At 38.1% G+C, this 227,783-nt stretch overlaps 3 protein-coding genes across 6 annotated transcripts; 2 read left to right on the top strand and 1 right to left on the bottom strand.

The window, feature by feature from the left end:
- The first annotated feature begins 19,092 nt into the window (after positions 1–19,092).
- On the top strand, positions 19,093–35,471 carry ZNF518A (zinc finger protein 518A). 3 transcript variants are annotated; one of them, XM_064716904.1, is made up of 4 exons: positions 19,093–19,712; positions 25,212–25,642; positions 27,370–27,488; positions 29,846–35,471. In XM_064716904.1, the coding sequence occupies exon 4, from the start codon at positions 29,965–29,967 to the stop codon at positions 34,591–34,593; it is 4,629 nt and encodes a 1,542-aa protein (XP_064572974.1). In that variant the 5' UTR covers positions 19,093–19,712; positions 25,212–25,642; positions 27,370–27,488; positions 29,846–29,964; the 3' UTR covers positions 34,594–35,471. The 3 variants fall into 3 exon arrangements, with proteins under 3 accessions (XP_064572974.1, XP_064572976.1, XP_064572975.1); XM_064716906.1 differs by lacking the exons at positions 19,093–19,712; positions 25,212–25,642 and adding an exon at positions 26,122–26,258; XM_064716905.1 differs by lacking the exons at positions 19,093–19,712; positions 25,212–25,642 and adding an exon at positions 26,220–26,310.
- Positions 35,472–40,541: 5,070 nt separating this feature from the next.
- Positions 40,542–130,345, bottom strand: BLNK (B cell linker). Of its 2 annotated transcripts, XM_064716513.1 has the most exons (25): positions 130,076–130,345; positions 123,716–123,778; positions 100,256–100,302; positions 70,291–70,356; positions 65,133–65,189; positions 63,070–63,119; positions 62,082–62,122; positions 61,105–61,261; positions 59,807–59,976; positions 59,258–59,339; positions 58,422–58,502; positions 56,963–56,988; positions 56,409–56,437; positions 55,973–56,068; positions 55,161–55,203; positions 52,295–52,322; positions 51,937–52,009; positions 51,336–51,366; positions 50,324–50,366; positions 49,469–49,547; positions 49,025–49,056; positions 45,988–46,064; positions 43,681–43,764; positions 42,512–42,667; positions 40,542–41,270 (listed from the first exon to the last, which is right to left on the bottom strand). In XM_064716513.1, the coding sequence occupies exons 2-25, from the start codon at positions 123,770–123,772 to the stop codon at positions 41,151–41,153; spliced, it is 1,725 nt and encodes a 574-aa protein (XP_064572583.1). In that variant the 5' UTR covers positions 123,773–123,778; positions 130,076–130,345; the 3' UTR covers positions 40,542–41,150. The 2 variants fall into 2 exon arrangements, with proteins under 2 accessions (XP_064572583.1, XP_064572584.1); XM_064716514.1 differs by lacking the exons at positions 65,133–65,189; positions 100,256–100,302; positions 123,716–123,778; positions 130,076–130,345 and adding exons at positions 47,653–47,718; positions 83,403–83,823 and having other exon boundaries at positions 40,559–41,270.
- DNTT (DNA nucleotidylexotransferase) lies at positions 101,831–213,722 on the top strand. Its single transcript, XM_064716984.1, has 17 exons — positions 101,831–101,962; positions 102,942–103,028; positions 130,102–130,126; positions 130,396–130,509; positions 138,224–138,332; positions 140,302–140,395; positions 152,923–153,002; positions 156,250–156,424; positions 162,954–163,079; positions 170,796–170,966; positions 172,248–172,319; positions 174,989–175,112; positions 176,226–176,358; positions 203,784–203,886; positions 209,026–209,289; positions 210,736–210,819; positions 213,711–213,722. The coding sequence occupies exons 6-17, from the start codon at positions 140,324–140,326 to the stop codon at positions 213,720–213,722; spliced, it is 1,416 nt and encodes a 471-aa protein (XP_064573054.1). The 5' UTR covers positions 101,831–101,962; positions 102,942–103,028; positions 130,102–130,126; positions 130,396–130,509; positions 138,224–138,332; positions 140,302–140,323.
- Positions 213,723–227,783: the final 14,061 nt, after the last annotated feature.

Here is a 227,783-nt window from a genome sequence, read left to right as displayed (position 1 = left end):
TTTATATTTGCAGATATATTGTTTTTAAATTGTTCATTTTTGAAGAAAGGTAATACCAAAGTGTGTGTTTCAAGGATAAGTCTCAAAAACAGATTCCGAATGGGGACACTGTCTTTTATAACATCTTTATTGCCTTCAAAAATGTGTTGTCTGCATGAAGAGAAGGCTAATAAACACCAACATGCTAAAACCTGTTACAATGGGCCCAAAGAGGGAAGTGATGGTCCTTTTCTTACTGCTATTAGCAGTGCTGCCTCCCCCTAGAGCTTTTAAGCACTCTGTGGATTAGTCTGGTGCTGAACTGTTAAGCATGGAAAAAATACTGATGCTTGCTGGCTTATTTCTAAGATGCTTGATTGGCTTGGCTAGGAAACAGCATCCTCATAAGGCTATGTACTCTGAGAACTATTCCATTTATATATAATCAAGAAAAACAATGATGTCATTGTTAAGTGCCACTGCAAGGTGGAGTGAGCTGTGGAACTCTCCATTTCAGATACTTTTTCCCATTACAATCTATGTTAATTGTTGGTTTTGTGAACAGTTACATCTGTCTGCTTTTCACGCAATGAAAACATAGGTTTGGAAAGAGCTTCATCATCCTGCCCAAGGCCAGGATTGCTTCTGGCCTGCATTTTTCTAATCTTGGAGACATTCAGAAAACCATCCTATTGAAAAAGCCAGAGCACTTAAGTACAGCCTGGTTATCTGCAGGAAGCTTACATCCTATCAGCTGTTAACAATCAGCCATTGGAATAATCTCCTCAGGGAAGTGCAGGATTCCCCAGCGTTGGACACTTTAAAGATTCGGTGGAGTAGGGTGTTGGGACATCTTGCTTTTGCCAAGAAGGTTTGGACAAGATGATGCTGGAGCTCCCCTTCCAACTTGGTATTCTATGACCTCAGTTTATGCCTTAGCCCCAGCTGGAAGATTTGAGAATAATCTTGGAGTGCTGAGCTGAGGCTGGTTGTTTTCAGAGTTTGCAAGATCACACTTTTGAGGTTTGAATGGGAATGGGAGTAGCACAACTGTAGTGAGAATAGGTTAATACAGCTTCTCTACATGCCTTACAATCAATCCCAAGTGTACTAACCAGTGGAGTTTTTTTAGCCAGTCCAGATTTCATCTACTTGCAGTTGTCAAGGCTGTGTACAGTTTTTAAAGTATTCCTACCTTAGTCCCCTCTATGTAAGTCAGGATAGAACAAAAACCAGCTCAGCAAGTCCTTAGAATAAACAGAGGATATTAAAACGTGACTTTCAGTGGCAGAGTTACATTTTCTTAGCAAGAAACTGAAAGCATGAAGTATGTGTAGTATATAGAACCTGAGAAAACAGCAGAATTAAATGTTATGGAACCATTTTGAAATTGGTATCCTCTTTCTGTAAATGACTCTGGATCACCTAAGCAAATATGTGTGTCTCAGGGGGGGAATGAAATTGGCTGTGAGAGCTGCTGTCTGTGCTTTGAAAAGGTGCCAAGTAGCAGGAAATACCGTTATTCTTGGAACTCACCAAGAAAAATTATTACCCCGAGGTACATCCAAAATAGGCTAGAATGTAACCTGTGAAATCTGGGCTAAAATCCCTGTAACATTTTTGTGGAATCTTCTGAAGAGGATGCTGCAGAAGTCTTACAATTTATGGACCTGTAATTCACAGGTTATAGTCCTAACACGGTTTCAGACATGGTGGGTGAGCTGGCTTCTCTTTGTAGTTACCGGGAGGTTAGATCTGTATCTCAGGAGTTAATGCATGTATTTATGTGTTTAAGCTGCTTTTTCCTCCCCTGGTTTTCTTCTGATGGTTCTTGGCCTATGAAAAAAGAAATTTGACTTTTAAAATACAAATTAAGAACTTGAAAGTAATTGCCAAGTACAGCAAAAGCTCTGATCCTGCAAACCACATTAGAACCCATTTACCCCTCCCAGTATAAAAGGATCTGTTTCTGGTATACTGTTCTTCGTTTTAATGGTACATCAGCCACAGAGAACAAGTTTCTAAAGACTGACACTTCTGTGCCCCTTGCCATAAGATATATCTCTGAAGTTTGGATTTATCTTGACTGGCAGAATGAGATGAATCAACAGACAATCAGCACCCAGGATGGAAGCTGAATTCTGGGGTGACATAGCACTGAAGGAAACAAATAATGGCTCAATTGCTGTGTTAATTGCGGGCTTTGTTTATTGGTTCTTGCTTTTGTTTTGTTGCTCCTTGGTCATTCTCATCTGAATAAAGACATGATAATTCCTTAAAAGGCATTTCTGAAGTATTTAGTTTTTGGAATTAAAATGTAAGGGAATCTCAGTTTTGTAGAACTGAGAATAGTTTAACAAAAAAAAAAAAGTGCAGACTTAGTTCCTGAGTTTCTTGGGGCTGAGAAAGTTCTGCTTTTGTTCTGTCCTTGGTCTTATTTTCAAGCAAAGGCTGCATCTGATGACATTCATAGCAGTACTATTTCAAGGGCATTTAATTAAAGGGAATGAATCACCCTGAAGACAGGACTGTAATTGCTCACAAAGCTCTTTTACAGCATGGTGGTAGATGAAATGTGCCATGTTGGTAGAAAGTCTTAACACTTCAGAAGGATTAATGAAGGAAGTCTCGTACAGAAAATACTCTGGGGTTGTATCTGTAAATCCTGTGTTGAATGCTAAAGGTACTCTGTGGTTAGGATTTTCAAAGTTGTCTGGGGATTTGAATTCCCAGAATAGCTACTGAAATGTGATTAATAGATTTGATCTGAGCTGGTAAATATCCTTTGGAACTGTTGACTTTAGTTGTTAATATGGCTATTAATACAGAAAACATCTGAGAATGCTCAGGCCTCAGTAATACATGCTTTTTATGAAGCATTTTAATGAACAATTTAGCTTTAAATATTTTCCCATCTTCTGAAAAGCTATTATAAAAATGTGCACCCATGACTGTTTTATTTGGCATTAGGATGAATGTATATGTTTTTGATAATGTGTTGGATGAAGGAAACATTCATGTAAGTGGAAGGGTGTTGGTGGATATAAGTTGTACTGGGGGGGTTGTTCTTTTCTGTAAGTTGCACTCCTGGTTGTCAGTAACTAAAAAGATGGAGGAATTTTGCATCTAAAGCAAATGTACTTCCTGCTTGGAGGGCTGCAGCTCATTTGACTGGAATTTAATAAAGGTTATTTGTCGTGCAGTTGGCTTAGGGATGGGGGAGAGCAGTTAGGAATCCTCAGTTGTTCCTGTCAAATGTATTGATTTACTTATATCCACAGAATTTAAGTAGGGCAAACTCGCCTATTCCTTTTCATTTCAAACTTGAGGTTCATCACAGATTTTTTTTTTTTTAATATAATATCTGGAGCCAGCCCAGGCAGAGCATCACAAAGTTAATGCTTTTGTCTGCTGGAGGTCCCCAGGAGGAGAACTGCCTGCAGATGTGGGACAGGGGCACTTAACTTTGTGGTGCTTCTTGTTCAAGTACTTACCTAGTCGAAAACTTCACACTTCCAGTTTGTTCCTAATGAACAACCAATTGCTGCTAGTGAAAGTAACAAAAATTATTGTCTGTTCAGGGGGCTTGGTAAGCTAGTTTCATCTGTTGGGATTTACATGCACAGAGGTAGGGCAGAGATGTGAAGAGTGCAGCACTGATTTTTAGGTTAGGGAAGGCTACTCCAAAGTCGTTTTGGGGCTGTCTCTTCTCTGGGCTGAACAAGCCCAGATCACTGAGCTTCTGTTCAAAGGGCAAGTGCTCTAGTCTCTCCCCATCTTGGTGGCTCACTGATGGATTTGCTCCAGTTAGTCAGTGTCCAGTGTCGTCGTTGTACTGGGAGGAGGAAGGTGGCCCAAAACTGGATGCACTATTCTAGATATGGTTCAGCGAATGATAAGAAAATGGTAAAAATTTTTTTTTTTGCTTTTTAGCTATGGCTCAGTTAACACAGGCCAAATGCTGTCAGCCTTTTTCAGTGCCAGAGCATATTGTTGACTCTTGTTCATCTTGCCGCTGTAGGAGCCTTCAGCTTCCCTGCAGTGCTGGCTGGTCTGTGTTGTGCTCCCTCCAGGATGTTTGCCAGGGTCACAGCATGGTTTACTCTGTGTCCACAAAGCAAACAAACAGGTTTTTTTAAACCTGGCCAAATATGAAGAATGATAAATTTCAGCAGATTTGGGACTGGGGTAAATCCTGCCAAATCCCACAGGGATAATGTATATTCAAAGTGTTGTACTCCTTGATCCATTATTCAGAAGTGTTGTACCTTAATCAGTTGTGTTGTTAGGGACGAGCCTGTGGTTTGGGGCTGCAGTAAATAGGAATAGTGATTCCCAACATGATCATAGATGACAATGAGATTTGGGATCTTGTTCTGCCTCAGTGTCCAATGCATGTGGCCAATTCTGCTTCTGACAGCCAGAGCCTAAGGGCTCCTAATGTAATCTTAGCTCTCACTATGCTGAAAGAATTTGAGAGTTTTATATGTTTGGGACACATTTTACTGTCAGGCACATGGTCCCATGTTGAAGGAGCTGATTAACAATATATCTAGATAGTGTGGATGTACCTTTCTTGAGGTTTATGGACAAGCAGACCTTCACCTCAGCTTCCAAATATCCTCATGTTATTTATTGTGTAATCACCTACTCACCACACATCTAGTCAAGACATGTTTTAATAGACATGAGTCAGTACTCCTTATTTTCACTCATTGCATTGTGACTCATGACACCCACTGCATTATTAAAAAGACAGAAACATACTTCCATTTGGATACTGCTGAAAGCACTGTGATCACTGGTTTGACCAGTATGTTAAATGATCAATACATTTGAAAAGATCTCTGGATCTTTTACTGGAAGGGTAAAATGAACCTAAATGTTTGGTTTCACAGCTTGTTGCCAAGTGCTGCTCCCCTCTGAAATTGTGACCCCCATTTTGAGTTAGACTGGGACATGTGTTTGATGAACACATGCAGAAAAGCAATGCCTTTAACGAGTAGTTAGCAACCCGTGGGTGGAAGGGTTCAGTCGAAAGTGTTTTTCTGTTGAAATTAGTCAGCACTGACTGGTTCTCTGACAATAACAGACAGTATTAAGGTTGTCCTTCTCTTAGAGCAGAACCTACCTCACAACTGCTGTGTAAGAGATGGGAGGAACTGGTGAGGCAAAGCTCATTTTGAGCTTTAATCAACCTCACAGTTGGGGGACAAGTGCTGTAAAGAGTCAGTGTGCATCTCTGGGCTCTACTTAGTTGCTTTGCACATTGCCATGATCGTGAGCACATTTTCAGAGGAACTCATCTATTCATTTTCTTGTCCCATTCAGAAGTACTTTAAAGGACAATGTTTAAGAACCATGTGTTTTGTACTGCTTGCAAAATGGAGTCATGTTTGCTTAGCATTTTGAATGCAAAACACTGCATATGAAAAAATGATATAAATCTCAGGCTGAAATTAGAGCTAACCATATGGTAAATAAACAATATCTGTGAAACACTCACACACTACCATATCTTAAATTTGTACAAGATTCTCTTTGGCAAGAAAATAAACTAGCACTTCATGTTTCTCTTCTCACTAATGGCCTCAGTCTTATGAAATGCCAGCATGTGTTTTTTCTTTAAGTGGTGGTCCAACAATTTCAAAACAGATGGTAAAAGTCAATCTTTGTGTTTGAATCATTACTTTGCCTAGTATGTGACTGTGATGAGAGTAGGTATTGCTTGTAAGAAATAAGCTGATTGATACTGCTGTGTGTTTGTTTTGTGGATGTTTGCTTTTGAGAGTAGTTTGTAAATTACTCTTTGCTTGAAATTGTCTGTAGAATTCTTTGGAATTTACCATTTGAAACTACATCTGCAGTTGGTCATTTACCATGTTACTTAACTGTAAAAGCCAAGTGTTATTATTGTTGGTTCACTGTTGCTTTTTGTAAATAATCATCAGAATTGAATTGAACTGAGTTCTGATCTTCCATTAAAGGTTTCATAAATGTAAACAGTGCCTTTTAAAGTTCTCCTGAGCATGTGTTAGTGTGTTTACTGCTCAAAACTGGCTTTTTGTATCTCCATGATGTTGTAGGGGAGCAAGAGCTCTGGACTGCAGAAGGTGAAGGGAAATGCACCTCAGTGATGTTGGTGTGAATATGTGGCTGCAGGTGATTGGGATGGGAGCATATGGTGGGATGGAGTTGGAGAGGAGCAGAAACAGATGATTAATAGGATTGATCATGAGCTGGTAAATTTTTAGAGATTGATATTCGAAGCAATGCTCAGACACTGATATTGTGCTTGGTTGGGGTCACCATGGAAAAGTTGGTGGTTCAAACAGCTTCAGGTATTCATTGTTGGGCCAACATGTCTGTTAGATCACAGGGGCTAAATGTGGAGGGAAAAAAGCATGTCAGATTAGACTGCCTTTTCCAATCTTTACTGCCTAATGATGTTTATTTAAGGTTTCAGATAAACAATTCCATGGTTATAAACTAGAAGTGAAATTAAAAAATTCACCCACATTACTTATGAAAACCAGAGGTATAATGCTGCAGGCGTGGAGTCACAGATGCTAGAACCAATTTGGGTAAGGGTTTAACAAAATGTTAAATTCAACTTTTGGATTAGTGTAAGTAGTTTAAAAATGTGCTGCTGCAGAAACTCAAAACTTTGATCTTTGGCATTAAGTTTCTCTGACAGTTCAGCTTTGTTTAAAATACTTATTGGGTTACTCTTGTGCTGTTTATATCAATGGTTGTCTCTTACTGTAACACTTACATTATACAAGAACAGGAATCACCTGTCCTCTGACAGACCCTGAAAACTCATGTAAAAATATAAAGCTGATATTATAAAGCTCTAAAGCTCTGTAATTTATATTCTTACTATTTCTATCACATCTCAATGTGATCTGTGTAGATCCTTCTATTGTTCAAATTTCTGCTGCTGACTGATCCGACAGCCATAGATCTGTGGTAGTGCCTGTGGAAGCCTGGTCTTAGCTATGGATGAGAACATTTGTATCCTTGCTATTTGAGTTTCACCTCCTTGTTCTGTGAAAACTGTTAGTTAGCTGTGGCCCAAGTAACTTGTGACACTTGTGCCATACAATCACTGGATGCAAATAATCCCTCAAATCATGCTCACCTAAATACTAAATTGAAATCAAATTAATAATATGAGGTGGCAGAGTGCATGCGAACTCTTAATGTAGTTCCTGGAAGCAAAAAGATAATGAAGGCTTAGATTTATTTTTTTTTTTACTATCAGTGGAGGAGGTTGAAAACTGAAATTATTTTTAAAAGATAAGATTGCATCCTTATTGATCAGTTTTGTGGATCTTTTATACAGATTAACTGAATTCAAAGAAAAAACACAGGAGAAGTAATAAAAGAATCTACTGGGTTTGCTTCTGAGTTCAGATTAGGTCATACTGAATATTATTTCATGGCCTTTCTCTAGTGGTTTGTGAATATCTTCCAAAGCCAAAATATACATTTTTGACTGATTAATGATCTGCAGTTAAATGAGGGCGAGCAGTGAAATACTCTTGAGGTTACAGAACACAAAGTGAATTGACAGAGCTCTTCAGCATAGCTACAACATCCCCCTCCCAACAGAAGAAACATTATTTCACTCTCCTCATTCCCTTTGACTGGGATTTTGTGTTTGTCATGAAACTACTGAGGTCATGATGTAAAATTTAATAATGGTAATGTACATTTCACTTCTTAAGACAATTTAGGCAGAGAAAATGAGGGAGGCAAGCCAGCAATATGATCAGAAAAATCTCTACAAAGTAGGAAAAGTAGATATATAGATGTAGGAGAAGTTGAAACAGGTGCAGTGCACGCATCTTCTTTTCAGCCATTTTCAAATTTGGATTATTTGCAACACAAATCTGTATAAATGTATCAAGATTAATTTTATAATTTCATGGAATCATCACTTTTATCTAGCTGTATCAGGAGGAGCAGGTAAATGAGCTGAGCAGCACTGTAGAAGAACACAGCATTTGTCTTGCCTTTGTGTTCTTAGCTACTCTCTAAAACAGAGGAATAAATGGTACAATTACAGCCAGGATTTTCTTATGGACACCTGAACTACTTAACTAAGAGCCTGGTATGGAGAGAAAATGTCCATTTGGAAAATGCAGTTTAACATGGGCTATTTTTCACATCATTTAGAAAGAGTTCTCAGGAGTAAGATTCCAGGGTAATTATTCATGTGTGGCAGGAGCCTGCCCTGGAAGCATTGCCTAACTTTGACCTGCTTTCAACCAGCTGGGAAACAGCCAGGTTGCTCAGTGGAATTGATAAAACATTCAAAGGCTGTATTAGCATAATTTAAACATGTCATAAGCATATACTCACCAAGGTTTAATTGAGGGCTACCCATAATACAGATTTTTAAAACCGATTCTAGTTACTGCAACAGTTTGGTTCTGTTCCCACTGAAGTCAGTTGAAGTTTTGATATTGAGAATTTTTTTTTCTTAAGTTGTCAGACCTGTACAGTCTTTACTAAATAATTTATTACTCTCAGTGCCACATGCAGCAGAAGCAGTTCTGGTACCATTCCTATTCCCAGTTGTAGGAATAGCTGTAATCTGAGTGTAGCTCTCTCTCTCACAGAGTCTACTTACCTGGGATATTAATAATATAAATTGAAAATAAATCTTTTAGAAACAGAAGATTGAATAATTTTGTATGCATGCCATTTTTTAAAAGGTTCAGAGACTGCATCAATTGCCAGATCACTGAGGGTGTCCCACCTGACAGAAGGAGCAGTTACTTAGAAACCCTAAGGTTTTGTGTTAGTGTGGCTTGTGGCTTTAGTGCATCTTCCTTCCATCCTCCATCCTCAGTATGTTCCCAGACACTGTCACAGTAACTGCCTGCAGGCTTTTGCAATATGAATCAAATGGATTTCAGAGAATATTCGGGCCACTTTGAGGATCAGTATTTAGGAAGAGCATAGACATGGACATCTGTGAGAACTGTTGTGACCTCTACTTGTGAAACCCTGGCTGAGAATGATGAAGGCTCTGGGCTGAAATTTGCTGAACTTGCCATGGCCCTTTTCCTGATAATGTAATGTTTCTGTTTATGGAGCTGTCAAATCTAGCACTGCCACTTGCTGTCTAATTCTCCAATAGTATCTAATGATGCTGTCCTTTCAGTGGTAGTCACACAATGTCCTGATTTAAACAGGAGTAGGAAACAATTTATTAAAAGCAACAAACAAAACTTAAGCCCTCTTCCTAACTCTATTCATTGCTGCAGGTTTGTTCCTATTAGCAGAGCCTTTTGAGGTGTATATCTAGAATTAGCCCCATTCACATATTTTAAAAGAAGGCATTGAATGTTGTTAGCAAAAGTAGCTGGGTAAATTAATATATCAATATTATTTATTCCAGTAAATGAAGGAGCTGCATGCAGAAACTAAAGTCACTCAGTAATGAATGGCTTTTGCAATGAGCATAAGGAGAGAGCAGCAGACAGCTTTTCCTTTGCAGTAATTTGATGTAGACCCACAATTTTTTGTATGCTTCTTAGGGATTTAAATTCCAAGACTCAGCTTAGAGTTACTGAATAGGAAGCTATGACAGATTACAGACCATTTGCAGGCTCTTGATAGTGCAGTGTTATTTAAAACTGCTTGCCCCGGTGTAAAGAAAAGCCAGGTGGCATCTGTGTGCTGTGAACAAAGACTTAGCCAGGTGGATGCTGCAAGGAGGCCTGTCAGGTTTGTTTGTGTGCAAAGAATTTTGAAGTACCTCACTTGAAACAGGGTTACAATATACAGTGCTATTGTAAAAGAAACAGAAATGATTAAGTGTTCACATGTTGAAAGTAATTTCAACTCTGAGAATGCACGGGAGTGTCTTAGTTTCAGGATCATCTTCAGACATAAGTGAACTAGTAGCTTATTGAATTTTCTGTCATTCTATGTACAGAACTTTCCTTACATTTGTGGGTATCTTGTGTATGCCATTGGGATTAGTCACTTCAGCTAAAGGACACTGGAGGATTTTCTGGCTTTTTATGGATTTGTCTAGTAGGTGCCTGTGCACAAATGTTTGATTTTGCTAGATAATGAATCACATATTGGTTTGAAAAAGGCTGGTGTGGATGTCTGGCTCTGGAAAGTCTCCCACAATGCTTGGATTGGTTTGGATCTAGTGAAGGGCTGTGGTGAGAAGCTGGTGCTGATAGCAAAGACTCATGTTGGGAGCAGTGCAGCCTGGGACTGAGTGGCTGCATTCCCAGACAGATTGCCACAGCCTAGGCAGGCACAGTGCAAGGCACTGGTCTTGGGCTTGTGTCAGCTGTGGCTTCCAGGTTTGTAGGTGTACATTTTTTTCCGTACTCTTCACCACAGATCCAGCTCAGTTCCCCTGAAATGCAATGGAAGAATCCTTTGCAACTCCCTTGGGTGCCTTGCTGATTTGAACTGCACAGTTCATTGGGAACAGTAAGAGACAAGCTGGTGGCTTTGAGCTCCACTGACTGCGTGCAACTACAGAGCAGAGGCAAACGTATTCGTGTGTGTGTGAAATTGAGCATCCAGACTGTGAACTGCTGTCAATTGGCAGCAGAACAACCAAAGAGCTTTCATTGCTATCTCTTCTCTTGAGGAGTTTGTTGTGATCAATATGTAATCACTGTGAGAAAGAAGCAAAAGATCTACTATTCTTTATCTATCTTATCTATCTATCTATCTATCTATCTATCTATCTATCTATATGTGCACATATGTGTATGTATTTTTTTGATTAGAAATACTTGGATATTTTTCCTGACCATAATTAAACAGGTTAGATGTTATAAAAAAGTCAATAAACACTGTTTATGCAAATATTTTTATTTACATAACAGTGCTCCTTTAAGTGATTTTATTTTCCCTTTATTCAGACATGAATGCTGTGAGGGATGAAGGTACAGAAATAGCCCACCAAGCATAATCATTCTTAGTGTGTTGGAATCATCAGCCTCGGGGTTTCAGGGGCTGGGGCGCGCAGGGCCGGGCGCTGCAGCAGAGCCCGCGCTCAGCTCCTGGGTGGGGTCATGGCGCTGCCACTCGGTGCCTCCCGAAACCTGGTGGTTTGTACAGCTCAGTGAGACCTGCTCGGATACGTGCCGGCTTCTCAGAGCTCACACTCCTATCCCCGTTTGCCGGCCCGGCAGGGGTGTGTGCGGAAAGCAGCTTTGGGGACAAGGCTGCTGTTTCACCTCTAGAGGGACGCCCAGGACCGGAGATGAGGCTGCGCCACACGGGCGGCAGCGCGGCCGCTCCATTGCTCTGCTTCCCTCCCGAGCCCGCTCTGCCTCAGGACAGGGCGCCCCAGGCTGCTCAGGAACAGCAACAACGAAATCCTGAAAGGAGGGGAACGGCAGGAAGCAAAATGTTTACAGGAATGCACTGGCAACCTGTAGTGTTCAGGGCGGTGAGAAATCCCTCCTGACGGGGCTCGAATGTCTTCTGCTCCGTCCCCTTCCTCCCTGTGAGAGAGAGGCGATGATTGCACTCGTGCTTCATTGTGAACTGTAAATACAAGTGATAAAATTCAATAATAGGCAGTGTTATTGCTTTTTATCACTTGTATTTGCATTTCAAACAGCTTTAAAGCACTGTTCCTCTCCAGTCTGGCCCCTGCCACCACCGTCAGGGCAGGATGAGCCCTTGGAATATGGTGGCTTACGTGATGTCTGGATGTGCCTGTAGCATTTTTGTCTCTCCACCAAGCATTTACACTGTGATATTTCTGCTAGGATAAGTTAGGGTAGAAAACAGCACTTGGACAAAAGATGAGAAATCACTCATTGGCCTCTGATTCAGAATAGAACAAGGTGAATGTGATTTCCTTGTTACCGTCTCTCCAAACTAGTCTGAGCTTGCTCTTCAGCATGACTCTTTCACGCAAAATTCTGAACGGTTTCCTCATACTCTGCCAAATGTGTCTCCACGATCTTTGATTTACTTATTTTTCATAACTACTTACAGTGAAATGTTTTGAATACATTTTCAGCTTTTTGATCTTAAACCTCTATAAATGAGGAGCTTTAGGTATGCAATGCTGTTTACATAGGCAGCCTTTGAGAGTACCGATGTTCTAATGCTTTGTGGAGCTCTGAGCAGCACTGAACCTTGAGTTGGTGTGACATGCTGGGCATTGCTGCACTCACGGCTCAGCCCTGCTCTGCTGTGTATGCTTCTGCTCTGCTTCCAAAGGAGAATCGAAAGACTGCAGGGAAGGTGACTTTCCAGTGTGTTTTTATTCACACTTACCCATCACCATATATCTATGTTTTTGGAGCAACAGCCGAATGTAGCAAGTGAGCAGCTCACTGCAAGGACCAGGTTACCACTTGGTGGTTGCAAAATAAATGATCAGAAACAAACTAGCTGCAAAGTTCAGGAGACTTCCGAGCCATAGATTATTTTGTTGTGCGAGTAACCAAGTCCAACAGGTGCTCCAACATCTGTGGGTGTAGACAGTGAAGTTTATATGTTTTCACTGGTTGGGTCACATCCCTGGGAAAACCCTCTTTTGGGAGGTCTTTTAGGTGAATGAGCTGTGTCTGCCTGGGACTTGGTCAGACACTTCTCACCTCTTCTCCAGTGGAAAGAGGTAAAGAGGAAGAGAGGGGACCATTGCATGAAGAAAAGGGATGGCTGTAGTTGCTAGAGAGAGTTGGCTGACCAAAGTTTTTTTTTGACTTTCCTTTTTCTGGAGGAATTGTTCCACACAATATAGGCCACCCTCCTGGTCTGTCTTGTTGCTTCCAACAGTGGGTGATGCAACTTGTCTTTTCTGCATGGCTGGAGGGTTGCTGCTGCTTTCCAGCAATCAATGAGCTTTGTTTTCCATAGAAACTTGGAAATTGGTTAATTCCTTTCATTAAATAATCAACTCTTACTTTAATTTTTTCAGATCATAATGCTCAAGGGACTTCTTTTTGCAAGCATCTACAGTTTTCCCCCTGCTAAATTGTAAGAACAGCTCAAAGTTTTCTTTCTTGGAAACAGCCCTTTCCCCATGCTACCTTTTCATCTTCCTACAGCTACCCTTATAGTCAGGCTGTTGCAGGTAGTCACTCTCAGGAGAAGACAGTGATGATGGAGGTGACTGGGTTGGGCTTTTTTTTTTTTTTCCTGCCATCCTGTTCTTGCATCCTGTAGATAGAGAGTAACCAAACAGCAGGAAGCAGTTTCATAGCAACCATGCTATTTTGCTGTCACTTTTCTGAAGGTTATGCAAAAAGAAAGTAGCAGGAAAATTCCAGGGACACCCCTGTGTAATGGCTCTCTTGGAGTGTTCCTTGGGCATTTCTCTGCTTTTACTCTCTTATCCATCCTGCCATATAAACCAGTCTTTCACCTCTCCCACCTTTATCAGACCCTTGGAGAACCCCAGACAGCATTACTGTCCATTTTCTCTGAATCTCTTTGGGGGGCTGCTGCTTTTCAATTGTTTCAACTATTTTTAAACAAAGGGACGTTACCCTCATTTAGGTGGCAGCAATGTGGGTATCACAACCAGCAGTTTCAGAGAGCTGTTTTAAATCCATTCTTGGCAGCATAGCAAAATGAAATGGGTGTTAGGGATGCCAAAATAACCTGTTCTACTGCCCAACAGGTTTGAAGTCTTCATTATCATGCACTGAATTTGTTACCTGCATTGCTGAACACACAACTCATGCAAGCTTTTACTTGCATGAGTCAGCTTCTCCACTCTTGGAAGCATCTGCAGAATTATGTTCTGTATCAGTTACATGCTCACAAGATGTGATTTCTCATTGCTGCTGTGAAGGAAAAATATGTAGGCATTTCTTATTGCTTTGAATTTTATTTGCTTTCATATTTAATGTTATAGTCTGGTAATTTTTCAGGCAGTGTGTCCAGATTATTATTTTTTATTTCCTTGTTACAGAATGCTGCATAGAGGTTAATTTCCCCCCAGTGATCTCTGAACTTTTAAATGCTGAAGTCACTGCTCACAAGAACTGATTATTTTATATTGATCTTCCAGCTTTAATGCTTCTGCTGCTCTCCTCTGGATACACAGACCTCATAGAGGGATTAGGGAATCCTTACTGAATGTAGGTTTTTGCCTTATTGCTCTTTCTTATTTTTTTCTTTTCCAAATTTTTTTTACTGATTTACTTCTTTTTCCTGTACATTCAAGTGCTCCTGGTGACTTTTTTTTGTCTGCTTATATGTCTAATAGACTGTAAAGCAAATGTCTTTCCAATATTAAATTACATTATGATTTGCTGATTTTCCTTTTCACAAAACCCAGAGAACTTAGAGGAGGTTACCATAACTTCATGTTCATTTTTGTCCAGTATACAAAAGTCGACTTGGAGTTAAAACTAGACCCAGTGACCATGGTGCTAAATCTGTATGTAAATGCTTTATTTCCAGTAAAATAAATGGGTCACAGTCTAAAACAGTCTGGAAAGAATTAATATTCGGGCTTCATGCATACACTTACCTTCTTTCACTGCTCTTAATCCATGGTTAATACTTCTTGCCTGGGGGGCTTCACCCCCAGAACTGAAGTGTCAAATTGCATTGACACCAATGGTTGCCAGTGGACAGGTCATGGTGCAGGCACGTGGCCAGTAACCCCAGAGGGGGCAGGGGATGGATCAAACTCTTCAAATCAGCTTTTGCAAGAGGAGATCTAACTACATTCCTGAGACACTTCTTTGCATTGTAAAATCTCACCCTACTTTTTAAATTTATGTTCTTGACATATTCTCAAGTCACTTTTCTATTTTGTTATTTGCTGTTTGTAACAGACAGATGCCACGGGAAGCTATGCCCAGTCACAGACAAGGATGTCATTATGCTGGATACTGTATAGATACAAGCTTGAGAAGGGGCTTTGAAGAGTTATAATACATTTAATTTTCCATTTGTTTGTTATTTATTTAAATTATCTAGTTATGAAATGCCTTAAATCTGTGTTAGCAAACTTTCAAGGGAAATGAAAAAGAACTCTGCAGCCTAAAGTTTGCCTTTTCTCTTAAACAAAGCTAATGAAGTCAATGCAAATGTATTTTCCATAGAGGAAGCTAAATTCACTTTCCTGCTGACCCTGTTTTCACATTTTTTCTAGTGATCTGTACTTGTTTTCCATCTGCTGCCTGCAGACCCCCAACTTTACTGTGCTTCCTGGATCAGCTTTTTTTCTTCTCTCTTTTTTTTTTTTTTTTTTTTTAAACTTTAAAGTGAAATCATGATGTTGGGGGTAAAAATGGAAGAAGTAAACTATAGTCTGGTTGAGAAACTTTAGAGGCTTGGGTATCTGGATGACAAAGTAACCAGAATAAGAAGATGATGTTCGTTGTTATTTAAAAGGTTCTTTTCCAGGTTTGAGGGTCGATTTAATAACATCTAATTTCTATAATAAGTCCTAAAAGCAGCTGTGAACACTTCCCCAAGGAGTAACACATGCACTCCTTTACCCCAAATATGACACAGTAAGTGGGTGCTAGGTGGGAATGACATCAAGCTGGCTTTGATCTGTGCAAGTGACACTTCTGAAGCAGAAATTCCCATTAAGTCAGTTTTATTGTTTTGTGAAACAGAGCATGGCCCCTGTGAAAATGGATGAGAATTTTTACTGTGGTTTGTATGGCATGATTGGGTGCTTTGGGAAGGTAGAGTGGGCCAAGAGCCCACAGCAGTGGCCCCAGGAGTGTGTCACCTGTCACCGGGAGGGACATCCCAGCTTCTACAGACCTGCCTGTACAACGAGCCACGCAAAGGGACCAGACCAAGCCACCCAAAGGGAGCAGTGTCACCAGCCAGGGAGAGGAGGAGTGTGTTCCACCTCACCTGGTGGCGAGGGACATCTGGTGTGTGCCACAAAGCCACAGGCTCCCCAGCACCACGGCAGGGCACTCTCTGTGCAGGCTGTCCTGCTGCTCAAGGGCTGCTCTGGGGCCGGACACGCAGGAGCTGCCCTCGCTCCTCACTGGCAGCACGGGCTGAGCGCTGAGAAACTGCTGGCCTTGGGGAAGGGGGAAAGGAGTGGGCCAAGCCAAGGCTAACAGAGCAACAGAGTAACGAGACAGAGTACAAGACAAAAGATGTGAAGGGGAGGGACTCCCTGTGGGTGTAAATTTTCAAGGACAGGGCAGGGATCTGAAGAATGAGGCTGAAACTCTCAAGTAAGGATGTAGTCAGCAAAATGGAAACCAGTGGGGAAGGAGTAATATTGGTTATTTAAGGTGTGTGTGTGGGGAAACGCTATAAAATCAAGCAGACAGGGCTGTGGTAGCGTCTCTGTGAGCAGCCCCATACCTGATCACTATGGCCTGGAGCAGGACAGACCACACATCTCAACAGACTTTCCCTGCAGGATTTCTGCCTCTGTTCACTGCAGTTTAGTTAGACTTTTGAAAAGATAAGTTTGAACTTTTTCATTGGTCTCTTCATTAATAATTATCTTCACAATATCTCTTTGAGATAAGTGTTGTCTTCCTTGTATAGAAGTGGATCTAGGTCATGAGGAGAGTCAAACTGAAATTCATGTTGGGTGCCTGATTCAAGAAAACTGGAAGGTGACCCTTCAGAGAATTCAGCATGATATTTCACTGTGCCTATTGACAGTGTTCTCCACTGGCGTGGGTGGCAGATTCAACTGCTGTGTACTTCTGCTCACTGGGATTGTAAATAGCTTTTATTCAGAAAATGAGACACTGAAATTCCAGAGGTAACATGATGCTTCAGTGGCCTAGTCAGCATGCTGGGGGACTTCCAGAAAAGGCAGACATAAAACTGTGTTTTCCAGCATTCCTTGCTGCTGCACCTACTGTGCAAAGCTGTTCTTACTATTGCAGAACCCTGTCCTGTCCCAGCGTCCCTCACTGCCCTATTCAATTCCATGGTGAGTGCTCTGAAACTCGAGCAAGAGCTGCATCTGCACAGTGAAGCTAAATTAAGGGGCTCAGTGGAAGCTTAGCTGCTGTTTTCAGTTCAAGGAATATAAATTAGCTGACAGCAGGACAAAATAACACATTAACCACCACAAGCATAAAATCCTGACCAAGCATTTCTGCCGTTCCATCCAAGGAGCTAATTTGATCATACCTATGTTAGCAATCCAGCATCCAATTAGCACTTAAAAGCAGAGTTGGTCCAAGTGTTGCTATTATCAACTACTGCTTAAACTCACACTTTTTAAAAATAAAAATATCTCTTATAATAAACAGATTTTCATTGAGATGGACGAAATAAAATGTTTTAATAAGTCTCAGTCCTGTTACTCTTCAAAGTTTTTACTTCGTTTTAATTTTAACTAAGTAACTTCTATAAATATAATTTCCCAGCTTTATTAATAGTTCCATAAGTAAATGAATCTATCGGATTGCAACATATTGACTCAGTTATGTCATCAGCTTGTAGTGTCAGTCTTACACACAAACTCCTCCTTGTGTCTCAGGCTTGCTCCTCAGTTTGTTCACAATACCCATTCCAGTTGTGTCTCCATCCTCAGGCTCCTAATCAGTGAGCTTACCTCCGTTTCACACATTTCTCAATGTAGATTTCTTGTCTAAGTGGCCACAATGCACCATCACACAAAGCTCTATTGTACCTGTGGGTTGTGGTTCCCCTCCTGCATTCCTCAACAATCACCAGTCTTAATTTGCCACAAGTAGCTCCTAACAAAATCCCAGGAGTTTTTGACAGTCTCTCATCTTCTTTTGCATCTTTCTCAACTCACCCTTGGTCCTGAACCTGCTTCTAGCTTGATACCTACTTCTCAAAAAAATTCACACATTCTTTGTTTTCATTTAACCTTCATTTTACAAAGTTAAACAAGATGTCAAATAGTAGTATCAGTGTAAGAGGGAAATGTTATAATACATCATGAAGAAAATTAAAGTGGGAATTAGAAGGCTTTTTGCTATCCATGGAGTGAAATTCTGCAAGATCCTTTGAGAAATAAGTGAAAAGAGGTATGCTCATCTGTATTTGCACGGAAGTTTAATTTTGCTCGGGAATAACTATCTTTGAAATTTCAGCTATTAATCTCTAATAAAATCCCATTGACCACGTGTAATAAAAGATATTGCATAAACTTATGGATTTTAAATTCTTGCAGGATTACTGATCAGGAAGGTAACAAGATTATCCATTAATTTTTAAATTTTTTTGCATAGAACTGATCTCATATTAAAGGACTGCACATAGTTCATCATGGATACAGCTAAGAGTCTGGGCCTATAAATCTAATCTTTCTAATCAGTTAATCTGATAAATGTCCTTTCTGAAAGTGCAGAAGAATGCTGGTTGGAAGGGAAGAATTGGAATTCTTTTAAAGCCTAATTGCCTCATGATCACTATTATTTTAATGTATGATACAGCCAGCAATTGGCCAGGATATGTAGTTCTTAGGCCACCTTTTAATATTAGTTTATCCCTGCCAAGAAAGGAAAAGAAGGTCCTTGGCTGTATTTATGTGCATACTACTCCACAATAATACTCTCACCATTATTCTAACAATGCTAATTGGGGGGAATTCAGCAGATGTGTCTGGTATTCTCTGAGGCCCAGCTGGTATCCAATTTCCAGCAGAGTTTGCTGGGAAACATGAAGGTCAAGTAACTTCCCCAAGGTTACACCATAAATGGCTCAGCTGGGATTAGGCCCCAGATTGGCCTTGCTCCTAATCTTTTGCCTAATTAATCACTGTAGTCTCTTTCTGCAAATACTGAACAGGTTTATCTTTGTAGTTTCACCAACAAAAAGTTGTGGGCAAACTCACTTAATTTGGGGGAATAGATTTCATGAGGAGGGAAATAATGAAATAGCATTAGCAAGCTAACTCATAACTGAAATGGAAAACAATTAGGACTGGATTTTGCTTCTGGGAGATATTATTGTAATGGCTGTGTTGTGCTTCCCTTCTTGATCTCTTATGTTTCAAAGCTGTGCACATCCGGCCACTCTCCTCTATCAATTGTTGAATGCTGTTGAGAGCACGATATTTGCTGAAATTTTTGGACTCTGCATTTATTTATCTTTACTGTAACTCAAGGAAATTGGCTGACTGGGAATGCAGAAGCAGTATTTGGTGGTTGTCACATGGTTTATTTATCCTTTTGTAAAACTCTCTGTGATGCAAAAACTGCAGCATTTTGGATACAAAACTGTTACAATGCACTTGTTTGACTCATCTCTTGTGTGGGATGGAATAGTCTAAGAGGAAAATCAGCAACCACAGTTTTTAGGTATTTTCTCTCATTTTCTCTATATCCAACTGAAACTCCGGTCAGTATTAAGGAGCACCAAACAGTTTATAAGTGCCAGCTGGTTTTAATTAAAGGCTTAGTTTCTCCGACACAAAGACACTTCATTACAAACCAATGAACATGTTCACACCAGCAGTCTGCCTGTTTCTGTAAACAGGAGTGGGTACAATGTACAAGTCTGGAGAACTGCTTGGAAAGCCTTGTGGGGCACAGAACTAAAATAATAGCCAACACATGGATTAAGGAGCTAGAAAAACAAAAATGGCTTTATTTAGCCTGTTGCTAAACTACATCACCACAGTGTAACTGATCTCCTGCCATTAGGCAGTGAAACCCGAAGCCACTGAGCACAATTAAAAGGCAACCTGACACCTGCAGTCTCCAATAAACCTTTTAAAATAGGAGAAAGAGAATATGCAGTTTATCAAGAGGCTGAGGATGGTATATGAAGGATTATCCATGGTAAGTTCCTACTTTAAATTAAGTCCAGTACTAAAAGCCTAGACTCTTACATAAAGGGAGTCCAATCTCTGTCTCCACTCTTCAAAAGTTACAACTTGATATTAGTAATCTCAGCAAAAGTGCATCAGATGAATGAATATGGGAGTGGGACTTACTTGCAGTGCAATTACAGATGATTAAATGCAATTACACAGTTGTGGGGCTATGCAGAGAAACTCTCTTGTGCTGCTGCCTTTGTCAGACCTGAAGTGCAGAGAGGATCTGCTAGCCTAAGATGCAAGATGACACAAAATTTAAGAATTGAAAACTATATTAAACCAAAAGATTGCTAGATTTTAGTTTAAAAATAATCATCTAAAATCAATTTGAAACCTTGTAGGGAGCCAATGAAACAGATCAAAATTGGATAAACTGGGAAAGATTTCTGCCAATATCTAACTTGAGACCATGATGAGACATTTTCAAACCAACTTCTGGAAGATCCAGATAAAATTCAACATGTGGTGATACAACAAAGGTACAAAAAAGCACAAAGTTATGTGAAGAAAAGAAAGGAATTTAGTTTCCCATTGTGTTTAAAGTTGGTATGTATTTTCTTAGGAAAAGTTTATCAGCAGTGACTGGAATGGAAGTTATTGTTCAAGCAGCAGAGGAAAAACAAGTCCTGTCTTATTATGCATAGAGATACTTCTGCAATTTCCACAGAATTCAACAGGAAAGAAACATTCATGCCTGAATGTGGTTTACTTCTCCAGTTTTAATTTGGTGTGGAGAGTATGTGTGTTATCTCCAGTTAAAATGCAGAAAGTCCTGTCAATACTCATGAGAAAAATAGGTTGTATGAGAAATGTCATCTAGTTCTTGAAAAAGAAACTCAAGAATTTCCTGACTGATATCAAAGAATGTACGAAGCTATTGGTCAGAAAAACAAATTAATCTTAAAATAACTAATTTTTTAGGAGTGCACACCTTTACTCCCACTGATGGATACACTGAAGCAGAGAGGGTAAACAGCCTGACCTGAAGTGTGCAGGTGTGGACATGTGCATCCAGATGGTAAAACCTCATGAGAGGGCTCTACTGACAGATACTCATAACTACTAGAAATGCAAAAATGGACAGAAGTTATAGTTTTAAGAAATATATAATGCCATGTCTTATGTTATGGCACAGAACAACTTGTTGGTTTAGATATTTCCGTTTATCTGCACCTTCCAAAAGGGAAATGAGTACCCGCCTTGCTAAAGAACACAGCCCAGTATCCAGGATGTATTTTGCAATGTTGCATCAGGACGGTATGTGCAATGGTGTGTGGTTTCTAGTTTGATTGCTACCAAGAGTAAAATCTTCCCCATTTTCAGAAAGGCAGGAGGTTAATTGCATTTATGAGCATGAACATTATTGCAGTTTGCCAGTCTCTCTTGTCTTACCTGGGCAATCATGATCCAGCTCACTGCTCACATGTCACTTGACTGCTGATGAAAAGTGTTGAGGTCATGACTATCTGCCTATGAGGAAGATGCTTGTGTCACTCAAGATATCCTGCTTGTTCAGCTGCCACTGAAAATTGTGAATCAAGGTATCTCCCACAGGCAACTCAAACACCTCTTTATTACTCATCTGGCCATCACTAGTTTTCCAAAGGATAATTCACCTCTGAGAGGCTGGTACAGCCTGTCTTGGTGCACATGAAATAGGACCAGGTACTTTGGAAAGCTTAATGCCTTTTACTTGTAATTGTGCTCTAGAATCTTAATCTTGAGCGTTACTTCCTGTCTAAAATCTTGATCCAATTTCCTGCTTTCTAGACCTAGATCTTGTCCTAGTTCCTCCTACTGAGTGCTAGATCCTAATCTGCCTTTCATGTGTTCAGCCCTGGTTCCTAGATCTTGCCTCTTTCTTTTCCAGCTCCAGTTTCTGCTTTAAATTAACTTGCCTGAACTTGCTGCAGTGTAGACTGCTCATGATGGTGAAGACACTTGCAAACATTGAGACTAAAACTATAATGAGCCAAATGGGATCTTCACTTAACCATGCAAGCCTCAGTTTTCATGAGATTAAAACATTTTCCAAGGACAATGACAGTGATTAGACAGTGATAGTCTAATCAAGATATAAGATCTGTAGAAATTCTAGTTCAAGCTACTCGTGAAGGTGTATCACATCTTTCAGCAGATTATCATTAATTGATTTACACGTGGTAGAACTATAAATAAAGTGATAAACTTAAAAAAAATTGTTTACACATTTCTAAGAGTGCTTCTTCCTTTTGCTGTTTGGCAACACTTCCCCATTCACAAATTATAACCATAAAAAGTCTCTTACCCATTTCACATATTGTGAAGGCAGAGAGATGCTTTTTCCACAAGTTTCCAAAGAAGATTCAATAAATTGCTAAGAATGTTTTCTCAGTTGTACAACAGACCCTTTGTATGCAAGTGATCAGATATTGTACTTGAAAAAGCTATGCTGAGAGTAAGAGTATGAATAAGGATATTCATTATAACAGGGCCTCTTAACTGGATGTGTCCATCTGGTGGCTGTATTAAAATAATTAACAGGGGCAACTGATGTACGGGGTCTATTTAGCAGAGCATCATTTGGCCAAAAGCAGATTCCAACAGAGCTCTAGATGATGGCAAAGGCTGCAATTTCCCAAGCTGGCTTAAGAAACTTACTGTCATCAAATTTTTGGCATGGTTCTATTTCACCCTTCTTCCTGCAGAAAGATAAATTAATTTAAATTCTTGTTAGATTGAATGCTGTCGTTATTGTTTGAACTTTTATTCCTAAAGTTTTAACAATTATGGCTCAGATAGCTCCAAGACTGATTTCTGCCATGAAATCCACAAAGAAAACTTAATTGTTGACTTCCTTCATTGTTGCATTATTGCTTTAGCTGTGCAGGTGGAGAAATGAAAAGAGTGCATAAATGTTCTGATATTAATAATGACACCTTTAGCTGTCATCATTAAGGCTGTTATGTTTATGAGATAATATATGTAGAAAAGGAAGGCTTAACATTATGTTTTCCTGCTGTTTTGCCCTAAACAAAAGTAGGCTATTTATCATAAGAAATACAGAGTCAAAAATTACAGTGACATTTGTCACTGACAGTGACATATAGGCAACCATCCATTGCTCAATACTTCATCATCAAAACCAATAATGTAGTGTATTAGGAACTGCTTAAAAAGGCAATTTTCTTATTTTCTCTGTGTACTGGTGTTTCATCTTAGAAATATGGAGCTTCTCTTACAGCCCTACAGCTTATTCAGATAAGCATTGTTTGAAGTACACTGTACTTTGTGAGCTCTGTCTAGCCAATGTATTATTTATTTAAGTGACAAGCACAGTTTGGAGATTTTTGTAAGCAGATCAGTATAAAATACTAGACTTGAAGAATGAACTCAAAGGCCCCACTGAAAGGCTTTTATGTAAGAATTCAGCAGTAAAATGTTTAATACAGAAAATCAAGTTAGCACCTTTCAAGAGTGAAGTGGCACAGAACAGAAAAGGATGGATGTATTTTCTTTGAACCCTCCATTTGTAGTGTGCTGTTTACCTGTAGGATTACACTTTCTATTTATAGTCATTACAAGAATTTGAAACAACCACCTAGCAGTAAGATTACTTGACTCAGACTTATTGTTACTATCACAACAGATATTTCTAACTCCTGTGAACCTGATATTCTTAAATAGAAATAGAATCTTAATTCTTTCTTGCTTATCACTCAAAGACTGTCCTGCTGGGTACTCTGCCTACAAGGCTAAGACCTGTCAATTCCTAAACATAATCTTCCTACATCTGAGTATGTTTAGTCCCAGGTTCCTTCCTCCATGAATTTCCAGCCTCTGCTACCTGTAATATTGCCCCCCAGTTGTACTATGAAGACAGGCATATTTTTAAAAATAATTTTTCATGGACATATTCAGAACTTGCTGTCTTCTGGAGAAACAGATAATCATTGCAGCTGTTCTGGTGACACTGAGGAGAAGCTCTAGCTGCCAAGCAGTACATAAGAATATGGTTTATAATCTCATTATATACAAAGCAAGAAAGAAATAGCAATTAATTATATTTTATAAAGTGTGTATTTAATATATTTAATAAATGCTGACATAGAAAAATGCATGAGATTGTTTTATTTACTGTCACTAAAAGCCACAAAGTGATTCAGAATTTTATCTGCTATAATTATGCAGTGTTTAGTCCACATCATAAGAAAACTATCAGAAACAGGAATTCTTCCAGAAGACCCATACAGCCAATAGATGAGCACTCAGAATTTCAACACTCATATGTGTTCTAAATTTGCATTACAAAGTAATAAATACAGATAAAATATTTGTTCCCATCTTACATGTAAATTCTTTGGGATTAATAATTGACAATATGATGTATATTTTAATTTAACATCTGGAATACACCAATTTATACAGTAGCTGCTTGTAAGACTAATGATTTTCATGGCTCATTCTTTTCTGTTATCTTTTCTGATTTTAGGGTTTTAGTCAGAACTATGCTGTTTTTCTTTCTTTTTCTTCAATTGTAGTTAAGTTTTCATACATGAAAGACACCATGGATGTGTACAATCCCCCCTTTTTACTCTGAAAAACTTAACGGACCAGAAAGCAGAAGAATACTTTTTTCTGCTTGCTTTTGGCACAGATTTATTCATTTGGGTGTAGTAGAACAATTATATAATTATTTCCTTGAAGATATTTTTTAGGGCCAAGGAACCCACCCCAAAATGGCTTCTATAAATTTTCTTTTACAGTCTAGGCCACAAGGGAATTAAGTGATGTCAGCTGGAACGAGAAATTAAAAATATGTTCATGTTCAATGTACCCTTAGCGTACGCACGCACACTCAAAGACATCAACAGTCCTCTTTGTTCTCATATTTAATCATGAGCAAATATTGCACTTATTAAAGTTTGTTATAACTAGTAAGATACCATAAGATTTGTGAAGAAATGTTTAGCTGAATTGCTAGGCTAAATTGTTCATTAGACAGGCTTCCCAAAGGAAAAAGCTCAAGCCTTCTCCTCTTTGCTTTCGAATTTTGATCACTGTTTCCCAAGTGGAGAATGGATTTCCTATGCAGTGACCTCTTCATTTAGAATTCATCTTTGCAGCCTATTTCTGTCAGGGGCATTCGCCCTTTTCTGGCCATGGTGCAGTTCCATGTCCCGCTTCTCCCGTGCCCTCGTTCCCTGCGGTGACCTCACTCCGGGCGGTCTCCGTGCGCCTCCAAACCTGCACAAACGTGAGGAGCAGCTCCCACCCACTGCTGCTGCCACTCCTCTGCAGAAATTATAAATTATACTGTCTAACACGACAAGCACTTTGTAGTAATTATCAGCTTTTTGTTATTTTCAGCATGTTAAAACAAATTAACCGCTCTAACGCACGTATATTTTCCTGAATGCTTCAACTGCTGACATCTACAGACAGCCCTTTATTTATTGTGCCTACTCTTGTGTCTGTGCAGCTCAGCGAACCCACGAGCGCGGCACGATCATCGCGGGCCAGGATTTTGCCTGGGAGCGTTTTGTGAGGGGCAGCGGCTCTCCCTGCCACTGCCATTGGCCGAAACACGCCCATGGGTGCACAGCCAATGAAGGTACCGACGGGCAGAGCGGGCGGGCCGTTCCCCGGCCGTGCCATGTGCCCAAGGCCCCCATCCCAGGAGGAGAAGGAGGACGGGAGCGGGACGAGCAGGCGGAACGCAGCCGGACCTGCCGGGACCGCCCCGCCCGCTTCCCCCCCTTGGGCCTCGTCGGCCGCCGTCCGCCCATCTCTCAGGTGAACGCGTATCCCTCCGCCGCGGCCGCCCCTCAGCCGGGCTCGCACCCGGCAGTCCCCGGATGGAAACTGTGATGGCGGCCGGCAGCGCCTCGCCGGACGGTGGCGGTACCCGAGGTAACTCCACGGGGGTTGTCGGGCGGGGAGCGAGGAGGCCCCGCGCGGGGCGAGAGGGACGGTCCGGAGCGGCTCGGAGCAGGCAGGGGGCGCGAGTGGCCGCGGCAGGACGGGACGGGACGGTGCCCCGTGTTGCGGATGAGACATTAAATAGTCCGCGCTCGCCGGCAGCGGGAGGCTCGCGGGGCAGCCGGGGCTGGGGGCGGGCGGGACCGCGGGGCGCGCCCGGGGCGGCGGGACTGGGCACAAATGGCCTCGTGTGCAGCCGCCGGGCGACCGTGGGACCGTATCCCTCCGCCGGGCTGCGCGCCGAGAGTTGCGGCCGCCCCGGGGCCGTGCGGGCGGGGGCGGCGCTGCCGCGGGGCTCCCGAGGAGGAGCCGGCCAGGGACGCCTCGCTCGTCGCTGCCCCAGCGCCCGCTGCCGTGCCCGCGGTCAGACGGAGCTCCCGAGCTGCCGCCGCCTCGTCGGTCGGCCCCGCGCTTTGTCCCGGCGCAGCCCCTGCCGGCTCCTGGGCACCGCTGCTGCCCCGGCGGGCGGGGGCAGTGTCAGCCCGCCCGGCGCCGGCGCTGGCCGTGTGTCGCCGCCGCGTTCGGCTGCTGTGTTTGTAAATGGCAGGTTCGCCCTGTGGCACGGGCAGTCTGTGTGTGTGAGCTCTGAGAGCGCTTCGGTGATTTTTTTTTCCTTCCTTTTCTTTTTTTTTTCTTTTTTTTTTTTTTCCTGAAACATTGCTGTTCAGGTTGTGTCTGACTGCTCCAGCTCTGTGCGTTTCATAAGATCCACTTTTGTGAGTTCTTGCATGTGTCCCGGTCCGGGGAGAGATTTAAAGCGCCGCTCTAAATTTGCAGGCACATAGAATGGAACTGGGCATGAGATATACTTCAGTATAATTTTATTTATTTATTTAATAAAATTTAAATAAGCCGAAAATTCTTCAGAAATCTTGAAGATCCTGCCTGCTGAGATACCTATTTTGAATGTAGTTTGAAATGGAAAAACTGTAAAAGTTACCTAATTTAGCAGTGTCCAACTGCTGTCTGCAATTTCTTTCTAGATCAAAATATATAGCTTAAACTTCTTATCTGTACTTTTTAAAACGAAATATGGACAAATTGCAGCATTTTTGAGGGAAGAAAATTGTGGCTGAGAGCCTCAAGTGGTTGCTTATCCTTGTTCTTAGTGGTTTGGGGATTTTTTTAGTGAGAGTTAGCTGTGGCACATGCTTATGTATTTTCAATGTTGGTACTCATTTTATCTGCATTTAAATCTACTTACTGGTTTTAGATACTGTGAATGTAATATTCTGCCTCTTTCCCAGGCTTTTGCACAACTTTGTAGAAATCTATGGTTAGGTCTTTGCCATTAAAATTTTTGCTTGAAAAAAGATCAGTGCCTTTTGAGTTCAAGTTAAAATTTGATGGACTGAGATACCAGTCACTTCTTTCTGTACTGTTTTTAAGTTATCATGTGCTTATGTTTCCCAGCTATGAATGCCTGAGTTGTAGTGGCAAATCTAAGGTAAAATAGGCATTGTTATATTGTGTATATATACAGTATTGGTATTGCATTTGATGGTGTTCTGTGAAAGAAAAGTTGGTATATATTATTGTCTTCAATGTGGTAAAAATCCACATAATGTAAATTTGTGAGGGATTTGGGCTTTTCAGCTTATTCTTTCAGTTATTGCTTGTATTTACACCATTTAAAATACCTTTTCTTTTGTTTCCAGAACTTTTTCTAGTATTTCTCCTGACTGTGGCCTTGTCTGAGTCTTGCAATCTTACCTCTTCTGTGTGTGTGGAAAATACCCAGCTGTTGGAGAATTGAAGTCAAGTATTTTCTTACCGCGTAAGTCAGACTGCTTTGAAAATGTGCCTTTAGAGATCCCTGGGATAAAAGAAAGCCCTTTTTTTTTAATGGCTGTTTCAAGTAAATATTTTTATTTGTCATGCTGCAGGAGCTTGTTGCATGCTACCCAAAAATAATAAAATTAAGTATAAGGTTAGTTAATTAAAGGGGATCTTTGATTGTGACTCTTCACCAAATGTGTTGTCCAGTTGAGGACCACATTGGCTTGGTATTGAAAGCCTGAGCCTTGTTCTCTGCAGCACTTTACCCACTTCTGATTTCTGTAGCTTTTATTGTAAACATACTCCGTGTTTCAGTGTCTGGCAGTGTAACCTTCTAACCTGAGGGATGGGCACTACCAGCAGGATGATGTATTGCATCATGCAAGCCGTAATCTTTGTGTTGCGCCCCTGTCTTAAAATGTTGTTCAAGCAAACAAATCCAAATAGTTTTTAGTTACTTATTCTTTATGAGGAAGTTCACCTCGCTTCTATTCAAATAAGAGATATACCATTGGCAAGAGAATGCATTTTAATGCAGTACTCTTTTGGTGAAAATGGAATATGCACATGAGTTGTTCTTTTCTCAGGGCTCAAAGCTGGGTAATATCCCACATATTAATCATCTGTGTGGAATATGGGGAGTGTGTCGTTGAGTTAAAAGAAAAATAAAAGTTCTGTACCCAAAGTGTTTCCATTTGGAGAGATTCTGAGGAGGGAGTGTATGTCTCTGTGGTTTGTTGTTTTGGGGTTGTTTTTTTTTTTTTTTTTGATGCCACATGTAATTGAAGTCTTGGTGGTCTCATAGCTGGAGAACACAGTTAAGTGAATTTACTTGATATTAGAGTATGTGTCTAGTGTCGAAGTCTGTTGTATTTATTATTTTCAAGAATTGTGCTGAAGTGCTAGTATCTTCTCTAAAGGAAGGCATTAAAGCATGTGCTTAAAAAAATAGTGTTGCTTTTCTTGCTACATGATCCAAGAACATGGACTTGAAAATTTTCAATCTCCATTTTCTTTGTCAGGTATTTGCATGTCTAATGCTAGATACTTCCTTCTCCCAGGACTGTGGGAAAATATTTGAAAGATCTTAGGGCCAGTGCTTATGATGGCTTGGAGATCTAGAAGCAGCCCTTGCACTTATTCACAGTGAGGGTGTGATCATTCTTTCAGTTTGAATGTGAATAGATCCGATGATCTAATGAGTTGCAAGTCTGTGTTGCTTCAGGGCGAGCCCCATAGTGGAGAGAAATTCACTAATCAGACTTCAGCTAACGATTTACTGACTTTTGTTAGGAAAGAATAAAGCGACTTTGTGACTTGTACTGCAAAAAAAGTTTTTTAGTAAAAAGTGTTATACTAGTAAAGAAACAGATCTTCCTTTCCAGTGTTGCTTTTCAGAATTTATGTTAATTTTGCTGCTGTTCCAATTCTGCTGATTCTGTGTCCACATTCTGTGCAGGAGTGTTGTTCAGACATAGACTTGAGCTGATATAAATTGTTATGGAAACACTGACATGAAATCTGTAGTGAGACAGTGATGCTGACCATAACTGTTTGAGCCTTTTAATCCATAGAGGGGTACTGTGGTCAGTCATGCACTGAAAATATTAACATGTACCCAGGAACATGCAATGAGAAACCTGAGAACTTGTATCTGTTGACTGATTCAGACTTGTGTGGTACTAAAGGTAGGCATGTGAAAAATTCATTGTAGGTCAGTGTGATTGGTTTTTGGTGTTGGTAAAGGTCATATCTCCATTGGTGAAGTGGATCTTTTGTCAGATTCTGATTTTACTTTCTTTCCTTTTTAAGCACAATAGTAAACTAATAGAGTAGCACACTTGCGTAATAAAAATGTAAAATTCTGTAGGTTTTGACTTCTTTTTAATACTTCAGTTAGTGGCATGTCACAAAGGAGTGGTTTTATTTGCATGAAATCCCAACTGATTTATTACTTATTTGATTTCATGCAAATAAATCAGATAAGTAATAAATACAGGCTTCATTTTAAAAAAGTAGGTCTTCGGACTTTTTTATGCCTACAGGTTGGGAGAAACCCAAAATTTGATGACATGTGTCTTTCAGTAGATGTTCTTTAAAACATATTTTTCAAGTTTTATTTATTTAAAAAAAAAAACCCACCAAGTAACAAACCAACAAACACCCCCAAAACAAACAAACAGAGGTTATACTGTAATAGGTTTTTTTGCCTCATCCTTTTTTTCACCCCTTGAGTAATATTATAAAAGTTAACAACTTCAGAGATTGGCATATATTTGTTAGTGAATTGCAATAGGTGTTCTAATTGCATTTGTTTTAAGAGTAATTATTTGCTTTGTTTGTTTTTAATTTCAGGAGAATGAAATGGGGAAGTTGTAGAGCTTTGAGAGTAACTTGGCTCAGTTGTCTCATTTGCTGCCGGAAGTAAGACTAAATCTCAAGAATTCATGTAAAGAAAAGTAGAACCTAAAATCATGTCATCTGAACAGGAACACTTTTTTTGTGACAGAAAGCAAATCAGTGTCTTGAAACACAATGCTATGAAGAATTTTTCTACAGACATTACTTTGAAGAAAGAACTGGTGAGTGATCCTTCAAGTATGACAATTCAACCAGCAATTTCAGATGTCAGTCTCACTTATGGACTAAAAAACGTGAAGATTGAATTGCCCAAGGTGAACATTCCAAATGAAGTATTAATGAAACATGAAGTTGATAGGTTTAGAAAACTCTTTCAGTGTAAGCAGCAAACTGCTAGGAAATCCTTAAGTCCAGAGAAAATTAGTGGAAGCAATCTCAGTTGTTCAGAAGGAAGCCACTTGCAAATTAAACCAGAAGTGCAATTTGAAGAAGGATTGAAAACTGCAGCAAAGATACTGAATTTCACGTGTACGAAGTGCAAGGATAACATTAGATACAGCCCAAATGACCTACAGAAACATTTTCAGCTGTTACACTATGGTGAGTTGCCTCTGTATCCTTGTGAGATGTGCAGCTTCTCAGCTAATGACTTCCAGGCGTTTAAACAGCACAGACGCATCCATCGTAGCACTTTAGTAAAATGTGAGCTCTGTAATGATGAGCAGATATACACTTTGTTGGCTTTGACAAAACACTTCATATCAAAGCATTGTGTAAATGGACACTTCCAGTGTGAAAAATGTGGGTTTTCTACCTATGATGTGGGTACGTTTGTTCAGCACATTCACAAACATAAGGAGATTCCCTATAAATGTGGAAAATGCCATCAAGAAAACTTTACAGAAGAGGAGCTCCAAAATCATCTGCTTGTTCATACCAGTATGTTTTCTTTTGGTTGTCCTTACTGCAGTTACAGCACATCACGGAAAGATTATCTTTTAAAACACATCATAGCTTTACACAGAGACCACTTAATTGCAAAAGAAAAACTGGAAAAGGATAAATATGAAAAAAGAATAGTAAAGACTCCAGCAGGACTGAAGCTTGTGTTAAGGAGGTATAAAATGGGAGCATCAAAAAAACCACTCTGGAGATGGAAGAAGATAAGCAGTGGAAGTGACAGTGCTGGAGAAGAAAATACACAAGTGCTAAGAAGTGTGAATAAAATTCAGCCAAATGCTGAGGAGCTGAATCAGTGTGTGAGAGACGTGGAAACAAGTGAAGAGAAACATCAAGGTAAATACACGGAGAAGCGTCATTTCATGGGTGGAATGCTCTCTGCTACTGCTGCACAATACAATAAGGCAGATGATGGCACAAGTTATGGCCTGGGATTATTGAAAAGTGCTGTTCATGGGCCAACAGTATTGATGTTTAAAAACAATAAAATATCTGTACCAGCAAATTACAGTGCGAAATTTATGGGCTTTAAAATGGTAGATGGAAAACAACATATTGTTATAAAATTACTACCTACAAGTAAGCAAAATGACTGTTTGTTGGGTCATAAAGTTGATCCTGTTAAAGATGGTTCTGCAACTCCTTTGCTACAGACTGCTGATCCCTGTGGCTTGTCTTCAGGTGCTATACCACATGTAAGTGATCAGTCGACTTTAAAGAACAATTGTGTTCATCCATTAACTTCCCCTCCGTTTTCCTGTCCTGCTCCTCATTCAGGAAAAACAAAAGTGGAAAAACAAAATAACTACTTATTGTATGGTAGGAGTATTTCTGAAACTGTAGCACCTTCTAATATAGCTGAAGGAAAAGGTCCAAATTGTTTGCCAATGAAGCTGGACTCAACTGTACCTCCACATGAAGCAGTAACAAAAGTTGGAGCTCAAACTGGTATCTCATGGGGAAGCTTTCGTCCTTCAAGTCATCCTCAGGTATTATCACCCGCTATTACAAATACCCTTCATTATGACCCTATGAAAATGCCCTACTTTCCTGAACTGAAAATGCAAAATGGTGGCCTGAATAATAGCCATGGAACTAATAATCTCTGTTATTCAACCTCAGTGGATTCATCTAATGAAGGGTTGTTGTCTTTTCACAACTATTCCAAAGTGGACTCTTTGGATAATCCATGTAGCATTTGGACGTCAACAGATGACAGGTACAGAGAATTTAGCAAAAGAGGTTCTTATCAAAACTCTGGAAATGAACTTCCATCTTCACATTCAGAGTCAATGAAAGGTTTGAAAGCAGAGAAAGTTGTGTCAGCCCAATCAAATATTAATAAAACTTACAAACACCTAAACACTAAGAATAACTCTGTGTCTTTTAAAAGCCAATCTCAATGTGGTGTTGACAGCGAGTGTTTTATAGAGGACAAGCATAATGGCCGACAGTGTTTGGACACTAACCTAGAGCAAGGCTTTCAGAACGTAGCTGAGAAATTCCAGGAAAATGCCTCTGATGGTGTTAACTCTTTCTTAATGCCTAAAATCACATCTGTTTTCTCATTGCAAAGTGAGCAGGCAGCTAATTATTTATCGCCTGAGATAAACCAATTACTGCAAGATGTGTTAAAAGTAAAAACAGCCTCTCAGCAGGAGTTCCACAGCAAGACTAACTGTGTCCAGCTTCGTTCTGATAAGCTGCTTTCTGGTCCTGAGACTGGGAGTGCAGCCTGCGTGTGTTTAAAAGGCTCTGCAACTGTGTGTGGTTTTCAGAGGCCTCCACCTAATGTACGCTTCCCTTTATGTAGGAGAGAGTTCAACACAAGATGTAGCACAAATGAAGGTACATGTTGTGGGAGAGAAAGACAGACACCCAAAACATCACTTGATTCACAGGATGTGGACAAATTATCCAGAACTCCAGGTGTTGGTGCATTGCTAAAAACTCCTACAGATGAGTTTACACAGCAGGTAGTAAAAGATAAAGTACTGTCTGCAACTCAAAATCCTAGCAGCTTTTCACCAGTTTTGCCTGTTCTTCAGGAACAAAAGAAAGCCCTTTTTGTTCAGTCCCTTCCGTCACGATTTTTCGTTCCTTTCCACCTTTCTAACCAATCTAGGCAGCAGATGGTGTCAGGAAAATCTCTTCCATCAACCAGTTCATCAGATGTTACTAAAGGTGTACCTGCATCTTGTGTTTCAAATAAAGGACCTGGAATGATTTTGACTTTTAGTGGGGCAGTTGGAACAGTTGCAAATGCCGCTAATGATAGTTCTCAGGTTTTAGGGGGAGTTGCATCCAGAGAATTTGGGAAAATACCAGCTTCAGAAGTGAAGGGGAAAAATGGCAATTTTAGAAATTTAAGAAGTTCCTGTAATGAGGAAGTATGTGGTACAGTAAATGACTGTATGCCATTCAAAGCACCTCTTGTAGTTCCAAACTCATCAGAGTCGTCTGTGAAGGCAACTTCTTCTGTGAAGGTGTTACCAGAGCACCAGGATGCTGCCTTTGGGTCTTTGGAGTCAGTAAAACAACAGGAAATTAAACAGGAACAACACGTTTATGCACTTTCGCCTGATGGACAGCAGGGAGTTTTTCTGAAATGTTTGACACCAAACAAGCCTGTAGTTCATAAACCAATTTTTTTTCAGGATAATGCTCATCAGAATTGTCAACCAAAGAAAACTGGAGCCATGCAACAACAGCCTTTGCTGAAAATAAGAACTCGTACTTCAGATACACTGTCTGATAACACTCAGTCAGTAAGGAACTCGGTGCCCTCACTACAGGTGGATAACTTGCAGTCCCTTACTCCTGCACTAGCACAGAAACCAACTAATCTTAGTTTTAATGATGCCTTAAACTTACCAGGTGGGTTAATGCCAGCAAATGCCTCTTTGGCAAGCTCTAATCCAGCATGTCGTGTTCCTCCTGTAGAACCTGTTTATTCTGCTAAATCTGCAGGGATGCGGTTGCAGAAATGTTCTGTCGAGAGTATGCAAGTAATAGCTGCTAACAAGAGGAATAACTCTGGTTGTCAAAAGTCCACATGGAGCACCCAAAACAGAACTGCAAAAATAAAACCTGGTTTAAAAGAAGCTGGATCTAAAAGTTCGGGAACTGTGGGTGGGCAAAGAAACAAGAATTTCAAACGTAAAAGGAAGGCTAGTTGCCCAGAACCTCCTAGAAAGAAAGCAATGTTGCACAGAAAGTGTAAAGAAAAGAATCAAAATGAAATTGTTAGTGAATCGGGTAGCCCTTACGAACCAGGGGCATCAAAAAAAACTGTAAGGACTTTGAAATTACTCCCTTTTAATTCTAACCAGCTTGTAAAATGCCCTCGGAGAAATCAACCAGTTGTTGTGCTAAACCATCCTGATGCAGATGTTCCAGAAGTTGTAAATGTAATGAAAACTATTGCTAAATTCAAGGGACATGTTCTTAAGGTTTTATTGTCAAAAAGAACCGTTGAAGCTCTTCTGCAACCAGACTTCCGCAATCCTTCGGATGTAACTACTGATAATTTTTCTCAGAAAAGATACAGGACAATAAAACCCCTTAACCCTGTAAAAGAAAGATTTGTCTTAAAATTGACACTGAAAAAGACTAGCAAAAACAATTACCAGATTGTGAAAACTACCTCCAATAATACCTTGAAAGCTAAGTTTAGCTGCTGGTTTTGTGGTAGAATATTTGACAATCAGGATAATTGGGTAGGACATGGACAGAGGCATCTGATGGAGGCTACTCGAGATTGGAATTCATTAATGAAATGATGACCAGTGAAGAAAATAGTCATTAAAGTTTAAAAAAGCAAAGTCATTCTGTTTTCTATGTCAGTATTGTAACTGAGGTTGAAAAAGTATGCAAAGTTCTTGTGTTATAAAAGAAAGAGTGTATTCCCTATTGCCATCAGATTGGAGAAAGATCAAAGAACGTTGTGGTTTAAATAACTTGTAACTAACTGCAAATACAATTCCATGAAAATATATATTATTTTTATTACTGCTATCATGTGCTATATTTTTATTCTATAGAATAAGTCTTCAGGGCCTTTGTTCTGTACATACTTAAAATCCCTAAACATGTAAATATTTTTATACTTTTCAAGTTACTTGGTATAATTCTTGCACAGAAATTACATCCTTCCCCCCAGTTTTTCAGTTCTGTGCATGCACTACTAAAACCAATTTTTAAAATATTTTCAAAAATACACAGCTGTTATCCTGGGAGTTTTGTTATTTTCACTTATTAGCTCTTGATTTTGTTTTTCAGGGATTGAACACTATTATTAGCAAGTGCCTCAAAGATGTGAAGCAGTTTACATTATGTTGACTGTGTAACTTTGGGTCTGTATAGGGCCATTCCCCCACAGTTTGATTTAAACAAAGCCATATGTGAATGCTTTAAGCTATATTGCTATGCACATGACACTTGTACTATTTCTGTGCAGTTTGTCTACTTTCTTAGTGAAGTATTTTTCATATAAATTAATAAAACATATGATTGTGTTAATACGGTGAGTCAGAATGAAATCGATTGAAAATATACAGTATATATATTCATAATGTATATGGTGTTTAAGAATGGTGAACATTCCTAATCTGTATTGATTTTGTCACTATTAAATTTGCTACAACTTGTGTTTACAGCATATGACTTTGAGCATTTATAGAAAATGTTCCTATCTTGTTATGTCTGCCACAAACCCTATAGGGATGGTCAGGACGTGGGGAGGTGCAGAGCGCCCTTTTAGGCTTGTAATTGCTTCCTAGCTTTATTTCAGGTGGATGTAATTTGTCCCCATAATGACTTAATGTTTTCTACTATTGCTTATTCAGATATACTGCCTTTTGGGGCACCAGGGATTTGGCTAAACCAAGGCTTGAGTTGTTATTCCCATATTTTATCAGCTGGAAGTGTAACGTTCTTAGCGGCCTGCTTGCCTGCTACTTTCAGTTTTAGAGATAATGAAGGGAGAGACTATGCATTACAGTTTTTAGTCTTTATACAAGGGCATGTCAGCAAAAGACCTCTTAACCCTAGTGACTGAGGGTATACAGATGAAGGTTGTTATTACTTGTTATCCACAGTAATATTATTACTTGTTATCCACAGTAATAATGTCACGAGGCTTTGTCCTGCAGGTTCTTCATGAACCTCTGTAGGCTCGAAGTTTCAGTCTAATGTGGGACTGCTCTTACCATATGGCTGGCACCTTTTGCCCAAGTATGAAGGTGTAAGCCAGCTTCATAAAGTATTGATGGAAAAGCTGTCAAAATGGAACAGTAGGCTTGGAGAGGACTGGGGCATTTAAATCCTGGGGTTTAGATTGTACGCAAGCCCAAGGAGTTTTCTGTTACTGGTGAAAATGAAGGTTGCTTGCTATCAGTGAAACAGTAAGAAGTCATGGATGTCACAGGCATGTCACCACTAACCTGAATTCAACTTATGTTTTAAAAAGTGTTCAAATTACTTAAAAACAATTGCTTCGGTGATTACATAAATTTTTCTTTCCTGATTTGTGTGTTGGCAGGAAGATGCACACTAGCCTTGCATCTGGTGAGTTATGTATGGAAGACAAGTGAAGCAGTCAAGGCAGCATCCTTTGGGTGAATTAATACACAGTTGGCATGTGTTGTGTATCTAAACTGAATCATTTTGCACTGCACAATGGACTTGAGCTCTGATGTTAATTTAGCTAGGAACTTTGAAGAAGAGCAGTGTAGTGGTGAGGAAGCAGGTTGGAAAGAAACAGTGTTAGGAAAGGACAAAAACATGTTAAGCTTTTTTGACTACAAGGATCTATTGTGGATCTATTGTCTGCCTCTGCTTGCTCTTCTGTAAACTCTGAAATTGAACTCACAAATTTTGGACATTGCCTTTGCCTTCTTTGGAAAAAATATATGTGAAGTTTGTTTCTAAACCTACTTGGTGCAATTTCAGTGAGGATGACCAGTCTTTATTAACAATTACTTAGCATTGAGGTGGAAGTTCTGCTGTAGCATTAGGGGGTTTTCTCTGTATTGATGAACCATGAGAGTGACAACTGTCATTGGAATTTTTTTCCTAACTTGTTTATTTTTGTATGAATTGACCATAAATGGTACTGTGAAAACATTGTAAAGCTGGGAAATGTTGAAATAAGGCTGCTTTATACAATCTTAATTAATTGTCATGTGTCACTTTTTCCATTAACATCCATCTCATTCAGTGCAGAGAATTTTTGCTTCCTCCTGGGTAGCAATTCAGTATTTTGTTTCCCCACCCTTAATTAGGTCCTCATATTATTTAGTGCAGGTTGCTCGAATACTGTTCCAAATATATGATTTTATTCTTACGACCTTTTTCATAGTGCATTGTTTGAGGTTCTTAGAGTTTGGCATTTCTGCAGATCAGGTTTCAGAAAAACTCAGGTGGGCCTTCACTGAAATTAAGATCACAATTAATTACCATCAGGAGAAAATTAGATTGAAGTGATCTGACCTGTGTTGCAGTATCTGGTGTGGTAGAAGATGCAGGGAAGATATGTTCACTTCTTCAGTTCAGCTACTTTAATTGTGTGAAGCCACCTTTTTACTGGCTGACTTCTGCAATGTTGGTGCATTTCTCAGCATTTTCAGTAAAGAGGGAAAGGTATGCTACAAATATCCTACAAACCACAGTTTTTCATTATACAGCTACGATTTATCCCTGAAGTATTGCATGAACCGAGTGAAACATAAGTCCATGTGGAAAAATATTCACTGATTGTATATCTAATGCTTGTATTGTAATGGATATAGCTGATGTGACAAGGTTGCACAGGTAACTTGAATTATCTTGATTTTGAGTGCTTTACTATGCCACCATAACATTTTAATAGTTTGTAACATTGCAAATAGCAAGATAAACCTTAAATTGATTTTATTGTTTTGGGACATAAAAAGAGAGGTGCAAGCACAAGGTTATCAACTATTTGTACAAACTTGAAGAGGCCTAAAATCGATCCCATTATGTGTTCTTGGCAAGATGTGCATTCATCAGTAAGTCATGGTGCCCTTCCTCAGTAATTCCAGTGTTTTAACAAAAATTTGTTACAGAGCTGTTATTACGTGACACACCTTTATGTTGTTATGTGACACGCTTTTTTTTTCCTAACAATGCTTCCTGATAATCTCTTTTTGCTGCTGCTGCTGCTGCTTTTGATTGAAGGAAGAATGGAGTTTTGTACCTTGTGTCTTTGAACACTTGGATTTTTGAGAATGCAGGTTCTTATTCCTTTCATGGAGCAACATTGTCAGGAATGATATGCAGTACTCATTGTACTCTCTGTATCAGGTAGGCAGACAATATTTCTCCTTTGTGTATTATTAAATATGACACTTGCCCCGAGTTCTCAGACAAAAGAATTCATTTTTAGTTCTTGGTTTACGGGTTGTTTGTGAGTGTGTGGTTTTTTGGTGTGAGGTTTTGGGGGTTTTTTGGTTTTTGTTTTGTTTTAACTATTCAGTGAATGATATATTATATGGAAGGGAAATTAGCAAACAGTATCACAATATCAAAGAAAGATGAGGGGAGGGGTGTGTTGCTGTGTCTCAGGTCAGACTTGATATACCTGTTAGCTGGAGATGACTGCTGGCACTGCAGCAGCCACACCAAGTCACCATTTCCTGCATTCTGTAAGGGCTTTGCAGCCCACAGCACTGGGATTTTGAACTCAGCAGGCTTCATCCTGAGTGCCAATTTATTCTGTGTCCAGAATGTAGGAGATGGTGGCTTGGTGCAATACCTGAAACTTGCTTAAATCTTCTCCAGATAAAACTTTGTTTCGTGGTATGTCTGCACCAAAGTCCTGCCAAACTAGAACAGATCTAGCTGGAGTATGGAAAACAGAGTAACCAGTCTGGTGCCTTTGTTCCTGTACAAAACACCAAGTGTAGTAAAGTAGGTGATAATGTGCTGGTGTGTTTTGTGTGTTTGTTGGGGGAGGCTCCCCCAAGGAGCCTTATTTTGCCTAAATAGTGCCTAAAAAGTTCTCATTTCAGGCTGATTGGATTATTTTGTGGAAGGTTGTGTTACCTATCAGCTCCCTGCCTTGTTTTGTTGTCCAAACTATAAGGTAGCCCTATAATCGTGTAGAACATGGATAAAAAGTAAATTAAGGTTTGAGGATGAAGGTAACTGGCCCCTTTATCTAGAGCAATTTGTTATTTGTAGGTCAACCACAATATTCTATGTAGTGCTGAGCACTTAGAGGTGAGGGGCAGGAACAGCGGTGTTTTAAAGTGCTCAGTGCTAATTACCTTTTAAAAAAGTGATATTTAGTCCCTGTTATGAAATATACACACTTGAACTTCCCTTGTTCATGCTATTTTTTCCCCCTCAGTCCTAGAATGATGGAGATACTGCACACTTAACTTGGAAAGAATGAAGAGTCTAGAGATTTTGAGGGGCAACACAGAAAGGTTGGCAGACAGACAGTACCAAGTTGAAATACTGTGCAGTACATGATTGAAAGGCAAGGACTGCATGAATGCAGAGGAAGTTAAATACTCAGTGGCTACTTTTTTCAGAGTACTTCCATTGGGAGTATTGCTTGAAATAGCTTCTAAAGTGATACTTAAAGTAGCTAAATAATATAATAGTACATATATAGAAAGAGTAAGTGAAGCTTGCAGACACTACTAACTTGAGTTTTACACCTTGACTTGGTAATCTTAACGTTCTAAACATTTCAGTAGTATTAGGCATAGTGTTAAATATAAAATACCAACTGAGCAATATACTGAGCATAGCCTTTAGGTAGTACTGTGGTGGTCTGTCGTAGGTAGGTGTGTGTAGTCTGTGTACGTTGTTTCTTATTTGCCAGTGTGTTATCCCATCACATTTGGGTAAGCACTGCCTGTGTTGCAGAGGGAAGAAGCTGACCTGCCTCAAGGCATGTAGGCAGCCATGTGCTGAGCACCCTGCTGGCATACAGTTCTTTCTAGGAGACAGCTGCATGACTTTTAGAAGTATCTGATCAAAAGCACAAGAAAGTATTTGCAGAATTCAGCCACCCTATGGCCCTAAGTGACTTGCTGAGACTTTGCAGGTCTTGACTCAGTCTCGCCTTTAATGCCTTGAATATAATCCTGGAGAACACTGCTTTATATGGAACAAAAAGAATGAACTGAGTGTGTATAATATGTCAGTTTTGGAAAATACCTTTAAGATGGATCAGTCTTCAGGTCCAGTGAAATCAAACACTGCTAGAACTAGTTAACAATTGCTCCTAAAAGTTTTTCATTGATGCAATTTCTACATTCATCAAATTAATTTTTTACCACTTGAATTATTTGTGGAAGTTTACTTTTTCCACAAAATTACAGTAATCACAGTATCCAGTAATCACAGTAACCACTGTGATAGAACAGGCTATCACATAAAAAAGTGGTTTTTTCCCTGTGTGTGTCTCCATGAACAGTAATTCAGCAAGAAGTGAGTAATTTAGCCATGATGCAGTGTGCCTGGGTCATCAGCAGTAGGCAATTTGAAGACAAAATATTTGAGAGTCATTAAGCCAAATTGTGTGTGTAATATATATATACACACACATGAGATGAAGTTGTAAAAAGTGATGCTTTTTCATAACATTGTGAAGGAGCACATACAAATATATACATTAAAACATCAACACTAGTGATGCTTTCTTGCTGGAAGGGTGTCAGAAATGCAGTCCAGCAAAGTCTCCATACACTACTGAGTTTACAGTATATTTAAATTTTATTTTTACATTTGAAAATACAAACAAAAATATCAGTGAAACAGGGTGAAGCTGACGGAAAGTACAACACATGTCCATAAATCTAAAACATTCAGGTGGATTTATTACCACTAATCAAAGTCCAGTCCTATTTTCAACTTGTGCACAGTGGTACATTAGGTCAAGTTGCTCTAATTTCTGGGGCTGTGCACTTTACAAAGAAATTGCTGAAAGCAGTGATATGTGGTAAATATAAATTGAAAGAATAGATCACTGTGGGTATTCTCATTTTTAAAATGAAAATGTCCTTCAAGAAATCTGTCCTCAAACAGCAGTCAGAGGCTGTGGTATGCAGCTGTTCTTCCCATGACTGGATACCCGTGTTGTCACAGATGACAGTGTGTCTGCTTTGGCTTCTTGTGTTAAACTTTCCTGATCAAAGTGATGTGGGGTTGAACTCTATGAAATGCATTTCTTACTACTCTGTAGGTGCTCTTGAAGAGTGTTTCCCATCATTTTGGATTTTCTTCTTTTAATACCTTGTCCATGTCTCAGTATGTAGAAAGAAATTATTAAAGAGGTCTTCATTTCAGCAGTTCAGTTTGATTAAGAAACTCTTACAATATATTTCAGTTTTGTTGAGTCTTTTGTGTTGTTTTGGCTGTCAATTAGAACCAGGGAGGTGCGCTGATGATTCTCTACTATTTCAGCAACACTGTCAAAGCGCTGGAAAAAGAAAACAAAAAATAATTAGTGCTGGCTTCCTTTATACTATAATATTGACAAGTAATCACTGCATCTTTTAGTCTTTGCTTCTCATCTAATTGAAGAGAGTTAAGCTACCTGTTACCAAGTTAGACACTTTGCCTTTTAGTGAGAGCACTGCTCCTTCTCTTAGTTCTGATTTTAGTCATAAACAGATTAGATTTAGACAACAGAAGATATTACAGGCACCAGCTGTCCCCTCCTCTCCATTTGTGATTGCCACTGAGTTTGCTGTGGGCCATAGTGAACTGACATTTCATTTTCCCTTAATGTACAGTAGGCTGCAGACTGGCTGCTCAGCAGCTGTGGCAGATGTGGTTCAGCCACCTCAGAGGGAAGGCTGTGTCCAGGAATAACAGGTACAGGCAACCATCTATGAGACCTGTTCTAGTTACACAGTTTTAATGTTTGTCACTGTAAATTAGTATCCAGAAACCGCTAGGGCTGTTGCTTTTCTTTTTGGACTTTGGTCAAATAAAGACTTTGGACTATCTTATTTATCCTGAGGTCATTTTTCACCCTTTGTTGAAGACCACGTGAGCTCCAGGCTATTATATTTCCTCTGATTTCAAAACTGGTGCCTGGGAGGCAGATAATTAGGCTATGTCAAGCCTACTTTCACACTGCTGAAAAGCCTACTCTATGCAGTGATGAACTGTTTTCATTGCTATTTGTGTTCCAAGTTTCTGTTTTGCTATCAGAGTAATTATCTCCGTGGCAGTGTAGATAACCAGTGATCTTTTCACTCCAGAGCTAAAGTTTAATATTTTCTTTATGTGAAAACAGAACTAACAGTAATGTCATTCTCATTTTTAGTAGTGTTGGAGGGTTTTGTTTCTTGAGCATGGCTGTTCTTCCTTTGCAATTTTCCAAGAAACATAACTACAGTTTTAGATAGAAAGTAAGTGGAGGACTGTAAACAGTCAGAAAATTTATCTAGTGGCTGCAGCTCTTATCCTTTTAACTTTATTTAAACAGCTCTATGAGTATGTTTCAAATTTGGTCTGTGGTTTTAGTTACAGTGTACAGGAGCTATTATAACACTGGTTTCTCTAGCTTGACAGATTGGTCATTATGAAGGGTATATTTTTATCTTCATACATGAGGAATCTTTGTGGTCACAGTGCAATATATCTTAGTCCTTGCTTATTAAAGGTATATAACTGAAAACTGTTAGGAAAAATACCCCCACATCATCTCACCTCTTCACCACTTTTTTCTCTGCCCAGTGCATATTGCCTTGTGGATTCAATGAATCGTATCGGGATGTTGTACACTCTTCTGTTGTAAAACACAACCAGTGTATATGGCTGCCGTGAGTCCTGCCCAGAACTCTTCCTTATTAGAAAAGATCCATCCTAAAGAGAGAAAAGCAGTCAGTGTATTTGGCTCATTTCTTTCCAACAACTTAGTCTTCTTTTGGCTTTTATTTTGATTCATATTCACATTGAACCCATTTTCCCATTAGAAAAATAATAGCAGCAGATGAGAAGTAGCATGTATTCCTGCTAACAGTAGCTTGCAAAGGTGGCATTTAGGAATCAGCTTTGTTGCTGCCTGTTCTCTCTCTCAACCAGAGAGAAAATGAAGAAATAAATACACAGTGGCAGCCATCTGTTGGGATCCACAGACTATTAGGGAATAGTTTCCATCAGTGGCAGTAGGTAGGGAAGGAAGCAGGGAGAGGTGGATACACCATTTCTCCAGAGCTGTAAAAAGGAGCTCACCACAGTCAAGCACCTGCACTCCTGACTATGTAGCCCTGTGCTCACTAACTCACAGTAGCCTTCACCTGGTGACTGCCCTGTTCTCTGCCCCTTTATCCTCTGTGGACTTAGGCAAGAGTGGAAATGTACTTGAGGCTGAGGATGCAACTCTACATGCTCCTCTTTCCTCCTGTGACACTGGATTTTGCACAAAGAACAGTTGAGAGAATTCCAATTCTCCAAACACCTAAATGCAAAGTGTTGCTATTTCAAAAGGCATAGCAACACCAGCCTTTCCAAATAGCTGTTTCCACATCAGCCACTGGACAGTGGTGGAGACCACTTAAAGGCCACTGGGCTTTGCATTTCTTTTAAGGGGGTGTGCATGAGCTGCAAGATCTTCCTCAGCTCTCTAGTAGCTTTCTCTGCAGTACTTTGGTCTTTGAGTTGCACTAATGCAACTTTGTGTTGCAATGAAAGCCAGCATTAATTAATGTCACCACAATAACTCCAGGTTTGACAGTACTTGCATGGCACAGCAGTTCTGACCTGTTCAGAAGGCAACTGATGCTCTTTGAATACTTCTGGTTGTCTTTTAAAAAATTTTTTATGTGAAGTTCTGGGGTTTTTCCCCTTAAAACAGATATTCTTTAAAAGTGACCTACCTTGTTTGATCGGTACAATGCATCTTCTGCCATTTTCCTATCACAGGTAGCAGCATACCATGCTTTGCTGTGAACACCAGCATCCTAAAAAGAGAGGAACAGTGTTTCACCTGTAAAATAATAATAACAATAAAGAATATGGCCTGTAGGGGAGTTATTGCTAAACAGTGACAGCTATGAAGAACTAAAATGCAGAAAACTCAAGAGTTTAAAAAAGTCTGCCAGGAGTTCACAGTTTTAGTTGAGTAGAGGAAGGGCAAAGAAAAACTGGGAGTGTCAAAACAGCGGTAACAGATTTGTGATAGAAGGCTGATAAATGACAAAAGAGAGACGCCCTGAGGAAAGCAGTCAGGTTCAACTGCAGGATCGTTCTAAAGACAAAAGCTATTCCAGTAGAATTTAAAGAGGAACAAATTGTCGAGGAATGTTGAGGAATAATGCTCTTTGTGAACACAATCATCCCTGTCTCCACATGGACAGCATGATGCCTGGGTAAGTTTTGCTCCAGCTTTACAGTAACAAGTTTAATGATAAAATTAATTTTCACACAAGCTTTGTCACCTCTGTACAAAACAGATGAAAGGTTGCACATTATAACTGAGCTGGTCTAGCTGACTTATGGCTGCCAGAAAGGGAATGTCTTGGCTTCTCCTTTGTGCTCATTTTGTTGCTCATCTGATCCCATGGTGAGATAATTCACTTTATTAAACTAGTAGAAAAAAACCCAAAAAACTTTCCTTTTTGTTTTGCCTTTTTTGTGTTTGACTGCCAAGCTGATTTTCTGTCGGTTTAATGACTTGGCTCAACCCACTGCAGGATCAGGAAGGAGCACCACAGAAGCTGGGAGGGGAGCTGACAGTGAGGAAAGAGCAGAGCCTCAATTTTGGGGGCATTGTACTAAATTCTTAGACTGGCTCAAGCCATAACATATAATTTTACCTTCAAAATTTTTCCATTTATTTCTCCTCTCACACTATTCATTGGAAAAGGAAATGCTGAGAGGAATTGCAAATATGAAAGGTACTTGCCCACATAGAAAATGAGTCCAGTGAACAAATCTTTGTTCAACAAAAGAAGGAATTAATGGCCTCCAGACTTTTCTTTTACCACTATCTGTGGCCTGTAGTGTAGAAGCAGAGAGAGCTGCTGCCAAAGTTTGGATGGGAACCAAGCAAACAGTGAATGTTGTGGGAATTAATGACATAATTAATTGTCATTAATCTGTGAGTTTCTGTATTGTGGAGGATGCTACAGCAAATGATACCACTGTATATAATTGCTGGGAAAATAACACTAACAGCTAATTTTTTTTAAACAAAATGGATCTTTTATTAAGTTCTGTTTCTGCCCATGGCTGTTACATAAAAATTGCAAATGTAACTGCTATAAGCTGTTTATGCAGAGTGTTCTGGATTGCTTATTTCAAAGTAATTTTTATAATAAATATCTAGTATTACATACAGTTAAAATTTTTCCAGAACTTCAAATCCTTTGTGTTCTTCACTGTTGTATTTTCTTTGTCATGTCAGAGTTTAGAACACTTACTGTTACTGGCCCTGCATGACAGAGCCTTTGGTTTACACTCAACAAAACTATTTTTACCTTGTTTGTGACTACTAGGTTTATAAGAATGGGTTTTTGCATTTTGTAGTCTCCCTTCATCCAAAATGAGAGTAAGGGGAATAGCAGTGAAATGAAAATAACCTTGCATTTTCTTAGATCATTCAAAGCTTAATGTTGCAACAAAACACATAAAAAAGAGAATTGGCCCTAAAACTGACAGCGTGAACTGTAATGAGAAGAGATCTGTTTAAAGGAACAGGAGCTGGACTTGGGAGAGACTAAAACACAGAGGGGAGGCATCACAGCATCATTGTATTTGCTTACTGCACCTTTTTTTCCCTGTACACAATTTGTACAGCTATAAGTTAGGAAAAAAAAGTACGTGATTAAAAACTCTTGATAGCAATCTGTATCAAAGACTAGACTTAAGTACATCACCACAGATTTCCTTGTTTCAGTGATGTTGAAAGTAGGAACTGGAGAGTCAGGAAGACATGAAACCAAAGCTTTTTGTGATTGGTAGGGTGCCAAGATTTAATATAATACTGTTTACATATTTTTCTACAGTTTGTTAAACCTCTCCTATGCTAAGCTAATATTCAGATTATTTGTACTACAGAAAAGCCTCATTGCAAAAGAGGGCATAGAAGCCCTCCAGGAATGTAATTTTCTACTGAAAGGAGGTGAAAATACTATTTTAAAATAAAGGATATTTCTGTAATATGAATTTAGCTAATACTATACCTGGTCTGCAGAACTTGAAACAGATGAAATGCTGCTGGGAGGGGAACCCAAAGAACGGTTTACAGCTTCTGGGACTTCTAGAAAAGAGAAAGAACAACACGTATAAGTTTTCAAAGTATGTTTGTTATGATGTAAGAAATTGAACTGTTACAACAATTGAGTTGTTTGGAAGATCTGGAAACATTTGACCTTTGACATCTGTCAGGAAAGCTTTCTACTGGAAATAGATGGGGCCTGTGTAAGTGCTGGGACACTTGCTTGCCCAAGGGGTAGCCTTGCTTGTGAAGGAAAAACCAGTCTGGATAACAATTTGGTTACTAGCAGAACTACACCCAGAGTACAGGAAAAAACCTCTTCCACCACCAAAGTGAATGACTGTAGCAGTAGATGAGAAAATGCAGGAACTCGATGCAAGTAATTTTCAGTCCTGTGAGAAGCAGTCTTACAGGTGAGCAAGTCAGGAAAATGAATTTATTTCAGAGATAATTTTTCACCAATTTAGACTGCCTGAATTGTTTGTATACATGTTCAAGAAGTCCAGGCAGCAAAATGGAGATGCAGAATTAATAGAAAACATTACGATGCTTAATTGGAATAACAAAGCATAGTTGAAAACAGTTACTAGGGCTGAAATACAGATGTAAGAGTTTAAGAAATCAGTAGTGAAATATTTGAGTAGTGTTGCATAGTAATGATATGAGGAAAGAAGTATGGATTATTGCTTTCTGGTAAAAACTAATTTAGCCCAACAGTGTAGGTGTCTGCTATGGGTACTTGTGAACACAGCTGGATGTAAATCAATATACTAAAGAAGATCATTGTAGAAACTTGAGTGATCCTTATTTTGTTATTATGGGAGGCTTTTTTTCCTGTGTGCTTTACTTATTAGGGAAAACAAATGCTTCCCTTTCTGGATAAGGTACTCTGCAGCCCGTAAATGTTAAATCTTCACTAATAAAATTCTGATTTAGATACTGGTTTAGAAAGCAATAGAATGTTATAGAGAAGACCATACAGTGACCAGAACTAAAAAAATGCAGTTGGACTGGGGACAAAGACAACTGTGTGAAGTACATTTAGAACTTCTTTGCAACTGTCTGGAAGCTGCATCCCAAGTGGAGGGGAGACATTATAGAGAGCAGTTCCAGCTCTCAATGAATTAGTAATCACCTGAAGAAGGCTGTTCAATATTATGGATTTTGGTTTTTCTGGCAAATTTTGACTGACTGGCTGTTAAAGCTACATCTGAAAATAGACTGTATTAATAAAGCAAGAACCGAGAGAAGTCAGATTAGTGAATTAGACTTGATAAAAGGATATTAAAATAAGTAATGAAAGATGCCTTGGCTGTGTGTAAAAAAGTAAAGAGAGATGGGGCTTTATGCAATAAGAATTGTATTGATTTTAAAGATAATCTAGGAACTAAACAAATAGTAGTTGTGGCACAGAAATAGAAATTTCCACAATCAAATTAGAAGCAGAGCTTAAATAACATTAGTACAATTAAACTGATGGGCCCAGATTATCTTTACCTATGAAATTTTAAAAACTGGCACATGAAATTCAAGGGTGGTAACAGTTATTTTACATAATTTTCAAGTCAGGATGGTACCAAATTACATAAAGAATTTTAAAGTTAAAGAATACCAAACATAATTGCTATACCTAAAGTGGAAAAAGTGACTTGAGCATCTACAGGGCTTTTTGCCTGATTCCACAGAACACAAGGCCCTAGGAGAGAATTCGAAGGAAATAACATCAAGATTTGGAAGTAAAGGTACAACTAGCAAGAGAAAATCTGAATTTTAGCCAAGTAGATAAAATGTTACAGCTCTTTCATAGAATAACAGAGTTCTCCAAAGAGGGGATGTGGCAGGGTACTTAATCTGGACTTCAGAAGAGCATTTGACACTGTGCCATATGGGAAAAAAGTACTTGTAATGATGAAGACAGAAGTTAGCTCTAGGCTTGTGTACAAAGAAGAGATGGCAGGTTATGCTCAAGGGACATCAGTGATTATGGGTGGTTTGTATTACAAAGTTGTTATTGGACCTGCCAATGAATAAGATTATGCTAAAGAAAGTTTACTAATCAGAGCATCATTTAGCACCAGATGGTCTTGAAGAACAGTTACAGTTCCAGGAGTAGTAAGAATTTATGCTTCCAGTTGAAGCACATCAGTTGTGTGATGGGAGCAGACAAACTTGAGTGCATCAGTCAAGAGCATTCATGTGAACCATGTATTAATGTGAACTTCCTCAGCACAGGAGATATAATTGCAACATGCATCAAGCAAATGTTTCCAGGAAAGAAATACACTAATAACAGCATGTCAGTTTAAGCTACACCAAATGTAGATTTATATGTGCCATTCTCACCATCTGTTTACAATATGAAAGATACGTTCAGACTGAATATGTACAGTAAAGGGCTTACAGGAAGGTCAGACAAGTGTCTGCTAACAAGCAACTAGAAAAATGTTAAATCTAATTTACACTTCTGTACAAAGTGGGTTTATATACACATTACCTAATTTGTTTTTAGCTGTGAACTGAAACAAAGTGCATCTTGGAAAGCACTACTTAGAAAAGAGCTTCAGCAATTGCTATTACAAAAGTACTTTCTTTTTTCCTTCTGTAGAAAAAGAATAAATTGAATGTAATAATAATGTCTGTCTTGTAGGCAACAGAAGTGTGGAACAGCCCAAAAATGTCATATTTAGGATTCTTCTGTGACAAGGAAGATTGATGGAATCTTTATTATGATGGGAAATGACCCAAATTGCCTTTGCTAGAGATTTCCAGTATTCATAAATATAAATGAAGCACTCATTTTCCATCAATAATCCTGAGATACTCCCTTAATTTTACTAGCTGAACTAAGGTCTTGGATACTTGACCTCCTCTTTGTATGCATTACAGATACATTAACTGCAAACTAATTAATATGCAAGGTACTTTGAAATAATTTTAGTTCAAAGATTAATTTGAAATAACAAGTTAAGCACATTTTAATTCAAAAACTGAATTATACTTACTTGGCAGAATTGAGGGCTTTTGGAGCAGAGGCCTGAAATAAATGTTGAGAGATTACAGAAAGGTCTGAGGGGATGTGCCCAGTCCTGATAATATGAAAACTGAAAATATGCAGTGGTAGAATGTGTTCTATCTCACCCATGTGTTCATTGAGAAACATGGGCCTGATACAGGTATTTAAAAAAAATGATATCCCACTAGGAGGAATTTAAACATATGTTTTAAATCTTGATTACTTTAGTACACGTTATATCTTCACATGCTTTTTGGTGATGGTTAAAGCATTTGTATGCATTCATTTGCCATGTTTTATTTTTTGCCACTGTGAGGCTTCAGGAATCTCAGCTCTGAGGAAGGAACAAGGAGGCTCCAGTGAAAAGAGTGCTCCCCTTTGAGCCTCTCACAGCTCACTGCAATATTCCCAAGAGGATGGAAAGGGACCTTACTTTTGGGCACCACTTGGAAGGGGGGGAAGTGGAAGTTCCTGGCTGGAATTGCGCCGTCGGTCTGGTACCGTAGGTTTTTCTGGAGTTTGGGAAAACAAACGGTAGAGTCAGAATTTCTTCAGAAGTATATTATCCCAGGTTAGGGAGTCCCAGTAGGTGAGGGAGGGTTTCTTTTACTATAAATTTGGCTTTTTTTCTGACACGGCAGCCTGACATTGCGCTGCTGTTAACTAACTCTAGGCAATACCTGTGCTGTGGATGCCTGCGGGGCTGGGTGGGACTCTGTGGCACGGGGAGGAGGGCAGCCAGCCCTGAGGAGGCAGCAGCTCCTGCTGGAGCCGCCTCGCCCAGACACAGACAGAGCCACAGACACAGCCAGGCCGGGATGGATTCCCTGCCCACACAGACACAGCCAGGATGGATTCCCTGCCCACACAGACACAGCCAGGACGGGATGGATTCCCTGCCCACACAGACACAGCCAGGATGGATTCCCTGCCCGTGCCAGGGACTGCCTCTTGCCAGGAGCTGGCTCTGTGAGGGATGCTTCTGGCTGAGTTCAGAGCCTGTCCCTCCCTTCCCCCTTCTCCACTTCCAGGGCTCCATGGGCACACTGCTGGTCCATCACTGTGCTACATGACCCTGCCAGGAACCTCAGCAGCTTTACTGGGACTGCTGTCAGAGAACAATGATACTCACTGCAACTGAGGCTGCCCAGATCCAGTCTGAAACTGCTAAAACCAAACACCCCTCAAAAACCTACAGTAACTTGAATGTGGTGCTGTTTGTTTCATGTTTTTAGTAAAAAAATAATCGGATAAATGTCAACTTTTCACATTAGTGGGTATAATTTACCTTCATTTGCAGTTAAGGTCTCTCTGGAAGGTAAACATGGTTTCTGCAGTAAAAGAGAAGGACAACCAAGTATTAACTGGCATTTGTGCAGCAAATGTTTATCATTTATACTTTTTGTGAAACAGTTTAGAATTGACAACATCCTGGAAGAATTAGGAGGCAGGGACATAGCCATTCTGTAAAGAGTCTCTAGCTGTATGACCTTGAAGTTTGCGATTTTGCAAAGGAAACTTGGAAAGAATCCCAGCTTGTGGGTATAAATAAATGGAGAAAAACTAAAATCTAGATGGTTCATTCTTATCTCAGGAGCTAAAATCATAAGTCTATCCCAAGTACCTGAAAATGAAAATTGGATTTTCATCCATTGAACTACGCACACAAATATCTGAACACATTTTCTTCTGTTTACTGGAAGTTAAACTGTTGGTTTAGCTCACAGTAAAACTGGAACTAATCTTCCACTTTTATTTTTTTTTTGCTTTCATTTTGAAACAATGATAATAAACTGCCAGTTTTGAAACATTTTTTGAATTAATTTCTTTGAAAATTTCAACCAGTCTTCTTACTTTCTGCCACAAGAAGTTTTTGGATATTTTTTGAATTACTGAAAAACCTCAGACAAATTCTGGAAAAATCCTGCATATTTCTTGAGCTATCACTTTCAATGAACTCATGTTCTCCATAGGCAGCCCTGTACATTCTGGGAATACTTCTGAATTGTCTGTGTTCCTATCTATTTCTCATTTATTCAGTTCATGCACTGTTTTTATTGTTACATCCCAGGGCATTGAATTGAAACGTTGCTTTGATCAAAATATTTTTCTGCTTGAGCAAAAAGATCACTGACTTTCACTTGTGTAATAGCACCCAAATATTTCCTGTCTTTGTAACTCTTTCCCCTAGCATTTTTTACATTTATCTTGTAACCAAACTCATGGTAAAACTAAGTTTTACAATAAATTAAAAATATAATAGAAGTTTTGGGTGATTATACAACTACAAGTCAACTTACTGGTGAAATTACTGCATTAGAAGTTTTCTTGCTGAAGTATGGAGGAAAAAGAAAAAGAATATGGTTACTTAGCAGATACATGGATTCATTAGCAACTAAACATCAGTTTCATTGGTTCTCAGGGTATTTCTGTCTAAGATGGGATTCACTGGATACTTGTACCAGTTAGAAACAAAGAAGAATAAAAAAGGAATAAGGGTATTATCAGTTGCAATGTGGGCACTCACTGAAGGTACTTAGACAAGGAAGCTACAGCTCTGTCCAATACTTAACATGAGTTAGGAGGGCAGGAGAACTTAGTGAAAGCTTTCTGCACCTCCAGGCTTGCATGTGCTGCAGTATGGGACTAAAGCAGCCAGGGCAGCCAGCATCTGCCATCAGTGGCAGGCAGTGAAGGGCAAGGCCACTTGGCATACAAAGAGTGTTCCTCCAGAAATAGCAAAATAACAGCCTGCCTTTAGCTAGTCAGGATATCTTTCACAAACAAGAATAAATATTATTCCTGAATTCTAATTGTTACAGGCAAGGACAGGAGTTAGCTCCTAATACACCTATTAAACCCATCCCCATCAAAGAAGTACTTTTATCATTTTTTACTCACAGGCCCCTTGGTAACGGAGATGGAGCTGCTCCAGTGGGAAATCTGGATTCCTGTGTGTTATTGAACCTCTGACCTAGAGATGCAAGCAATACATTTAGTATGCTACGTGAGCTGTATATGAACAGTGGATTTTCCTCATTGCCATTTTAGTAATAGAGGTAAAAAATATCCACTGCTTCAATTTTTTTCTCAATATTTTCAGTCTGATTATGCAAGTGAACAGTTCAGTAACACTTCTTACTTATTGCTGACCGTACAGATAAGATTTACACTGACACACTACATTGCACACTGTATTCTGCTAACTGGTGGCATATCAGTTCCTCTCATATTGCTGTATTTTCATCTGAATACTTACTTTCATCATTATTGTTTGCTTCATGGTCCTGCAATGGAAAAATAGGTTAGATTTGATATGAAGGAATTAAAAAAGGAATTACTGTGTTCAGTTTTAATTCCTTCACTACCAGAAGGACACAGAGGTAATGGAGCAGAGAAGGGGAACAAGGCTAGTGAAAGGACTGAAGCACAAGTCCTATGTGGAGTGGCTGAGGGAGCTGGGCATGTTTAGCCTGGAGAAAAGAAGGCTCAGGGGGGCCTTAATGCTCTCTACAAGTACCTGAAAGGAGGGTATCAGACTTTTCTCCCAGATAACAAGTGACAGGACAAGAGGAAATGGCCTAATGCTGCACCAGGAGAGGTTTAGATTAGATATTAGAAAAAATGTTTTCACTGAAAGGGTGGTCAGGCATGGAATGGGCTGCCAAGGGAAGTGGTGGAATCACCATCCTTGGAGGTGTTCAAGGCCATGTGGATGTGGCACTTATGGACATGGTTTACTGGTGAATATGGTGGTGTTGGATTAACAGCTGGAACTTGATCTTAGAGGTCTTTCTCAGCCTGAATGATTCTTTGACTATTAAATGAGAATTGCATGAATAATCAATATGGTTTTGCTATCTGTAGTAATTTTAAAAGAAATATTTGTACAGAAGGCATATAGTATCCAGAATACTTTCATAATGTTATTTGAAAAATTTTAAGCAACCATCAAATTTTGAACTTTCTAATAATCTTGAGATTGCTTGGAGTAAGTATTGAGAAAATCTAGCCTTAGTTTTGCAGTGATACCTTTTGGTTCACGTTTAATTTCTGACCTGGAAGACAGAAATTTTGCAGCAGATTTGAACATGCCAAAACCACATCTTCCACTGAATGGAGAAAACTGAGTAGACCCTCTTATCACCATGCTAGAATTGAAGCAATCCACCTAATTTCCTGGCTTCTTTGGGAGATGCTTAATTTTGGGTCCCATTTCTTGACTTTTAGGGAAGCAAGACTCCCATCTGATAAGTATCTTTCAAAGAAGTACCAGTTATTAATTTGTCTGTCTTCATCTACCCAGCTAATGGCTTTTCACTAATGTTAGTGACAAATGCCTCCATTCTCTTGCTGGAGAGGTGTAATCCATCACCCACCAGCTGGGGAAATGAGACATGGCAAATTTCTTCTCCCAGTCAGCTCAGGCCTTTGAGAGGAACAAGGGTTACAGTTCTGTGCACATGATCAGTGCTGGTCAGTGCTGACAGCAGACTGAATGGGAGCAGTTAACAGATGTTTTCGTTTTTGTTTGGGCTTTGTCAGTGTGCTGTAGCCAGGGATGGAAAGAAACAACAGAGCACTGGACAAACATCATGCTCATTACCATGTGTTTGTATAAAATTGTAAAGGCTGCCACTTACAAGACAAGCAAAGAGCCCAGAATTGGGATTGCACTGGATAACTCTTTCCTAAGCTGACTCTTGTGACAAACTGGTGAGCTGCAAGCACCCAGGAGCTGAATACACCCATGGTACCAATGAGTGTTTGTCTGGGAGCTTCATCTTGGAGCTGTAACTCACTCAGTGTGTGGCTCCAGCTAAAGGACAGTCTCTTTTTATTCTCTGAAAGCTAGGATGATATCCATCTCAAATGCAAGCTTTGAAAATGCATTAATGGAGAGGTTTCAACTGCAATGTGGCATTTGAGTCTGTTCTGAAGCAGGAGTATTCTTAGTGCTGATCAGATAGTGGAATTTCTGTCCAATATCCTCCCTTGAGATGTGAGATTGTTTCTCTTATATTGTATTGGTAAGAAAAGCTGAGAAAACAAACTATTTCCTAAAAGAGAAATCCCAAATTTGGGACCGCTTTGGATTTGTTCAGAATCCCACAGGATACAGATCTAAATGGGAAGAACTTTGTGATGAGGTGGAAGGGAAACTAAAATGCTGTTGTACATACAAACTGCTTGGTACATCTAAAAATTTCAAGACTGAGGACTATAAGGTGCTCATATACCATCTGCACTGTTACCATAACTTCTAATCCTATTATATGACCCCAAATTCTTGGTTTCAAGTGTCTAATTTCTCTATATAGTTATTGGTAGACTGATTATTTCCTAGGGACAATTCAGAGCACAGGGCTGGGACAGGGTCTGAGCATGCAGCTTTTGGCACAGATGCTGACACAACTGACACACTGCTCTGTTCTGGATGGTTGGCTCCTCAGGAAGACCCTCTCAAACTAGCACAGCTGTGAGTAGAGCTATGGTGTAGATCAGTTAATGGAGCTAATCTGGCTGAAAATGATTTGCTTTTGCTCCTTTCTGCAGCTGGACAAGTTTCCAAATAGTTTGCTTAAAACAACTTAGCACAGTGGAAGGGACAGATGGCATAAGAGCAGAGGGAGGCAGAGGGAGATAAGGACTGTCTTGTAATGAGTCCTTCAAGGACTACATTTTCTAGTGACACTGGTTACTCACACTACCCAGTCTGACATTTAAAAAGTTTCCATTTTCAGAAAGCAATAATCATTCACCATCTAAGAGGAATGAGGCTCAAGGAAAAGTGTTCAGATTGGACAGAATAATCCTCTGCTGCTTAAAGTAAGGTTCCTGAAGTACAACTGGTACAAGAAACTGTTTTTGTGGACTGAAACATATATATATATCTCCCTTATATCCCAAAAAACATTTGAACTTTTTCTTGGATCAATACAGATGTCCAGTGCTCTTTTGCCCAAAGGATTAATAGCAACAATCACAATATTAGATGAACCTGGCATTCAGTCATCTGTTTCTGTTATTTAATCCAGACAATAAATAGATAATCCATCTCTTTAGATATGAAACACAGGACTAAATGTAACACATTCTTTTAGAGTGGCCCATTAACTACTCACTGGTTTTGGATGAAGACGACTTCTGGGGAGAGGCAAAATATTTCTGAAAAATACACACAGTAAGTTATAATGAATAGGATTTATTTATTTAATTGGCTCAGATAGGCTTTTTAAGATCTAGAGGGAAGGAGGTCTGCAGTAAATGGATTTGATTTCAGCTCTACACAGCTACAGTGCTTGTGTGGATGCTGTGCCCTTGGTGTGGAGCTACTCTGGAGCAGCTCCTGTCCTGGACCTTGGGTCCCCTGTGACTGCACAGGCCCTCACCAAACACCCTCACACACAGAGCACTGTGGATGCCTCCTTCTGGGGGCACATAACATACTCTGTAAAATAATGACCTAGAGAGGAGGCAGGGCTTATGATGCAGCTTTCTATGCTTCTGGGGACACAGGAGTGAAGTAGGCTGCACACTCAAGTATGATTTTGCCCTTTTCTGACAGAGACTTGGGATATAAACAATGGATTTACCGAGCCCAGTTTCTTGACAAGCAATTTTATACAACAGCAAAAACATCTAATTTGCAAGGGTGCAGAGATGGCTAATAGGACCTTAAACTGCCTGGCAGAGATATTTTATCCCTGTACTGGATCCCTAAAGGGTTATTTAAGAAAATCCTATCTATATGGCAAACTGCCTTCAACACAGAAGTTCACAAAGCAAGGAGAGCTTTTGGTTCTCATCTTGTCCTAGCATCCCTAGCTATTTGAGTGGCCTGACAACTGTTTATTGTTTGAAGTCTACACATTAGAGAGAAGATTTTTTTTTCTCTGCTAACATTTCCTATTGATCTAAGCTGCTGTTAACTTACCTGGAATTATCCTGCTTAGGTGACTCTCTGGTCATGCTGTGCATGTGGGAGTGCTCTGTACTCTGAGCAGGCATGAACATGAGTGGCTTGGTGAACCTAGTAATTAAACATGAATTAAGAAAGGAAAATTACATTTAACAACAGTGAATACAAACAAAACCTCTCTTTCTTCTCCCCTACCCCCTCAAAATTCTAATAAGTAACCTCAAGAGTATTTCTTTTTAGTATGTATTACATTTGGGTTATTGAAATTTACATAGAAATGGTTGATAATATTTGTGCAGATAATCTGAAGAGATATTTACTGTATGTATTTCTTACTTCTGTTACTGTATTTCTTCTAGAGAAAGAATTACCAGACATGTAGTATCTAGATGAGAAAAAATATTTTCTGACAGTTTTAAATAATGCACAAACATTGACAGCAATGGGTTACCTGGTTACTGGTGGTGGTGATGGTTTTTCCTGTAAGAGAAAATGCACTGAATTGTTTTTTAGTCACTTTTTAATTTCATAAAATAGATATTATGATTGTATTTATGTTATCACATCAAGATATTATTTTTGCATTGTGATACAGATTTCTACTACAGCTCTGTCTGGTAATCTACATTAGGATGGGACAGGCAAGAACTCAACATCAGTAAATCTGCTTTGGCCATATGTTATGTCAGTACCAGCAAATGGGAAAAAAATTACTGTGTCAGAACTGTCATTGCTCCTCTGCTGCAGTTCTTCTGCAAAACATTCCCTTAGGCTGCTGCTTCACAGATTGGATCACTATCACAGAGGACTGGGAAACTTTCCCCTTCCCATTTACTCTTTTGAAATGGTTTGCCAGCTTTTCTGAAAAGGGAGTGTCAGAAAGCTTTAAGTGCAGGAAGAGTTATGTTCCCAGTTTTCCCTTTTGAAAGGCTGATAATCTTTTCTCACAAGTCACATCTGTACCCTGCCTGAGGCAACAGGATTGATACTGTAGAAAGGCCTCACCTCTTCTTCAGGAACCTCGTAGACTTCTACAGGACAGGGAAGAAATAAAAAGCATTCTTTAGTGTAGCAAAACCATACTGCATGTTACCACAAAAGCTGATCTGAATTTCTATCAGTCATGCTTCTGACTCTGGAAAAATAACTTAGAGAATCTGCTCAGAATTTGAATCTGCCACCCTGGAGCAGCAACACCCCCTGTCTTGTAGGGAAAACTTCAGGTGAAGTCTGAAGGAATTCTGATATACAGTCACTGTATTAATCAAGTTTCCTCCCATTGCAAAACCTTTTTATTGTTTTGTTTTTCTTCTCATTCCCTCCCTGCTGCAAGCAAGATGAATGCTTGTGTTGTGCAAACCTGGGTCAGTTTGGAAAAAATGTGTTATCACACCTGTAGTAGCATTTAGCCTTTCCTTGACTCAGGGAGGAAGAAATCAGGTCAGTCACAAATTCAAGCTGGCTCATTTGCATGGCCAACATCCCTCCCTGAGTTCTGACCCACAAGTATATTTTAGTTCATAGATCTTGAAAGAAAAAACCACCAGCACCTTTATCTATGCCCAGTTTCTTCGATGCAAATAGAATCCTATTTCAGTAAATTTCATGACAGGCTTCATCACTTTACTGCACTCAAGTGTCCCAGCTCCCACCAGGGGGAGATGTTTTATTCTGCAGTAACATCTGTCAGGAGCTTGCTGCTGCTCGACACTGATTTACAGAAAGGCTGAGATTGAAAAGGGCATTTTAAAATGTCTGGAAAATAACTCACGAAGTCTTAAGCAATTCATAACAAATGTTAGTTTATGACTTGTAGTTTGTGACTTTAAAGCTAAACACATTGCTAATGAATATGCAAAGCTTTTTAAAGAACTGTGTCATGTCTGGAAAGGTTACATCCAAGCAATTAATGAGACTGAGGATGCAAAACAAGTCTAAGTTGGAAGAGAGAGATTAACAAGAATATCTGAATTTACAAAAGCAAGTAGGATTCCTCTTATTTGCTTCTGCTTTTGTTTCTTTTTCAAATAAACTGCTCTTTACAGAACCTCAATGGGAACACTGTTATAAAAGGCCATGCAAGACATCAGCCTGTAGAGAATTTCTATATGGTTAAGTCTGAAGTATTGGCTCTTGATTCCTATGGTGAAATGGGATTACTGACATACTGAGTCCGATAATTCTTTTTGCTGGATTGATCAATTTGTGTTCCTCCACTAGAGCAGAAGGCTAAAAATAAATTAATTTGGGGCAAACAACTTGTTCTAGTTTTATTCATGCTTAAAATGGATTTACTGTTCAAGCTACACAAAGCAACTGCTACAACACAGAAAAGCTAAAGGGGAACATATTTTTGTTTTACTTTAGTATGTCATAGGGTTAGCGGTGTGAATACATCAGGCATAATTTAATATTTCACAGTTTTACATTCTTTCATTCTAACAGCAATGCAAGCTTCACATACCTTGCATAACAGAAGTAAGAGAAGGCTTTGGAGAAATAGGGGGGGCTGGCTTTGTTGTCTTCATAAATCTGTTCACAGGTGCTAAAAACATATTTTATTCATGTACATATATATATATATTTGTGCATGTGTGTATATATACACATATATATATCTGTTTACAAACTAACAAAATAACATTTATACAATAAGAATGAATATTAAGTAAGTTCAAATGGCAACCTTTTGGGTGACTTTGAATAGATCAACTGAGTCAGAAAGCAGCTCTCATTTTAAAAATGAAGGATTATTCAGTATTTCAGCCTTTCTGAAGAGGTTTGATACTGTCAGTAATGTCAGAGAGCAGAACTACAGTCTCTTCTCTGTTTACTTTTCACCTTTGGGCTGTAGTAGTTGCATTCCTTACCTAAATATACTTATATATAAAGTGAGATTAAAAAAAAAAAAGGCAAAGTCTATCTTTATCTACTAAATATCTAAAAATGCTTGTTCTTCTCCTGAAGCACTTCAGCAAACCGAGAATTTTAATGCTATTGCTCCCTTGGTTGAGAAGGCAGGTCACATGTCATGAGAAGCCTCCTGGTTGTACAAGGGCTGGACTTTGAAACAGCTGAGAGAGGCAGAAATTAAACATGTCTTTCCATAGTTAAAAAATAATTTTCCTTGGCCTTGTTATAAGCCAAAGCAGCCAACTGCCTTTTTGCAGGCTGTGATCTCTTTAATAGCTGCATCTCCACTCTTTGAACCCTAGAAACAGACCCATTAATTTGACCCATTTTTTTCCACTATTATTCCTAATAAAGCAATAATTATAAGCTTATATGACTAAAACTCACATCTTGTAGGTAGTGACATGCTGCCTTCTGTGGGTTGAATATAGTTATCATCATCATTGTCCACTGGCACAATGTAGTTATCCTATGAGAAATTCAGGACAAAAGTCTCTCAGTTAAACCTCCATCATGCCATCAAACTGTTTGGATTGAAGCCCTGGAAGCAGTTTACAATAGTTGCCATTTCACAGTGACTCCTATTTCAGACATTTATCATCCTTTGTGGAAGGGAATCCCAAAGATTGAAATCCCTTTATTGAATTATTCCACTGGTGCATGGAAGCCCTCCCTTCCCTCCAGTCCCGGAGCCTTTGAGGTTACTCTCTCCCCACTGCCTGCAGCTTGTTATGGATGGTCAGGAGCTATTCCATGGTCCAAATAGCCTCCTTGATGCTCAAAGCAGGCTGATATCCCCTAAGAGTCAGTGTGGTACTTGCAGGTCACTGTTAGTGATGTACAAAATGATTTGTACTACAAAGGGTAAGATGAGACCAGCCCATGGCATTGCTAGGACATTTACACAGTTATAACCAATATATCTGTAAACTTTACCTCATCATCACTGCACTCCTTAGGCTTAGGTGGCACTTTTGGTTTTGCAGCAGGAGATGGCAGTGGCATGGATGGCACACATGGTTTCTTTGGTCTGGACATGGCTGGACTGGGTGTGCTTGGGAGAGGTTTGTTCATGGGAGGAAGCTTCTGGTGACTGGAGCGATTGTCTTTTAATTAGTAGAAAACAACAATTTTAGTAAAAATTACACATTAGTCTGTGCACTTTCTTCTACCGCTTGTGCAAAAGTGTTTGCTGTGGCTGCAGCACAGGTCAAACGGCAGACCTGGGCACAGCTGGTCCTGATGTTGAGATCTGTGTGTGAACAGCTCCTGCTCCTTGCCCAGGGCAGCAGCCTGGCCCCTGTATGAGGTGCAGCGGGCGCCCAGGCACTGGCTGCTGTATGAGTAACTGTTCAACTCCCGGGGGAAAAGCTGCTGCCTGGGTGGGGTACTGCATATGAGACTGGAGAAAAATGATACTGGGTGGGACTGGAACATGAATTATGCCAGGTTCTCTGGGGGTCAGGTCTTCCCTTTTCAAAGAACACACAGGTGAAGGGCTGATAAACTTCTGTGAGTACATATGTGGTATTTTAACACTTTGATGAATTGTCTACAACCAGTAACAGTCTGGTGTCATACAAAAATGAAAGCAGGCATCATGTCAATGTTTCTTTTCTCCATGTCTCAAATCTTCATTAACTGAAACTAACTTTCATTCACTTCAATGCAACCTATCCATGGTTGAAAAGAATCAAATCAGAAAAAAAAAAATCCCTTTATACTGGACCCATGAAAATAAAATCTTGATCCTGTCCTGTTTTTTAGGATATTTATCATCCTTAGTACCAATTTTGAAGGAGTGAATATTTGGGCTACTTCTTTTACTGCTTTGGGAATAATGATTTGAGAAACAGAGAAGTTTAAGAAGGGACCTGTCTAGTCTTATGAGCTTCATCTTAAGAGTAATTGCTGCATTAATATATGTGGATTAATTTGGAGACCCAAGTTAATAGTATCTCCGAGACCTCTGCTTGAATTTTGTCATCAGTAGACGTCTATCGCAGTCTCTAGGACACATATTAAAATTATAAACATCGCTATTGGCAATACTAACCTGTTTCATGCTGTAATTAAAAAAAAGAATCATACCCCTGAATGCTTAAGATCTGAGTATGAGAATTAAAAGCAAACTCTTGAGGAAAGGACAGATTAGTGCATTTGGGGCCTCTTCTCTTCTGGTACTGATCAAAAAGCAATTATCAAGGTGACATAGTTAACTATTCCATATCTACCTGCATATTCACCCCTAGAAATAGGGAATGCAGAGGGAATCTTCTTTTTCTCCTTCTCACTTGGAGGTGGCTCATAGCTGTCATCAGGATTCTCTTCACTGGGGACCACATACATCTCAGAGTCAGAGTGGTCATCTGGATTTTCATAATCACTGTCCTAGAAAGACACAACTCCCCATTTCTCATCTCATAGCAGTCTATAACACAAAATTACAACAATGTACCCTTGACATCATCTTCCCTTTTTGTGCTTCCTCTTGCAAAGAGGCACTCCTGCCTCCTCCCCTTCTGCTCCTCACAGGACCTCCCTGTCTTTTTCCTGTCTCCAAGCAGTCCTTTCACTTCAAGAGCTCAGTTTTCAAATTATGGACCAATTGCTTCTTTCCTTTCCCACAACAGTTCATTTCTAGATCCAGCCAGATGGATCTCAGGGTGTTGTCACTTCCTCTCCCTTTCCAGTTAAAGGGGTGCTGAAGATCTGACTCCAGCAGGAGACTGGTCACTTCAGGCTGACAGCTGCACCACTACTTTACACGGCTGACAGCTGTGAATTGCTTCATTCGAGTGTTTTCTAAAATCTTAGCAGAAGTTTTCATTTTTAGTAAGAAGTGGCTTTCCTCTCCTCACCCCTCCCACCCTTCCTGCCCCACATAAAACCTTCTTCTGATTTCTAAAATTATTGTTCAGTTTAGGAAGTCCTTCAAATTGATTCCAATGTGCTTACTTATCCAAAAACCTTAGTGTTCATGGCAATCATTGACTGTGCTTCTGAAAGTACTTCTAAGCTGAATGTAAAAAAATTGAGGTAGCTAAAAATCAGTGGCTACTTGTGAATTAAATTGAGATAAAAAATAACAGCATTTCAATAGTATTTAGTTCAACCACAAGTAGATGATTTTAAAAGAAACTTTTATTATTATTTCTTGAGCTAACTTGTTGCCACAGTAACACCCTACTAGCCCAAAATATGTACTTACAAAATCATCTGACCATTGTTCCTCTTCATTGTCTGCGTGTTCTAAACCAAACATTAGAGTTATTTAAGGAGATGTAATAATGAATATCAATGTTTGTCGTAGGTTGGTTTTTCAATCTATAGTTATCATATTCAGTTAAAAAAGAGCAAGCAAAATTTCCAAACAGTTCTGAGCAACACATCTGTTTGGACAGTAAATTAAATGCCTTTTTGCTTATTTTTGACACCTTATTTCAGAACTGTTGGAAAAGCATTAGAAAATGACAAACTGTGCATAGTCTGAACAGCAGAGCATGCACTTTACCCACAATGTCCTGCTAATGCATCTCATTTTTAAGTAGGGGTGCCAATTTCTAGATAATGGAACTCTTGCTGACCTCTGGGCCCTGGTTAAAGTTGGTTAAGTGTTTATATTAAACAGGGAACAGTTACCTGATAAGTTCCAAACTCTGTCCTGCTTTCTTCTATTCTTATCTTAACAAGATGGCTGTTAACTTGTAAAAACAGCCATGAACTAGTTTGTGGGCAGTGCTGCATGATAAGCAAGTAAAGGTCTACCTTTAAGGTAATTCATGATGATTCTACCTTTAAGATAATTCATGATGTCATCATTACATTAATAGCATTAAGATTTTAAATCTGTAATGATATATTTGTTCAATTTCTTTTGTATTTACTTTCACAGTTTCTGTAAAGAGGGGCTGCATGCAAATTCTCCTCCATTTTTACAGCAGCCTTGATACAGAACTCTGATTAAGACTGATTTTGAAAGAGTGGTTACTTGCTACTCTTTACGCTGGCACAATTAATCATTTCTTTCCTGCCTTTCATTTCAGAGGTGTGAACTACCTTCAGAGTTGTTGATAATGGTATCTTGTTCTCTCATTAAAAACAAATTATGAGGCACTGCATAGCTGAAATACTGTTAGGCATATAGATAGCAAATTAACACAGACATGCAGTTTAAATTTACATTAATGCAGCCTTACCTGAAGCATAATCCCTTTGTGGCAGACTTGGCGGTGGCTTTTTTTTAAGGCTGTAAATTATAATTATTACATTTATGATCTCATCAGTAACATTCACTAGAAAGGAGTATTAGCCAGACACATTAAAAAGCTGATAACTAAAGATACCCGCAGCTAAAGAAATACAGATTACCATCACAGATACTTAGCAAATAGCTGTAGAAGAATGCTTTCAAAAGCTAGAAACAGATAAAATAATAAAATAGAATCTGAGAATTTAATATATTTTTTTTCACTAAGAACATATGTTGAAAGGACAGCTTCTTTGCTCACCCCACGTCTTCTTCATTTCCAGAACAAGATAAAATAGGGGGCAAAAATAAATGATGATCTATCAGAAGATGAAAATCTGTTCAGGTTCACAGAGGCTTTATTAAGACTATGGCATAAAAAAGTGGTGTAAGCACTCTCCATTTGTATTTTTAGAACTAAATAATTTTGCATACACTTTATTTGATGGTTAATATTTAAATATATACCAGGTCTCTCAGTGAAAGATTCTACGTTTTATTATTTTATGATGTTATGTCCCTTTTTTGGTAAAAACTGTTACAATGGCATCACATACCAAGTGAATCAAACGATGACTGATTTGTAGAAATATTGAAAGGATCTTTTTGGCTGTACAGGAAAGTTCATAAGTATGTGCACACATATATATATATCTAGGAGGCAGAAGTACACATATGTGTAAACACATACACATATATGTATATATGTGTATATTCATGTATACTCCTCCTTACTAACTTGCAGCTGTCCAAAGAATACATTGAATTACAGTCAGTTGAATTATTTCAGTACCCTGTAATGAAAGAGAAGAATTTGGGTTTAAAGTCAAGATGAACAGTGCATGTGTGGCATCACAGGCCAGACTGATGCCTCTACAGAAGGAAAAAAACAACAATCCTTAGTTTTTAGTAGCCAGATAAAACATTAACATAATGACATTAAAATTGTTCTTTAAAGCAACTTTTGAACATTGTCTGACAGCTTCCTTGTAGCACTGATGAGATCTCACTGTGGACCTGAAGCTTTGTCTACTAAACTGATGACATCCCTCATTCTTCAGTCAGGTCCTAACAAATTAATTTGCAAAAATAAGCAAATATAATTAAAAAAACCACATCCCCAAAGAACTGAAAATGGTTTTTTGGATCTCTGAGCAATCGTGTTAACAAATGTTGCTTTACCACAAGAATTTGACACTCAGTATTTAGGTCCTATTTAGGGTTGCTGCCTAGGTATCATTGTTCAGGTGCCACTTTTACTCAGGGTGGTGGCAGGCTGGCACTACCACATCAATTTTCCTGTCTGTTTTGAGAAATTAATGGGTTGAATTAATGGAATTCTGTTGCTCAGACAGTCGCCAAAAATACCCCATGCACAAATCAATCAATGAATAAATGGTGCAGGTATTGCTAAAACTCAAAAAAGACCAATCCCCCAAACGAAACAAAAACCAGACCAGGAAGATAATTTTTGCAACGTTAGCCTGCTTTGTTCATGGCTAACAACAGTAATGATGGATAGCTGACTCCTCAGAGGTTTTAACTTCCTGAAGCAGAATGTAACTCAGTGTACAAACAGTAAACTAAAAAGCATTCTTAACAGCTCCGCTCTGGTCCTCTGTCCAGGTTAGCACAGCCATGTTAGACAGAAAATCCCAGGGCCACTGCCAGGGCTCATCTCACATCTTAGGAAGGGGAGACCAAGATCTCTTGATGTTTTTTACAACATATCTGCCATGAGTTGTTTGGAAACGGTGGAGACTTGGAAAATAGTGGAACTGAGGCAACAGTAAGAGGCTCTCTGGGTCATGGTATAAAGTACATGGCTAAGCAATATCACACATTTCTAAGCTGCTAAAGAGAAATCATCCACACTCGGTACCAGGCCCTGTAAATCCTGGCAGTGGCCCTGGCAGAAGATGTAAATACGTTATAATGAAAGCACACGAGGGAAGAACAGAGGTCTGTGTCTAAGCAGCCTATCATGCCATGTGCAGCTATGGAATAGCATACCGATCCCAAGTATCTTTCCCAGTTTTGCAAATTAAGGCCACTTGTTCATTTTGGAACCTGAATATCAACAGAAGAAAAGAAATAATGTTTCTGTCACAGAGCTGAAACAGTTCACGGCCACATCTATATTTGCTAGAATCTTTTCAAATATGTTATTTATTCTAAAATTCAAATCCACTTAAAAAGACGTTTTCATGGTACTGGTATGATTTTATGAGCGCCAGAACTGGAATCCAAGCTCTTTTGAAGTCAGCTGCAGATTCAGTTTACAGGAGCCAGAGCTCTGCCCAATGTGCAAACCACAACACAAGCTCAAAAGACACAACCCTGCACCAAGGCATGGTTACCCAGCTCCTGCAGGCTCTGACCTCACTGTCCACACAGATCCTTGCAGAATGGTACTGACTCTGTCCTGTTCCCTGAAGTTAAGGAGAAGGGACTGCAAGAATCAAATGCCATCCAACTGACCATGCATATTTAAATGTATTTAATCCTAGCACATACACTGGAGCTTCAACAAATAACAAGGGAGCACTTGAGACACTTCATATGTTATAGATGCTTCTCACATAAGAATATAATGCAGGGTACAGAAATTCAGAATAGCTTTTAAGAGAATAAATTATTCCATTTTAAAGCAATGTGTTCCAAGATTTCCACTTATAATATGCTGAGCTTCGTCCAACAAAACATTTAGGCATGTACTTAACTTTTTTAACATATATGGTCCTGTAGAAGCTGCAAATATTAATTACTTAAAATTTGTAGCACATTTTTGTTTTCCTGCATAAGTGAAGAATTTTAAAATAAACTGCAGCAGAGATCTGGGTGCTTTGCTCTAGCAACACTTGTTTTTACAGGCTACACCCAGAAAAAGAACCAAACATACATATTAGTAGACCTTTACATGTAGCACTTAAATTTTCCCACAGGTGCATTTCCCTACTAGTGTTTCTGCTCAGTCCCCCAGCATTAAAGATGTGCTGGAAAACTCCTTGTTTTCAAAAGTCCTTTGCTTTTTTGTATTGTTAAGTCTGTGCAAATTCCACTCCCTTGTTAGGAACCATTTTAACATAATAGTTTTTACAAAAATTATATTGGCATCTTTTCTGACCTGAGTATTTATAGTATGTATTAGCTTTACATGCACTAGAACATCACACCTGTGATTACACAATAAATTAATTGGACTTTGCCAGAAACATTTTCAGAGGTCCAAAAGGTGTGATGAGAACAGATAAACTTTTCCTGAACTGTGTATTCCTAGTGGAAGAGTTTGTTATACATGTGGAATTATGCAGAAATTGTACAAGACAAAATTAAACTGAAAGGGATTTTTTTTAAAATTGTTATTATGACTCTTTCACACATGTTCTTACAAAATGCTGTGGCAGTTTTAATAATAAAAATCCTGACACTCAAAACATTCTATTCAGTTACACAGTAATTTTCATGTTCCTTCAGCGTAACAGTTAAAATTAGGTATTATACATTTTCCTGTTTTCTTTTTCTAAGTGTGGTACAGCTCGATTTTGGTAGTTTCTCTCACTGTTTGGTTCATAAAATACTGGTTTTCCCTCTGCCAAGGGTTTGATCATGAATGCCTTTTAGTTGTAGCTACGCAGGTTGAAAAGATATTTAGTGACACAACTATTTTTCTGCCTGAATAGTGACACAACTATTTTACTGCTTAAATTATAAATGACATAGAAAAATGGACCAAACAAATCTGAAGCAAAGACTTACCCAACTAAAAAGCTGGGTAAAGCATCTTTGTTCCATTTTCCAGGTCACATGGCAAATGTGCAAGAAATGGACCCATTTGGATAGTGTGCAGTCAGAAACATGAGTACCAGTGTATGATTTCTGATGGCTTTGTGAAGGATGGGATATTACTACATGGAGAATATATTGAACTTCTTGTTTCTTATTCAACACATGCAAAACTTTAGGTGAAGTCCTGACTTTGCTGTACATGCAGTGTGACTTTCAACCCCCAACTTCAGTGGAGCCAGGATTCCACTGAAGAAAGCCTTGAGGCTGAAAGCTTATGATGCACAGATGAGTGCTCTGTCTTTACAGTGTGTTTCACGCACAGGCCACCATCCTCCATCCTGAAACCTATGATTGCTCTGCTTCCCTGTCCTCTATTACCAAGGATGTGAGTATGAAAAAAATGCCCCCAGCTCTCATTGTTTATCCAATGCTGGCTGCACTCATTGCTTCTACACCTGAGTACATAATCCTCCTTGACACTGTGATCTGCACAGCAGCTGGGACTCAGGGCTGTAAACAGCTTTGCATGTGATTAAGGGCAAGCAGGTGACAGCTACCCTGCAGTGGCCAATATTTTTACTGCCAGAAAACGTTGAGTTGGAATGGGGAACAAACAGGAACTTTTAAGCAATGAAAAAACAACCTTTCTATTTCTTTCCTGCTACCAGGACTGCTCAGCCTGCTTTCCACACACCCTTAAGACATACATGGATAGTAGATTAGTTCGTCCCCATCTGCACCCCATAGCCTGGAGAGCAAAGGTTTTGACAAAAGACCTTTTAAATTTCTGCATAATCAGGAGCCAATCCAGATTTTAGACGTGTTTTAACAAATACTGCTAATAAGTCATTAGTTAGTCACTGAGTTTCACAAATATTTGATAATTCTTTCAATCTGTGTAGCAGAGGGTTACAGCGTACATCTGGGTGACAACTTTAGGCTTCAGATATGCAAGTACACTATTTGAATTCTCTAAAATTATTTCTAGTTATAATAGGTTTCATTTTGATTTTCTTTCCCAACATATGGATGAATCTATGCTACACAAAATCCATATTAAATAAAATTTTTCCTGCGTCAGTCATGTTGAGAACCTTGACATTTAATAAAATAATCCTTTCACAGAAATGGAAGTAGTGATCATCTGGATGACCATGTTTTGTTTGTTTTTACAAACAAAAAGCCCCCAAAGATTGCACAGTAAGGAACACAGCCAGCTCTAATCCTGTCAAGCTTAGCACCTCTTGTACATATCCTTATCAGTGCTGTCAGCTCATGCTTTTATTGCAAGTCTCACTATGTGCTGGGTTCAAGACTTGAACTCTGAAGTCATGTGCAAATACCAGAAATTCTTCAATTTTTAAAAATTAAATTTCTGATCTTCATAGCTGCAAAAATGATTATTATGACTCAGATGAATCACAGTAACATTGGAAAAATTATGCTTTCATACCTCGTGTTCTTTGTGTTCTTATAACTGGGAGAGTTGACATGTGAGCTTTGTGCTGCAGTCATACTTTAAGTTTTTACGAGTCTGCTCTTTTATATATATATATTTTATCTTGAGTGAATCAAAGAATTACCGTGCTATAGGAGCAATCTTTGACACTTAATGATGACCTTCCCAGCTTCAGAGCAACTGATTAACATCAGAATTCACGTTCAGGCTACTATAGGAGACACTTTGTAGCCTCAAAATGATAAACCTTAGATGCTTCTGTTGTTTCTGTCATCTTTCCTCTCCGAGGCTTTTGAACTGAGTCCACTGGAACATTATTAATTGGAGTTAAACAACTACTGTGAAGTAGGAAGCCACCCTTTATTAAAAAGCAACAACTATAAGAAAGCTCTAACCCTCTCCCCTCCAAAACCCCACAAAAAGCCTTGGACAGCCTAGCAGCTCTTCCCTGTGAGCAGGTCCCAGGTGAAAATGAGTCTTTTGTAGATAGGTGGTGAACACAGTGGTCACCATGCTAAAAAAACCCCACAAATTTACTTAAAACCCAAGTAGTTGAAAGAGGGCCATTTTATGGGAAACTCTCTTTTGTGCTTGCATGGAAATAAGTATAGCAAGTGACTGTGATTAACTGTGAATTGCAGCAATCTTAGCGTGAAAGAGGATGAAAACAGGAAAAAAATGATCTCCACAATCTATCTGATAGATCAGGTGTTTTACCATCAGAGCCTGCTCAAGGTCTGTGGGCAGAACACACAGCTGTGGAAATGAGAGCACAAAGGAGGCCAAGCTCAGCCCTCCTGCCGGGGGAACAGGAGAGCTGGGCAGTCCTGCTGCTCCTGGGAGCGCATCCCCTCTCTGGCAGCTCCAGCAGCTGCCCACGAACACCAGCCCAGGCCGGGCCGGCAGCAGGGCCAGCAGCTGAGCCAGCCCGGCTCCCCAGGGCTCCTGCACAGCCACACCTGCCAGCAGCTGCCTGAGCACTGCAGCTACACCCAGAATCAGCTGCTTCCCTTCAACTCTGCCATCATGGTCCCTCTTTAAAAACAATTTAAAACAATGCTTCCACGTGTCTTTTATGTACAAGAGCTGTATTTCTAGAACTTAACATGGTTGTCCTGGAAACACTGCAGATAGGTGTTGTAATTAACTTCTAAAACTACTTAATACTTTTGTTGCCAATGACCCATGTAAAGAAACACATCTGAATGAGAAAATCACATCCAAATGGAATTTCAATGCAAATGAGCTGTTGCATTAAGAAAAGTGTGCTAAATAGCTAATTGCTTTAAATAGATGTTTGTCTGGAAACAGTGAATAGTGTATTCATTTGACAAGGATGCAAAATTACTGGAATTTCTATGTATAAATACATATGAATATTTTATAATACTTTCATGCACGTGACACAATCTGCATGCTGTTCAGTATGTCTTGCTAGAATAAGGGTGCTAGGTAATTCTGCATTTTGTTTTATGAGACTGAAACACAGGAGGACTGTGCATTTTTATGGGAATTTTAAGTATGATGTCTGACCAGCTGGTTCAAGGTGGAGCTCAAATTCAACTTAATTGCAGCAGGAAGCCTAAACAGTTGCCTAAGGAGAAAGGCAGACGATGCAAACAACAAGCAATGACCATTCCCAGCAAACATTCAAAAAAAAAAGGCTCTTCACTCAAATACTGGTTTTTTTCAAGGCTACAAACACAACCTATCATTGGACTCCAGTTCTGCAACTCCTTTATGACAGTGTTAATACTGATGACCATTCTGCAGGTTGCAGTCTGAACCAAAGCTCCTTCCATGCATGGAAGTGCATCCCTCTGGAATGACAATGGTCCCATCACTGAAGTACCACACACAACTCTGCTTATAATCCAAACTTCCCCACATTGATAAAACTAGGGATTGGCATTGCAAACTCACTTTTTGAACTTGTTTATTATCCCACTTTCATTTTTCTTGATGTCATGCACCATCTTTTGAAGCTTCCTGTAAGATAATAAACAAAGCCAGCATTAATTTACCAAGTGGTTCAACATTAATATAAATTAAGAAAAATATGCTCAGGATATCTTCAATAAGTAGTTTAATTGTTAAATCATTTGTGCATGTTTTCCTTCCTTTTAAGGAGCTCTTTAGCATTATTTGTGTTATCCTTCTAAATACAATTAAATATGGTATAAACAATCAACTTAAGAGTAAGTGCATCAGGAAAAATCCTTGCCTAAATTAATAGTTTTGAATATTTAAATGTTGATATTTTATCTAGAACTGACTTCAAAACTCTGCAAGGTTATAATGGTGATGCCCTCTGATTTCTAGCCATACATGGGACACTTAAATATATAATGAGAATAATGGACAAATAATTCACAAGCACATCTTTACCTTCTGCTGAAAACTCAAACTGGTATTTTACAGCAAAATGATACAGTGTTACATGGTAATTTAAAGAAATTAATTACTTATAGTTGTGAGAAACAGGTGTACAGCAAAATGATCCAGAGTTTCCAACAACAATGTACTACACCTATAAAAGCAGCTTGGATTATAGTCTAAACTAACCAGATACATTAAATGTGAGGTGAAAAGCTCAGAAGAAGTTCTGCTTTTCTGCTGTATTTGCTGGGGGTTTTTTCTTAACAGATTCAGCTTCTGGTTCTGCTTGAAACATCAGAAATAGCCATCATCTGCAGTTTGCTGTTTCTGTGCTGTGCCCCAGCTGGCACCTGGCAGTGTCTATAAATGAAAAGTAATGAGGAATGAAAAGAATGAGAGGAGATCTAAATGGTTTAGTTCTAGTTTGGGCAGAATGCTTGTAAGTGTTTGTGTTTCTTTCAAAAAGGCTTGCCAGACTTCAATTAGGGATGGATGTCAGCATCAGTTACATTTCCTTTGTTGTTTGTCAGAAATAGAACTCACCCACAAAAATCTAATTGTAGATTTCGATCTGAATATTGCTTGTTGCTCTTTACTGACACTAATATTTTTACATTAGTAAAACTATTACTTTATTTTAAAAAAGGTGTGCTTTTTTCATTTTACTGGTTTTATTCTATATTGTCATTTATTTGCTAAAAAATCCTTCACACACACATGCAAATAAGACCCAACACAAATCTGATAAGTACAAGCACCTGAATTAGTTTGCTTTTCATTTGATCACATTTAGGTGAATTGATTAGAGCATCATGGATAGTCCATGAGCCTTGAGTAAGGCTACAGTTTAAAAGATCATTTTATTACATATTTCTATTTTAAAAGATGCATTTAAATTAGGAAATCACATGCACTGGTGCTATTATGATATTTTTTCCAAGCACATGGACTGAAATGAAAACATTCCCATTTTTTGCACAGTCAAATTTCTTAAAAATCTGTGCCTCTTATTCCTTATTCTATTCTAAATGTCTCTAAATGGAGGCATTTAGATTTCTAATTCCAACTTTGATAAACTAAAGAGTACCTAATATGCAGTAGTGTGAATTTTTTCAGCTGTTACATAGCTCTTGTAGGAGCTGTTAAAATCCTTGTTTGTTGCCCCTGGAGAATTCAACTTGTCTGAAGCCTGTGAGAGTAAGCAGATAACCAGTGCACTAAGTGGGAAGTGTAGGAAACCATCAAGCACAGCTGATCTCCTGTTCAAGTGGAATCCCCTTCCACCATAGAGCTGAATGAGCTGCAAAAACCAGTCTGTCCAGTCAGCTGGAGGCTGACATTTCTTGAAGTGCCAGGCCATATAAAAGGCAAAAACTGAAAAGTTTTAAGAAGAGCTGTCTGTCTGATTTGTGATCTTGGAGAGACAGAAGAAAAGAAGAGAGGCAGATTGAAAAGTCTATGGCAAGAGGGGTCTCCAAAATCTTCAAGCACCCAATCCCAGGCCCAAAGGCCATTCCAGAGTGATGAGGAAAGTGAAGCCCAGAAGGGTGTTTATACACATACACGGATGTAGACTGAATCTACATATCTGACTAGTACTAAAATACCTGTTGTATGGCTCTCAAACACTTGAGATTGCACTGCAAGAAAAGGGGTTTGTTGCGAGAGGGCCTCACCAGAGCAGCACCCAGGCAGTGCCATGGCCCAGTGCAGGCCGCCCTCGTGCCAGGTACAGAGCTTCAACCTCCTCCTTCACAACACCTGAGTCAGGACCTGTCACCAGCTAATGTTTATTCTCTAGTGCTCTTTTGGGATGAGCAGATACTAGAAACACTCAAGGACCTCCTGACTACAGCTAGTACTGTAAATAAAAATAATGAGTAATGCTTGTCTTACTTGGCATTGCATATAATTAAAGACAATCAAGAGGTAAAACTTAAAGTTGCTTCTTTAACTACAAGCTCCAACTCTTCATTAAACCTGCTTGGGATCTTTTTATGCAAAATCAGGTTTGCAGATAAAAGTGCAGTCTGTTGCAGTCTGTGTCACTGCTAATCTTTGAAAACACATTTCAGCAAGAGATATTTTGAGATCCATTTTAGTTGTAATTTGCACAGACTGGATGGGACGCTTTGATCAGGATCTCATGGCACACAATAGATTTTCAAAGTTCTGCAGATAGCAAGTTTGGACGTCTTGGCTCTAAGTGCTAATAAAAGTTTTAGGTTTCTTACAAGTACATTAGAAATTCTTACATGTTGGAAGGAATAAAAGAAAAAAGACAGAAACCTAAACCAAAACCCTTTTTAGCCCTATTGTTGCTATTTTTGTAGCTAAAAACTCCAGTAATTCAGAATTATCAGATCAAATGACAAAGGGGTCAGTAGCTGTGATAAGTACTTGAAGGAAGGTGCAAAGTTTTCCATTATAAATACCATACATCCTGAAAGAAGGATTTGTTGTGTGCTTGCTGCACTCAAGGACTGTCAGAGCTGCCTCAAGATAAAACAAAATGAAACAAACCCACCCTCTCTTTGATCTGGTCACAGCTCAGCTTATGAGGAATATGTGATGATGAAGTGAGGATGATGGGTGGACCTGGCCTGAGACACATCCCCACCTTCAAACATCACCTGGAAGCCTTTGGCTCTTTTGCATGCACACTATCCTACACAAGCTTTCCAATGGTAAAATACGTTTTAAAGAGAAAAATGAAGAAGAATAAAGTGTGTAACAAGTTTGCAACTCAGATGTGAGATGAAGTACAGAGGCCCTAGACTTGAGAAAGAGAAGTCTGTCTTGCTTTCAGACAGATTTGTGTAACATGGAATTCTCCCACCATTTAGACTAGTTTTTGAGAAACTGTATAATATGGGTATTATAAATCTGTAATTGCTTTACAAGCAATATTGATTCATTCAACATTAAGGGACCTGCATGTTTCTTCTCCTTCTCCTCACATCAGTTAGGTCGTTAACTGATGAAGCTGAACTGGTTTTAAAATAGTAAAAATAATTTAAAAAATAAACACACAGTAAAATAGACAATTTGCACGCCAATTGCATGTTCTTATACCTTTTTGGATATATCTGTTTCTCACTGACAGGACAGCCTGTAGTTCTGTGCCTAGAAAGTCCCATTTTCTGAAGATTAATTTGTCCATTCACTTTAAGTAAGACTGTGGGTAGGTGTAGCAGCACTCACTTTTGGCTTAAGAAAGGCAGATCACATTAAAACAAAAAAGTGTTTTTCAGAGTTTTTGTTTGTTTGGGGTTGTTTTTCAGGCAAATTTAAATACTTGGCATTAGAAAACTAGCATGGTATTTAGTAAGTGCAAATTTAGACTTAAAACAAAAAGTCTCCAAAAATACCCACTTGCCTCAGCTATAAGAACCACAAAACAGAAAGCAACGAAATTTGGAAAATAAAAGCTAAGTTATTAGAAGATACAAACCAAAACTCAAAGAGCAGAAATCTAAAAATTATAACAGCTACTTCTGTTAATTAAAAAAAAAACCCACATTAGAATTTGAAACTGAAGAAAGAACAGTGTGTCCAGATCCCTCCTTTATGGCTTCTCACAGCACAATTATCCCAGCACCTTCTCCCCAGCTGGTTTTGTTTTGTGTTTCTGTTATCCTTCAGTTTTATAAATAGCTATGCAGGTGACCAAACCAAGAAAGAAAGTTATTGTTTCTGGACGAAGGGAAGACTCCTGCTTCTTTTTGGGGGGAGAAACTGCTTACCTAGAAGGGGATTTGTAAAACTGCCACTTGAGATTTTGAAAAGCATTAAGCTCTTATGTTGAAATATCTTCTCAAACTGAATTAACAAACCAAAAAAGGACCACCTTTCCTATGCCAGGCTTCCATGGAAGCAATGCTCCTGCCAAGGTCTTTGTGGAAGAACATGGATTTTGGTGAACAGGGTGTGTTCCTAAGATGTATTTTCCTATTACTTGTCACTTTTGTGCCTCAAAGACAATGCAATTAAATGTTATGAAACAACTCTACCTCCTTCATCTTCAGTTCTAATTCCTCAGTAGAAAGCAAAAAGAAATACGAAATAAAGAAAGCATCTAATTCCTTACTAGACCTCCTTCAGGTGCTTCAGATCTCTACATGTGCACACCCTTACATCCTATTCTACCTGGAACAGACAGAGTGGGAGTCCTTTGCAAGGAAATGCCAGGTTGAATCAGCCACCTGGGTCACAGTTGTTGTTTTCAATGGCTGAGATATGTGTAAAATGCATAAAAATGTGTAAGAGAGAGAGATGAATCCTTGAGGTGCAGTCAGATAAACCACTTCAGCAGCTACTGGTCTAGGATACAGTCTCAGAGCCCCTCATCCACTCTGGGGTTTTATCCACCCCCTGCAATGGCTTTCTTGGTGGGAGAAGAGGAAGTTTGGAACTGGAGGTGGTAACCTGTGGCACCAAACCATCCATTCAAGGCACTGAGCCTTTGATCTTTATCTGTAAAGCTATCTCAAAGCTGACAAGAAAAGTTCAAAGAGGTTTGCTTATTGGGAGAAGTCAATTACAGCTACCTACCTGAGAGGAAGAAGAAACAAGGAATTGTTTTCCCTCACGTTTGGGAGATGCACAAGGGGAAATGACAATAGTTTATATTCATTTTGACAAGTGTGTTGATTTCTTAAAGTCTCAGAAACATCCTGTTCTGCTCACTTTTGTGGCATCCACTGTTTTGCCTAAAGGCAAACCCCACAGTTAGAGCAGGTGTGTGTTTACATGGTACACACAGAGGCACAGAAAGGCTAAATACTGATTGTATTTTTCATCTTCATTTGTCCTCTACATAATCTTTACAAAAAAGCTGTCAGTCCTCCTTGTACTGGTTAAGTACTAATATTCACTGAGCTAATAAAAAATGTAGCACGCAAAGGAATAATACATTCTTGACAGAAATCATGCTTAACATGAAAGTAAAAAGTGTAAGTACTTTGAGGCGATTGGGAGTTCTGCATATTGAAAGAACCCATTCTAGGTTTCCAATGCTAAGCATTTGAATTTGCCTGGAAACAAACAAACAAGCAAGCAAGCAAACAAACAAAACTTCCAAGTTTTGGACATCTCTTCCCTCTTATGCAGACTGCTCTTCCCTTTATCCCAACTGAATAACAGTGACACTGTAGGGAATACAGAAAATGAGGTAGTACAATATGTAAGTGAATATTACATGTCACTCCTTGGCATAAAAAGATAAGCTATGTTTCCTGTTCTGTAACTGACCTGCTCTGTTTTGAGCTATTTTTTGGTTTGCTGATCTTTTTTGCACCAGCTCTCTGGATGTAAGTTAATGTTTTAAAACACAAAACAAAAAAAAACAACCCCCACACAGAAGCCACATTCACAAGACTTACTCCACTTTTCCTGAAGGTTTTCAAGCAGCAGGAGGAAGTTCAAGCCATTAGGCTACTCTAAAATGCAGTTCCAGTTAAAACTGAGTGCTGTACCTCCCTGAAGGATTAGTACCCTACAGCCTGGTCACTGAAGGAGAACAAGGACAGAAATGTACAAGACTTAAGTGCTTTTTTAGTTCAACAAGAAGAAGCAGAAAGACATTGTAGGGAAATGAATAAAGACAGGATCTGGTACGGACCCAGAATATTCCCACTAACAAACACTGCTGTGCTTGGGCTGAAAGTGTTCTTGCTCAAGCTACAGAAGCATTATACCCATCATAGATGTGGGGTGGCACTGACAGAGACCTAACGGAGGCTGCTCATGGATCAGTTTTGTTTGTTTTGTTCTGAAGTTTGTTCAACTCTGGAGAAATTCCCTGGTTGGTCCCTATGTCACTTTAATGGAGCCCACGTGGGCTGCCACTGAAAGGGGAAATTCCACTCCTCTCTGCCCTCGGTGCTTCCCCAACTATGATGAATCATGGGAATTCCAGCTGGGAAACTAACTTCTTTTTTCTTCTGCCAGTTTAGATATGAGCAGGATCAGAGCCAGCTCTGTCACGTGGTCACTGAACCCTGGTGCCACTGAGAGGGCAGAGAGGGGCAGGGTGAGCAGGGGCCTTGGGAGGGTAGAAGAAAGGGACCTGCTCTTTTGGCAGCTGCTCAGACTTACACCAAATTCAACTGGCCATGTGGCTACAGCTCCAGTAGCACTTGGCTGCCTCTGTGCATCCTGCAGAGATGCCCACAGCATCCATATTTTAAGACAGGAAGGAAATATTAAGACACATAGTTTAGCCTCTTCTAATAATAGCTTACTTCACCTGGTTTCCCCTTGAATTAAGCTTGAAAAACATATACTCATGTTTTTCATATTACTGCCTCATAATACTTATGAGTACATTATGTAGTCATTATAACTTAGATTTCACATTTACATATAAAATACTTTATTTCAATTATTTCTAAAGCATTTACTATGTAGTAATTTATGTTGAGGTCATAAACTTGCAGCATTGCACATCTGCCTTTGCTTATGTCTGGAAAATAAACTTGTTCAAAATGTATATACTAACCAATTAGCATAAAGATGTTAATAGAATTTTCAAGCTTCTGTTACTCTTCAGTAATTTATTACAGCTGGCAAAACCAGACATATCTACATTGCATCCTCTTACAGTTCACCAAAAATCTAAGATGATACCCTAAAGCCAAATGGGAAAGTACTGTCACTTTCAGCGACTGTCTCCAACACTTTTTCAATTCTCTTGTCTGCTGAGCATATAAACTAATATGGTTTTCCAGTGGGGCTTTTTCGTAATGATTTATGATTGCCATATTTGCCTTCCAAAAGCAAAGCATCTATCACATTTTAATGTCCTGTGCAGTACATAGATTTTGAATGATTCTGTAAAACACAAAACTGTTTGTTCTGGAATCAACATATCACTGAGTACCTGCAATATCAAATTATGATTTAATATCTAGCTCTACACAGCTGTGTGGGGCACATTTATAAACTAATGGTATAAAAAAGAGTTTTGACACGTTTGCTAGAATGATGTTTTTTCCCCATGGGCATGAAAATTAATTTATTGGGTTCTTTGCTTGGCTTTTAATAATTTATTATTTTACTAAAAAAACAAAAAAACCCACCCTATGTCATTAGATCAAATCTAAATTTTTCGCTTCTGCTGAGTAACTGACAGTTGCAGGCCAAGGATGGGGTCGCTTGCCATTGCTATGGTTGACAAATGCTCCTACTCTGGACAGTTAGTTTAGCAGGCTTTCAGTGTCACTACAAGGCCTTATTTTATTTGGAACATATTTTATTTGCCAATGACTTAATAATTTTGCCAGCACAAGAAGAATGCAGCTATAGGTACCACCTAAGCATGGCTGATCTTGTGAACACATTACAACCTCACACTGCTGTCTACCTGCAGAGACCAAAGCAGGGCATCTCCTGATAGTTTCAATATTATACTGCATCCTTCTGTCCACATTACCATATTTCTTTAAATATATTTATTTAAAACACATATAGATCACAGTCACACTTAAACATCCTTCCTATAAACAGCATTATAGGGAGGAAATTCTGTCTGAGAATAAATCCTATGTGGCGGTTTAGTTTGGGTGTTTTCCCCCCTTCAGTTTGTGGGTGGATGCTTTTTTTTGGCTTTCTGTTTTTAATAAAAATTAGTGTGTTTCAGGTTTGGTTGTTTTGGTAGGTTGGTTGTTTTTTTTAGCCTGGGGATTAGTCCAGGTGGATGACATAGCTGGAAGGAAGAAACGAAGCTTTAAAGGGATTGGTAGAATGAAGTGGTTGTGCAGAGAGAAGGGAATAAAGAAGGACAAATATAGATGGGATGGAGGCTATGCTGTGCTGGAGCAAGGTCACAGGAAGAAGCAAGAGGATTTGACTGGAGAAGTCACACTGAGTGAAAGAATGGACTTTTGCAGTGGTATTTGGGGAAGTTTGCATTTCCTATCTCATTTCATTCCAAAGTCCAGAGATGAGAGACAATTTATGAACTATTTAAGCTGACATAAACTGTGCTTTGTACGGCAAACAGGACCTAACAATCCTACAGAAAAACTTTTGTTTGTGCTCATCAGCACAGCAAATGCAGCTGGTGTCCTCCTTTCCCTGTGCCTGTGAAACTCAGCTTTGAAGACTGCAAATCACTGAAGTGGGATTTCATGTGACCTTTTATGTTCAGCCTACACGTTGCTGGGCTAAACCAGGGTGTGCCACAGAAGCTGCTGCCACCACAGAGTGGTACTGGGCAGTGGGAAGCTGTCAGGAGACACTGGAAGCTGAGACAGGGGGTGGCTGTGGGTGACAATGGGTGCTGAAGAGCAGAAGACCTTCCCAGCTGTTATCTCCTTAGGGCAGATGAGACTTTTGCTAGAAATGGGAGATCTCCAGAGCAGGTGGAAGAGCAGAAGTGAGGCTGAGAGAATTGGGATTGTTCAGCCTGGAAAAGGCAAAGCTCTGGGGTGATCTTATTGCAGCCTTTTAGTAACTGCAGGGGTCTATAAGAAAGCTGGAGAGGAGCTGATTACAAGGGTATGCAGTAACAGCACAAGGGGAATGGCATCAAACAGAGCAGTCTGGATATTAGAAAGAAATTCTTTACTGTGGAGGTGGAGAGGCACTGGAACAGGCTGGCTTGAGAACTTGTGGCTGTCCCGTCCCTGGAAGTGTTCAAGGCCAGGTTGGACGGGGCTTTGAGCAACCTGACCTAGTGGAAGGCTTCCCTGCCCATGGCAGAGGGATGGCAACAGGATGGTCCCTTTCAACCCAAACCAGGGAATGATTCTGTCATTTGCAGAGCCTTTCCTCTGGACTCTATGTAACTAATGACAGGTTGAGATGTTACAGTTGGATGTGGGCTTTGATGGCTAATTCTGTCATGGAGAACATTCTATAGGTTACTTCCAGTTAATTTCTTGCTTGAGTTTGTTTTTGTTCTTTTGTCCTGTTCAAGTTCACTGAGGTAAAAAACTAAGTTAAAATTTGCCTTGAAAAAACAGATTAAATTTCTAAAACTGTTTGCTCCCACTAAGAGGGATTTGTAGAACTACTACAATAAAATATTTTCTTACAGTACAAAACTCATATCCAGATATTCCCCAAACATTTTCTCCAAAAGTAAATGCTCCCTATGGTAAAGCATCCTATACATAGGATGAAATTTGAGATAATAAATAAAATTTCAATCCCAAATGAATTATTTTTTTCTACTATACACTTTCAAGAAGACACATGGCCAGAAGATCCTCTGTTAAAGAAAAAGGCCTAGCAGTTACAGCCAAGCTACCAGTAGAAAATTAGTGAAGACTATAAACACCTCCTGGTTTGACAGACAACAGACATTCTGGCTTCAAGGAAATCCCTCTTGATTTTCATAGAATTAGGATTTAAACCCTTCTGTTCAATGAGGACTAATACAAAATCCTGCAAAAAAAACCAAACCCAGACACACTTGTTCAACCTAAGAAAAGCAAATTGTCAGTTTATTTCCACTTCCTTTTAAACGGACATTATGCTTGGAGATAGGGATTTTAAACCTTTGTTTTTGCTGGGGCCAGAGATGGAGTGCTGCAAATTAAAGAAGTCATGTGAAATTAACATGAAACTGCTCTTGGAAAAGGCTGTGTGCAATCTGGAACTCCCTGGCTGCATGACCTTAGGCAAGTGAAAGCATGTGGCACACTTTGGTCTGTGCCATGGTTTGCCCATCACCACAGAGGTGACGATGCCTTCAAAAGGGCTTCGTGCCACACAGCAAAGTCAGCTATGGGCAGAGGGTCATCATTAAGGCTTGTGGTCATAATAAAAAAATGCAGCAAGTCTGAAGTGATGCTGTGACACAGCTACATATAGTAGCTAGAAATTATTTAAATCATAGGAATCATTGTCTTATAGTCCAGGGAAGTTAAACCACAAAAGAGTTTGCAAGGTTAGTGCTGACTTTTCTTCTGAGCTTCTAACTTCCCATTACCCATGCTGCCTACTGTCCCTGATCATGAGTGCATCTATTTCTGTATGTTTGCAGCATAATTTTTTTTCCCTGAAGTTCAGTCTGAAATCCAGGCACGCTAGAGCTTGCCATGGCAGTATGGGTATTGCTCATGTATTCACTCCACTCTTTGGGAAACCATTCAAAGTACCAAATTATTTCTGTGAACCACAGATTAGTTTATCTCACAATAAATAACCAAGCCTTTCAATTAATTTTCCCTCACTATAAGGAAGCAGTTAGAACACATTGAGGGAATATTTGTATAATACTGTGCATGCCTTATAAGAAACACTATATAGAAATAAATACCAGAACTCCATGAAGTTCCAGCATTCCTGTCCAACTATTACTGAAGTTAGTTGAGTGGCTTAACTGCAAACAATGGACATACCACAACATGTCAGGCAGACAGACATATAAGAACATTTAAAGTTCTCATTGTTGCAATAAACTTAACAAATGGAACATTTGTTAGATCAGATCTGATCTAAGATTTACTAATGCAACAAAAAGCTAGGTCTGGTGGGCTCAACTACACCCATAGAGAATAGCTGAGCTTAGCAAAACCACATAATATCTAGCTTTTCAGGTCTGCACTTAAAAAAATAACAAGATTCTCTCTCAGACTCAACAGTAGTGCTTTTTTAACTTTTGCTGCTACAAAGCAGAAATTTTAAGAAAGTTGTCTTTAAAAAATGCAAACTATAATCACATAAATTGAAACTATGTTTGGCAGGAATGTTTCTTGGCATCGCATCTTAGCGTATGAATAAAAGTACAATTTTGCCATAAACATTTAGATCATGTAACATTCAATACAAACTCTGAACCACCTGTGTGGGTTCCATGCAGACAGGGGTGGAATTAGGAAGTCAACTGCACTGTTAACAGGTCACAGAGCACAAGGGGGTACCCAGGCGTTTCAAAGATAAAGGAAAAGGCTCCCACCACATTACACTGATTTCTTCCTGTATTTGCATATCTCTCTTAAATTTATCCTGTGAATATCTACTCATGGAAAGCTCTGCCTTCAGGTTTTAAAATCCTGACACCACAGTAAGATTTTGTAGCCACATATCCAGGTTTCTAAGGAGTATTTCAACATGCTCAAGTCGAAGCATGCGTGTCCACTGTGTGTGGTGAGAACGCTCACATGCTTGAGAAATGGGTGCTCCTTCTTTCCCTGCACAAATCGGCTGAATTGGCCATGAGGAGGAGAGAAAGAGTAACCTGTAATACTTCAGATTAATACAGGAAAGCAGAGCTACTTCTTTCTCTTCCCTATTTTACAACAATATTAAAACCTCAGATGAGATGGAGAGCGCAGTCTATGTGAAGGTGCAGCAGAGGGGTTTAGGGCTTTTCAATCAGTTCACCAAAAAGTTGTGGGCCATTATAGCCCTCACACATAGACCCACTTTAGATACTTGAAGGTAATCCTGCTTTAATTGTTTGCAAAAGTGCAGAAGGAGAATCCCAGCTATAATTTTATGACAGCAGAAGGTGTGTACTGTATTTTTTTATGTACCAGTAATGGATGGAATCAAGCTTTCCATTTTGTTCCTTGTTATTTAAAGATAGCTAGTTTAGACCAACACCATTTAAACCAGTTCAGACTACTTAAGGTGGTAAATTGCAGGCAATGAGGAAATTCCCTGAGTTCTTCCCCCTGTCCATTGAGCCTTCCACAGGTTAGGATGCAGCCTGCTTGGCTCTCATTAGCTGTGCCTGGCTGAGGAGCATCAGTGTCACTGCAGCTCTGCAAGTACACACCTCCCCAACAACACTGCCACAGTATGGGGAGAGTAGGCATCAATAAACTGCATTCCATCAAAATTAGCTTTACAAAAGATTATTCCAGTTTGCATGAAAGTTTCTGGGGAGAGGGAGAGAGCCTTGAGAAGGGTTTATAAGTTAGTTTTGAGTGCTTAAGTATGACTTATTTTAGGAAAAAATATTTTTCAGTATTTCATTCTTATTTTTTCAGAGGAGGAAAAGAATTCCATGTTACCTTAATCTGAAACAGAACTTCTTTTAAGTATTCAGAAATACAAAAAGTCATGATGAAAGAGCCTCGAAGTGCCAACTGCAGCAGCACATGAAGTGAGACACACTAAAAATACTTCAGTAATGGCCAGCTTCTGCTTTTTTCCTCTCAAACCCTGTATTTAACATTGTTCTCCTTCACTTAGGAACATTTCCCATTTTCCAGTTCCCTCCATTCCGCCAGTTCTTTCGAAGATTAGGAAACATTACAAAACTTAACTACAAAAGCCATCTTCATAAGACATTAAAGCATTAAGCAATTAATTAAGTTTTTCTAATTTGCATAAGACTCATACATGATAATGAGTCACACACTATTTCCTTACAGTTTGGAAAATAGACGCTTTGAAAATATTCCTCTTTGCGCTGCAGGTGAAACCGACACATATTTTACTTCTAAATCTGCGTTATCCACTCCAAATCCGTGTTTACCTCCCGCACTTCCTTGCGGCGCCCTGGCCAGCGGGTCAGAACGGGTAAAACTCCCTTTTACTCCAAGCCCTCTGCCAACTTCCTCGTGCCTCGGCAGCTCCCGATCCCCCCGCGCTGCGCTGCGGGAAGCGCCTCGTCCCCCGCTGCCTTCCCACCGCTGCCCTCAGTCCCGCGGCAGCGCCGTTCCCGCAGGAGCCGGGAGCGGACCAGCCCCTACCTGAACTTCTCCCCGGCCGGCACCGTCAGCCTGTTGAGCTTGTCCATGCCCGTTAACGCTGCCCCCCGGGACGCGCTGCCCTCGGCCCGGCACCTGCCGGGGCCACCGCTTCCCCGGGCCGGGCTCTCCCTCCGCCGGGTCCCGCCGCGCTGCCGGAGCCTCTCCCCGTCCCGCCCGCAGGCACCGGCAGAGGAGGGACCCGGGGCTCGGCCGGCTCCGCCCCGCCCGGGGCGCGCACAGGTGGCTGCGGAGCCGGGAACCGAGGAGGAGCCTTCGGGAACGGGGCCCCGCTGTTCCGCCCCTGCCCCCGGAGCTGCCGGAGCGGCCCGGCCGCGCTGGTTCGGGGGAGCTGTGGGGCGGCTGAGGGCGAGCCCAGCGGGCCGTGCCGGGGCCGGTGAGCCGCTCGCTGTCGCCTGCCCAGCCCAGGGGTTTCACCGGCTGCGGGGAGAGATGCAGGGCCTGGTTCCCCTCCTCCTCCCCGCTCCTGGTGGATTTGTGCCAGGTGGGAACATGCTGCGTGGGAACTTTGCCTTTTCCGAGGTTGCCCAGTGAAAGAGAGAAAAAACCACCGTCTTATCCCCATTCTTTTGAATGTAACTGTAAAGAAAAAAAGTTTCTTACCCTATTTTAAAACTAATTTAAAACTCTGATCCTTCCAGAGACGCAGCAAGGCTGTTCCCAAGGTGCAGGCAGCTGTGTTTTATGCCTCTGGTATCTCTGAGCTTGGGACTTTTTGCTCAGTCTTATCTCAACCATATTTTCCTCTATAAAGCCGAACTTTGGAGGCAGCTAGTTGCTTCTAAGGGGCGGTGTAGGCAGTTGTTCACATCCAGCCTATTATTATTATTATTATTATTATTATTATTACTATTACTATTATATTCATTTGAATTCTGCACTTTGGAGGATGGCTCTTGTTGCTCCCCTTCTGTATCTTTGGCCTCTCTGCAGCTTAGTTTCTAACCTAAGGCTGTTCTAGAGAGGAAACCTAGTAGTTATTTTTTTTAACTGTACATCTACATCATGTTAATATGTTTTGATACGTACAATATGCTTTGGGGACACACAAAGGTATTTATTGGTGGGATTCTTATTGCCACTTGGCTAGGTTTTCCCATGGAATTCTTCTCCCAAGATAGTGCTGACTAAAGTTTTTTTTCTTGTGAAACTGAAGGAGCAAAACAGAGTTTCCTGGTTAGTGCAGGTGACTCCATGGAAATGGCCTGCCATGAGATTTTTGTTTTTGATACCAGTATCGTTGTGATCTTGGCAGGATGCTGGTTTTGGTCTCTGAGCTTTCAGCATAGGAATTGCCTGATGTTTGAATACACTATTTTCTAGGCTGGGCTGATAGTGTACAAATTGCTTTTTTTTGGGGTATCTTATAAAGTTTGTGGGCTTTAAGGAATAATACAATGTTGACTGTCATGTAATACACAAAACTGGAACTCCATGTTGCGTTGTATCTGGTTGTGGACCGGTCAACTTTGCAATTTTACTCCCTAAAAGTTATTTTGAAAATTAAATTAATTTTGAATTAAAGTTCACACTGACAGTGTAAAGGAGTAGATAGGAATATATTGCTGTGTCACTTTCTCTTTTGCTTATATAATCTTCCCACTTATCTGAACACATATCAGAATAAGAGATTTGCTCAGTAGGCTCCTGCAGTGTTTTCCCTTACACAACAATTCCTCTTGCCTGGCTGTTGCAGAAATCCTGGGCTGTTTTCCTTCAGGATCTCTGGGATCTGTCATCTGCAATACTGTGCTGATTTAACCTATTTTCTTCCTGACTCAACCAAAGTTACAGGTTTAAAACTCTGCGGTGCCAGTGCCGAGTTTTCTCGCCTGTCCTTGCAGTGCTGTCACCTCCCTGTTCCCAGGAAGGAGTGGCTGCTGATGTGTCATGCTCAGGGCAGTTCCCCAGTCCCGTGCACTCAGGGCTCAGTGACACTTTGACTCACACAGGATTTCTCATCCTGGTCATCTGTTGGGCCCCTGTGTTTGTGTAGCTGTGCTACATGGACTGGGAAAGGAGTCCACTACAAACAGTTGAGCAAAAAGTCACAAAAATTGGGGTTTTTAACTGCAACAGTTCTTTGGTTTGATTTGGTGCACAGATGTTTGTGAGTGTGCAGTGCAGGATGAGCGGAATAGGGCGTGCAACTTCTTAGACTGGTACTGCTGCCAAGAAGTTACTCCTAAAAAAGTCTTCATTATACAGGACTTGTTAATGAGATTCTGTGGCACCTGCTTAGCTCTCTCTGGTCTGCCTCCAAGTCAGCCTCAGGCTACCTGCCCCAGTGCTGAAAAGGCTGGTGTGGGTACACCAACATAGAAAAACCACTAGAGAAAAACCTTAAATGAAGAAGGGCATGGCCAATCCCTCCAAACAGCCCTAGGCCTCTCCTTTTTGCCCAGCAGGTGTTTGCAGAGTCTGAACTCCTGGCCTATGTTAAGACTGATCCTGTCTGTGGTCAGGAGGATTTGTACAGCCCATATGGACGGGGACATGTAGCTGTCCAGCTGGCAGGGTGGCCCTGCAGACCTGCACGAGGGACAGGGCAAGGAGCAAGAGTTTCTCCATCACTACAGCCTTACTTGTCACCCCCAAACGGTGTCTCTGGGGCCCAGGCTGGAGCTGGGGGCAGGGCCTGACTGACCCCCAGTGCAGGAAACACCCTGCCTTCCTCTTCAGGAAACACCCTGCCTTCCTCTTCAGGAGCCCTGGGAGAGCCTGGAGGTGGTGGTAGGGTTGAGCCACACAGCAAACATAATGTGTGCTATTTCTGTAGTTGTAACCCCAGCAACTCTCCCTCTTTGACATTATATGCTCATTTGGATAAGGCCAAAGAGGAACTGGGATTTTTTTTACCATATGGGTGGCATCTTGACCATAGTGACGGTTAACAGGAAACTCTCCTTCCCAGCCACAGGGGCTGTTTTGGGTAGATGAGGATTTGTTTTGAGGGATGCCTGTGTCCCTGCTCCCTGGCACATCTGAGGCCAGTGGGGATTGTGCTGCTGCCTGCTGAGACATGGCCTGGAAGGGCTGTGGAAGGGCATAATGGTGTCCCAGAAGAGTCTTGGATGAGGTGTTTTGCAGATGTGTTCCCACAGTACTGCTTCTCTGGAGAGACATCACTGAAGACTTTTGCCTAAATTGTATTTTCTTATCTAATGTTTTAAGAACCTGCATCCACACAGACTGTCACTCTTGTGATTATGTAGATAGGCACTAACTTTATTTTCCTTTTTTTGGCTGCAAAGGATAGGGGATGGATTCCTGGCACTATTCCCTAATGCAGGTATGCAGGATTTGCCAGTTAAGTCCTTTGGCAGGATGGCTTACAGAATATACACGCATTTCTATTTTAAATTTTTGATGCTCAAAATGCCATTGTAATTTTGAAAAAGGCCTTCTAAATGCTTGAGTAGATTTTATAAATCTACTCAATTAAATGCCACTGTCTGTTGTAACATAATTTTTTCTTCTTTGCAAGTGCTGTGGCTCCGTCTGTGTTGGTCTCTCTCATCCTCTCCCAGTATGACTGCATAATTCCCCATTTATGCTCATAAATAGATTGATTTTTAAAAGCATCTTCTTTAGCATTTGATAAAGCATGTTGATAAACATGTTCAGAAACAGAATGTGTTTTTTATCTCCTCTGCTATCTTCTGCTGTTAATTTCCAGCCAGCTCTTTCCTTCCACATGCTGCCTCATTCTGGTGGCATGTTCTGGTTTCTTCTTTCAGAGCTGGGAGGCCATTGAGGCATGGTCAAAACCAGACTTGCTGAAACAAACTCTGTGACAAAGACTGTGAGCATCCCACCTTTATTTGGTCAAAACTGTGAATTGCCAGGTATGTCCTGTTTCAGGGCTCCAATTTTCTATATCCTATTGTTAGAATATTGTTAGAATAATTTTTGGTTTTACTTTGGATTTCTAAGTCGATAAAAGACTCCTGTAGCATAGAAGCAAAGGATCAAATGACTTTTCTAAAGCATTTTAGTTCTTGTTAAGTGATGTCCCTAGATCACTTAACATCATCTTCATAAAGAGTCAATTGTAGAGAAATAAACAAAGTCCAGGGTTTGGCTGCTATCACTGACAAGATGGGTGTATTTTCTTGCCTGAAGCTTTTTCTCTGACTCCTTTGATGACTGCCTTTTCTTATTTCCACTGAAATTAATGCTCCCTGGTTTAATACATGATTTGTATGATGATTTTGGGTTTGTCGGGGGTTCCTGCTGAAGCTATTAAATTTAAATATAATGTAACAGCTATGCATATCTTCCTTTAAGATTCTTAAGTTTTGATGCTAACAGCTTTTTATGGAGACCATTTTTGCCATTGTCTTAATGCAAGTTACAGAGTATGGCTGTGTGACATATTAGTCTGGGGAACCTGGGGGCCTGTTTGAGCTCTCGCTCTGGGTTGATGCCTGAAGCCACATCCTGACTGCTGCTGGGGTGGGGCTCAGTGGTGCAGCAGCATCTCCCCTTAGCAACTTCTGCACAGCAAGAAGCCCTAGGAATGTGTCCCAGGCAGGAGCTCTGGCACACAGGAGAGATGGACAATCAAGCTGCAGGAAAGGGAGAAAAGTCCAAGCCAGGGTACAGGTGCAGCCTTGGCTCTCAGTTGCCATTTCTGAACCTCTAGGGTTTCACAAGTTGAGATAAAAGTTTAATTGTAAACTCACATTTAGCAATGAGAAGCTGAATAAAAAGAACTGCAGGTAGATTCAAATGATTTACAGTGAATCTCTTTAATGCTTATTTTTGATGCTTTGAGGAGACAGTGCTGCATCAAAGAATCTCAATCTATGCATGACTATTCAAGAGGAAGCTACTTTTTACAGATTACATTAATGCTCATAGATACAGTCTAGTGCCTTCAATGTCTATGAAACTGCCAAGAAACCTGATTTGAAGTAAGTAATCAGTTGGATTACCAGGTTTCATTTTTATTCATGACATGACCATATATGACTTTTTCTCTCAGTCATGTTAGGAAACTCATTTCTTAACTCCTTTTCTATTAACAAAGCTTTCTCTCCAACATTATTAGAGGTGATTGGGCCAATTTTTTTTCTTAGAAGTACTCAGGAGTGAAGGATCCAACTGTTCTTTATAGGAAAGAATTAATGGAGAGTATTTAATGTACAACCTTCTCTTGCTAAGTGTGTTCTTTGATTTTGACTTCCCTACTTCTGGAGAATGTGGAGAGTCACAGGATATTGCACAATTTGCTCTTTAAAAGACAGCTTTGTGAACTTTTGCTTGGCTTTTCCTTTAGGAAATCCCAGTGATAGAGCTCCACTATTAGCTCTCCTGAGCAGTATGTAAAATGATTGATAATTCACTTCAAAATATCTGTCTGATTTTACTCCCTTGAGGTCATAGTGTTTCACCTAGCTCAGAGGTACTTCTCTCTGCCCATATCTACAGGCTGTCTTTAATCTTAGATTGATAATTGCTTCAAAGACAGTATGTATTCAAACATGAAGGACTCTATTTAAAAGAGACATCTACTGCTTGAGCTCTGAGCTACTAGATTAGCACTAAAGAGAGCTCCAGCCATAGAAGCACTGTAATGTGAATGTAAATATAACTGGTCAGTAACAGGATTTGGCTTGATCAGTCTGTGTTCACATGAAAGTTAGGAAATGATTGCCACAGTTCTCTTTTTCATGGCTGTGGAGTGAAAATAGCCCAAACTGGTGCCATCTGCATCGGAAGACAGCCCAAGTACAAACCATGTGAATCTGAACTGGAATCTGTAGTTGTGCTGCAAACTCATTTTTTTTCCTAAAAGAAAAGTGCTGTTTGATAATATTTTGTATGTATTTGATTCCTTCTACTTTGAGAATATCTGTAGGAAGATGTGCCAGCAACGGGCTGTGGCAGTGGAGAGTGCAGGGGAAACAAAAAACTAGCAGTAGACAGTCACATGCTGCCTGTGAGGGTTTTGTGCTTGATCATATGGATCTGAATGCAAATTTGTGGTACTTCATACCAGGCCAGAAACGCACTCAAACTCTATTGTTTAAAACTATGTCAATTTAGATGTAGTTTTTGCCCCCTCAATTTCTATTTTGGTCAACACACTGCCTACGTAACTTACTATTCAGTGTCCCATAGCTGGTATTTGGAAAGCATGAGTTTATGGAACATGATTTCTCATAATATTCTCTATATTTGCTACTTACTGATTGCTACACACAGGTGAAATAGTTCTGCTTTTTATTTAAAATAATACATCTCTGTTTTTTTCCAATCTAGTATCTAGTTCAATGGAATTTTCTCCTTTCCCAGGATGCTTATAGGCCATTTTAAACTAGGAAACACTTCTTGTACAGGGAAAATTACATGTGATGAGAAGAGAGTACATTTCTGTTCCAAGTGTTTTTACATAATACTGATTTTCAGGAGTTTTGGTCTTCTCACTGTGGGTCAAATAGCTCAATGTCACAGTGTTGATTTTGGAAGATTCCTATCAGCTGCCCTAGAAATCTTACTATTTTAATCCTTTATAATTTTGAATACCAATGGCTTACTCAAAGCTGGTGTTACAGTGCTAGTCATAGGAGATGCAGTTGAAAATGCAACTCTAAATTTTATTGAATGGGATTTGGGTTTGTCATTAGGCTCACTGGAGGAAACAGGTCATACATGTAGGCATGTTCTGCAGGCAAAGATGTGAAAACAGTAAATCTAGTAGGATTTTCTCATGAAGAGTCTTCTGAGCAAACACATTTTAGCACCTGCTGAGAATATGTGTTTTCTTTCTCTGGGGACTGTGCAAAAAGCTGCACTTCTGCTTTTCAGTTTTACTGTCATCTGTTCCATGTGCATACAGAAACACAAGTATTGCTCCTACAGACACATTAATTACTTAACGTCAAACTCAAAGCATTTGAGATCAGCTTGTCTCAGAGGCAGTGACCTGTCTTGGAGCCAGCTGACACCCACAGTGACTCTTGGGAGCAGCTCTGCAAGTGCTGCAAACCTGATCCCCTTCCAGCAGTCACGAGTGGCTGCCATGGAGATGCCCCTGAGTGTCCAGCTTGTCCCACTGTGAGCCGAACCACGGGAGGGAGGGTGCAGGGACACACCCTGGCCAGCCACCAGCATCACTCAGCATTCAGGCATGGATGGTGAATGGTCTAAATATGTTTGTGTCCCTGCTGATGAAATTGCTCACACGGACAAAAGGCTGCACAAATTTTTAAAATTTCAAAGTGAAAGGAATGTCTTGAAATAAGGTCATTTTTGTATAGTGCTGTTACACATACCATGATGCCTTCAGTATCTGAAAAATGCTTAAAAACTAACAATTTTAAAACCACTTCTTTCCTGCACTGGCCTGTAATACATACAACCAAAGGGAAAGGGCACAGTTTGGTAATCTGCACTTCACTGACCATAATTATGCTGTCTGAGCATTCTCCTACTCCAGTTTAAGAACAGGAAAAATTACTTTATCTATAGTCTTTTCTATTCTCATGGGTTTCCATCTGCTTAAGACTGCTCTCTCCTGTTTCCTGGATAATTGGAATTGCCTGCCACTGTGTTCTGGAAGCAGAGATGTCACTGAACAGAAAAAGTTTCAAAAACTTTTTTCACACAAAAAGTAGTGGATTTGAAATACCAACTTTCAAAAAAAAAAAAAAAAAAACCAAAAACCAACCAACCAACCAACCAAAAAACCCCTAAAATAAACCCCAGTCCAATGATCAGGGAGATGGGAGACTTTTCAAAGAAAGAAATTTTTGTCTTAATAAGTATCAAACTACTCTTTGAAGTATTAGGAAGAGAACATTTTATGACCAAAGAGATACACTTTAATGGAATACTCTCTTCTGTTGAGAAAAATTGTTCAGACTTGTAACTACAGCCATGATTTTTTTCTGTTGTCTACAGCTGCAAATTTTGTGGATTGTTGCTAAGGATATGTTTACACAGTTGGTAACTTTAATTGCATTAAGACCACAAAAATGTAGCAGATGAATTGGAGTCCAACACTATATCAGAGAGGGTTATTATTTTTATAGATCCTAATGTGAAGCATTTATTGCCGTAGTACATAATTTAAAAGTTACTTTACAAGTTTGTGGTCATATGATTCTTCATCTTTCCCCTCACACAGGATATTGGGACAAAAAATCTATGTTTACTATCAAACACTGGATTTCAGAATAACTTCCCTTCACTTTTAAAATACAAAGGGAAAATACAATATTCAGAAAGGAAAGAAGAAAGAAAATGTGACAGAAGTCTACACATAAAGAAACACAGATATATAAATTTGAATATCCATTATACTCCATTGTATTATTTATAAACAATCTTCCCTTTTTATATAGTGTTATAATAGAGAACAAGAAGGTCTCTGCATTGAGGAAATTACCAACTAAAGTATTTTGTGATTGAAGAAAGTTTCTGACTGTTAGTTTAGGAATAATATGCATAGGTGATAGCTCTACAAGATTTTTAATGTCTGGTTGTTAGTGAATTTTATCAACATCTGCAGCATGGATTTAGATATTTAACACCTTTCTCTGTTTTGTAGTTATCTAGGGGTATGTCATACATTTGAAACAGTCCTGTTCATTTTGTCATAATGGTGTTGAGTCAGGATTGTGTTTATAAGCAGACTGATGAGTGCAGACTAGATTGCACTGTTTGTAATTTGAAACTACTCACAAGGTGTATGGTCTTTGTATAGCTTTTGATAGAAAATATTTGTATTAGTTAGCAAATAGGAAGACAATACGGATAGAGTCTTCCAAGGAGAAGTTATTGTTTTTAAGGTATCTTTTCCTTAGGCATTGTGATTTCTTTCAAGCTTAACCTTTCCTTGATGTCAGTTAACTTTCATCGTTCACAGGAGAATTGCTCCTTGTATGAAGAAAACTACTTAGAGTATCATGAGGCTTCTAAAGAAATGATAGATTTCTATTACTGTGCTGATTCCTGGTGGAACTGATACTACCTGAGTTGAAGTGCACTGTGCAGTTTTGTTTGTTTCAGGTGGTGCATGGGATGTCACTGCAGCCCAGCAGTGACAGTTCACACACGGGTGTGGAGGGGCCCACCCGAACCCATCCCCTCCTTCTTTCCTTCCTCGAGCATCGGGTGTCACAAATGTCACCTGGCACCCACCTTTGAGCTGGCCCAGAACTGCTTTGCTTTAGGGAAGCTGATGCACAAGGATGTCAGAGTAGAAAGAAATGCTGATAAAGGAAGGACATTTTGAGCTTGGTGTAGAATGAGTTCTAAGCCTAAGCCTGGGTGTCTGCTGGAGCTGTTCCCTGGGGCTGTGCTTAAAAATGTTCTTGGGGCATTGGTTGTGAGTGAACAGCACTTCAAATCTGTCCAGAAAGTGGTGCTCCATCCTGTGGACTCTAAAAGGTGCATGACAGATATAGGTGTATACAGATGTGTTGGTTTTGTCTTAGGCTGGTTCAGGAGCATTGAATTCTTTAATCCTGATGAATTTATTCCCATTATTCTCTGTGATTAACAGAGGATCTGAAGCTATAGTCATCTTCGTGATGATAGAAAAGTGTTGCTGGAAAGACATTATCTGTAAGGTCTGTGATCAGAAATTAGCTACAGTTGTTATTTTGCAGTATTTGCTTAACTGCCTTTTTTTGTTTTTAAGAGAAAACCCAATGAAATACCAATGCATGGAGGTATATGATACATAAATAGTACTGCTTTTGGTTAAAAGCTGAAATTGTTGAAATTTGTTGGTTTATCTGTAATTTGGAATTAATCCCTGGAAGGGGACAATCTAGCAGAGATTACCTCTAAGACTATATATGTGAATCATACTTCTATTTCATTAAAAATAAAAATTAATACTAAGAAATAATTGACTTTGGAATGTCTCTTCAGAGTGTATTTAAATCCATTTGTGGGCTATATGTGAACAATATTTTTACCAGTAACATAAAAGGAATGTAGCTGGTAATTCATGTTGACATTCCAAGCAATACAAATAATTCTTTTACTTTTATGTTCTTGAGCTGTAGTATCTGTTAATGAAAGCAACAGTATGAAAAGGTCTAATATTCTTGTGTATTTCTTCAGATTATTCCCTGAGCCAGAGGAATGAAATGAGGAACTAATATACTGATAAAGGTAATTAATGATATCAGCCAGATCAGTGATTTAGGAAAAAGGATTGATTCCACTTGTGAAATGCATGGTAAGGCGTGTTAATTGAAATGGTAACATATTTTTAGCTTTAGTCTGTATTCTGAGAGCTTGGTAAAATAATAAAAAGCCATTAAACTGTGCAGTGAGGAACTAAATAGGAGAAATGATAGAACTGTGGTAGCAGGTGTCTGTCAAACTCAGTGCCAGAATTGTGAAGAAGAAACTGAGACCCAATGCTCTGTCAAGGATATCATTGGAGAGTACCTAAAATGTGCAATGGTAGTAGGTAGAAAAGCTAGTATAAGAACTGTAAAATACATGAAATCTCCTTTTGTTTTTCTTCCCAGAATTCTTGGCTATTAGAAACAGAAGGAGATTGTCAGGGTTTGAAAAATTAGGCATGGCTTGTGGAAGACTAAAATAAAATAAAATATTTCTAAAGACAGATTAGGTAACACTGTTCCATTAGCATTTTTAGCAGCAGTCAGTCCAGACCAAAACAGATTTGGGTAGGGAGACTGACCTCTTTCCCTACTATGGAGAATGTTCTTTAATCCCTCTGTCCTCCAGGAGCTTGATAAAATAACCTGGAAGACATGGTCTGAGTAGTCCTGAACTGTGGCATCCTGCAGGAAAGCTGCTGTTCTGGTCGTGTGCAGCATCCATTGGAGCAGTGTCCCTGCTGCTGGCAGCTGAGCAGCTCCTTGCTGGATGGCAGCTCCTCAGTCCCTCCTGCACCCACTGCAAGCACACAGGTGCTCTGAAGCACTGACAATGAGCAGGCCAGCATGAAGGTGCTCATGACTCCTAATTTAGTAAATATGTACATTATGGTACTGTCTGTGTTTGGGTGGTTGCAGGTGATCCATCCAGAGAGGCTCTCTGATGCCCTGAGTCATGTGTTGATGAGGGTCGGTGCATCTGCATGCAGTTATGCATGAGTGCTGCCATGTCAGTGTCTGTGCTGTTACTAAGGTAATCCTACATTCCTCCTACTGTTTGCTCTTGGAAAGGGACTTTATAAGGAAGGTGCTAGTAAAAAGGTATTTATTTGCATGCTGAACACAATTTCTGCATTTTTTTGGGGGAAATCTTTGAAAGATGTATTTTTGGCAAACTTGTTAATTCTATGGGTTTCAGACAGTTGGGTTTCAGGTCTTGAATTCTGTTGCACAGGGGGCTGCTGCGGCATTCCTACCAAGTGCACTTCATCTTTTCCAGCCCAGCTGCACTGAGCAGCCTCCTCTGAAGCTGTTTCAAGTGTCTGGTTGCTGCAGCCCCAACTGTCTGGCTTGCAGCTGCATCTGACCCTCCTGCTATGGTCCCTTAGCTTCTCCTTGCAGCTTATCTTGTAACTTCTCTACTTTGCTTGTCTTGATGACCCCATTTTTAAGTACTGCTGTTTTCATTGCTTAGTATTATCTCAACCTGTTATTTTCTCATTTCTGAACTGAAAAAAAGTTTACATTATTTGGTTTAATACTTTCCTCCACTATCTTAGCAATAGTGTGTAGACCCCCTGACACCACAGCATAAACTTATGAACTAATGAATGAGGCTCTCCACATGCTTATACAAAAGCAAAAAGAGGTGGTGTTTACACTCATTTTCACAGAGGCTAGTCTAAAGCAAGAAGAATGACATGTCCCTCCTGCAGAGACCATAAATATATGTTGATAACATGCTGCAAATTAAATATTTTATTTCTTCCAAAAACTGAGAGGACTCCAGTTTGGACACTTGGAGCCAAATGAGCCCAGACATCTATTCTTTTTTCTGCCCAGTGTGTACTTGAGCTGGGGCACATGTGGAATCCTGCTAAAATGAGATTATAAATTAATGGCCCTTCACACTTCATTGCTTGAATGAGCCAGAAGTTATTTTCTTCTGTTTTTGAGTGCCAGGTGCAGCACTTTCTGACTAACAAATATGATTCTCTAAAAGGGAAGAAAGACCAATGATTTGAAACTACAACAGCCTCTTCTCTGTGGTCTGAGTACAGACATGTAATAGAGAAAAGGAAAGCACATTAACTGACAGGGTGGAGGAAAGGGATCCTGTCCAGAAATATGATGTTGGTGAAGAAGTGGTTTGTGATTTGGGCAACAGCTTCCATTTCTGGTCTTTGCTTCTGCCTTTGTGTGGAAGCCTAAGCGGGTCATTTGCATACATGCCCCAAACAGATGACCCATTTATTTGAATTTTGGTACCCAAATTGAGTTGCTGTGTGACTGATATTTCATTGCTGTTTAGTCTGGTTTAGGGTATTAAAAAAGGGAAAGATATCTACTTTCACAAAAACTTAGTGAGATGAAGCTGGATGTTACGGTCCCTCTGCCTGGACCAGCACAGGCTTTGTTCTCAGAGGCTGATCCACTCTAGCCCTTCAAAGAGGGCTGACAGATCTCTAGTCCCTCACTGTTATTGAAGTGTACCTCTGATCTATCTTGCTGAAGGTCCCTAAAAATGAGCATAGTTTCAATATTAAAGAAACACTTAAACATTTTACCCTCATCCCCTCTAATGACATTCCATAGATGGCTGAGCATGGTAGGGTAGCATGAAAAGTGGTTGGGCAAGGTTCACTAACTCTATAATTTTCTAATTTATAAATTGTCTTGAACATTAATTTTAATGTGTAATGGTATTTGAAGGATATATTAGAATAAGAAAACATTATGATTATCCCAAGGATAGGGGAAAATCTTTCCTGCTTACTAAGTATTAGAATAGAAGTAATCTACTTCCTTTGTTTTTCAGTTGAAAGCTTTCTATGGACTGGGGAAAGTCCAAATGCAGATTGTCTGAACAAGACAAGATGTCTGTACTGCTGGATCTTAAAGAGACAGCAAAAGCTCTTTATTATTTTTTTAAGGAAACACCCTAGTTGTCATAGAAATCTCATTAGTTTTTCATATTTTTGTTAGGAATTGTCTTTGGTTAAGTGTATGTAAGTGTTGATGTCTGTGTCAGTGCTGAAAAGTTAATTTTCCACATTAAGTTGTTTACCTTCATAATAAAGAAATAAAAAATGTGAGTCGAGAGGGGAGAACAGAAAAAGATGTTAATGTGTAACATTTCTAGTTCTTGTAGTTTGAACTATGCAAGTTCAGACATCTCAAGTGGAACACCTCAGCATTACTAGAAAGGTACTTTCCTGGTATGTAACAGCTCTTACAATTGAGAATTTATTCATATGATTCAGGAAAAGACATTGCCTGTTCTTGGAAGGCAAGGATGGAAAATTTCTGTTTGGAGTTCTTAAAAATTATGATCAAATAAAAAAGATGTTAGAAACTCATCTAGAAATCAATTATAGAATACTTACATGATTTAAAACCAGCTATTTTTTCTGCATATGCTATAAATTCCTGGTGGAATGAAGTATTAACATTTTTCACAGAAGTGAAAATTGATAGATGTTTCTTTCAAGCAAAGAAGATCAAATGCTGCCCACACCATAATTACACAGAACTTGTAATTATGTGTTCTGCAACTCAGCTCACTTATTACCCAGGATCTTCCATAACTGCATGTTGCTATATACAAATGGTAAACTCAAGACTTGACACCTCAGACCTGATTTGCAGGTGAGGATTTCTCATTTACCTGGCAATCTGTCACAGCCAGAACTGGCTTCTGAATTAGCATGTGATAGAAAGTACTGATTTTGTGATGAAAGATTTCAATCCTGATTTTGTAAAGTAGCCCCCAGAGCTCCCAAGCTGAGAGCAAAATTTATGCTGAGTTTGATCTGGGATGAATTTCTAATCACATTAGCTATAAAGGCAGCCTTTTAATTTCATGGTCCTTGGGAAAATGAAACTTGGGTAGACTGAAAGCATTATGAGAAAACTTCTGCATTAACATCTGATACTGTAAGTCTTGGAATATCTACACTGAGGTGATGAAGCTGTAATTACATTTCTTTCTGAGATATGCTTCCAAATTTTGGATGTTTGTAATTGAGTTATAGCCTATATGCTGGGTTTTGCTGGATACAGTTATATGTACCAATCTTATTTGCACAGCAAGACAGTGTGTTTGGAAGGGCCTTAAGTTCCAGGATTCTTGTGTATCTGTGGTATTAGGTTGATTATGATACCTGCACTCTCTTAAAAAGTGCTCCTGAATGTAGCATGATGTTTTTCTATAGAGTGTTCTCCCTGGCATAAATGTTAGCACTGACTGAAGGAGCCCAGGACTGGAGTCAGTGGGATGTTTGAAACTGCTCTCAGGGGAATTATCTGGAAAGTGCAGTTGTACTGGCATTCTTGAGAGTGAGCTGGTTCAGTGTTTTGGGTAATCTCAGGCTTTCAGGGTGAGAGTTTATCAACTGAGTCTGCAGTGTGGAGTGAAAAGTACAATGGTGCTTGTGCAGGAGGAAAGGCTTTAAGCAAAGCTTGAGATTTCAACATACTGTTGGGATTGCTGCAAACATGTAAACCTGTGAGAGCAGTTTGTTGCACAATCCTGGCAGCTCCAGAGAGGGTTTGGACTAGTGACTCAGTGCTCTGCTGTCCTGTGCTTTAAAGCAGCACCTCTCTTCTGATACTGTTTAGCAAGTGGGGAGGAAAATATTTCATTATTGGATTTCAGAGGTAGGGCAAGACACTAGTAGAGACTGCACCTTGGTAATTTCACCTTAACATCCAATAGTTGCTCAGAAACAATCTAGGTAGACCTGTGGCTTTAAGTGTAGGTGGGAACTAGTTTATATGGGGCTGTTATTAGGCTGTCAAAGCCAATATTGACACAGTAAACTCAAAAGAATATGGGACTTCATGAGAAGTGTAGAGCAAAAAATGTTTACTTAAGGGTATCAAAACAGAATTACTATGATAAACTCTTTCCAGATAAACCATTTTTTCTTTTTTGCCTAGACAATTTTTTTCCCCTTAGAGAACAAGCATGGTACTGGCTGGAGGGAAATGAGCCTTGCATTAAGTTGTTGGAGGTGTTTGGTGCAGAGGGCAGGGAAGCACACCCAAGCATGGCTGCAGATTGCTCCTGGTACCTCTGTCATGAGATGTCCCAGCAGAATGGGGAATAACTCTGTGTTTTAGCTCAAACAGCACTCACAGCCTTGTGGACTCAAAATCTTGTGGAAAACAAGAATATCAAGTGTTGATCTGGAATAGGAACGGCAAAGGGCTTTTGCTGATGGTCAGAGGGCTTAACTCCTGCCTGATGAAGCCCCGTGAAGAAACTTTCATCAAGACAGAGACCTGAAGCTCTGGCCACTGCCAGGAGAAACACAGGATCTCAGTCTCACCGTGTCTGGCAATCATTAATTTTCTGTTTATCTGTCCTCAGTGTCTTGGTCCATTGGGAATTACCTGCTGTGTGAACATGCTGGAACAGGCCAGCTGATCTGTCTTAGGTGGATCAATGTAGACTTAATGTCTCCAGTTAAACTGGGAGTGCTGGAAACTCAGGCAGTTTTTGCAATAGCAAGTAGTACGATGTAAGAGTAACACATTTTAGATTGGGAGTTGGTACTGAGAATATGACATTCACACTGTGCATTTAAGGAATTTTAATGCTTTGGACAATGGAATTCAAATGGCAAAATACTTTTATTATTCCAATATACAATTTGAGGATTCAAAGCTTGAATGCTCGCATCAGTAGAGGTGCAACTCTTGGCCTAAGTTCAACGTTGTTTGCCCCAATATTTTAGCAGATCAGATTCATCTATGTCAGAAACAGAAAATGTATCCTTGGTTGACTTTCTCTCTACATTTTCTCTCAAAATGATGTCCCATTAGACTAAAGTGCTTTGCAAGAAAGTCCATTCATTTTTTTACTTACCTGGTAAATTATTAAATTAAACCCAGAAGAATATTTACCTATGCTCTCAATTAATTCCTATCAATAGGAATAGGAATTTATTGGTAAAAATGCCTTCAAGCTTATCCAGTTTCTTACCAATAGAGTGGAATTCAGAAAACAATTTGCAAATTGATCAATGTTTTCCCAGCTAGTGATGGAGGGGAAAACTACATGGAATAGTAACAACCATTAGGTGAAGAACAGCAACACATTATATTAAACTGATGTCTTCTTGGTTTCACTGGCTCATAGAGAAAATTCCCTAATATTATTTCTGTGTAGTACTACAAGAGAAATAATATGTTTGAACATGAAGGATATCCTTTGAAATGGACTTGATTTGTCACAAGTTATATGAAGGCATTTCTCATCTGTTATATCTATATTTGCTTATTCAGTACTATGTTTGAATTCTACTTAAATTACTTTCAACATAGCACTTTGTTGAAAAGATCACGTAAATTAATACCTAAGTAGCAGATGAACCAATTCTGAAAATTTGACCTCAAATACAATACAAGCAAAGAGCCTTTATGTTCTGGAATAAGTTGAACTTGTACTTTTAGTAGTATCATGTTTGTCCCTTTCTGCTCTGAGAAAGAATAACATCCAGCATCTGCAGAGAGGTGCAGAAGAGACTTTCTCATCAGCTGATCTGAACCACAGCTCTTGTAAATATTCCAGGATCCTAGTCCTGAGGAAGTCCCACCCTGTGAATTAATGTTAAAGTTCACGTGATCAGGAGGTTTCAATTCTCATTTTTCCTGATTTATTAACAGAGCAACTGTCAGAGTAGAAGTGTATTAGTCATTCAATAGGGAAGTGGAAAATAATGAGAAACTTACGGCTGGTGCATTGTTTTGAATCTGCTCAGCTCATATTCTGATGCATTCTGAAAAGAGAGAAAACAGTTTTTTTAAATTAAATGGAGATCATTTTAATCAAGAGCTATTCAAGAAGTGAAATACATGATATTTTAAAAAATGAACAGAGGAAAGACCTGAAAAAACAGTTTTTAGTTCAGTAGCTACATGCTTGTCCCATCTTGGTTAATGCTTAACTTTTTGTTATTAGCTTGTTGTAACATTTCTAGAAAGCTGGTAGTACAGACTACATTGCTAAACTGGAATTTTACCAGGCATGTGGCAGATTAAATTAGGCGGGTTAATGAATCATTCAAGAAGTGATAAGCAAGCCATTTAATATGGTCACTTCATCACAGAATTTCTTTGTATTTTTTTTACTCAAATCAGCAGATTAGTATAACAATGGCTGAGTGGAAGATACTTTAACAATTGCTGGGATATTATTAACCTCATGTTTGCTCTCTTCTTGTTGTAAAGTTCTGCATGACTTCTCAACCCATGAAGAGCTGGTGATGTAAAAGAAATAGAATTTGTAGAGTACTACCTTGGCACATAAAGTGCCCATTCTAATGCTGAACTAGCTAATGCAGGTACTGGAAAGAGTTTCCCCAAATGATTTCAATAGTTTGTGTAGCTCTGTATACCTCTCACCTCAATGGTGAAACAAGGAGTTCATGCAGTACTTTTGATGTTCAAGCTAGTGCACAACTTGCAGGCAAACTTCTCAAGTCAGAGTTTTAAGTCAGTCTAAATAAAACCTTTTTATATCTATGGGTTTTTCTTTAGTGCAAAATTTCCAGTGCAGTCTCTGGATTGTACTAAGACCAGGCTTGGGATTGCACACTTTCAGTCCAGAAACCTAATGCTAAAATGCCCCCTTTTCCAGCATAGATTTCAACAGAGGATAGGTCAGGCTGAAAATGTGTGCATTTAATAAATGCAATTCTAACCCTCCATCTATTTTTGTCTTGGGAAAAGCAAATTAATGTGTGTATTTCCTGACACTTTCTAGGTGTACCTATAGTGGATGTGAAATCTCTGAAATAGATACTTTCCAGTGAACTCAGTGATAGTGAGTTCACTGTGGTATGACTGGTGTTTGCCCAGATCTGTTTTTTCTGAATAATGTCCCAGCCATCAGTCCCAAACCAAGTTATTTTGCCTTTTCTCTCACCATCCCATCAGCATGATAGAGGGGTTTGTATCAGGCATACAAGTGGAGACACTAATAAGTGAATGAGAGAAGAGCAAGTGGAGGACATGCACATTCTCAGAGAAAACATATTTCCTCAGTCTATATTTCAATCCCAGTGAATCTCTGCATTTCTTTGACATATTTGTTGGGAAAATATGCCATTTCAGACAGTAGAGAAGCCCCTACATTTGATACTTAGCCTGTAATTATACTGTAACAAAAAGCAGCTGCAGATCTACATGTAGTGGGTATGGTAATTAGCAGATGATCCAGCAGATCTAGAAATCACCAAATTCCTGAGGAAATTTAAAGCTGCATTGAACTGTGTGATTGCCATTCAGGCCCATCTGGGCTCCTTGGGCTTCATCAGCTGTAGCGGTGACTCACCCAATTGCCTCTGCATATCAATGACCAGCACGAGCAGGGCCATTTCCTCACCTCTTGCACTTTGTAAGGAAGAAGAGGAGGCAGCTATGCTTTTTGTTGCAAAGGTTTGATTCTTGTTCACTCCCTTTTCTTTGCAAAATAGGGTATTTAAACCTTTACTTGTTCGTATAAAGATTGCTGGGGTATAAGGGCTTGATGATTTCAGAGAAATATCTTGTGTAACTTTCAGTCCTTCCAAGATGCTGTTTTTTGGAATGTGCTGCCTAAGCACAGCTGCCTTTCCACACAGGCAAGTGCTGTGTGTATGGTTAGATCAGGCACTTTAAAAGCTTGCAGTGGAGCTTGGTAGAGAAGGAAGCTATGGATCTAAGCCGTTCCCTTATTGAGGAATGTTTTATTGAGAGAGTTTTAACCTATTTCTCCTCCCCAGGACAATCTTCAATGAAGGGATCAAGCAATGTGTCTCACTGCGGTTTGAGATGATTGATATCTATGAGTCCAGCTGAAAGCTTTTTCTTTTTTCCTTCTTCAGTAAAATGCATGATTGATTGAAACTAAGAGCTGCTGCTGCTCTTTAGCAGCAGAATTCTGGTCCTAGGAAAGAGTACAAAAATATCTTGCAAACCTCAACACTTTTGAAATTACATGGTAACTTCTGTAGGAAGATGACTAATGCTTCCAGGTTTTAATTAACCATTGCTTCTGTTGTTGCTCATGATATATGTTGTTAGTGATTCATATTGACATGAATGGAATAAGTTGCAAATGAGTATGTGTGATAAAGAAGAAGTTAAAGTCGTTTTTTTCCTGGAGGGATTTGTGTTGTCAAATATACAATGAGGAAATAAAGGGACAGATTGTTCTTAAGGGTTTTGTTTTGTTTTGTGTTTTTTGTTTTGGTTGGTTGGTTTTTTGTGTGTGTTTGGTTTGTTTTTTGGGTTTTATGTTTACAATTTTATATTAAAGCATAATTATAATTTAGAAAGCATATAAATATATATAGTATTAATATATAATATTTAAAATTATATAATATTAGAAATATATAATATTAAAATATATACTATATAATTTATAATTTAGTATATAAAAAAGAGCCCATCCTGCTGTAGCTGCCTGCCACAATGGGTGCTGACAGAGGAGCTGCCTTGCATCAAAAGCAGAGAGCAGGTATGATCTGTACAGTCTGGAGCTGTGGGTGCACAGGGGGCTTTGTGGATTTTCACCTGCAGAGCTTTGGGCTGGCTCATCATGCCCATGGACTGTGCAGTGCATGCGGAGCAGTTTGGCATGTCTGAGGTGCTCTGCTTTCTGTGGAGGGAGCAGTGTGGGTGCAGGTGGCTCACGTGCTGTGGCTGGGTGGGGTTTAGGGCATTTTGCAGTTCTGGGGATGCCTGATGGTGGATAAGGGATGGTGAGTGTGGTAGGAAGGCAAAGGGAATGGGGCAGAACGTTGCCACACAAAATGTAGCATGTATGACACCCTCATCTGCCCCAGCCATGGCACTTCTCTAAGGAAGTCATGAACATTTCTGTCAGCAGCCATGGGACTGGATGTGTTTCGAGTTCCTTCTTTGCCTTGGAGGTTTTCTGCCATGCTTTTACATTGCTGAGACTGTGCATGGAGATGGTTTCAATGGAGTTGCTGTCTAAAAAAGTTTTTGGATGTCTTTGGAGAAGATTGTTGATAGAGTTGATTGCATGATACAGTGTTTTCTACTCTTTTTTGAAATTCATTGAGGTACATCTTTCCCCTTCCTTGCTGGCAGGCAAGTGCTTGTATGAGATGGTTATGGCCAGTACAGCTTCATGAAAGGTGACGGTCTTGTCATGACTTTGTAAAAATTCAGAGCTACATTCTGTAACTTTGCCAGTTCTGAGCTATGGAGAGCTTTGTTGCTTTTTGTGGAGTATACATATATTTGACTGTAATAATGTATAATGAATTTGACTTCATCCCAATTTTCTTCAATGATTTTTTTTTTTTTTGCACAGGGAAGTAAACACAGATCTACTTGACAAAAAGCAATTCCATTTTGTGATAAAGTAAATGCATAATATGGAAGTTCTGTATTCAGTATGACCAAGTTTATTTTAAGGCTAGCTAATGAAAACTCTTCTTAAGAAAAACACTTGCAAAGAGCCCTTGTAGGAGATAAGAGGAATGTACAGCTATATTTTTGACTCTTGAGAGACAGAGATTTGAAGTATAAATAAAATCTATCTGCATTTAGGCAGTCAATATAACTAAAAATCTGAAAAATCATAAAATTGTAATAAGCCATATCAATGATATTGCTTATTATCTGGCATTGCAGCCTATCTGTAATTACTTTGGCATTTCTTAGTAAAAAAATGTAATGGCATTTCTTAATAGAAGTGTCCTCATGGAATATAAAAATATCTCTGGGGAATAAAAGTAAGATTTCAGTGCTGGCCTCTAGAGACACAATCTGAGATATAGACTTTTGTCAGTGACATCTGGCAAAAACTGCCAGTGTCTCAGACCGAGCAAATAATGGAATAAATGCATAGTGGAGTTTTTTTTTTTCTTTAATAAAGGAGAGCTGTGCCCTGAGGGGCTGGGGAAGAAGTGGAGAGAAGGTAAATAAAATGTGAGACACTTCAAATTAAAGGTCAGTTCAGAAAGAATTGCATAATAGAGAGCTGTTTCTATTGTGAATGGAGAATTACTATTTTTAAGGGAATTGGCCATTTTTAAGTGTGTAAAACTGACATCTAGTGGTAGCAATAGCACTTCGTGCAAAGTGGCTTTACAGAGAAACCAGTCTGCAGAGCAGTTTAACAGATTGTAACTGTATTACATACTAAAATTGCAGTTCTTTGTACTTTAGCTGGGTTTTACAGAGCATTCAAACTAAATCTTGCTTCTTTTAGTAATATCTCACTTGTATAATGCCAGGTTGTGAGTCATCTTTGTGTATGCCTGGCTTCATGCTAGAGAACTGATGAACAGTTTCATTAGAGGACAAGAGGTTGAAAGGGGCATGAGGGTTAAAAAAAAGAAGGTGACAGTAAGGGTTACAGAACTTCAGGATCAATTGGGAAACTGTTTGGAGATACCATTCTTAGACCTCCAGTGAATGAACAGAAGTCTGGCCTCCGAGCTGTGGTGCGCTTCTCAGGTGTGGCATTACTCATGAGTGAAAGCTCCTCTGGGAGAGGAAGCAGGAATTTATGGCCAAAACTGAGATCTCACCTGAATTCAGGCAAGGCATGTGGGCTCTGAATCAATAAAGCACATAGGCATGTGCCTAAGTAATTCTCATCTTCATTTGCTAAATCATGGTTAATATATTAATTTCTAATTCACATTTTGGTTCAAAGGGCATTCAAAAATATTTTGCTTTTCTCTTTTGTCTAGCTTGTGTCTTTGAAGAAAAAAATGCCTTGCTAAAACTCTGCATGCCTGCCCCACTGAGACTTTAAATTATCTTTGCCTCCAGTGCCATTATATACATAATGAATAAATTACTAATAACAAGCAAAGATATGCAAAAATGAAATATCAATTATTTTAGGAATTATTTTTTAAAACATGGCTTAGGGGCACCATACCTACAGTCAAATGGTGCAATTTAAAATGAACATGGAAAAATAGAAAAGCTTAATTCAAAGCTATCTCCCAGAGTATAAAATGAAAGAGATCAGCATTAGATGACTGGGTGAAGACAAAGACAAATCTGAAGGAAGAAGGAAAGGAAGTGTGCTTCAGTCAAAGTGTGATTAGAAGTGGGAGGAAAAAATCATAGATTATTTTTTCTGGGTTAGCAGTTTGTGGCAAGAATTGTCAAACTATATTGATTTATTTCTGGTTGTGTTTATTTTACAGTTTTCTCATTTCATAATAATTGTTGCAAATATTTCAGAGATAAAAGATGTTGGTAGCATAATTCTAATTCAATGTGTGTTTGTGCAGTTGTGCAGTTTCAAGGCTGGAGTGAATCATATGCTGCCTCTACATTCCATTTCTGTTACTTTCAAAACATGGTGAATCATATTTGTTGAACACAAATGTTGACATTCTGCAGTGAGACTTGAGTCACAGTTATAGAAGTGGTATAAGAAACAGCAGCTGTCATTTCAGATAGGCGAGCCTGCTGCTTTAGTGGAAAGCAGAGCTGAGCCGCAATCCTGTTTGCTGCAGAGCTCCTCTCTAAGGATGAGATTGGTTGTTAACACTTGTGCCAGCCAGAGCTGGGAGATGCAATCTTGTCTGTCCTGAACCTGGTAATCCACTGCAGGTGCTTAAGAGCTCTAATAAGCTTCTGACCTTTTGGGTCTGAGTGGGAGCTGTCGCAATGACATGAGGCCAATTTCTGTGTGCGAAGTCACTCTGACTTTGTCTGCAATCCCTGGGGCTGCTTCTTACCTCTGGGACCTTTCCAGAGTTGTGCAAGCATGCTAGTGGCACCAGAATTGTTAATATACATGAGATCTCTAAGATGTCAGAGCAGGTGCCTCTGTGTTTGGTTTATATAAAACCTTTCATAGTACAAATGTAGTTGTGTTGCTGGCAGTGGTGGTAGCAAGGGAATATATTCAGGATGTGCTTGTTGTAAATAGGACTGCTGAGGTTGGGTTTCTTGGGCTGCTGTGGATTTGTCATCCCTCATGGTGTGCTGCTGTTATTTTTTTCCTCAGGCATGCTTTTAGTTAAAAAACCTGCCAATCTAATACTGTGTTACTAAGAGCTGTGTTCAACATGTAATGGGAATTTGAGATCTAGATGTTTCCCTTACTGGAAGGAACAGTAGAGTACTCTACATCCTTTAGGGCAGCTGGAATTTATTACATTGATGGAGACTCTCTATGGTATTGCTGCTCTAACACTTCAAATTAAAACCAAGGGGGTTTTGGAATTATTTGGTGAAGTGTAATATGCATTGAGCTGTATGACTCTGAGGGTTCTGTACTGCCTCACTTATCACATTTTTTAGCTGTTGAGATGGTAGAAACCTGTTTTTTGCTTGACTGAAAGATGTTTTCTTTCAACAGTAGCTCAGTGGACCCCTGTGGTTTGCATTGTTCTGATACTATTGTTCTGGTACTATTGCAGTAGTACCATCTCACGTTAAGAGCTCAGTGAAACCTTAAACTAGTTGACCCTTTATTCCTGTATGTGCCATGAGTGGGTTCACCTATGATTTATTTGTTTATGACCTAGTGTTTCTAACCTATTGTATACTCCAGGAGCTGTTTGCTCAGGCTTGACTGTCCAAGACTTTTTGAACCTGTTTTACTCAATCTCATGTGTGGAATGAATGGTTCTTCTTCTTGACAGCTGGCTGCAGAAATAGCCTTGTTCTAAGACAGAGACAGTAAGGTTTGATTTGCACTATAAATCTATTTATATAGTGCATTCAATGGGAAAGGTCATGTTATCTTTCCTAGAACATGATGTCCCCATTAGTGTTAGGCTTACCTGATGGAGAGATGAGAGGTTTCCAAGGTTCTTTCAAAAATTATGCTATCTTCCTCACTGACAGTGTCATGTTCTGTGGGCTGAGCTCTGTCTGTATTTGCATGTCCTTATTGAAAGGACATTTACTGGAACACAGAAAATAAAACCACTTCCCAAATCTTTGCAGTAATGCACCCAATATATGCTTAAGCAAATTGAGTTTTAGTGTTTGAAAGAGGAAGGAAGTTACCACATATAGAAATAACTGTGTCCACCAGAAATTTAGCCTCAGCAAAAAAGCAGCAGAGCCTCTGCTGATGTAGGCTGCAAGATTAGGAAGTCTTGATTTCTTTTTATGAGAAAAAGAGAATTCTAAAGGGCCAGCTGAAATTCTTCTAGTAGAACAATTTATCTCTAAAAATGCTTCATCAATTAAAACAAGTTGTTTTTCAGAGTTTTTTACTTTATTGATCATTAAGACTATTAAAAATTAGTGAAGTTGAATTAATTAATTTTCATGTTTTTTAAAAAAAGGTAAAAGACCCAAATGAGACATGTAAGCATTACTGCCTTAGTGGTTCCAAAGCACTTTATTTTTACTTTTATGGGAAGTTTGCAACTATTCCTTCTGAATCAGAGCAAAGGGAAATACTGAAGTGTCAAAAGCTCCATTTTCATCCACATCTAAGAATTAAGGCCTGAAAAATATTTCTAGTCTGTAGTTAAAATGCCAGTCACCTGAGAACAGGACATGCTGCAGGAATGTCCTCAGTACAGGGAGTCCTGCTGGAAGCAGACCTGGTGCTTTAAGAACAGACTTTTCCTCAGGACTCAGCCCAAGGTGAGTTCAGTAAGCTGTTGACCCAGTTTAATGGTGACGTACAGCAGAATCGACACTGTCAGCTTCTGTTAATAATCTTGCTTTTGTCAGGGCTGAAGCAGGTCTGAGGCCAGCTGCTGCTTCCAGCAGTTACCTGAGTGCTGTTCCAGTAACTGTATGCAGGTGGTTTCAGTCAAGTGGTGCCCTTCAGTGTCTGGCTTATGCTGTGCAAACAAAGACTGTCCCTTGGCTGGGTGATTATGCACAGTTTCTTTCTAGTTCATATTTCCTATTAAATAATCTGGTTTTGGTATTTGTTATTTCCTTAAGTGAGCAGACATCTCTGCAGGTGTGAAAAAGTCCCTTCAGTTCATCTAATTTGCTTACTGAGGGAATGGAAGGAGGCAAGAGCTGAAATGGCTGTGGTGGTGGTGTTTTCAGTATTTGAGTATTGAGTTAGTAGGAAGAGTAATGTCAGTAAACAAAGGCTGAGGCTGAGTCGGTGCAGGATGCTCTGTGCATTGCACTGAAATACAAAACTCAGTTTTCTGGGTGCTGACTGTTTCACATCCTGCTCTCATGAGGGACACTGAAAATGACCAGGAAATCGCCTATCAGGAATCAATGCTCAGGTCACTGGTAGCTGAGACTGGCAAGGACTCTACTTTCTTAGGGAAAGTTAAGTCATAATCTTAGTTAGCTGCTGCTGTACAAGCCAAGTAACTAAATATGAGCTCCCCAGGTGTGTCATGCTGTGGAGACTGTGGGATCAGTCTTGGAGAATCCCAGGCAGTGTGTGACATTGGACCTTCAGCTCTCCCCTGCTGGCCAGGGGCCTGGGAACTGTGCTGATGTGCTCCCTGCTGACACTGCCTGCACAATCTGCTGCCTTCTGCTTTCCTGAATCTAGACAAAAACAATTACGACAAGAAGTGCTGGGAAACAGCTGAGACAAAAAACGCTGTAGAGAAGGAGTATGAGAATCATTTTACCACTCAGAGCAAATACTATGGCAGAAGCTGTCAGCAACAGTTAAGCTGTAACAGCAGTCTTAAAAGCAAAATCTATATGTTCTTGAAAGATTAAGAGAGAACATCTGCATAATTATAAGCACATTACATTTCATCAAGGGAACTAGGAGTAGCAAATCTTAATTATAAGAATAAATACTCTTACAGAATCAAGAAACCACATGTGGCTTAGTACATGCTTGTCTACCCTAAACACTTTGATAGCTGCCTGTCTTCTCTTTGGAAAAAAAACCACCTCATAAGCTCCTTGAGCATCTACATTGAAGAAACAATTTCAAATACCCACACAGAAATGTGCTGGCCTATTTGACTTGGAAAATATTCCCTGCATAGTGGGGAATAGTACAGATTTGCTGTACCTCCTTTGATACTGGTTTAGGTTTTTGAGGTAGTACTTGAGTTCCACTGTTTAGATTTGAAAAATTACAATGGTTATAGCTGTATATGGCTATATCTGTATATGTATATATAATCACAGTGGTTACAGCTGTCTTGTGTAGATACTCTTTAATTCACGCAGTCATGAGTATGTCATGTATTTATATCTGTAGGCATCTTGAAAATGAGAACCTGATTTGCTTGATTCACATTACCTCAGCCACAGCAAGCAACATCATTAATAGTGAGTAATCACTGACTCCAACAGCAAGATCACGACTGCTGCATTTCAATGGCTGAAATAACTTTGTGAAAAGTTCAGCCTTAAAGTGCTGGCTGGCAGTCATTGCAAGTAGGACAAAACACCACAAATAGAGATAATTTAGGTAAGCAGCAGAGGTATCAGGACTGAGCATGATGAAGACCTGTTACTGTGAAGCACACACAGGTTAGACCTTATGCCAGGTCTAAGCTGCTGCACAAACTCAGCCTTTACAACTCTTATGTGTGGAAAAGACTGTCTGCCAACAGTGAATGCAATATGTGGCCCTGGCTCAAACTGTTTCTCTCAAACAGGAGAAACTGTTTCTGCCCCTGGAAAAAACAACTAAACATGCTTGTGTCTGTAAATATCTTCATTCAAAGTATGAACAAAATCTGTGTTGGATCACAGAAGTGAGTCTGGATGAGGACTTCTAAGGTGAGGAGGAGGACAGCTGTAGCACAGGTTAGACACCTCTCTCCTGGTCTGTGATAGAGAACAGGTTGCTGTTTAGTGGTTTATGGCCAGGACAGCTCCAGATTTTGAGATCCACATCTTGAAGGGGCAAAGCCAAAGGCTAGTACAGTATTACTCTGTGTGTACCAGGGACACAAAGAGCTTTGCAAACTTTTAAAGTACTCGGCTACAAAGTGTTTAAGGGTATTTAATTTAAACATCTGCTTTATTTTTCTTAGTTTGGAAATTTGAAGACAGCCTGTAGATAGAGCATTCCCTTCCTCATACCCCACTATCTCATCTTTCTAAGATGCAAATAGATTTGTTAGTGTATTTAAATGGTTTAATTAAAGTATTTTCTGCAATTAATGCAATCAACAATGTAGTTAATGCAATCAACAATGTCTTTTGTCAGTGCAACACGTTTAGTGCTAATAATGCTTCTGGATGATAGATGTTGTGGAATAGCTATCAAAGTAGAGAGTAACTTAATTTGAGAGGTTTGATTTCCTTTTACTTTAGCTGTCAAGACCTGAACAGTTAGTGTCAGTTAGAAAGAAGCAAAGGAAAAGGTGCTTTGAAAGTTTTTCACCTCCTTTGTTTTTGTGTGGAAATTTAACAGTACAATGACCTGTTTGTCAAGTGACATGTCTATCTACAGATGTTAGACTGTTAGATGATTTCAAAAGGAAAAAGTATAGGAAAACTCTCACTCAATATATTAGGTGAAAGTTTCGGTGTTCCTGTGTATATTTATATTGCTCTACAGACTGTGAAGCACACATGCCAAGTATGTAAGTGATCTGTGTTTTTTATACTTCTGAATAGCTGCTTGGTCTGTACACACAAACATTTATTTATTTGGATTTCATGCTGGATCTGCATATTTAATCAAGGTCCTGGGGTACCCAGCGTGTGAATCTTTCCCTTCCCTTTCAGCATGATGAATCTTCATAAATGTAAATATCAATCTTTTTCTCTTTGACACTTCACGGTAGCCAGTAAAGTCTGTCTACATCTGAAGTTCTCAAACCTTCAAAGTATTCAGATTTTATAATGTTGCTCCTAGAATATTCATATTTTATAGCATTAGATACTGTTCATGAATGCATGTGGAACAGACTTCCTTTTGGTCCATTCTTGAAGTGACCCAAGTTAATTGAGAGGGAGGCAATTTGTGTGGGTTCTAAAAATGATGCCAAATGTCATTGAAGTGACTCTTCCACTATATATAAATATACATGAATCCTCTTTAAAAAAACCCTACTTCTACCAATTTTTGAAATTTAAATTACAGTCATTAGCAAGCATGGCTCCTGAAGTGATATAAATACCAGAATATATATTTAAAGTGTCTAAAAATAAATATTTTTGCTTCAAAGCTTTATAAGTCAATGACCCAACATGTTGTTGACAGCCAAGATTAAATGCTTACAAGAAATTCCAAATTTCCACTGACATACAGACACTCTTCCTGGCAGTTCATAAAGCAGCACTTGAGTTTCAGGATGCTGCCATTGCACCATTTTGAAGCAGTATGTCTTTAACTCTATTACCAAGTTTGTGCAGAGTTCAGAGTGTGGGGAGAAAGGAAAAGCAGCATGTTTTCTTTGAGAAAGGTTGCACTTTGAAAGCTACTGGAAGTTTTGGGATGTTAAAAGACAAACCAGCTGAAATATATTAACAGGCAAAGGGCAAGAGAAGAGGTCAGAACTGTGCATGCAAATGTCCTTTCACATCCTAGTAATTTCTGAAGATTCACATGGCTTCCAAAATAAGCTTGTTCCAGGAAAACAATACACATATTTTGAACAGTTCTAATATTAGCCTGTCCTTATAGTGGTATCTGGAAGCCAGTGATATTTATGCTGGGATGACTGTGACCAATGTGTTAACTTCAAATTACTCTCTTAACCCCAGTTTCCTTGTGTGTGGGAGTAGTTTCTTTTTAGGAAAAAGTCGCTGTTGGTTAATTTTATCTCTCCCTTTCTCACCCTCAAACCATTGACTAATACTGAAATTTAGCTTAGAGTGACTATTTCCATTTCTTACATTTAAATGCTTTAAGTGAGGTTTTAAAGAATTTTATTGTGCAGGGTGACTATCATGTAGTGTTTGCATGCAGAAGCAAACTAGGAATTGTATGAACACTAAACATATATAAAAACATATATGCTGTTCTCTAAATGATTTGATGATTTGTGAAAGTCAAGAGGCAATAATGGATGATTATATTACATAACAACCATCCTTACAATTGGGCATATACACTTGTAAAATAGGAGAAGAACAAAAAGAGAGCATTTGAATTTTGATATGTCAATTATCAATTGCTGGCAAATTGTTTATTAGAAGTTAATCCCCCACTGTGTCAAAAAGGTTTGTAATGAGTTCAATATCAATGTGAATCAGTTTTTTTTTAATTGACCATGTGCAAAATAGAAACTTTTTTGGATAAAACTAGGCAATTTTGATTACTTAAGTTTCTTCATAGTTCAAGAAATAGTCGAAGTACTATTTTTTAGCATGGCTTTCCACATTCATTCTAGTGAGCAAAGATGCTAGCCATGACCATATTACTTCAGTTATAGATTCCAATTGCTTGTAGCCATTTCTGGTGCAATGAAAGTAAAAAATGAAAAAAAATCAAACTCTCTAATAATGTGAGATAGTGATGAAATGGATGGGTGCTGTTGCTAAATCTGTATTTTACCGTCACTTATTTTTCTGGGGGGGAGGGAAGCACAGATTTAAAACTTCAGACATGCAGACTTAGAAAACAAAATCAATTAAGAGATTTGTCCATATAACTTAAAGAAATTACCCATGGTGGTGTGTACCTCTTACATAAAACTAAACAGAAGTGTTGTATTTTTAGTCCAGAAAAATAAAACATTGAGTAATAAAAGTAAAACTTTATTTACTTAGTACTTTCTACTGCTTTTTGCATGTGACTGTAGTTACCCAGCCAAATAATATAGTTGCATAGTATTACCAGATGTCTTCTAGAACACTTAAATAAGGAAAAACAAAATATTTTTTTCCTTTTTTTTTGCATCATATGCCAAGTAAGTGACCCTGGCATTTCCCACTGTAATTTGTTTGTAAAATGATTATGGCTTCCTACTATTATCCATGTGTGAGAGAGGGAATCTGCAGCTCATTCAGATGTGTGTGAGGTGCACAGGAGCTGGATGTTGGAAGAGTTGTTGACCTGACTGACAGCCAGGCTTTAGCAGAGTGTCAGTGAATCTGGGTGCTGCTTAACATGATAAAAGTGCCTCTATTTGCCTTTAGCTGATTAAAATTCACAAGCTGAGGTTACTTCAAGCTGAAGCTCAACAAAGGCAAAATCATATCCAAGAAACTCTTGATGTTGCAACCATACTTCATGTTGTGTTGTGGAAATTCAGCTATTGTCTGCCAATATGAAATTATTCCAGTTTTATCTGTGCTGACCAAATGGATATTTATCACATTTGGAACTAATGTGCTGGTTTGTGTTGTGATGAAAAACATAGGACAACATAAAAAACCTCCTATGACCTAATTGTTGAGTTCCTCAGTTTTATATATTTCTGAAGTTATTCATGAGCAGAGTCACAACAGTCCTTCAAGACCCAACAGAAAATGTAGCTCTGCACTGTAAAGTTCAAGAATACTTAATTGGACAGGGAAAAGGAAGAAACGATAACACCATAAATAATGCATGGTACAGTTCTAAAAAACACTGAAATTTTGTCAGTAGAGGACTTTCTGTTTGGAAAGTGTATATATGACCAAATAAACCCCAGGCTTTGGGGATGATACTATTACAGAATTTATTTGCCCTTTTTTCCTGCTGCCTCTTCAAAATCCAGTGCTGTGTTTGTACAGATGCATTTCCAATACTCTGATCAAACTTGAATCAAAAACATTCAGGTAAAAGAGTGAGGTTTTGAGGTTGGTTTGTTTGTTTGTTCCAGTGAAGAGTCTCTTTCACTTACAGTGTGATGCTGGTGCACATAGACATTCCTATAATCTGCTTTTTATATACTGTGGGACCCAGACAGTCTAAAACACAAATGAAATGTTGCATTTTCCCCTTCACAGGAAACTAGGGGTTAAGGGCAAATGTCAGCATTTGCCTTGAGTGGTTCTGAGTGAGTAAAATAGGTTATCAGCTATAAATAGATAACATATGTTTGTAGTCTAATGCCTCTTTTTTTTTTTTTTGACCAAAAAATTGCATGACTTGTTCAATTGGTTTTTATCTCATCCTACATTCAGATGGTTAAGCACCCTGCCTGCTCATATTATGCTGATTAGATGTTCTAGATGTCTAATGGGACATATAAGTAAGTTTGATAGAAAATCAAGTTTTTACTTTATCAGGGTCATACCATGAGAGATGAACCCCATGGCATTTGTAAGGTTTTAATAATTCTCTGTCTTATGCTTTTCAAGGACTCTGTTGCAATGGATGCAGATAAGAACACCTTTTAAAAGTGTAAATTGCATTCAAGTAGCAGGGGACAAAATAGTTTAACTGTTAAGGGAAAAAGCCCAGCTACACAGGAACATTGGAAGAAAAAAATAGAAAAGCAAAGTAAAAATCTTCTATAGCATATTGAAATAATATTAATAAACAATTAAAAATATATTTTGTAGGAATTGTGTGCCTATCTGCTTATTAAAGTGAAGTAAAATGCTGCAGGTAAGAGTCAAATTCCTATGCTGCCTAAAAAAAGTCAAATACCCTACAAGTAGAATCTGTGTTACTGCATTTGACACACTAATGTGAATTTTGAATAGAATTTACTCTTCAGTATTCCTGGGGCCTAAAATATGTGAAATGATTGAAATTCTTATTCTTCTAAGCACTGGTTTTGTAGGACCTCTGGGAATTCTAAATTCTTTCCAGCATGCCTCTTCCTGAGCCCCAGTGTGTGATGTGGTTTCCCAGCAGTCCAACCCAAACTCCAGGCCAGATTCCCTAATGGTAAGGTCTGTGCTTATGCACAAAATTGGCACTGGGAAAACTCATGAAAGATCTCTGCAATTGCATTTGTGTCTGTTCTGTTTTTATTTTTTAATATAGGCAAATTCCATGAGTTTTTAGATATGGAAAGATTGATAAATATTTAATAGTGTCTTTTGAGCCATTCTAAGAATGGCTGGAAGCTTTTGCTCTGAGCACTATGCTGAAAACTGACAGCTTCTGCAAGACATCTGCTGATCTTTTTAAGTTAAAGACAATATTACATTGAAATTCAGAAGTCACTACATTAGTAGCAATCTATAGGCTTGGTGTTCCTGTTGTGTTTGCTTTTTTCGCCCCTTCCCCTTATCATCATGCTTATTCAGAGCAGATGTCATCAAGCGAAAAAACCCCAGGATGGCTTCATTTTACTAAGGGAAATTCCCTGACTCTTGGTAACTTCCTCAATGCTTCTAGTTTCTATAACTTTGCATTGCAGACTTCATGTACTTTCATTTTAGATGCCTTAGGCTTTTTAATACAGCCATAATAGCTCAGTCAGGATTAGCAAAAAGTGCTCAGGTTATTGTGGGTTATACCTAAATCTTAGGCTACAAGGTTTTCTAAGTGAAAATCTACCATCAGAACTGTCCTGGCATAGTCATCCTCACCTAACATCCCTGTGGATGTCCTGTGGGGGTAACAGTGTACTTGTTTTAGGTTCATTCATGTCACTTTACAATTAGTAGCTTTGTAGTTGCAATATCCAGACAGGTTTCAACAAAAGAGTATTCCTTTTCCTGCCTTTTTTTTTTTTTTTTTTTTTTTTATGGAAGTTCTTTTAATTTTTTTTTTTGTAATTTCTAGTTATTTTTAATTTCTGCACTTAGGACTCCAGTTAGTTCTTTGATTAAGAATAGCAGCTTGAAATGTATCTCCTTGGAAATTTATCTCATTTTGGCACTAACATCACCCACTGCCTCAAATAAAATGTTAATATTCGAGGCCTTTCCAGGTTCCCTCTGTTTGCAATAGAAACTTAGACTAAAGCCAGCTGTACATAATGCAATCCTGTTTTTACATAGAAGGCTGATGAATTTCTCTTTCTGAACTCAGTAGAAACAGACAACTTAAAACTTCAGACTCTCTCCGGCCTATTCCCAAGGAGTCCCTTCTTCCTGCTGCATTGTCTGGTTCTCACAGGGTTTTCTTGTTTTCCATAGAATTATACATGTGTTCACCTTTCCAAACCAACAGAGCCCTAAGAGTCGGCCCTTTCTTGGAAAACTCCTCTATAACATCAATTTTTAACTTTGTTCATGCTTTCTTATGGGAATTGCTAATATTCAGCTGGCTTTAGTCTTTACTGCAGAAAAGTGTATTTTGCCAGAAGCCTTTGGAAATATCTCTCAGGTTAAGAGCACTATGGTGCCCCTCTTCAGCCACCCCTTCAAGGATGAAGTAGGGAGTGGAGAATGAGGAATTGTATTGGAAACAGATAATAGGAAAGCAGAAGGACTAAATTCTGATTAGGCATGCTAGAAGATTTCTGAAATGGTTAGCAGCTGGTATTTAACAATGGGGTAGTGACTATGGTTTCTGGCTCAATTTTTAATTGTTACTAATGATTTTGCACATTGGTATTGTGAAGCAACTTACGTGTATTGTCAAATCTCCTGATCTTTCGTGAAGGAACAAGTACAAAAGCAACCAAAATAAAGGTTCTTCTAATCACAAATTCTCAAAAGATGGAGTGCACTTTTATAACTAGGATGCTTGAACAAAACAGAAAGAGGAGGAGATTGAAAATTACAAAGCCCAAGGCTCTCTGGAGTTTTCCTATTTTTCAGTGAAGGGCTTACAAAGTCCACGTTAGAAACTATGACACAGGGGCTTAATTTCCACAACCTCTCACATTCTTTTTCATGTTCCCTGAACTTGAAAGGTACACAAAGCTCAACATTTAAAATTATCAGCAAACTTTAAGAACAAAGAATTCTGTGTCAAAAGATATTCCTTTAATCCATATTTAATGTAATTATGACTATCATGACATTTAGAAATCAATTGAATTGTTATGGCTGGAGCTTAAAGACTGGAAAGCAGACAAGCACTTTACATCCTTTGCAACTACTACATAAAACAAACAAAAAAAGTTAAAATAATTTCTGGCAGCAGCATTTGGAATATGAATAGAAATACTCTTCTGTCGCAGAAAAAAAATAAGGGGCCACTCCTGCAATAAATACTTTTGCATGGGCTCAGGATTTTTTACTGCAGGATTCCAGTGCTGGGTTATGACATTAGACAGTTTTATTAAGTTGCTTTTGATATATTTGAAAATACTTGGCAGAAAAAGAATTCAAAATTATTGGATAGAATTCAGTTTCTAAGCTAACTATCATGGGAATCCAGTAATAATGATGTTTGACTTTGTATCTCAGTCTAATAATTTCTTTTGAGTGTTTTATTTGCTAATGTTCATATATGTTTAACTAATAACTTGATTGCTAAAATGACATGTGTTCTTGTGTGCCAAGAATGATGTGTATCTTCCCAGTGCCCTGGATTTCAGAAATTGTATCTACATTCAGAAATTGTATCTACAATCCAGCTTCATATTTCTTTTGCCTTTTTTTTGGGAATAAGGATAAATATGCAGATTTTGCTTTTACTTTACAATTGTCTTATGCAGTACCCTTGTGCCTTGTGATCTGGTTGAAGATGATTGATAAGCAGCAGAGGTGCTTAGCTGTAAAATATCTTTCTTTTAGCCCACGCCTCTTTAAGGTGACTCTTCGCTTCTCGTTATGGGATAAGTTAAACAACATTTGTCTTCTTTCTAGGACATGCTCTTACCATTTTCTTATTTTTGAAATGACTCTGAGTAACTGATTCTGCTTTCAGAAACAGTTTCCTACTTGGTTAGAAACAGCAAGAAACAGAACCAAAGCCCTCTGGACTTGGCAGCTGCTGATGTTCAGGAGACCCGGGGAGCTGTTCTCACCTGGCCCTTTGCTCTGCCCCCCACTGCATCCCTGCAAGAACTGCTCGGGGGCAAAACTTGCACTGCTCTACTCTTTGTTATGTTTTCTGCTTTCTTTTTTAATGCTTTGCATCTGTCTCCCCGGAGAAGGAACTATTTTCAGTTTCGTCCCGCCCTGAAAACTTTCATTTTGAACAGCTTTATTTTAACTGTGTTTTCAAAGTCTGTGAGGTACTTGCTAAAGGGATAGGTGCTAAGATCACTTCTCTTTGCACAAAACAGACGCAGCTCTTAAGGTGCACAGCTCCTACTACTATCCTCTCTTCATTGAGAAAGTGATCACAGCCAGTAGAAATACCTGGAAATTAAGGTGTTTCTGAAAAAAATACTTTTGATATCTAAGGCACTACTGCTGCCTCTGACAGGAAACCTTTACGTCTGTGAAGAATGGAAATGAGGCAAGCCTGAAGGAGTGTAAATCCATGAGGAATGTCAGTAAGAGAAATTTCAGTCCATGACCGATAGAAACTAATTAAGGAGCAAAGGGAAAGAGGGCCCTGGCTAAAAGAGGAGCAGAAACAAAGCACTGGGTGTTGGAAGGCACTGGAGGCAAGGAGGTTTAAAAGGGAGTGGGTGAAGAGGGGCTCAGTTGTGGTGAAATGCAAAGGGGAAGGTGGCAGATGGTAGATAAATAGGAGAAAGCAACGTCAGAGCAATAAAAATAGTGTAAAAATGCAACTAAATTAATGCAGTTATATGGTTTAATTTAGTTTTGTAGCTGAAGATGTGTATTTTTGTAACATCAGTTTTCTGTGGTAAGCAATCCTTTTTTATTTGCCATGGTAACCTTGTGTGCTTGCCAAAGGCAGGACAAACAATGCCTATATCACTTGTACTTCCAAAACAATTGAGTGTGCCAAAACTTTAATATTAAAGTTTTGTGTCATTGCAAAAAAGCTTATTTTATGGCTTTCTGAGATATGCAGTATATTAGTAAACCCTGGATATGCACTTGGGGCATTAAGGTGTCAACAGCCAGCCCGTGGGTGGGACTCACCAGTACCTGCACCTGGGACCATGTTTCTCTACCCTTACCTAAGCTTGCCATGCTTGCTTGACACCCAGGGAAAACACTGCAAGGCTCTTTTGGTTCTTTCCCAGAAGAATTAGCTTATAAGAATGTACTTAGTAAGCCTTCAATTTCTTTTGTTTATATAGGACCTAGAATTTTTCCCCCTCTCTGGAAACTCAAGGCATTCATGGTCTGAATTTTGTTTGTAAAACCAAATATACATGGGTAGATGTCAGATCAATCTGAAAAGAACCTGATGCTGGGTATCTTTTTTCCAAGCAGATATCCATACCACCTAAACCAATTTTAATGTCTTTCCACTTATTCCCATATCCCATGCTGTGAAAATATCACTCCTGCCATTGGGAAATACTCTTTTAGCTCAAACTGGGGAAGGTGGGAGATTTCAAATAGCAGCAGAGGAGCTCTAGGTGTGGTGTGTTTGGTTGTTGTGGTCACCATTGAAAGCAGATGTGGTTCCTGTGCTTTCCTGTCTGCTGCTTCTGCATTGCAGGGATGGGAGGGAGCACCCAAGTGAGACCAGGACTGCTTTTTCTGGACAAGAGCTGCTTTTTCTCAGTAGCAATGCTGACAGAAATGGATGTCAAAGGACAGGCTTGGTGAGTTGAACCTGACAAGCTCTGGCAGTGTTTTGCACTGGCAGGGAGTCAGGAATCTCCCACAGGAAGACACCAGTTCCATTTTTTAAATATTATTCAAAAATCCTCAGTAGAGTATTTGTGAATAACATGGCTCTGGTTTTCTCCAGGGCATTCCTATTCCAGCCATGCAATTCAAAACACATTTTGAAAGAGCAAAAAAGATGAGAAATACATAAAAGTAGTTTAGAATCAATGCCTGACCATTTTTGCTGTGTTTAGATTTCTTTTAGTAAATTTCTATATACAAATCTAATAAGAAAGTCTCCTATTTTTAGTTCTGAAGTTCAAGTAAAACTTCCCTGTTTTTATATATTTTTCAATCTGTCACTGGGAATTCAAAACAGAATTAAAAAAAAAAACATCAAGCAAGCAACCTACACTTAGAGGGAACTGAAAAGCCAGGAGCACACTGTAGCAAGTTCAGACATTAAAAAGCAAGAGAGAATATAATATGCTCTGTGCAATGCAGCTGTGGCTTAATGCTGATTTGCACATTAGGACTAGATTAGCATCACTCAGATGTGACCTGCATATTGAATAACTATCACAAGTATGGTACTATTGATGAAAAATGAAACTGCATGGTACACTTCAGATCTAATATACCAACCTTTTGTGTTTTTAGATTCTACAGAAGTGTAAAAGAAGACCTATTACTTCTAAATTTTTATGAAATGCATGTAATTTATTTTCCTAGAAAAGTTCAGTTGGATGCTCAGTATGATTATAAAATAGAATATGACATTACCATAAAAATGATTGTTTTTTAGCCACTCAAAGGGAAGAAATATTCAAAGAAATGACCATATAAAGGTTGATTATTTTTATTCTGAAGGCAGTCAAATTGATTTAAGGTGTTGTGGCCAACTCATCATAGATTTTGTGGCTATAATGCCTGCATGACTCCGAACACTTTAAAGTTCAAAAAGACCTTACTGTTGATAAATGTTTGATTCACTTTCAAATAAAATGCAGTTTGCATTTGACAAGAAGGATTTTGTGCAGGATGGCTCCCTAGGTTGTTTCGTGTTAGTTCAGTGGCAGGCTATAGGATAATTACTTTCTGCAGCATTCTCCCAACATTTGACAATATTCCTCTTTGGAAAAATTGAAAAGATGAGTGTCCTCACTGGGAAACCAGGAAATAAGGGCACATCTGGTGGGTTGGTGTTTATATCTTTGCTAAAAGTGCAGTGTGCTGGCTGCAGATCTTTCTTTCCAGGAAAGCTTCCCTCCAGTGCTCCCCAGAAGTGGGCTGGCACTACCTCTGGATTTTGGCACATCTCACTGGCACAAATCCCCTGCACAGCATGTTCTTAGGGGTCAGAGCCATAGCAGGGCTTTGGGGCAGGCTGGAGGAGTGACACTGAGCAGAGGGGGCTGGCTGGGAGTTGTGAAGGCTGGGATGGGTTGGTGTTGGGGTGGTTCCCTTGGGGTGCCCGGCCTGCCTTCACAGGCACTCGGATGTGCCTTCTACAGCTGGGATGGAAGACAATCTTCCAGCTGATGCAAAGGTAAAACAGCAACTTGGGCCCCTCTGAATGTGCTCACTGTGTTCTCATGTCAGATACCACAGAGTTGCTTTCTTCATCTGCCAGGCTAAAAGGAATTTTCACTTTTAGTGATTCCTAACAGATCTCATAGCAAGACCAGATCTGTATCTAAATGTTATCTGACTTTTGCTAGACACACAGAAACACTGCACATGTATTGTGAGATCTCCATGTGTGCACAGGGTGTCTATGCGCACACAGCAGCAAACCTGTATTTGCTTTTTAAAAATTATTATGCAAAGGTAAACCTGTCACTTCTATTTACTAGGTGTCAGCAGGCTTGTTCAAGTGTTTTTAGGGTTTTTGGCTTGTTTTTTTGGTTCATTGCTGTGTAGTGATAGATGGCCAGCTTTTCTCTAATGATTCTAATCTCAATGTCTAAAGGTGATATGGAGCTTCTGTTTAGACTTTGCAGACAGGAGTAGAAGGAAATAATATTCTTCTGATAACTGAAGGATAAACTGAAGGGCAAACCCTCAGGTTCTTGCAAAAGACAGTTAACAGGCACATAACAGCTTCAGGACTTGTAGGATTTTTGAATTCTGAACATCTCTACACAGAACAGTAAATGCAGTTAAGGAATCATGCTATATGTCATGTAGAAAACCTCAGATTTTCTGAGTGGCAATGACCAACATGTGGTTACTCCATTGGATACTGTGCTTTCTAAAGCACACCTTGTAGGAGATAAAGAACATTTAATTTCTGGTGTAGTACAGATTTCTCGTATATTGGGCTAGGAGCTTGGAATAAAAAACTTGGCTCTTGATTTAATTACTTTTAAGTTGATATAAGTGTTAGCTTGTACATAGGAGAACAGCATCTTACAATTACTCAAATAAGGCTGGTAATGATAGACAAATATAGGTATTTGAATTTTTTTTAGTATTGTCATAATTAATTCTGTTTCAAGCATGCAGATTTATCACGTTGACAATGCTACTGAGCAATTCAATTAAAGAATATATAAAATTTGGAAGAAAGTTTCTACCAGTGTGTGAGACCTGTCTCAATTTTTCTACACAGACATAAAAAATGTATGTTGCTTGTTGTGTTGCATGTATGATGCCGTGTTTTTGGCAGTGCAAAATAGTCTTTAAAGCTATTTTGAAGACACTACATAGTTTGGAGAACATACTAGCAAATACTTTTGTTTTTACTCATACTACTTTTCTATTGTAGACTGTCCAAAGGTCATCCATTGTTCTCCTTGCTTTTTTCACTTGTGTTTTGAATAGGTTGCCACTAACATCTGAAATTACTTCTCAGTCCACTGCTGCTCTACAGCTTTATTTACAGAGTCACAGGAAGCTGCCACATCCACCCTTGACTTTAACTTCACTGCCTCTCATCCAGTGATGGGGACTGCAGCACCTTCAGTGATCCAGTTTGTAATGGATGGATGGGACAGGCATCAGTGTGGACTTGGCAGCTTTGTCAGCCCCACTGCATTGGTGTGAGCTGGTAAAACCCAGTTTTACTCTGTGGCCAAGGTGCACCTGCAGTCTCATGAATCGTGTTGCAGCACTGAAGCTCTTGTTAGAGTAAACAGCAGATATAACTCCTGATGCACCCAGGAAACAGTTCTGTTTAGCAATGAATTGCCAAGCAAACATATTATCTCTGCAGTGCATAAATGCACCATAACAATAATTTTACCTTTAAATAGATTTTAAGGAACTTTCTTCAGTAATTACACAGATGGTATTATTGATGGAAGAATTGCTGTAGTTCAAGGAATTTAGTCTTCTCTCCTTATTAGTTGCAATCAAACATGCTCATACAAAAAATTCTACAGAGGTCAGGAAAGGACATTATCAGATTTTTCAGGCATTGTTTCTTTAAACTTTTTCTACAAAATTTATGTACAATTCTGTGCTGGTAAATGTTCTTAATAATGCAAATTTTATCAAAAAGCTTTTACATAAATTATGGCTTTAAAATATCTATATTGTTAAAAAACCCCACAACCTCCTCATATTTCATGAGCTGTCCCCTGCCACACCTGTGTGCTGATGGCTGATTATATCTGGCCTTTCTCTGGAGAGGGGAAGGCTGACTGGGATTTCTATTGTGTAGGAGGATTCCTCGAGTCAGAGGTGGAAATCAACCCACTCAAATGCAAAATCAAAGCAATTGATGAAGTGTGTATAGAGAAGGAAACATTTCACATTATTTCCTGGCACTGCAAGGAGTACAATCCCCAAGCTGAAATACACCTGAGTGAGAGCTCTTATGGAATATTTGCTTACCAAGAAACGAGATCCACTCATGCACAGTTTTTCTACAACCACAGCAGATTCAGGCATTCCAAACTGAGGTGAGAAAAAAGACAAGATTACAATAGTGTGAAACTTGGCATTTGTAAACAAACTAATTAATATTGCCATGCTCAAATACTCAGGGTTGTGAAAATTGTTATACTACTTGACAAGGATTAGAACAAGAATATTGAGTAACTGTAATGCTCAGGCAGTGACTTTCACGTAAGAGATAAGACACAGTATTACCTCTTTCTTAGGAAGAAAGATTACAGGGGATAAGGGCTAATGAAATTGTGGATGGAGTAGAAAAAAAGAAATTTCCAAGCAGCAAATATCATATAAGTGGAGCAAGGAGCCCAACAGGAGTACTGTGGATTGCTGTGGGATAAGAAGCCAGAATTAGAAACAGGTTAAAAGGTAACCTGAGGAAAAAGCTAAGCAGTAGCCATGCCATCATCCCACATGGCTGTTTAGCAACCTCTGTTTGCTCTGCTTGACTTTGGTACCAGCTATTTGGGCTGTGTCTTGCACTTACCATGCTGATGGGCATTGCTGGAAAGAACTCAGGTTCAGAAACAGGGTTTTTTTTCTGTAGCTTGGCTGTGGTAATCGTGTTTTTCAACAAAGTTGATGTTAATTATAAATTCAAATGAAACCAGAATGTCCAGAAATATTACATCTTGAAATAGAACTAACTACTGAGTAGTAGTTTGGAAAAAATGGACACATTGGATTTTCTATTAAGGAGAGGAAAAGAATGCATCGAGGCTGAAGATGTCCTAAAAAAATCTCATGTTGTGTTAGATGGCTTAGTGTGGCTTTTGAAAGAAATTAACTGTTATGTGTAGAAAGTGGCAAAAAAATTTGGGAATCTTTTCTTTAAAAATGTACCACTCTCAAATTGAGTTTTAGTATTTGTAATGCTTAGATGTAAATGTCAGTATCAGTAGTGACCAAATCAGATGCTAACAGAGAAATATTAGGGCTATAAGTTCTTATAGACATAGTTATGTGGCCTTCCTAAGATAATTCTGTATTTCTAGACTACTTAAAACTGATCATGCTTAAATATTCAGTGTGTATTTTTTCTACTTTTTGATATGAAAATGTCCTGTTCAAATATATATTCTTTTTTGGTCTGTTAGCTGATAGGCCTTGGTTTATAAATTTTTTTCTACTATGATTGGGAGAGTCCTGCTTGTTTGCAATGCAGAATAGATCACAATTCAAAGGAGAGGGTTGCTGTGGTTGTTGGACTAGTGGTCATTTGTGCATTGTGTTAATTTGCCATCTGTTGAATAGGTGTTGGTGAGAGACAAATAATCAAGGCTATGGACTTTCTGCTTCTCTTGGCTTCTGCTCATCTGTTTCTAGTTTCTACCAATATCTTCAGTTACTGGCTTGATGAGCTGCTTTTGAGCTTTGCCTTATGCTATTAATCAAGCTTATGTGTAATGGAAAATTTGTTCATTTTACATGGTTAATGCATTAGCCAAGTGGGTTTATTGCTGCTGGTGTTTAGTGATGACCATGGAACCTTTAATTTTCTTGAGATTGCATTAACTTTTCTTACAAGTACATTAAGATCAGTACTAGGAGAGGGACCAGACTATATGGCAAATGGAGGCCAAGTAGATAATCTCTGAAAACAACATGGAATATTTCAGCGTTGCAACTACAGCATAGGTGCATAGATGTTGAGGTACATCCACGTGGCTAACAGGTCTCCATTACTATATTCACTTACTTATGAAGGAAAATGCAAAATCTGTGTGTTTAATTATTATTTAGTAGTTAAGGTATTGATTTTATACAAAATTCCTTTCATGAGGCTGAAAACACTTTACAGAATGACTAGTTAAGAACTTCTGTATTTATGACACAGGAAAATCTATATCATTAAGACTTAAATTTCCGAAGATACTAAAATTGCATGGTACACATGTACATACCCATTTTATGTATGTATTGTGGCATCAGCATGAGTATACCTCTTCTAAAAAACCCAGCCTCAGTCACAGACCATGGAAGCTGATATTATTTTCCTGAAGGTTGATGTATTATTTTCTGTTCAGTGCTCACTGCTTGTCTATCTTGTGTACCTGTCCTGCACAGTATTCAAAATCTTCTCTGAACCCAGAATGGTTTTTTTCAAAATTGAACTGTTCTACAGCACTCTTTATTGTCCAAGTGCTTCAGATTCACTAATAACTCTTTATTCTGAGACCACTCTCTGACATGATAACTTCATTTGTAAGGGGAGTTAATGTGCATGAGAAATAAAATTCACACGATATCCACTGGGTACTACACCTGCTTAGATCTAAGAGATATAAATGTATATCTGCATAGTAAATATTTTGCCATTTTTACCTTCTAAGCAGAGCTGCCACTGTGGTTGTAGCTCTTGCCTCCCACTGCTGCAAGTCAAACACTTCGGGAATGTCATGTTTTCCTGGGTGACTTGCATATCTTCAGGTGAAAGTGTTGTGCTGGGGCAGTAACAGGATCTGATATTTCAAGGCAGAATTATATCAATGTATTTGTTTTCTAGTTTTCAGCCAGGCCTGGCTTTGTGCACCTCAAAATTTCTGTAGTGGCATAGAATAACACAGAGACCTGCTGGTTTCTCTGCATTGGCAAGTTTTGTGAACAGAAATGAGAAACCTTAATGATCATGAATTCTCACTGTTGGTGTAAAGAAGGTATTGGAAAAGATTGGTGCTCTTACAGTTAGAATTAGAATTAACACAAGAAAAAACCTCCTATATATAAAATTACATAGAGTGACTTGCATAGAAACAAACAAAAGAGATATAAAATGAGATTATATATCCAAGTGCATGAATGGGCTTTAGAAATTACAGGCAGAACTCTAAGACCTGAGTAATAGTATTCACTAGGATAAAAAAGAAAAATGTGATTAAAAATGCTGTATCATGGAGGATATATTTTATATATTTGAGAGGAGATTAGTAAGATAGTGAAAGATGTCTGAAAATGAGCTTGGAATACTTTGTGCAATTCAGGTTATTTTAGATATACTAGAAGGGACCTTGTAGAACAAAGAAATATACAAGCCAACAAAGGACTGACTCAATTCTCCCCCCAAAAGTTCAAGTACAACTTAAACAACATCTAGTAACTACTGTGTGTATATATGTATAGAAGAAAACATGAAGAGTAGATTCTTATTGATATGCTGTAAATTTTAAAGCTATATTCACATATAAAACGAGACATACTTCCTCTGAAATGATTATTTTTTCCCAGCAGGAAATAAATTTGGGCATGAAACATCTTTTCTCTTATAAGCAATACTCCTGTGAGAAAACATTTTTTGTATGGTTTGTAATGTTGGAGATCTTTGCTTCTACCATGAATTAGATTTCTACAGAAAACTGAAGTTATATATTAATATAAATAGTGACTAAACTATTTTTAGCACGTTTAAATATTTGTGGTAGATGTAGGATAAGATATCTGGTTTTCAAGGATAAGTCCAGTGTTTCTGCTAGCTGAATATAGACTGAACTCTCTAAAGTCTTACTTACAGATTCAGTACCTGTCTTAAGAGATCTGCAACTTGAAAAGCTGTCCAGTTCTCAAACTCCTCTTGAGATGGTAGTTTTGTGGTCATTCTTCTCTCCAGGGAGAAAAAACTTGATCTGCATGAGTACTACTGAACTCTTGCTTTACTGTTTTTTTACTGAGGTAGAAATCTGAAGGGGAAGTCCTTTTTGCAACTTTTTTCCTGTTTGGTCACTTAAAGTGAACGCCTGTAAAGGGTGATTTAGGAAGTCCCAATGTTCTCGTGTGGGTGACTCCAGTATAAGGAACTGGTTGTTATATCAACATATGCACATACCTGCCATTACTGAAAAAGTTCAAGTATCTCATCTGCTATCCTTAAAATTTTCCTGCATGTTTTTTTACTGTTAGAGTGACTGACAGGTCAGGTGTTGCCAGTGAATACCTATTTCCTATTTTCTGACTTGGCAGAACACTGAATCTGGCAGAACTCCATTCCCAGAGTTGCAGAAATGTGATTGAAGCTCTTGCATCTTAAATTTGGCCTCCTCAGAAAAACCTTAGAGGTACTTGGCTGGCATATTATGAAAAAATGATGTTGAATTTCATAGTGCTTTTTGTTGTTCACTGTTTCAGAAAGTTGGCAGTGAGTTTTTCCAAGGGGGGATACCATCTTCCTGGATGTCAGGAGGCAGCAATACTCCTTCCATTATATGCAGAACCAGAAGAGAGAGGTGCATGTATTCCTTACAAGAAAGTTTGCTTGCCTAGTTTGAGTGCAGGAGTGATTTTGTCTGTTGTAGAGTTGTCATGAGTTGTGAAGGTGGGAAGCAGCTCGGTAGGAGATGTGTGAGTTACAGGTTTAATGGCTGCTTACACGAAACAACCAAATAACAGATGGCATCAGGTGTGGAACATTAATAATGTGAAGTGCAGGCTGTTTGCTTACCGAGTAGGTGTTAGCAGTCCTAGTTCAGAACATCTCAAAGGCAAATTAAAAATAGTGCGTTAAGAATTTTGCAGTTCAGTGTGTGCAGCCAGCCCTACCTGCTCCTCCTCCTCCTCCTCCCCATCAGGCAGGGAGCATTTTTGGAAGTACTGAGGTGCTGAGAACTGCTCCTGGTTGCCAGTTGCTGTCTCCTTCCTGCAGTGCAGGGTGAGCTGCAGCTCTGCCCTGCCAGCTGCCCCACCTGGCTGTGCCCAGGCATCCTCCTTGTCTTACCTGTTTCTCTCTGCTCTCCCTCAACACTACATTGTGGCTAGTTCTTCTGTGTTGACATTGCCTTAATTTGTGTTCTAGGCTCTTAGGAGTCTCTTAAAAGGCCAGGGTTAGTGCAGTCTGCCTCTGTCCATGGAATGAGGCAGGAATCTGTTTGGGAAGGTCCTGCTCAGTTTTCTGCTCCCAAAGGGGCTTTGCTTCAACCAAAGAGACTTTTAAGACTTGCAGGAAATATTTTTCCATTAGTGTTTTAGTCAGATTAAACATAATGACAAGAGGGGAAAAAAAGAAAAAAAAAAGACCTGGGACATGGGGAGGCTCATCTGGGTTCCTGCATCTCCTCTCTTGATGCTGGTTTTGCCCTTGGCTCAATTGGTGCTGAAGTTCTCTGTCCTTCAGTGTGTGTGACAGAAATGGAGAATGTTGTCATGCACTTCCACTTACTTTCCATTACCCTCCAGGGGATTATTTCAAGAATTGTTGGCTGGGGAACCCCAAATTTGATTGCTGATTCTACCTAGTACCCTCATACTTCTAGTTCCCCTGTGTAATGTATCACACCTCCATGGTGTGATAAACCCAAATAAATATGTGCACTTGGACACATGTTGGCTGTGAGGGCTCTAGTGGGAGGAGTTCTTGAGCAGAATACTGAGGCTTCCAGAGTTCCCCAGATAAAGACAGGCCACAGAAATGGTTTCTTTCCTAACTTTCAGGTGCTTACATAAAATTTTGAAGCAGAATTTAGATACCTGAATGTGAAACAGTACTAGCCTAGGGCAGATCAGGCTCGCTTGCTACTTGAAAATTCCCTGGAGCCTCCTGATCTGCTGTGAACCCTGTTAGGCTTAAAAATGTATTTGGTATGTGTGCAGAGAGTAATCTGCTATTTTAGAAACATGTGTCTTACTGGAGACATTAACAATTTTAATCTGCACTGTTTTGCAATTTCATTCCTCCAAAAAAAGGTAGAAATCTGATTCTATATGTTAAGAAATTTTTTTTTCTGAGTCCTAATAAAAAAGGATATCTAGTGCTTGAGAACTACCAAATTTCAGAGGAATCTAAATGTGAGCATTTTATACACCAGGTATTTTGTCCTCTAAAGAGAAATTCATTCCCATACAGAACGTGTGTGTCAAGCAGAGTTAACACATCTTTACACTATATATTGGCTAAAGTTAATTTCCTAGAGTCTGAAATGTGCAAGCATCATAAAAACCAAGTTTTTACAGGCTCCAACTCCTTGGCTTTTTGTAAATGAAGTTCTCAATTTGTGATTACATAGCTAAAAAGCAGTATAAAACTGTTTCCTAGGTCATACCACTGGCATTTCTTACTACTCTATATATTCATGAGCATAAGCACAAAATATGTTAAAGGTATCTCAAAACTTCCACAGTGAAGTTCGGCTTTGCAAAACCCCTCAGCAGCAGCAAGCAACTTGTTTTACTGGATGTAACATTGGAATACTGCCCCAGGAAAATACACTTGAGCAAAATAGGTCAATGAAATATTACAGTACAGAAAATATGAACTGTTGTCCCTGTTTGTTTTTTCCCATTTTATATAAAAATAATGAAAGTAATGTGACTTACCACATACTTTTTTTTTTTTCTCCCAGGCACACATGTTGGAGTTGATTCCAAGTAAGTTAAAGGAGCAGTTTCTCATGTCTGCTCTTCCTCCTAAACTGTCCCATATGTATCTTCTTGTTGTTAGTGTGATTGACAGGCTTGGCATTCATGGTGGGTGGGAGAAAAACATTCTTAAAGTAAAAAGCTAGAATATACTCATAGTCTAAATAAGTCTATAAAGAACGTTGGAAAATGAAGTCTTGCTTACAGCTATCTGTCTAGAAGTTTGATAAAAGTCTTGCTAATTGGTTTTGTCTTTTTTTTTTTTTTTCATTTAACAGGAAATAAAAAAAGCTACATAATCAACAGAAATCACAGAGTCTGAAAGGGACCAGGAGAGATCTTGGCAGGGCTTCAGCAGAGAGGCAGGATCAAACACAACTAGAGGAAATTGGGTCAGTCTTGGAAAACAGTTCAGTAACCCATTTTTTTAAACTGAGTTGTTGGGGATGCATCAGATTCACCATGTCCTTAAGTGGAACAGCAAGAAGGAGATCTAGAATAAATTTTCTGCTCTGCTGCTGGAGGGAGCAAAAGGAAATGTCTGTTTGTAAGGATAATTGCTGTCTAAGCACCAGATGGGCTTGACTGAGACCTTCTGCTGATTCTGAAGGAGCCAACCCAGTTTCAGGAGCATTTGTTCATAAGTAGTGGTGTGGGAAACTCTTAAGTCTTTTCCCTTTCAGCACACTCTTCAATTTGGCTGTATCTTTCTGAAAAATGAGGTGTCTAAACTGGTCCCAGTATACTCTTTAGCTCATGGAAACCACTTCTGGCTCAGTAATATCCTGATAGACTTTAGGAATGCTTACTGTGCAGCACCCATGGTATTAACAAAATCCTGAGTACAGTTAAGACCAGGACAAACCCCTGTGTAACTCTACTTGAAATACTCCTTGAGTTTGGTAGTGATTCACAGGATATATTCTCAATGAGAGTCAGACAGACACTGTTTGTCTTACAACAAACAGTGCTTTAATAATGTTTCTCTAGTTTGTATGTGATGATTTTTATGTGGGACCCTAATAAAAAGCATCAGTTTTAATATGAGCTTTGTGCCCCTTATCTAGGTAGCTATCATAATGGGGAAGGAAATGAGACTGGCTTGACACAGTTTGTTCCTGAAAAGTCAGTTTTCACTGCAGAAACAATTTATAGCTATATCGAGGCCCAACATTTGCATTGTATGTTTGTGAGGTTTGAAGTTGGGCTGACTGCTCTCTAGTTTGCTCTCCTCCTTCCCCTGTGATGTTCAAGGCGAGATATTTGCCCTGTAGATATGAGGTATGAAAACCCAGTTCCAGAGTCTTGAGTTTCCTTTGTGACCGAAGTAGATTGTTTTTAATGATTTTGATAAGTCAATTAAGGAGTTTTTCAGAGGCCAAAGAGACCTACACCTGCCTAAGAACTTCATGGATCTTTGCCAATCTCCTTGTTTGCTGTCACAGTGTTTTCCTCCATCCTTGTGTCTGTGAGAGCATTCAGTGCTGTAGCAAGGAGAATCACAGGACATAGTATATCCATGTTTGTCCAAAAGTCATGAAAATCTTCATGTTATGAAATAGGCACCTGGGTTTTTTCCATGTCTGTTGTTCTAGTTTTGGTGTATGGCTTTTCTTGGGATCAAAAGACTGAGGGCCAAAGAAGCCTCAAATGGAAAAAATGCGAAGACAAACCTCAGATCCCCAAAAATTTGCTGAGAATAGTAGTACCATTCAAGGCTATTCACTGCTATTCACTGATTTGAAACCTGTCACCTTTAAATCACTTCCACTACATACAATTTGCTGCATAAATATGCCTTTTTCTTTATTTCAGTAATTCTTTAATCCATTTCTGGGGCATGTAGTTTCAACTGAATTTTAATTACTGCCAAATGCTGGGGGATTTTGTTTGCAAGTTTTGTCAGAGAGGCTGGATACATGACATAGACCCCATTGTCTCAAGGACAATTGCTCTTTGTGTTCTCACTCAACCTTCTGAAATCTTTTGATATGGCTTTTCTTTGTTAGTTTGACCTTCTCTTTGGATCTAGCAATAGATTCAGCTGTTATTCTAGAGAGCTTCACTACAACAAACCATGCATTAAAAATGTACTTATTCTCATAGGTATTTCTTTGTAGCCTGGATTTTGCACCTAGTTTTCTTTATCTTTTCAAAAAATCATGTTTTCAACTAGTACAATAAAATATATCAGTAATAAAATCACAACCTGCTACAAAAATGACAATGTTCATTAAAAATTCTCTTTGATTTTTTTGAAGGCTGGAATTGATGCTGTAGTGCTTGGTTGTGATATCCTTTGCCAGTACTCAGTATTCTTTGCTGTTTAACTGAGCCACTTTTTTGATTATTATTCTTTTGAACACGTTGGTAAAACTTGCTGTCTGTTCCTCTAGATTTATGTGCTGCCTTGTATAGTTTGCACTTAGACTTCATATAGTTTCTTTATAAAACCTCTCTTTTGAAATTCATCTGTGTTGACTCTTCTGATAAAATATGGAAAAATGTGTACAAACAGCTTTCCATCTGGCAACGTTTTTATGCACTAAAACCAAGTGAGTAAATTTAAAAACAGAAATTCAGTATTATTTCAGTGTCTTGCCTAGAAATTTTATTTAAATAAGGCAACTTAAATTTGAAATGCTGTGGCTGATGCTTGCTTTATTTTTTTAAAAATGTTCTCTGATGGGTTTTGTTAGTGTAATGAATTCTTCTTCAACCACTATTGATCTTTTTGAGACTTGAGCACTGATATATGTAGAAAGTATTTTACCATGCCCATGACTCTTGCTATGAAATAAATGGAAAAATGTCAAAGTAATACCTCAGCTCTCAGTGGGCATCACATTGTATTTTACAGTGGAAGATCTCAGCAAAGTTGACCCTGTTGGTGCATCCAGTGCCATGCTATGTTATGGTACTGTATTATAGTGTGTCTGTGATTCTGACATGGAGGTTTCCTTCAAAAACTTGTACCAGGTGAATTCTCAAAGGTCAGAACTTCAGTTCTTCTACTTATTTAGAACAACTGAGATAAAACTGGAAAGGATAAATAACAGGGTGAGGGGAACAGGGCACTTCAAAATCCAAGACCTTTCTGTAGGAGAGAAGGAGTTCTGAGGGAAACTGGCTAAATATTAGAGAGAGGAGGGAGAGTCTGAGAACAGAAGCTGCAATATAAAGTTGTTTGGGCAAGGTATTTATTGCTTATTGTCACAAAGACAGCATGTTGAAGGAAGGAAGGAAGGAAAGGAGCAAGAGGTGATTGTTTTGGGAGGACCAAAGGGTTCAGGGAAGCATGCTATTCACTATTCAAGAGGGACGGGGTGGAGCGTCCATGTCAGCTGGCCAGCATCCAGATATTGTTTGTACCAAAAACAAGCAAACCTCCTCTCTACTTCCACTCAGCAGATCCCTGAAAAGGAAGTTGGGAAAATGAAGTTCTAAGCCTCTTAAATAAAGGCAGACAAAAGGAGGAATTCCAAAGAGCTTGAAGATAGATTGAGAAATAGAAGATGGAGAAATTGAAGAGATTGAAAAAGGGAGAGGTTTTAGAAATGGAAGGGTACACAAAGTAAAGAAAAGGAAAGAAGAGACAAGCTGTATAAATAGAGCATGTTTCTCAATGTTTTTGGATTCATAAATAGGACTTTTACATTTCTTATGTCCTTAGCTTTCTGACATAGATAAAATTTAATGAGCAGAGTTTGACAGTCAACAGAGAATATGATAAAATCCCAATAAGAAGGACCGTGAAAACTGATTTTTGTAGAATTCTGACTATTTGGGGAAATATCAAAAAGCTATTTCAGCAGATACTGTGTTTATGATAATAAATTGTAAATGAAAAAGCTATCAAGAAGAAAATGACAAACTGCTTTTGATTTTTTCTCATTTGACTCACAAACTTAAACTCAGTAATTTTATAACTTTTTATTCTGGATCCTTTTTATTAGCTTGATTTTGGTTATCATTAGGTAATGGTAATGTTGTTGAACATTATCACCATGGTATTAATTGAAATTACATATGAGTAAAATGCTCTCATGATTAAAGGAGAGGTATGAAAGGAAAAAACAGTGATGGATTGTTTCCCACACCAAATGTGGAGCAGTCTTCTATTGTTATATGCTGAATAAAGCCAGAGTTTGGTGAGCTTATGTCAATTCCCTTTCCATTTTTTTGTGAGCATACTTTTGTCAACCTTCCTTCCCTACCTTTAGCATCTCCAGTTCCATTGTCACAGAGATACTCAAGAAAAACCACAAATTTTCTTACAGGTATTTTCTTTGCACTGTTCAAAGTGCCTTGTATCAATCAGTGACAATACAGAGTTGGTTCTGTTTATTCTCTCTTCTTTTCTAAAGCCAGCAGCCATCCTAATCATGTTGGTTTCTTTCCAAGGAAATGTGTTGCTTACTGGAAAAATGCTGGGGGGGTTTTGTTGTACCAGGTGGAATTAGTGGGAATGAGGGTAGTAGTTGGCTGCTGCTTATGTTGGTAGCATGAAAGTGTATCTCAAGATTTTTTGCTGTTCCTGAGGAGTGTATTAGGAAATGTTTGCCTCAGAGTTCATTCATATTGGAAACGAATGGAGGACACTCCAGCAGCACTTCTCTTGTGTGTTGTAAACATTCCTCTGCCAAGCTTTTTAGGGGTCTGGATATGAGGTGTTTGGTATGCATCCATCTGCTGACAGCATTCTAAATATTGCATTTCTGACCTTCAGATTTTCTCTTTTGATCTCTGGTTAAATGATATATTTGCCAGTTTGACACTGCTGACATTCTGTCTGTTTGGTCTAGTATTGTTATACCACGATTCCTTGTGATCCCATTGTCATGGGAATGATATATCTCAAATGATGAATATACTTTGAAGCAATGTGGGGAATAAACACACTGGCTAAACTGCATTTGCAAGAAGAATTTTTATTGTAAAATTCCCACTTCAGTGTACAGTGTAAATTATTTACCTCATGTTGATGTATGTAACACTGCTGTTTTATCAGATAGTGTAAAGGAGAATAGGCTACTGTTTGGGGGGATAAGAAGTGTCTTAATTATGGTTTTAAGCAGATTTCCCCTTGCTTTTGTTTTGTCTTGCACTGCATTGGGCAAACCTGCATTTGCCAGACAATAAACTGAACAGTAGTAGAAATACAAGCTTCCTGTTTTCCCTCAGTGATGAATGCTTCACTTCTCTGGAAATATTCTTTTCTTTAGAACTGGTGAATATTAACTGCACTTCTAGAGAAGTGAACCATAAACCATAGGAAGTTAGAAAGAGATTAAATTAACTCAAACATTTGCACTCTGTATGGTGTTTTTCTTATGCTTCTTTTAGGTTTTTGAACACCTCAAAAGCAGTCCTATGTTAGAATTCCATGCCTGTTTTCAAAAGCTGATTGGAAGTATGATGTGAATAAAGAACTAAGTAATGTTACCTACGTTCCTGATAAATTGAAGTCTGTTTAGATTCAAGTATTTTATGAAGAATCAGTGGGAGTTTTTTTGCGCATAACCTTCATGTCCTCATTCCTTTGTTATTAAAATGAAATGAGAACTTAGAAAAAAAAAGTTGACAACAAATGTCAGGCTGATAAAAACCTCAGCAGTGACCTTCAAAGCAATGAGATTTGACTATGCTATGGTTATCCACTGAGGCCAGAAGTTAGGAATCAGATGATGCAGTGATGACTTTCATCCTCTGGAACGTACATGTTCTGCATAACATCCCATGCCTCATTTGTCACCTCTTCTCCACTGTCCAGAGGATGATCTATTATTTCTGCTTGCAATTTTGCATCTCTCCATTGTTGGCAGACACAGCAGACCATTGAATTCCCTGGCAATTCTCTCCTCTTGGTCAGCTGTGCCCCAGTTCATAATGCTTCATACACTGTGCTGTATCTGTGATTGGCACATACGAGTGCAAAAGCTGTGGGAACAGACACTGGCCCTGGTACACCTGTATCAGAATGAATTGGAATGGCCCATAGCTTATAACAGATTAGAAGTTATTAAAAAAAGTTGCTTTTAACTGTATTCATCTCCACTCTTTCCTGTTGACTCGGGTGGCTGACCTTTAGCTGGAATTTCAGGCACAGAAATAATTGTATTGTTTAGAGTTAATATTTTGTCACAGTGTGTGCTGTGCGCGCTCTGATCCAGTGTCCCTGTCACATCCCTGACATGATGCCATCAGTGTTGCTCCACTGGCCAGTCCAGCTTTTGGATTTCTACTGCCAGTTTGCAGGGTGCTTACATCAGCCTCAGCCATGTCTTTGTTTGTGATGTTAAAGTAAGCTCAATAACATGTGAGGGACAGTAACCATCAAGTAATTTTCATGTTGCACTTCCAAAGCCTCACAATCACTGACTCATAAAATAATTAATTTTTTTACTGAGAATCTTGCTCACCTCTTTCCTCCATAATTATCTATCAAGACTTCGTAAATAATTGCAGATCCAAAAGGAAACTTGAATTGAGGTATTGAATGATTTCAGTGTCTTAAGAACTGAGGTTCTGCCCTGGATGGACTGAACTCAGGAACTTCATGATACTCTAAATAATTATCTTCATTTTCCTTTTTGTTCTTATAACAGATGAATTGCACTCAGCTCTCTTAACTCTTGCTGTTTCTCACAGCATGCAGAGCCCTGTGAGTCAACACCTTGTGTAAGAGCAGAACAGCAGGAGAAAAAGGCCAGAAAGAATGCAATATTTTTGTGAGGGTTTTCTTCTATCAATCGCCTTCAGATTTTTTATTTGTATCTCAGGAAACCTGAGAGCCCAGATACTTGCTTGTCAAACTAAATAAGCTGAAACTCCTCTCCTGCAGAAGTGTGGTTAAGAATCTCTAAGAAGGTGCTGGGAAGGACATGGTGGCCCACTTTGTCTGTGTATCTGAAAGTCTGGCTTTCACCCTGCTACTGATTCAAATCAGACTGAAGTGGAGACCAGACCCCTCTGTTTGATGGGAGCCAATCTATTAATTCATAAGGATTTCCTTCCTGCCTCCTATTTTTTCCCCCATGAGTTTCTGTCAATTTGTCTGCTTTTAGATTACAAACTGCCTGTGGGAGTGGGGTGTTTCCCCCTTCTTGAAAGATTAGAAACATCTCAAAACCAAGGTGATTCTGTTTTGGAAAAGCAGTTTTCTGTATCTGTTCACTCTGTCTGAAGACAGACCTTTCATATTTATAATGTTTAGTTTTCTAAAAAAAATATCCTTACCTGTACTACCTATGACTAGTAAGAAAATACATTTACAATTAGTTCCCACTATGAACTCCAGTTTTAAAACCTCAAGACTTTTTTGTGCAACTGCATATAGAAGAATCCTAGAGCCAAAAGAAGATTCTATTCAAAAACAATCAATCTCAGAAAGAGCAAAGTTGAAATTTAACATTTCATGTAAAATTTCAGTGCTTTTTGATAGCTTCATAACAGAATTTAGGAGAAATGTTGAATAACCTTCCCTGTTTCAGAAGGTAAGACTTTAAGACTTGTAAAATTTTTGCCTAATAGAGGAATTTTGGTTTTTGAATTTAATATTATTTGGAAACTTGAAAAGCAGAATCAAGTGAACTTCTTAAATGGAGATGACACCACCCCCGCTGTTCACAGAGGAGATAAAAATAGTACTGGGAACTATTTGTCAAATGTTATATGGAGTTCCAGTATTGAAGCTTATTTTTTTTTTTTAAAAGGAATTTTAGGAGGTTTTTGCCAAGTTCTGTTGTTGCTTTTATCCTTTGTATTGTTTGTACACTTTGAGTGTTCTAATAAATGTTCTAATCAATTTTTTTAAAGTATTAACTCCCACAGAATTAATATGCTGCAGAAAATTGTTAATCTGATTATTTTGTTTAGATATCTAAATTGCAAATCCATTGCAGATAAACCCATTCATTTTTATTTTTATGAGCGGAACAAGCAAAGATAAAAGCACTTTCAGAAAGGATGCCTTTTAGTGAACTGTTTTATTAGAATAACCCCAAAACCACTCAGTTAAAGTTCAGGGAGAACTTGAATCAAATGAAGTTCTGTTTATTTCCAGAGAGGATCTTAATCCTTAATGTGCTTTGCTTTATGTTACAGGATCTGCTGTGGGAAGTTAGGGTTTGCTGTTCTTTGAAGTTACCAGCTGAATTCTGAAGGCTTTGCAAGAGGACAGAGCCCTTTGCTGGACTGACACAGCACAAAGGAGGTGAAATTATATCACTGTTAATGAATGTTCTTTGGAACATTTTGAGAAGATGAATTGGTGTTAAAAAGAAGTGAAGAGGATCAATGGTAATTATGTGTTTTACTGTTTCAATAACATTTCAGGTTAAAAATATCAACACACTTTCCCTTCCTCAAGCATGTGAGGACATAGAACAGGGAATGTGTTCTAACACAAACTGCCCTGAGGAATAAGCTATTACAGTCGGTTATAGCAGGTGAGAGACCCTGTGTGTTTTCAGTCAGTAACAGGGTGAAAACAGAACCCAGGAAAGACTTTCTGAATTTTAAGGCATTTCAAGTTGAGCGAATTATAATCTAGGACAGCAGATCTTATATAAGATCTAACTAGTAAAGTTTTCTTCTAAAGGATTAGCACAATGAAATTGCAAATCCATTTTGAAATAGACTGCTTGATTTGAAGAACGAATAGTGAACTTGGAGGTGGAAGTTATTCTCACCAAATCTACAGATGCTAGTGGCCACATACATATACTGTAGTTTTTTCCACTTCTTCAGAAAAATATAGTAAATACCATTTTAATTAGATTTTGTTTCACTATTCTACATTTGGTTCCTACCGGATTAATAAATGTGGTTTCAAACAAGTCACTGGAGTGGCAAATCTCCTAACAACAATGCTTAGCTGTATTTATTGTCCAGGGTAAATTCCAATAAGAACAAAACACTAGTCAGCAGAACCTGATTTAATCAATTGTCTTCCTATATATTTATTCTGAAATTTAATAATGATGAGCAAAACCACATTTAAAAGCAAAACAAAGAATGACAATTCGCAGTTGCAAAAATCTGCTTTCAGGGACGTAGTGAAATGAAAGAGTTCCTATGGGCTGTAACACTCCATACCTATCTTAACTCTGTTGGAGGTGGTAGCATTTAGTTCAGGGAAATACAGAGCACGATAATGTCATGTTGTAGCAGCCCATAAGGGGGAGCATTCAACTGCATTGAATCCTTAGAGTTCAGGAACAGAGAAAGAGGGAGATCTAATGCAAGGTGGTTGATCTCCTGTTGACAGTAAAAAATAATATCCTAAAAGAGTTTGTCAGTTCTTTAGACTTGAAATAGTTTTCACCCCATGTAAGCATAAAATCAAATAGCAAATGTCTTACTGGTGCAGAACCAGTATAATCAATTTTCAAAAATGGAGGGGTGGGAGGTTTTTTTGTTGCTTGGAGTAGTTTCCTCATTTCTTTGACCGAATGGTTAATTTATTAAGAGTTAAATTTGCAATATTTACACATACAAAATTACTGTTTCATTTTCTTTCCCATATTCATGCAGGTTCTACCTGTAATTTTACCATAGATAATTGATGTACTTCTTTCATGTTGATGTTGCTTACAAAAGGAGCTTTTATTGTTACTGCTGTAACTGAGATAGGAATCTAGCCCACAGTACACGTTCATGCAGGAGACATTTGCAGCTGTCAGGGTTGGCAGCTCGTTGGCTTGTTTTGAGATCTGTGGATAAAACCCAGTGCAGATTAATGACAAGATATAGGATATATATTTTTTTTGATAACTGACACTTGGTATCAAGGGGGCTTAACATGACAGTTGACTATTAGTTTATCCTGGAAAATTTTGTGCGCAAGGCAATAGAGTAAAGCCATGCTTTGGAAAGAAAATGTTATACTTTGCCTTTTGTTTGGGAATCTCTATGTTCTTGTTAAATGCTATTTACACAATCTAAGTAATTCATGATTACCAAAGTTAGACAGAATTCTTAATGTTTCCCTATTTGTCAGCAGTGAAAATACAATGAATACAGAATTTTGCACTGTACAAGTGTGCAACAGCCTCTCACTGAACCGTCATAAGCAAAATATTGTTCTAACTCTAGAAAGCATTTTCAAATTCATTTTTATTGTGACTAGCATATGAAAAGGAGATAAGTGTAAAAGTTTCACCTTCTTTTTTGTCTGCCAGGGCTGATTCTTTTTTGTCTGCCATGAACATACATCACCTTGTAAATCAAAGCTGTGTTATGATATGCCAAGTTCTGACTTTGATACACTTTCTGGTGAGTAGATGTTTGCTGATTATATAACTTCAGGACTTAATGTTTGCTCAGTTTGAAAAGAGCTCTTTAGTGAAGACTTTATTTGAAGATGATCTACAGTCATCGATTGTAAGCCTAATGGATTTTGTCTCCACTTGTGGATTGATTAAACAGTGATTTCTGAGTTAGGCATATGGGAATAAGTGATATTGAACACAGACATTTCACATATGCCTTTATGCTTTAGTAAGCCCAAGTTCAAGAAATGTGTCAACAGTAATTGGAAACAATACCTTTATCAAACCATCTCTGAAAATGGACAAAAATACTGAAATTTGTCTTAATGAGCCAGAGATAATGGTTTCATTTTTTTAAAGGATTACTTTTACTTGAAATAAGTTTGTGATTAGAGGAAATAAGGAATGTGTTCCCACTCTGGAGCAGTAGTTACTGCTCCTTTCTCGGGTGAACTATTTGAGTATTTGATGTTCCTTCCCTTCCCCAGCAAAAACAGTGATCACAGGAAAAGGAATTTTAGCTGAGCTGTTCTCAGCATAGAATTGTCCTCATGTAGCAATATCATCCCTTTGTTTTGAAGAGATTAATCTAAATTGTTCACTGAACAATTCTTTCTGATGCCTTTTGAGGCTACCTAGAACAGAGGCTAGATAGTGTTAAAGGAATAAGGTAGGTTTTTATTAAAAAGGCCTTCAAAGGATACACCTTGGCAGAGCCCAACTGTGGCTCCACCCAAGATGGACCCAAGATGGACACCTGGTCACAAGTTTTCACATTTTCATAAGTTTTGGCCCATTTGCAATTGGGGTTAATTGTCCAATTACAGCTCTAGGTTATGAAGTGTCATCCTCCCAGATTGCTCTCCTCAATTCCCTGTTGTTTACACTTTTTGGGCCTGAAGCTGCAATGGTGTCCTTGGTTCTCTGGCTGGAAAAGGATTCTTTTGTCTAACTAAACTGTGAAGGGAACTTGAACAGAGCTATATACTATAGCAGTACAGAATCTGGAAAATATGAAAGCTAAAACTTAAGGCATAATTTCTCCATTTTAGTTTCCTGTTCAAATATTTCTGGATAAAATATTGCTGGATGTAACACTGGAATCTGGCTTTAAAAATGATTAATTTCCATTTTATGGACAGTATTATCCGCTTACAAGTTTCAATTAAATTTGAGATTAGGTTAGAAGAATTTATATTTGGAACAAATCACACAAAGAAAGAAAGTAAACCTCTATGGATAGAACCAAAGTTTATGTGAGGGGTCATAAGGGTCATATGTGCAGTGAGACTGGACTTGTCATGTCTTAAAAAGGCATGTATCATATTCAGCCATTATGCAAAATATTATGATATAATGTGCTCCCCTGGATGGCACAGTAATAAGCAGTGGAATAGCAAGAAAATGTGCCTGTGGTTAATGTATTCCCTCACTCCCTGAATCCCTCAGGAAAAGTCAGTGTCCTGAATCTTTGTTGATATATGACTGCTGTCCCCAATGGAGTCATACCAACTGAATGATAAATGTTTTCAACTTTGAGCATTTGACCTACCCAACACAGACAAAATGTTTTTAACATTCATAGAAGTGAAAAGTGTGTATGTGTGAATGCACCAGTATGCAAGTTAAAAGCACATTTCTTCTGCACCAGTTGTAAACTGCACCACTCTTCCCTAGATCCTACTGAACACTTGTTTACTTATTTAGGCTTCTGAACACCTCAGAAGAGTCTCTTATTGAAACACAAGTTCTTTCTTGCCATCTATTCAGGTTTCAGTCATACTAGCTGAAGCAGAAATAATCCAGAAGTTAGCCTTAAACTGGGAATGAAAATGAAATTATTTCTCAGTGTAGAAATCACAGCACTCATTTTGGTCTTCTTTTTTGTGAAGTCTTCAAACAAATTTGTAAATTCATAGGTGATAAGGTTGGAAATTACTAACAGTCTTTAGAGAGTGCGACCTTTAGCTTAACAGAAATTGAGAAAGAAAACCTGCCAGTTTTATATCCTGTGACTGTGATTGAAGTAAAGAATATACTTCATAAAAATATTCAGTTTTGATAAGGAGTTTCTGGTGTTTGAAAATTTGCCACCATTGCATCTGCACAGAAATAAATGAAGGTGAATGGATCACATTTGCCATGTGTTTCTGGTGAGAGCCTGAATATATCAAGATAGCTGCATATTGCATCATATCAGTCTAAATATATCTAAGTCTGAGTATATCTCATTAGGCTTGTCCTGATGTGTCAAAATATGACTATTAAAAACCAAGATCATAGTTAAAGGAATGTCTGCAACTTATTTAAACAAGAGCATATATTTTAAAAAACCCAAACCATAGTCAACCCCCACCCCAAACATTGTTCAGTGCTGTTACCAAAATCTAACAAAAGCCAGAGATCCAACAGATAAGATATTAAACTGATTGCTCTGGGATTCATTTTGCTTATGCTCATATAGGACTCAGTGTTTACAGAACTTAGATAAACCAGTAAATGTCACCAGCAGAATAAGGTGTTTTTTTTTTCCCCCAGTTCTCATTCAAAAATGATATTTAAAATTAAAATAGCCCTAAATTTAAAAATAAAATAAGGAATTAAGACGACAAGTATTTTGAAATTGTTTTATGTTTCCTGACTTGACATCAAGTGAAACACATTATTCAACCTAAGTTGAATGTGGGCTATTTTTGGATAATTGATACAAGGAGTTTCACTTTTGGTTGAATGAACACTTTTAATCATAGAGAAACATTTTGGTTTCATTTTATTGTCAGTGTCCTCCCTTTTCCAATCAAACAAGTATTCCTTTCAACATTTGTTCAGCAAATGAACCAAGTCCACTTTGTTTATCTGCTCACACTCCTACTCCATGTGCTTCTCTGCATTCAGTATGAAGCATTTGCCCACATGAGTTCACTAAATTGCCCAGGAACTATATTCAATTAGGGTCCTTGTATGATCACTTTATAGGATAGAGAGAAGATTAAGTGGAAAAAAAGGTGCAAAAGCTGGGCTTAGAGTTCTGCAGAGAGAAATTATTTCCTATATGACCACAAACCCAAGCCAGGTGGCTTCTCTGAATCAGGTCTGACTCCAGTCTGTTGAATACTGTCAGCCCAAACCCAGCTGTTGCCTCCCCACACCTAGCACCCTTCTATGAACAGGGAAGTTTCTTTTCTTGCACAGGAATGAATTGATCATAAACCCATTGGGTAATGTGGATCTATAATCCCAGCAATCCTGACCCCTGCTACTCTGACATTGTCCATTGGCCTGAAATTGCTTTCCCTGTAGTACTTTTAGGCCATGGGATCCTATTGAATTCAGTGCTTAGCACTAGTGAACTTGGAGCTCTAAAGATTTATCTTGTTCATTAATGTTCAAAAATGATTCCTTTTAGCCAAAATCTAAGCACAGTTTTCAGACCCTTCCTCACATCTGTGCTCAATCAATTTTCTCATTCCTAGCCTTAGTCTAAAAGACAGACAAATGAGCTTTGTTTTCTTTGAACCTAATGATTATCCTAATCTAATTGTTAATATGGATATCTTGTGTCACACAGCAGAAGATTGAAAAGCAGTGATCTAAATGGAAGGTGGATAAGTTTGGAGCTTCCAGTCACTTATGAAAATAAAAAGCCTGAAGAGCACCAAGTACACTGCTTAAGCTTACACATGTGCCTATTTTGAAATGTGAGGAAGGGGAATGGTATTGACTCATTGTTCAGCATGAGTAAGGGTGCAAAGTGATATATAACTGTTCAGGTATGGCTTGTTTATTTGTGGTACTGAAACAATCTTAACAAAGTTGAGTGTTTTTAATGTATCCATTCAAATAGATGTCAATTAAATGTGCTTCTTGGGAAATGCAGCAACTGGACAAAGCTTCAGTCATTGCTGTAAGGAAAAAAATACTCTCAAACTTGACAAGAAGAGAATCTGAGTGATCATTGTTTTGATGTATTGCAAAAATCTTTCTTGCTTGCTCTGGAGTTAATTGAGAAGACTCTACAGCCTTTCTTAAAAGTGAATAATAAATTGACTGGCTCTAATATATATGAAGTGTCTTCTCAGCTGGATCTCCTAACCTCAGGTTGCTCAGGCTTTGCAAGGGCAGGTTTTTCAAATTTTCCTGGGTGGTTTAAGGAGTTGGGTGCATCAGTTGACTTCTTTTGGCTCAGACATTTTGGAGAGGGGCTGAGTTGTAAGTTTTGTTGTCAAATGTACAATACTGTGACTGAAAAGGTAGTAATAAATTGTAACTCCACCTGCTGTGTACTGTGTATTTAGTAGTTTTATTTTACAAGTTTCTTTTCCATTATTTTCCTAATGATTTTGCCTAATGAATGTGTTATATTCCTGTGCCACGCTGTTTAACATAGCTTTGAGAACACATTGTGAATGCAAATACATAAAGTAGAACTGGTCTAAAGAAGTATTGCCAATTGTCTACTGCATAGTCCTGTGAAAGAGTCTTCCTTAATTTCTGCCCCTCACCTTTACCCGTTTTGTGTTGTGCTGCTGCTTGCTTGCACTGGTGTTTGTGCTGTAACCTGCTTGTGGGTAGTGCAGCTGTGGAGGTGATGTGAGGTGATCCTGATGTGGTTTGCTGTGAAGCAGAGGGAGCATGTGTGATGGCTTCCTATCATACCACAAAGGCTGCTGGGTTTGTGTTTTGTTGTCTCATGATTTTGACCAGTGAGCAGTGATGAGAATATGTCTAAATGGTTGCTAAAAGTGAGGAATATTACTTCCTGTAATATTTTCTCCCTGAAATGTGAGTTTATTTTTATTCCCCCTCAGAGACATCCACTCTTACAATGTTACTTAGGTAGTTTCTTTAACATCCCTTTGCCATTATTCATCAAAAAATGTTTGTCTGGTTCCTTTCATCCCACTGTTTAAAACTGGAGTGGTAACGGCTCCTGAAAAGTTGATCTGAACTTTTTCCCCAGCTATCTAAGCTGAGCATAATTGCCCACAATTGTGTGCCTTCTCTGTCCCCTGTCACCTGGTTGTCCCATATCTGACGCTCTCTCCTTGTTTTTAACATTTGTACCATGTGTAGGAAGGGATCAAGAAGACATTTTAACTCCATAACCTGTAGACAAGTGAAACAAGGAACCAGGAAGCCACTGAGTCTGTATACAAGGAAAGATATAGCATACATAGAATTGTGACAAAGAACTTTCTAGATTTATTGAAGTGAGAAAATATGCATGGATTTTTCCCTTTGCAGGTTGTGCGATATGGCACATTTTGTACTTTATTGCATGCCTACACGAGATAATGGAATGGTCAGATTTTCTGTAGATTCAAACCCATACTCTTAGCAAAATATAATTTTATCAATGTTAACTGCATGGTTCAGATTATGATACTTACATGCATAGCCCCCCCCCCCCTTTACAGTTCTTTAATTAAACTTGTTATACAGTTTCTTTATCATGTCCCATTTGGTTTACATAACATTTCACTGCTCAGAAGAAACATCTTGGATTACTTTCCCATACATTAAAAAGCATGACTACGTCTTATTATTTTAGTAGTTCAGTAGTATTGAGTATCTTCCTCTGCTGACTTCTTGATGTGATTTTGATATACATTCACTCTGTGTAGTCTGCATACATTGTTCTGGCTTTCTTGTTCTTTGAAGGTGATTGTAGCTGTAAATATTATGTTGAGATATTCAGGTGCTCTGTGTAAAGAGTCTGTAGAGCACAGATTGTTGGGTAAGGCCATAAGAGAGAAAAAGCAGTATTTTCCTCAGTGCCTCATGTAAGTTACTTGGTGGTTTGCCGTAAATATATACAGGAGATTATTTCCAAATTCTCCTATTTTACTCATTTGCTTTGGAGAGGGAAAGCTTGAGTGGTAGGTTGGTGTGACTGCTCTGGTGTTTGACTCAAGCTTGCAGAAGAGCAGCCCAGAGTATCAGGAAATGAGCTGGCTGTTTTTTGAAAACATGAAGGTACTTGTCAAAATATTATTTCTTGGCTATATAATAATTTTGAGATCTACTGGTACCTGCTGTCCATAACCACAGCACAGTCTCAGGATTTAGGCCTTTCTCTCCTCTAACTTGTCCTGATTTTACATCTTTGTTATGCAGACAAATTTAACCCCTATTTTGTTTTTCATGTTGAAATGGATGACATTTTGAATTCTAGTGCATTGCAAACCTCATAATGATCTGCCAACAGCAAAAGAGGACTATGATATTGAATTGTGTCCTTAGTAACATCACAAAGTACAAAGTGACTAAAAATAGCATGTATTTTTAGTAAAATTTGAGTAAATTGTGACAGAGCAGCATTTGCAAATATGCTTACCTGCTTTATATCCTTCCTGCTGTCCTGCTTCATAATACATAACAATAATTGGTTTAGCACAGGAGCAGAAAAAGCAGAAGGATATAGGAAACCTTATGGGAAGAATGACATGAAAGTTTTCTGGTGAAATTCTTATTATGGTGTGTTCTTTTGATTTGTCACTTAAATATTGAATTACAAGCTTGACTAATAGTGAAGTGATAACATATTGAGTCTGACTTTTTACGTGGAAGAAAATTAATTTCAGTTGCTTAAAACTGAATCCACTCTGCAGCAGAAAGCACAGGAAAGAGGAGTAAGGCTCATAATGTAACTACCTCAGTTAGGTGCAATTGTACTGTGTCTTTGAAAAGTGTAAAAAATGTGTCATAGCTTGTGATGGAATTTTCTAATGAGCAAGTGTGCATCATAAAATAATGGGAAGAGACTTGTACCTGCCATTTAAAGTCAGATGACTCTAAGGGCTGCCTTTTCAAAAGTGTTCTACAAATAGTGCTTTGTTTATAAAGATTGACCAGTACATGCTCACTGCTAAGTAAACATGCAGCGCTACACTGGGGCACAGTTTCTAGGGGCTATTGCAACTTTGAAATGACAGTAATATTGAGTTTTCTGCAAGATGAAACAATGGAAGCAAACCTTGAGATAGCCTGGAAGAAAAATGGCTCATAGCTTGGAGAAATATTTTTTTATGCAGTTGGAAATAAATTAACCTTCTTTGTAGTTAAAGGTAGAGCCATTAAATCCACATTGCAAAATAAAAACTGTGTAAATATTTTGTGATACTCCAGGCAGCTGCCAAATTATTAGGTGAAGTCAGTAAGAAATGGAAAGTATGCTTTTATGTGGAAACTGTCAAAATCTGTTTTGTGTTAAAAAATTCCTGCTGCCTGATTCTAAAATTTTCTGCTATGAATTAATTACTCAGCTAGGTCACTTCTGCTGTAATTAGTTCTGCATTAGTGGAACGCTGCACCTAAAAAAATTAAAAAGGTGAGAATTCTGTTCCATTCCACTCTGCTTTTCAGCTTCCTTCAGTTCAGATTTCTAGGATTAAAAGCAAAGGCTTCTAATTGATTTTTCCTTCACCTGCAAAATTCACAACACATCACTTGGATGAATATCTGCTTTGTTTTCCCTCTGTAGATAACACAAAGATGTGTCTAATCCTCATCAGCAATTCCTTCAGCTTCTCTGATGCTGGCTCTTTTTCCTGCAGCTGATTTCAGCGGAGTGTGCAGAAGGAGCCCTGTCAGGACTCACTGTGCTGTTAGGTCTTACCTGTTGCTTTTGCTCAAGAGCCAAATTTTATCTTGGTTTGACTTGCATAAACTCTTAAAAGAGGGGCATTTTGTATAATATTATTCATAAGTTTTTCTTCCCTTTCCCTATGGTACTTATTCTTACTTAATTCTCTCTTTTATATTAATTGATCACATTATCTCCTCAGCTTGATGGTGTGGGAGCTTTCCTGTACTACTAAAAATTGAACATATAGTTGAAAGATTTCTGTGAATCATGGCAATAGCCTTTTCCCAGTTTTCATTACTTTGGCTTAGGTACATCTATCTTTATTAAATGCATCATGCTGTGCTACCTGTAATTATAGAAGGCATAAATCTCACACATACTGCTGTTTGTATGTTCTGTAATGTAAGTAGGTCTGGAAATGCTGCAGTGTCACTGCAAGGTGCATCAATTCTACCACCTGATAACTGTTACAACAACTAATTAAAAGAAGATAAATTAACAATTTAGATGTTTTATTTGCAGTGTCCTACTAGAGGAGCAGAAAAGGACATAAATATTCTTTATAGATAAAGAATGAGATGAGTTGTTATTATAACAGCGTTATAATTTTATTTTAATTTAACAGTGTTTATTTCTAGTATTATATGGTTATATAAGAAGTTTTTGAAATGTCCACAGAAATATTATTGAGTCATTGCTGAGATAAGTAACATTTACAGCTGCCTAAATTTAGACTGTTCAACCCTGTTTGTGAAGCTCCTCATCTCTGGAAGGTTGCTTGGTATTTCTCAGCTAATGGAAATGTCTTTAACACTAGCAGTGAGATAAATGGGACCAGCTAAATGCTGCTCAAAATCCATGCAGATTTACCTTTGTCAGCTATGCTTGGAAGAGATGTGTAACTGTCAAAGGATCTGCCTGGCCATGTATAGGGATGGGATTATGCAGATATGTCTCTGCTTGTTGCTAAAGGTTCACAAGGCTCTCATGAGACTAAAGTATAAAGAAAACCATTGATGTGCCAGCACAAAAATCAAAGAATAGTCCAATAACAACCACAACAAGGAGAAGCAACTACAATAGGCAGAGTAACTAAAGAGAACAATTGTAAACCTTGTTACTGAACAGAGAGACTAAAGGATGAGTGAAAATAATAGTTTCCAGGGAATATAGGAATATTGATGTGAATAGGAAACAGCTCCTGCCAGGATTTGTCACCAATTACTTTTTCTCTATGCTGTAAGGGAGAACCCTATTGCTCTATTTAATTATTCAGAGCTATGATATTGCTGTTCCTAGTTTCTTCAGAAAAGGCTCAGAAAAAAACCTTAACCTTTCTAGAATACCTATGTATGCAGTAAATTAAACAAGCTGTTACCTCTTGGTATGATTTGAAAGATGTTGTCAAATAAATTCTTTTTATTCAGATTTTCATTTTAATTAGGTAGCAAAAAAAAAAAAAAAAAGACAACCAGCTCTTTTGACCATATATTGACCATATATATCAGTAATATTGTACATTTGGTGACAACAGCTGCAGAACTTTGTGTCCTCTCTAAGTCTACTTTACTTTATATGCCAAATAGCATCATACAGCCAAGCAAGCACATTCAAAGCATGCCATCATTTAATAAGTTTTCTTGAAATTCTTGGTCATATGGCTTCTTATGGAGTTTGTCACCTTTGATGGGAATAATTCAAGCACGTGTAGCTCAGAACTGCCCCCTAAAAATATTCCAGTGGTTCAAAGAATAAAAACATCACAGAATCAGTTAGGCTGGAAAATACTTCTAACGTTGAGTCCCACCTTTGACTGAGCACCACCTTGTCAACCTAGTGCCACATCCAGTGTTTCCTTAAACACCTCCAGGGATGGTGACTCCACCACCTCCCTGTGCCCTCATTCCTATGCCTAATCACCCTTTCTGTGAAGAAATTCCTCCTAATGTCTAACCTGAATCTCCCCAGCTGCAGCTTGAGGCTATAAAAAGGAATGTGGGAGAATCAATTTTTAAAACAGGAAAAACACCTGCTGTATGGTTTTTAGGCACTGAAAGAATTGGTATAATGGGTATAAACAACAAAGGAAATGCTTAGCAGCCAAGAAAGCCAGAATTCAAACAGAATAACAGTAATGGGAATATCTAGACAAAAACAAATGTGAGAAGTATTAAAAAATTTCCATTAATTGGTTCATTGGAAAATACTGAATTACTGAAGAAAAATTACTAAATTAAAAAGCTAGGGAAAATTAATCATTGTGTAACAATACTGCATGAGATGCTGTTAAGCCTATGTGAAATAAGAAAGTATCCAATCACTTCTCTCATTTTTACTTTTGGTGCTTGAGAGATGTTTTCTCTGAAGGTTAGCAAATTGTAGCTATGTGTTAAAAGAAAATTTCACAATTCTCCTCATGAAAGCGACATGAATGGACAAGTACTATTTTATAAAATATTTACAATGCAGCTCACATGATCTCAGGGCACTGAAAGACTGACAATAATCAAGAATGTGCAGTGAAAACGTGAATACTGAAATTCAGAGGAGCTGTACTTTGCAGCACTCTTCCTCTCAAAGAACCTCCCTTTGAAGTTGATCAGTACTCTGCTCCTCAGCGGAGTTTGGGATGCTGTTGTTGGCACCCACATCACAAGTGATGAAAAATGTTTGCTTAAATGGCCATCAGTATTTGTGTCGAATTCTTAATCTTTGCCTTTGATAGTGTTCAACAGCGATCCATAGCAAGAACATAGAAGTTCGTTCAGATTTCCCTCAAGGAATGTGAAATACTCTGAACTCCATGAGGCTGTAATGAGATGGAAAATTTCTGCAAGTTTCAGTGGTTTTAGGCCATGAATCATATGTGGTGCCATGGCTCAGGTAGAAGTATACTTTTCCTTTGTCATAAATAAGAGACATGCCTTTTCTCTGTTGTATTTGCTTTCTCTCTAATGCATGTTCTACTTTCTGTGGTACTGTCAAAAATATTATGATATAATATTGTAGGAGAGTAAGTAATTCACTCATCTGGGATATGGAAATCCTGTTAATTTTAGAAGGTGCATTTAATAAAATTGCATCATTGGCAGAGACTTTCATATTATACTGTGTTTATTAGAGAAAATCTCTTTGCATTAGGTTCAAAGCCAGAAATTGATTTCCAAAGGAGCTGAATGCTTAGGTTGCTTAGATATTTTGAAAATCCCACTAGGTCTCTGCAGCTTTTTGGCACATAAATACCCTTGAAAATCTGGCTTAAGAGTTATAACAGTAACACAAAGGAATAAAAACTCGTTATTCAAGCCAGAAGGATTTTACTGGCACTGAGCATATTGATGTTACACTGGGGAAAATTATATTTACATGTTTTAGGGCACTGAATTAATTATAACATAAAATAAAACTTTGTTTAACATATGTAAAGAATCTGTTCTCCAATACATTATTCCTTGTAGGGACTGAGATAAAGTGTTCTACCAAGTCTAGGAAAGCTATAAACAGGGAAGTGACCAATGTTCAGTGGTTGATTAGTAGTCTGGAAAAAAGACATGGAACAACCAAAACAGATTGCTCAGCCTTAATGCCAGATCCATTCCTATTTTTTTTTTTTGCTTCCATGCTGCTATTCTTTTGCTTAAGCCTCTTGAAGTCAGCTTGTCCATTTTCCAGGTCCTATGAAAATATCTCGTATAATTTCAAAATAAGCTTCAAATGATTTATTTTGACAATTTTGATGTTATAAATCCAAAAGAGGAATAGATATTTTGGCTTCTGGGTTATCCCTAGGCAAGGGAAGAAATTAATCTAGTCTAATCTATATACTGCACTATGTGGCCTCAGGAAGACCCCAGAGCTGAAAGCTCTATATTAATTTTTAGATGGTTAGTTTCTATTCAGATGAAAAATATTTCTTTATATCTGCAATAATACTGTTGAAGCCGCAAGAGCTATAGGGCTCAGAAGATGTCTGCAATACTTTTGCAATTTAATTTTAAACTCAGGGCCATAACTGCAGGAAGCGGGTTTTGACTAATTTTCCTGAAACTCAGCTTGTATATCCACCTGTGATAAAAGAACTGAAAATATAATTGATGGATCTGACTTAGGAATTTTCCCACCTTGCTTGCCCATGAGAACATGAGCAATGAGAACTGTAACATAACATTTCTGATGTGTTGTGAGGGACTGGTACAATCCAAATTCTCTGCTATGTTAAAAATAAAACTCCAGCTTGACATGGGAGTAGGGGTATTCACCACTGAAGTAGACTTGTGCTGAAGCAGATGCACAGGCTGTAAACCTGGTTCATGGTGCTCACCTTGCTCTAATAGAAATCCAGGGAGATACAGAACTGCATCCAATGTGACACTGGCAAAAACTTTGGTGTAGTTCTGCAATGAGCAGTACCCTCTCCTCCAGAGGAGGAATGTAAATAGCCTCCATAATGTCCTCTGTAGCTGTTTGGAGGTCGCTGGGTGCTTAAATGCAAAAAGGTTGAACTGAGCCATTCAATTAGCTGAAGACCTGGTTGAAATTTTGAGATGATTTGGCTGATCAATTTTATCTGGATAATCTTTGTAGGCAATGGCTGTTTTAAGGAATGAAATAATTTTTGCACCTGTCTGGAGTATTTCTATTGAAGAAGTCCCAGCTGGCAGAGAGCCAGTGATGTTTCTGCTTGTGTAGCACCTGGTTTTGATTTCAGAGGGGAAACAAGAAAATTACTTCAATGGGTGGTGACATTAAATACAGCTGTTGCCTGGCAGAAAGCATGTTAGCTCTGTTTTACCCAAGTGAGAGCATTTCTACCTTGCATCATGGATAGGTTCAAAGCTCCAGCTGTAATCTCCCAGAGGAAGAGACAGAAAGGGTTGCATTCCCCCAAACTTTCCTGCAGTTATGAAATAAAGTTCAGTAACTTTGTCATTTTTATTATGCAGAGGAAGATGGGGCTGACCAGAAGGATGTTTTTGATGGAACTGGGAAGAAGAAAAGGTTTCAGAGTAGAAAGTGAGCTAAGGTAGGAAGATGTTTATATGTTTTGAAATAACATTAATGCTATTTTAATTCAATATAGTCATACAAGTGACTGATTGAAGCTTTTGCCTAAGGTTTTGGTAGTTATACTTGACTCTTTCCATTATAAATATGTTTCAAGGGTTCAGTGGGTGTTCCTATTATGTGGTTTATTTCAATTATCTTCTGGACAGAAAGCAGGGAAAGCACAAAACTTAGCAAAATTTCTAATTTTTCACTTTTAAAATGTGCATTTCTAATTTATCTTAGATCTGTCAATTTTCATGGGTCTGCATATAAATCGTGTCTTTAGCTCATCTGAATCACTCATTGTTTATTTCCTCTTTGAAGTCAGGTTAAGATTAAGCTAAATTTAGTGGCCAATTTTGAAAACGAAAAAGGTTAAATGTACAGGAATGGAAATGTGATGGGTTGAGAGGGACATTTGTCTACATCATCTCTGGTATTATAGTATTTAACTTTTATACCCTAATGTGAGTATCAAAGTTATGGCTTCTGCTTTGGTACAATCTGGAAGAGCACTGGAGAAAAATCTTAGGAGTAAAATACCACAGATGTGGCATTTGAGAGTGGCAACTCACTCCAGATTCAGGTTTGTCTGCTTTCAGCAAACAACCTCATTCAGAGGGAAGCCTTCCTCCAAACAGGGCTTTACATAAGTGCTGGTTATGTCATTATGCAGTTTTCCAAAAGCTGCATCATTATATAGGTTCTCTGAAAAGCTGGAGGAAAACCAAGTATTGATCTCGTCTCTGGATCTGTCTCTGGAGTGTACAACCCTACAAAAGTGTATTTCTACAGACTTCTTTTCAATCCCATCAACTTTGAAAATCTGAGGAAGAAGGGAGGGTAAAATAATTTATAAAGCAAGATTAAATCAGGTATTGAACAGAAGCAAGCAATTAGCATCTGATAGAAAACTGAGTTCTTGGGGAAAAAAGAAATTAAGAGTGCTGTTCTGGATCCTACGTTAATAATCTGTAGAGTAAATGCTTTATCTGGGCTGCTTTGACACACACGTATTTATTGCCAGTATTTTAGATTTTCTGTAAGTTTTATGAGGCAGGTGTTATGTTTAATTTCAGCTTAGCTGCTACTGGATAAAACAAAACTATTTAACTGTTGATTTTTGCTTTTGAAAATGACAGAGGAAACGTTAAATTTGTTATGTTCTGTGCCAAGAAAATAGCACAGCTGTACAGGTATGAGAGGAAACTGGAGCACAGCAGCTAAACTGCTGCTGTGTGCATAGTTATGGCAAAGTTCCCAGCTCTGCAGCTTGGTACAAATACATGACATATGAATATTTTATATGAAGTGAAATAAACCACAGGAAGCAGAAGTTCTATGTCTCTAACTGTTAGGTTTTTTTTAACTCGAGTATAAAGATGTGACAGTTTAATTAAAGTAGGACCTAGCAGAGTTAAATAATAATAAACCCAACAGTGTTTCATGGGGATTCACTTAATATGTGTTTGTAATCTTTTAGAAAAAAATAAATTGGGATTTATTCTTTTTCAATGGACTCTGCTCTCCAAGTTCCACCATATGGAGAAAAAAAATTGTGCTATAGCATGACACACATTTCTGAAGTACAGTCCTTTCAGTACCTTTCTTATAGTTCCAAAATACAGTATGTTTATTGCATTGGAGAGTTATTTGATAACAATTTTCTATGGAGCAATTCCAGTATTTGTCATTGTGATTTCATGACTTAATGAAATTGGTGATCACTCATTTGAATAAGGATCACAGAGATAGGCCAAGGGATTTTCTTGGTTTTCTGGAAGGTAATTTGCTTTGAAGTGTGCAGTCTGCCTTTAACAGCAGGAACATGTTTTGAAGTCCATGCTAACCAGTGATTGCCACCAGTGGTGGTCTCCTCTCTGCTTTGACAGGCTGATGGCTCCACTTCTCCAGGTGTTACAGAGGGCTTGCAGAGCAATCTGTCAGGTCCTCCATTGGAAATTTACTGTATATGGCTGTCACCATCATGGGCTACCAGAAAGTCACAGACTTTCAAATGGATTTGGCTGCCGTTAAGACAATTTATGTTCTAACTCTTGCTTCCTTTTGTAAAAATAGTGTCAAATAGTGACACTGCCTGTCTGTGCCTTACCTGCAAGGAGTTTAGGAATCTGTTGCCCGATAGAAATGAATGTTGGACTATATTATCTAGTTACTTAATTCTACAAGTTGATGGAAATGAAGAATTTTCTTCTTTCTCTCATGTTTTGTTGTGGGGGTGACAGCATCCTTGTGGGATGCGTAGGGAGCAGGAGCATTCAGAATCATTCAGAATTTCCTACCAAATCTGTATTTTTTCCAAACTTGCTGAGAAACATCAGCAGGCCAGACAGAAACTTACAGATCATCCTAAGTATGCAGGTAATCTTTTCTTGAAACACAGCTTTGTCCCTGTCCATTATTTTTCTGTGATGTGTACAGAAGTGTCTCTTTCTAATCTTTAAAAGGATCACCTTTTAATCAGGTGATCCTTTCCAATGTTGTTCTTGTACAACAACTGAAATTTACTGCAATAGCATTTTGTGCTATTGTATTTTTAGGCAATGTACACCATATAATGTATTGAATAACAATTCAAGCTATAAATTTTGTATTCACTAAACCATCAGTTTTGTTATACTGGCTTAGCAGCAAGGAAATGGTCTTTATATGGAGCATGTAGTTCATAAGATTTAATTCATGAATATTTGGCAATGCCATGTGTAATAAACGGCTTCATACAAGTACAGAAAACTTAAGTATCCTAATAGATATTACTAGCTGGAAAGTTTTAAATAATTATTGTTAACTGACTTGTTAATGTTGCAAAGCTTTAACTCGTTGATAAGGAATATTGGGAAGAGGCTGTCAGGTGTTGTCAAGCAGGCTTTTAATTATGGTACTGCTTGTGTAAGCAAAATATTTTCAGAATTGCAAAGAATGTGTATTAGGTTAGTGTCTATGGAAGGTAAATGATCCTTCAAGAAAGAAAATGCTGCACTTACAGGAGCTGTCAGACTACAGTCTTTCCTCAAGGCAGAGTCAGTGACTAGAATAAATGTATGGTGATATGAAAACTCCAGTGCTCCCACATCCTAAAGTACAATATACGCTACAATTGTCAGGAAGTGTATGGTAAGTAAATACAGAAATAACAGCTTTGTATCTGTGTACAGTTGGATTCAGTGAAAAAAAAAGAAAACTTTTTGTACACTTCTTGACAGTGATTCTGTCACTCATATTGTGGCTGAGAACAACTCTTACCTGGAGGTGCTGGACTGGCTGAAGGGACAGGCTGTGGGTGACAGCTCTAGGTTTGAGCTACTGGACATCTCCTGGTTCACAGCCTGCATGGAGGCAGGAAGACCAGTTGATTCAGAAGTGAAGTATCGTCTCATGGTAAGACAGATCCTGCAGTGTGAATGCAGTGATAGCCAGAATGAATGGCTGTGATTTTATTTATTTTTTAACTGAATATAGATGTAATTGTGTTATGTTATTATTTTAAATTTTTTTTCTGTGAAATTTATGAGTAATTCACACAGATTCAATAGAGTAGAAACACCTTCTTTGCCTTCTTTATCAGTGTCTGGTAATGCTGAGTTACTGTTTCATCAAAAGGTACAAACTGGTACATACAGAATCACAGAATGGTTTGGGCTGGAAGGGACCTTAGAGATCATCCAGCTCTCACTTCCTTGCCATGGACAGGGATACCTTCCCCTAGATCAGGTTGCTCAAAGTCCCATTCAACCTGGCCTTGAACACTTCCAGGGACAGGACAGCCACAGCTTCTCTGGGCAACCTGTTCTAGTGCCTCAACACCCTCACAGAAAAGAATTTCTTCTGTATATCTAATTCAAATTTCTCATCTGCCAGTGTAAAGCCATTACACCCTGTCTTGTCACTGTCCCTTTGTAAGAAGTTCTCTCTCCAGCTCTCTAGCAGCCCCTTAAATTGTTGGAAGGCTGCTGTTAGGTCTTCCTGGAGCCTTAAGGTCCTGAACAGCCCCAGCTCCTCTGCAATATCCATCAGTGAGGCACTTGTTGCTGTTCTGGTACTTGTGGTATTTGCTCAAATACATCAATATCATGGTAAATATCCCAGGGAAAGCAGGGCACTTCAATGGGCTGTTGATGGCATTTTTGGCCTCCTCAAAACAATGCAAAAATATTACAACTTTTGCTGTTGCGGGTGATCAGGTAACAGCTGGGCCCTTGAAGGACCTGTGAAAAGAAGACTGATGTAGTCTGTGGACAAGTGTTTACAGACTTGGCACCATCAAGTAATTGTGCTAAGTTTTATTATATTCTCTTATCTCTCAGTGGAAGCTGTAAGTCAGAGGATGTTGAGAATGGCAGGTTGATGATTTGATGTATGATGTTTGACCTTGAAGCAATGGATGATTGTTTTCTATATCTATCTATATCTGACAAATTACCTGCTAATTTCTCAGATTGGAGCGTAGTGAGGAGCAGTGGTACTCAACATCTTGGCACAGACTCTGAGTGGTGGGGGTTTGGTGGGGATGCCAGGCGTGCTGTGCCCAGCTTGTGCCACTGAGCCATGAAATGGCCCAGCAGTGCAGCTAGAATGAAGCTGTCCCCTCCTTCTGCACCCGTCCGAGCCTCATGGTGAAGGGTTTCGTGTGCACCAGCAAAGAAATTTATTCATATGTGAAGAGAGCTACAAGTCTGATCTAAAGCTCTCTAAAGTAACGTGAAGGATTCCTGCTGATTCCTGAGGGTCTGGATTAGGCTCTGTGTGACCACGCTGGCACCAGGGTAGGATGTGCAGCATGTGACCTCCTCTGAGGCACAGAATGCCTGAATATTTAACAGCAACATTGCTCTGTTTGCTGCTTCATCATTTTGGTATTTAGATTATGAAGGGTGATTCATAAATACCATCCTTTCCCAAGAAAAAAACCGTAGCTGATTATTTTTTTTCCCAGTCATATTGCATTTTCCTTGCCAGAAAATATTTTCCAGGTTTTTACATACAAGAATTACTGTTTAATAACAGTTTGGGTTGGGGGGAGGGGGAAGTGAATACACCAGATGGAGCTGTCGCTCTCAGGCTCAGCATGATTCCATGACAGAATGTGTGTTTATATTTGAATTCCTTCCAAGGATATATTTTTGCAATAAATTTATAACATTTTTCAGTGAATCTGCTGGAGGGAGAATAGACAAAGGAAATTAATAAGAAAAGAAAAAATACAAAAGGAAGCCTTGTAACTACTACTTTATTTTATGTTACGGGCCATAAAAATATAAATACAGGGAATGCAGAGAAGTTCTCTAAACAAGTAATGCATCAAAACCATGAACAAAATCCTGTGAGCCTTCCTGAGAGTTTCACATCAGCATTAAAAGCAAAACAAATTACCTTTTATGTGCATTCTTAATTTTGGCAATATGAGCACACCTATAGATTCAGATAGCTCAGAAAATGTGATTTCATATTTTTTTTTTCTTTTCAAGGCTAGAAACACCTTTTTCTCCTAAATTCCTCCAATTTTTTTTTTAAATCAATGACAAGTTTTTTTTAGGTCAATGAAACTGCCTTAGTTTTATATAAAATTCCTTTTGGAATATTGGTGTAGCATAAACTTCTGAATAAGGTATCAGCACTGTCAGGAGATTGTAATTATACTGTGAGACTGGCTCTGCAAGTAAAAGCTTATGTTTTTATTGAAACATAAAGATTTCATGCTAATAAATGCAGAGCACAGTAAGGAAGCCACTGACAGCTATACTGGTATTTTTAAAGCTTATAAAACCAATCTTAATTATATAGTTGCTCTGAAGTAATAAACATTTTGTAAAGAAAACGAGGAGAAAAGAAGAATTCTAGGAGTGTAGCAAATTTTAAGATAATTTTATTGTTGCAGTGTCACCATGCTAATTCTTTTTTCTGCCTTGAGAAATGAGGAAAGATTGAAGTAAAGGTTAATTTTCTTTTTAAGTACTAGACCGAACTCATACATAATGTAATTTAATTGGAATTTCACTGAAGACAAATTTGGTTCGTTATGTCAGACTTGTAAAATGTGAAATGAAAGTGAATTAACAAACCTTGAACTCAAGCTAGATCATTAAGGTTTTGAAGTAAAAAGAATGGATTGCAATGGGGAATGTTTTGGGTGAAATCTTGTCGCCATGTAGTTTTGTGGTCAAATTTCCATTAATATCAATAGCAGTAAGATTTCATCTTTCAGACCCTGCAGTAGCCTATTTGGAAGGTTATTCCTCATTCAGGACATTTGTTTTACTACATTAGTAAAAAGAAATGCCCTTCTTCATGCAAAACAAGGGGAATAAAGTCAGAGTTACAGACCATTAGCTAACATCCTAATTACAATTGTCATTAAAGTACATCTTTCTGTGGTAGCGATGATCCAAGAGATGGTAGCTCTGATGTCAGTGATTTATAGAGAATGAAAGGATGGTTGACCAGATTTGAGATGGACAGAATTATTATTGATTCATTCAGTCACACTTGACTTTTAGGGTTAGTAGCCATTATTTAGTTTAATTTTAAGCTTTGGAAATATGGTAGCCAATGTCTGCTTTGAGAGAGAAGCAGAATATTTCTGTGGCAAAGGTCAGCCCTTGTGCAGAGACACCTTTCCTAGCACAAGCAGGAGGGTATCCTTGACAATAGCAGGACATGGACATTAATGGGTACAAAGGGCATCCCCACATGCCAGAAACTACTGATGCTTCCTGGGTTGTGGAAGGGAAAGAGGCAGAGGGGAGGTGTTCAGAGAGGTAAAAAGAGAGGAAGAGATCCTTAAGGGTTGCTGCACACTCAGCAGCCTTGAGAACTGTGCTGTGATTGAATCTCTTCTGCCTTTTCCTCAGTCAGAACCCAGAAGTTGTTAGTTAATTAGTTTTTTGTTTGTTTGTTTTTGTTAGTTTGTTTTTTTCCTAGAAAGGAAAAGAGATTTATTTCTTTGAAGAAAGGATTTTTCTCCACATTAGGGAAAGAAAGTACCATCTTTTGATCTTTTGTTTTATCATGTGTCAGGAAACATATTTAACATTTTCTGGAGCATCTCGCTCTGTTTCATTGTGAAAGAGAGAGGCCGTAAGTAATGGAAGAAATCCTTCATCCTGACAGTCTGAGTTTCTCAGGAAATAAAAATGAAACCTATAAACTGTCTGCCTTCTCTTCATAAAATTCTGGATATCAGAGGACTTTATTATTTGGTCAATGCTGCCAGGGTTTTACAGAGCTGCTGGCTGCTTGTCTGTGCACTTCATTCACTGCTGCTTCATTTTCTCCCTGTTATTTCCCTGTGTCATTAAACTTCTTGGTGTGTTAAAAAATAATTTGACAAAGAGCAAAGTAGTCCCCCGCAATATTAATTCTGCAACCAAGTCTGTCTGCTTTACAAATTGATGCTAGAGGTAAAGGCTGTTTTTCCTGCTTATGCCATGTGGAAAATGTCACTGTGAACGAGTAGCAAGTGACATTCACTGCAGCCTGGATGTGGGGTAGAAACTCTGACTAGTTCTAGTGATTAAGTAGCCTACGCATTTAGGTATTTTTCAGTGGTTGCCCCTGTGCAGTGTACTGCAAATTCATTTTAATGTAGAGTTACCTAAAAAAATAAAGGATTTATTTAATGCTTATATTTTCCTTTTTTATATTTTTCTCTTATCTTTAGTTGTTTCTTCCCAGTATTAAAAATTATTTTTGGTCTAATGAGTTTCCAGGATTCCTTGTTCTACACTGTAATTGCTATTGATGGAAGTTTAGGTTTGTCCTGTAATCTGTACAAACAATTTTTTTCTCATCCAGTTTTCCCACCAAATACCAATTTGAGGAGTATCAATTCAACTCATGTCCTGCTGCTGATAGATCATTTCTATAGTTCACATGCAGGCATTAAAATATTCCCTGCAAATCTGACTGTAGTAATCATTGTTTGCCAGATGTTTTTCCTGTTAATTTCTCTCCAGAATTTCTTCTGTTCTTAAATATAATGAAGGCCAGTTAACTAAATGCATCGCTCTTACTGATTAAAGAAAATGCTCAAATATCTCTACTAAAGCAGGAATAAAATGTTTGTGCCCAGTCTATCACACTCTTAAATGCACAGATTTTCTGCATTAGTTTTGCCCTCCTCCACAGTAGAAGCTGATGCTGCATGTAGGGCTCTTGTTCTTTGTGTGTCTGTGTCCTAGAGAAGGTAACAGCTTATTATATATTCTGTTCAGTAACATTCTGTTTGTTCACAGTCTTTGCAGCTGGCACTATCATTTCAAGCAGTATATTAGCACTAATCAATCATAGTTTATATGATTTAAAATCAATTTTAAAATATAATTCATGAATGTGTGCAGAAGTGGATGAGTTGTGTTGCTGTCCTGACTGAAACCCATTTTGATTATTCCCAAGACTGGTCTTACACATAAAATTGCTTTCTTCCTTTCAGGGCATGCTATGAAAACCACCAAATAATTCACTGCTACTTCAGTTGTGCAAGCAAATACCTTTTGTGTGTGTGAATACTGTTCTTGAACTACTTTGTATCAAATACGAAGGCAATTTAGCATGAAATGATAATTGGGGATGTGGTTATGAAGATACACACATGCTTGTAGGTTTGCTAGCCTTTGTGTGATTGGATACAGGGAAAAAATTCCGTTTTTGGTGTGAAAATTCTTTTATGTATTTTCATGACATTTTTTATTGTAATTGTTGAACTCTTTCCGTGTGGCCTTTGGATAGTGCAATGGAATAAGTTTTTGACACATCTGCCAAAAATTTTCAAGCAGAAGGACCAAGACCAAAAAATACAGAGAACTGTTGCAGGTACTTCATGTTTCTGAAGTATTTCAGATTTGGCACATCAAAGAAAGTGAAAGAATTGAAGGACTGGATATATAAAGCAGCAGAAAACCAGTGTGAGTTTGCCTTTTTCTAGGTGCTTCCCAGTCAGGACATCCACATGCTGAGGACTTGTGCTCAGGATTCTCTTTTGCCAGTGGGGATGACTCTGAATCCTGGCTTTCAGGAGAATTCCTGTCTTTGAGGGGTGGATTGCCCACAGACCTGTACGACCTTGATCTATTTTGCATGGAGCAAAATTAGGTGAAAAGTGAATGAGCATGGAGGCAGCCTGGAGATTGGGAAATGCCCATTCAGGTCTTGGCATTTGTCTCCGTTTCCCTGCTTTGGTGAACATCACAAGATGATGTCTGGATTGGATCAGCATCTATGGGAATTGGCTAAGGGAGCAACCACATCACCAGCTGGCTGTTCAGTGAATAAAGGATGGTGATTACTCTTCTGTAGCTGTTTATAAATGTTTCCTTCACTCTAAAATGACTCAAAAATTAAACACTTAGCTGGATGAATTAAATCCAAAACAAAAAGTTTTCTATAATTTTACCTGCAAGAGGGGAGGAAACTTGATTTCTAATTCATACAAAAATTTTTCCCCCACTACTGAATTTAGCTACAGACAGAAAAAGTCAATAGAACATTTCCCGTTGGTCTAATATCCCTAATCTTGTATTGAATAATCTAATGTTTTCTGTAAAAACTCTGTGTTTTAGAGCTTCTCTGCTCTTAAAGTTTTGTAGTTTTTCAAACTTATTGCAGTAGTGAGAGTAGTAGAGACACACATCATTTAGAAAGACCATTTTTTTTAAAATGACAGTGCCATTGAAAACTCCCTGTAAGAACTTACTGCAGAAAGGCAAAAATCCCAGTAATCACCAGATAAGCTGTACTGTCAGTCCAGCCAATGTGAAATCACCTGTTTTTCATAGCAGGATGACAGGAGCACTATTTTCTTGGCTGCTCTTCAAAGGTTTGTGTTTTGGGCTCATGAAATGTACTTTTTTTTTTTATTTTTAAGCTATTTACCATGTGTGTCACTAACTCTTCTTTTTTTTACCCTTGTTAGGAGCAATCCCAATCTCCTCCTCTGAATATGCCTGCATTGGAAATGCCAGCATTCATTGCAACAAAAGTATCTCAGTATTCGTGCCAGAGAAAGACAACTTTAAATAACTACAACAAGAAATTCACGGTAATGTTTATTCTATCTATAAAATAAAAACTGGTATAATTAGAATAATTACTATAATACTTGCCTCAGTGTTTTCTGTGGCACCCTCAGCAAATTCATGAGTAAACAGGCAGCATAATAACAATTTAAATAGTTATAAATCTGCCATACTTAAATTAAAATTGAGTGCAAGCTTACTTGCATCCTCTAAGTATTGCTGAAAGCTTAACACAGTGGATCTTTAAATACATTAACAGCTTGTAAACACATGAATTTTTAAAACAAATGATAGAATAACATTCCAAAAATGTCTTTTAGCCTTTCATCACAGTCTTATTTGACAAACTGGAAGTATGATAAACGAAGTTGGGTTTAGGTGAGTCCAAGGTTCTTCACAGTTGCTATGCTGCCTTTTGGTTTGCCCAAGTTCAGTTCTTCAAAGTGTGGTACTAAACTTCAGATTTTCACAACTGAGCAATTATGAAAACAGACTGCATGTTAATTACTTTAGCATCACAAAACCCCCTTTGAATTGTCTACTTAAATAGAAATCTTGGAGACTGTCATATATCCTAGTTAATGCCCATAACATTGCACATTTCCGAGTGTATGAAGGTCTGAGTCCTTGAGTCTAAACTCCTCTGGAGTTCTTGTGCTTAATGGCTCCTCCTGGCTCTAAATACTCAGTGACCACTACTCAAAAGAAAACATTTCTCAGAGACTCTAATGTATTGCAGTCTAAATATATCTGGCATAGTTACATGCATATGTTTCAACTATAACATCAAACACTTCCTCATTTTCCTAAAGCTTTATTATGTGTTTTGTTATTATTTATAATTTTTATGATTCTACTTGTGTGTTCCTGTAAATACATACAAATACTTCAAGAAAATAATATTTGTAAGGTTCATATAAAAAGAATAGCAGCAGATACCAGTTATTGGTGAATATAAACCCTTTACCAGGTAATTACTAAAACCTTTGGGTATTCAGAACTGAAGATAAACCTACAAGGAACTCAAAAATGTCTTGATCTGGGAATGCACAGTTAAAAATTAAACAACCTAAAATTTGGCTTGTAGTTATGCTTTGAAATAATCAGCAATTACATCAAATATATGCTACTATTTATGGTAGCCAAGTAGGTTGTTTGCTTATTTACAAAAAGCCCCCTTTGAGCAACATGATGGGAATTGAGTTTTAACCCTGTTTTGAGCCTGAGGTTGGGCTAGAGACCTCCTTAGGTCCCTTCCAACCCCAGTGTTACCAATATTCCCAAAACTGCTGCTTTTGAAATGCCTGCATTTCCCTACCTCCTGCTAGAAAAAAGGGCTGTGATTGCAACCATTTAACCTCTTGAAAGCAGCAGTTCTTTTTCACTGTTTATAAATATCAAATACAAGCTGCTGTAGGGGAAAATGTCACACCAAACATAGTACAACTGAAACATTATGTAAAATACCAAACTTCTTGAGAAATAGGAAGTAAGTGTCTTAGTTCTACACTTCCTGAAAAGAGTAGAATGTGGGACCTGGCTCTTTGATGAATTTTCTATATCACAACATTTTGTCAGACATTCTAAAGGAAAAGAATTAAAAGGAATGTGATGGATAATGGCAAAGGAAAATGTTTGCTCCCAGAAGGCACAAAGTTGTTGATTTAATTGTCATTAGCATTTAGACCACATTGTTAGAGTGGTTTCTGTTATACCTGTGTTTCACAGAGGCAGTCCCTAAATTACTTCCAGCTTTATCAATGCAGCAGTCTTAATGTCAAAGTACAGCTTGTGTTTGTTGAGTGAATTTAGCTGAACACATTAGAAGTAGGGCAGTTTGATGATGGGAGTATGGAGATTCCTTTCTGTTACCCTATTTATTAAACATTTCTGGGTAGACACTGGGTTTTGTGGTGACAAAAGTGTCAGTTTTTCGTCTTCAACATATTTTGAGAGTAACTTCTCAGGGTTCACGCTGTGTTTTGTTTCTGGAGGTGGAACTGAGTAAGTTTATGAATCTGTCTAGAATCAGCATCTTGACAGCTGTAATGGAACTCCTCAGGGCTGTTGCCCTTATTCCTCACAGCCAAAGCTGGCAATGACAGCTGAAGGGTTGGGTGTTTATGGGCTGCCAGAACTGGCCCATGCCTTGGAGAACTGCCAGTTAGTCTGCCTAATGTCACAGGAGCCTGATTTTTAGATTTGCTGTTGTTTTGTTGGCCTTGTATTAATCCTGTAATTCACATTCTCAAATAAAAGCATTCCTACAGATTTCTCAGTGCAAGCACTTAGCAAATGCACTGAAGCATTGGTGTAATTCACTTGTGCATGCTGTGAGCAGCCAACCATTAAATGACAGATTTTCCTTGGGTCAATACCATACATCCTGAAAACTGGGTCCAAACCATCTTGAGTTATGTGTTGATGGTAGCATTTTGTTATAACAACCTTATTCTGTGGGCCAGGCTTGTTCCCTTTTCTTGCAGATTTTCTGTTTTCTTTGGTTAGCTTGTTTTCTGATCATGCCCATAACAGGGGTACAAACCTATTATTTGCTAATGTATCCTTCAATGAATTCCTGGATTCTTCCTTTTACTGGACTTTGCCCTGAGATGTTGTATCCAGTTCCCCTTTCAAATAAGTAGGGGTTGTGTTTGAGAAAGTGTGGTAATTACATTGGAACAGACACTAATAGGCAGCAATGTGGGTGCAGCAGGATTTATACATCCTGGTTTCTTGGGAGAGGCACTTTAGGGGACTTGATTTCTGAAGAAATTGATAATTAGTGACCCTTTTTAATCTTGAGTCCTGTTCTGCATAAATTTCATCATGAAAGACTAATTAAAAAAAAGTAACAGATATTTGATGACAGCTCTTGAAGAAAAACTGGTGGTTTAATATACTAGGTGCAATTTCAATGTTCAAATGTCTCATGTTTCCTGTCTGTTGTAATAACCAGAAAATAACTTGCAGAAAGTTAAAACAAACCAGTTTTACACATGGAAGAAGCTACCGAAGAGTTGACATAAATTGCAGATGTCAAGGTTTTGTTAGTGCATTCAGTATGGGGCAAGTCCTAGTCAAATAATTTATGAGCTGTTGTGTAGTAAGGCTTGTGGTGTGAAGAACACACTAAGAATGTCAGATGCCAAGGAGTAGACAGTGGAACCATGGTTCAGTTGATGGAGTAGAGATGCAGCTGCTTCAGGCTCAGTCTCTGTGCAGTCTTTGGGTCCCAGTGTCCCCTGGCCTGGGGGCTGGCAGGCTGGGAACCCCTACTGGGGTTTTGCTGACCAGCTGGTCCAGGAATGCCCCTGACCACATCACCCTACTCACAGGTGAGCTGTGGCTGCTCACATGGGCAAAGCTGCAGAACAAAAGAGCAGATCCTCTGAGCAGTGTCTGTACCTTAGCAAGTTTCCTTTATGTTTGTCTTAAATATGAATGTTATTATGGAATATAATATTCCAGTATTGTTCTCTGGCTTATTTGTAGCTATCTTCTCTCTCCCACTGAAAATATACACTTGGAGACTGCATTGTGTTTTCTTGTGCTAAAATAAAAGGAGTAATTCTGCTGTGCCCAGGAGGGGATGTTGGATTTGAATACTAATATCAGACTGCAATAAAATTCAGAAAGACATTCTTCTGTGAGGAAAATACAATTTAATTCTTACAGAAGAAACTAATTAAGTCAGAGGCAAATGGTTCTGTGATTCTGAGGCTTATTGCTAATGCTACTGGATGTTACTTTGGCTCTTACTCATGGTAATGAGAATGTGGATGTTTAGCACAGGAAAGATGCCTGGTTTCTTTCCACTACGTTAGAGAAAAATAAAAAAGAAATATTTCTTTCTTCTTTTGTATATTCCAAAGAATGTATCAATTATGCCAATGGCTCAAGCACTTATTATTATATTATTATTATGATGTTTTAAAACATACCTCAGAAGATCCTCATTTTCAGTTTTATAATCTACTTGGGAGCTGTGTAGTAGAAAGCCACTAACTGAGTGGACACTCTTAATAACATGTAGTGTCCCACTGACACAGCTTCCTTCAGGAAAAATCTGCAGACTGCACCTATGAATTATGATGTGAATGTGTGCAAAGTGTATGCCTATTCAAAAATAATTGATTGTTTGGTCTAAGGAGTAAATATGTATTCAGATTTTTAAGATAAATGGGAAGGTGCTTTGTAAAATACAGAGTATAATGGCATCTTTACTTTTCAGCAGTTTAAATTTGTGTGATACATCAATCTATGTTGCTTTCTTTGACCATATTAATGTATGTAATATATATGTATTTTATATTTCTTATTACTCAGTGTATCTATCATGCAGGTCATTGTTTTGTGATTAACACTCTAATTGCATTTCTGTGCTGTGTCAGCAGACCTTTTTTCAAATTTGTATTGTTTTCTTTTATAATGTGGAATAATATAAAACTTCTCATGAATTCCTCTCTGTTTCAAGAAATGAACTTGTTATTGTTTCTTAATATGAGGAGCAACTGGAACTAATATGTTTATTTCTTGTAATGGTGTTTATGCAGGGACCCTGAGATCATGCACATTATGCTTTTGTTGTTACTTTCTCAGCTCCTTTGTTTTTCTAGCTGATGTAAAATAACATGATAAAATCTTAGGATCTGGGAAAGTGTTGGGCTTTTCAGTCCAGATACAAAACCAAAAAAATCAGACTGAACAAAAAGGAGTAATTTCATTTATTTGGAAGTAACTTTTGTCAATAATGCAGGTTGGCCTAAATTGCTTAATTCTTCTTGAAATAAGCACCTGAAGTATTTATTTTCTCTCTCTCAGCCTATACAAAGGTCATTCACATGCCAGATATCTCCTCCTACCAAAATGCAAAATTGACATTTACAGAGGTGGAAGAGAGAGGAAAATCATTTGAATGAAAGCTGCATTCTAAAACTTAGATTGCTTTTGAATGATCATCAAACACTGATGATGCTGATGTAATGAGCAGTGGGACCTGTCCTTTGGATTTGCAACCTACTAAATAAACAAGTAGAAAAGAGTGACTGAGAGGGAAAACAATTTAACTCAAATTGCTGTTCTGAGTATAACAGGTTCTCAAACACATACAATGTAAGATTTTTGGGGGTTTTAGTCACAATTTGCTATTAAGCTCTTTGGCTCTTTTAGCTAATTTGTGCTGCAGTAATGTTTGCAGACTCAAGTAAGGTAGGAGCCTTTTTTATGAGAGATGCTGTACAAGCACATTGTGAAGGCATGCATGCCCTGGAGTGTTCACAGTCCTAATAGAGAGTGAATGGTAGGGAAACAATGGTAGGGAGGTGTGGAGCAGTTTTCCAAGCTGGCAGCAAAGTTGTGAGTGTAGGCATAGCTGTAAGACAAGTGCCCTCTCCATAAAGCTGTAATAAATTCTTTACAAAACAGACTAGATTTAAAATATGGGGTTTTTTTTGGTGTAATATTTATAATTTTTGTTCTAGCAGAGTCTTAAGCTGAGTTTATTAAAGACTGTTTTGCAAGTGGCAATGGACCAGCTCTGACATTGTTGTTGAGAATAGTATGAAATAGCGCATGGGACCATTAATTTGTTTTGCTTTTCTGCATGACTTGTACTCTGATAATCAGGCTGAATGTTACTGGGTCAGCTGTTCAGCAGCCAGAAAGTAGCATGGTCTTACTGATTATTTTTTTCTGAGAATCATTCTCATATATTATTTGAGAATCTTGCACATTTTGTTGGTTTCACAGGAGTGATTTTTAGTATTTATAGTATTTGAGTTTGCATTTTTTGCATATATAAGATGATTAATGGTAACTTTGATGATGAAATGAATGATATTTTATCTTGTTAGTTCTTAAATACCAGATATTAAATGAGAATCAGAATTCCTGTCTATATCTGTCACCTTTCTTATTTTTAACACAATTCAGCAAAATCTTAGTGGGTCTTGGATCTGATCCACTGGAATCTGGAAATGCATTTAAACCCCACATTTTTGCCTAATCCAAGTCTCACCAACAAACATTCCGCAATTTCAGAGACAGAAGTAAAATTTTCAATAACCGAAGAACTGAAATGTAGCCCAGCTCTGTTGCATATTTAATTAGAGCAGACCCTGCAGAGTACTCTGAAGATAATGAAATTCTAATGTGCTGGAAATCTCTGGAAATTTAGTTTCCTTTTAAACTGGTACTTTTTAAACAGGTAATCTAAATATTGATCTGATTGATAAAGTGAAGGTGAGGTGCTTCATGTAAGACATCTAATAGTTTAGAATAAATGGTCAATAACTTTCCTTTTTATACCACCATAAGTTGACTTCACCAGAGATCCATTAGATTGTAGATTTTTATTAAATAATATTAAGTTTTTGTATGCTTTTCCCCTCTAGAATATTACTCAATATGAGCTATACTGTTTAATAGACAAGTCCAGTTGCTGTCTTTTTTTAATAAATAGCTGTTTTATTAAAAAGAATGTTAAAAGCAGTTTTATGTTAAAAGACACCTGTAATTAGTTGCAGCATTTGCAGGCAGTGTGGTTTTTTTGCACAGAGAATAATGAATATTCAATACTCTTTAATTGTTTATTTCAAACAGCTTAATGAGCTTCACAAAGGCAAGAAAACACTGAAAAATGTAAGCTAGAATCATAAAAATGCTTTGATTATATTTTCTCACTGACTATCAACAGCCTCTGAGTGAAATGCTTCACGTGATTGTGTTTTTCAGTAGTGATGGTGACACAGCTTTTCTGAGAGCTGCCCTCCTGGCAGTGGGAAGGGGCTGACACCTCTGGGCAGCAGGGCTGGTGCTGGGATGTGCAGACACAATTATCACAGGGGCTGATTATTCAGTGTAGAACACTTCATGATTATTCAGTGTAGGACACTTCAGATGTGCATGTGAGAAGCTGCCTTTTGGGAGCGAGAAAAAACATTCCAGGACTTTTTGAGCACTCTAATCAAGATGGTTTTGTAGCATTGGTTCCCTCTCAAAAGCTGATACTCTACAGTGGCAAACAACAAAAAAATTCCTCTACACCTTTGTGTGGTCTGTTCCCTGCATTTAATTGCTAAAATTCTCTGCTGTTAATATAAATATTTTTTTATATATTCTGCGAGGGAGATAGACCTCATTTGGATAATTTAGGAAATAAAACAGCTATATGGACATTCCTCAGGTATTTTTGAGTGCAATGTTAAATAAATCAAACCATAAAGAGCTATAAAGAAAATGTGTTTCTATTTGCAAAGTTATACATCTGAAAAATGAAGAAAAGGAGAATTTGTTCCCTAAATTACCAAGTAGAATGGCTACATGTTCAAAAAGATGCAGGTGGTTTCCAGTACTGCCACAGATTCCTATTTGGTTGTGTCTGAAAATGCAGATGTTACATGCTGATCTGCTGGATTACTTATGGTTGGGCATAATACTAAAAATCATGGCTCTATTTGACACCGATTTATAAGATCCACATAGAATATAGAAGGCAAACCTCACAAAAGCTTTTCAAGCTTGGCTCTAAAATACTGTTTTTATGATACCTGGAAAACTTCAAGTTGGTAGAAAATCGATCTGCTTTTTTTTAAATGAACTATATCTTTTTTACGTAGTGAAAAGGAGTAATTCTTGAATTAGCATACAAAGTAACCTTTCTAAGGAGCATACTGAGTATTTTAAGCTTTTATTAAACTTGAACATTTTTTTTTTTCCTCTACCTCACCCTGTCCCAGGATGCCTTTGAGGTAATGGCAGAAAATTATGAGTTCAAAGAAAATGAAATATTCTGCCTGGAATTTTTAAGGGCAGCTTCTTTGCTGAAATCTCTTCCATTTTCAGTAACAAGAATGAAAGATATCCAAGGGTTGCCCTGCGTGGGAGACCAAGTCAGAGATATCATTGAGGTAATGTACTTCTGAATTATCTGCCAATGGACTCTTTTACAGGTCAGCATTTACAGGTCACAGGGAGGAGCACTGGCACATCTCTGTGTGAGTACAAACCTTCTGCATTTCCTGTAATAACAATGTGTTATCTATGCTTCTATGAATGAAATGATTTTTGGAAACATTTTGTGATAACACAAGGGTCAGTCATGGAACCCCCACTCTTAGGAATGAGGGTAACAAGTGAATAAATACAAGGGAATAAATAAAGCAGTATGAGCTTTGCATGTAATTTCTAAGGGCTCGCTCTGATTCGATGCAACAGTTAAACTGTTAATAGTTTTGTTCATGTGACTTCTGCCCTTGGCAACATCACTTCACTCACCTGAATGCTTTATTAGAAATATATTTTTTGTGGAAGTGGTAAATATTTTAGTACTTTAATGCTAAATCTTACCTTGCTAGGTTATAGCAAGTTATATATAGTTGTAGCAGAGCCTTTTAGCCTGGTGATGGATGAACTCTACATTCCTACTGGAACTTGGAGTATTCCCTGCATTTTTCTTTAGTTCTTAGCCTTTTCAGGACCCACATCTGAGTGCTGCTGTTCCAGCAGGCAGCTGCTCAGGGGTCACTGCTGAGTGCTGTGCTTTGCTCTGGGTCCTCATTTCCCCATTCCACCAGTTAAGAATGCACCCTCTGAAGTGCTTTCAGTACCTCCTGTGTGGGGGCTGGGATTGCAATCGGGATCCCACAAAAAATAGGATGGTTTTTAGGGGTGCTATTGGTGGTTTTCTTTGTTAGTTTTATTTTTAATTTTTATCAGAAAGACTAAAAGAAATGTACACTTCAGAAAAAAGGTATTTGTTCTTGCAATGGTCTTACTTTTGAGAGTAGAAAACGTAACCAAATAATAAAATCTAATTTTCAGGACAAGTCATTGATAGCTTGTGATAAATAACTTCTTTCTGGCTGTGACTTTATGAGTAAATAAGTACTGTGAAATATATTCCATGGTCCCAGTTTCTACTTCATCCTTGAGTAAATTTATGAGTAAGTAAGGACTGTGAAATTTATTCTGTGGTTCCAGTTTCTCCTTCATCCTTCAGCAATTTTCTTTCTTTAGAAGGGTTGCAGAATTTGATCCTAAGGGAATAAAACAATATGCTTGCTAGGGGTTCTTTATTGATTAGTAAATATTGATACAACTTGATTTTAGATTATTTCACTAAATCTTGTAGTAAGGTCTTAAAATGGATTTTTAATTTTTTAAAATAAATAATATTTTTCTTTGTTTAGGAGATTATTGAGGAAGGAGAGAGTTCTAGAGTGAACGAAGTGTTAAATGATGAACGGTACAAGGCATTTAAGGTAAATCCTTTGAGTTTTGTTGCTGCTGTTAAAAATTTTCCTTCCTTTAGTAGAACTTGGACAAGGCCATCCATGTTATTATAAAGGGAAAACCAATATCAAGTACAAAGAAGGATAGGTCTTGAATAAAAATAAAGGGATACCGAGAAACAGTGACAAGGAATAATGTGAAATATCTTTCTATTTTTAATTAATGTGATGTATACATAGTTGCTAAGTAATATAATGCAACTTAAACTTTGCTGTAAGTTTAATGTGATGTTGGTTTCATTTTTGCCTCAGCTGTTTATACTTTAAAAATTACTTCATTTTATTCTGGAATTAAGAAAAAACAGATGAAGAAGATGACTCAGATCTATTGTAATTCTCTTCTGTGTGAGGCAGGAGGACTGGAGCTGTTTCTTTCTTTAGGCACATTGTAGAGCCTTATTCACACAGCTTCATAGTTGCAGGGAATCTAAACCACATAAATACTGCAGTTCCCATTACTGAAATATTTATTGAATTCTCCATTGGAAGCATGCAAGATGAACAAACATTTTTAAAAATTTTATCTGCATATTGCTCTCTATACTCGGTCTTCAGAAAAATTAAAACAGAGTAAGGATTGTTTAATTCTCCCTGTCATCACTCACTTTTGCTTCAGCTATCCAAAGGTTCCTCCATTCTCTCTGACCTGCAATGGAAGGGTGTTCAGTGACAGCTGTTGATGCCATCTCTAGTGATATTCAAAAAGAGGTGTAAATTCACATGTATAGTAGGATTCAGGAAGCAGACTTCCTTATTAATGCATGATTGCATTACAGCATGATTGAGGAACAGCTATTAAATCTTCAGGGTTTAAGAAAATCTCTTGGAGATTAGGAAAAAACCTATTACGAGACAAATTATCTCAAATATGCTTTATACCTTGTTTCACATGCAAAATTACAACAAACTTAGCTGGCTCTACTTCTTAGCTGAGCATACATCTCAACATTTTGTCGAAATTAGTTGTGACCAGTTGTTTCCACTGATTTTTAAATGAAATTCTAAGAAGAATCTCATATTAGTGAATTCTTAGATTTTCCTGTTTAGCATAGTCCTGGTACCTGCTGCTTCACTTATCACAGCTCGAAACATCACTGCTGGCCCCAGGACCATGGTTATCAAATGACTGAATTAAATTATAGTCAATGTTTTAGGTGCAGGGGCATGAACTGACAGAGTCAGTTTGCTTTCTTACAGAAGTGGGTGCTGCAGAGAGTGAGTTTGTGTAATGGGTTTCACCAGCTGAAAAGAAATGGGCTCCCTGTTACTTGTGCTGCATGGCTGGCAACATCTCTAGCATCTAAAAACATGCTAAATAATAATGGATCTAAGTACAGAAAGAAAAAACCACAATTTTGTTTTTTCCCCTAAAACTTTGGGTGCATAGAATCCTTTTTCTTTAGTCTTTGTCTCAGAATTAAGTCTCGTAGAATCATTTAAAACCCAGTAATAGACCCTTTTGAAAATATTTCAGCACTAGCAAAAACATTACAAGATAACAATCTAAGTATTTAAAAAATTATATCCTTTTATAAGCGCCCATGATTCAGACAAAGAGTAGGTAATTTCATACATTATATACAAAATGTAGGGCAATTCCTATTTAATATTATCAATTATTTTAATTTTTCACTTTTTAAATCTTAATTATTTCAAAGGAATTAATATCTTTACAAAACCACAAAATAAAGCCAGGATGTTTGGGATTCAGAGATTGTAGATTCAACGGAAAAGAGCAGTTATTCATGTCTTACACAGCTACTCATTGAATTCCACAGAAGTACAATGCAAGGTGGAGAGCTCCAGCATTGACAAACTGAACATAAAGAAAGAACGTGCTTTTAGGCAAACATGAAAGCTTTCCCTCTTCTTTCATATGAGATAGCAATCCAGTGAATCATGCTTACAGCTTCTGCTTTGCATCCTTTTGTGGGTAATAACTTAGTGAACAATATGACCACACAAAAATTTCTGGTGGACTGGAAGATTTTGGCGTGTTTTAGGCTTTTTTTTGTGTGTCACTTTTTTGGTTTGTTCAGGGATGTGTAGTTTTTGGTTTTTATTCTGTTTTGTTTGTTTTGTTTGTTTGTTTATTTTGATTTTTTGCTTTTTTGGCTTTTTTTTGTTTGATTTTTTGGTTGGGTTTTTTTTGGCCTTTTTTTTTTGTTTTGAGAGCTGGTAGTGCATATAGCACACGGCCATAATATCAGTCAAATTCTGAAGATAAAGTTGTGACATCTCTTGTTCTATCCCATCAGTGTCAGGGAATCGAGCTATCTAATGTCACTGTTTGATTTCTATTAAGAAATGGAGTAAAAATAAAGAATACTACCCTTATTTCAAACCTCAGTTAAAAGTGTACATTTTAGTAAATGATATAAAGGTGCTGGGACTACTGCTGTATTTTTGTCTGGATTTCATGTTAATGAGAACTGCCCATGTATAAAACCAGTTCTGTTGAATGTAGTCATGCTACAAGGGAAGGGAAGCTGAACCTGTAGGTTTGTATCACACTATTTGTCTTCAGTGTAGGCTTAACTCTGCCATTGCTTTCCTGAGAGACCTTGTTGTTGCCTACTTATTATTAATTCACTGCTGCTTTAGAAAACAACCCTGGAATGTTTTTCTACTGACCTTAGCAATTCACTTCAGTCTTTGGAGTGGGAGTGAAGACATCTGAGAAATGGTACAGAATGGGTCTGCGAACTGTGGAAGAGGTAAAAGCTGACAAGACGCTGAAGCTGTCAAAAATGCAGAAAGCAGGTAAGGTGAGAGTGTCATAAAAACTTGTATCTCAGTGCTCTAAGAACTTGATAACAGAGTCACAGGGGAAGGAAAAGCTCATTTCTGTTCTCTTGCTGCAGTCTTGTGAATACTGAATTATTAGGTGAAAATATTTGGACCAGCTGAGCTCCTAATTAAAAATTGTGTCATTCAAAATATAGGAATATGCATATTTTTAAATTGCTTGCACAGATACCAAATGAAATCTCTTATACACAAAACTATTAATGATTCATTATTGCACAGGTTGCAAAAAAATTACAAAATTGGGAAAGCCCAGAACTACTTTTCAGAGGAGATCTGTCTCCCTCAAGGCAGCCCTAATTTACTGATAAATCTAGACTTGTAATAAAGTACTTAGTAATTTTTTTCTACAATTCTAGTACATCTTATCTTTAAAATGTTAAACTTGATCACGAGTAATGTGCCTTCCCCATAGATTTTGTGTGTATGCCCTGTTTCCCTAAATAAATGAACTAATTTAAACAAAGAAATGAGTTACATTAAGGAAAACATATTCTATAATATGACATTAAAATAATGTAACTTTATTTTGCATTAAATTTGTCACCTCAGGCTCCCTTGGATTGAATTTCTTGTATTTGTGCTTCTTTGTCCCTCTTTATTTTACATGTCATATTCAAATGTGAAGCAAGCTGCCATACTGGGTACTTTCAACCCAAGCTCTATGATCAGAAATAAGATAGCTGGGATATTTCACATACTTCTGGGCTCTATACTTGTGTAGAACACCATTACTTTGGGAAGACTGCCTCTTGAAACAGTTCATACAAAAATGCCATTGATGGGAGATGATAGGGAAGTCAGAGTAATTTATAAATATTCAGGTCCTAAGAAAGTGGAGAATTATTGTGATTGCTGTGTTGACAAATTACATGACAAATTGTAATACAACAAATTACATGACAAAAATACACATAAACTCTAAGGACAAAGATGAGGGAAGAAAGAGGCTGCCTTTGCCCTGTGTTCCCTTGTACCCACACCACCTGTGATTTGGGCCTTGAATAATGCTGTGTATAATTTATTATTTCTGTGGGGTGATCAGCACTTTTCCCCTTTGATTTCCAGGGCTTCTCTACTATGAGGACCTTGTTAGCTGTGTGTCTAAGGCAGAAGCAGATGCAGTGAGCTTGATTGTCAAGAATACTGTGTGTACATTTCTACCAGATGCTTTAGTCACCATAACTGGTGGTTTCAGGAGGTGAGTGAAAAAAAATGAGGTCACTTGGCTGTTTTATGCAGGTGCATAAAAAAGGATGTTTGTGTCTTGGAAAAATCAAAGAAGCTTTGTGGGAAAGTATCAGAGTTTGTTTTCAACATTTTTGTGGGTTTGTTTGTTGGTTTGGTTTTTTTTTTTTTTTTTTTGAACAGGAGAGCAGTTCTATGACAGTCCCAGGTTCCTGTTTTTTGTTGCTGTAGATGGTTAGTTTTACTGCATCTGAATTCCCAAGACTGAGACTATTGTAAGGCCATGCTTGAAGGCAGGCTTAAGGCAGTCTTGGTTTGTACTGTTAGAACTATACTTGGAATAAACAGTTACTAAAATGACTATAAAGCACTGATTAAATTAAATATACACGAACATCTGTATAAATGGGATGATCTCAGAATTCTTTTCCTGGTTGATTTTTATTACAAATAATTTTGGTCTTGCTCTGCACAACCAAACCCTAAGCTGTTTTTCAGAAAAATCTATTCTTTCACCACTTATTTGAGAGCTTTCTTACAGCCACACAACAGAGTACTGAGACTCGGAATGGTCTTCAGGAGTTCTGCTTTCCTTGCTCTATTCCCAGTCCCCCATTATGTCCTCCTTGTTCTACATGTTATGCTCTTAAGCCAAAAAAATGTAGTCAGTTCTACCTCTTGCTGCTGAATTTCATACTTTCTAAGACTTTGAATATATTTTAAATATAAAAGTATCTTTGAAAGATACTTATTCTCATAAAACTCAAAATATATAATTCTGTGACTCTCATGCATCTAAAACTGATATGAGAGCAAAAGACAGAAGAATATTAATAATTAATGTATCACCTGTGTGTTTTAATATTGTAAACCTAGATAGGTCAGACTCAATCCAGTACTAAATTAAGACCTTTTATAATGTATAATTTCTACAGTTCAGCGATGGTGTTGTATTACAGCGCCCTTAGACGGTCACTGTGGTGAGAGAAGGACGAGAATCTTGTTTCTTGATCAGAAGGCTGATTTATTGATATAGGATATATAATACATTATAACTATACTAAAAGGAATAAGAAGAGAGGTTGCAGAGAGCAGCTATGCTAAGAATAGAATAGAAAGAATGAATAACAAAGTTCTTTGCCCAGGGAATCTGTCCCTGAGCTGCTCCTGTGATTGGCCTTTAATGGTACACAAGGAAGATGAGCCAATCACAGGGACACCTGCTACATTTCACAGCAGCTGATAACAATTGTTTACATTCTTCTTCTGGGGCCCTTTGCTTCCCAGAAGAAGGAGAAATCCCAAAGAAAGGATTTCTATGAAGAAATGTCTGCGACATCTCACCCTTCTAAATTGTATAAATTAAAAGAAAAATGCTGATGTGAAATGAACAGGAGATTTCTTCAACTGTAAAATATACAATACTAATAAATCACTAAAACAATCCTACAATCTAAAAAAATGCAAAAAACAATGCAAAGAGAATTCAAGCCCAAGCAGCTGGGTTTCAGGAACAGTCCAAGAGCTGAAGTTGTTTCTCTTAGATATCTGAGAGTCCTTTTCCGTCCTGAAAACAGACTTGCTGCAAAAGTCCCATCAACAGTTATCAAAAACATATTGACAATCTTACAACTATTTCAAACAATTTCAAACAATTTGAACAACTTTAGAATGTCCTTTTCTGGCCCTTCAATGCTTCAGTGCTTCAGAGCTGCTGCCCACTGTTTTCAATCTTTTTTTTTTAATTTTTTTTTTTTTTTTTTTTTTTTTTTTTTTTTTTTTTTTTTTTTTTATCGAAAATGAAAAGAGCAGCAGCAGAGCAGAGCAGTGCCAGAGAAGGAAAGGCCCTGGGGGCCCTGGCCCATGATGGACCTGGAACCCCAAAACTGGCCCGCAAAGGGGGACCAGGACCAGCAGGAGAAACCTCAACCCCCAGAAACACCAAGAGGCCAAATGCTGGCCCTGGCCCAAAAACTTCCTGAGCCCAACGGCCCAGGCCAAACCCATGAGGCAGGCTCTGCATTCCCACAGGCCTGCACCCTGCTGCCAGTACAATGGCAGCACGAGTGGGGACACGCTTCCTTTCCCCAAAACCACTGAGGCATGCCAGCAGCAGGGAAATAGAAGCCTTCCCCAGAGATCCCATCCGGGGTCTGGAGATGTTTGTTTCCCACAGCAAACCAGCTATGGTCTCCTCCATCTGTGCCCTCTTCCCCTGCAATGCATTGGGTTTGTGTCTCATCCGCCCCATGGCATCATCCCCACCCCCTCCGGGCTGGAGATCAGAGGCAGAGCTCTCGGGATGCACCTGCCCCCCGCCACTAGGGCGCAAGAGAGGCGGCAGAGATGGCAGCCTCCATGGGACAATCCCCGAAAAAACACCCCTCAGCCCGCCGAGAATGCTGATCTTGAAAGCAGGCAAACACATCGCCCCGACAGTCAGCTGGCGAGCACTCCCCGCTCCACGGAAGGGGAGACCAGCCGCCGGGGCCGCTGCTACAGCAACCGGTCCGGGATGGTCCGAGCTCGAACAAGCCGCCGGTTCCAGGGCAGTCTCTGACGCCGACACGGAGGACACAGCCTCCGACAACGGCAGGACTGCTGGGGCAGCCTGTGCAGGCAGCGGGGGGAAGCCGGAACCGGGGAGGGAATCTCGCTGGATGTAGGAGCGGCCGCGGGCTTTTCCGAGGGTCCCGCAGGTTCGGCGCCGTCTCCAGCACCATCCTGAACAGGGACCGTCTCGGCTTGAGGCGGCGAGGAGGCCGATGGAAGCGGCAGAGGGGCCGGAGGGGCCGGAGAGATCTTCTCCTCCGCTGAGCCGGAAGCTGGAGACGCGTCGTCGTCGCTTAGCAACTCAGCAGCCACAGGAAGTGCCTCTTCTGCATTCTCAGACGCAGGCGCTGGCAGGGGCGGGGAGGCCTGTGAAGCCGTGGGCGGGACTGCCTGGAGAGGCGGAGACGGGATCGCCTGGAGTGGCGGCCGCGCCGGTGAGGCGGGTCTTGAAGGCGGACGCAGCGCTGGCAGGGGCGGCACCAACGGCGCTGGCTCGAGCGGGACCGCCCATTCCCATCCCCCCGGAGAGAGAGAAGGAGGGGGGGGAGAAGGTTCCGTCTGCGCAGGCTCCGGAGAAAGAGTAAAAAAAACTTCTTCGCTCGGCGCAGTTTCGCCCCCCCCCGCCGCGAAGCAGGGGGGGCCGGGCAGCCCCCACTCATCCCCCGCCGGGTCTTCTCCCGCTGAGGACAGGGGGCTGGGAAGCCCCCACTCATCCCCCGCCGGGTCTTCTCCCACCGGGGACGGTGGAAACGGAGCCTGTCCATAACAGTTAGAAATCCATTGAAAAACAGCTGCTCTCCGTTTCAAAACTGGGAAGAGCTTTAGAAATGCTGGGTAGATAAAAGGCAAAACACGTTCCTGGCCCCAGACAAACTGAAAAATGGAGTTCATGCACTCCCAGACAAAAACATCCAAGGCATACAGGACATGAGTAAAGAACTCAAAAAGCTTTGCCCATCGAAAGAACTCATAGAGATCTGTTGCTGACAGAAAAATCCCATCTTCTCTACACCATTTTTGCCAGAGGGCAATAAGTTTCTCCTCTGAAGGGGAGAACTGAACCTCTTCTTCCAAGGCATGTGTTCGCCATACCAACCGCCACAAACTACGAAGGGCTGGTTCATCAGGAAGGGAAAAGACAAAATTACCTTGTGAAAATGTCCAGCTTGCTCTGGCCAGCTCTGCGAACATCTTCCTGAAGGTGTTCCAGAAGAAGGTTCTCTTTGTGGTCAGCCTTGGCTGTGAACTCTGTCCAAATCAGGATCTTCAGTTCTTCAGCTCCTGGCTTGAATCCACTTCTGTGGTCACTTCAAAGCAACCATCACTTGCTACACATACAGGATTTTTCCCAGTGCAGCAATTTTGCTCCTCTGGTCTTTATCAAATTAATTTTTGCCCTGACACGAGGGGTCACCAGATATTACAGCGACCTTAGACGGTCACTGTGGTGAGAGAAGGACGAGAATCTTGTTTCTTGATCAGAAGGCTGATTTATTGATATAGGATATATAATACATTATAACTATACTAAAAGGAATAAGAAGAGAGGTTGCAGAGAGCAGCTATGCTAAGAATAGAATAGAAAGAATGAATAACAAAGTTCTTTGCCCAGGGAATCTGTCCCTGAGCTGCTCCTGTGATTGGCCTTTAATGGTACACAAGGAAGATGAGCCAATCACAGGGACACCTGCTACATTTCACAACAGCTGATAACAATTGTTTACATTCTTCTTCTGGGGCCCTTTGCTTCCCAGAAGAAGGAGAAATCCCAAAGAAAGGATTTCTATGAAGAAATGTCTGCGACAGTGTTGAATATTTTTATCATCTTTGTCCCTTTTAATGATATTTATAATTATTCCTTGTATATCCCATATTTATTATGGGAATGTTAGTAGCCTCCAGCTACATAATTTCAATAAAACTGTGTGGTCAATAAGAAGCATTAGGCTAAGTAGGAACCCTGACCAGAGGTTTAGGAACAAGGTGAAATTTTATGTTCAAAACCTCAAATGTCGTCATTCTGTGAGTCTTTGTTTCAGGGACACGTGGTGTCTCTCAAGAGAGTCTCTGTTTAAGGGAATCTTTATTTAGGAGACTCTCCCCACTGATGCAAATCAGTCAGAGGCCTTGTGTTATTGGTAACTTGGATGTAATTGATTAACACATCTAGATGGCTCAGAGCTTTACGGGTTATTTACTGAAAAGTCCAGTTTCTTCTGATGTAATGTAGTTGTGAGCTTTGCTGGTAGCATAGTTTGCAAAGTTTGACTTTTATCAAATTAAAGCCTTTAGTCTTGCTTATTGTCGTGGGGAGATATGATAGTCATTTTCTTTTTTATTAAGAATAAACTTTTGTATCTCTAAATGGGCGTAGCAAGGCAGAAGAGAAATTATTTAAGTACCTATTGATGCCTACTAGTGGGTAATTCTGTGTACTAATTACATGCCTTTAACTGTACAAGAATATATTGAACAATAGGTTTCAATATGTCAGGCCTAATGGTATTTTACCAGCCCATGGAAAAGAAATGCTGCAGTGCAGGATTTGCAGATAACTTGACGGATTGAGATCCCTCTTTCAGGCCCCTGTATTTTAATTGCTGAATTGCAATAGAGTTGACTACATCTGTTCTTTTTTGCCTGTCTCCTGTAGTGGAAATGCTCTTCAGCAAGAAGTTTGTGTAAGCTTAGTAGCTCACAGTTTTCAATTACCAAATTATTTTTTGTTCCTTCCATCTTGATATAAATATTTTCATAAAATAGACAAGCTGTATCATTTAAACAATTCCCTCATTCTACACCCTGTACACTGCTGTTATAAGAGGAAAAGTAGCTCATGATTGCTCTGAATGATATACCCAGGACCCAGATTTGCCTTGCTTTGTAGTCCTGTTTCATAGCTTGGGAAGAAATTAACAGTTGATTGTTTTGCTCCAGATTTTTGATTGCTGAGTTCAAAGACATGAGTCCCATAAACCTTACTATGCAGCAGAACTGGAGGAATCAAAACAAGCAGAACTTCCATAGAGATCTGCAGCTATGGAGATTCAATAGAAGTGAAAGATGAAAGTAGAGATGAAAGTTACATTCTTTTCCCCCAGTCTATTATGTACACACATGGGTGCATATATTTGTTGTGTTACTAGATATTTTCCTTTAAATGTCAAGAAATCAGATGATGTAGAAATTCTTCAAATCAAAATTAAGAAGCATAGTACAAAAGTTAAAGTAAATGGTAGGTTTTGTTCTATTTTAAATCCCAGCAAACTTGTTAATGGACTTTTCTTTGGATTGATTAATCTTTCACCTTCTGTATGGCTTATTTTCCTAGTCTTGTAAAAAATAAAAGAAACATGATGGCAACGCTTCATATCTTTCTAATTTGAAATAATTCAGGAGCAGAAATTAATAAATTAATGAAGTCTAGGTAAGTTTATCCCTCATTGCTTTCCTATAGGAACTGCTGTAAAACATTCCTTGAATTTCAGTGGGTATAGTTTCAATTGAGATGTTGGGAGAGTTTTTCTTATTCTTTTTGTTTTTCTGTCAACCTTTTCCAACACTTATCTGGGTCATTTTGAAACAGAAATTGCAACATTGTAGTGCGTGGAAATACAGAAATAGAGGAATTGTAGTTATAAAATAAATCACACCCACATGGTGTGGAAGGTATTTCATTTTCTATTCAGGTAAGGTGTCAGGGAGGGTGACTGCAGAGGAAGAATCCAAGATGCTGATAGTGCAATATAAATCATGCCGTGGACAACGTTATTAGAAAGACTGAATTTGCAAAGTCTGTTTGAATAGGCATAGTATTATTTTCAGTGCCCAGCCTTTCTTATTTTGTGATTTAAGCTAATGAGATAAATACTAAGGTGGAGAATAGCATCTCATAGGTTACACAAGTCCCTGAGGGTGAAGTATCCTTCCTACATTTCCCTTCCTACATAATCAGGGGCCCTGGGATGGGGAGAAGAAACCCCTTATTCTAATAAGCAACATCCCTGATAAATAATGCACTTGTCCCAGCTATATCCAAGACAGGAGTGTAGTTTAGGCTAATGTGTGTTATCACTTTTAAATGAGTTAAATTGTGGACCTGACAACTGCTTTTTCCTGTGGATATTAAAAGAGTAATTTTATTCCATGAAGAGAATTAAGGACATTTCTGTAGTAACGGCATTAATTCATTTTGTGGGTATCACTGCATGTTACAGAATATTTTATTCCTATTAGCAGTATGTTAATGCCTTTAATAGTAATACTAGCATTGTTGTAGGGTCATTAGTAATGACAAGGCACTGGAGCATTATGGTATTTATTCTGTAAGATCCTGGGTTTTAGCTAACTTGATTTAGCTGCTGATACTTGGTTTTGCCCTAATATGTGATCTCAATTGTAGGTTTCATAAGAGCTTGGAGGAAACACTATAGCCTATATGTAGTTCATGGTTTCAGTCTCTTTACTGGTTGCTCATATCTCAGTACTGATACCCACAGCCTCCAAATTTGGCTAGAGAAGTATATATAAGAACTATGTTTTCAGAATGGTTTTCTGTGTGCCCTGTCCATATGATTCACAAATTATTTACAAATTAGGATTCAGTTTTATTGTGCTGGATGTAAGTTGTGGTTAGCTCTGTAGCAGTAGAGTTCTTTCTCTATGTGAGGGCATGGTTGCCATATCATTTATAGGTGCTTATTTTTTAAAAAAATATTTAGAGATCCTCTTAGTATTATTTCACTTGTCACTTTCTGAAATATTTACTTAGACCCACTCTTGTTGGCTTCTCCAACCTTAGCCTTTAGAGAAAGTGAAGTAGACTAAGGAGAGGTTTTGTTTTAGGTAATTTTTCATATTGCAGTTCTGAAGAAGCTGTTCAAGTGTCTTGGGCATTGCATCCTGAAGAATAACTAGTGTATCTTGTTTTATCTTTATGGGAGGTTAATTTTTCCATGCTGTATCAGTCTTTAAGGAAGTTTTATTGCCACTCTCTCTTATTGTTAATTCTGTCCTAACATGAACCTGAGTGTAGATCACTATCTCCTTGCTTGAATTTTTTATTATCTTTTAGAAATGAGGATTTGATACTCTGTAACCTTCATAGATAAGAATTATTAATAGAAAAGCAATGATGAGAGCAAAGGACATGGTGACTGTGTTTGTCAGGCACCACTGCCATACTTTTGGAAATTACAATGCAAAAAAATCTTTCTTGTGTGCAGTGACATTTCCTACAAGGCAAAGGAATGCATGAAGTAATGACATGGGACAGGATTCTGCTCTTTCCTGTTCTGTACCAAGAAAATAATTTAAAGATATCTCTTCTTTCAGTCTTGGAGATAAGATGAAATAGCTGAGACAGAGAAACACTTTGAGAGATTATTTTACAGGTTCATGCAGTGATAAATAACCAAGGTTATTGTGGCACCTTTGTTTCAGAAATAAGACTTGTATATGGCATGTGGAATCACATTTATCTAACTGTGCTGGCACATGCTCATAAAGGAGACACTGAGATTGAATGTCTGAAGAATATTACACTTTCCAGGCTTTGGAATATACACAAGACTTTGTGCTTTATTTAATCAAGCTTGTCATGTGAATTCTGGCTGAAGTTCTTGATAAATCACAGAACATCTGATCACAAGTTCTGATCCTGATAAAAAGGTCCATTTGACCTTTTGATATTGGATATTCGTAATAACTTTTGGAGGCTGTAAATGTTCTACAATGAGGTTAGAATTCCTGACATAACACCAAATTTTTCAGGTTCTTGGAGTAAATGTATTCGAAGTGTTGTTATACAAATTATTTTCTTTCTCCTCAGATCTAGGATTAAAATAGTGTAAGGACTAACTTGCTAAATTAATATAATTAATTTTGCAAAAGATTCTTGCAATGAGATTTTAGGCAAACTCCAAAGCAGAGATTGCTTATTCTACTTATACTTTGATTTTTTTCACTCTGAAACACAAACTGTGGTAGGAGAAGATATAAACTATATCCAGGTACTCAAGTCCAAATATAGTTATTTCTGCTCACTTTTTTTCTACTGCTGTTGAAAGAATTAGATTTTTTTATATGCTGGTATTTAATATTTTCCAGGGAGAAATCTGCTATAAAGGAGTTGTGAGGCAAGCTGCTCGCTGAACATTCAGGCTGATATGGTAGTTTGCACACACTCAGATTTAAGCAGATCCTGGAATAATCTAGCAATTATTCCAGCAACAGACTGGAGGGACTGCTTGGCTATCATTCATGAGCACAGCCTTTCCTCTGATAAACTGTAGCCAGCTTTGGACAAGAGTTTTAACCTGGAGATGTTCTAATCTGATCTTGGTGGTTTTAAAGCTTAGTAAAACAGCTTTGCCTTCCCAAACTCCCTAGGATTAGAAATGATTGAACTTGAGGTATTGATATACTGCAAGTAAAAATATTCTCTGGCAGGAGTTAGAAGCACTGCAACTGTCAAAGAACTAGGATCATCACAAGTTTCTGCTTTTAATTTTCTGTAATCCATTAATAATTAAGTTGAGAAAGGAGAAAATCAAATTAATGGCTAGCCAAGTCAATTTAAAAGATAATCTATTGAAGTAATTCAGATACTTCCTTTTGTCATTAGAGCTTTGATTATTTTCCCAGTCATTTCATCTACTATTAGCCACAATGAATCATGAAGTAGAAACTGATGAATAAGGTATTTGGGAGTCACAGACAAAAAGAACTTTGTAAGAATCCATGAAACAATAAAAATTGAGCATTCAGCAGAGCATGTACTTTGAAAGTCTTTCAAAAACTTGTTGATTCAAAGCTTTTTACATGCCCTACACTACTTGACCCTTTCCTACTTTTACAGACTTTTGGGCTCATTAGAAGGATGCTGTTTTGCTATTTGCCTCTCTTATCTCTAAAACTAGTTCCAGTGGTGGGTCAAGCATAGAGCTGGAAATGGAGGTGGCTGATTTCTGCAAATCCAGAAGTTTTACACTCTGTATGTAGAGCCAGAAAATTCCCTGCCTTATTCTTACAGTTTCTATGATCACCCTTTACCTTCTGGAATGCATTTGTAAGAGCCTTTACAGTGTTTAGTGTTTTCTGTTTCCTATCAAGTCTGATGGTGACTGCTAGTAAGTAAGCTAGAGCAATACAAATAATGTTATAAAGCAAGATATGAAATCTCAGACTCTTTTACAGTCCCAAAATGATACAAAGACTCTTGTGTTGGTGTTTTCTTTTCTTTTTAAGCTTAATTAGAAAAAATGAGATTAAAAACCAAAACTAAGGGTTTTATATAATTGCCAGGCAGTCAGTCTAAAATTTTAGCTATGATGTATGATCAGATTTGTTACCATTTTAATCTAGACAAAATTTTCATTTGAAACTGATGAAATTTTTTGAAGTTTCTGCATTGATGGATGCTTTGTGCTATTAACAATCTTTGTCATCACAGTGTATAGGGAATATTAGAGTGGAATTTTCAAACTGCAAAGGCAAACTTGTGGTGACAAAGCAGCATGCTGCAGGTACACTACTAGAAGAAGACAGAATTATCTCAAAAATAGGTTATTTCTTTCCACATGTTCATGTCATGTTCATTGATATCAAAATGAATTGAATGTTAAATGAAAAGCAAAGTGAGCAATTACTAGAAGACTGTTTATATCTGAAGGAAGAACAGAATGACAGCTAATAATGTTATTTAAGCATTTTTTCTCCTTTTTGCTTTTTATTTCCTGATTTGCCCTGTAAGGTCACTTTCAATCATTTTTGCTATGTAAGGGTCAGCCATTTGGCACTTCTAGGTTTCTAAACTATATGGAAATGTTTGTAGAATGCTTGCCACTGCATAAAACCAAAATGTTAATGGCTTCACTAAGTCAAATTAAATTTTAATGGCCATGGTTTAATTTTTCTTTCAGCCCATTCACATCCTTTAAGCAGCATTAAATGTGATTCAGTTGTCTTCTAATATCACAGCTGACCTGAATAGCCTTTTCAATTAGACTTTTAGATGAAGCAGATCTGATACATTCTAAATAAATAAAGATCTCTTTTTATTGGTTAAATGCTGATATTCACAGCTCATTTAATCCATTTATAGAGATGCAATGTCAAAAGAAGAACCTTTTTTTTGTGCAATGCTAGTGATAATGTGCAGAGATGAGACAAAAAATTCACATCTTTGTTTTGTCTGTGAATGGAAATTAAGGAAGAGTAACTCAAAAAGATCTATTTAAAACTTTAAGAAAGATGCATGACTGAGAAGTGATGAAAATTTTTTGAAAAGGAGTCACACATTAAAAGCATTTTACGAAATGGTGTGCAGGATAGTCAGTTAACAATGCACATTCTCCTCAGAAATTTATTCTGACATCTTACAAATAATCTTATGCCTAAACAGTAGATGTCCAATGTTTTTTAAATTGGTTCAGTCTGTACTAATGTAAAATGTTTTAATTTAATCTTTTCATAGATTTAGTGTTTACAACATCGTATGCCTTTTACACACACAAAAAGTGATAAAAATTGTTAGAAATCTACCATAGTTTGTCCAAAAGCATCTTTGATGTTTCCATAGTTCTGTCTGATGTTTGTTCTCATTTTTGGATGAACCCCAGGCATGGGCAAGGGGCTTCTGGGTTTACTGCTCAGCGTGGGACCCAAGAAAAGCCATCTGGGGCATCTGATGTGCAGAAAGCCGAGCTGAGTGATTTGCACTGCCTGGGTTTCCTTCCCAGTGGCTTTGCTTATCGAAATGCAAGGGAGTGGTGCTGTCGTTAGCTAGAGTAGGTTTCTGCACTGAGTTCAGTTTTGCCATTTTGGTAGCCTGTGTGAGTGTCAGATGATAACTTACAGCTAAGTTGCTTTCTCCTGATGTGAAGTCCCAGCTCTGAAACAAACACCAATCTCTCGTGACGGCTGCCTCATTAGACCCACCTAAGTGGAAAGGAGCAGTGACAGCTGTCAGTACCAATTACAGCACCACCAGCTCCAAACTGCAATGCCTTCTGCAGTGCCACTCCTAAAGATAATATACCATTAGAATTCCAAAAATGTAAAACTGATTTTGTATTATTTACACAATTTTCTGGACAAGTTTTGCCAAAGTGAATGTTTTCAAAAGTTATAAAAGGAGTATGATACAATTATTTATAGTCCTGCTTTATCAATGAATATACTTAATAATGCATATTCTACTTACCCTTCCCACTTTAAAATGTTAGCAATAAAAATTGTGTTTTTTATTATGCTAGGTAAACTGAAAAGTATTAATTCATCATTTTAGAACAATTAGCATATGCAGTGGTGGTTACTATTTGCATTATGGAAATTAACCATGGAATTGCTAAGTTCTGGTATGACTTACCTTAAAACCACTGCTCTGGTGTTTTGAAAGGGGAAATGCTTTGCCCTTCCTTGAACATTGAATTTGTACATTCCTCCAATGTACAAATACATAATTTTCAGTGAGTATAAAACATGTATTAAATAAAATTCAGAAAAGGTCTTTTTCACAGGACCCAGACACTGTTGCTGAGACAGTCTGAATAGGACCACATAATTAGAAAAAAAGTCACATCAAGTCTGACTGCCCCAGGTATTATTATAACACATAATCTGGGGCTGAGGCAGAGAGGCAGATTGCATGATACAGAGCATGTACTAAAATTGATTTAACAGTATAATTTAGTAAGCTGGAAAATCTGCTTCCTGCATTAGGGTTGAACTGTTACTCTTTGAATGTTCTGGTAGTTTGGGAGTAGATTAGTGTGATAAGGCATGGGGGAAGAAAGAAAAGCTCTTATGATTAAAAGGGAAGCTGTACAAATAATTCGTACCTAACATTAACATGTCCAGAGATGCATTCACACACTGAAAGTTCTTCATTTTCAAACTCTGTAGAAAGAAGGACAAGCAGTTCTTTATGGTAAAAAATTGTGCACGATCAGAGATGGTAACTGGTAGGACTTTCTGTAGTAGAGTCATGTTATATGAATTGCAATGAATTTGAGGTGTATAAGATAGGGCTCAAGCAGTTTGCCAGACTTGTTCTTTCTTGTGCTACTGATATTAGGTATATTACATAGGGAATATGATAAAGGAAGAACATGAATAAGTAATTTCCACTAGGTTTTTCATTTTATTGTATGCTTCATAATGCATAAGACAGTCTAAATTCTGTGAAGATTTGATTCATTCTTTTTGGAATTTTAGTGGCATTTCAGTGACATTTGGTTTCTTGTTTGTTTGGTTTGGATTTTCTTTTTAGTTCTAGAGGATAGGAGAATTTGTATATTGCTGTTGGGGAATAGGTATTGCAGGCTAAAACATACCAACAGGATTATGGAGCAGCGGTCTGCCCAGAAATGAAATTAGTGAATGAAGTGACTCATGCATTTATGTTTAGGGTTACTTCTAACATATCTACCAAAATATCTATGACTATTGTTGGTTTTCTGTGAAAATTTTCAATTCTCAATGAAGAACTGTACAGAAATGTAATTATTTTCCTGGTAGGGGCTATAATTCAAATGTTTTTTTTTTCTTTAGCAAAATTAATTTTCTAGTTAGAATTTCTCTCTCATGATTGGCCTCAGTTATAGAAATTTCATATTCATGTGGTGTCATTTCATCTAAAGACAAGGGTATATGCATCTGGAAGAGATAGTCAGAGGTACAGAAACCTCTGTGAAGTGTCACAATGCCTTTGCAAGACGACTGAAATATTTTGATTGAGTATTTAGACAAGAAATTGAATTGACAACTTGTATTAAAACATTTCTGTCTCATTTATTTTCAACTGTCCACCTAAATCCTTTTACTTTTTCTCATTTTCTTGGCCAGCTTTACTAAATCCTCTCTGTGAATAATAGATTGAGTGATTAGACAGAGAATACACAATCAACTAAAATTATCACTCGGAATTTGTAGCAAAACCAAATGTTTCAAGTTGTTTGTGAGGGGTTTTTAAAAAATGTTTGTGTTTTTTGCCTTTTACATGGATATTATGGGGAGGCATCATATTTTGAAGTACTTCTCTCAAGAGTCACGATAATTGGAGAGTCTCTTATAGACATTTGACATGAATTCAGTTAATACCATGCAGAGTTTTCTGAAATGCTCAGCCAATGAATTTAAATGGATCAATTTTAATACTTATGCCAAGAAGCGTGTTCAAGTATAATATTTAAAATTTACTACTTGAAAAGTATTTTCCATATATGGATGAACATCTAAGTATCTTACAAGTTGTCTCACAAATAAATAGCTCTAAAATAAAATATATTCATGATACTACATAAATAGTAGTATAATAATACATAAAACTGGTAAGTAAAAAATCTTCTAAAAGTTATAGAGCATTGGGTACAAGGAGGACTTTTAAGATAGTGGAATATACTAAGGGAAAGATGAGGAAGCAAAATTAAAAAAAGACAGGAGATTTCAGATAAAGTAGTAAGATAAAAGAGAAACATAAAGCACAAGAGGTCAAATCAAAGCTGTACTTGGCTTTGATGAGGTGGAGATGCCTAGTTTGATAGATAGTTCTTTTCCTTACATGTTATCTATAAAATCGTTTCATTGGGGTTCACCTGCTAAGTAGAGTATGCCTCACAAAGTTGAGGCCACTCAAGGTGGGAATGGAATGAAGAGAGACAGAAGAATTGTCTTTGTAACAGTAAGAGACATGCAGAAGAAAGTGATGTTCTTTCTAAAGGAAAATCGTCAGAACCTGCATAAAGGGTAGTTGGAACAAAACTCTGGCAGTAGTCTTAGACTAAGTTCCTGGCAGTAGAGTCAGCTCTAATATAGCATTAATAGGCCAACAATAGGGCTTGGCTATGATTAAGAGGCTTAATTAATGTTAATTAAGACAGAATAGTGCTAATGATGCTTAGCCAGCTTTCTGTTAGACATACCTTGGTGCACCAGGAAGCAAGTGTCTATTTTGTGTTTTGTTGCACGCAGTGGTACTTCAGCATCTCTTACCTCTGAACGGCAGTGCCGAAGTGATTCAGGACAGAAATAGAAATTATTTAGTACATTTTGTCTTGTGTGCAGTCTTTCTTGGATGTGTGTTGTTTTCTCTGAGAAGTTTCTGATGCCTCAGTGTTTTTGAGTGTATTTCTTACTATTAATATTCTTTACACCTAAATGTCTCAGAGCATCTGTGTCAGAGATGAAGTTGTGAGAATTTTGCATTGTCTTAGTGAGCAGTTACTGTGACAAAAAATAGTGTTCTGTGGTTCACCATGTGCAAAAGAGTTCTTCAGGTCAGATGCCACATGGTTCAGAGATTGCAGAAGCAAATACCTGATGTTTAGACTTGAGAGATCAAAAATCAGTTTTAATTGCACTTTGTAATTTTTCCCATGGTTTTATACCCAGGAACCTGGCCTGAAAACAGGACATTTATAGCAGAGTTTACTTATTGCTGATAGACTCTTTAGCAGCAGTCCAAGTTTATTGTAGAATGGTTAGTTGCTGTAAGGATGGTTGACAGCACAAGTTAAGAATGATGTTTCCTGTCAGATAATCATGAGAAAAGCTGCAAACATCAGTGACCTTGCAGCTAGGGGATACATTTTGCAGACCCCTGTGAGCAAGAGTAGCCACAACATTTTAATTAACTGTGATGGGATCTTGCTAGTGGTGTGGTGACATAATAACAAGGAGGTAGCTGCTGGTTAATTTTCATTTTTTTTTGTTACAATATGAGTCAGACTATTTTCTACACGTCAGATAATGGGAAAAGACTAAATAGGTTTACAATAAATCATGTATGAAAGGCATAAATTAAAAGATATAGTCCTTTTAGTTTGGAAGTGGTGGAACGTACTATGGATTGTTGCTGTACAGTGGGAGAAGTAGATGGAAATGTTTTAGGCAGTCTTTTTGAAGAATGGAAAATCAGCATTAAATAGCAGCAAAATCTAATATGATGGATTTGGTTATAATCATCTGCTATGATAACTGTTCTATCATACCACTAAGGCTTGTCTTGGAAACAAAAACCCAAACCCATTAAAGCCTTGTGGATTGCTTCTTCTCAAATACGTACTTACAAACTCATGCTTGTTTATAAAGTAATAACCTTACAGGCTTTATCTTGTGCTACTGATCAAGGATGGCAGAATATTTTCCTTTTATCTTGACATATCTTACAGCTAGAGACAGGTCTAGTGGATAAACAGAAGAAAAACACCTGTTTATTTGGTCCTTATACAGTGGTTAATGTGTCCAGTTCCACCTAATTTATCTATGTGATAGCATCATCTTTGAATATGATATCCAATGGGGATGTTCTATATTTGCTATAATATCTTTATTTCATTTATGAAATGTCTTGATGCTGTTATAGTATGCGTTTGTATCACTAGAATAGATGGTACTACACCCACACGTAGCCAATGTAAATTTGACCCTCACCATTCTTATCTTATAAATGAAATGTGAACAGCCTCTCCTTGTGTTCTCACTGAAAGATTGGTGGGAGCTTGGACATTGATTTCAGTTGAATCATGACAAAATAGGGGGTCACTTTCAACTGATTGTTTGAAAAATTGAATTGGCAAGAAATGGTGACACAGGGAATACATCTTCACATTTCACCTAAATATTAAAATATGTACCTATATTGAAGAGACCCTTGAAATGACTCATTATCTGAGGTCACAAAACCTCAGGTGAAGGTTGAAAACAAAACAAGTGAAGGTTGAAAAAGTCAGGATTGTTTTCAGAAAGAAGTCAGGACAAGTCTCTGAAAATACATGGCTAGAGCTTTATGATATCTGGATCAGGAAGAAAGGCGCAGAGAGAACTCTAAGAAGCTACATTCTCAAACAGAGTATTTCCTTGTCATGGTTTGGGAATTAAAGAAGTTGGTCAGTAATAATCAGGGAAGTTTTCAATCTAGAATTAAATTGACTAAGTCAACTTCATGAGCTCCTTAGGCTGATGGAGAATCACATCTAGGAGCAGAGCAAGGAAATTTGTAAAGGCGGGTAACAAGATTTCACAATGGAGGGATTTACTCAAGTTAGAAGTTAAATTTAATGACAGGCTTGTCCATGCTTTAAAAGGCTTTTCTGGTATGCCTGTACTTGTAGAATATATTGGCAGCCTTTCTCAGTGGAGATGCAGTGTTCCTTTGATAGTATAGTTTAAATGATTTTCTCAAATGGAATAACCTATTTTGGCCCAAAGGGTGTAAGTATTTCAGCTGCAGGGAACTGCTGGCACAGTATACATCCACACCACACAGCTATCTTGGCAAAACGCTCATGTAAACCAAGTAGACAAGTTTTGAATTTCAGTTTCTTTCTCTGTAAAAGGCTGGTGTTCTGAGTATATCCCATAGATTAGGGCTAAAGTCCTCTTCCCTTAGACAAAATGAGTAGATGACAAAATCCAAATTAGGTATTGAAAGGGAACAGTCTCATTTTCTCTGCGTTATGCTTCTGTAAAATTCCCTACCTACCTTACTTGCCTACTGGGGCAACTACTACTGCAAATGCAGTTATTAAAAATATGTATGTCAGCTCAATCCTGGAAAAATTCCACAGTTCACTCTAAAAATTTGAGTGAGCAATTTTCTTAAATCTAACCAGATTGTACATGTGCTTGAAGTTCAAACTGCATATTTTTTTTCAGAAGTACTTGAGTAAAACTTGGTAGAAAGGCTAGACTCAAACTCACCATGTTGCAGCAGTCTGCTGGCAGCTACACAAATGTTTAAGTTGTATTATATCTCCTTTGATGGAATAGATTGATAAAATATCCTAAAGTAATCACAACTAAGGTAGAATTAGACATATTGCCCCAAAATGCCAGAATTCAAAATTTGGCTTCTCATGTCTTTGTCACTAATCCCAGATGTTTGAACAATTACCTATAGTCCTTGGCCATTACACCATCAGCTCAAACAGAAGTGTTAATCCTATTTCATGTTAGAATTTCTGAGAGATGTCTTGTTTCTGGTTGTTCTCCCCTCCCCCTCACCCTGTGGATGTCAGCAATCTATTTCTCAGTTCAAGGAATTTTAATAGAAAAACTGTCATGTTTATATAACTTCCAGTACAGCTGAGCAGGAAGCAAATAGAAGCCTTTATTTTTATGGTAGGTTGATTCTATGGATTGTCCCATCACTGCCAAGTAGGTGAAACCCAGGCTGAACATTGAATATCATTCAAGCATTCTGAAAAAGCATGTTTCCTTCCTCACATGAACATTAATATTGTCTTTGAAATTGTGTAAAGAGAACATTTTGATTTTTAGAAATGCCAAAGTAGACATGCATGAAAAAGAACGTTTTGACAAAAGCTTCTGTGACAAAGGGATATGTTAAAGGAACAAGCCTTTTGAAACACTCAAGAGAATTAGTTAGAGAGAATTAAAATGGATGGGATTTGTATTCATGTTTTCAATCTACTGCCAGAAAACTTCAGGACAAATTGTTGCTATAAAGCTGATTGTTAATTTTATTAAGGTAGCAGTATAGAAAAAGAACTTTTACCTTCTTCTTTAAAATAAAATACTGTATCTTAAATGTAAGTTTATATATATTTATGGAATTCTGAGTAAGTAAAATAGAAACAATTCTGAACCAAGCAATTTTGTCTTGGAGATAAAAAAATCTAAACCAGTAAATGGAAACCACCTTAGTTGCAAAAGAATTTTTTTACTGGTTGCAAAAAAAAAAAAAAGGTGTCACAAGTAGTTTAATGAAAGCATTTTTTAAATGTGCTTCTTTCATAATTAATAATGCAGACTTTTGTTTACTTATTTCAGTAAATAATTTGAATGCAGCTGACCTTTCTATTTTTTCTGCTGCATTATTAATGATGTTGAAGAGATCACTAGGTTACTGTTTTAGCAATATGTGTCTCACTTAGCTGAGGTTTTGGTTTGCACCAGCTGAGATGGAAGCAAAAAACTGGAAAGCTTTCTGACTTTTAAATCTCAAATGTCAATGCATTATAAGGATTCCATCCTACCTTTAGGTACTTGGAGTACATATATAATCTATAACCTGCTTTGGCCAAATTTCTTCTCTGGCAGAACACCAGCAGAATGTGGACAATGCACCTGAATTGGTCTTGAAAAAAATTAATAGCTATACATAATGGATAACCCAGATGTGGAAGGATTCAGTGCTCTCTCAGTTTGTGGGAGTCTGTCTTGGAAAGTGCCTGTCACCAATTACCTCCAAAGACAGAAGTTCAAAAAACCTTAGCCTTCTCTTTCATCCTCTCATATTAATTTATTTTTGGATAGAGGTAGAGGTAATTTTCTTTACCTTCCTTTCTTAGTGGTTGTTGTTGTTTTGTTTATTTGGTTGGGGTTTTATTTGTTTTTGGTTATTTTTTGTTTGTTTGGGTTTTTTGTTTGGTTTGTTTCCTGAAGTGCATCATACTTTCTGATAATTCACCAAAATATCTAGCATCTGAGTACACTGATTTGTATTCTTCAAAACTGGAGGTAGTTGAACTTCCTTGTCACCCAGTTTGCATAATTCTAAAGCTGTCTTTAAGGATTTTAATTAGGCCAAAAGAAACTAGGTACTTCAGGATGTCTGAGCAGGTCTAGTCTGAGATACCTCCTCTTATAAATAATAAAAAATATATCTTCTCTCCAGTCAGGTCTGATTTCTCAGTATTTATTACATAGTGGAATATGTTGTTTTTTCCTGCAGGTTTCAGAATAATTAAAATCTGTAAAATTACCAGTAACTAAGGATGCTGTACCACTGTCTTACAGGCTGTTTCTTAAGAGTGAGAAAGCTTGTTTCCATAGAATGTGCTGACAGAAGAGTTCACATGTGCAAAACTACATTGATGTTTTGAGACTAAATTAGTCTGCATGCCTTGCATTTCAGCTGGATATATGAGATCCCAAATCCACATCAATACTTATTGGACTGCTTGTCTCTTTCAAACATTGTTGAAGTATTTCTTGGTTTTTTTTGTCATTGATTGGCACTGGGCAAAATCTGTTTATGCAGGAAGTTTCTATGATGTCATTTGAAATGCTTGATTGAAATTAAGTGTAATTTAAAGAATTTGCCAAGACAGCAAAAGCAAAACTTCAGCAATGTATTCCATGACTTTAAATAAAACTGTGACAGATTGGTATGGTACATTTCATAAGCCTTAAAGCTTGAAATTACATGGCCACCTTCCAGGTACAGTTGTGCTATTTATATGAAATTGAGACAGCACTTGCAGTGATTCAAAGCTTAAGCATAGTTTTGTTTTGCTTGGTGGAATAGTGAATTTACTCCAAGTAGAGGATTCAGAGAGGCTAAAGCTGTTAGCAACAAAAAAGTAATGTTGTGTGCAAGCCAAAAGTGATAAATATTCAGCATCAGGGTATAATTGGTGACAGCCACATTCAGGCACCAATGTCATGGAAGGAAGACAAATACATTTTTCCCATAGAGGAAGAACTTCTTGCTTGTGTGAGGGACTGTGCACTGGAGCAGATTGCCCAGAGAGGCTGTGGAGTCTCCCTCACAGGAGGCATTCAAGAGCAGTCTGGATGCAATTCTGTGCAAATTGCTCTGGGATGACCCTGCTCGAGCAGGGAGGTTGGACCAGATGATCCAAGGGGGTCCCCTCCAACCTGACTCATTCTGTGAATGCCAGAGCACAACACCACCACCCAGGCTGTGCAACTGACACAATCACTAGAGAGAGCCACACTTTCTAAATAACATGCAGGTGACTAAATTCTTACACTGGCCATTCTCCTATTGTGTTGTCTTAGTAGGAACCAGACTGCTGGAAGACAGCTTTATGATTTATTTTAATAGTGTATGGTAGATTTGGTTGAAAAACAATTTTGCAACTGTTTTTCGCAGAAATTGCTTTTCTGTTTTTAACAAATCTGAAGTTAAGGTTGGAGAGAAGTAGTTTCAGCATGTGAACAGCAGGTGGTCCTCCTCAAGGTAATACTTTCAAAAATAGGTAAATCACTTTGTTTTTAATATTTTTGTTTTTGATCAGTTTTTTTTCAGTTCTTCAAATTCTGAATTCCATTCAGATTTTCATGTTGTTCCATGACTATAGTTTTCTTAGATGCTAGTGTATAAGAGAATCCTTACACAGTCTTATTTTAAACCAAATATGCTTTGAAATAGCCATTTGGCTAAAGGTACATAGAAGGCAACATATAAACACACCAATATATAACACAATATATAATAATAAAACAACAAATTCACCATTTGTTGTTTTCACGGGGCAGAGAAATATTTTCAGGGCTTTGCACAGAATATGTTTAACACATTAAATAATTTAAGTAATTGAAATAATTAAATAACTAAAATGCAAATATTCTAAGAGAGATTTCGAAGATCAGTGAATAGCTCTAAGTTTAGCTACACTAGTCACTTAAGTTCCTCAGCTGAATAACTGTTTTCCTTTCATTGCATTAAATTAAATACCTGTTAAAGCAAAACTTATCATCATGACATGAAGAGAAGTACCTGAATGTCTTGTACTCTGAGAAATGTCTAAGTTTCTTTTGGGTCATAAAAGATACAGTCAAGCATAGCATGACATACTTTGATCTTTGAAAGTGCATTTAATGAGATGAGGTGAGTGCCATGCATTACTGCCTTTTTTGAGGCAATGCAGTCACTGAGGGTGAAATTACGTTTCAAGTAAATTTAAGTGCTGTTGCCCAGGTTTTTCACTGGTTCTCTTCACTTCAGTGATTTTTACCCGCAGAACAAAACTTGTAGAAATAACCAGTGATGTGATCCCTTCTGCTGCAGCGGGTAATGCTCCTTTCTTCTGACTTGATACAAGGAGATCTTTTAAGTAATTACTTGTCTGCATTGTTTGGTCATTCTCTAAAAGATTTCTTGAACAGAAGCTGCTGATGCACAATACCAGCAATATCCTGCTGAATAAATGAGAAGCCAAAAATGCTTCTTTTTTGTATCCTTTATTAAAGCTGTATTCCCTTCTGCTGTCTAGTAAGGTTTCTGATCCTAAAGGGAAAGGATTTTTCCCAATGCTGCTTCATTGCAGAGTTGGATTAACTTCAGAAATAAAATAAATACATTCCACAGTCATGGAAAATAGATTCTGCCTCCAGTGAATTAGAATTACTGTTACACTGGGCAAGAAAAATAGCATTTTAATGAAGTGTCCACCCTCAAGCACTTTTTCCAGAGAAGATACCTGTGAATCTTTGCCAAATGCTTACATAGTTCAGCTGGGTTTATGTTGAATTACTTGGCTGGGTGAAGAAGCTGCTGTATGCTACCTTTGGCAATTCAAACCTTTGTAGAAGTCTGATTTATTGCTGCCCAGGGGAACAGTTCGCAGTTTTCACTATGTTTTTCTTTCAGAGACAGTGTAACCTAAATAATTCTATTCTTAAATTAGTGGGAAAAGTAATTCTGCAGACAAAGCAATGACAGCAATTTTTTTTACCCACACATTCCCTCAAAATGAATCAGGATAGTTCTCATGACTGTATGGTATCTTTTCAGTTAAATATATAATTATATCAGTTTTAATTTTAATTGTCTTTGCTAGTGGCAGATTTTATTTCAGTTGATTTACTTATATTATTGCTATTTTAGACATTATTCAGCATCCTATTAAACCATCTTACAGATATTAACTATACCCCAGAAGAGCACTGTAATGTACACTCACGGAACTATTAACCCTCACGGTGCAGGAATTCCAGAATTTCCTTTGATATAGAATAAAAACTCTCAATCAGTTTGGATTTAGAATTCTGGAAATATTCAACCCCAAGTTTTTATCAGCTGATGCAAACCAAGTGCAGTAGGGTGACTGAAAGGCTGGGCCTTGAGCTCAGCGTCCAGCTATAAAATGTTAGCACAGGTATCTTCCCACACTAGCACTTTTCATCTCCACCTGAGATTTTTTTGTACCTTACCACCTATGTAGCATTACAAAGAAGAGAATTAATTTTGACATTGACTGGCAACCACTGGTGTCAAACTGCCTTCAAAGGCAATTAGGATCTAATTCAAATAACTACCAGGACAGCAGAACTTATCTGAAGAAGCCCAACCCACGTCTGTCTTCTACAGAGCCCTGATCAGGTCTTGGTTTACTGTTTTTCTCATTACTTCAGGAATGTTATTATTTCTGAACAGCAGGTTCTGACTGTTGGCATTCACTGACATCAGGGTATAGATATATGTGGTGTTAGGATGGGGAGGAATCTTGGTTATTATTTTTAGTAACTCTGCTCGAAATTGTCATCTAGCGCTTATCATTAGTTGCAGAAAGTAACATGGTAATCTCTACAGGTTTCTCTTTCTTCCTATTTACTACCCTGTCCTGCACTGGAAGGCTTTCCTGAGTTTTAATTCTGGAATCAGTGTGATCTATGACTCTTAAAACTGCAAACTTAGGGAAGCATAGTATGGCTTCATGTGATAAATAGTATAGCTGAGCCTTCTGTCTAATTTGATGAACTCTAAAATGGCATCTTGCTTTAGGCATCCTCATTGATTTTATGTCAGTGTCATGTTTAAGGTGGAGATGAAGCACTGAGAGGACAAATGAAGCTGGTGCTGGAGTTTGGCATGTTTGAGAGCCCCTGCTTTATTCTGACTGAATGTTCCCTCTTCCCCTCTCCCTTGGCTGCCAAAGTGGGCACTGCACAATGCGAGTCAGGCTCACCAACACTTACATTTTGTATGCTGCTGTCTCTGCTTTCTGTGTGTCTGGTTTTGATTGTTAACTTTGGTTGAGTTGCTTTTGCACTTCAGTGAGCATTTATTTTCTTGCTACCTAGTCTATATGTATGTGAACCACCATGGCATTGACGCTGTTGAATCTAAATGTTGTTTTGGAAATGTGGAGCTGACCTGAATATTAAGGAAAGCTCCTGAGATAAAGCTGGAAGTGATTTGAAGAACAGCTTAACATGTGGTGTACAGAGCTTAGCTGGTCATTTATGCTTGCAATGGGCTGGTGCAGTATTAGGCTGCTACTTAGGCTGTTAATACCCTTTACAGTTAGAATTTGTCAGAACTTCTATTTGTCAGAATATGTAATTGAGAGTTGCTGAGGAAATAACTTCAAATAAATGTTACAGCATTTTCTTGTCTTGGAAGACACTTTCTGCCACAAACAAAATAATTTTCCGACTTCTTTTGACTATTACCTAGTTCCTGTGGCAAATGAAACATAATAATTTCTTCCATTTAACAAACTCTTTCAGCATGAAATCAGTGTTTCAGAAACCCTTGCAGATCTGACTCTGCTAATTTCTTGTCAGTGTACTAATTGTATAAGTAGCAAAGGTTAATGTCCTTCTGTGTCAATAAAGCCATTTACTCTGGGTCTAGATTTCAGACCTGAAAAAAGGTTAGAGGAGAAAATGTTCTGGAATAATAAACTTGTGATTAAATTCTGAATTCAGTAAATTCTCTTTAGGCAAAATATTCAGGGAATTGTACTTGTTGATCTACTTTGTAGACCACTGCTTTTCTATTTTATTAAAACTCTAATAATTTATATGTGAAGATGGGACACTATGTAACAAGGTTTTGAAAATCTGTGGTATCAGAGCCAGGAATTATTCTGTAACTATTTTGAAATGGGTAGAATTCTTCTTCTGTCAAACATCCAGGATTTTACTTTCTATGTAATAGTTGTAGCACTGTCACACTCCAGTACTTCAAGCTTAAAGAATGGTTTTTCTCTTTATAAGAGGTTTATACAAAGAAAATATGTAGTTCTTCATAGTTTGACTGACAGTAACACTGAATTATTTTAATATCTGGCTGTAAGAAATTGTCTGTCCCCCGTTCGACGTCTCAGCAAAGACTGCTTAATAAGCAAATCCACAGGCATGCAGACTACCTGGGATTTGGAATATAAATGTATGTTCCTTTTCCTGAAAGGCACATGTTGGTTGGAGATAGGTTGTAGAAGCAAATTAATCAGGACTACAGTTATTAGACAGAATTCCTGAGCCACTTCTATTTGGTCAAATTCAACTGATGTCAAACAATAATTCTATGCTGCTGTTACAGTGGGAGTTAAATGAGACCCAGCACAGAGGATAGAGTAAAAGTATGACATTGATATCAGAACAGAGAGAAAGAAATGTTTGCTCTAGGTGTACATATGTGTGCATGTTCCACTAGAGCTGTAATTACATGTTTTACTGGGCATGCACACTGAGGTTACTAGGGTTCCCCCTCAAGAACATGCGTTTTATGGTACTTATAAATTACTTGTTTGCTGTTTCTAAAATAAGTGATTCTGCTACTTGTACAAGTGTTCTCTTCACTGCTCAAACAAAAGATCATTGCTCTATATTTCTTCAGCTATGTGCAACCTTCTAATTCCTAATTCCTTTTCCATTGCCACACAATCATCACTTCAGCAATTACATTTGTTCTTCTTATGTTTATGCATATTACTCATATATATTCAAGAAAGTCTTCAAATGTCCTCACATATTTTCAAAGTTATAGTTGGTGACTCGGAATCTAATAACATCAAGAAAGATAGTTCCAACAACCTTAAAGGTAATTCATTGACTACTAAGAAACATTTACCAGCTTTATACAAGTTTAGTCAGCCAAGAATTGAACACAGTTAATTAATAGTGCACTGTGTTTTATTGTCTTCAGGCTTGAATAAATTATTAGAACAAAAGGTAAGCTGCAATTTCCATTCTTTTAGGTGCTGGATTCTTATAGCTTCAGCCCAGTGAAAACTGAGGTTTAAATCTGAACAGAAGAAAAATATGTAAGGGGATTCTGAATAGGAAATTCAAAACTTTAATATTTTCCTGCTCAAAGCTTCAGGAAGCTGAACTCACAAAAAAAAAAGCCACTGAGAGCATTTCAACAAATACTCTCTGTCTTGGGAAGTAGAGGGCCAATGAAGCACCTTGGATTTTCTGTGATTTTATGGTTTGATTGATGCAGGATTTTGTAGATGTTGTTAATCTAAAATATGTGGATGTTGAGGAGGCATGGGGAGTCAGCTCTCAATTCCATCAGCTTCCAATTTCTTCCTTTGATTTCTTTAAAAATAATTTAAAGCAAATATTCTTATACCACTCTGCATCTCTAAGATAGGAATAGTGAATTCCTTACCTTTGAAAAATATTTTGAGACATGTTAGTAAAAAGTGCTATGTAAGAGCTTTGCATTATTATTGTAATTTTAGCGATAATGAATGGCATCCTACAAAATAACTCAGTGTTACATGGAATACTAAATATTTTCTAACTTCTTGACTTTGAATTGCTGTTCAGTTTCTAAGCCTAGACTGATGCGTTGTTTGAAACCTCTTTGAAATAATTTCTACCTGTTTAAGCAATTTCGATTTTGCTGCAGACGCAGCACAATAGTTGCATTATAGTGAGTATGACTGCTTGTCAAATGCAAACCTCAGACTTTCATCTCCTTACAACTTTGTGCTAATGCTGTTCAACTACCCATCAGTTAGATGACTTCATGTCACACAAATGGCAGTTGACAAGTCTGCTTATCAGTTCTGTTCCTACAAATTTCCAAGTTTAGGAAACCAGGTTCAGTTTTAGGCATTATTTTAGGAGAATAAATAATTTAATGATTTTTTTTTAAAAAAGATTTTTTTGGGTTGCACAGTTTTATTTTCATTGTTTGAATAGCAGTTCACAAGCTCTCTGAATGCTTGACACGTTGACTAACGCCCTCCTGAATAATATCATCAGGTACCCTTGTGAGCATCAGCAAGAGCTGACTTTTCCCATAAACACATAAAAAACATTTGGAGATGTCCTGCACATAAGATTCACTACTCCAGATTTTGGGTGCTTACTCCACCAACTCCATAAAGAAGAGTTATTCTCATTGCAGAAATCTCTCCTCTCCTCTCTTCATTTCTCCTTAGGCTGGAGTGATTGCACTCAGTAAATGTGTGTGCAGTTTCTGTTGTACTACCAAGTCCAAAATTAAAATCTTGTATTGGTTCTGCAATACTCACATGAATTGCACTGTGAGATAAATTTTCATGTGTTCTCAAGCATTTTATAATTCTAAAGGGAAACATTCAATAACATGCTTTTGCCTGTTTTCCAACGATAGCCAAGTCTTAATCAGATTTCAGTTTAACACCTTTGGAAAGTAGATGAAAGACAAGCTGAATGCTTAGACTTAAAAGAGGAAAACAGGAGGTTATGGCATAATTTTTCATTAAGAACATTTGCAATTAAATTTGTGCACACAGATTTAATTATGAAATCCTTAGTGCATATAATGAACAAGCTTTAGTCACATTAAGGATGAACTGCCCTCAAAAAAAAAAATCAATCTCCATCTCTGTAAAAAGCATTCTTATATTTAAAAGAACTCCAAAATAGTCGAAGGATTTATATCTGCTGGTGAAAGAACAAATAAATATTCATAATCACAGTTTTGTACACTAAAATGTTCATCAAAAGCTAAGAAGAATATTGAATATCTGTGGTAGTTTGATTGACAAGTTTATCTGTTGTTACTGCACTGCATTCATAATATGTAACATTGTATTTTGATTATGCTTTTTTTTAAATCCAAAGATGACTAAAATCTTCCTTTTTGGGACTTACGGGGAAGAAAGAAAGAGATTTAACATCTGCAAATGGTTCTGTAGTATTTAGCTGAAAAATAGAGAACATAGATTAAAATATTGTAATTATTATTTTATAAAGAACACTAATAGGCATCATAATAGAAATAAAAGATTCCATTTTGTTTATGTTTGAAGCAACATTGCTATCACTTTATTCTGCAACCAACTTTTCTTATAATGCAGCAAAAATGCTGTCTTTGAAAACAGCAAAATTCAACAGGAACTTAACTCTTTTAATGTCCTTGTTATTTATTCCTTCTAGGGGTAAGAATATTGGACATGACATAGACTTTTTGATCACCAATCCAGGACCAAGAGAGGATGATGAACTTCTGCATAAAGTTATTGACTTATGGAAAAAGCAGGTATGAACTAAAGAGCACTTGACCAAAAAAGTCATGTTCTAACTGAATTAAGCCTATATAGCTCTTAAAGAATGTCATATGCCTTGTTACAACTGACTGCAGTATTTTGGAGCAGGATATTGCTGTACTTGATTACTAACCATGATGATTTGGGCTGTTTTCATTAAAAGGAATTGAAAGAAAAGAAAATGAAAATAAATTGTTCTTACTGGTTTTCTTGTTAAGGGGGCTATTTGGCAGAAGGGAGAGCAGGCAGAGTATGGGAGATCAAGGGTGGCCACGAGTTTGATAAAAAGATTAGGATTCCTCTAGAAATCCAAGCATGTACAGCATATCAGAAGAACAATGGTCATGGAAACCAAACCTAAAGAAGCTGGGTATAGTTTAAACCTATGGACAATGTTTTCCTGTGTTCTGTTTGTCCTCCAGACATTTCATGGTTTATACTAGTTACACTAGCTCTCTACTGTGGCATTTGTAATGTACAGGCTTTTACTGGCACTACTGAAAAACAAACTGCCAGCAGAATCAAAAGGCAAAAAAGAAACAAAGGATTTATACACCTCTTGCCTTTTTATTATCTTTATTTCCAAGGGAGAGGAGAAGACAGAAAAAAACCCAAATAAAGCACTTTGTAACTTTTTGCAGTAGTCTGCATCACAGCTTGCCACTTTTGTGCTGCTCCTTCTAAGCCCAAATTAATTGATGTACATCACAGAGGTCGTGATGTTGGCTTCCTTTTGGCAGCTCTGAGTGAAGGATTCTACAATGTTTAACTTCTAAATTATGGACCACAGCTTTAAATAGTTTAAAGGGTCTTTTTCTTACCTTAAAAGTTTAGTGTTACAAAATACTTCCATTGAAAGCTGCTGAAAATGAAGTGGCTAAATCAGCACCTTATGGTCTTTGATGCAGCATCACCAGAGATAAACAGGCTGGGGAACAGAGAACACAAAGTCTTCAAAGTAGAGTGGCAAAATGGAAAAGCTGTGATGCAGTACACAGGTTATGGTCTTAATGGCTCTAAAAAGCCTCATAAAGAAAGTAAGAAATTACTTCTGTGGGTTAGAGCTTGAAAGTCTGTGGGCAAACAGGCTGAGCCATCTGTGTCGATGTAGCTTCATTCACATACTGTGAAAAAATGCTTTCATTTTTGCTGCAAACCTGTATAGCTATATTTAGCACTGTTCCTATTATATACATACTTTTGACAATGGAAGAGATACTGTTACTACAGGCCCTCCTGCACTCTTCAGTTTTTCCCTTTATATTAATGTAAATATAGTGTTGTTGTTTTTCTTTTGGCTTTAGGAAAATGAGTGATGGAGACGCCTGCCTGTGCTTACCTATTTTAATGTATTACTGGTCTGGTTTAAACTCTAGGATTCACCCTTGATGAGGGGATCAGGAAGGGGAAGGTTTGATGTCCCATTAAAGAAGGATGGTGAGGAGCAAGTAATATTTCTTCTTTTGCTGGAAACAGGGTTCACAGGAAAGCCACACATTCATTATTAAGTGGCAGCTGGATTTTGCCAGCAACAAAACCTGTTTCTAAGACAAGATATAGAAATAATTAAGAAGCCAGAGGAAAGAACCTTTTGTTTCAGATGAAAGAGACCATAATGATGCTGAGCTCCTTTGGGAACACATACTGTCTCATCTTTCTTCAAAATTCATTATTAATTTTTTTGGTTCATTCTGACTCAGATGAGGAAATTCTTACCTAAAAGAGATTATTGCAGGGTGGTTAGAGCCCTGACCATGAGAAATCTTGGCTTAAATTTCTTTAGAGAGAGTACAGGGCTGAATCTGATTATCCTGCTTGTGAGGTTATTGTATAAAGTAAGCAGAAGTGTTCCATTTCCTGCTGTGTTCTATGTGAACATCTGGCATTTCTTAAGACGTGATCTTTCTGGGGTGTATTGTATAGCTGTGTGTGGGTGAGTAGGTACATGTGACTCTCTGTCTGTCTATCTGTCTCTTTATCTTGTTCAGAAGTGCAAATTTCCATGGCATAGAGAGGTAACCGCCTTCATTGATGGATCCAGTGCTGATCTGTCCATTGCTGTCAAAGCCAGGCTGCTCCAGACATGCTCAGAAACAGATCATTCCCACACACTGGGACCTTCAAGATGAAAAAGGGACCAAGGCAGCTGCAATATTATGCAGCAGCTGCTGAGTTTTACACTGCTGATCAAACCTTTGATGCCATTTTCTAGTCACTTCTTATCCTAAAAGGGCTGACTTCTCCCAAGCATCATTTCCTTTAGCTCTTCTACTTTATAGAATTCTATCCATCTCATCTAGATTGAGATTTTTCCAAATTAACATGCTATTTTGGATTAGATGTAGGAATTTCACTGAAAAAAAAAAAGAAATGCAGTTTCACTTTATTAAACTATCTCAGAAGGAAATTTAGAGCAACAATGTATACATTTCAGAAGAACATATTGGATTTCATTTTCAGATGATATAAAATGATCCTACTTAGCTTTACAGAATTAATCCAGCTAGCAACAATTATGAATAATGACAGCATGTAACACTAAATATGGAATAGAATTCCATTTAATTAAAAATTACTGAGAATGCTAGTGACCATATTTGATTGATTTTTTGGTGATTGATTTAATATTTTTCTAAAAAGTCATACTTTTCCTCAATTTGAACATGGATTTACTCCAATATCAATGTTATTGATGCACCAGCACTCAGCATATTTAAGTAAAAGTGTGCAGTCATTCTAAAAATGGAAAATTGTTGAGAGTCTTCACATAACTGTTCTAAAAAATACATTTAGTTTTGATGGTGTAGTAAATTTGAGAAATTAAAATGCCCATACTAAAACTTAATTGTGTAAACAAGACCTACAGCACTTTATGGTGTACAGATCAATCTGAAATGTGCAAGGAACTGCAGATTCCCTGACTCAGAGTAATGAGAAGGATACAGCTCTGCAGGCAGCAGTGGCCAGAACTTCACACAATCCTCAAAGCTGACCGCCCCTTCAGGCTGTGCCTTTTCCAAGTGTACCTAAGTGCGTTTCACCTTTACTTTGTGGGGTGATGGTGATGTCCACTGTCTAATTATACTAGGTTAATTAGAAATGCTATCCCAATGCATATGACCTAGGCTTTGGCTCCTATCAATGGTGATACCCTGACTTCTGGTATATACTGTGTAGTGTCCCAAATCTCCAAGGGCAAAAAAGAAAAATGAAGCAAAAAATGAGAAAATACTGCTAAGTAGCTATCAGATTTTTACAAAAAATGGGCAGAATATTGGTGCTTAATCAAAGGATGAATTCATCAATTAATGGTCAATGATGAATGATATTAAAATTGTTTTTATTAGCATTAAAAGCAAGAAAATTAACGTGAAGGGAGTATAGTTTCATCAAAAAAAGCAGAAAAATAAGCAGTTATGCATTAACACTCAACAGCTGTTTTGAGTCTATATTTGAAAAGAGCAAGCATCAGTGCCTTGTGACATTGGGGTAAAATTAAGAAAAAATTGCTGTTTTAAAGATAGATGTTACAGAGCACCTGCTAAATTTAAGCATTTTCAAATCAGCAGACTGTGAAACTAGTAATCCAAGAGCAGAAGCTACATAAGGAGTTTTCTCATATCAATTTATAATAAATCTTCATAATCAAGAAAAATTCCAAGCAAGTGAAAGAATGCCAATTCAAATAAAATAGTTATCATTAAAAAGGCTGGCTCATTGACCCATGAAGAGCCTATAACTGATTTCCAGTAGAATAATGGGGTTGTTAATTTAGAGCTATCATCAACAAAAAGCTGGAGGCTAAGAATGTAATAATACATATCAGAGTCTCTTCATGGAAATCATATCTTGTTAAATGTTTTTGATATGCCTTTTCTTTGGGGGGGGGCAGAATTATAGTTTTGAGTGATAAAGATAATTTTATTACTGTAAAGTATTCTCTAAGGCATTTAAGATATTGGCATGTAAAGTTACCACACCTGCACTAAATAAAAGAAATAATAAAAGTCTGGTTTTTAATACTGAGGTATTCTTCCAAAAATCCATTTTTTGTTACCTGGGACATTAAGAGTCTTATCTGGAGACCCTTTGTCCTGGTTTTGGTCCAGATCAGAGGGAAGGGGCATGGCCCAACCCTAGTGTTATTCAATACCACTTTCCATCATTGCCAGGGATGGGGGGAAGGGACTTTCTCTCTTCCTAGAAGAAGGATTTTTCTTCCAATGGGAGAAAGTGTGGTGGTTGAAATAGTCTGGTATTTTACATGTAAATTGGTTCTTTGTCTTATACCTTCTTTTGTTAATAGTGCTGCTGTTACTGTTTGTTGTCTTACCTCATTGCTGTTTCCAGGAAATTGTTCTTATCTCAGCCCATGATCTTTGCCTTTTGTGTTTTCAGTTGAGGCGGGGGAGGGGGAAGCAAGAAGAATGGTTTTTGCTGGGCTACTAAATGGGAGAATACCATTCCTAAACTACACCACCATTGTAGTTACCAACTGACAGCCATCAAATAAAACCACTTATAGGCACTCTCAGTTCAATACTGCAATTTAAAAACACCCCTAGTCCAGAGGAAGAGAATGTGTAAACTTTGGAGTGATTTTAAAACAGAAACAAAAAAGTGGTCCAAGGACCTAAAGAAATGGGCATTTCCTCTGAGCAAAAGACATGGAGATTCCAGACCTTGTCACAAGGAAATCTCATGCAATAGATATGGTCCAAATGGAATCTTCCACTTTGGAATCCCTCAGCAAGACTGTGCACTGGACTAATAATATTTTTCTAGATGTCTGCTACGTAGGAACACATCAATCTTTACTCAGAAATTTCTGTTGACATTAACTAGAAAAAGGTTTAGGAGAAAAGGAGGGAGGGGAAGAATTGCAAATTCTATCTCTTTTGTACAGGGCAGGACCTCACTACTGTCAGATATCTACCAGTGCAGATTTCCCTCAAATATTTTTCCAAAATCTGAAGCTGTTTCATGTCTCTCCTTAGCCCAGATTTGCCCTGGCACAGTTTCTTGTTTACTGAAATTACATTTCACATGAATTTTTAAGTCAACTGTCTAGAAACTCTGGAATGACAGTAAAACCAGTTCAGCAATTCAATGTGAACAATTTTTCTCTTTAGGGCTTACTCCTTTATTGTGATATCATTGAATCAACATTTGTAAAGGAACAGCTGCCAAGCAGAAAAGTTGATGCCATGGATCATTTTCAGAAGTGTTTTGCAATTTTAAAATTATATCAGCCAAGAGTAGACAGCAGCACTTGCAACACGTCAGAACAATTGGAAATGGCAGAAGTCAAAGACTGGAAGGCAATCCGTGTGGATCTGGTCATAACCCCCTTTGAGCAATATCCATATGCTCTGTTAGGCTGGACAGGCTCCAGGGTAAGTAAGCACAGCACTGTATGTTTTCTTAGCATTGCAAACATGTTTTTGTTGTTTCAGGACTATTCAGAGTTCATGGATTTAAAAAAAATATTCCTGATGTCCACACATCCCATCTCATACTGTCATCCACCACTGGTCGTGGATTGGAGCTGATGAACTCATCACTAACATTTATGGATGTCTCTCTAGGAGGGTTAAGCTTTATTTTCCTTGAAGCTTAGTGTTTAGGTTTATGAACTGGAGAGCTAGGTTTTTGGTCAGTTGTGTTGTCTTTTACATCATGATGCTGTTAACAAGCAATTTAAATGGTTACTGGGTAGAGATGATTTGGAAAGCATCACATAATTACAGGAAGCTAAACATTTGAGGAAGAGATATTCTGAATTGGAACTTAATTTGTTTTGTAGGAAATTGAAAACAATTTGATATCTTTCTTTTTGGATTAGATCAAATGTTTTGTTTCAGTTGCATTTTAATTGACTCCTTCAAAATGTAAAAAACTGGAAAAAATTTAAAATTAAACATTAGTTTTGAACCAAAATAAAATATATTTTGATTTGTGTTTTAATAACAAAACTTGAAATGATAGCTACTTTCACAATAGACACTAGTTAGCTGGCATAATATAAAATAGTACACTATTTTAAAAACAAAAAAATTCAAACTAATGCAAACTCAAAACTCAAATGATTAATCTTTCTCCAAACAGAATTATTTTTTAATCTGTTCTACATATTTGCCTTCTGATGTTCATTTTTTAGGGAATGCTTGCATGGTACAATGGAGAGCTTCTGAGCCTGTTCTGAATTATCTTTTTGATGTGTTAGAAGCAGTACTGGTGCCTTGCCACTCTGTTCTACTCAGGTTAATTGGAAGCAGGATGGTTTAGACCAGGCAAAATGTTGAAATTGATGTGTTCTCCTGCTGAGTTTGAGTTACTTCAGTCACTTTTTTGAGATAACAAAATGTATTTATTTGGACTTTGGATTAAGTTCTGCAGACTTTGGGGTCTTTTCTTATCCTGGAAGTGTTTGGCAACTTAAAAGCCCTTCTCTCCACTCTGTCAATAGGAGTCTACACTAAAAACACACAGTGTGAGGCCCTTTGGATGAGTAGGCAATGACTTCATTTTTCTCTGCCTCACTGAGCTCCTACTCCCTGTTGGGCTAATCCACATCCAGACTGTGGGAGACCATCACAGGTTTGCGTTTTTATACAGAGCCCAACTGCTGTCACAGTAACCGACTGCAATGACGGACAGATGCAAATGTTTGGATTCCTTATCCAAACATTTCTCTTCAGATGATTGATTTTATCAGACTGTATTCCTTTAATAGAAGTAATTTTTGGTCCTTAGTTTATTATTTGGTTTGGTGTTAGAAGGTGCAAAGGATAAGAATTTTGGTTTGTCCATGTGTTTGATACTTGCTCTATCTTTGACAGCAATTTGGACGTGACTTGCGGAGGTACGCTGCACATGAAAGGAAAATGATACTGGATAACCATGGATTATATGACAGGAGAAAGGTACTGTTTATTCTCAGAAATAAAGCTAATGTACTTTTATTTCCAGTTAGTTTTTTATATTCAAGTATATAGAATATTTTAGCTTGATTATCCATTTGGTGGTAAAACAGTTCCACCTTCACATGATTTAGTTTCACTGGAACAGTCTGATTAAATCTGAACAGGTAAGTCTGGAAATCCTGAAATCTTTTTTTTTTTTTTTCTTTTTTTTGGCAATTGTGAGGTAATTCCTGAAAGGTAACAAGAAACATGAATTAGACATTTGTGTTTGATAGGAACTGTGCAACCTTCACAGATGTGAGAACGAACCATCTGTGAGTATTTGAAAAAGGCACTTCACTGCCCCTCTGTCTCAGAAGGAGAGATAATTTCTGTGTCCCCAGCACACTTTCAACTCATATTGATCTGACATTGCAAAGGAAGAGGGGATATTGAGTGCTACAGGCTCGGTTAGAAGGCTTGAGGAAGTTTTTGCAGGGTATGACACTAAGTAGAGATTAGGGATCATCCTGCTTTTAAAGCCCTGCATTCAGAAGTCTGGGTGGAGTTCTGTTTAGTCAGGCTTGCCAGCCTGGGGAGTAATTGGTATAATTTCTGGTATGAAGACTCTTAGCTGCAGTTATACTGATCTCTGCATTTATCTGGCTTAATGTCTGTATTTGTATGAGGCCATTTAAATAATAAGCAAAAATCAATACTGAAGATGCTTATTGATGTCAATTTAGGGAAAGGCAAAGAACCACGTCAAGATTTTACATTAATCTTTCCTATATATCCCTTATAAAATGGAGACTGCTTTCAGCACCCCTGCTTACATGCACTATTGTCTCATTGCTTCTTTCTAAGCAGTGATTTAAGCCATCACTCCATTTCAGCTGTTTCCATATGTGCTCATCAGGTCCAGATGCTGCTATAGCATCCTCAGTTCACATGGAAACCTGGGGAAATTATCAGGCTAATTATCCATTTAGTCATATATCCTGTCACCAGCAATTGTCAATGCTAGATGCTTCAGAAGAAAATATAAAATCAATAATAGATAAATATGCTGTCATGAGTCTAAAGAGGATGTTTCTTCACAAACTCAGGGATGATGTCAGTGTATTCCTGCCTGTCCTTTATATTTTGAAAGTATTCAAAATATAAAGTCTTTTCCTCAACATAATATGGCTGGTGTTATTATCTGCACATTAATATGTGCTCTGTCAATATCTTTTTGGGTGTAACAAAAAATGGCACTAGAGAAAACCAAAGAATTTGAGGAATGCCAGTGTTATTTTTTGTATGCAACAAAATTTACCTGCTTGGTGTATGAGTATGTATCCTTATATCTGCTGCTTTTACTCAGAGCCCTGAGACTTTCAGAGATGAAAAATGGACACAGTTCTTTCATGAACGATATCAATCAGTACTATTTTTTCTTGATTATGTTTAGGTTTTATATATGATATACCATTAAAATCTTTCTGGGGAAAAAATAAATGTTAGTTTCCATGTGTTTTTGACTGGATTAGCCAGGATGATTCACAGATAAATGATGAATTTATCTTCACAGTATGCTCTAGGAAGATGTTCTTGTCATCCCAAATTTTCAAGTAAAGACCTGAGGCACAGAAAGATTTAAAGCCTTGAACATTCATTGATTTCAAAGGCCCTGCATTTGCAGTGTCCTGCCTTAAGTTTCTCCTGTTGAGTCTCTGCCTTGGAAATTTGAAAAATACAAAGAAATGTGTATACCCACGTTGTGGTTCCCCAAACCATCAGCTGTAACTGTAATTTAGTCTCCAGACCTTCTACACGTCTGAGTCTCAATTTGCATTTCCTCAGTTCCTCAGCTGTACTGCCCAAAACTGAAGAAATTGACCTAAAGAGAAGCAGAACTCAGAAAATATCATAAGGCAGGAGTTCTTGACAAAGGCCAAGAAGACAAACCAGCGAAACAAAAACCATACTGAATGAAACCCAAAATACCCAGACCAAATCTTCAGGGAAAATTTCAACTGTCTTGACCACAAAGTCCTTAATCAATGATTTCCATATGTCAATTGAGGCACATGGTTTGGTCAGCTGTCCCTTTCAGGGAGGGACTTTGCTTTCAGTTCTGTCATCATGCCCCCTGTGCCCCAATATCTAGGTCTGCCATTTCTCATTTAATTGCAAACACAGCTAGTTTGCTTCCAAATTCTTAGTTTTTTGCTGTAAACCACAGATGCACTGCAGATTTCAAACACAAGAAGTTGTGTTAATCTGTTGACACAGCAGAATTCTGTTCTTGTTTCTGCTGCAGTCTCAGAAATAGCTAAATTACATTAGCTGACTTTTTCCACACAGAAAGAAACTTCTCAGGCAATATGCAATATGAAAAATTTCAGATCAGGGAGCACTGAATTTGCTTAACACAGACTCTTTTTTCAAGTAGTGTTATTCTAACAAGAAGCAGGGAGAGAACTCTCTGGCAAGTATACGAATATTTATAATCTGATGTGTTAAATTCAAATATATTTTAAAATATTTTTAACTTTACAATTTTGTATTGGGTTACTCCCACAAATGACAGTTTGAACAAAACCCTTCCATACTGCCACCCAGTGTGTACTAAGACCAGAAATGTGCAGAATATAGCAGTGGTGTCTGTCTGTGAAATCTGATGGCCCATAGTCGAAGAGAAGACGTTTGCAGTAAATTGTGTGGCTGCCAAGGTTGATTCATTTTTAGGGTCATCAGAGTAGTTAGCTTAAAATAAGTGATAAAAATAATCTAATTTTACACAAGGGAACATATGCCCAAATTGTAAAATGTTTAGGGTTGGTTTTTTGGTTATTTTTTACATTAAACTATGAAGAACAGATAATCTCCTTTATTATAATCCTTGTTCTTTTCTTTTAATATAGTTTGACTTGTAGGGAACAATAAAAACATGGGTATTTAATCTGTACTGCCTCATAAAATTGGATTGGAACATGAAAATTTGTATTTCATAAGTGTATTTCTCTTTTTGAGATGAAATCTTCCTTTCTTAAAGCTAAAAAAACCCAGGAAGCAAATATCCCTTGTGCAAGCTGCTCAAGATCCCTCAACACAAGCTTAATTAAGGTTAATTAGGCACCATATGTGAAAACTGAAATACATCTTTTCCATATTTCTCTCCTGGTCTGCTGAAGAGAGGTCATCTTATGTCACTGGCTCTGTCCAGGCAGACAAACCTTCATGCACAGCTCTGACAGTCACTGGGGTATTGACTGGGGTAGAATCTGGGAGCTGGACCAAATCCTTTTTGCTTCATTCCTTTTCTTTTGTGTGTGTGTACAGAAAAAGCTATAGGAAGATCAGGAAGAATCAAACTATTCGTTGATCCTGCAGAAGATTAAGTCCTTTCCTTAAAAAACACTCGCCTGTCATAATTTAAAATTTTTCAAGTCATTATAAGAAGTTAATAAACCATGCTATAGCAAATATTATTTGCTCTTATTTAATTTCTATTTGGTGGAATGTAACTGTACTTGTAAGAGAATGTCATTCATTACAAAAGAAAACAATTCCCTGATTTGCTCTACATTTCAATGTATAATTCAGTATACTTTGTACTTCTATATTAATATTTATCAGCTGTTTGGCCCAGATGCTTGCACTGTGGCCCACTGTTGAAACATGATGGATGTCACAGAATCCCAGATTCCACTGTTCAAAGGGCTGCAGCAGGAGAGAGTCCTGCTTACTTTAATGTATTTCCAAAGGGATTCTGCCAGGAATTGGGAGCATTAACACAGCAGTTAGGAATCAATTACATAGCTTTGCAGATGGGAACAAAAGGAAGAGAAGTTTTCTCCAGGGACTTGTTACAAAGTTACACTGTGAAATTATTCCTCAGCCTTGTTTTTTTTTTTTTTTTTTCTTTCTGGTGTGAATCTTTTTCATATATTTGTTGGGTTTGGAAGACAGTGTGCAATTATCAAACTAATGATTTTTTCAGTTCTGTAATAAGAAGGGCATTTTATAGATCTTCCTTTCTTAGGAAAATTGTGACAAAAAAATTGAAAATTTGAGGCCAATTATCTGTCAGCCTCTTTTACATAAAAAAATGGGTGTATGTCCAAATCTGTGTGTCTGTAGAACTGTGTACTAAAGGTATGGAAATTAGCACTTGTTTAGTCCAACCTGAGGTATGTAGTTCCCGTGATTTACACCAGCTGGAGGTCAAACATCCCCACTCTTACAGAATAGAGTTCACTGATCAGTCACAAGGAAGAAAGAAAAGTTGTACGTTCACCATGTCTTGTGGTACTATTGCTGCTACAAATGGCACGACATTTTTATGAATGGGCAAATAAAATTCTCATTGTAAAACTTTCCTGATTAATAAGTGAACAATATTCTCTCTAAGAAAAATAGAAATGATATTGCAAAAAAACCACGAAACCATTTTTTCTGTGTGAAGCATAAGTCAGGTCAGCTGAACAGTAGGCTCTTTCTTGGAGAACTTAAGGTCCTTGATCTGTAAACCAGGACATCAACAGTTGTTTTGACACTCCTCTTTGTTGGATTAAGAGGCAATTATCCCTTAACCCACAAACGTTTTTTTATGTGCATTGTCTCTGGACTAGTGGTGTGCGTACCTAGGGCATTGTTGGCAAGTTTTGACAACATCCTGACAACTTTTTACCTGAGTGAAATAGAGAGAGATCTAGTGGATCCAACTGTTTCATGTCAGCATGGCATATGGAACAGCTTCATAGCTGGATTGGAGCCATGTAGAAAGTATTTCTCTCCTGCATTTAATACACCACTCACTAGTGGAAATTCTCAAACCAAGTGTGATATCGGGGGATTGAATTTGTCTTGTAAATTCTGATTTATAACTTGTATAAACCCATTTATTTTCACAGTATTCCAGAAAACCTCTTTCAAGTCCAATTATTACTTTATGCAGCTCATGGCAGCAAAAAGAAGGGATGTAAATAATTAGCATTGCTTATTTTTGTGAAAGAATAGATGGAGTTCTTGGGGTATAATAGATTAATTGAATATTTGCATATGAATGTTCTTGCACTGACATTGTAGGTTGATTTTTTTTGTAAGAGAAGGATCATGAGCTCAGTGTTATTTTGAAGAGTTATTGAGGCAGAAAGCAGTTATTAATTTTATGTCCCATGTAAATTTAAGATGGGAAATAGGTCCCTTAATGTTTTCTATTAGAGAAATATTGGAAAAAATATGACACTATTCAGATGACTGATTGATGATTGATGACAATTTTGCATTTAAAAAACCTTGTATGAATTTGAATGGCACGAAATGTTATTTAGTTGTGGAATAACAAGAGAGGTGGTTTATATAACTGTTCTGAATAACAAACTCACAAGTTGCTCTGAAGACTTCATAATGGGGCCCAGACTTTCAAGGCATTAAGTGCTGTGCAGTTACTCAATATAGTAAGATTCTGTGATCCCAGATTTTTTAAGAGAAAGTTTACTTTTTCTTGGGCAACCATAATAAGCATGAAAGGGGAAATTTATCCTGGGATTTCTTTCCCATGCCCTCAGTTGTCTCCATCAGTATTGCAGTATCCTTTACCATTTGCCTGCAGAGTGAATTCCTATCTACAAAAAACCTGACTGACTCTTCAGGCAGGGCTTGTCCTGCCTGCCTTAGCAGGTGTCTGTAAAGCCAAATAAAGGTGTGATCACAGCCCCAGTAAATGGCTATTTTATGGTGGCAATGCTCTGGTGAGCTGGCTTTGGGATATCTGAGTTCTGCTACTGCCCATGGTGTGCCCAAGTAGCTGCTTCACAGCAAACCTCTGTGTTTGCAGCAGGCAGCCCTTCCAGCCATGCCTGGCAAGATCCTTGAGCCTCTGGTCTCCCTCATAATATTCCAGTTTTTCTATGGCTGAGTCTGCATCTGTGTTGTGACTTTTATTTTGAACATGGCTTACCTGACAGTGACCCTGCTGGTGCAAAAAGTCATTTTCATGTGTTCCTGTGGTGGCTCAGAGGACAGAAACTGCTCTGAGGAAGCCAGACTGATTGCAGGTGGTTGGGCGGTTACCTGCACTGCCAGAACTTTGTAAATATGGGTCCCAATAAAAAGCCAGCTTTGTTTTTCAAGCAGGCATTTTTTCCTTTCACTGCCCAACACATTACTTCTCAAAAAATTTTATCATCTGGAAGAGCTGTCTATGATTTTTTTAACCTAATTTTATTACATGAAGTTGTGTAATATTCACAGTGTTTAATTGTGTATTCAGTAGTTGCAGTCTCTAAGTCAGTTTTTTGGTATCATCTGAGAAAATTTACTCCATACTACCTTTCATTGAAAAGGTTGCTTGCAGAAGTTTACTTGCACAGTTAAAGACACATTTTTTGTGATTCTGTAAAACTGGAAGTTATAGTCTTATTTTGGCAGATGCTGCTCTAAAATTATAAAGTTATAATGGTGATATAATCAGCCTTGAGAACATCTTGATGAATTAAACATGCTGCAGCTGCAGAGTTTGCTTTAGACATCTGCAACAATGACTGGATTAAAGTTACAGTAAACATAAAGAGCCAAAATTTATAATATTGATTTCCACTGTGCTCTCTACAACTACCTGAAAGGAAGTTGTGGCCATGTGGGGCTTGGCCTCTTCTCCCAGGCAACAGTGACAGGACAAGAGGACACAGTCTCAAGCTGCATCAGAGGAGATTTAGATTGGACATCAGGAAGAATTTCTTCACAGAAAGGGAGATTGGGCATTGGAATGAGCTGCACAGGGAAGTGATGGAGTCACCATCCCTGGAGGTGCTTAAGGAAAGGCTGGATGTGGCACTCAGTGCCATGGTCTGGCTGACAAGGTGGTGTTGGGTCATAGATTAGACTTGATGGTCTCAGAGGTCTTTTCCAATCTAATAGATTCTGTGATTCTATTACTACAGTTAAACCCTGAGTGATTGTAAAGAGATGCACATACTTTCATTTATGTTTCAATTTTTCTCACTCTCACTCAGGAAGGTGGAAATTGCATATGTGATTTGGGTGATTTTTTTTTTTTGCACCTGGTCTATTTTTTAAAATTAAGACTTAAAATAATCTACTTTTCTTATCTCTTGATAAGTTAAAAAATGGTTATGCATTTTCTTATGAGCTTAACTGTGATTCTCCTTAGCATTTTAAATGTTTCTCATACAGCATATGATTGGTCATTTTTACAAAGTGTGCATGTAATTCATGTGTATATTTATCTAAACCTAATCTCTTTGCAATACCAAGCTGTACATCTAGCACAAAGATAAAAGTACCTAATTGTCATTTCCTATGCTCAGTGTGTTTTTTGAGCAGTTCAGTGAAAACTGTATTGCTAATGAAAAGACATCTCTCAAAATGCATAAGTAGGTGCAGATCCTGAATATTTTGACTATAGCTTTTCACTAATTTTAATTTCTAGGGCAGTTGAGAACCAATAATTTTCAGTTGTGTTAATTCAATTATTCAATCAGTATGCTGGGGTAAGTTATTGAATGGGGGGTGGGTTACTGAGTCTCATATTTTCTGTCAAAAGAAAAAAGTAATTAATTTGAGAAGAAGCTAGGTAGAGAGGAAGCTGGAAAAGGAAGCAGCTGAGGACTAGAGAGGAAAATGGCATAGGAAGTGGGAGTCAGAAGGGGATGGTGGATGTACAAATTTGAAGTACATGCAGAGTGGCTGGAAAAAGCAATGGGGAATGGAAAGGGTCGGTTTAATTAGCAGCTCCATTGTGGAAAGGAATCTAGGTTGGTTGAAGAGACAACTGAAAAGGACCACAAAAATAGAATGACAGGGAAGAGATGTAAGTGGAAGTTTGATGGACTGAAAAATAAATTAAATTCATCAGGCTAATGCTCTAAGCTGGCAACAAGAAGTAGGTAAATGTTCTGCTGCCCCAAATAACTGAGTAAACCATGCATGTCTCACTTAACTCTGGATATGGTGTGAGACCAGTCTAGAGTTACATTAGAAATATGAGAGCAGGCATCAACAACTTAGCATAGGGGAGTAGCAAACACAGGGAGCTAGAACAGATAGAGATTATAAAAGCTCAGTTTTCTAAGACTGATTGATCCCACATTGGTCTGCAACTCAAGATTGTGTCAGTGCTGTCAGCAAATATTTGTTAGCCCTGTAGCACAGTACATTTCCTGCCTTGTGAACAAAGCCTAAGCATCTTACAGGATTTCAAGTAAGCAGCATTTCTTTGAAGAAATGAAGTCTCTATGCATAAACATAGGAAAATTGAATTAAGGTCAAAATTCAATCTACCACATTCTGGGATTTCTTAAATTGCATGTCTTTGATTTTGCAATCCCAATAAAGTTCTTCTGTAGTGGTTTGTTTATAGTAATCCCATATGAATTACTCACAACTGAGTTTTGTTAAATCCAGGATTCTGCTTTTTTCTCACTTCATTCAGCCTTACAAAACTTTATAAGGTAATATAAAAAACCCAACAGTATTTGACAAAGCTGCTGTAAATAGCACAGACTTAAAGTGAAATGTGTGTATAGCTAAAGTGAAAAAAGAAATAATCCCTGAGAATGTTTTTAAGGACTCTGTGGTAGTACAGAGATTGTCAGAAAACTGCAAGGACAATAAATTTTTGATCTGTTTTTGTATAAAACTCTGTGCTACTTAACTTGTTCAAATTTTTGCCTCTGCTGTCAGACAGGAAGTTCCAAGTTTTCTTTCACTTTGTCTGCCCCAAACTAAAAACATTTTTGTCTGGATGGCAATATATTGTGGAATGTCTTTAATTTTTAAAATTGTAATGGGAGATTGGAATGCATAACAATGTAGTGTTTTGCAACAAAGTAACCACAGATCTGTCATTTTAAACAGACAGTAGTTCCATTTTATGTACAATATGGTCTTGTTTACAAATGAAATTTTAGCAAGTTCTGTTAAGTCAACAGATAATGTTTTTTAATATTGTATTTTTCAAACTGTTGGTACTTCAGCACTGGTCTTTTTCTTTCTCCTTCATCAAAATTACTTGGAGTAAGTAGATTGCATTTTATTATTTTGTTGTAATTTTGTTACACTGTGTTATGATACAGCCGGGTTAAGTGCCTAGAATATTCTAATATTAGCCCTATTATTCTATTTTACTTGATTAATTTACTTGTTACTGTTCAGAATTTAATATCAATAAACCTCTAACAAGGGCTAGAGATGAGTTTAAGAGAAACATTCCAGTCTGGTATTTCTGATTAAAAGCACAGGACAAGTCCAGTGGTAAGATGAAATGAGAATTTATGATTATGACTTCTATTACATTCAAAAATTATTCATGCCCAGAATTATTGGAATAAATTCCACTGCATTATTTTGCATCAGTACCATTACATATGATTTTGCCTGAGGGTATCAAGTCAATGGGTAATGCTTGCAATACTGCTTTTTCAATCATGCTTTGTTATACTGTCATTTCAAAAAGTAATTCTTCTCCCCTCTGATTTATTTATCATCTTGTTTGTAGCTGGCTTAGGAACAGATTAGATTTTATTTTAAGGCAGGCATGCTGATGTGAATATTACAGCAGAAAATACCAGTTAAACCTTAAAATTACATGTGAAGATAATATATTGTCAGAGAAACTTCAGGTTATTGCTTCTGAAAACTGTTATGACACTGTCAAATGAAAAATGCACTGTGTCTGCAAATATTGTGGGATATTATTATTGAATTTGTAGACATACTTCACATTTCTAGCACGATTAGTACTTCATAATTTATGTTCTATAATTATAAATTTGTTTGTGCTGTTGGTAGTTGCATTCACAAACAGCTTAAATAGTAAAATGTCTAATTAAAGTAAAGCAAAAACCACCAATAGCCAGTTTAAAAAAAAAATGAAAAAGATTGAGAAAAGCACAGAAGGAAAGACACTTGAAAGGTGCTAGTCATGTTGTTTAGGAAAGTACTAGAGGACAAATTGTCAGATGTTGTAACTATCCACAAAGTATGAACAATGTGTGCTGACCATAATGAAGGCAAATTCTGGTGGGTAATTACTGCACAGTTCCTTGGGGCTTGATCTGTAATGTTTTTTTCATCAAGCAATGTTTCATGTTGAGAATGTTGTCTGACAGAGTACTGGTGGGATGAGCTGCTGTCCCTCTCAGGAGAATGTCAGGACCATGAAGAAGTTTCATTTTTCCATGGTACTTTCCAGCAGTGTTCATACTATGCACGGCAATCATTGAGTACAATTATTTGAAAGCTCTTACATAAGGACAGAATTGTATACATATTTGTATGGAAATTGCTTTACTTAGCCTTTTTTTCTTCCTCTGTTTCCTCCCCACCCTCTCCATAAAATAATTTTTCTTGCTGTGAAGATTACTGAACACAGTGACTCTTGTTAGCACTTTGTCTACCTGATGATCAGCTGAAGATTTTAGAGAAGTAGCCACTATTTCACAGACCAGTGTTATGTTGTATTCTCATACTTTCACTGTCTATTGAAGGCACTCAACTTCCTGTCAGTCAGTGCACTGCAGGAATTTATGGGTCTTCCATAAAGCTTTCTCTGCAGTTGCTTTACAAAATTCTGGGTCTGTAAGTGGTGTAAAATTGCAAAGCTATTTGTTATGCTGAGGGTCAGAGCAGATTTATGTTTTCCACCAAAGAGGTACCACATTCATTCTTGTAAAGTTAACAGTAGCATAGAGAAGGAAAAGAAAATTCTGGCTTTGTGCTCAGTGTTTGCAGAGCCTGCTTTCACCTTGCTCATGGCAGGTCAGTAGAGAGGAATGGAGTGGGCTGTGATGCTGAAGGTAAGGCTGCCTGGTAAAGCATGACAGACCCGAATGACAGCTGGAAATCCTGGTGCATGGGCTCCAACTGCTCATGGAGAGATCAAAGAGATACATCTTCATCTGTTAAAAAGAAATGGAATCATAGTGCCTGTGGCTTAACATTGGTATCACTAAATTCTGATACTGATGTCAATAATTCTGAAGTGTTGATGGTGGCTCTGGGCTCCTCTTAGTAATTTTGGTAAAAATCTCTCTCTGTTGCCATATGTATTCCTTTTTGACATATAGCATATAAAACACAGCCCACTCTCCAGCTTAAGGTGATGCTCAGTGATTCAAGTTCTGCATGGTAAGGGTAGAAAATAGCATGGAGCTAGGTATTTAGGGAAGATTTTAAAGAAATATGCTTGGGAGTGGATAGCTTTCACTCACATTATTTGTATTATTATAAGTTGTAAAATAAATCAATATGAACTAAGTAATTATGCTTGTGTTTAGGTTAGTAAACTCAAATATGCTCAAAACCACATGATAATTAAGTCAGCAAAATGCTTATTTTCCTTGGAATCAGTTCCTAGCTATTGTAATGAAGAGTTATTATGCATTTTCTGATAGATTTCCTCAGACCTTATGGCTTTTACTTTTTAGAGCTCCTATCTGCCCCAGTTAACCAACAAATACAGTCTGCAAAAAATCACTCCAGAAAGTGATTGCTTTTTGATAATGAGGAAGGTGGGAATATCTTTTTGCAAGTAAACAACTATTGAACAGGCAACAATTGAAACACTCGAAGTTTGCAACATCCTTTTTCTCCCTTTCTTGCAGCTGCTCCTTTTGCTGAGTCACTTTCCAGGCTCTTTCCTGCACCTTCCTCTCAGAAACACACTAACCTACTTATCCATTCAGATGGAGCAAAACCAGGTTAAGCTTTTTATTCAACCTGCTGCAAGGCCCTAACTAAGTCTTAACTAAGGCCCTAGTAAGTTTATCTAAAGTATTGCTCTATTCTAGGTGCCCTTGTTTGCCTTTTCACTGACTGGTGGTTGGAGTAAATTTGTATGGCTCCGTAAATTTTGGCTTGAGTAAAGTGTTGTGAATTATTATATTAGATATTTTAGTCTGAGCTTTCATCTACCTGAATTCAGAAGTGTCTGAACTCAAATTCCACTGAAATTTTCTCTTCATTACTTTCTTCAGTTTTACCCCCCTGTCTTATTCTTATTATGTGTGTTGGATTCTTTCTCCATGTGGAAGGTGAACTGCAGAAGCTCATCAGCATGTTCAGTATGGTCAGAACTGTTAGCATGGGGAGGCCCTTGAGGAGGTCATTCAAGTCACTCACTCAATAACTCATCCATCCAGGTTTGGCTTTAGCCTTTTTCTACTCTGTTACTGACACCCTCCATTCTGTCCTCTCCTGTGGTTTTTTTTTGGTGGTTTTTTTTTGGTTTTTTTTTACTTATTTTTAGAAAATGTTAGTAGCATCTACATATTTATGATTCCAGGATAAGCCTAATTAAATTTGATGGGGATCAAGGATATATACAAACTCAAAGTGTTTATTCTGGGACTCGCAATAACTTAATTGTCAATAAATAGAATGTCCAATTAGTTGTGCCATGGAGTGAATTTGGATAATTTTTCATCAATCAGTCTGTATAATATGATTACCTCTCTTCTGATTGACCTTTCTGGGGGAAGATGTAAGTGTGAAGATAAAACTAACATATGCTCTGCCTGTCTGTCTTGTCTTCTCTTGGGTTTTCCTGACTCAGTTGCTTTGACAGTGGTCCTTGTACTTGTCACATCCAAGGATTCTTAGACATCTGCCTTCAGCACATTCAATGGTTGGCTTTGGAACTCAAGTTTCTGTTTTAAAATTATGCTTCCCTTGCTAGGGGATGACTTTTTTATGACCTCTGTGTTTTCAAGTTTACTTTTTGTTGTGAGCTAATGGAGGTATTCAGGCTCGTGAGGCAGCTCAGGCTTCCCAGTGGGAAACAGCATTGAACTTGTATGATTTCTTAAGGCTTGTTTGCTAAAGTTCAACAAAAATTCAGGCAGCTCACTGTAGTAAAATGGAAAAGCCTTTGGGATGTCTTTAATTTTGCACTGAGACCTTCCTTTTCTTCTCACTGGATTTGTGTACTTTCAGTGACAGGCACCTTTAACTCTCAAAAATAGCAAGTAAATGCATTTATATAGGTAGAAAGCACTATATGGGTGCCTACACAATTTACCTTTGCAAAATTTGACCAGTTGATGGAACAACATATTTATTGCTTTCTGGTCTCTTTGTTCTTTATTCTTTCTTTTCTTACCTTTCAGGCAGGCCTCATTTCTGTTTGTAAAGAATAATGTAGCGCAAACCCCAAAATTTTCTTGCAATTCTGATCATACAGTAAATGAAAATGTGACTACTTCAAGCTTCCAAATGTCTTTTTATTATTTTCCTTCTCAGTATTTTGTGGATTAAAAGAAGTTGCTTGGGACTATTGTCATGTATTACATTTAATATTCATATATCAAGAAAAAATCTACTTGTTTAAAAATATTTTAACAATGGTTCCTATGGCATTCACAGAAATCCTCCCATAAAAGTGTGGGTTGTTTGCACTTCTTATAACTTGTTGGTTTTATTTCAGTACATGGTTATTTCAACATTTTCACAGATGAGAATAAATTTAATGTTTGTTGTCAGAACCTTGCACTGAACTCGATGAAATAGGACCACTGAGGACAGATGATAGCTGCAGTCAATCTAAGAATTGCAGGAAATGTTGAAACAATAATACTTCAGTGCATTGTTTTGTGGATATGTGATTGTACAGACTTCCTTGATGCAGTGCTCAGACTGTCTCACAAGCAGAATATTTTTGGCTTGGTATGCAGGAGTTTAGGTCAAAATAATCCAAAAGTCACAAAATAATGAAATGTATACCCATACTGTCAGGTATGCCTTATAAAAGGCTGACTTAGTAAACACAGCTTCTTCCTAAAGTTTCTGCAGTGCTGGTGTGACCCATGTGCCCTGGTGGTGCATCAGTACCTGAACTGGAGAACTGGCCCAGGGGCAGAGAACAGATGGGGTAGCACTTGGGTCAGGTAAACACCCAGAACATTCCCATTGGCAGTCATGTGGCAGATATGATGCATTACCTAAGTTTCTGCCCTCACAATTCTTTCTGTAAGCCCCTTTTGTTAATTATTTTTTCAAGAATGCAAATGCTGTTTGAGCAAATGGGATCAGAGAAAAAGCGAGTGTGACCAATTTAATAGCTTTGTACTTTTAGTCTGATATGCCATTGAGGTATGTTCTATCAATTGTGGGTCTGACATTATGGTGCACTGCTTCACTGAATGCCATGGCCTTCCATATCTAAAGAAGCTGCTGCAAGGAAAGTAAGCAGCATCATCTTTTAATTTGTCCCAATTAACTTTAATTAAAACTCTTCAATTGACTTGACATAAGTGAGGACTTGTGAAGATGCCACTAAAGTGACAAATGCCCGTGTAAGAAATTTAAGGTGCATTGTGATATCTTTGACCATGTCTGATTAAGCAAGTGCTATTGCTATCATCATTCATCTACATCTGACTTTACCCATAAATCTTATTTTTAGAATGGACTCTGTCCAAGCACAATGAACAATTAAGTTCCAAGTTTGCAAATGACAGTCTGTCCTCTTCTTTTCTGTTGTTCATTTATCATAGTCTTGCTTACGGCCACTGTGATAATTTGAGATGTGAAGTGATGGAGGCTTAGACTGCTTGGGATTCATCATTCAATGTACTGGTAGAACTACAAAGTTAGGTATGATCATATTATCATTATATCTCCACTTTATTAATTTTAAAAAGAAAAGGAAATATTAAGGTAATTAAACTGATGTGAATGTGTGCCGCATGTTAAACAATATGAAAATCAGTGATAGAAGACAAAAATTAAATTTAAAATCCCTAGACATCTTGTGTAAGATTTTGCCATTTTAAAGCATGCAACATAATCCTGGACACAAAGTAAAGGTTAGAATAAATGTGTATGTTAATGACATTCCAGGTGCTTGTCTAGAAGCAAAGTTTTATCAAAGAGTGTTTTGTTATTTACTAACAAGGTACTGTTGGCAATAATCTCTGTGCCCTTCCTCCCCTCCCCAGTTTATTTCATGTACTAGTACAGCAGAAGGAGTCCAGACAGACCTCAGTATTCATGGTCCTTCTGGGTCTTTTGCAAAATAATGTGGCTTGTACATAACGTTATAATTTTCAAAAGAATGATGAAATCTGCTAGAGTATGACTGCATTCTTTCTGAATTACAGCTGTGAAGAATATAAAAGTCAGGGCTCTGAAAAGAGTAGGAAAAATGGGATATGGAAGAAAATTACTTGATCTTTAAGAGTGCAATTTGGCTGTGAACAAATTTTCCAATAGTTTATAAAGCAGAGTTATGCCAGTAATCAATTAGGAAACTTCATACTTAATTCTTGTTCTTCAGCTAATACCAAGGATTTTAAGGATTTAAAGAAATAAATTAGTAAAATTTCCGCCATGTGTCTTATCTTCAGAAAAGTGGATTTCACATGTATGTACAAACCAGGAGTACTTCACTCTGCAGCAGATTCTGTTGGTTCAGAACCATCAAATTCCATTTCATTAATGATAATATGTGGTACTAACTTCTATTTCTGGGTGCTTCAAACTAATTTTCTATGTTCATCTTCAGATGGGTTAAGTAGTAATGAAATGCTTTAGTGACAGGCTAAGACTTCTTCATAGTATTACTTAAGTGTAATAGAATATTTATTTTGATACTTGGCAACACACAGTTATTACCAAGTAATTTGGTAATAAACAGTTGGGTATCAGTCTGTTTGGAATACAATTAAATTTGTGTCTTTCAAGAAGGCTGTGCTGTTGGCTATTGCTGATTTAGATAACTAAAACTAGAATTCTGCTCTATTAAGTAATGGTTTTGTTTTGCTGGATTCATTGTATTAAAATGTGATATGAAACCAAGTGATGTGAACTTTGGCAATGATGGTTAGGATATCATAAAGCTCTGCTAGCTCTGTGCCTTCACTCTCTGCTTCTCTTTCATCAAAAGTATTATTGATCATTAATGCCAAAATGAAAAATAAGTGGTAGCAACTCATATAAGAAAACATTTGGATAGCAATTGCTCTACATTAGGTGTAGTTAATGGTCATGTTTACAACCACAAATTTAATATTTACATGCATTGAAATGACAGAATTGATTAAATGGGATAAGAGAAGAGTGTACCAGAAGCTCCAGAGCATTGTTTTTTGTAAATTTGATTGATGTTGGTGGGGCATGTTCTGAATCTCCAGAATATTAGTAAGAAGATGAAATAAAATCACAACTAGGCAAGCAGTTCATTACTTGTCTTGAGGAAAAAGAAAAAAGCAAGAAAGAATGGTAGTGAATGCAACAATCAAATTTGCAGCACTGTATAAGCATAGATTGACATAGAAGGAAAATCATAGGTTATGATTAACATTAATAACACTTACATTGCTAAAGCAGTTGGCAGATATCAGCCAGAGATTCATTTAGAAACATTGCTTGTAGCTACTGAGAATGGTATTCAGCATCAAATACTTTGTATTAGAAATTTTCCCTGTCAAGCAAATGAAATGAGTTTAGCTTGCAGGAAAACATAAAGTGACAGAACAAAAGAAATGGAATGCAATTTGGGGTCCCAGAGATATGAAGAGCTTCTATTAAAGAGTGTCTGTAACATCTGTCTACAAGTGTAAGATTTTTTTTCTTGTTTTACTTTTGTTCTTTTTTTTTTTTTCATTAATGTAGGTGTATGGATTGCCCTCTTTTTCTTAATAATACTAAAAGAAAAAAAAAAGCAAAAGAATCCCTAAAATCCTGTCAGCCCAGGAGACACTTGAGGAACAAAATCTCAGTATTGTTATTCAATGGGCAGTTGTTGATATCTTCTTTCCTTTTATCTTGTTCAATTTGTATTTTCTACCATTTTTTCCTTGTTCTGTCTGTGTGAAAAAGTTCAGTATTTCTGCCGTTCAGTGTTATTTGTAGGTTCCTTTCATTACAGAATCTGACATTTGAACTTCCTAGGAAAAGGAGGGATATTCTTTCTCTATGCTTTATAAGCAATCTTTGCTATTGCAGAGACAACTTTAATCACTCAGCTCTTG

This window comes from Zonotrichia leucophrys, chromosome 6, assembly GCF_028769735.1.
Source record: "Zonotrichia leucophrys gambelii isolate GWCS_2022_RI chromosome 6, RI_Zleu_2.0, whole genome shotgun sequence".
Lineage (NCBI taxonomy): Eukaryota > Metazoa > Chordata > Aves > Passeriformes > Passerellidae > Zonotrichia > Zonotrichia leucophrys.
Note: the sequence above shows the minus strand (reverse complement) of the source record. Positions and strands in the feature narration are given on the sequence as shown.

Excerpts from the sequence above, each read along its gene's own strand:
- BLNK (XM_064716513.1), bottom strand. The coding sequence starts at position 123,772 with ATGCCTGAATCTGCTGTGGTTGTAGAAAAACTGTGCATGAGTGGATCT. Across the intron at positions 62,123-63,069 it reads ACAAAGGGATTATGCTTCAG|AACACGCAGACAATGAAGAG; the intron begins GTAAGGCTGCAT and ends TGTTTGGTTTAG. Across the intron at positions 42,668-43,680 it reads CATTGTACCGATCAAACAAG|GATGGATCTTTTCTAATAAG; the intron begins GTAGGTCACTTT and ends TTCTCTCTTTAG.
- ZNF518A (XM_064716904.1), top strand. The coding sequence starts at position 29,965 with ATGTCATCTGAACAGGAACACTTTTTTTGTGACAGAAAGCAAATCAGT.
- DNTT (XM_064716984.1), top strand. The coding sequence starts at position 140,324 with ATGAACATACATCACCTTGTAAATCAAAGCTGTGTTATGATATGCCAA. Across the intron at positions 140,396-152,922 it reads TGACTTTGATACACTTTCTG|AGGAAGATGGGGCTGACCAG; the intron begins GTGAGTAGATGT and ends TTTATTATGCAG. Across the intron at positions 156,425-162,953 it reads AAGTGAAGTATCGTCTCATG|GAGCAATCCCAATCTCCTCC; the intron begins GTAAGACAGATC and ends TACCCTTGTTAG.